Genomic DNA, 288,358 nt, shown 5'->3' on the forward strand with positions numbered 1-288,358 from the left:
GTACATTGAACACACAACTAGCAAAGTTTTTTCCACTCAGTTGAAGGGGAAAAGAATCTGGAGGTTCACTTATATGAGGATTTTCTGACAGGCATAACAAAGTACCAAAAACTAGATGACTTAAAACAGAAATTTATCATTTCCCAAATTTATCATTTCTGAAGACTAGAAATCTGAAATTAAGATGTCAGAAGAGTCATGCTGTCTCTGACCACTCCAGAAAAGAATCCTTCCTTGTTTCTTCTACCTTTGGTGTTTTTGGCAATCCTTGGCATTCCTTGACTTGTAGATGCATTACTACAGTTACATGGCTGTCTTCTCTGTATCTTCACATTGTCTATGTGTGTTTTCTTTGTATCCAAGTTTTCCCCTTTTATAAGGACAATTTATTGGACTAACTTCCACCATAAGGATCTCAGTTGAATTTACCTCTGTAATGACCCTATTTCCAAAGAAGGTCACATTCTGAGGTACTGGAAGTTACTTCAACATATTTGCCTGGGGCAGTGGAAAAGATACAATGTGACCGTTAACACAAGCCTAAGTATTGATGGGACAGTCTGGCTCAAGAAACTACATTCTTAACCATTGCAGTCTTTCTTTTCTTTCTTTCTCTATCTGTATCTATCTGTCTGCCTATCAATTATCTATCTATCCATCTATCTAATCTAATTATCTGTCTATCTAAGTAGCATTGACAAAACTTTAAAGAAAGACTCTGCTCACTTCAAGTCTGTAGTTTTAGGAGTCAAATATTACACTTACCATTTCTTCCATTTGTTCATTTTTGTATATCCATAACTGTCTCTTGCACTAGACTATAAGGTTCTTGCAGGCAAGGATTCTTCCTATTCATAATGGTTTCTCTGAGAGTGTATTGCATATAGTTAGTACTTAGTAAGCATTTGATAAAATTATTTCCCACAGTGACTAGAGATAAGAGTAGGACTCCTAGTTTCTCTTGAATACAAGTCATTTTCATAAGATGCAAGAATTTATGGAGGTTAAGTGATATTTTATGCTCATCTTTATTTTAGATGAGAGCAAAATGTGAAGTTTATAAAACTCTTTTATTTAACTTTGTTTGTATGAATTGTATGTTGAGTGGACATACAAGCAAAAAGCATTTTTATTAAGACAGTAGTCTGGTGTTTTGTTGCCCTGACAACTTTGCTGTGCCATTGTCTTTCTATCTTGACACCTGATAAATTAGTGATAAGAGTAGAGGTTTAGACTATTCTATTTTAGGACATCTGTGATTCACATCATGAATCACATTCTGGCATGTTCTAATGAGATATCAATAATGTTTTCACAGAGAGACCCTATAGTGTTTTATAAATGATAAGAGGTTAGTGTAAAGTACAGGAGATAAAGCACTAATCATATTTCTACCTGAAGGAATTTGTTCTTGCTTCTTTTTTTCTAAATCACACCTTGAACATGATAAATATGTGAAGATAGAAATAAATACAAATACCAGAGTTTATTGTCTGGCCTGGCCACCCCTTAAAAAAGGATATATTTATTTTCTATTGCAAAGTATGTGACTCCTGTCATTACTCTATCTCACATTAATTTATCTTTAAAACATATCTTCATTCAATCCTTTGTGAATCATAAAAATTTGTTAATATGTTTAGTGAAGAGAATTATTGATTTTATATTTCATATTAAATTACAGTTTCTCAGGCACTTACAAAGTGTCTTTATACAAGGCCAGTACTTACAAACATGAAGTCTTGTGTGATGAATGTATTTAGCTGAACTGAAGGCTTTGTAGAAGGTAAGACAGGAGATCAGGCTGGAAAATATGGTTAGTGTCATGCCATGCTCAAAAGTTTGGATTTTGTAAGCAGTAGGGAGCTATGAACTATTTTGAGCAAGGATGCTATGTGATGAGACTGTTGTTTAAGAAAACAGTAAGTTGATGCCAGTGAGAAAGATGTATTAGAATAAAGAGAAACAGGAAACTGGAAGTTCACCTCTACTCTAGTAATGGTTAATATATTCTGAGATTAGTTTCAGAAATCGTGTAATATGATCAGTATTCTCATGAAGATATATAGCAGTTGAAATTTTAGGATTTCAATTCAGGAGAGTAGACAATCTGGGGACATATTTGAGAGTCAGACACTTACATAGGTATCTACAAACTGGAGTTGAGATAGCCTGCTTGAGAGTACAGCCTGAGAATAACTTCAATTCTACTTAACACATGCAGAGAATCTACTTCATGCCAAGAATTATGCTAAACTCTGAACACAAAGATATCAAGTTCTTTGCCCATATGGACCTCATAGTACAGCAGTTGTTGAAAACTTGAAAATAATTGTAAAGACTTATCAATATCCTATATATTAAAATGATGATGAATCCTGGGAGATATTAATAGTTGTTTTGATGATCTGTTGTCAAATAAGTTTGGGAACCATCACCTATCAGTGTTACTACAGTATATCAATAAAGTTAAAAAAATAATAAACCACTTATGGACCTGTATACTCCAAAGTACACAGCTATATGGATATTTATTTTGTTTTTCTTTGGAATAATTATTTAATTGAAGAACAGTATGTTTTGATGAAATGAACAAGAAGCCTGCACTTTGAGACCAGGGTCACTTTTCATTCCTGTCAGTAATCTCTGTCTTTAGAAAAGTTCTCATTTCTGAGCCTTAATTTCCTTATCTAATTTTCCAGTGCCTCAATGATAGACTTTTTAGTTTTTAGAATAATATATGAAAAAGCATAGCATAACACATCAATACCATAACAAATCTATCTCAAACCCATATTCTATTTATAAGGCATTGTTTTGAATCCTGCTATCATAAATCCATGCCATCATAAATTTTTGCTATAATAATTATTAACCTGGTAATATACACAAACTGTATATAACAAAATGATTGTTTAAATTTTTCAGTAGGGTCAAAAAGTACTGTTGTTGTCCTCACTTCCTAGACACAGCTAGAACCCTGTTAAAAATTTAACAAAGAAAGCCCATCTTTAATTAGTGTAGCTATTTAGCATGTATAGATATGCATATATGGAAATTACATAATAAATTTAATTATTTAAAGCAGTTAAAATAAAAACAAGTTCATTAGATACAGAGAACAGATTGGTACTTGTCAGTGGCAGGAGTTGGGATGTTGGCAAAATGGGTGAAAGGGGTCAAAAGGCACAAACTTCAAGTTATAAAATAAATAAGTCATGGGGATGTATTGTACAGCATGGTGACTTTTGTTAATACTGTGTTGCATATTTGAAAATAGCTGAGAGAGTAGATCTTAAAAGTGCTCATCACAAGAAAAAGAGTTTTTGTAACTGCATGATGATTAATGTTAGACTTATTGTAGTGTTCATTTCACAATGTATACAAATACTGAATCATTATTTTGTACACCTGAAACTAATAAAATGTTATATGTCAGCTTTACCTCAATTAAAAAAATAAAGAAAAAAACAAAAAAAACCTTCCAATAAAGACATAAGTTAGTTGAGTTAAAGATGAGCAAATAAAATTTTATATAGTAATTAATTGCTGAAAGGATCAAAATAATTTAATGCTTTGAATAATCTGAATGAATCAGAAAACCTTCCTGGAAGATGGAAATTTTGAGTGTGGCATAAGACATAAATAAAAACATAAATAATAATGGTGGGTGTGATGAGGGTTGATAAGGAAAGCATCCTGGATGGGAATCGGTAAACTATGTTCAGGCAAGTAACAACAACAAAAAGGAACTTCAGGAGACACATGTCAGGATGGCAGAAGAGAAGGGAAGAGGGAATAAACAGGGGACAGACATTCAAATCAGAGCTCAGATATTTGCAGTTAAGCTTATAGTCTTAAACAGTGTTAATATAATAAAAGAAAGGTATTTGAGCTTCAATATCCATTCTACTGAACAGCGAGAAAAACAATTAGCAACAGTTACACAGGTTAGGACAGTGCCTCAATAATCCAGACATAACTTTGCTAAGGACTGGGAAGTGTGCATTGGATCTGGAAATGGAGAGATTGGTATAGATTTGAAAGAGCTGACAAGTAAAGAATTTGTCAGCTTTCACAATGGAGTGTGTGTGTGTGTGTGTGTGTGTGTGTGTGTGTGTGTGTGTGTGTGTAGGGAGAGGAAGAATAACATTAAACATTTTAGCTAGGATTAAAGGTGTTTCAGAAACACTAGAAAATTAAATTCAAAGCTATTAAAAATGAACCCTGAAAGTCTTAAGGTCAGTGTCCTTGAGATGGAGAAATCATCCATAACTACATTTGATCAACCCATCACACTATCAAGGATGTTTGAAAGTTTAGAACTTCTATTTTTCTGTTTTCATTTATATTCAATTTTGTCCATCTTTATTATACCAATCCAGCCTTGTGGTACTTAAATTCGCAAGTAGACCTTTAAAGTGAGAAAACATAGCATTTACCTGAAATTATTAGGGATTTATTCACATTAGTATGATGAAAAAAAAAGCTAATGTGATGTCAATGCCTATATCTTGTCATTAATCTGTGGCATTATTGAGTTGGTTAGTTTGTGTTCAGAGATTTCAAGGGACAAATTGATATCAGTGCCAAAGCCCTTCTTGAGAGAGTTTCGTGAGTTTTTAATATTCATAAGTTTCACAATCTTTTCAGTTTACTCTACCTATATAAGTAATCATAATCACTTCACTTGAACTATCTTATTTTAACTCTGTATAAAGAAAACAAAAACCAGAACAAGAGATTTATTATGCAGGGATTAGCATCTTAATACCTAAGTTACTTTTCACTTACCAGGTAATTTAGTACATTTCTCCAAAGGTGTTATACTCTGGCCAATAGAAAGCTTAAATATAGTGAAATTGCAACAGAATTTGTGAGTGCTAAAATTACAAACTTTCAACCAACACCTGCTAAATGTTTCAGTACTGAAAAGAGATTAGAATTAATTTGTATGAACAATTTGTTTCTGAGTGAAAAAAATAAATGTCTTCCAGAAAGAGGCTGCATACCTGCTTTCAGTTCAGATTTCTGGGTACAGATAGGGAAATGGAAGCTGAATAGAGACAGAAACATTGAGATTAGTTCCAGCTTCTTACCAAAAAGCTCAATGACCTTCAGCAAGTCAATTAATTTTCCTGAACCTCAATTTCTTCATCTATAAAATGAAAAAAATAAAACATCTCTGTATCCAGCTTACAACTTAGAGAATGAGAAATAAAAATGGAGGTAATTATTAAAAAGCAACAATTTTTTTGTCTCTGGGAATTATCCTAGGGGCACATAGCCAATGGAGAAATGTTCATTCAGAAAATTCCACTAAATCTCAGTAAGAACAATGAGAGTTTATAGTATTTCAATTATGATCCACTCTCTTACTATCCCTTCCCCTGGGTTACAAAAACTTTATTCTGGGGAGCTCTATTCTGGGCAGATATGACAATGAAGACAAGACTTCCTCTATCCTAGCTCCCATTCTGGGTTTATGGTTTTATGCTGGGAGGGCCAGGACACTGTTGTTTTCCATTTTCCTCAGATTCATGTTGCGAAAGTTATATTCCAGGCAAGAGGTACTAAGAGGCTAAGAGGTCTGGAGCTCTCTTCATACACCCAGCACTTGTAGGGCAGAAGTTTGACCCCAAGTGCTGCTGGCCCAATCCTGGGTCCCAGTGCCTCTAGCCCCAGCTCACTTGAGGAAGTGTCATGCTGGGAGGAGCAATCTCAGAAGGTTAGGCCATTGCCCCTTACCACCAGTGCCAGCTGTACTTGAGGGAACTACTTTATGTGGAACAGAGCTTGAAAAATTACATGCCTAAATTTGTTGTTAATAAGAATGTAGATCTTTGTTCTTTGCAAGGAACAACTAAAAGGACACTCATAGCTCTATGAAACAAGTAGGAACAAGCACAAATCAGAGCAATCAGAAGTTTAAAAGAGTGAATCAGGGAAAAGACAGACAAAAAAAGCCATTATGGGATCATAGTCAACTGTGGAGGTGGGGAAAGCTGTGTGCATACATTAGGCTGCACCCACTCAAGAACAATCACATCAAGACACATGCAGGTGTGATAATATTGCCCAAGCTGCATTTATACCAATTAACACAGGGCAGAAGCCTCATTGACACAAGGGAGTTTAATATAACCTCTAACCAAACACTGATGGAATAATTAGCTACTGTTACCCATGAGTGATTTCTAGAAAGTTAGGCTTAAAAATAAAACTGCCCTCATCCTTGGCCAACTGAAATGCCTGTGCATGCCTAAGCTATACACTTTCAGAGGCCATCAGGAAGTAAAATTCCAAGATACTAGTCAGTGTCTGGGGGGTAAAAAACAAACTTTCTGAATTATGGTAACTGCCTTTAACAGTAAAGTGTGAAAATCTAATTTCCTAAGGGGATTTAAGTTCACCTTTGACAAACAAATGGCTTATGCTGACTCAAAGGTAGCTAGATTAAAGATATAAATGAGAGAGAAAAAGTCTGGCTACGGACAGCACAGTTTGTACACTGCAGAGGAAATAGACATTTCAGAATTATCATCCAAGGCACTAACATAAACAAATGTCCAAACAAACAACATAAACAACAACCAATGGAGTAGGGTTGGTTGGGAATGAAGGATCAGTAACCAGAATTGCTACAGAATGCCATTTAAAAATGCTGGTTTTCATAAATAAAGAACTCTTACAACTCAACAAGAAAAAAATAAAATAACCCAATTAAAAAATAGACAAAGGACTTGAGTAGACATTTCACCAAAGAAAATATACAAACAGTTGAAAAGCATAAGAAAAGCTGCTCAACCTCACTAATCATCAGAGAAATGTAAGTCAAAAAAAAAAGATAAAGAAAAGAATAAATGCTGTTGATGATGTGGAGAAACTAGAATCCTTCTGGACTGTTGGTGTGGTTATATAATGGTGCAACTAGTATGGAAAACAGTATGGAGATTCCTCAAAACTTAAAAATGGAATAACCATATGATTCACCAATCTGGATATATATCCCCCCAAAATTGAAATCAGGATCTTGAAGAGTTTGCATACTCATGTTCATAGCTGTATTATTCACAATAACAAAGAGGTGAAAGTGACCCAAATGCCCATCAAGGTATGAATGGATAAACAAGATGTTATATATACTTATGTTGGAGTATTATTGGGTCTTAAATAGGAAGTAAATCTTGTTACATGCTACAACATGTGTGATCCTTGAGTATATTATTTAAGTGAAATAAGCCAATCAAAGAAAGACAAATGCTGTATGATTCCACTTACATGAGGTATCTCAAGTAGTCAAATTCATAGAAACAGAAAGTAAAAGGGAAATAACCTGGGCTGGCAGTAGGGGGAGAGGGGATAAGGTATTGCTGTTTAATGGATATAGAGTTTCAAATTAGTAAAATGAAGCAGTTCTGGAGATGTCTTTCACAACAATATGAATATACTTAACATCATTGAAATATACACTTAAAAATGGTTTGGATGGTACATTTAATACTATATGTTTTTACCACAATAAACAAAAACTATGATAAAAACAAAATAAAAGAAGTCCAGTTTTAGAGAGAAAATTACAAAACATGCAAAGAAACATGAAAGCGTGACACATTCACAGGAATAAAAATAGACACTAGAAACTACTTTGAAAGAATTCAGATGATTAATTTAGAATTGAAATAATTCAAACCAACTGGTGTAAATGTGTTCATAGAACTAAAAGAAACCATGCTTAAACAATTAAAGGAAGCTATTATAACAATATCTCATCAAATGGAGAATATCAATAAAGAGATAGAAATTACTAAAAAGAAATAAATGAAAATTTTGGAGTTGAAACACACAATAACTGAAACAAAAAATTAAGTAGAGATGAGTGATAGTAGATTTGAGTCATCATAAATAAGAATCATCAAATTTGAAGATAGGTCAATATAGATTATGTAATCTGAAAAACAGAGAATAAAGAAGACTTAAAGTTTCCAAGAAATGTGGTACACCAGTAGGCACACAAACATGTTCAATGAGAGTACCAAGAGGACAGAAGAAATAGAAAGAGACAGAAAAAATAAAAGAATAAAGAATGAAAACTTCTCAAACTTGATGAAAAACATTAATCTACACATCCAAGCCCCCAAAAACCTTCAGGGAGAATATGGGTAAAGAGATCCACTCTCAGATATATTATACTCAAACAGTTGAAAGCCAAAGATAAAGAGAAAATATTGAAAGAAGTCAGTTAAAAGGGCTCATCACATATAAGAAAATTCCAATATGATAAAGGGCTGACTTATCACCAGAACCAAAGGAGACCAAAAGGCAATATGATGACATATTCAAAATATCAAAAGAAAAAAGTCTTTCAAAAAAGAATGAGTTCATCAAGGTTGTAGAATATAAGGTCAATACACAAAAAATAAATTATTTATGTGATATTTTAGCAATGAATGAGCAAATAAAAAATGAAATGAAGAAAACAAACTCATTTACAATGACATCAAAAATAATTTAAAAGGATAGATATAGGACAGCTGGGAAGAAAAGATGGATGAGTAGGAAGGCAAGGTGGAAATCTCCTCTGACCTACACAACATGGAAGTAACTACAGAAAATACAACTAACCCTGGAAATGACCTGAAGACTGCAGAGCACAGCAACTGCACCTGTGAAAAAGAGAAAACCAATAGAGGAGGATAAAATGGCAGAGCCATGATCAATCAAGTCACAATCCCTTCCCCCATCCCAGCCCACAAGCAGGAGGGAGAGGGATAGAGCAGGGATGGGAAAAGTGCTCAGAAATCCTGCACACCTGGTCCTGGAAATCTGCTCTAGGAACATGAATCCACATTACATTGGGCTTTGGTGATTAATGGGGATGGACACCAGAGAAAGATAGAGCACTCTGGGAGGCTGAGACTCCTGATACTTGTGGAGGACAGGCACACTCCATCAATCTCACTGAAACCCAACACAGAGGTGGCAGTTTGAAACATTTATCAGCTGTGAGAAGTGTGCCAGAGGGGCAGGGATTGGAAGGAATTCTCTCCAGAGGAAGAAGGGTAGGTGGACAATTCTTTCACAGACCTCCCTTAGCCCAATTGGTTGGATGCTTACAGGAGCCAGATCAAAATATTCCATCTCCCTTGCTAGTGATTCAGCCCCATGGTGGTGCTTCCCTGTACACCCACCCTGCCCTGTCTGCTCATCCCAGCATCAGCAAGACTCTGCTAGCCTGGCAGGTGGAGGGAGGGCATGTTCTGACTTTCCTGGCCCCCTTTACCCAACTGGTTCAATGCTTGAAAGACTCAGCTCTAAACTCTCCAGCTGTCTCTGGCAGTTCATCTCTGCAGCAGCATTCACCTGCAAACCCACCCCACCCAGCCTATATGAACCAGCAGAGGATGCCATTGATGACTGATAGGCAGAGGACAGCCCCACCCACAGTGAATCACAGCAGAAGCACCTCATGTCACAAAAAAGGGCATGTAGAGTCAAGCTGTCAGCCTCTGTTGACAGACATCAGCCCCTGCCAGCAGACAGTCAGAAAGCCAGCCCTGCTCACAGCCCACCAATAGCAACTGAAGCTCTACCACAAAGGAGAACCAGGAATTGGTAAGCAAAAAGCCTTGAGCTTCTGGGGACCATAAGATGCCCACTTCATAAAGCCATTATTTTCTAGATCAGGAGGAATACCTGATTTATCTAATTCAAAGGAAGAAATGCAGAATCTCAAACAAAATGAGGAGGCAGAAGATATATTCCAAACAAAATAACAATGTAAAGCACCAGAAAGAAGCTAAAAGAAAGAGAGACTAATTAGCAATCTTCTTTATAAAGATTTGAAAGTAGCAGTCATAAAGATGCTCACTCATCTGGGGAAAAGAATTTATGCTCTCAGCTAGAACTTCAACAAAGAGAAAATATTTAAAAAGAACCACTAAGAGCTGAAGAATACAATGACTAAAATGAAAAATACAATGGAGGGAATGAGTAGTAAAATGCTGGAAGTAAAGGAAAGAATCAAAGTAGATGGAGATAGAGAACAGTAAAGTAACCAAACTGAGGGAGAGATAAAAAGTACATAATTTCTAAAAATGAAAGGAAGCTAAGAGATCTGTGTGACAACTCAAAAAATGACAATATTTGCATAACAGAGGTCCCAGGAGGGGAAGAGAGAGATAAAGTAGTAGAAAGTCTCCTCGAATAAATCATAGCTGAAAATTACCCAGTCTAAGGAAGGAAATAGACACCCAGGTCCTGGAAGCACAGAGAGCACCTAATAAAAGGAACCCTAGGGAGACAACACCAAAATACATGGTAATTAAAATAGCAAATATTAAAGATAAAGAGAGAATCTTAAAAGCAGCAAGAAAGAGTCAGAGAGTTACCTAGAAAGGAAATTCCATAAGGCTACCAGCAAATTTCTCAGCAGAAACTTTATAGACCAGAAGAGAATGGCATGAAATATTTAATGAATTAAAGGGGAAGAACCTACAACCAAGAATCCTCTGCCCAACAAGGCTTTCATTCAGAATTGAAGGAGAGATTTGAAGTTTACCAGATAATCAAAGGTTAAAATAATTCACCACTAGTGAATAGACCTTACAGGATATGTTAAAGGGACTTCTGTAGATCTAAGTGCTGTTAAGCCTAAGTGGTTTTCACAAGTGAAAATAAACCCACAGTAAAAGTAGTATACCAATTATGTACCAAGCAGTTATGAATTTAAAACAAAACAAAAGCAGTAAAACCAAATATATACAAAATCAGTCAAGGGATACACAAAAAAATGCAGATTATGATATCTAACATAAAGTGTAGAGGTGGAAGAAGAATAAAGAAGTAGTACTTTTGGATTGTGTTCATAGAGCAACCAGCAATATAGATGTATTAATATAGATGTATTTAGTCAGGAAACTATCTATGTACCTTATGGTAACCACAAGCCTAAAGCCTATAACAGATATGCAGAATATTAAGAAAATAAAATCCAAACATAACACTCATGAAAACCATCAAATAACAAGAGAAGAGTATAAGATAGGAAGGAAGGACCAGAAAGGAACTATAAAAACAACCAGAAAACAATACATGAAATGTCAATAAGAACATAACTATCAATAATTGTCTTGACTGTAAATGTATGAAATGTACCAATCCAAAGACATAGGGTGGTGGAATGGATAAAGAAACAAAACCCATCTATATTCTGCCTACAGAGAATCATAACAGACACAAAGACATACATAGATTGAAAGCTGAAGGGATGGAAAAAGATATTTCATGTAAGAGGAGTGGCACTTATATCAGGCAAAATAGATTTTAAAACAAAGAAAGTAACAAGAGACAAAGAAGAACATTACATAATGACAAAAGGATCAGTACAACAAGAGGATATAACAATCATAAATATCTATGTACCCAACTTAGGACCCTTATATATATATAAAACAAATGCTAACCTAAAGGGAGAAATAGACAGCAACACAACCATATTAAGGTATTTTAACAACCCACTTACATCAATAGGATTGATCATCCAGACTCCACCCAAAAGCAGCAAGAGACACATCTTTCTCAAGTGCACAGCGAGTGTTTCTTCAGAAAGGACCACTTATTAGGATACAAAAAGTGCCTCAAAAATTAAGAAAGTTTGGAATTGTATGAAGCATTTTTTCAGATCACAATGGTAAACTAGAAACCAACTAGATGAAGAAAAACAAAAAACCCACATATACATGAATGCTAAGCTACATGCTTCTAAAATAATAATCAATAGATCAAAGAACAAATCAAAGAGGAAGTCAAACAATACATGGAGAGAAATGAAAACAACCACTGAAAATATGTGGGATGCCAGTTCTAAGAAGAGAATACATAGCAATACAGGTCTACCTCAAGACACAAGAACAATCCCAAATAAGCAGACTAAACTCACAATTAAAGAAACTTGAAAAAGAAGAACAAACGAAACCCAAGTTACTGGAAAGAGGGACATCATAAGGATCAGAACAGAAGAAAAACAGAGAAAAATAAAACAATAGAAAAATATCATTGAAATCAAGAGCTGGTTCTTTGAGAAGACAAACAAACCCCCAGCCAGACTTATCAAGAAAAAAGACAGACACAAATAAACAAAATCAGAAATGAAAAAGGAGAATTTACAACTGACACCACAGAGATACAAAGAATTATTAGAGAATTTTATGAAAAAATTATTTTCCAATAAATTGGACAATCTAGAAGAAGTGGATAAATTATTAGAAATTTACAATCTTCCAGGACTAACCCAGGATGAAACACAAAATCTGAACAGACCAATTACCAGTAACAAAATTGAGTTGGTAATCAAAAATTCCAATCAACCAAACTCAGAACCAGATGATTTCACAGATTAATTCTACCAAACAATTAAAGATGACCTAATACCCATCCTTCTTGAAGTAGTCCAAAAAGTAGAAGATGGAATACTTCCAAACCCATTCTATGAGGCCATTACTCTAATACCAAAACCAAAGAGTCTACAAAAAAGAAAATTGCAGACTAATATCCCTGATGAACATGATACAAAAATCCTCAACAAAATATTAGCATACCAAATTCAAAAATACATCAAAAAGATCATCCATCACAACCAAGTGAGATTTATTCCAGGGATGCAAGGATGGTACAATATTCATAAATCAGTGTGATATACCACTTGAAAAAAAGTAAGGATAAAAACCGTATGATAACCTCAATAGATGCTGAAAAAGCATTCGACAAAAGAAGTACACAGCATGCCTCGAAGGGAGACAGGGAGGTCAAGGCAGAGTACAGAGCGTGAGCAGCAGGACCTGAGGCAAATGCTTTTATTAGGGTCTGTGGGAGGAGTGTTTCTGGGGTTCCTTGGCTAAGGCTAATTGGTCAATTCAAACAAAACAAGAGTGGAGGTTTCCTAGCTCCCAGGGGTCTTATCTAAGAGGTGTACAAGGGGAAGGAGCTGGGAAGCAAGAGAGACTGTTTATCATCAGGAGCCTTGGGGAAGTCACATTATGAACTATGTACACTTGTGACTTTGTGGACTGTTAACTAGGGCATGCAGTCCCCCAAAGGGTAGGTAACAGTTCAAGACTCCTGCAAGTCAGTCAATTACAAAAAATCCATTTTGTGTATTGACTCATAGCCCATGGCATTTTCTACAGGTTCAAAGTGGTAAAGGAGGATTCAATACACAAGGCACTATTTGAAATAGTCACAGAAAAGAAAGGAGATGCAGCAAGATCAGTGTCTACAGTGTGTGCTTATCTCCCATGACCAATAGATTCCTCCATATAGACAATTTAGGGTGATGGATGGAATGCAACCCTCTTAGGCTACAGGTGAAGGCTCTGTTTCCTTCCCTTCGGGGCCAGATATACTAATGGGACTTGACCAGATGCCATATGACATACACTTTTAAGCAATAAAAGGAAGTTCACATATCCAGAACAGGGGAAAGGTTTCTTCTAGTAAGTAAGGATAATCTGGGTCTAAACTGCAGCTGGCACCCAACTTCTGTACAGGGGAATGTTCCGGACTCAAGGCACAAACTGGGCAATCCCAAGAGAAGCAGCAATTTGTGCCATAGCTGCTTTCACAACATTAGGTCATATTTAGAATTGCCTTTCAATTAAAGAAGACAATTCATATTCACTATGCATCATGCAAGTTGTTTTTCAAGAAACAATTTTAACATCTCATTAGATTACAATTATAAGAATTTTCACAAATCAAGCCATCTCCTTTGTTTAATCAAATTTATGAAGATATAATTCACATACCATGCAATTCACTTGTAGTGTGTAACTTAACATTTTTAGTATGTTAACAGGACTATGCATAGATTCCCATAATCTAATTTTTGAACACTTTCATTGTCCGAAAAAGAATCATTGTGCCCATTAGTAGACACTTGTCATTACCCTTTACCACTAACTCCCATGCCCTGGTCAATAACTAATAGAATTTTTGCACTAACTTAATTTCCATCTTTATGGATATGCCTGCTCTGAATATTTCATATAGATGGAGCCATACAATATGTGGCGTTTTTTGACCGACTTCTTTCAGTTAGCATAGTGTGTTCAAGTTTCATCAATATTTTAACTTACATCAGTACTACATTCCTTTTTATGGCTAAATAATATTACATTTTATAGATATACCTTTTGTTTAACTGTTCATTAACTGATGAGCATTTGGGCTGCTTCCAATTTTTTGGCTATTAAAATGATGCTTCTAGGAACATCTGTGTACAAATTTTTTTTGTGAACATATTATCAATTCTTTCCATATATACCTAGAGTTGGAATTGCTCGGACATACCGATTGAGCAACTGCTAAGTGTTTTCCAAAGTGAATGCATGGTTTTACATTCCAGTCTATAATATATGAGAGTTCTAACCTTCTTGACAGACCTTCTATGTCTTTTGATTACTAGCCAACTTACTAGGTGTGAAGTAATATCTCATTGTGGTTTTTATTTGCCTTTCATTGATGGCTAATGATGTTGAGTATCTTTTTCTGTGTTAATTGGCCATTTGTCTATCTCCTTTGGAGAAATGTCTATTTAGATTCTTTGTCAATTTTTTAACTGGGTTATTTGTCTTTTTATTACTGAGTTGTGAGTTTTTCTATATATTCCAGATACATGTCCCTTATCAGATATATGATTAGAAATTTTTTTTCCATTCTCTGGGTTGTTTTTTCACTTTCCCACTGGTGTTCTTTGAAGCACAAAAGCTTCCATTTTGATAAAGTCCAATTTATCTGTTTTTTCTTTTGTTGCCTATGTTTTGGTGTCAATCCTTAAAAGGTTTTTTCCAACCAAAGGTAATAAATATTTATTCCAATATTTTCTTCTTAGAGTTTTATTGGTTTAGCTCTTACATTTGGGTCTATGGTATATTTTGAGTTATATTTTTAGTGTGTTTTAAGGAATGGATCTAAGTACATTCTTTTATATTCATACGGTTTTCCCAGCCCTGTTTGCTGAAATGACTCATCTTTTCCCATTGAATGGTCTTGGCATCTTTGTGAAAAATCAACTGACTATAAGTGTTATGGTTAATTTCTGGTCTCTCAATTCTATCCTATTGATCTATATGTCTGTCCTTATGTCAGTACCACAGTTTATTGATTATAGTAACTTTGTAGTAAGTTCTGGAATCCAGAAGTATGTGTCCTTTTCAAGATTGTTCATTCAATTCTGGGTCCCTTCAATGCTTATATGTCTATTAGGATTTACTTGTTATTTTCTGCAAAGAAGCCAGTTGTAATTTTGATGGGAATTACATTGAATTCGTGGTTGAATTTGGGGAGTGTTAATGTTAAATACTCTAATTCATGATGCAGAATTTCCATTTTTTTGTTCTTCATTAATTTCTTTCAACAATTTTGTGGTTTTCAGAGTATACATTTTATACTCATTTTGGTCAGTTTATTCCTAAGTATTTTATTATGTTTATTGCTACCATATGTAGTTGTTTCTTGATTTCATTTTTGAATTTTTCATTGCTTGTGTGCAGAAAAGTAATTGATTTTTATATATCAAATTTGTGTTGTGTAATTTTGCTGAATTAATTTAATCCCTCAAAAAATTTTCATTAATTTTGGATAATAATCAAAATTCATTATGATTTTTCTCCATACAGGGTCATGTCATCTGCAAATAGACATAGTTTTACCTTTTCTTTTCCAATTTGAATGTCTGTTTCATTTACTTACTGAATTGCTTTGGGTAGAATAGTCAAAATAATGTTGAATAAAATTGATAATAGCAAACATTTTGCTTTGTTTTTAATCAGGGAAAACAATTTCATCCTTCACCATTGAGTATGATGTTAGCTGTGGCTTTTCCATAGATGTTCTTTACCAAATTGAGACATTTTCATTCTATTCTTAGTTCTTGATGTTTTCTTTATAAAGTGTTGTATTTTGTCAAAAATTTTTGCATCTGTTGAAATGATCATATGGTTTTTGTCCTTCATACTCGTGCTAAAGTGTGTTACATAAATTGATTTGCAAACACTAAACTGAACTTGCATTCCTGGGATAAATCTCACTTGGTCATGGGGTATAATCCTTTTCATATATTATTGACTCATTGTGTTTGTATTCAGTTGAGGATTTTTGCATCTATGGTCATAGGGTATTAGGATGTAGTTTTCTTTTCTTGCAATATATTTTTCTTGTTTTGATATCAGAGTAATACTGGTCTTATAGAAAATTTCACACTTCCGTATTTGAGTTTATCAACAATTGATATTAATTCTTTAAATGTTTGGCAAAATTCACCTATGAAACCCTCTAGGCCTGGAATCTGTGTGAAATTTAATAATTCAATTTCTTCACTTGTCATAAGTTTATTTAGATTTCCAATTTCTCATTGAGTCAGTTTCAGTAGTTTGTGTTTTATTAGGAATTTGTCTATTCAATCTAAGTTGTCTAATCTATAGGTATGAAGTTTTTCTAGTGTTCTACCATAATACTTTTATGCCTTTAAAATGTGTAGAACAGTTCTCTCTTTGTTTCTTGGTTTTAGTAACTTGAATATTCTTTTTGTTTTTCTTGGTTAGACTGTTTTTATTATTTCCTTACTTCTGGTTGCTTTAACTTAATCTGCTCTTCTTTTTCACAGTCTTAAAGTGGAAAGGTTGGTAATTTACTTGAGATATTTCTTCTTCTTTAAATGCAAATGTTTGCAGATATAAATTTCTCTATGTATCATTTTTTAGCTCTATGTCAAAATTTTCATGTTGTGCTTTTCATTTCACTCATCTCAAAGTATTTTCTAATTTCCCTTGTGATTCTTTTGTCAAGTGATAATAGCATGTTTTTTAAATAATAGTTTTAAATTTCTGTAACAGAATCTCAACCAATAAATGACAATATTTTTTAATTCAAAATGTATATTCATTTCACGTTTCAATTTTTAAGCTTTTGATCTTTGGAAGTGCAAGGTCCATTTCATTTTACTACAAAATTCCATAAAAATACTTATTTTTTATATTACTCTAACACATTAAGAATACAAGCTCTTTTTAAATATATACAGTTCTATTGTTGGAGATTTTTCTTAGGTTGCTTGATAATTGTTAAATAAAATTTTTAAATAGTAATGTTATTTCATGGTTTAATAAAATCTTGTTAAATAATATATAATAAAAATAAATATTGTTAAATAGTATTTAAACATTAAATATTGTTGAATATTGTTAAATAATAATTAAATGCTATTAAATATTATAAAATATTTTGTTAAATATAGTTAAATAATGATAAAATGCTTGAGATAATCTAATCCATTCCACTATTTTTACCAATGAAACAATATAGTCTCAAATTAAATGGCTATTCCAAAGGTATTAACTGGTAATTAATGAAGCTTCACTAGAGCTAGAGCCCTTAACCTTCTAGGCCAAGGATCTTCTTCTTTAGCTCCATCTCCATTGTTTTAAATACAGCTTCCATTGAGATGTATTCCTTAATAAAAACATGATAAATGAACAACCTTCCTAGAGCCAAAGAAGAAACCCAAGAAAATCACCATTCTGCCCTTTGAGTTGTAACTGTGCTGATTTACATTTTTAAAATATATTAAATAATTTACATATTAATTTGATTTTCAAAATTTGAACTAGAGAAAGGACTTTTATTTCAAGAGCCAAATTATTATTTGGATATGTGTCAATTTTAATGTGAATTTATGTGAAATAACTAAACAAACATAAGTATTAGACTTGTTGCAAAAATACGATCACTTATAGATAACTTCAGAAGCCTTAATGTATATTAATCCACAAATTATTTAGCATGGCCTACATAAAACAGTTATGTCTTTATGTGAAACTAAAATGAGTCATTCAAAAATCTGTGATTTTGAACTTAGATTGTCTCTCTGTAATATGATTTCAGTTAAAAATAGTTATTGTAAAAATGCCACAAAACTGTGTTTATGGTTTCTGTGTGCATACACATGTGTCTGTGTTGAGGGACAGAGAGAGAGAAGAATAGATAAAGAGAAGAAATAATATCTAGATAATGAATTTTATAAAAGAAGTACTAATTTAAAAATATGCACACACAAAAAAATATACCATAGGTAGTGACACTATTTATCTCTAAATACTCAATTTCATATATTCACCAATTTTAAGGCTAGAAAAAATATTACATTTTAAGAATGTATTAGTTAATCAGATGATTAAAAGTATAGAGGAAAATTTCTCTGTGAGCTTTAGCAAGAACAAAGCACAATTTCATGAAACACTGTATTACCTCTATTGGGAATGATGCAAATTTTGTGGCTAGAGAAAAGATTATTATTGATTTATAGTGCATGTGAAAGAAATAGCTAATTCAATATGCATCCTCATTATGAATTCAAGATGTATTAATATTCTAATAAATTTTCATTATCCATATTTCTTGCATTAATGAAAGCACATATTTTCCTCCAAATTGTGAGTTGTGAACTTTAAAATTATATATATAAACAACTATAAAATATATATACTATATTCATATTTATTTATAAAAATATATATATTTGCAATCGTATATATAGACATACACACACACACATGTATGTATGTACTCAAAATAATACGGCCAATGTCAGCTGGCATTAAATCCTTCAAAACTTCAAAAATGTTAGGACAAATGTGTTTTTTGTTTTTTTTATTGTTTTTGCTTTTTCTTTACAAGCAATTTCAAATGCAGAAAAGCTGCAAGAATAAGAATATTACAGGAGAGGATTAAAGAAATTGGTAAATTATTTCTAGAACCCTCAACATCATTATTCTAATGATATAAGAATCTTTGCTGGTATCACAGTCCTTCTTTCAAGGGACACAATATATAGGTCATGAAAAGGTTAGCTAAGTAGACCTGTCATCTTAGAATTAGAATCTATTTTTTTCCTGAATCATTCTTTACTGTGATAGCAACCAAGTGATGATTTTTTTCTATTATCTCACATTTACATGTCAGCCCTAATTTATTTGTTTGTCTATTTATTACTGATATGGACTTGGAGATTTCTGTATTTTTTCCATCAGTTTATAAGTCATTACTATAGTTAATTATTTTTGGTATTAAAATGCTCACATTTGGTTAGTGAAAGACTCCTGAGGCTGGCTCCTCTATACTATACCATGCCCCAACCTAAAATGTTGTTCCAGGTTCATCTTCCCCAATCTAGGACACAGATATTTCCCCACGGAGCCCTTGTTTCTTTTTAAATGTCATTAGAAAGTAAGATCTAGGTGGTTATTGTGCCCAATTGCTATAGGGATGACTTTGCTTTAAGTATATGCACACATGTACATGTATACATACAAATTCATGTATATATATGTAGATAGATAGAATCATGATTTCATACTGGTACCTCCAGTTTCAGTCCATCCCACAGGATTCTTTCTTCTCTTGACACATTCCGTATTTGTAAGTTTCTTATTCCACAATGAGAACCCTGGTTCAGTCAGTCTGTCTTAACAACTTTCATTTATCATTTTTAAATTCTTGTATTGAGCTTCTCAAGACCACCTTCATGCTCAGTGATTTGCTAGATGGAATCACAGTACTCAGAAGCTGTTATACTCATGACTGCAATTTATGACAGCAAGAAGATACAGATTAAAATCTATAAGGAGAAACGGCACAAGTCCAGGAGAAACCAAGCACAAATTTCCCTTCCTAGTAATGTCACATGGGGACATGTTTAATTCTCCCAGAAGTGATATATGACAACACATGTACACTTTTGCCAATTAGGGAAGCTCACCCAAAGTCATGGTGTTCAGAATTTGTATTGGGACTCAGTCATGTAGGCATGCTATGTTCACATGACTGACCTCAACTATTCAGATTCTAGTTGTCCCCCTGCAGAGCAAAAACAGGCATGCACCTTAAATCACATTAACATAAATGATCTGGTTGAAGTAGTACTAAACACTTTTATTAGGCAGAGTATCTCAAGTGTCCAGAGTTTAGTTCTCAGGAGCCAGCTGAGGGGCAGTCCAGAAGACTGACTGTCCCTTCTTGGAACATGCAGGGTTTGAGTAACACAGGTCTACTTAGCTAACCTTTTCATGACCTATATATTGTGTCCCTTGAAAGAAGGACTGTGATACCAGCAAAGATTCTTATATCATTAGAATAATGATGTTGAGGGTTCTAGAAATAATTTACCAAAGTTCCATCTAGATGAATGATTTTGTGATTCCATTCATACAATTCTAAGTAGGACAGCTTCTGTCTCAATCAGTAAAAACATCATTCTTGCCAGCAAACTTTTAAATAGTAATATGCTTATTTTTTACATCTCAATACCATTTTAATACTTATGTTATATACTATAGTTTACATGTTGACTGTAGATATTTTGTAAAATGAAGAAACATAAAAATAAGAAAATTTGACTAATACCTCCACTATCCAGAGATGGCTGCCAGACAAAATTTTGTAATATATCCTTATTAATCTAGCTACCTATTTCTTCACTACTCCTTTGAGTACATTTAAGATGCTAAATTGTATACTAGCTGTATTTTTTATCCTTAAGAATTTTTCCATAGAAATATCTGCAAACTGTAGAAGAAAATTATGAAGTCCTTTATTAAACATTTATAGTGTATTTGTGAACCCACTCATAGAGAATTAATAACTTTCTTTTTGTATTGGTTTCATAGACAACCAGAATCATATTAATAAGGATCATCCATTAAAAAGGAAAGGTTACTCTCAATAAGCAATGAAATTGAAAACCATAAATTAAAGCTCATTCTCTGCTCATTATTACTAAATTACTTTTCTTGCTGGACACACATATATAACCTTTAGTGTTATTTATTACATGGTTTAATATAACAACTGATATTCAGAATACTTTTGGAATCTCCAAAGTCTCAGAAACTTGTCATTCAATCCGGCAGAAATACACTAAAAATATCTTCCAAAATGATCCTTGAATGAAGCTGCATTTATAGTCAATTCCAGGAACAGTCAATCTGAAATGGTCAGATTTCTGTCAATATCAAGGAATTAGTCAGGGTTCTCCAGATAAACAGAGCCAATAGAGACAGAGAGATTTGTTTTAAGGAATTGATTCTTGTGATTGTGGAGGCTGATCAAACCTAAAATCTACAGGGTAGTCAGGCAGGCTCCTAACTCAGGAAGAATTGAAGTTGCAGCTCAAGTCCAAAGGTAGTCTGCTAGTAGAATGTCCTCTGTATCTATCTGTGTCTTACTCTCCTTTTCTTATAAGGACACTAGGCAAATTGGATTAGAACCCACTCTAATGAATTCATTTTAACTTAATTACATTTAAATAATTCATTTCCAAATGTAGTCAAATTCTGCCATGTTGAGGTTTAGGACTGCAACAAATCAATTTGGAGGAGGACACTATGCAACCCGTAACAATCAACAACTACAAGGTAGATTTTTTAAGTGAAATATAGTGTATATATTTATTGTGTGTTATAGTTTCTATTATATCACAGAAAACTTCTGAAGAAAATTATCTCAAGAATTTTTCTTGAGATGATTCAGTGTACATTGAATTTAGTATTTCTCAAAATATTGGCATAGCTTTATTCCTAATTATGATTTTGGAAATATTTTTATTCAGCACACATTGCTTTCTACATAAATAATAACCAGCTCAAGTGTTCTCATTTTAATTTATGTAACAATTTCATAGAAAACATTAAAAAAATGCCTTTATGAAATGAAGTCCATGCATCTGGTGGCAATTCAGATCCAAGGCTACAGATATCTAGGGTAAATTTGTACAAACGCCAGTTAGTCATTGCTTAATTAGAGGTTAAAGAATATGAAGGGAAAGAATATATTACAATGTTATGACATACTGCTATTTTGAAAGAAAGCAGAAAAACTATGGCTTTTTTTATCTTGGCTAATTTTCAATACTATCAGTCCTTCAAAGCCTAATTCAAGAATTTTCCTCCGTCATGAAATATTTCCGAACATTTACATTCATCGCTTTTATTTTGAGGTCCTTTATACTTTTATGTTTTCTATTACAGTACTTTGCACAAGTTGATTCCTATGTAAAAGGAAGTAATTAGAGAGCAGGATTTTCATCTTCTACAACTATTTTATGCACCAAATGGCAAAAAGTAAATAATTAGTAATAAATTTTGGATCACTTTACAATGTAAAGATTAGTTTCCAGCTGTTTTAATGAACACAACATTACTGTATGCCTGCAAGTGAAAGTCTTAAAATGCAAGGCACTGGCCATAAATGTGGAGGTTGTTGGAACTGTGGAAGGTTACTGGGAAATTCAGAGAATGTCTTCTACCTGAAGAACATTCTACTGGCAAGGATTTTGTTGTTAATGCTGAACTAAGCTGTAGTGTAACCTGTCTCTGAAGGATCAGCAGGATACTATTTCCTCTTTCCTTTTATGTTGGTGTATTACCCCATGCCCCAAGCTCCTTCCAATTCTTCTCATCACAAAGGTTTGTAATTCATTATGAAAATAGTCACATACATTTTGTCATCTTTTTATCATCTAAGACAAATGAATTTTATTATGTATTCAAGGCTGAATTGATAGTCTTTGCCCATGTCTGCCTCCACCAGTCCCTCTATTTTCCTGTCATTTAGTTACTCTTTTACTTTCTTTTACATCTAATTTTTTTCAGAGATTAAGTATCCAGCTACATAATATTCACATGTAAGTGGATAGACAAAATACTTCTCTTGTCTTCTATGTTAGTTATTGGACTTTGAAAATTATATTTTATTGATCACATTCTATATCTCAAGTCATTTTACATATATTACTAAATTTAAGCTTGTTAACCCTTGAGGTAGATGCTAGATGTTCACTTTTACATCTTTATACATGGGGATACCAAAGTTTTGAAATGTGAAAAATTCACCAAACATGATAACCCAATAATAAAGATGGTGGCGTGAATAAAGCAGTGGAAATCTCCTCCCAAAACCACATATATTTTTGAAAATACAACAAAGACAACTCTTCCTAAAAGAGAGACCAGAAGACACAGGACAACAGCCAGACCACATCCACACCTGCAAGAAACCAGCACCTTGCAAAGGGGGTAAGATACAAGCCCCGGCCCGGTGGGACACAAGCACCCCACACCCCAGCTCTGGGCAGGAGGAGAGGAGTCAGAGGGGGAGGGAGAGGGAGCTCAGGACTGCTAAAAAGCCAGCCCTAGCCATCTGCATCTGAGTACAGACACAGTGCATGCATGGGGTGCTGGAAACTAGGGAAACAGGACAGTAAGACCTGTGAGCAGGTCCCTGCAGCCAGCGCACCAGGACAAAGAAAAGCAAGTGCTTTTTGGAAGTCTTATGGGACAGGGACCCCAAAACTGGATGGAAGCATCCTGAGACACTTAGTCCAGAAGCAGGGAATCTGGGGAACTCTGGGCACTCTAACCCAATGGGCAGCAGGGAGCATGGAGGACCCTCATGGAGATAAATAGTCTCCCGGCCATTCCCCCTCCAACACGGCTACACCATATCGGAGGAGCAGCCTGAGACAGGCCATACCCACAGCAACAGCGGAGATAAACTCCACAGCAGCCGAGCAAGAATTAGAAGCCCTTTCTGCATGCAGCTGCCCAGCACAAGCCACGAGAGGTCGCTGTTCTCCCAGGAGAGGAAGGCCACAAACCAACAAGAAGGGAAGTTCTTCCAGCCGTCACTCGTGCCAGCTCAGCAAACTATCTTTGTCACCATGAAAAGGCAAAATTACAAGCAAAGATAACAGAGACAACACCAGATAAGGAGACAGACCTAACCAGCCTTCCTGAAAAAGAATTCAAAATAAAAATCATAAACATGCTGACGGAGATGCAGAGAAATATACAAGAGCTAAGGGATTAAGTCTGGAGGGAGATTACAGAAATCTGGAGGGACATAACAGACACCAGGAAGAAGATTACAGAAGGGAAACAAACTCTGGAAGGATTTATAAGCAGAATGGATAAGATGCAAGAGGTGGTCATTGATGGAATAGAAACCAGAGAACAGGAACGTATAGAAGTTGACACAGAGAGAGATAAAAGGATCTCCAGGAATGAAACAATATTAAGAGAACTGTGTGACCAATTCAAAAGGAACAATATCTGTATTACAGGGGTACCAGAAGAAGAAGAAGAGAGAAAAAGGGATAGAAAGTGTCTTTGAAGAAATAATTGCTGAAAACTTCCCCAAACTGGGGGAGGAAATAATCGAACAGACCACGGAAATGCACAGAACTCCCAACAGAAAGGACCCAAGGAGGACAACACCAAGACACATAATAATTAAAATGACAAAGATCAAGGACAAGGAAAGAGTTTTAAAGGCAGCTAGAGAGGAAAAGGTCACCTATAAAAGAAAACCCATCAGGCTATCATCAAACTTCTCAACAGAAACCTTACAGGCCAGAAGAGAATGGCACGGTATATTTAATGCAATGAAACAGAAGGGCCTTGAACCAAGAATACTGTATCCAGCACGATTATCATTTAAATATGAAGGAGGGATTAAACATTTCCCAGACAAGCAAAAGTTGAGGGAATTTGCTTCCCACAAACAACCTCCACAGGGTATTTTAGAGAGACTGTTCCAGCCGGGAGCAATCCTAAGACTAAACAGATGTCACCAGAGGAAACAAAATCACAGCAAAGAAAGCAGACCAACCAAATACAAACTAAAGCCAAAAAATAAAATCAACTACCCACTAAAAGCAGTTAAAGGAAACATGAAAGAGCACAGAATAAAACAACCAACATATAAAGAATGGAGGAGGAGGAATAAGAAGTTAGAAAAGAAAAGAATCTCCAGACAGTGTATATAACAGCTCAATAAGCGAGGTAAGTTAGGTAGTAAGATACTAAAGAAGCTAACCTTGAACCTTTGGTAACCACGAATCTAAGCCTGCAATGGCAATAAGTACATATCTCTCAATAGTCACCCTAAATGTAAATGGACTGAATGCATCAATCAAAAGACACAGAGTAACAGGATGGATAAAAAAGCAAGACCCATCTATATGCTGCTTACAAGAAACTCACCTCAAACCCATAGACATGCACAGACTAAAAGTCAAGGGATGGAAAAACATATTTCAGGCAAACAACAGTGAGAAGAAAGCAAGGGTTGTAGTACTGGTACCAGACAAAATAGACTTCAAAACAAAGAAAGTAACAAGAGATAAAGAAAGACATTACATAATGATAAAGGGCTCAGTCCAACAAGAGGATATAACCATTCTAAATATATATGCACGCAACACAGGAGCACCACAATATGTGAAACAAATACTAACAGAACTAAAGGGGGAAATAGACTGCAATGCATTCATTTAAGGAGACTTCAACACGCTACTCACCCCAAAGGATAGATCCACTGGGCAGAAAATAAGTAAGGACATGGAGGCACTGAACAACACACTAGAACAGAATGACATAATAGACATCTATAGAACTCTACATCCAAAAGAAACAGGATACACATTTTTCTCAAGTGCACATGGAACATTCTCCAGAATAGACCACATACTAGCTCATAAAAAGAGCCTCAGTAAATTCCAAAATATTGAAATTCTACCAACCAACTTTTCAAACCACAAAGGTATAAAACTAGAAATAAATTCTACAAAGAAAACAAAAAGGCTCACAAACACATGGAGGCTTAACAACATGATCCTAAATAATCAATGGCTCAACAAACAAATTAAAATAGAGATAAAGGAATATATGGAAACAAATGACAACAACAACACAAAGCCCCAACTTCTGTGGGATACAGTGAAAGCAGTCTTAAGAGAAAAGTATATAGTGATCTAGGTACACTTAATGAAGGAAGAACAATCCCAAATGAATAGTCTAACATCACAATTATTGAAACTGGAAAAAGAAGAACAAATGAGACCTAAAGTCAGCAGGAGGGACATAATAAAGATCAGAGTAGAAATAAACAAAATTGAGAAGAATAAAACAATAGAAAAAAATCAATGAAATCAAGAGCTGGTTCTTTGAGAAAATAAACAAATAGATAAGCCTCTAGCCAAACTTATTAAGAGAAAAAGAAAATCAACACACATCAACAGAATCAGAAATGAGAATGGAAAAATCATGACAGACTTGACAGAAATACAAAGAATTATTAAACACTACTATGAAAACCTATATGCTAACAAGCTGGAAAACCTAGAAGAAATGGACAACTTCCTAGAAAAATACAATCTTCCAAAACTGACCAAGGAAGAAACACAAAAGTAAAACAAACCAACTATGAGCAAAGAAATTGAAATGGTAATCAAAAAACTACCCAAGAACAAAACCCCAGGACCAGACGGATTTACCTCGGAATTTTATCAGACATGCAGAGAAGACATAAAACCCATTCTCCGTAAAGTTTTCCAAAAAATAAAAGAGGAGACAATACTCCCAAACTCATTCTATGAAGCCAGCATTAGCCTAATACCAAAACCAGGCAAAGACTCCACCAAAAAAGAAAATTACAGACCAGTATCCCTGATGAATGTAGATGCAAAAATACTCAACAAAATATTAGCAAACCCAGTTCAAAAATACATCAAAAGGATCATACACCATGACCAAGTGTGATTCATGCCAGGGATGCAAGGATGGTACAACATTTGAAAATCCATCAACATCATCCACCACAAAAATAAAAAGACAAAACCACATGATCATCTCCATAGATGCTGAAAAAGCATTCGACAAAATTTAACATCCATTTATGATAAAAACTCTCAGCAAAATGGGTATACAGGGCAAGTACCTCAACATAATAAAGGCCATATATGATAAACCCGCAGCCAACATCATACTGAACAGCGAGAAGCTGAAAGCTTTTCCTCTGAGATTGGGAACAAGACAGGAATTCCCATACTCCCCACTGTTATTTAACATAGTACTGGAGGTCCTAGCTATGGCAATTAGACAAAACAAAGAAATACAAGGAATCCAGATTGGTAAAGAAGAAGTTAAACTGTCACTATTTGCAGATGACATGATATTGTACATAAAAAACCCTAAAGACTCCACTCCAAAACTACTAGAACTGATATCCGAATACAGCAAAGTTGCATGATACAAAATTAACACACAGAAATCTGTGGCTTTTATATACACTAACAATGAATCAATAGAAAGAGAAATCAGGAAAACAACTCCATTCACAATTGCATCAAAAAGAATAAAATACCTAGGAATAAACCTAACCAAGGAAGTGAAAGACCTATACCCTGGAAACTTCAAGACACTCTTAAGAGAAATTAAAGTGGACACTAACAAATGGAAACTCATCCCATGCTCTTGGGCAGGAAGAATTAATATGGTCAAAATGGCCACCCTGCCCAAAGCAATATACATATTTGAGGCAATCCCTATCAAATTAGCAGCAACATTCTTTAACGAACTGGAACAAATAGTTCAAAAATTCATATGGAAACACCAAAGACCTCGAATAGCCAAAGCAATCCTGAGAAAGAAGAATAAAGTGGAGGGAATCTCACTCCCCAACTTCAAGCTCTACTACAAAGCCATAGTAATCAAGACAATTTGGTACTGGCACAAGAACAGAGCCACAGACCAGTGGAACAGATTAGAGACTCCAGACATTAACCCAAACATATATGGTCAATTAATATTTGATAATATAGCCGTGGACATACAATGGGGAAATGACAGTCTCTTCAACAGATGGTGCTGGCAAAACTGGACAGCTACATGTAAGAGAATGAAACTGGATCACTGTCTAACCCCAACACAAAAGTAAATTCAAAATTGACCAAAGACCTGAATGTAAGTCATGAAACCATAAAACTCTTAGAAAAAAACATAGGCAAAAATCGCTTAGATATAAACATGAGTGACCTCTTCTTGAACTTATCTCCCCGGGCAAGGAAAACAAAAGCAAAAATGAACAAGTGGGACTATGTTATGCTGAAAAGCTTCTGTACAGCAAAAGACACCATCAATAGAACAAAAAGGTACCCTACAGTATGGGAGAATATATTTGTAAATGACAGATCCGATAAAGGCTTGACATCTAAAATGTATAAAGAGCTCATGAACCTCAGCAAACAAAAAATAAATAATCCAATTAAAAAATGGGCAGAGGAACTGAACAGACAGTTCTCCAGAAAAGAAACTCAGATGGCCAACAGACACATGAAAAGATGCTCCACATCACAAATCATCAGGGAAATGCAAATTAAAACCACAATGAGATATCACCTCACACTATTAAGGATGGCCAGCATGGAAAAGACTAAGAACAACAAATGCTGGAGAGGATGCAGAGAAAGAGGAACCCTCCTACACTGCTGGTGGAAATGTAACCTAGTTCAACCATTGTGGAAAGCAGTATGGATGTTCCTCAAAATGCTCAAAATAGACTTACCATTTGACCCAGGAATTCCACTCCTAGGAATTTACCCTAAGAATGCAGCACTTCAGTTTGAAAAAGACAGATGCACCCCTATGTTTATTGCAGCACTATTTACAATAGCCAAGAATTGGAAGCAACCTAAGTGTTCATCAGTAAATGAATGGAAAAGAAGATGTGGCACATATACAAAATGGAATATTATTCAGCCATAAGAAGAAAACAAATCCTACCATTTGCAACATCATGGATGGATCTAGAGGGCATTATGCTCAGTGAAATAAGCCAAGCAGAGAAAGAGAAATACCAAATGATTTCACTCATCTGTGGAGTATAAGAACAAAGGAAAAACTGAAGGAACAAAACAGCAGCAGAATCACAGAACCCAAGAATGGACTAACAGACACCAAAGGGAAAGGGACTTGGGAGGATGGGTGGGTAGTGAGGGATCCGGGGGGGAAGTAGAAAGGGGATATTATGATTAGCATGCATGACGTGGGGGGTTGGAGAAAGGGGCGGCTGTACAACACAGAGAATACAAGTAGTGATTCTATAACATTTTGCTGTGCTGATTGACAGTGACTCTAATGGGGTTTGTGGGGGGGACTTGGTATAGGGGAGAGCCTAGTAAATATAATATTCTTCATGTAATTGTAGATTAATGATAACAAAAAAAAGGAAAGAAAAGGGGGATTACTCCCTGATAGGATAAAACTAACTGTAAATCAACGATTAATGCATGATTTAAATATCCTTAATTTTGATCATTTAAAGGGTGTGAGATGATTAGCTATGAAAGTACATTTTTCTGATAATATTCTTTTCTCTTAAAAAAAAAAGCAGTTCCTGTGTGGTGATCTCCAATAAGTTCTTCACAATGATATAAAGGGCATATCAAAGTGTGAGCAAAGGGTTTGTTTGTGTTTATACAGGGGATGAAAGCCTAATTTGGCTACCCAGAAAATGAATTAAGATACGATATGAAGAAGAACTTCCAACATCAACATTCTCTGGAAGAGTCATTCCAGAAGATGAATATCAAAAAACTTCAACAAAGATCCTGGCGCTGTTGCAGTTGTAGCTGCATTCATCCCACCGGTTCCTGGACTTGCCATTGGAATGAGGAAGGAGATATCTAAGCTGGCCTGTGCATACAGTAAAACAACAAATTTGACTGGATCTATATTGTCGGAACTCAACCAAGAATTAGGAGAAGTGCAAGTTGCAGTGCTCCAAATTCATGCAACTATAGACTATCTACTGTTAAAAGAACATATGGGATGTGAACAGTTCCCAGGAATCTGTTGTTTTAGTTTGTCTGATTTTTCTCAAACTATTCAAATTCAGTTAGACAATATCCATCATATCATTGATAAGTTTTTACAAATGCCTAGGGTACCTAACTGGTTTTCTTGGTTACACTGGATATGGCTGGTAATTGTAGGTCTGCTTTTGTTATGTAGCTGTATTCCTATTATGTTAATGTGTGTGAGCAATTTAACTAGTAGTTTAAAACCTATACGTGCTTATGTTACTCTACAAGAAGATATGTCAAAGAAATAATCAATCTTCCCATGTTTTCTTCCGTCTACTACTTCTATAGCTTTTCTTCTTCCTTCCTAATTACAACCCTGTAGTAAAATTTGTGCCTCATCGAAAATTACCGAGTATCATAATTCTTCCAAGTGGTAAAGATACCTCAAGACAAATGTTGGGCATAGAAGCCACAGGGCATAAATCTGCATAGTAAAAAGCTAACCTTTTCAAACAATATTGCTTCTCTCTCACTTACCAACTTTACATTTCCCTGTATGGCCCTGGAAGATGGTAGCCAGAGACAGGTAAGATTCCTCAAGGGAGGAACAACCTAAGACAGCACAGTCACGGGGGGGGTCCATCAGGAGAGAAATTGGGGATCAACAGAGGGGAGGTTTAAACCTCACCTCCCCCTGTTTTGAAAGAAATCTTCTGCATCTGTGGATGTTTTGTTGCCCTTATCTAGCTTGGATTAATACTTAGTCTATAGGCACAGACCTGATCATCTACATTTGCCCTCTTACAGCACTAAATTATGTTTTCTACCTTTATCTTGCATCTACCTACCACTTCAGCATTTTATTAAAAAAATAATAATAATAAAATAAGGGAGAAATGTGGGATTCACATATAAATCAAGTATAAAAATCAAATGAATAATCATATCTGACTTGATTGTTTATAGTTCATGATGCGTGATCAAAACCGAAAGTTTCTGTGATATGACTGCCCTTGCACTGTTCACCATGTAAGAACTTATTCACTATGTAAGAACTTGTTCACCATGTAAGAACTTGTTTGTTATGCTACAGAAGATTAGAGACTGTTGAGAAATAGGCTTGGGGTTGATTAATGACTGTGCATTGAGTCCCCTATACAGAATTTTATTGTTCTTAACAACCATTCGATCAATAAATATGAGAGATGCCCTCTCAAAAAAAAATAAATAAAATAAACAAAAATAAAAGACATGTGCAGACAATCAAAAAAAAATTTACCAAACATTATCCATTTAGTTAGTGGCCAGCATTCTAATTAAGTCTCTGATTATAAAGCTCTCTTTTCAGTATACCATTTATTCTTCATCAGCATGGAAATGTGGGTATTGTTTGATCTCTATTCTCTAAGATAAGGGACAACTTTATGAGAAAGAATTGTTATTCTTATCTCTCAAATGAGGAAACTAAGGTTTGGAGCACTCTAAATATTTCTCAAGTTTGCATATCAGTACGTGGTTGAAGTGGAATTCCATTTGTTCAGGTCTACAAGTTAGATTAATGGTGTAAAAGAATTATTTTCACCCAAATCCCAAATAAATTTTTAAACTGCATAATCAACTTCATATTTTAAATAAACAAATAAATCCATTGCATCTGTAAATGAGTACCTATGAGATCATTATGGTTTCATTAAAAATTCTAAGATTCTGACCTTGTTACAAATAACATTTCTGATATCCCAGAAGAGAAATTTCTGAAGCAGAATCTGAACTGGAAAAAAAAACAAAAAATATCATTAATGAGGTGATTTGGAAATGATTTCCTTTAAATGATATTAACAATGTTTTGTCATTTGTGTATTTTCATAGTAATATCCTAAAAAATACACATCTCCTTTCTAAACTATATCTAGGGAAATCCTTCATTAGATAAAGTACAGAGGCTTCGTCTACCAGCTTCCATCCTCACCAGGGGTGTCCAACTAAAGAAACCCCATTAAAACTCACTCCCCAAAGAAAATCAGCAGAAAATTTATTTTACATCTAGCTCATAGTGACTGCATTGTATGGTGCTGAATGTTATGAAATATTAATGAAACTGAAGAACTTATGCTTGTCCCCTTTTATCTCCCAACTTTTTCTATCTAGGAAATTTCACAATCACTTTCCTAAATAATAACAATTACTCTAAGCATTTTTGTATGAATTCATAAAATGCACTTACATAGGTATTTTTGCATGGCTATCTTTTTTCTAACAAAGTATTTCCATACTCCAACAATGCATGCTTTTATATTTCTTCTCGTCATTCACACTTACCAGTGTTCATCCCTATCTTAAACATGGAGTAATCATGACAAATTATGTAAACATTTGGCCACAAAACTTAACCAAACTACTTAAAGAGAGATTTCACAGCTATTCAAATGTCCAGTCAGCTGTGAAATAAAACCTCATGTTGTCTCTTTATCCTTTGTACATCTATTCACTGACCTAAACTATCTTATTAATAGTGTAATGAGCCACAATGCTGATCTCCCTCAACACTAAGTGTCCTAGTAGATTTAAATGTTTAGGAAATAGAAATGTTTGGAAAATTATCTGTTTGGTCCGTGTCTATATTTCAGATAACAATGTGTTCAAGTAAGCAAATATAAAATTATAAAAATGTATCAATATAATTGTTCATTTTATCTTAATAGGAAAAGAGGTTTGCCCACATTTACACATCACCAAATATTACTAATGAAAATAAGATAAGATTCAAGATTCAATAATACCTCAATAAGCCAAAACAAAAGTAGCAGAGGGGAATGAGTATAAGAATTAACATCAGAGTGTGGCCTCAAGTATTGGTTTTCTGTTATTTGTTATAAAATCTTAGGGTAGATACTTCATCTCTACAAAATTTATTGCGTCATCAGTCAAAAGGGAAAAAAATACCTACCTTACAGAACTGTTTTGAGGAGTGGTAAGTTAGGCAAGCAAAATACCAGCTATACACTCGCAACCATTTATTAACTTATTTTTATATAACATTGTTATATAACTTATAACACCAACAAGATAACATTTAAAAAGTATAAATAGAAAACTATATTTATGCTAATAAAATCAATTCCATAAATAAAGAATGGACATTGTAAAGACTAGTAAAAGCTTGGACCCACTGAATAATCATTCATAATAGACAAGAACACGATTAGTCCTGTTGTTCAGGTCATAAAACCTAATGTAGTCCTTGAGCCTTCTCTTTCTCTTACACTCAGATATAATACCCTGGAAACCTCAGTTCTGCCTTCAAATATCCAGTCCTCACATCTTGCCACTTCTAACACTTTCACTGACATCTCTTTTTTGAACTATTGTGATAGCCTTCTAATTGGTCTCTATTTCTAGCCCTCTAGTCTTTTCCCAACATAGCAGCCAGAGTGATAATTTAAAAAATAGAAAACTCTATTCAAATTTCATTTTATCAACTTTTTCCAGATTGCTCTACATGGAAACAATTTACTTGTCAGTCTCACTCCCCTTAATCTTCATTTTAGTTTTCCAAAGCACAAAGCAAACCTAACATATACTAACTTATTGAACTTTTTGTGTACCTTACTAGAATGCAAGCTCTATGAGAACAAGAAGGTCGTCAGCTCTGTTCACTGCTATACCTCAGGGCCTAGAATAGTTCCTGGAACAAAATATGGTTTGTTGACTCCTTAACATTTTATTATGACAATTTTAAAACATACAGTAAACTTGAAAGAATTTAATAATTAGCATTCCATACCCAACATGTAGATTCTACAACTAATATTTTACTTTAAAACTTAATTTTGGTGGTCATTTTTTGTGGTCTAAATTACTCTTTCTTATACAGTGTAAATAGAAGGGAAGGTCTTATTATACTCTTTTTACAAATAAGGAAACTGAGGTTCAAATAGAGAAAGTAGCTTCTTGCTAACTCAGTATCATACAAAACTCTTTACTCTTTACATATACAGTGTGTTTCCTGACCCTGGCTGTACGTAGTAGCCACTCAGGACAATAAAAACATTCATGCCTGGATTCCACTATCAGAGATTTTGATGTAATTGGTCTGGGAGACCACCTGGGTGTCAGGAATTTTAAGCCTCCCTAGGTGATTCAATGTTTAGTCAAGGTTAAGAACCTTCATATATAATTTTTAGTGGTTACACAATGAATGCTGACTAAAACATTTTTTAATCAACAGCTTTATTGAGATATAAGTCCCATACCATACAAGTCACCCATTTTAAGTATACAACTCAGTCTTTTTAATATATCCACACAATTGTGTAAACAGAATCACAATTTTAGAACATTTTTATCAACCCAAAATGAAACCCCATACCATTTACAGTCACTCCTTGTTTTCATCTGTTCAGGCTATTATAACAAAATACCATATATTGGGTAGCTTATAAACAACAGAGATTTATTTCTCATGGCTCTGGAGGCTGCGGAGTCCAAAATCAGGATGCCAGCATAGTTGTATTCTGGTGAAGACCCTCTTCCTACTACTAGACTGCTGACTTCTTGCTGTGTCCTCACATAGTGGAAGGGGTGAGGGAGCTCTCACAGAACTCTTTTATAAGGGCAGTCTCATTTATGAGGGCTCTTCCTTCATGACCTAATCATCTCCCAAACTTTCCACCTCATAATACCATGAAATAGGGCATTAAAATTTCAAAACTGAATTCTGAGGGTACATGAACATTCAAACCACAGGACTCCTCATTTCCTCCAAAACTCCCCACCCCTGCCTCCTGGTAACTACTAGTCTGATTTCTGCCTTTATTTGTTTATCCTAGATATTTTATGTCAATGGAAACATATAATATGTGGCTTTTGTAACTAGCTGTTTCCATTTCTTACGTTTTTGAGGTTCATCCATGTTATAGCATACATCAATATCTTATTTCTTCTTATGGCTCAATAACATTCCATTGTATGGATATACCTTTTCCCACATTCTTTTTATTCATTCATTAGTTGATGGGCACTTAGGGTTCTTCCACTTTTTGGCTATTATGAATAATGCTGCTATGAACATTCATATACAAGTTTTCATGTAAATGTGTGTTTTTAATTCTCTTAATCATATACCTAGGAGTAGAATTATGTGTTATATAGTAATCTTTGAGTTTTGGGGGATCTCTCTTCTACAGCAGCTGCATGATTTTCCATTTCCACTAGCAGTATATAAGGGCTCTGATTTCTCCACACCAACACTTGTTACTATTTTTTTATTATAATCTTCCTGGTAGATGTGAAGTGGTATCTTAATAGTAGATATTTGATAAATATTTTTTAGATCAATGAATCAAGACAGGCTAGAAGTACTGGACTGGTTGACTTAAAGGATAATTTCACTTTTGGGTAAACATTAGAATAGGTACCTTTTGAGTTCCCAATATCTCTGGCTTCTCTGACTAATGTCATCTTCAATATTTTTTTCCCACTTTTCCCATATTTGAGTTCTAGCCAGGTAATTTCTGCCCACACAGTGCATACAAGTACTTACATGTATTCCTTTAGCTCTTACTCCTGTTACTTACAGAAATTTAAATCTCCTCAGATTCTTGTTTTAGTACCTCAGGTTATAACAAGGAACAAAGAAGATCAGTGTGTATATGTGGAGGGACATGATGGTCATACCTTTATTTGACCAAAATACAGTAGGATGTGGATGCCAAACTAGCTACTGCAATCCAAGCTCTAGTCATATAAGTACAGTGATCAAATATAAACAAAATGTTTCTCCGAAAAGGCCTTTATAAGGGATATCAAAGAATAAGGGTGCCCAGAATGCTTTCACACAGAACATGCTAATCAAAATTGATACTGAACTTTGAAAATAACTTTATCTCCCCATTAAATTAAGCATTGGAGGACTTGCTGATCTGATTAGACTCCAGTGCTTAATTGGACTGTAAGGTTTTACTGACATGGAAAAGAGGTAAATGCATTTTAGAAAAACATTTTAAAATAAAACTCCATTACTGAAAGTTTTCAAAGGAATTTTCAAATTGTTTATAATTTACATGCCCAGGTTTCCCAAGTGTTATTTACTCTAGTTCTCAGGAAGAAAAAATATATTGCTGGTATTGACATTTTATACAAATCAAGACCAGTAGGCTTTCTTATTTCTATCTAGGTGTTTTTGCAATAATACAAAGCAGCAAAAGATTCCTTCAATCTTAGTACAACCTTAAGGTTCAAATTAAGAAACATACCTTCACTTTAAAAACCTTATAATCTGACTAGGTCAGCAGATCACAAAATAACATTAAATAAAAAAACAAAAGTTAATGGAATGCAAACAGCATTAATTACAGTGAATTCATACACAGGTGGCTCTATTATATTATGGATCATCCATTTTTAATGCCATGTTTGCTATCCCTATTCACTACTATTACAATTAGTGTTCCTGTTATTACTAGCATTTACTGAGTACTTAAAACTTGCCAGGAACAGGGCTTAGAACTTTAGAAGTAATACTTCATTTAATTTTCATAATAATGTTATGAGGTAAGTATTTCGCCATTTAAAAGACATGTAGGCTGAGGCTTTGAGGGTTAAATGACTTGTCTTAAGACCTCCAAATTTGAAAGTCATAGAGCTAAGATTTGATCCAGCTGCTTTGACTCCAGAGCTTCTATATCTATCAGTCCCTTATGTTGCTTCCCAGAACAGTGGTTTCCTCTCTGATAAAGCTTGATTGTTATAAATATTAGGTCAAATAGTGTCAGAAAAGTTAATGTTCCCATCCCACAACTTGGCAAATCATAGTGTATTCAAAAACCAACTAGCAATTACTTCTGAGTTTCATACTGCTTTGGATTACTGGCATCCAGGCTACCCTTTGTTACAGTGAATAATTGTGTGTTAACTGCATTAGTACAGAGGAGTGTGCAGAAAAGGAACAGGACAAAAGTGGTGCATGTTGAAATTTGTATTTTGGGGATAATAGATAATCCTGTATGTCATCTGAGTATCCGAAAAGATCAACATTCTATGATGTGTTTTGGTTCCCTTTGCTGGCTTAAATATTATAATTTGTAGTCTATTCTTTGGTTTAGTAAAGTTGTTTTTTACCCTTCTTGCCACAGTATTTCACACACACACACCTACACACGACACACACACACACACTCCATCTACATATGTCTTATAATGGAAAAAAATCAAAATTCATATTTTCCATATTAGAATTGCAACTGGTGGAAAAGAAGAACATTTTTGCCATTTCATGTTGTTTTTTTAACTGCAATAGGTGCACAAATAGCCACACAATTCAGCAATTTTGAGACAAAGGAATGCCAGAATTTTCATGAATTCTTCCTAACTTTGTCTCTAAGCTTGGAAAGATCTTACTTACCACATATTTTGCATATACTAATTACTCATACATACAATCTGAAGCAAAAATTGGTTGCAAATTAATTTCTTCAACTCTTACAGATAGAAAAACATGTATCATATTTCACTTTTAATTAAATCTAGATAATGGGAAAATAAGGAATGTATGCATTTTAATTGAAAAAATCACCAGCCACAGAATACCAAAAAAGGAAAACAATTAGGGAAGCATTGAGATATAAATTATACAATTAAACTGAATTTGTTAAGTTACTGGTTTCAAATACTATGAAAGAATGAAAAATTAAAGCACAATACTCACGTGTATTCTTCAAGTGTAATTTTTGAAGTCTCTGAAAAGTGAATTCAGTAAAAAGGATAACATAAAATAATATAATGTGCACAATATAAAAGTTATATTTACTTAAAGTGTTAGCTACTATTTCTACATGTTCTCAGATTCCTTTATGATTTCTACTGACATCTTAAAATCATATTTCTTTATAGTAGCTTAAAATAATTAGCTCTAACACTATATTTAAATGGGTTTTGCACCAGAAACACAAATTGGCTATAAAATTATTCACAGTTAAATAAACACAAAACATTGTGGATATTATATGCTATCCTTATTGCAGCAGTTACAATAAATTTAGGTCAGCATAATAAACAACATTCTGTTTATAATTAACACACGTGGCTCACAGAATCCTTCAAATAGGAGAAAAAATACAATTAAATCCTTGAAGAATTTGTAGATGAGAAACTGGATGTAAATTCCAAAACATCTTTTATTTTCCCTTGATCTAATGCTATCCAAGGTTAAATGATCTGTTCAATTGTTATTTTGTTATTTTGTTTTACCTTGGTAAAACTCCAAAGCCCTATAGGGAAAATGGAAGTTCCATGGTCAAGATCCTCCTTGATCATAATCTTGCCCATTGTGTATGAGCAATGATGTAATACTTAGCCTACCATGCAGACACATGCTTGTATACCCATTGGCAACAAGCCATTACAGCTGGTGTTCATATAAAAAGAATTCCCCCAGTGCTAAGAGGAGAGCCTAGAGAAGAGAGCAAGAGAACAGAAGAGAGGAGAGCAAAGGCCAGGAGCGACAACAGAGCCTGAGTTAGAGGCTGAGTTGGTGGCAGAGACTGAGGGAAGTGATTCTAATACTCAACCTACTACAGTGTGAATAAAGCCCCTTTTTACACACAGTGTTTCATATGGTTATTCAATCTCACTGAATCCAGAGTGAACTTCCCTGGGGCTGAAACCCTCAGGCAAGACACTTTACCTTGAGCTCTGTAACATGGCATATCCAAGGAGATTTATGAGAATTAAAGCAAGCTTAAAATGCCTGCTTTCTTAGCAGTACTCTGTTTAGTCATAATTTGAGATCTGTAGCATGAGACAAACTAGATTGACCCATTAGTCCCATCTTAATCATGGCAGTGAGAACTTAAGTATACCCTTGGTGTATGCCTTTAGATTTATGACAAAAGTGATTTTCAGTGCTGTTGTTGAAACCAACAAAAATGCACTTTGAAGTAATAAAGTTGCAGATGTCAATTTAAAATGTCTTTACAGACTTCTACTTGTGATAAAGGCATGATGGTGATTGGGTAACTACATAGAAAAAAATGAAATTTGACCACTACGTCATGACATACATGATAGGTTATATATCTACATGTGAAAGACAGAGCAATACAATTTTTCAAGGATAATAAAGGAAATTATCTTCACAGTATTAAGGAAAATGAAGATTTCTTAAACAGGGCACAAGAAGCAATAAGCTCAAGGAAAATTATTCAAAAATTAAGCTAGTTAAAATTGAAGACATTACTACGACAAACCACAGAGTGGAAGAAATGATTACCAACACATATCTTTAGAATAGGACATGTGTTGAGTTTTTAGTATTTATTTTTATTAATTTTGTCCTTAATGCACAAACAAGGGGTTCTAATAAAGGATATGTATGCCTTTCCCTGCTTTCCCAAGTCCTTGTAATGAAAGTCAGAAAGAAAAACCTACCATACACATGACACTCCAGACACTGCATAGTTGAGAAGATGGAGAAAATGAATTTCCTCAGCTTATACAAAAGAGAAAGAGGCAGCTTCTTCTCTCTCCTCTCCTGAAAGAAGAGAGAGAAAAATGTTTCTTGGAGAGACTGAAAAGAAAAAATCCTGGGTTCTTACTCTTTCTGAAATGAAAATGAATTTTTTCCATTGTCAGATAAGTCTGCCTCCAGCTTTTAAGACCCAGACATGTTACCAACTTCCTACATTTCATTTCTGCCTTGAAATGTAAACACATATCTTGAGTTCAATAAATCTCTCTGGAGTTCTCTCACTTGTGTTTTTTCTACATCCCACAGCTTGTATCCATAACATATAAAATACTCTTACAATTCAATTAAGGAAGAAACAAGCCACCAAGTAGAAAAGTAGTCATGAAACCTGAGTAAGTATAACCTAAGATACAGTGGCAATTCCACATTTAGGTTTCTACCCTCAGAGAAATGTATGTTATGCACCAAGAGACAAGTGCCGGAATATTTATGCCTGCACTATTCTTAATAGTCTCAAACTAGAAACAATGCAAGGATCCATCAAAACCAGAATGGATAGAATAATCATGGTCTATGTACTAGAGCTACATATAATGAATAAATCTCACAAACAAGATTTTGAGGAAAAGAAGGCAGACATAAACTAGAATAGAACAATATTATTCCTTGTGTATAAAGATCCAAAAAAAGGGAAAGCTAAACCACAGTATTTAAGAAAGTGAAATTGAACTAAAAGGAAAACTAAGAGAGTGATAAAGTAAAAGTCAGTTTGTTAAATTAATATTTGTAGTGCAATTTGTTATAATATTGATGATACCTGAAAGCAGGCAAAATGGGCAATTAAATCAAACTTGAGAAGAGCAAGACATGTTAAGCTTTCCAGAAGAGGTGATACCTGACCTTTGTTTTGAGTGACAAATTAGAGTTACTTAGCTGAAGAGGATGAAGAAAAATATGAAGGAAATATTGTCTCCTTCTCACTGCCTCATTCTGTTATCTTTTTCCCTTTTCTGTGATTCAAAGAGTACCCCTCAGACCTTCCTCATAAAGATGACCCTATAATTTATGGTCTAAACAGGGACATTTTGGAGACTGAAAGGAAAAGGGTGCTGTTAATAATTACAAGGTAAAAGCAGGCATATGCTGTCTACGCTCGGCAAACTGTGAGTTATGATCACCCAACATATAGCAAAGGGTTGTGGCTTGGCTCATTGCCTCACACCTTCTCAGCTTCATGATCAGGGAGTAAAGATCTTCTCTTTCCCAGCCCTACTACAGATATCCTGTGAAAAGCACTCATTGTCTTAGCTCTGACCCTGTGATCAGGGGGAGTAGCTTACTGAGAATAACACTTCCCCTTGAAAATACATGATTTTGATGGGCAGGGCAGTAAGCAAGGCTGATTCCAAAAAACAAGGGAGGTACATTTTTAGATTAATGGTGGAGGGGTTCTAGACTTAAGAACTGAAGTAATACTCTAAAGTAGTAATTCAGATACTTAACCTGCAGATTTCTACACTTACACATGAATGCACCTCCCTCATTCTCTATATGCGATTTTAAGCAGGGACATTAGACTGTTGCCTAATATTCAGTTTAAAGACAACTACATGCCTTATATCTCTTTTGTATTTCACTAATAAGTCGTATCTCCTGTACCGTATTTTTAGATTTGGGATTTTGTGCACAAATACACTACATTAAACTTCATATTGTCAAAGTCATCCCATCATGCTAGCCTACTAAAATCTTGTTGATACCTAATTCCAATTTCCTACTAAGCAATTATAAAATTCTATCAGTTATGAATGAGATATTATATGTAAAAGTGCTTTAAAAACTGTAAAATGTTCTGCAATATAAGGTGAAATATCATCAATTTATTTTGAAATAAGGATTGGGTAGTGATTTTACTAGTGTTTTCAAAATATTGAGATATTTGGAAAAAGCATAAAAATATGAATTACATGGCTAAATTATAATTTTATATGGAGAATGTATTCTCATATTATGCAATTTTTTCACTTTATTTATCAATATTATACCTATCATGTTGGCCCAAGGTAATACCCCTCTTGGAATATTAGTTCAGCAAACTCTCTTGTTTGGGTTTATTTAAGTAAAACAATAAAAAGTCACCATGATGGGCATATTACTAGGAATTCATATTGTGCATGTAAAAGATTATTGCTGTACTCATGGTATAGATGTAGGGGATGGCCTTTGTCTTCCCCCATGTCTGAGCACAGAATAGGAAATCACCAGCTTGAGAACAATTGGTGCAGTCTTTGGAAGTTACCTGCCCACAGTAGCATATCTTGTCCTCAAAAACGGGCCAGAACGCCTCACGCTGAAAACAGGGAGACCTTGGGGACGTGTGAAAACACCGCCCCTGCTTACTGGGCAGATCCTAAGAAAATCAACAAGATGTTCTGGCCTGTCCCCCCTGAGAAGGGAAAGATGAGTATAGTACTTGGCTGGGGTCTGAGAAAGGCAGTATAAAAATAAAGGAGCTGTGCCACATCAGGGCTGCTGCAGCCATTGTCTGTCTGTCTTTGTTATCTGTCTGTTTTTTGTTCACTCTCATTTCACCCAAGTGAGCGGCGCGCAACAATAGATATATTTTAATGCCCACTCAACTAAAAATCCTTGTGATTCTGTGATGAAATCCTTAAGTGGTTTTAATTTGACACTTGTTAATGTAAACTTTTGGCTAAATAATTTGTTGGAAATATGTTGTCCTACATGGACTCAATGAATTAATAAGATCTCTTCCTCTTTTATCATTTTATGTCCATTTAAAAAATAAATATAGGTGATATTTAAGTTTATGGGTCCATAAGATTACAGCTTATATTATGTATATAACACTTCAATAAATCTGGTATATAAAATAGTTACAAAAAATGTTATAATTTGAGGCCACAACAGTCGTTGAACAAGTAGCTATTATTATCCCAAGTTTATTACATGTATTGACCTGATCTGAAATCTTCATCCATTTTTCTTTTAATAAGGCAGACCAGCAATGGTGGAAGAAAGTATTTTATTAAACTAATGTTGACTTTTACTTAAGACATGCCTGAAACTTGTTGTGCAATCAATTATTAATGTAAAATAAGCCTAAGAGCTTACTTACATTTGCTAAATAATGACTGTTCAGAAATCTAATTAAACTTTAAATATGGGCAGTTTATGTTGCTGATGTCTGTTTTCCTTTCAGGAATCTCTTTTCAGAACATTTCTTGAGAAATTGTTTTGACCTTGTACTTACAGATATAGGGTATTTCATCTATAGACTATGTTGAACTAGTGATTATTGAAGAATGAATTAAATTTATTATGGACTATGTGAAATACGAAATATACTCACCATTACTTCCTCATAAAAGCAAATATCTCAAATTGAACACTTTGAGTATAAGAACCATAAGCAAGTTAAAATAATAAGAATATCAGCAATATCCTAATGCCATGCAGTTTTCTCCACAGTATTTGTTTAAGTTAGCTATCAGCACTCAGCAACTGTAGTAGTAGTTGAAGCAATAATTTACAAGGACATAAAGCTTATATTTTTAGTGTGTAAAAAAATTAAAAGCCAACATTAGTGACAAAAAATATTAGTAGGAGAAAATGTGTAGAGTTACAGAAATTTGAATCTCTTTATGAGAATAAAGACAGACTATACGACTCTGGAAAAATTAGGCACGAACTTCAGCTGGAGCTTTGCAAGCTCTAAACTCACTTATGAGCAGATACCTTGTAAAGGAGCTCAATAATCATTTCTATTCTTTTTTTATTTTTTATTAAGGTATGATTGATATACACTCTTATAAAGGTTTCACATGAAAAAAACAATATGGTTACTACATTTACCCATATTATCAAGTCCCTACCCATACCCCAATGCAGTCACTGTCCATCAGTGCAGTAAGATGCCACAGATCCACCATGAGCCTTCTCTGTGCTACACTGTTTTCCCCATGATCCTCCACACCATGTGTACTAAACATAATACTCCTCAATCCTTTTCTTCCTCCCTCCCCACCTGCCCTCCAACACCCCTCCCCTTTGGTAACCACTAGTTCATTCTTGGAGTCTCTAAGTCTGCTGCCATTTTGTTCCTTCAATTTTGCTTCATTGTAATACTCCACAAATGAGGAAAATCCTTTGGCATTTGTCTTTCTCTGCCTGGTTTATTTCACTGAGCATAATGCCCTCCAGCTCCATCCATGTTGTTGCAAATGGTAGGATTTGTTTCTTTCTTAAGGCTGAATAGTATTCCATTGTGTATATGTACCACTTCTTCTTCACCCATTCATCTACTGATGGACACTTAAGTTGCTTCCATATCTTGGCTATTGTAAAAAGTGCTGTGATGAACATAGGGGTGCATATGTCTTTTTGAATCTGAGAAGTTGTATTCTTTGGGTAAATTCCAAGGAGTGGGATTCCCGGGTCAAACAGTATTTCTATTTTACGTTTTTTGAGGAACTTCCATATTACTTTCCACAATGGTTGAACTAGCTTACATTTCCACCAGCAGTGTAGGAGGGTTTCCCTTTCTCTGCATTTGTTGTTCTTAGTCTTTTCGATGCTGGCCATCCTTACTGGTGTGAGGTGATATCTAATTGTGGTTTTAATTTGCATTTCCCTGATGATTTGTGATGTGGACCATCTTTTCATGTATCTGCTGGCCATCTGAATTTCTACTTTGGAGAACTGTCTCTTCATATCTTCTGCCCATTTTTTAATCAGGTTATTTGCTTTTTGGGTGTTGAGGTGTGTAAGTTCTTTATATATTTTGGATGTTAGCCCCTTGTTGGACATGTCATTTTCAAATATATTCTCCCATACTGTAGGATGCCTTTTTGTTCTATTGGTGGTGTCCTTTGATGTACAGAAAGTTTTTAGTTTGATGTAGTCCCATGAGTTCATTTTTGCTTTTATTTCCCTTGCTCGAGGATATGTGTTCAGGAAGAAGTTGCTCATGCTTATATTCAGGAGATGTTTGCTTGTGTTGTCTTCCAAGAGTTTTATGGTTTCATGACTTACATTCAGGTCTTTGATCTATTTCGAGTTTACGTTTGTGTATGGGGTTAAACAATAATCCAGTTTCATTCTCTTGCATGTCGCTGTCCAGTTTTGCCAACATCAGCTGTTGAAGAGGCTGTCATTTCCCCATTGTATATCTATGGCTCCTTTATCATATATTAGTTGACCATATATGATTGGGTTTATATCTGGGCTCTCTAGTCTGCTCCATTGGTCTATGCATCTGTTCTTATGCCAGTAACATATTGTCTTGATTACAGTGGCTTTATAGTAGAACTTGAAGTTTGGGAGCATAAATTCCCCTGCTTTATTCTTCCTTCTCAAGATTGCTTTGGCTATTTGAGGTCTTTTGTGGTTCCATATGAATCTTATGACAATTTATTCTAGTTCGTTGAAGAATGCTGTTGGTATTTTGATAGAAAATGTGTTAAATCTATAGATTGCTTTAGGCAGGATGGCCATTTTGACAATACTAATTCTTCCTTTCTATGAGCACAGGATGTATTACCATTTATTGGTATCTTCTTATATTTCTCTCATGAGTGTCTTGTAGTTTTCAGAGTATAGGTCTTTCATTTCCTTGGTTAGGTTTATTCCTAGGTATTTTATTCTTTTTGATGCAATTGTGAATGGAATTATTTTCCTGATTTCTCTCTCTGCTAGTTCATTGTTAGTGTATAGGAATGCAACAGATTTCTGTGCATTAATTTTGTATCCTGCAGCTTTGCTGAATTCAGGTATTAGATAAAGCAATTTTGGAGGGATTCTTTAGGGTTCTTTATGTACAATAACATGTCATCTGCAAATAGGGACAGTTTGACTTTTTCCTTGACAATCTGGATGCCTTTTATTTCTTTGTGCTGATAGCTTTCTTTCTGTGTGTCTGATAGCTGTTGCTAGGACCTCCAGTACTATGTTGAATAGAAGTGGGGAAAGTGGGCATCCTTGTCTTGATCCTGATCTTAAAGGAAAAGCTTTCAGCTTCTCGCTGTTAAGTGTAATGTTGGCTGTGGATTTGTCATATATGGCTTTTATTATGTTGAGGTACTTGTCTTTTATACCCATTTTGATGAGAGTTTTTACCATGAATGGATGTTGAATTTTATCGAATGCTTTTTCAGCATCTGTGGAGGTGATCATGTGGTTTTTGTCCTTCTTTTTCTTGATGTGGTGGATGTTGTTGATGTATTTTCGAATGTTGTACCATCCTTGCATCCCTTGAATAAATCCTCCTTGATCACGATGGATAATCTTTTTGATATATTTTTGAATTCAGTTTGTCAATATTTTGTTGAGTATTTGTGCTTCTATGTTCATCAGGAATATTGGTGTGCAATTTTCTTTTTTTATGGTGTCTTTGCCTGGCTTTGGTATTAGAGTGATGCTGGCCTTATTGAATGAGTTTGGAAGTAGTCCTTCTTCTACTCTTCAGAAAACTTTAAGGAGGATATTTATTAGGTCTTCACTAAATGTTTGAAAAAATTCACCAGTGAAGCCATCTGGTGTAGGTAATTTGTTGTTAGGTAGTTTTGATTACCAGTTCAATTTTGTTGCTGGTAATTAGTCTGTTCAGATTTTCTGTTTCTTCCTTGGTCAGCCTAGGAAGGTTGTATTTCTCTAGAAAGTTGTCCAGTCCATTTCTTCTAGGTTATCCAGCTTATTAGGATATAGTTTTCATAGTATTCTCTAATAATTATTTGTTTTTCTGTGGTGTCCATAGTGATTTTTCCTTTCGCGTTTCTGATTCTATTTATGTGTGTAGATTCTCTTTTTTTCTTGATAAGTCTGGAAAAGGTTTTATCTATTTTGTTTATTTTCTTCAAGAACCATCTCTTGCTTTCATTGATTCTTTCTATTATTTTAATCTTCTCTATTTTATTTATTTCTGTTCTCATCTTATTATGTCCCTCCTTCTATTGACTTTGGGCCTCATTTATTCTTCTTTTTCTAGTATCAGTAATTGTGAGTTTAGACTACTTATATGGGATTGTTCTTCTTTCCTGAGGTAGGCCTATATTGCAATACACTTTCCCCTTAGCAAGGCCTTGGCTGCATCCCACAGATTTTGCAGTGTTGAATTATTGTTTTCATTTGTCTCCATATATTGCTTGATCTCTGTTTTTATTTGGTCATTGATCCATTAGTTATTTAGGAGCATGTTGAGAATCCTCCATGTGTTTGTGTGATTTTTCATTTTCTTTGCATAATTTAGTTCTAGTTTCATACCTTTGTGGTCTGAGAAACTGGTTGGTACAATTTCAATCTTTTTTAATTTACTGAGGCTCTTTTTGTGGCCTAGTATATTATCTATTCTTGAAAACGTTCCATGTGCACTTGAGAAGAATGTGTATTCTGCTGTTTCTAGGTGTAGAGTTCTGTAGAAATCTATTAGGTCCATCTGTTCTATTGTGTTGTTCAGTGCCTCTGTGTCCTTAATTATCTTCTGTCTGGTTTATTTGTCCTTCAGAGTGAGTGGAGTGTTGAAGTCTACTAGAATGAATGCATTGCATTCTGTTACCCCTTTTAACTCAGTTAGTATTTGTTTCACATATGTAGGTGCTCCTGTGTTGGGAGCATAGATATTTACAATGGTTATATCTTCTTGTTGGATTGACCCCTTTATAATTATGTAGTGTCCTTCTTTGCCTCTAGTGACTTTCTGTGTTTTGAAGTCTATTTTTTTTGAATCAAGTACTGCAAATCCTGCTTTTTTCCTCTCTTTTAGTTGCATGAAATATCTTTTTCCATCCCTTCACTTTTGGTCTATGTATGTCTTTGAGTTCAAAGTGAGTCTCTTATAGGCAGCATATAGATGAGTCTTGTTTTTTATCCATTCAGTGACTCTGTGTCTTTTGATTGGTGAATTCAGTCCATTTACATTTAGGTTGACAATCAATAAGTATATTCTTATGCCCATTGCATAAGAATTAGATTCATCGTTACCAGAGGTTCAAGGGTAAATTCCTTACTATCTAAGGGTCTAACTTATCTCACTTAATATGCTATTACAAACACCATCTAAAGGTTAATTTCTTTTTCTCCTCCTTTTTCATCATCTTCCATTCTTTATATATTAGGTATGATATTCTGTACTCTTTGTCTATCCCTTGATTGACTTTGGGGATACTTAATTTAATTTTGCATTTGCTTAGTTATCAGCTGTTCTACTTTCTTTACTGTGGTTTTATTTCCTCTGATGACAGCTATTAAACCTTAGGAACACTTCCATCTATAGCAGTCCCTCCAGAATACACTGTAGAGATGGCTTGTGGGAGGTAAATTCTGTCAGCTTTTGCTTATCTTGAAATTGTTTAATCCCTCCTTAAAATTTAAATGTTAATCTTGCTGGATAAAGTAATCTTGGTTCCAGACCCTTTTGCTTCATTGCATTAAATACATCATGCCACTTCCTCTGGCCTGTAAGGTTTCTGCTGAGAAGTCTGATGTTAGCCTGATGGGCTTTCCTTTGTATGTCATCTTATTTCTCTCTATGGCTGCTTTTTAATAGTCTGTCCTTATCCTTGATCTTTGCCATTTTAATTACTATATGTCTTGGTGTTGTCTTCTTTGGGTCCCTTGTTTTGGGAGAGCTGTGGCTCTCTATGGCCTGAGAGACTATCTCCTTTCCCAGATTGGGGAAGTTTTCAGCAATTACCTCCTCAAAGACACTTCTATCCCTTTCTCTCTTCTTCTTCTGGTACCCCTATAATGTGAATATTATTCTGTTTGGATTGGTCACACATTTCTCTCAATATTCTTTCCTTCTTAGAGATCATTTTTTCTCTCTGTGCCTCAGCTTCTTTGTATTCCTCTCTAATTTCTATTTCATTTATTGTCTCCTCCACTGTATCCAATCTGCTTTTAATGCCCTCCATTTTGCTCTTCAATGATTGGTCTCTGACCAGAATTCATTCCTGAGTTCTTGAATATCTTTCCATACCTCCATTAGCATGTTAATGATTTTTGTTTTGAACTCCATTTCAGGAAGAGTCATGAGGTCCATGTCATTTTTCTCAGGAGTTGTATTAATAATTTTACTCTGAACCAGTTTCCTTTGGCTTTTCAGAGTTTGTATATGGTGCCCTCTAGTGCCCAGAAGCTCTACTGTTTGGACCTGCTCAGTCCCTGAAGCAATGTCAGGGGTCACAGAATAGTGGTATTGGTTCCTCAGGGGAGGAAAGAGCTGTTTCCTGCTTCCTGGTTGCTATGCCTGTCTTCACTGCCTGAACCAGTGGGCCGAGCACACAGGTGTAAACCTCTATGCTTTGCATTTGTAGTTGCTGTAGGCAGATCTTCCCTCTGGCTGGCATAACTCCAGGGTAGGGTTTGCTGGTTTGCGAGCCAGGTGGAGCTGGCCGGGAGAAAGGCGCAGTAGGCTGCCTATCACAGAGGGGGTCCTTGGAGCTGTGTAGCCAGCCAGGGAGCTGGAGCACCTGGAAATCATGAAAGCTCCCAGCCTTCTGAGCAGAGTGCACCTGGAAAATTTTGCCTACCTGTCCTTTCTCCTGAGCAATAAGCTCTGTGCAATCCCTGTCTTTTAGCAGCCCTTTTGCTAACAGCTTCCTTGTTAGGAAGTCTCTCAGACTGCCCACCTTTCTATTGTCCCAGAGCAGCCAAATATGGATCCATGCTTTCCACAAGCGGCTGGAATCTCAGTCTCTCCAGGAATTCTGCCTGTCTTAGCTTTCAAATCCCCTAGTTATGAGAGTATCATGAAAGCACCTTAAAATGTAGGTTTGTGCTCCAGAGTTAGGTATTCAGCTGTCCCAGGCCTCCACTCCCTCCCCATTCCATTTCTCTTCCTCCAGCTGGTGAGCTGGGGTTGGGGAAGGGCTTGGGTCCCACCAGGACACAATTTTGGTACGTTACCCTGCTCCATGAAGTCTGTGCTTTTCTCCAGGTGTATGTAGTCTGGTGCAGTCCTCTTTCCTGTTGCTCTTTCAGGATCACTTGTATTAATTATATTTTCATATTATATGTGGTTTTAGGAGGAAGCCTCTGTCTCTCCTCTCATGATGCTATCATTAATCTCTTTTATACATCAATAATCATTTCTATTTAATTCCACATCGATTTACTGCCTGTCTAAGATGTGGCAGAGTGTAAAATATTCTGTGAGCCTGAAGAAAAGATTAGAAGCTGGTTCGCAAAGAGTTCTTAAATATTACGATTTCTATGTATTTGTAACTTTTTACACAAACACTGTTCTTAGAACTTCATATGTACTTTCTCATTTACCTCCCCAAAACTTAACAGACACTTACTGGTACTATCATTATTTTATAGCTGACAAAAATCAAGACACAGGGAGGCTAAGTAACTTGCCCAGGGTCACACAAGTGATAAGCAGTAGCACCAGAATTAAAACTCAGTGTCTAAGCAAAAATCTCAATCGCAATATAAGTTGGTCATGGGAATGGAAGTGCAACATGGAGAATATAGCCAATGGTTCTATAACATCTTCCTATGTTAATAGTAGCTGCTTTACTTGGGTTAAGGATTGAATAATAGGTGTAACTGCTGAACCACTGTGTTATATAATTGAAACCAATATAATATTGTATAACAATACTTTAAAAAAAAGAACCCTCAGTGTCTAAGTACAGAGCCTATACTCTTGAATGCTACTTTATATTGAAAGTTTGAACTACTAAATTTAAACTACCAGATTTTAACCAAGGTATCTTACAAATAAAACATCATGCTACTTTGCACTGGAATGTGTTTTACTCAGTGCAAAAACTCCTTTAGACTTTGAGATTTCATCATAGGCATAGTTAAATGTATATTAAGTGATGCCCAATATGCAAAAATTATCTATTAAATATCTAAACTAGGGAACTGTTATAAATTTTTCTTTATTAATTTGTAATTAAGAGATTTTTATTTTCCCTTTAGCCTTGTGTTTCAGTAAATATCCTTTTCTTTTTTGCTTTCACCTGTGTTGTCTTTGATGTATTTTCCATGCTCCCTCCATCCTGAAACCCTGATCAATGCTTCTTTTTTTGAAAAAAACAATAGATTCCACCTGCCTGAGCCAACAAGAAAGTGGTATGCACTTCTGCTGTGAAACAATGAGGAAGAGAAAGTGATTAACCTGAAAATCTTTTCCTTGTTCTATTCTCAGGTTCTCCTTAAGACCCTTGAGCAAATGGTCTAAAGAACAATAGAAAAAACTCTAGCAACTTTATTTTTAACTTAAGCATTATCTCCTCACCAAACACTCATTTATCCAGAATCCAAATAATTATAAATTTAAAGAAGAATTTTTCTGTATTCTATTTTTATAAACAATAAATGGTAAATAATTTAATATGAATAATTTAAAATTGTATATGACTCTACATTCAGTATCCTGAACAATGATTATTGAGTTTTTAAACTAATTTATGTATACTTACAACTAGTAGAAAGTGCCTTATAATAACAAAATATTCCTAATTGCTTCCTCATGTCCCCTGTATAATTACACTCATTCATTTCCTTTGTACATAAGCATACATTATATATGGATACATTGTGTGTGTGTGTGTATCTTTCTCTAATATTCTTTTTATTTTATAGAAATCAGTTAATGGCATATATTAATTTCCTTTTCTCTAAAGAACACGTTTTTTAACGTTTCTTGTAAGGCTGGTGTCTTCACTTTTATTGAAGGTTAATTTTATAGAATACAGAATTCTGGATTAGTGGGATTTCTTTTCCTCTCAACACATTAAATATTTTACTCCACTTTCTTCTTGTTTGCATGATTTCTGGGGAAAAGTTAGATGTAATTCTTAGTTCCTCTCGAGTTAAGGTTTCCATCAAAACTTTACTTATGAGTTCCCATAGTTAGAATATAATATGTCTAAGAGTAAGATTTGGGGCATTTATCCTTCCTGATGTTCTGAGCTTCCTAGATCTGTGGTTTGGTGTCTGATATTAATTTGGGGGAAATTCTCCATGTTTATGGTTCAAAAATATCTTCTGTCCCTTTCTCTTTTATCCTACTGATATTCTCACTACACATATGTTACACCTTTTATAGTTGTCCTACCATTCTTGGATAATCTGTTCCATATTTTTTTCTCTTTGTTTTTTAGTTTAAGAAGTTTCTATTTACACATTTTCAAGCCCAGATATTCTTTCCTCAGCCATGTCCATTCTGGTAATGTGTCCATCAAAGGCATTTTTCATTTCTGTTGCAGCGTTTTGGAACTAGCATTTCTTTCTAAGTCTTTCTTAACATTCCAATCTCTCTGCGTGTATTATGCATCTGTTCTTGCATGTTGTTCACTTTTTCCATGAGAAGCTTTTGCATATTAATCAGTTTTCTAAAATTTCCAACCTCCCTTCCATGTTTGTTTCTGGTACTGATGTTTGCTCTGTTTCCTCAAACTGTGCCTTTTGCCTTTTAGTATGCCTTATAACTTTTGTTGAAAGCCAGACATGGCTTTTTGGGTAAAAGGAACTCCAACAAATAGTCCTGTAGTGATGTGATGGTAAGGTATTGGGGGAGGGGAAGCATTCTGTAGCCTTACGATTAGCTCTCAGTCCTTTAGGGAGCTTATGTCCCTGGGCTGTGTACTTCACAAGAATCAGTATTTCCCCCTACAGTAGATTGAACAGGATATTGAAAAGGACTGAAATTGGATATTTCCCTTTCCCAAGTCACTTAGCTTTGATTAAATCCCAATAGGTTATGCTGTGGTAAAATCGTTTCTCTCGAGGTAAAGCCTTGTTAGAAGAACAGAGTGCTCTAGCATATTTCAAAATATTACTTCCCTATCTCCATGCCAGAAGCCCAACAAGATTTTTCTCTGATCTTTACTATGAGAACCTGATAGAGCTCCAAGATATAAAACTTTACAGAGGTCAAGGGTCTCCACTGGAGTTTTTGATTACCAGATTTGTCCATTTGCCTCCAGAAAGTCATCATTTTCAGTTCAGGCTTACCTCCCCTGGTACTGATTGTTACAGAAGTTTCTGATTGGGAGGGATTCTGCTTTTGGTAAATTGTGATTCCCTGTATTTGTCTATCTTTCCAATTTTGGGGGTGGTAGTTTGCCCTCTACCCTCAGGTCCTCTGGCACATCTAAGAAGAGTTGCTGATTTTTCAATTTGTGCAGATTTGTGCTTGTTGTTAAGATAGAATGGTAACTTCCAAGCTTCTTACATGCTGGACTGGAAACCGGAAGTCTCTTGAATTTCTAAAGTTTATATAAGGGAAAACTAAACTTTTTGGTAAAGCATATAACATTTGATACATAATAAATATTAAATGGAACAAATCTAAGCAACCTTCTTAAAAACACTTCTTAAATACATAAGAAGAGATTTTTCTCTTAATTATCACACTGACAGAAAGAACAGAATTTCATAAAGTATGCAGTTCTCCCTTGGCAGAATATATCAGTGATTTGAAGGACACATTTTAATTTGTTCTATGCAAAAAAGAAACCAAGTTAAACTTGTATCATTTTTTTATGATTTCTGAAACCAAGTATCAACTGAGATGGAAAAATCTATGCAAGTAGATTGTTCACATTCCATTTCACTGTGTAATCATGGTACAAATTATTGCTAATTTAATGATATTAGTATCAGAAAGAAATATTCAGAAAACTCAGAACTAAATACACAGTCAGCATTTTTAGGGTACTTTGTATTAAATTCTCTTATTGCTGACCTTTGGTGTGTACAGATTTTTTCTTACTCTAGTCTTATTTAATTACCAGCATATTTAACAATAATTTATATTACATAAACTGAAGAAGCAAATATACATTTGCTCCCCTAGGTCATTGTTTTCTAAATTTGTGCTTACACTTTTAAAGCAAAAGCAGAACAAATTTGAAACAGGAGCACAAGGAATGTGACAGTGATTTCAGTATTTTATATCTAGTCATGGAACAAAGTAGGATTGTAGCAGTTTGTGAAAATACCACAGACAACAAAAGCTAAGCTGCATAACTGCAGCCTCTTTGGGCAAGACAACTAATCTTTAAGACCAGAACAAGAAGGCAACCCAGGAGGTTATAGAGGGAATTGTAGGATGGCAGCTCCCCTTGTTCACATAGTCTTCGTCTCTGACACATTCTATACATGTTATAACCTTCCTAGTTGGAGTCAGGGCTATCGTTGTTGAAACAAATATGGCTTAGACACAAACTTAATGAAAAACATGTCTTAATACTATAATGTTGTGATTTAACAGTGTTTTTGTGAACTATTATACAGGTACAAAGCAAACATATCTTAAGGCAGTTACAAAATGGTTACTTCTCATGACCTTTTGCATAGTTTCTCTAAATTGGCTGTCTTCTTGTTCAAAATGAAATATCAGAGACTGTTCAAATTGAAAGGTTGTGTTAACTTTTTAGTTTCCAGTGTCTTTGTTTCTACAGAGAGGACTTTGAATTTATTGTTGTACTAGAATTTGCCACGCACACACACACACACACATACAATACAGACATTAGGTTTTAATGGATGGACACATCTTTCTTGCTTAACAGGGCAGGTACATATAAGTTGTGAAATCTGAATCTTTTCTTTAAAACAAGAATAATGAGCAAACAAAGCCTTCCATCCTTTATTAAAACTTTTACAAAGAATCCTTTTGTGATGGTATGTGATCTGCAAGGAGCAGGAAAAATGTAATGATTCTGTCAGGGACTGCAGTAAATAAATAGAAACCTGACTTTGCCATCAATTCCCTTTTTGACCTTGGATAGGCTTCTGATCACTTTTCCTTCTATTTCATATATTAACTTGAAATGAACTACTGACCCATTTCTGAACATTTTCATGAAGCTCATACTTAAAGGTGGGGCTAAATTTAAGTGTATTCAATATACGGTTATGATTATTGTATTATTTTATCATGCTTTTCCTTTTGCTTTACATTTGGAATTTTTTTCTGTGTGTATGCATGTGTTTTTAAACCACTAGCACTTTCAAAGTTCATTTGAAAATGTCTATATGTATTTTCTGTATATGTTTTGGTTTGGTTCATAGAATAAGTGTTCTACAAAAGTATCTTATCTCTTTAACAGGTATTCATTTAAGTGAAAACCACTGTAATTTGTTAGTCTCCTATGATAATTTAAAATGTTCCTCACATTCTGATATAAAGGTTGAAAGGGAATAATTTGCCTATATTTTCAGAGTTGAACATGCTGAGAGATAGAGAATAAGATGTCTAATAAGACATTCTTTCCACATACGACTTTTTAAGAATCATTTTTACGTTCAAATTTTTAACATAGTGCAAGGTAATAACTATGTTTAGAGCCATTGCTGCAGTTCAGATACTTTGACTTTAATCTCTGTCTTGCAGTTTGCAAAGACACTTTTTGATGACAGAGCCTGCTACTGGATCTATGAAAGAAGAAACTCCTTATTTAAAATCTACCATATCTCACATCAATGGTTCAAAGACTCCACATTTTAATGCAATATAGTCAGTGTCTCCCATAGAATGGAGTTTTTAAAGTTTTGCCTAAAGACTTTTTCTAATCTATTTCAGTGACTTGAAAAATATGTAAAATGGTTCCAAGAACAGAACCATTGATACAATTATCAATTTTTTCTCCAAATGCATTTTTCCAAACTCATCTCTAAATAATATATATGCTTCTAATTATAAAATTAATATATGCTTATTTTAGAAAATAAAAGTATGAAAAATAATCTAATGACAGAGATTGACATTTGTAATATTGAAATTGGCATATTTTTGCCATTATATTTCTATTCACATATGTTTGACATAAATGGAACCATATAGTTTTTTTATTTAAAACTTGCATAATGAGGAAGTTGTCTGGCTTTGTCCTTGGTTCTTGGGAGATAGCCTCTAAACCCTTGAAATTTTCCAAATGATAGGTATGTTTTTGTTATTCATTGTGGGCGCATCCAAACACACCTGAGTTTATGCTCATAAGATGACTTATGGTGGATCCATAGGTAGTTTATGTTAATGCAGTGATACAGAATGGGGGCTAGTCATGGAAGAGACCACTCATGTGATTAGCAAGTTGGGGCTTTAGACCATGTGATACCTGCCTGACCTCCAAAGAGGGCAATAGGGCTGAGATTAACTTCAAACAAGTGACCAGTAATTCTATCAATCATGCCTATATAATGAAACTCACCTCAAATATAGATAAGTTTCCTTGTTGCCAACATGGCAATATTCCAAGTTGTCATGCACTGATGTGCTAAAAAGGTGATGTGCCCTGACTCCATGGGGAGAGGATAATGGAGGCTTATTAATAATAGAGGACCCTCCCATACCTCATTCTATATGTCTCTTCTTTTCTCATTTCTGAATTGTTTCTTCCTGCTATAATAAGCTACTAACATATGTATAGCACTTTCCTCAGTTTTGCACATCATTCTAGTGAATTACTGAAGTTGAGGAGAAAAATCTTCCAACATGTAGCCAGCTGTTTGGAAGTACAGGTGGCCTGGGAGCCCTCAAATTTACAACTGATATCTGAAGTGAGTGAATGCTTGTTCAGAATTGTGCCTTTAACATGTGTCATTTGGCCCTACTCCAGGTAGTGGTCTGAAGTCACTGCAACATTTTATAATAATAATATAGTTAAATTTATTTGAAAATTTTAAATATAAATTTTCAGTAGTACAATGTACCATTATATATTTAAGCATTCTTTTAATCATTCTGTAGTAAGTATATAATTTTTGATTTCATATTTTTCTTTTTTATAAATCAGTACATATTCATTGATAAAAACCTAGAAAATATAAAAACCAAACATAAAAATGAAAATTAATTACTCTTATTCTTCCGATGTATGTTTTTTCAGGTTTTTATTTACAGAATGTGTTTTTGGTTTTGTAGTCTATTAACATACTTTTCAGAGACATTTGAGCATTATCAAACTTTTCAATAATGTAGATAAACTATGATACACATTCTTATAAATAAATCAATGTGCATACCTCTGATTACTTACTTTGTATAAAATCCTAAAAGCAGTTCTAGTGTTTAGTTTTAATTATTTCTAAAATCCAGAGGAGTAGAATACCAAAATATTTTCCAAAACACTTATGTGCCAACAATGCTTATTTCACTATATTCTCACAAGCATTAAATATTATTATTTAAAATATTATTATTTAAAAAATTATTATTTAAAAAATCTTACTAAAGCAAAAAATTTTTTGTAGTAAGCAGAAAATTACTACATTCTTTTAACTTGTATATATGCACATGTATATGTGTAGATATTATATATACATTTAATATTTTCAGAGTTCTATGTTGCAGCATTCCATTCTTTTTTATGGACAAATAATATTTCACTATATTGCTATACCATTTTTTTTGGATATTGTTTATTACCCTGAAGTGAAAATTCATGTACAAAATTTTTGGTGGACATCAATTTTAAATATTAAATATTCTTGGGTATATACTTAGAGTAGATGTGGAATGGCTGGGCCCTATGGCAAATCTATATTTAACATTTGAAAAACTATCAAAATATTTTTCAAAGTAGCTGCAACATTTTACCTTACCACAATCAATGGATGAGGGTTTCCTCTTCTTTACATCCTCACCAACACTTGTTATTATCTGTTTTGATTGTAGTCAATCTTGTGAATGTGAAGTGGTATTTCATATTTAATTTGTGTTGTATTTGCCAGATGACTAATAATGTTGAATATCTTTTCATGTACTTATTGGTTATTTTTATATCTTATTTTGGAGAAATGTCTATGTTTTTGCCTTGTTATAATTAGGTTATTCATCTTATTATTGAATTGTAACAGTTCTTCATAGAAACCAGATACAAATCTCTTATCAGACTTATGGTTTACAAACATTTTCTTCCATTCTCTGTGAAAGCATCTTCATTATCTGAGCTTTATATCTACTACTTAATGTTTAAAATGGCTATCAAAGAAAAGGTAAGCATCTTTACATAAATTAATTGGATCTTTACATAAATTAATGAAAGAGGACACCAATAAATGGAAAGATATCCTGTGTTCATGTATTGAAAGACAGTATTCCAAATTACCAAGTGGAAGTTAGGCTAATTTAGAGAGAACAGGATAAGACAACACACTCACCACTCACCTTTTGGTAGCTCCCTAATTGCACTACCTTTCATTACTGACAGAACTTGAAATTTGGGAAAAGTATCACCATTTCACAAAGTGAAATATGCTAATGTGCTGGTGTGTGAAGGATTAATTACTCAAGAGATTTCTTACTGGAAAAAACTTAAACTCCATGTTTATTACCTTAAACATAGCATTTAGTAATTTTCCTATGGCAGTCAACCCCAGGCAATTTCTCTGCCCACAGTCCAGCTACAGTGCTTTAAATCTATCATCCCACATCAAGAAAGCTATTGCCCATCATTTCAAAGAGCTGACAAGCTACAGGTTTTGAAATTAAGCAGGTTTCATTTGAGAAAAGACCTAAAATTTTGAGTAAGCATAAAATTCCAATCTGTAACACCCTTTTCATTCTTGGTGACCTTTTAACATGCCTTAACCTTAATGCTTTAAATGTTTATAAAACTGGGTGTGAATAAGATAAAACCCCTGAGAGAAATTTATATATGCTTAATATATAATGCTCTCTATATTAAATAATTCTGATTGTTAAATAACTACTTAGACATTTTATTTACATATATATACCAAATAATATATTTTATATTATATATAACTAACTGCAAACTAAATATAAAGGCAATTGTAATGTATATTTTTAGAATTTTTTATGATTCTTATAGATTCCTCTAGCAGATCTAACTTGAATAGAACCTAATCTGTATTTTTATAAAAATGATGTCAATGATGTGTCATCCAGGTCCAAATGATATGTATCAACAGTTAGAAAATTCAATATACTTTAAAATGTCACTTATAGATTGTGTCTAATATGCCCATACAACTTTTCACATCTGAATATTTAATTGCTAGAATAATTATGAAACTGTCTTAAATAAAACATGAAAATAAAGTGTATACTAACAAGAAAAGGATGTATGCTTTTTCCACTTTCATTTAACTGAGTACTGGAAGTCAGCCAGAGCAATTATGTAAGAAAAGGAAATAAAATTCATCCAAATTAGAAAGCAAGAGATAAAATTATCTGTTTGCTGACATGATCGTATAAGAAGAAACCCTTATTCTATGAAAAAAAAAAATTAGAACTAATAAAATTTAGCAAGGTTGCAAGGTAGAAAATCAATCCACAATATCAGCTGTTACTTAATACACTAACAGTGAAAAGAATATTAAGACAACTGCCTTTATAAAAGCATTAAAAAGAATGAACTACTTAAAAATAAACTTAATTAAGGAGGCAAAATACTTGCACACTCAAAATTAACATTGCTGAAATAAATTAAAAAAGGATACCAGTAGGAGGGGCAGAGCCAGGATGGTGGCGTGAGTAGAGCAGTGGAAATCTCCTCCCAAAAACACATAGAGCTATGAAAATATAACAAAGAAAACTCTTCCTAAAATAGAAACCAGAGGACACAGGACAACATCCAGACCACATCCACACCTGCAAGAACCCAGCGCCTTGTGAAGGGGGTAAGATACAAGCCCTGGCCCGGCGGGAACTGAGCGCCCCTCCCCCAGGCTCCCAGCGGGTGAAAGAAACTGGAGCGGTTTTTTTTTTTCTTTTTTGGACGGTGAGCGGGTGCCTGGGACCGGCGCCTGAAGACAAAGATTATCGCGCGTATTTCCCTACAGGACCAGTGGGCGGGTGCCTGAGACCAGCGCCTGAGGACGGAGGAAATCGTGTGTTTTTCCCCCTTTTTTTTCTCTTTTTGGTAAGTGCTTTTTGGAAGCCTTAAAGGGTCAGGGACCCCATTGCTAGGGAGGCAGGGCGGCGGGACCGGTGAGCGGGTGCCTGGGACCAGCGCCTGAGGACAAACATTAACGCGGGTTTTTCCGTACAGAACCGGTGGGCGGGTGCCTGAGACTGGCACCTGAGGACGGAGGAAATCGCGCATTTTTCACTTTTTTTTTCTCTTTTTGGCGAGTGCTTTTTGGAAGCCTTAAAGGGACAGGGACCCCTGTGCTAGGGAGGCAGAGCAGCAGGACCAGTGAGCAGGTGCCTGGGACTGATGCCTGAGGACAAAGAATATCCCATGTTTTTCCCTGTGGGACTGGAGGGCGGGTGCCTGAGACTGGCACCTGAGGAAGGAGGAAATCGCGCATTTTTCCCCTCTTTTTTTCTCTTTTTGGCGAGTGATGTTTGGAAGCATTAAAGGGACAGGGACCCTGGTGCTAGGGAGGCAGAGCAGCAGGACTGGTGAGCGGGTGCCTGGGACCTGCACCTTAGGAAAAAGAATATCACGCGTTTTTCCCTGCGGAACCGGTGGGCAGGTGCCTGAGACTGGCGCCTGAGGATGGAGGAAATCGCGCATTTTTCCCCTTTTTTTTCTCTTTTTGGTGAGTGCTTTTTGGAAACCTTAAAGGGACAGGGACCCCGGTGCTAGGGAGGGAGAACAGCAGGACCGGTGAGTGGGTGCCTGGGACCCGCGCCTGAAGACAAAGAATATGTCGCGTTTTTCCCTGTGGGACTGGTGGGCGGGTGCTTTTTGGAAGCCTTGAAGGGACAGGGACCCCGGTGCTAGGGAGGCAGGGCAGCAGGACCAGTGAGCGGGTGCCTGGGACGGGCGAATGAGGAAAAAAAAAAACCGCGTCCTTTTCTTTCTTTTTTTTTTTTCTGTTCCCTCTCTCATTGTTGCTGTTGTTGTTTTGGTTTGGAGAGTGCTTTTTGGAAGTCTTAAAGGGGCAGGACAGGACACTTAGACCAGAGGCAGGGAATCTGGGGATCTCTGGGCACACTAACCCCCTGGGCAACAGGGAGCACAGAGGCCCCTTACAGAGATAAATAGCCTCCTAGCCGCTCCCCCTCCAACGGGGCTCCACCACTTTGGAGGAGCAGCCCCAGCCAGGCCACGCCCACAGCAACAGCAGAGATAAACTCCATAGAAAACGGGCAGGTAGCAGAAGCCCTATCTGCGCACAGCTGACAAGCATAAGCCACTAGAGGTCGCATTTCTCCCAGGAGAGGAAGGCCACAAACCAACAAGAAGGGAAGCTTTTCCAGCGGTCACTCGTACCAGCTCTGCAAACTATCTCTATCACCATGATAAGGCAAAACTACAGGCACACAAAGATCACAGAGACAACACCTGAGAAAGAGACAGACCTAACCAGTCTTCCTGAAAAAGAATTCAAAATAAAAATCATGAACATGCTGACAGAGATGCAGAGAAAAATGCAAGAGCAGTGGTATGAAGTCCAGAGGGAGATCACAGATGTCAGGAAGGAGATCACAGAAGTGAAACAATCCCTGGAAGGATTTATAAGCAGAATGGATAAGATGCAAGAGGCCATTGAAGGAATAGAAGCGAGAGAACAGGAACATATAGAAGGTGACACAGAGAGAGATATAAGGATCTCCAGTAATGAAACAACACTAAGAGAACTATGTAACCAATCCAAAAGGAATAATATTCGTATTATAGGGGTACAAGAAGAAGAAGAAAGAGGAAAAGGGATGGAAAGTCTCCTTGAAGAAATAATTGCTGAAAACTTCCCAAAACTGGGGGAAGAAATAATCGAACAGACCATGGAATTACACAGAACCCCCAACAGAAGGGATCCAAGGAGGACCACACCAAGACACATAGTAATTAAAATGGCAAGGATCAAGGACAAGGAAAGGGTTTTAAAGGCAGCTAGAGAGAAAAAGGTCACCTATAAAGGAAAACCCATCAGGCTAACATCAGACTTCTAGACAGAAACCCTACAGGCCAGAAGAGAATGGCATGATATACTTAATGCAATTAAACAGAAGGGCCTTGAACCAAGGATACTGTATCCAGCACGACTATCATTTAAATATGATGGTGGGATTAAACAATTCCCAGACAAGCAAAAGCTGAGGGAAATTGCTTCCCAAAAACCTACAGGATATCCTACAGGGACTGCTCTAGATGGGAGCACTCCTAAAAAGAGCACAGAAAAAAACACACAACATATGAAGAATGGAGGAGGAGGAATAAGAAGGGAGAGAAGAAAAGAATCTCCAGACAGTGTATATAACAGCTCAATAAGTGAGCTAAGTTAGGCAGTAAGATAATAAAGAAGCTAACCTTGAACCTTTGGTAACCACGAATCTAAAGCCTGCAATGGCAGTGAGTACATATCTCTCAATAGTAACCCTAAATGTAAATGGACTTAATGCACCAATCAAAAGACACAGAGTAATGGAATGGATAAAAAAGCAAGACCCATCTATATGCTGCTTACAAGAAACTCACCTTAAATCCAAAGAAAAGCATAGACTAAAAGTCAAGGATGGAAAAACATATTTCAGGCAAACAACAGTGAGAAGAAAGCAGGGGTTGCAGTACTAATATCAGACAAAATAGACTTCAAAACAAAGAAAGTAACAAGAGATAAAGAAGGATACTACATAATGATAAAGGGCTCAGTCCAACAAGAGGATATAACCATTCTAAATATATATGCACCCAATACAGACGCACCAGCATATGTGAAGCAAATACTAACAGAACTAAAGAGGGAAATAGACTGCAATGCACTCACTTTCAGACTGCAATGCACACACCACTGACCCCAAAGGATAGATCCACTGGGCAGAAAATAAGTAAGGACACACAGGCACTGAACAACACCCTAGAACAGATGGACCTAATAGACATCTATAGAACTCTACATCCAAAAGCAACAGGATATACATTCTTCTCAAGTGCACATGGAACATTCTCCAGAATAGACCACATACTAGCTCACAAAAAGAGCCTCAGTAAATTCCAAAATATTGAAATTCTACCAACCAATTTTTCAGACCACAAAGGCAAAAAAGTAGAAATAAATTCTACAAAGAAAACAAAAAGTCTCACAAACACATGGAGGCTTAACAACATGCTACTAAATAATCAATGGATCAATGAAGAAATCAAAATAGAGATCAAGGAATATATAGAAACAAATGACAACAACAACAACACTAAGCACCAACTTCTGTGGGAAGCAGCGAAAGCAGTCTTAAGAGGAAAGTATATAGCAATCCAGGCACACTTGAAGAAGGAAGAACAATCCCAAATGAATAGTCTAACATCAAAATTATCGAAACTGGAAAAAGAACAAATGAGGCCTAAAGTCAGCAGAAGAAGGGACATAATAAAGATCAGAGAAGAAATAAACAAAATTGAGAAGAATAAAACAATAGAAAAAATCAATGAAACCAACAGTTGGTTCTTTGAGAAAATAAACAAAATAGATAAGCCTTTAGCCAAAATTATTAAGAGAAAAAGAGAATCAACACAAATCAACATAAACAGGAAATGAGAATGGAAAAATCATGACAGACTCAACAGAAATACAAAGAATTATTAAAGACTACTATGAAAACCTATATGCCAACAAGCTGGAAAACCTAGAAGAAATGGACAACTTCCTACAAAAATAAAACCTCCCAAGACAGACCAAGAAAGAAACACAAAAGTTAAACAAACCAATTACGAGCAAAGAAATTGAAATGGTAATCAAAAAACTACCCAAAAACAAAACCCCGGGGCTGGACGGATTAACCTCGGAATTTTATCAGACACACAGAGAAGACATAATACCCATTCTCCTTAAAGTGTTCCAAAAAATAGAAGAAGAGGGAATACTCCCCAACTCATTCTATGAAGCCAACATCACCCTAATACCAAAACCAGGCAAAGACCCCACCAAAAAAGAAAATTACAGACCAATATCCCTGATGAATGTAGATGCAAAAATACTCAATAAAGTATTAGCAAACAGAATTCAACAGTATATCAAAAGGATCATACACCATGACCAAGTGGGGTTCATCCCAGGGATGCAAGGATGGTACAACATTCGAAAATCCATCAACATCATCCACCACATCAACAAAAAGAAAGACAAAAACCACATGATCATCTCCATAGATGCTGAAAAAGCATTTGACAAAATTCAACATCCATTCATGATAAAAACTCTCAGCAAAATGGGAACAGAGGGCAAGTACCTCAACATAATAAAGGCCATATATGATAAACCCACAGTCAGCATTATACTGAACAGCGAGAAGCTGAAAACATTTCCTCTGAGATCGGGAACCAGACAGGGATGCCCACTCTCCCCACTGTTATTTAACATAGTACTGGAGGTCCTAGCCATGGCAATCAGACAAAACAAAGAAATACAAGGAATCCAGATTGTTAAAGAAGAAGTTAAACTGTCACTATTTGCAGATGATGTGATACTGTACAGAAAAAACCCTAAAGACTCCACTCCAAAACTACTAGAACTGATATCGGAATACAGCAAAGTTGCAGGATACAAAATTAACACACAGAAATCTGTAGCTTGCCTATACACTAACAATGAACCAATAGAAAGACAAATCAGGAAAACTATTCCATTCACAATTGCATCAAAATAATAAAATACCTAGGAATAAACCTAACCAAAGAAGTGAAAGACCTATACTCTGAAAACTTCAAGTCACTCTTAAGAGAAATTAAAGTGGACACTAAAAAATGGAAACTCATCCCATGCTCATGCCTACGAAGAGCTAATATTGTCAAAATGGCCATCTTGCCCAAAGCAATATCCACATTTGATGCAATCCCTATCAAATTACCAGCAACATTCTTCAATGAATTGGAACAAATAATTCAAAAATTCATATGGAAACACCAAAGACCCCGAATAGCCAAAGCAATCCTGAGAAAGAAGAATAAAGTAGGGGGGATCTCACTCCCCAACTTCAAGCTCTACTACAAAGCCATAGTAATCAAGACAATTTGGTACTGGCACAAGAACAGAGCCACAGACCAGTGGAGCAGATTAGAGACTCCAGACATTAACCCAAACATATATGGTCAATTAATATTTGATAAAGGAGCCATGGACATACAATGGCAAAATGACAGTCTCTTCAACAGATGGTGCTGGCAAAACTGGACAGCTACATGTGGGAGAATGAAACTGGACCATTGCCTAACCCCATATACAAAAGTAAACTCAAAATTGATCAAAGACCTGAATGTAAGTCATGAAACCATTAAATTCTTGGAAAAAAACATAGGCAAAAACCTCTTAGACATAAACATGAGTGACCTCTTCTTGAACATATCTCCCCGGGCAAGGAAAACAACAGCAAAAATGAGCAAGTGGGACTACATTAAGCTGAAAAACTTCTGTAAAGTGAAAGACAACATCAATAGAACAAAACGGAACCCTACAATATGGGAGAATATATTTGAAAATGACACATCCGATACAGGCTTGATGTCCAGAATATATAAAGAGCTCACATGTGTCAACAAACAAAAATCAAATAACCCAATTAAAAAATGGGCAGAGGAACTGAACAGACAGTTCTCTAAAAAAGAAATACAGATGGCCAAGAGACACATGAAAAGATGCTCCACATCGCTAATTATCAGAGAAATGCAAATTAAAACTACAATGAGGTATCACCTCACACCAGTAAGGATAGCTGCCATCCAAAAGACAAACAACAACAAATGTTGGCGAGGCTGTGGAGAAAGGGGAACCCTCCTACACTGCTGGTGGGAATGTAAATTAGTTCAACCATTGTGGAAAGCAGTATGGAGGTGCATCAAAATGCTCAAAACAGACCTACCATTTGACCCAGGAATTCCACTCCTAGGAATTTACCCTAAGAATGCAGCAATCAAGTTTGAGAAAGACAGATGCACCCCTATGTTTATCACAGCACTATTTACAACAGCCAAGAATTGGAAGCAACCTAAATGTCCATCGGTAGATGAATGGACAAAGAAGATGTGGTACATATACACAATGGAATACTTCTCAGCCATAAGAAGTGGAAAAATCCAACCGTTTGCAGCAACATGGATGGAGCTGGAGAGTATTATGCTCAGTGAAATAAGCCAAGTGGAGAAAGAGAAATACCAAATGATTTCATTCATCTGAGGAGTATAAGAACAAAGGAAAAACTGAAGGTACAAAACAGCAGTGGAATTACAGATCCCAAAAATTGACTAACAGGTACCAAAGGTAAAGGAGCTCAGAGGATGTATGGGCAGGGAAGGATAAGGGGGGGTAAGAAAAAGGGGAATATTAAGATTAGCATGCATTGGGGGGGAGGGAGAAAGGGGAGGGTGGGCTGCACAACACAGAGAGGACAAGTAGTGACTCTACAACATTTTGCTAAGCTGATGGACAGTAACCGTAATGTGGTTCTTAGGGGGGACCAGATATTGGGGAGAGCATAGTAAACATAGTACTCTTCATGTAAGTGTAGGTTAAAGATTAAAAAAAAAAGAAAGAAAGAAAGAAAGAAAAGGGGGATTACTCCTTGATAGGATAAAACTATTGGTAAATCAAAAATCAATGCATGCTTTAAATATCCTTAATGTTGATCACTTAAAGGGTGTCAGATGATCAGCTATGGAGGTACTCTTTTCTGATAATATTCCTTTCTCTTAATTAAAAAAAAAAAAAGCAGTTCCTGTGTGCTGACCTACAATGAGTTCTGCACAGTGGTATAGAGGGCATGTCAAAGTGTGGGCAAAAGGTCTGTTTGTTTCTATGCAGAAGATCAAGGCCTAGCTTGGCTACCCAGAAAATGAACTAAGATACGATATGAGGAGGAGCTTCCGGCATCAGCACTCTCTGGAGGACTCATGCCAGGGGATGATCATCAAAAAGCCTCCACAGGGATCTGGGCGATGCTGCAGTTGTGGCTGCGTCCACGCCACCGTTTCCTGGATTTGCCATTGGAATTAGGAGGGAGATGTCTAGGCTGGCATGTGCATACAGTGACACAATGAATTTGACCGGATCTGTACTGTTGGAACTTAACCAGGAGTTGGGAGGTGTGCAAGGTGTAGCACTCCAAAATCTTATGACTATAGACTATCTACGGTTAAAAGAACATATGGGATGTCAACAGTTCCCAGAAATGGGTTGCTTTAATTTGTCTGATTTTTCTCAGACTGTTCAAGTACAGTTGGACAATATCCATAATATCATAGACAAATTTTCACAAATGCCTAGGGTGCCTAAATGGTTTTCTTGGCTTCACTGGAGATGGATGGTAATTATAGATTTGCTTTGTTTATGTCACCGTATTCCTATTGTGTTAATATGTGTGTGTAAATTAGGGAGTAGTTTAAAACCTATGCATACTTAAGGTACTCTACAAGATGATATGTCAAAGAAATAATCAATCCTCCCATGTTTTCTTCCATATGCTACCTCTATAGCTTTTCTTCTTCCTTCCTAATTACAACCCTTAAATAGCATTCGTGCCTCATATCGAATTTACCGAGTATCATAATTCCTCCAGGTGCTAAAAATACCTCAAGTCAAGTGCTGGTCAGAGAAGCCATAGGGCATAAATCTGCAAACAAGTATAAAGCTAACCTTTTCAAACAATATGGCTTCTCTCTCACTTACCAACTTTACATTTCCCTGTATGGCCCCGGAATATGACTGGTTAGCCAGAGATGGGTAAGATTCCTCAAGGGAGGAACAACCTAAGACAGTCACAGTCACAGGGGGGCCATCAGGTAAGAAATTGGGGATCAACAGATGTGAGGCCCAGAACTTCATCCCCCCTGCTTTGAGAGAAATCTTCTGCATCCGTGGATGTTTTGCTACCCTTGTCTAACTTGGTTTAATACTTAGTCCATAGGCACACACCTGATCATCTACATTTGCCCTCTTAGAGCACTAAACTATGTTTTCTACCTTTATCTTGCATCTACCTACCACTTCAGCATTTTATTAAAAATAATAATAATAATAATAATAAAGGTAGAAATGTAGGATCCACATATAAATCAAGTATAAAAATCAAATGAATATTCATATTTGACCTGATTGTTTATAGTTCATAATGCGTGATCAAAACCGAAAGTTTCTGTGATGAATGCCCTTGTACTGTTCACCATGTAAGAACTTATTCACTATGTAAGAATTCTTTCACCATGTAAGAACTTCTTCGTTATGCTTCAGAAGATTGGACACTGACGAGAATTAGGCTTGAGATGGATTAATGATTGTACATTGAGCATTGAACCCCCTATACTGAATTTTATTGTTGTTAACAACCATTTGATCAATAAATATGAGAGATGCCCTCTCAAAATAAAAGGATACCAGTAAATGGAAAGACATTCTGTGTTCACAGATTGGAAGATAATATTGTTAAGGTGTCCATACATCCCAAAGCAATCTATAGACTCAATGCAATCCATATCAAAATCCTAAATTTTTTTGTAGAAATAGAAAAACAAATTGCAAAATTCATATGTAATTGCAACAGACAGCAAACTGAAGAAACCAATATCATAAGAAGAAAAACCGGAGTGCAGAGAAGATGGCGGCATGAGTAGAGCAGCAGAAATCTCCTCCCAAAACCACATTTATCTATGAAAATATAAGAAAGACAACTCTTCCTAGAATAGAGACAAGAGGACACAGGACAACATCCAGACCACATCCACACATGCAAGAACCCAGTGCCTCGTGAAGGGGGTAAGATACAAGCCCCGGCCCGGCAGGACACGAGCACCCCTCCCCCTGGCTCCCGGCGGGTGGAGAGGAGTCAGCAAGGAGGGCTAGGGAGCCCAGGACTGCTGAACACACAGCCCCAGGATTCCGGACTGGAGTGCAGAAACAGTGCATGCGCGGGGTCCTGAATACTAGGGAAACAGGGCGGCAGGACCGGTGAGCGGGTGCGTGAGGCTGATGCCAGAGAACAAAGAAACAGGAGTGGCTTTTTTTTTTTTTTTTTGGCGAGTGTTTCTTGGAAGCCTTAAAGGGACAGGGACCCCAATACAAGGGAAATAGGGCAGCCAGACCGGTGAGCAGGTGCCTGAGGACAAAGAAAATCGCACATTTTCCCTTTTTTAAAATTTTTATTCATTTATTTATTTTTTAGAATTATTTATTTAATTATTATTATTATTATTTTTCTTTCGCTGTTGCTGCTGCTTTGGTTTGCAGAGTGCTTTTTGGAAGTCTTAAAGGGGCAGGACAGGACACGTAGCCAGAGGCAGGGAATCTGGGGATCTCTGGGCACTCAAACCCCCTGGACAGCAGGGACCACAGAGGCCAATTACGAAGATAAATAGCCTCCCGGACACTCCCCCTCCAATGGGGCTCCAACATTTTGGAGGAGCAGCCCGAGCCAGGCCAGGCCCAGAGCAACAGCGGAGATAAACTCCATAGTAGCCGAGCAGGAAGTAGAAACCCTGTCTGTGCACAGCTGCCAAGCACAAGCCTCTAGAGGTCGCTATTCTCCCAGGAGAGGAAGGCCACAAACCAACAAGAAGGAAAGCTCTTCCAGCTGTCACTCATACCAGCTCTGCAAACTATCTCTATCACCATGAAAAGGCAAAACTACAGGCAGACAAAGATCACAGAGACAACACCTGAGAAAGAGACAGACCTAACCAGTCTTCCTGAAAAAGAATTCAAAATAAAAATCATGAACATGCTGATGGAGATGCAGAGAAAAATGCAAGAGCAATGGGATGAAGTCTGGAGGGACACCACAGATGTCAGGAAGGAGATCACAGAAGTGAAACAAACCCTGGAAGGATTTATAAGCAGAATGGATAAGATGCAAGAGGCAATTGAAGGAATAGAAACCAGAGAACAGAAACGTATAGAAGCTGACATAGAGAGAGATAAAAGGATCTCCAGGAACAAAACAATACTAAGAGAACTATGTGACAAATCCAAAAGGAATAATATCCATATTATAGGGGTACCAGAAGAAGAAGAGAGAGGAAAAGGGATAGAAAGTCTCTTTGAAGAGATAATTGCTGAAATCTTCCCCAAACTGGGGGAGGAAATAATCGAACAGACCACGAAAATACACAGAACCCCCAACAGAAAGGATCCAAGAACGACAACACCAAGACAAATAATTAAAATGGCAAGGGTCAAGGACAAGGAAAGAGTTTTAAAGGCAGCTAGAGAGGAAAAGGTCACCTATAAAGGAAAACCCATCAGGATAACATCAGACTTCTCAACAGAAACCCTACAGGCCAGAAGAGAATGGCATGATATATTTAATGCAATGAAACAGAAGGGCCTTGAACCAAGGATACTGTATCCAGCACGACTATCATTTAAATATGATGGCGGGATTAAACAATTCCCAGACAAGCAAAAGCTGAGGGAATCTGCTTCCCACAAACCACCTCTACAGGGCATCCTACAAGGACTGCTCTAGATGGGAGCACTCCTAAAAAGAGAACAGAACAAAACACACAACATATGAAGAATGGAGGAGGAGGAATAGGAAGGGAGAGAAGAAAAGAATCTCCAGACAGTGTATATAACAGCTCAATAAACAAGCTAAATTAGGGAGTAAGAAACTAAAGAAGCTAACCTTGAACCTTTGGTAACCACGAATCTAAAGCCAGCAATGGCAATAAGTACATATCTCTCGATAGTCACCCTAAATGTAAATGGACTTAATGCACTAATCAAAAGACACAGAGTATTAGAATGGATAAGAAAGCAAGACCCATCTATATGCTGCTTACAAGAAACTCACCTCAAACGCAAAGACATGCACAGACTAAAAGTCAAGGGACGGTAAAACATATTTCAGGCAAACAACAGTGAGAAGAAAGCAGGGGTTGCAGTACTAATATCAGACAAAATAGACTTCAGAACAAAGAAAGTAACAAGAGATAAAGAAGGACACAACATAATAATAAAGGGCTCAGTCAGACAAGAGGATATAACCAATATAAATATATATGCACCCAACACAGGAGCACCAGCACATGTGAAACAAATACTAACAGAACTAAAGAGAGAAATAGACTGCAATGCATTCATATTAGGAGACTTCAACACACCACTCACCCAAAAGGATAGCTAGATCCACCGGGCAGAAAATAAGTAAGGACACAGAGGCATTGAACAACACATTAGAATAGATTGACCTAATAGACATCTACAGAACTCTACATCCAAAAGCAACAGGATACACATTCTTCTCAAGTGCACATGGAACATTCTCCAGAATAGACCACATACTATGCCACAAAAAGAGCCTCAGTAAATTCAAAAAGATGGAAATCCTACCAACCAACTTTTCAGACCACAAAGGCATAAAACTAGTAATAAATAGTACAAAGAAAGCAAAAAGGCTCACAAACACACGGAGGCTTGACAACACGCTCCTAAATAATCAATGGATCAATGACCAAATCAAAATGGAGATCCAATAATATATGGAAACAAACGACAACAACAACACTAAGCCCCAACTACTGTGGGACACAGCAAAAGCAGTCTTAGGAGGAAAGTATATAGCAATCCAGGCACATTTAAAAAAGGAAGAATAATCCCAAATAAATGGTCTAACGTCACAATTATCGAAACTGGAAAAAGAAGAACAAATGAGGCCTAAGGTCAGCAGAAGGAGGGACATAATAAAGATCAGAGAAGAAATAAATAAAATTGAGAAGAATAAAACAATAGCAAAAATCAGTGAAACCAAGAGCTGGTTCTTTAGGAAAAAAACAAAATAGATAAGCCTCTAGCCAGACTTATTAAGAGAAAAAGAGAGTCAACACAAATCAACAGCATCAGAAATGAGAAAGGAAAAATCACGACATACTCCACAGAAATACAAAGAATTATTAGAGAGTACTATGAAAACCTATATGCTAACAAGCTGGGAAACCTAGGAGAAATGGACAACTTCCTAGAAAAATACAACCTTCCAAGACTGACCCAGAAAGAAACAGAAAATCGAAACAGACCAATTACCAGCAACGAAATTGAAGCGGTAATCAAAAAACTACCAAAGAACAAAACCTGAAAGCTTTTCCTCTGAGATGGGGAACCAGACAGGGATGCCCACTCTCCCCACTGTTATTTAACATACTACTGGAGGTCCTAGCCATGGCAATTAGACAAAACAAAGAAATACAAGGAATCCAGATTGGTAAAGAAGAAGATAAGCTGTCACTATTTGCAGATGACATGATACTGTACATAAAAAACCCTAAAGACTCCACCCCGAAACTACTAGAACTGATATCGGAATACAGCAAAGTTGCAGGATACAAAATCATCACACAGAAATATGTGGCTTTCCTATACACTAACAATGAGCCAACAGAAAGAGAAATCAAGGAAAACAACTCCATTCACAATTGCATCAAAAAAAATAAAATACCTAGGAATGAACCTAAGCAAAGTAGTGAAAGACTTGTACTCTGAAAATTACAAGTCACTCTTAAGAGAAATTAAAGGGGACACTAACAGATGGAAACTCATCCCATGCTCATGGCTAGGAAGAATTAATATCATCAAAATGGCCATCCTGACCAAAGCAATAAACAGATTTGATGCAATCCCTATGAAACTACCAGCAACATTCTTCAATGAACTGGAACAAATAATTCAAAAATTCATATGGAATCACCAAAGACCCCGAATAGCCAAAGTAATCCTGAGAAAGAAGAATAAAGTAGGGGGGATGTCACTCCCCAAGTTCAAGCTCTACTACAAAGCCATAGTAATCAAGACAATTTGGTACTGGCACAAGAACAAAGCCACAGACCAGTGGAACAGACTAGAGACTGCAGACATTAACGCAGACATATATGGTCAATTAATATTTGATAAAGGAGCCATGGACATACAATGGCAAAATGACAGTCTCTTCAACAGATGGTGTGGGCAAAACTGGACAGCTACATGTAGGAGAATGAAACTGGAACATTGCCTAACCCCATATACAAAAGTAAACTCAAAATGAATCAAAGACCTGAATGTAAGTCATGAAACCATTAAACTCTTGGAAAAAATCATAGGCAAAAACCTCTTAGACATAAACATGAGTGACCTCTTCTTGAACATGTCTCCCCGGGCAAGGAAAACAACAGCAAATATGAGCAAGTGGGGCTATATTAAGCTGTAAAGCTTCTGTACAGCAAAAGACACAATCAATAGAACAAAAAGGAACCCTACAGAATGGGAGAATATATTTGAAAATGACAGATCCGATAAAGGCTTAATGTCCAAAATATATAAAAAGTTTACATGCTTCAACAAACAAAAAACAAATAATCCAATTAAAAAATGGGCAGAGGAACTGAACAGACAGTTCTCCAAAAAGAGAAAATACAGATGGCCAACAGACAGATGAAAAAATGCTCCACATTGCTAATTATCAGAGAAATGCAAATTAAAACTACAATGAGGTATCACTTCACACCAGTAAGGATGGCTGCCATTCAATAGACAAACAACAACAAATGTTGGCGTCACTGTGGAGAAAGGGGAACCCTCCTACACTGCTGGTGGGAATGTAAATTAGTTCAACCATTGTGGAAAGCAGTATGGAGGTTCATCAAAATGCTCAAAACAGACCTACCATTTGACCCAGCAATTCCACTCCTAGGAATTTACCCTAAGAATGTAGCAATCAAGTTTGAGAAAGACACGTGCACCCCTATGTTTCTCGCTGCACTATTTACAATAGCCAAGAATTGGAAGCAACCTAAATGTCCATTGATAGATGAATGGATAAAGAAGATGTGGTACATATACACAATGGAATACTACTCAGCCATAAGTAGAGGGCAAATCCTACCATTTGCAGTAACATGGATGGAGCTGGAGGGTAATATGCTCAGCGAAATAAGCCAAGCGGAGAAAGAGAAATACCAAATGATTTCACTCATCTGTGGAGTATAAGAACAAAGGAAAAACTGAAGGAACAAAACAGCAGCAGAATCACAGATCTCAAGAATGGACTAACAGGTACCAAAGGGTAAGGGACTGGGGAGGATGGGTGGGTAAGGAAGGAGGGATAAGGGGGGGAAAGAAGAAGGGGAGTATTAATATTAGCATGCAGGGGGTGTGGGAGAAAGGGGAGGGCTGCACAACACAGAGAAGACAAGTAGTGACTCTACAACACTTTGCTATGCTGATGGACAGTGACTATAAAGGGGTTTATATGGGGGACCTGGTATAGGGGAGAGCCTAGTAAACATAATATTCATCATGTAAGTGTAGATTAATGATAACAGTGTGGTGACCTCCAATGAGTTCTACACAATGGTATAAAGGGCATATAAAAGTGTAGGCAAAGTGTTTGTTTGTGCTTATACAGAGGATCAAAGCCTAATTTGGCTACCCCGAAAATGAACTAAGATACGATATGAAAAAGAACTTCCAACATCAGCACTCTCTGGAAGACTCATGACAGAAGATGATCATCAAAAAACCCCAAAAAGATCCATGCACTGCTACAGGTGTAGATGCACTCATCCCACCGGTTCCTGGACTTGCCATGGGAATGAAGAAGGAGATGTCTAAGCTGGCCCGTGCATACAGCAAAACAACAAATTTGACTGGATATACACTGTTGGAACTCAACCAAGAATTAGGAGAAGTTCAAATTGTAGAGCTCCAAAATCTTACAACTACAGACTCTTTACTGTTAAAAGAACATATGGGATGTGAACAGTCCCCAGGAATGGGTTGTTTTAATTTGTCTGATTTCTCTCAGAGTGTTCAAGTTCAGTTGGACAATATCCACCATATCATAGATAAGTTTTCACAAATACCTAAGGTGCCTAAATGGTTTTCTTGGTTCCACTGGAGATGGCTGGTAATTACAGGTATGCTTTGGTTATGTAACTGTACTCCTATTATGTTAATGTGTGTGCACAATTTAATTAGTAGTTTAAAACCTATACATGCTGAAGTTACTCTATCAGAATATATGTCAAAGAAATAATCAATCTTGCCAGGTTTTCTTCTGCCTGCTACTTCTATAGCTTTTCTTCTTCCTTCCTAATTACAACCCTTAAATAGAATTCGTGCCACATATCGAATTTGCTGAGTATCATAATTCTTCCAAGTGGTAAAGACACCTCAAGACAAATGATGGACATAGAAACCACAGGGCATAAATATGCAAAGAAGTAAAAAGCTAACCTTTTCAAACAATAAGGCTTCTCTCTCACTTACCAACTTTACATTTCCCTGTATGACCCCGGAAGATGACTGGTTAGCCAGAGACGGGTAAGATTCCTCAAGGGAGGAACAACCTAAGACAGGCACAGTCGCAGGGGGGCCACCAGGTGAGGAATTGTGGATCAACAGAGGTGAGGCTTAGAACCTCCCCACCCCCATTCTGAGAGAAATATGCTGCATCTGCGGATGTTTTATTGCCCTTGTCTAGCTTGGATTAACACTTAGTCTACAGGCACACACCTGATCATCTACATTTGCTCTCTTACAACACTAAACTATGTTTTCTACCTTTATCTTGCATCTACCTACCACTTCAGCATTTTATTAAAAATAATAATAATTAAGAGAGAAATGTGGGATCCACATATAAATCAAGTATAAAAATCAAACGAATATTCATATTTGAACTGTTTATAGTTCATAATGCATGATCAAAACCAAAAGTTTCTGTGATGACTGCCCTTGTACTATTCACCATGTAACTTATTCACTATGTAAGAATTTGTTCTCCATGTAAGAACTTGTGCATTATGCTTTAGAAGATTGGAGACTGACGAAAATTAGTCTTGGGGTGGATTAATGATTATACATTGAGCATTGAGTCCCCTATACAGAATGTTATTGTTGTTAACAACCTTTTGATCAAAAAAAATAGGAGAGATACCCTCACAAAAAATAAATAAATAAATAAATAAATAAATAAAATAAAAAATAAAATAAATAAATAAATAAATAATATAAAGTACACACTTCCAATTGTAAAATAAGTAAGTATCCGGGATGTAATGTATAGCATAAGGAATATAGTCAAAATATTGTGACAACTTGGTATGGTGATAGCTGGTACCTAGAATTATCATGTATATAAATGTTCAATCACTGTGTTGTACACCTGAAACTAATGTAATACTGTATGTCAACTAACCTTCAATAAAAAATAATTATCTAAAAAAAAGAAAAAGAAGAAAAAACAATGGTCTCACATTTCCTGGTTTCAAAGCTTACTACAAACCTATAGTAATCACAACAATATGATATTGGCATGAAGACAGACAAATAAACCAATAGACTAGAATGGGGAGTCCAGAAATACACCCTCAGATTTATAGTCAAATGATTCTTGATATGGTGCCAAGGCAATTTAATGGGGAAAGACAGTGTTTTAAATGAATGATGTTGGGAAAACTGGATATCCACCTGGAAAAGAATGAAGCTGAACCCTTTCTTCCCTTACACCATATATAAAAATTAATTCAAATCAATCAACAATCTAAATGTAAGCACTGAAACTATGAAACTTTGAAAAGAAAACATTAGGGAAAAGTTTCCGGGCATTGGATTTGACAGTGATTTCATAAATATGACATCAAAAGTATAATTAAGAAAAAATACACTATATCAAAATTAAAAATACTTTAAATATGTAAGTAACTCCTACAACTCAAAGCCAAAAAAAACAAACAACCATACAAAAATGGACATAAGACTGGAATAGACATTTTCTAATGATATAGAAATGGTCAAAAGGCACACAAAATGATGCTCAACATCACTAATTATTATAGGAATGCAAATCAAAACCACAGTGAGATATCACTGTACACCCATCAGGATGACTAGTATCTAACACAAAGCAAAAGAATAATAATGTTGAGAATGTGGATAAAATGGAATGTCTGTGCCTAGCTAATGGGAATGTAAAATGTTACAGCCACTATGGAAAAGAATATGGAGGTTCCTTAAAAAATTAAATTACCATATGATCCAGTAATTCCACTTCTGGGTATATACCTAATATAATTGAAAGCAGAGACTTGAGCAGATATTTGTATGCCTGTGTTCATAGAAGTATTATTAACAATAGCCAAAATGTAGAAGCAACTTAAGTGTCATCTACTGACAGATGAATAGATAAACAAATGTGGTATGTATGTATAATGAAACATAACTCAGCCTTAAAAGAAAGAAAATTCTCACGTATTCTAGAACATGAATGAACCTTGAAGATACTACACTAACTGAAATAAGTCAGTCACAAAAGGCAAATATTATATGTTACTAGCTATATAAGGTACCTAGAATTGTCAAATTCCTAGAGACAGAAAATGGAATGGTTGTAGCCTGTAACTGAGGAAGAAGAGGAGTGAGGAATTATTATTTAATGAGATCAAGGTTTCAGCATTGGAAAATGAAAAAATTCTACTGATGATAGTGATGGTTGCATAACAAGGTGAATGTTCTTAATGCCAGTGAACTTACACTTAAAAATGGTTAAAATGGTAAATGTCATGTGTTTTACCACCATTTTAACAAAGTAATTGACAAATTAAATAAAAGTATATTGATTTAATGAAACTTTTCCATACACAACAATTAATCGGAGTCAATTTACAACTCACTAATAGTCTGGGTTCTCAGATAAATGTATTCATGCATTTAGACACTTGTAATAATGAAAAATTCCTTGTTTGCCAATATTTATTGAGGGCTTTTTAAACGATTACTGTTCTGGGTTGAACTGTGCTCCCTGTCCCAACAAATTCATATGTTGAAGCCCTAACACTCAGTACCTCAGAATGTGACTGTATTTGGAGACTGGGCCTTTAAAGAGGTGATCATGTTAAAATGATGCTGTTAAAGTACGACTAATCCAATCTGACTGGTGTCCTTATAAGAAGAAATTTGGACTCAACGAGAGACAGGAGAGCTGCATGCAGACATAAAAAAGACCATGTGAGGACACAGCAAGAAGGTGGCCATCTGTAAGCCAAGCAGAGACTATAGAAGAAATGAAACTTGCAGACATGTAGCCTCCAGAACAGTGAAAAATAAATTTGTCTTGTCTAAGCCACTCAGGCTGTCATAGTTTGTTAGGGCAGCCCTAGTAAACTAATAATAGTTCCAGAGCACAGAGGAAAATCAATTCTGACAAAGCATAGAACAATTTCAGTCACAAACACTGATGCAAAACCTTAAATAAAACATCAGCTAGGGTAGGTTTAGTCTTAGGTAAATATTTAACATATTTGCCATACTAATAAACAGTCAGTGGAATTAAAAACATAAAATAATTCAAATAAATGCCTAATGTTTGGCAAAAGTCAACATCACAATATAAGTTCTTGATTAATAAACTTCTTAGTAAAATACTAATAACTGGATATTTATTTTGGAGTTCTAGCTATAATTACAGATATCTAGATATACATATCTCAAAACAAAACCACATCATTTTATTTATTTGAAATATAATTGATATTTAACATTGTATAAATTTAAGGTATACAATGTGTTTATCTGATAGGTATACATATTGTGCTATGATGGACACTATAGCATCAGTTAGAACCTCTATAAGGTCACATAATTACCATTTATTTTCTGTGCTGGGAAAAATTAAGATTTGGTCTCAGTAATTTTGAAGATTATGATACAGTATTGTTGACCATAATCACTATTCTATGTATTAGATCTCCCAGACTTATGTGTCTATTAGTTCCCAGTTTTTACTGTTAAATAACATATCCCTAATTTTCCTACCCCCTAGTCTCCAGGAAGTAGAACCATATAGAGAGTAGAACCACATTCTACTCTGTTTCTATAACTTTATTCCTTTTTAGATTCCATATAGAAGTGATATCATACAATATTCATCTTTCTGTATGACTTAACCTAATTTAGCATAATGCCCTCAAGATCCATTGCATGTTGTTGCAAAAGTCAGAATTTCCTTCTTTCTCTTGGCTGAACAATATTCCATTGTATGTAATATACCATATATTCTTTATCCATTCAATAGACAGACACTTTGGTTGTTTCCGTATCTTGGCTACTGTGAATAATGTGACAATAAACATGGGAGTGCAGATATCTCTTCAAACTCCTGTTTCTGTTTCTTTTGGATATACCCAGAAATGGAATTGCTTCATCGTATGGTTGTACTATTTTTAATTTTCTGAGGAGCCTCCATACTGTTTTCTATTGGCTAAACTAATTTACATTCCTATCAACAGTGTACAAGACTTCCCTTGTCTGTACATCCTCACCAACACTTACATTTTGTCTTTTTGATGATAGCCATTCTAACAGCTTTGAGCTGATATCTCACTGTGGTTTTGATTTGCATTTCCTTGACAGAATCATTTTTATTAGCATAACTTTATTAAAATAAGTGAGGATGCATGTCACCGCTACTACCAGTATGCTCTTCTGAATTCCCTACACAATGCACTGAATAAATAAAAGAAATGAAGTATAAATATTTGTACCAACAAGAATAATATTCTATGTAGATTATGATTGCATTCTTAAAAATAATCTCTGCACGGTAATTAAAATCAATACTGGAATTCAGTAAAATAGCTGGTTACAAAATTCATATACAAAGCTCAATAGATTTTTAAATATTTAGAAGATCATCAATTAGAAAATATAATGGAAGAAAAGGTGTCATTTTCATGAACAACAGAAATGACATACTGAGAAACAAATTTAACAAATTGGGTGCATGACCTTTAAAACTCCTAACAGACTTAAGAGCTGAATTAATGCATAAATATTCTTTGCTTTTAGATAGAGATGGCCCAGTCATGTAACAATACCACTGTTCCCTGAATTAATGTCAAGATTTAATATTTAAATAAAAATAACAATATATTAGGGATTCTGACAAATTTATATTAATACATATCTAGACATTATCCATATGATATCTGGTAAAAGTAGAATAATTAGTCATAGTAATTCTTCTCCTAGATTTTAAATTGAACTGTAGTAATTGAAGAAGTTTGGTACTCTTCCTTGAATAGACTATTGGAAAGCACATACATTTCAGAAATTAACTAAAATATATATTGGACTTTAATATGAATGAGGTTCAATTGAACAAACTTTCGCATATAATTTCCAGATTATAAAATACTTTAAGGAAGGCCTAAGACTTCCAAAACTATAAAAATTTTCCTTCCATGTTTACATCTTTGTTCAATCTGCAGTTTATTTTAATATCAGAAGTGTCATGGGGACTTGAAAATATGGAGCCATTTAAATAGTACCAATGAGGTAACTTTTTATCTATCAAAGAAGTAATGATTGAAAAGTTTTATACTGTTCATTATTTAATAGAAAGTGGGAAGCTAATACTTTGATATTGTAGGTTGAAATGTAAATTGGTGATTTGGGGAGGGGTTGGGCAACTTGACAATATCCATCAGATTTTAAAAGTATTAATTGAAGTACTATTCCACATCTAGGAATTTATTTAATAGATATACTCAAATAAGTTCCCAGAGATCAATACATGTATTGTAGTATGTGTATATGTGTGTGTTTACATGAGTGTGTATACATGTGTATGGTTTGCATATTCATGAACAATTTATTGAAGAATACACACACACAAAATCTGTCAACAGTACCTTTTGTGGAGTAGAATTTATTGTAGTCAGGGATATAAGCTTTTTCACCTGATACATTTCTGTATTTTTGCATTTTTACCATTACCATGTACTTTTAGTGTAAGTTTTAGTTAAAAATAAGCAATTTATGTAAATACCAATATCATACAATTAAAACATTTTAATCAAGATATATTTTATTTATAATTTATTTTTCAATAATGCATGCAGAAATATCACAAATAGGATCACAGAATTTGTGTAAAAGCCACTTGCACTTGGAAAACTATCAATTTTAGTACTTTCTATTGTGTGAGTATTCCAAAATTCTCTTGAGCATAGCTCACATACACAAAGTGTAGGATAACCCTTTAATTTTAGGCATCTAGAAATGAAATACATGTTCTATGCTTCAACTCATGAATACTCAAGGCAAACGTGATGAACATAGGAAAATTACATATGATATGTGTATATATATATATGTATTCTAATATAATTTATGTGTATTTACCTATCTATATCTAATATATATATTTTTCACCACAGTTCTTTTAAACGTATTTTTTCCATCAGAACTCTTAAAGTACATCTGGCTTTTGCATTAGAGATAATACATTGTTTACTCAGCATGACTTGTGATATGATTTTTACATTGTATTATGAAAGTTCATATAGCATTGGTCTAACTGCAAACATAGCACACACAAGGTACATTATTTGACATATGAATTGACTGTTTCTTTAGTAAAGTGAATACAACCCATAGGTATTCACTTGTCATTTACCAAACTTCTCCAGTTTGAAAAATGCCCCTATTCAAACACTTCTATGGGGAGCTGTTGGGAATGTTACATGCTTCAGCAATTATAGTTCTTAAATTCAAGCAAAACAAATAACAAGCAAGCATGATTATATAAATACTGACCTTTCGTTTGCTTAGTGGTTTTAGAAGCTTTTAGTCTGTACCAAGAACCATTTTAGAAATAGGTTAAGTACTTTTAGGGAACAATAGTTCCTTTTCACATGAATTCCATGAATCTAAACACTTATTTAACAAAGTTTTCCATTTGAAAAGACCAAGGTCTCCAGTGCTTTTCAGAGTACTCTAACATATGCCGGTTATCACACATCAGATAGATAGATCAGAGTTGTCCTAAATATGTATCTTGTCAGAATAACATGCCATCACTAGTACTGAAGGTATTTTTAATGTGTTATTTAAATATTTTCCTAGCTATGTAACTCCCACTTGGAGGATGGGGAGTTAAATTCAAACTATGTCCTTATGGTATCTGCGTGGGGATTTTACAGCCAAATTTTGAATTGAGCTAATTTTTTAAATATATATGCTTCATAAAAAATTCCAAAAAAGAAATAAAAAACCGTTTACAAATCCACTAAAATATCAGCACACATTTTAAAAAGTGGTAGTGGTATCTGCAAAAGGAAGAGTAAAATGAAATGAAAGCAAATAGAAGTAATTTATGACACATAGGTATTATAAACTTGATTTTAGAAGTTTAAGAATCATATATATATATCTTATATATATATATCAAAATGAATCTGTATTATATAAATATTCTGTTTACCTTGATCCTCTGAAGTCAGAACCAACAATCTGATTCAGAACACAAATGAATCTTTCTGATGGGTAGATAGTTGCACAAAGTTGCAAATGGTACAACTGACAAATGGATTATAGAAGTCATATTTTATGAAATGAGAGCATGGAAAACCATTAATATTCACATATGCATTATAAAATAAGAACAAACAACTTTACCAAAATTCAGCAGCTTGTAGCAGTTATGAAATTAGTCATTTGGGTATTGGGGGAGGAGGAAAGGGTCAATGTTAACTTGCTTATGTGTATTCATTTTCAAACCAGTGACAGAGGAGATTCAAGAAAAGAGAAGTCATAAGATTGCTTACTGAAACAAAAATGCCCACGTTCCCCATTGAACTAAACATGACTCAGATTTTCATAATACTCAAATTGTTCAGAATTTAATCCAAAATGATTTGGGATGAGAAGAACCAGGGAAATCAAAACACGGATGGGAAAAGACAGTCAATAGGTGCTAAAGCCAAAATGACATATTGGAATTATCTGAGAAGCATCTTAAAGAACTTATTGTAAGACACACTAACATGTAAAGGTGAACACTCGTGAAACACAGAAAGATAAGAATCTCAGCAAAACTATAGAAGGCACAAAGAAATAACAAATGGACAATTTAGATACATTATCAAAATATTTGCTGGATTGCATAGCAGAAGGAAATGATAGAAAGGACAGTAAATTTAAAGAAATGTCAATATAAATTATCCAGTCTGAACAACAGAGAAAAATATACTGATAAAAAAATGAGTAAAGTCCCAGAACTCTGTGAGATAATAATAAAAGGTCTATCATCCATGTTATCACAGTTCCCCAGAAAAGAAGAGAAAGGATGCATGCACCACAAATACTTCAGTAAATAATGACTAAAAACTAACACAATTTGGCAAGATATATAAACCTGAAGATTCAAAACCTACAGATTTATCCCATTTGATGGAATAAACTCAGAAGAATCTCTCCCCAGAGATGGCAACCAAGCTGCTAACACCAAAGACATTCACCAAGATAGATTATATATGGCATTATGTAAAAAGATAACAAATTTAAAAGAATTAAAAATCGTACCGAGTATGGTGTCGAACCATGGTGAATTAGACTAGAAATTAGAACAATAACATGGAAATCTCCAAACACTTAGGAATTAATTAAATCAAAATAGTCTATGAGTCAGAGAAGTCTCAGAGATAGTAGAAAACATTCCTAATTAAATGGAAACGAAAATACATGTCATATTGAATGACACAGTGAAAACAGTACATAGAAGAATCTTACAGCAAGAAATTTTAATGTTAGAGAATAAAGGTCTCCAATGAATGCCACCTTAGGAAACCAGAATTAAAAAGAACAAAATAAATGCAATCTAAGCACAACAAAGGAAATCACAAATTTTAAGACCACAAAGCAATGTGTTGGGATAGAAATAAACAATGGAGAAACCCATATAAGCAGATACGTTTCTTTTAGAAGACTAGTAAATTGGTTAACCTTCTAATAAGACAAAAAAAGATAGAAGACACAAATTATCAATATCTTGAATGCAAGGATATCACTACAGACCCTGCAGACATTAAAAGCATAATAAATATACAGACAAATTTAAGTAACACTGAGTAATTCTAAATTTGGCAGTCTAACTGAAACTAAACTAATTCAAGACATTTCCTTGAAAAGTGCAGAATACCAAAGCCTAACCAAAATTAAATGGATAACCTTAATAGTCTTATAAATAAGAAATTAAACTTGTAGTTAAAAACCTTCCAAAAATGAAAACTCCAAGCCCAGAAAGAAATCATGTAACTGTATTAGCTGATGAATTTTGTTTTGACAAAATTCAACACTTATACATGACAAAAAGTCTCTGCAAATTGGAATTAGAAATGAACTCAGTGGGATAATGATCATACACAAGGAAACAAGTAATTCTATTAAAAGTGTGCAAAATGCTTGGACATTTCACCAATAAGGACATACAATGGCAAATAAGCAAAATAAAAAACCATTCAATACCACTATGTATTTGTTGGAATGGTTAAACACAATATATTGACAATAACAAGTGGAGATAATACATAGCAAATAGAGTCCACATAAATTGGTGGTGGAAATGTTTGATGATACAGCCATTCTTAAAAAAATTAGCAGTTTTTCATAAAGTTAAACATGTATTTGCTGTATGACCCATCAATTTCAATCCTAGGTATTTACCAAAGTAAATTGAAAAATTTTATTCACAAAAATATCTGTAAACAAGTGATGAGAGCAGCTAATTCATAATTAACAATAACTGAAAATAGCCCTAATTCTTTTCATTAGATAAATGGGTTAAAAAACTGGTACATCCATACAAAGATTTAATACTCAATAATAAAAATAGACAAATTATTGATACAAGCAAGAACTTGGATGAATCTCCAAGGAGTTATACTAAGTGGTAAAAGCTAATTGTAAATGGTTCTATTCTTTATGATTCCACTTTATCTGACAACAAGAATGACTATATACTTTACATGTCCCTGTGTGAAATGAAAATAAAGGCCCCTTTGTTCATAAAGTACTAAGAAATTCACAACAGTGGCAGCAGGACAAGAGTGGGAGTCTTCTAAGCACAAGACACTTTATGACTGCCCAGGTTGAATGCTCGTGACACTGGCCTCATATGATACTCTAAAAAGACAAAGCTAGAGTGATAGAGAACATATCATTAGTTGTTAGTAGTTAAGGGTGGGGGAGAGCATGACCACAAAGAGAAAGCGCACAGGAATTATTTTTTGGGGGGAGGGGTGATACAGCTGCCCAGTATTCTGATTGTGGTGATGGTTACATGAGTTTTTGCATGTTTTAAAGTTCATATAACTGTACAACAAAAAGGTCATTTTTTATATTTTAATTTTAAAAATATAGTAAAAAAAAGAGAAAACTAAAAAATGTGTCACAAACCTAAACCTAAAAACTAGATCTATTAAACTCCTAAAAGAAAATGTAAGAGGAGATCTTTGTGAACTTTGTGTGGGCTAGGTTACTTAGCATATAAAAAGTATTACCCATAAAAGTAATAATTAATAAGTTGGACTTCAAGATTAAACCTTATGGTCTTCAAAAGACATTGTTAAGAAAATGAAAATGCAAGCCAAACCTTGGAAAAAATATTCACAGATTGCTTACAACTCAAGTGTATTATTTACAGAATGTATAAAGAATTTTTATAATTTAGTGATAAAAACACCCCCAACAAAAACAGGACAAAAAGCTTGACCAAACATTTCACTGAAGAAACACTAATAGTCAATAAGTACAGGAAAATATGTCCAACATAATTAGCAGTGAAATGCAAATTCAAGCCAAGATATGCATTTTTACAACTACTGGAATGGCAATATATAAAAGACTGACAACAACAAATGTTGGGAATAATATGGAGCAAAGAAACTGTCACTCATAGTTGATGGTAAAATAAAATGGTGCAGCTGGTTTGGAAGACATTTTGGCAGTTATTTATGAAGTCAAATATACTTACGTATGACTCATGATTCCATTTCTAGGTGGTATCTGTCAAGAGAAACAAAAACATATGAAAATATAACGATTGGTATGTGTGAATAACTATAACAACCTTAGTCAAAGTAACCTCAAATTGGAAATAACACACACATCATCCATAACTGAATGGGTATATTGCAATTTGTTTATCACAAAATAAAAAGAATAAATATTTATTTATAACTTGGATGAATCTCACATGCTTAATGAAGCAAGTCTCAATAAAAGTAAATACAGTATGATTCCATTCAAATTATTTTACAGAGCTTACAAAACTAATCCAGAATAACAGTAATCATGCGGTTATCTGGATAAACATGTGGCGAACAAGTGACTGAAAAGGAGCAAGAGGAAACTTTCCGAGGTGATAGAGATGTTCCATGTTGTGATTCGGTTAGTAGATAAAGAAGTGTATACATTTATCAAAAATCAAACTGTTCAAAATACATGCTTTTTAATTGTATGTGGTAATTCAAAAATATGGATTAAAAATAGAAGGCAAAGTGAAGTATTTTCAGAAAAATTTCTACAAAAACTAAGAGACTGTATCTTCAGAACTTTAATCATAAAGGAATTTTTTCAAATGGAAGAAAACTGGTCACAGAAAAATAGTCATGAATTCAGAAACTGAAAGCACCAGTAAAGGTTAGTATCACTATAAATATAAAAGACTATTGACTGTCTAAAACATTAATACAAATGTCTTACTGAGTTTAAAATATATATCAAATTAAAACACATGGCAATAATTCCATAAATGCAGTAGGTGGTAAATGGTGCTGAGGCATTTTAAAGTCCTTGCATTGTCTGGGAAGTGGTAAAAATACTAACATGAACTAGGCCTAAATAGGCAAAAGCATATTTTAATTTTTAGGGTAATCACTACATTGAACAGTAGAAAAAATATGTATTTAAGGTACAGGGTGCTGTGGTACACTTCCCAGATTCCATTCCTTTAGGACCAAAACATTGATTTCCATGGTTGATGAGATTATTTTGTTGCTGAGTTTCAAGAATTATTCTCAGCTGATGGAGGCCACCTCATCTAAAACTGTATGTCCTTCCTTCAGGCAGCCTGTATCTAGGATTATAAAATGAGGGGATACATAGGCTAGAACACCTTGCCCCAACTTGCAACAAATCTGTGGGGCCAGTGAAGCCTCACAGCTCTCCTGTGAAATTGGCTCATCCCTTTTTGTCACTATTCAACTTCTTTCACTACTCTCTCCAGCTTCTTTTACTTTTCTCTACAGTTGTTGATCATGGGTGTCACATCCCAATATGCTGCCTGCATGCACAGCTTCTTTTCAGCATCTCTTTTATGATGAAACTAACCTATGAGTGCTGGTACCAGGAGTGGTGTGAGGAAGTAGATTGTAAAATGGATATTTGCAGTTGAATCACTCACTGGCCAGCCATCAACGAGAATCCCATACCTGGTACTATGTGAAACACAGCCCTAGAATGTGGTAATGGTGCAGTTGTTAAAACTTTCACTGGTATAAGAGAATGTGCTGGTGACTTGAGTGTACACAGGAGCTAGTAATCATAAGACTGATAGTATAGTATTGAATGGCTATTGCTGGGGCAATTGATGCATTGGAGAAAGATAATAAAAAGCTAACAGTGTTTAAGTTTAATTGTGAAAACCAGTGAACTGCCTTTGCTACATATGAGCCTCTAATCTCTTGCTGCCATTGGAAAGAAAAAAGTAAGGCTCACATCAAGAACTTATTTATAAGAATTAAAATCACAGAACCCCAGAGAGGTTAAATTCCTAGCCTCAGCAAATCTGATATTCCCAAATCAGAGACCTGATTGGGAAGGTTGGGACCCTGAAGCATTGGATGGGGACATCAGGACTAATGCACTAGAAAATCTTGAATCCCCAGATTTTGCTGAAATGTCTGGGCCTGAAGAAGTCACCCACTCTTCCCTATTAAGGGCTAGCCTTCTCTCCTTGCCTTAACATGATGCAGAGTCTTCTATCTTGCAAGACAACACATGAAGTCCATCAAAATCTAGCCCAGTATCTCCTTCTGGCTACCAGACAGATAATTAAGTCACAACAGAGCCCTTCTAGGGAACTTTTTGGTCAACTGAGAGAGGAAAGGAATTTCCTGGAATTATAGGATCTAGGAAACATATACAAGAACTGGAGGAGTATGTAGAAGAATACATGAGATTGCTTATTCAGGAGAGGTTTGTCATAATGAGCAGCAAGGCCAGAATGGCAACCAGAGGGTCCTGATCCTTAGAAAGAGAGATGAAGATGGTTAAGAGAATATGGTGTTGCCAATGGCAAAATGGATGGGAAGCCAACAAGGACTGCTCAATCTATACAAACAAAATAAATCAGGGATATGTGGTCAGGAGGCTAAAGAAGTGCTCCAAAGTCCAAATTCCTTGCGCAGTTTCTGAACTTGAGTCAGTATTTGGACTTATAACCCAATGACTAAATATGAGGCCAGGCCCCCAGGAGGATGAGCACAACATATTGGCAGGTGTTATAGGACAACAATTCCCCTAGTCCTTCTTCAAAGGAACCAAGGACCCAAACATTTCAAGAACTATTTGATTCAGGATTCAAAATGATATCCAAGCATCAAAAGCTCAATAAAAGTCCTGATGTTGCAGTTATAGTATATAGGAGCCAAAAAGTAAATGAAGTTCTGTCCCAGGTCAGACTTTCAGTAAGTCCACTGGGCCCACAGATCCACTCAGTGGTTATTTCTTTATTCCCCAAATATACAATTGGAAAGCTTATACGTGGTAACTGTCACATCTCTAACAACAGTTCTTAGTCAGCAACGTATGAACTATCAGAGGGTCTTGATCCTTAGATGAGGAAGATCAAGTAGAAATATCTGAAACATGCCCCCTCTACCTTCTGCAAACAAGAAAGTGAATCAAAAACAGTAGTGCATCATGGTGGAAATGATGGGGATTAGTGCCACCCTTAAGGAACTTAAAGCATGCAGGGTCTGTCGTCTTGGACCCTAAAACAACAGACATGTTTTAGAGAATGACACTAGAATACCACAAATTCAATCCATCAGTAGTCCCACTTCCAACTGCAGTACACGTGGAAACTTTAATAAAATAGATTAACATACTTTAGGTGCAAATGATATACCCATTGATCTGTAAAATATGTTTGTTTCCATTTTGTTCAGAAAGGTTAATCAGAAACTGTTTACATTCACCAGGAACAAAAAATAGTATTATGTATTTATGATATTGTTAACTCTCCCACTCTTCATCATAATATAGTTTGAAAAGATCTTGATATTCTGAATATTCTGCAGAACATCACACTGATCCACTACACCAATGATTATTTTTATAATCATTTTTATTGGAATATACTTTATATTCAGTATTTTATTGGTTTCAGATGAACAACTTGAGTCATCAGTTACGTACATTATTAAATGCTCACCATAAGTGTAATTACTATCTGTCACCAAAGATATTACAGTATTTTTAGTTATATTTCCTCTACTATAATTTCATCCCTGTGACTAAATTGTCTTATAATTTGAAGTTTGTACCTCTTTATCCCCTTCACCTATTTCACTCATACCTCCCCACTATGGTAACCAACCATCCAATTTTGTTTCTGAGTCTATTTCTGTTTTGTTTGTTCATTCATTTGTTTTGTTTTTCAGATTGCACATATAAGTGAATATCACATATGGTATTTATCTTTCTCTGACTTAATCCAAAATATATAAAGAACTCATAGAACAGAAGAGCAAAAATCCAGATAATCCAATTTAGAAATGGGCAGAGGACCTGAATAGACATTTTTCCAAAGAAGTCATAGAGATGGCCAACAAACACATGAAAAGGTGCTCAGCATCGCTAACCATCAGGGAAATGCAAATCAAAACCACAGTGAGATATCACATCACACAGTCAGAATGGTTACTATCCAAAACACAAGAAATAACAAGTGTTGGTAAGGATGTGGAGAAAAGGGTGCCAATGACTTATTAATTAGCCTGGGTGCATGAGAAAAAAACATGTTGGAAACCTCTATAAGACGTATCTACACAGGATTAGTAACTGCTGTGCCAAAACTAATTACAGCAAAAACAAAGGAAAAGTAAATAATACTGATCCTGTCTTTATTTAAAGATTTGATAATTTGCTCATCATGGAATTTTTGGATAATTTCATTTTTAAGTACATTGTACTAAAATGTTATTTATGTTGATGCCTGAGTTTTTCTTTTGGTGGCTCCTAAAATTTGTCCCTGTGATGAGTGTCTCACTTGCTTCACCCTAATTCCAATTCTGCAGACTCACTAAACTCATAAAGATTTTGAAGGCCCAGTAGCCCACAGCTACTTTTATCCAGAGAAAAGTTATTGTACTACTACGGGGAAGCACAACATATAGGAGACTTCAGTGGGAATGGGAGGCTACACATTCGTACATGGGAATACTGTTCCCTCCTCTATACCAGATGATATGAAAGACTGCTATTTTTCAGTGAGACCCAGAGCAAGAAAGGGCTCTGTAACATGTCTGGGCTACAATGCAAAGTACCCTGCTGCATGGGTCATCTGATACAGCAGACATTATTGTAGTGAAGATATCATTGGTAGGAAAAGACACCATGGAAAGTTGATGGAAACCCTAATAGGAAAATCACAACACAGACTCCAGAGTTCTAGAGAAAGAAAATGCTGTTTGTAATATATAATTAAGTGTCCTTGTAAAGTAGTTTCAGGCACACTACTGGGACCCAACAAGAGATCTAGCATTCGATAATGGGCATCAATTACCTAGAATAACATAAGTTATGTCCGACGCACAAAGGCAGGTCCAGTAGCAATCCATCATGATGGAAGTGGTACAGCAGGGATTGAGCCTTACCTGAATGAGGCGAGAAGCCATGTGTAAGCTTCCCAAGCACATATCCAAGATTCCTATGTCATCTACCACAGTTGCATGTATACCTCTATCTCCACAACTTTACTTTCTCCACTTAACTTTCTCCAAGTGTGACTTTGGTCTCAGCTATGTGTCCTGTTTTAGACAATGAGATGTTAACAGAGGTGCCTCAAGCAGAGACTTTAAATTTGTTTCTGCAGTTGGGCAGTTTCTCTTGCACTTATGGCACTGTTATGAAGAGAGTAAGTTGAGGCTAACTGGCTGCTCTCAAGAGGAGAGAAAGTAATATGCAAAGCAAAATGACCCAGTCACTATTGCCTAGACCAAATTCACCTCTGGGGACTTGTACAATTTTGATGAAAAGTAAATGCATGTTACCACATGTTACTGAGATTTTTCAGGTTGTTTTTCACACAACATTAGTATATAAAACAGTAATTATAACAGTAATATATAACACAATAATTGCCAGACAAAACTAAAAATTCAGAAACAAAAATATAACTCGATTAAATGTTTTCTTCAAAGAAAAGTTCACAGTATAAAAGGATGCGATTCTATCGACCAGGCAAATACTGACCAAAAATGAAATAAAATGGCATAGTTATATTAATATCCAGCAAAGTAGACTTAAGACAAGAAGTATTATTAGAGATGCAGTCATTTCATAATGATAAAAGACTCAGTTCAACAGGAATATATAAACCCTAAATTTGCATCTAATAACATAGCTTCAAAACATACACAACAAAATTGACAATACTAAAAAGAAAACTAGACGAATACCCAGTTAAAGTTGATTTTCATAAGATTCAGTAACTGAGAGAACAAGTACTCTAAAAAACATAGTAAAGATATGAGGTTTGAACAATTAGGTTTATAAAGCTGATCTCTCATGTATACAATATAACATCCACCAAATGGAGAATAGAGACTCAAGTGCACATAGAAACTTTACCAAAATCAACAATATTTGTCCACAAAGTAACCCTCAACAAATGTTAAAAGTGTTATAATCATGTAGAATATATTGTCTGACTGCACTAAAACTAAGCTGAAAATGAATAAGATGCTTTGAAAAATACAAATATTTAGAAATTAGTCAATACACTTTTCATAATTCAATGGTCAGAAAAGAAATCACAATGTAAATTAGAGATAGTTTGAAGCAAAAGATAATTAAATAAAACATTAAAATTTTCAGGATTTTAATATCTTTAAATGAAATTTTGGAAAGTAATATGGCAAGAGGTTTATGATATAAACATAGATCTCAACAAGATAAAATTATAACAAATTAAGCTGAAGAAAACCGTAAACAAAGAAATAATAAAGATAAGATCAAAGATCAATAAATACATTGCAATGTAACCATAGCAAAATCAATAAAAATTTTAAAACAGGATTTTTTTCCCTTTGGAAGAACTAACATTAAATAACTTTGAAAATAAGAGAGATGGTCCTAATTACCAATATCAGGACATCATTACAGATTAAACAGATAATGGAAGTTATTGTGAATCAACTTATACCAACATATTTAAAACTTTGGATTAAATGAACAAATTTCCATTAAAAGCGGCTTCTAAAAAATGACAGAAAACACAGAAGAATCTTAATTGCTCTCTGATTTTTAAGTAAATTGAATCTGTAAGTGAAAACCCGTCTTACAAAGAAACCTCCAGATCCAGATATCATGACCAGTGAACTCTTCCTAACATGTACATGTTAGGAAGAGTTCATATATATAATATATGTATTTATAATACATATATTATATATTATATTATATATATATTATATATATATATCAGTTTTTTACAATCTCTTCCACTAAATAATCAAAGAAATACTCAACGTCATCTGTTTGATGGAGCCAGCATAACTTTAGTACAAAACAAAAATAATAGAACATTATCATCATAAACATAGATGCAAAACTCGTAAAATACTACCAATTCAAATACTATAATATATAAAATCTGTAGAAAATACATCGTTTCATAGTTGGGTTTATTTCAGGAAGGCAGGGTTAGTTGAACATTTGAGTATCAATCAGGGCAACTCACCAAATTAACAAAGTACAGGAGAAGAAGCACATCATCGTGTCAACAGATGCAGGGGGAAAATTTTAATGAAATTCAATGACTCATTCATGTTAAAAGCTTTTAGGCAATCAAAAGCATCAACAAACACCTACAACAAATATGCTTAAAGGTAAAATAGTGAAAGCTTTCCAGATGAAATCAGGAATGCGACAAAGATACTAATATAATATCTATTCAATATTATACTGGCATTTCTTTCTACCTATTGCAAGAAGACAAGACATTAAATAAAAAGGTATGAAGCTTGGGAGAAATTAAATAAATGTCATCTTTCACAGATAATTTATACATGTACATAGGATGTCCAAAAAGGCCTATAAATGAACAAATAGAAATAATAAGTGAATTTAGTAAGGTCACAGGATACAAAGTCAATGCACAAAAATCAACTGTTTTACTCTATGCTAGTAATAAGCAATTAGAGAATGAAAATGCTAAAGAGACCTTAGCATAAAAAATTTCCCAAACACGTGAGGAAAAAAAATCTGACAATGTTACAGAAAAACTTGAAAAACCTGGACTGGATCGCTGATGGAAGAACCACACGGCACTCAAAGGTCTTGGAGTGTTGAGGTTTTAATCTTACACCAGCAGGCTCAAAGGGGAGTAACCTCCCAAGGTCTGAGCTCCGAACAAAGGTAAGGGGAGCAATATATATCTTTCTGCTTCCGTATCTACAACATTTCTACGTGCCCTGAAAATGAGCAAGAAAATGGGAGTACATTTAGGGAGTGAATTTAGGGAGTAAGTGCCTGGCAGAGTGAGGAGTGAAGGGGAGGGGGAAAAACAGGAATTTTTGCTGTCTTTGCTAACTAGAGAGAGAAGGGAGCAACCTGGACTAAATTACTGTCCTTGTAAATATTTCCCTATCACTCTCCCCTCTGATGCCCCTTTAAACACTTTGTTTTCAGGGGGCATCATCCTGATTTATGACAGACCAAAAGCCTTGCAGAGCCAGTATATGAGTGGTGGCTCAATTTGTAACAGTGTTTTCTGTAAATTTTCTAAGGGCATTTAGTATACAGGGGCCAATAGTGATGATGAGGAGGATGGAGATGAGGGGCCCAGCCAGTGGAAGTAACCAGGAGGGCCACTGGCTGAGTCCCCAGATCCCACCTGTCTCTAATTCCTTTCTCTATTCCTTTCTCTATTTATTTATTTATTTATTTATTTATTTATTTATTTATTTATTTATTTATTTATTTATTTATTCGTTCATTCATTTATCTATTTATCTATTTATTTATTTATTGTTTTATTTTGATATCATTAATGTACAATTAGTTGAATAATATTATGGTTACTAGACTCCCCCTATTATCAAGTCCCCACCACATACTCCATTACAGTCACTGTCCATCAGCATAGTAAGATGCTATAGAGTTATTACTTGTCTTCTCTGTGTATACTGCCTTTCCTGTGTCCCTCCCCCTGCTACATTATGTATGCTAATCATAATGCCCCATTTTCCCCCTTATCCTCTCTTCCCACCCAACCTCCCCAGTCCCTTTCCCTTTGGTAACTGTTAGTCCATTCTTGGGTTCTGTGATTCTGCTGCTGTTTTGTTCCTTCAGTTTTTTCTTTGTTCTTATACTCCACAGATGATTGAAATTATTTGGTACTTGTCTTTCTCCGCCTGGCTTATTTCACTGAGCATAATACCCTCTAGCTCCATCCATGTTGTTGCAAATGGTAGGATCTGTTTTCTTCTTATGGCTGAATAATATTCCATTGTGTGTATCTACCACATCTTCTTTGTTCATTCATGTACTGATGGACACTTGGGTTGCTTCCATTTCTTGGCTATTATAAATAGTGCTGCGATAAACATAGGGGTGCATATGTCTTTTTCAAACTGGGCTGCTGCATTTTTTTTGGGGTGTTAATCATGCTAAGGTATTTTTATTAGGAAATTTATTTCAGCATGATATATGGGAATTCACTTCATTCTTATTTCCAGATAATGTAACTTCTCCTCTATTGTTAGAGTTAAAAACAGTGAAGGAGTCACTTTTATGAGACAAGAGAGGATCTTAGAATTTTTTCTTCATAATTGATTAAGGCACCACCTGGAAACCTTATGGTGTTCTAGTGTTTTAAGTTCACTTTAATTATGGTGAATGAATTGTAGGTAAGTATAAATTACTTTCTTTTTTTTCAAGAACATTATGTTTACTAGACTCCCCCCTTCACCAAGTCCCCCCCCACAAACCCCATTACAGTCACTGTCCATCAGCACAGCAAGATGCCATAGAATCACCACTTGTCTTCTCTGTGTTGCACATCCCTCCCTATGCCCCCCCACCACATTATACTTGCTAATCGTAAGGCCCCCTTTCCTTTTCACCGCCCTTATCCCTCCCTTCCCACCCATCATCCCCAGTCCCTTTCTTTCCTTTGGTAACTGTTAGTCCATTATTGGGTTCTATGATTCTGCTGCTGTTTTGTTCCTTCAGTTTTTCTTTGTTCTTATCCTCCACATATGAGTGAAATCATTTGGTACTTGTCTTTCTCTACCTGCCTTATTTCACTGAGCATAATACCCTCTAGCTCCATCCATGTTGTTGCCAATGGTAAGATTTGTTTTCTTCTTATGGCTGAATAATATTCTATTGTGTATATGTACCACATCTTCTTTATCCATTCATCTACTGATGGACATTTAGGTTGCTTCCATTTCTTTGCTATTGTAAACAGTGCTGCAATAAACATAGGGGTGCATCTGTCTTTTTCAAACTGGGCTGCTGTGTTCTTAAGGTAAATTCCTAGGAGCTGAATCCCTAGGTCAAATGATATTTCTATTATGAGTTTTTTGAGAAATCTCCATACTGCTTTCCACAATGGTTGGACTAGTTTACATTCCCACCAGCAGTGTAGGAGGGTTTCCCTTTTTCCACATCCTTGCCAACATTTGCTGTTGTTTGTCTTTTGGATGTTGGCCTTCCTAACTGGTGTGAGGTGATATCTCATTGTGGTTTTAATTTGCATTTCTCTGATGATTAGAAATGTAGAGCTCCTTTCTCCTTTATAATATTCTTTCTTTCAGTTCTTTGATTTTTGTGGTTACTATTCCTGACTGGTTTACATAATAAAAGCACTCTTCCCCTGGGAATACACACGTTCTTCCCTTTTCAGCTATGAGCAAGTCAAGGGCTCATAAGTTTTGGAGCATGATTGCTGCAAGTGAATTTATCTGACCTTGCAGGGAAAGGAGGGAGTCTGCAACCTTTTCCATGTCCTCATTTAGTTCTTGAGAAAGTTTGTGATAAAAGTGGAGCAAAGAGCCTAAGCTAGTTGCCCTGGCTCCAATTCCTGCAAGTGTTTCTGCACTCAAAAAGACCATGCTTGGAGCTTCCAGCTTTTGTATTCTCATCAAGGGGCAAAGAACTTGTTCAACCTCCTTGTCAGACCAGACAGACATGTCGGGAGTTAGGAAGACTGGCATGCATAAACCTGTCCAGCTCATATGGAGGCATAGGAAGGTGGTACTTCCACAAAGGAGAAAAATTCCTGGGGTAGGGGTGGGGCACAAGAAGTTTTTAATTGATTGGTGGTGTAGTTTTTGGAACACAACTGGGTTGGGATGGAACCATAGCTAATGTAGCCTTTCTTTGAGTTGGTCAGGCACTTTATGTTGTCTGTGGTGGGTTGGAGCTCTATGTTGTAGGCTACCAGATCAATTAGTTTGGCTTGGTTCTGTGATATATTATTTTCAGTTGCCTGAGTGGAGCTCCAGTAATGGGGTAGTGGGGTTTCAATATAGGCCCGGCAGGTTAACGGCAAGTAAAGCCACCAGGGTTGTATCTGGCTGCTGATGTTTTGAATTAACTCGTAGGCTACTGTAATGACCTGGTTGACCTGGTGTGTGGGTGCTAGGGTCTGAGTTAGTTTTTGGAGTCCTTAAAGGTCAATATTGTGGTAAGCTGGCTCTTTAGTTAGTGCTTGAGCTTTTCATCTCTGTCCCTTTGTGCTTGATACTGAACTCCCACCCCATCAGACATTCCAATGTGGGTGAGGTAGGTCCAGCAGACAGTGGATCCCTTTTTTCCCCTAATTGCACAGTCTTAGTCCCATTTAGTTATTGTTCCAGTCCAGTACCTTTTCCCATCTTTAAGGCAAAGGGTGGCCTGATTCTTACCATAACATTTAGCAGGCATATAGGTATAGGCACTGAATCCAGTCCCCCATTTGTCTGACTTTATGCAACCACACCGAGTTTCCCTGGGAGTGAGGGGAAGGAAGGGAAGGGAAAGATGGTATAAAAATAACATCACAGAGTGGTAGTGGGGAGATGCCAGCTGAGGCTTGAGTATAGTTAGGAGAAACAGGTAAGCACAGCAAAACAACCTATGAGTACCTAATAGACAATAGAAAGGACAATTTTTTGAGGGATAGTCCAGTCTGCGGGGGCAACAGCAGAGAGTCCAATGCCTAGGATGAAATATGTCACTCTGGCGAGGGCCAGGATACATGGCATACAGGTGTTCATTAGAGAGTAATTGTTGTATACAGAGGCAAAGAGAATTCTGGAGGTCTGGCAGGGCCTTCCACTGATATGGTTCTTCATCAGGATTATGGGCCTTTTTTACTCTGGAATCATGGACACATGGAGGGATGCCTGCAACCTTGAGGGCAGTAGGAGTGGTTAGAACAACAATGTGGGGGCCAGTCCACTGAGGTTTGAGGGGGTCCCTTTTTTAATCTTTGACCCAGACTGAGCCTGGAAGGAATGTACTGGGGTCCCTAAAGAGATTGGGGCTCTTTCTATGGTATATTATTGCAGCTTATTTAGGGTGGCTCCCAAGGCTTGGAGCTGTTCTTTTGCTCCCTTATCTCCTATTTGGTGTAGGTTCCCCAGGCAGCTTCCTATACACAGGGGAGGGCATCCATACACTAATTCAAAAGGGGAAAAGCCTTGAGTCCCTAGTGTGTGGTGAGCATGCAGGAGAGCCAGGGGCAGTAAATCTGGTGACGGGAGGCCAGTTTCTTGGCCAAATTTAACTAGGTTCCTTTGAGGGTATGATTCATTCAGTATACTTTCCCTGAACTCTGTGACCTGAATGCAGTGTGAAGTTTTCAGGTAATACTGAGGGATTTAGTTAACATTTGCACTACATTGTCACTGTGGATTGTGGACAGTAGGCCAAACCGGTGCACAATTTCTCTCAGGAGGACTTTGGCTACCTCCTGGCTCTGTTCTATTCTGGTTCGGAAGGCTTCAACCCAGCCAGAGTATGTTCACACTATCACTAGGAGGTATCTGATTCCTCTGCTTGGCTAGACATCTGCAAAGTCTATCTCAAGGTCTTCAAAGAAGGCAACTCCTCCTCTTTGGACACTGGGTGGGGGTTGTGGTGCAGATCGAGCATTATTTCTGGCACAAGTTACACACTGCTCACTTACTGCTTGGCATAATGCTGGCAACTGGCTGGTGTAGTATTGCTTTTTGAAGAGGGCTTCCAATGCAGCTTTTCCTAGGAAGGTGAGCTGATGGTATTTGCTGACTAAATGCCTTCAGGTTGCAGTTGGGATAAAGATGTGCCTGTCAGGCAATATCCACCACCCTTTTTCAGTTAGGGTGGCTCTTTCAGCCATGGCCCAGTTCTTCTCCTTTTCAGTGCACTTAGGTGGAGGGGCCTTAACCGGAGTTGTTAGGGCCATAGTGAGGGAAAGAGCTCTACCTGCCTTCTTACTGGCTGTTGCTTTAGCTGCTTCATCTCCCAGCCTATTCCCTTGTGTCCCTTTTGGGGTCCCTTGCAATGTAGAATTGCTACTTCTTTTGGGAGCCAGACAGCCTTAGGGAGTTTTAATACTTCTTCCTTGTTTTTGATTGCTTTTCCTGCTGCTGTGAGGAGACCTCTTTCCTTGTACACTGCCCCATGCATGTGTACAGTGGCAAAGGCATATCGGGAGTCTGTGTAAATGTTGGCTCGCTTGCTCTTGCTGATGGTGAGGGCTTGAAATAAGGCATGCAGTTCAGCCCATTGTGCTGGCCAGCCAGCCAGCAGGGCTTTTGCTTCTAAGATCTCGGTGGCAGTAGTTACTGCATAACCTGCTCTCCAGATACCCTCTTGTAGGTAACTGCTGCCATCACTGAACAGTGTGAGTTCTAGATTTTGTATTGCAAGATCTCACAAATCCAGACAACTTGCATAGACTTCATCAGTTATTTCAGAGCAGTCATGATCTGGTTTCCCCTCTTCAATGGGGAGGAAAGTTTCTGGATTCGGTGTCCATACTGTTTCAGGAGTGACTTGTGGGTTTTCACAGAGAAACTCTTGATATTGTGCCAGCTGGAAGTTGGAGAGGAAGCAGTGTCACTGCATGTTCATGAGGGACACAACAGCATGGGAAACCTTGACATTTAGTTCTTGTCCCAGGGTAAGTTTATCTGCTTCCTTAATGAGTAGAACTGTGGCTGCCAGCGCCCTGAGGTAGGGTGGCCATCCTGCTGCAACTGGGTCCAGTGTCTTTGACAGGTATGTAACCAGCCCCTGCCAGGGTCCAACAGTCTGTGTGAGAACCCCAAGGGCCACCTTTTCCTTTTCATGTAAAAAGAGGTTGAAGGGCATTTCTATATCTGGCAGGCCTAGGGCTGGTGCCTGTCCTAAAGCGGCCTTTGTTTTCAGGAAGACGGCACTTGACTATTCTCTCCAGACAGAAAGCTCTTGGTTTGGTGCCCCAAGGAGGCTGTAGACGGGTCTTGCCATTGGTGAGAATCTGGGAATCCAGATTCTGCAGAACCCAGCAACACCCAGGAACTCTCGTATGCCTTTCTTTATCTGGGGCTGAGGTAAGGAGATAATGACCTTTTCTCTCTCTGGCCCTAGTGCCTTCTTCCCCTGGGTGAAGAGGAAGCCCAAGTACCAGAGTTGCTGCTGGCATATTTGTGCCTTTTACCATGAGGCTCAGTATCCTGTGTCTGACAGGAGTTTCAGGAGGGCCTTTGTGACTTTTGCACAATTTTTCTGGGTTTCACTGGCAAGGAGGAGGTAATCTAAATACTGGAGGAGGGTGCAGCGCATGGCTTCCCTTAGAAAGCTGGCAAGATCTGCAGCCAATGCCTCTCCAAAGAGAGTGGGTGAGTTCTTGAACCCTTGTGGAAGCCGCGTCCATGTTAACTGCATCTGCCTCCCCATATCCAGTTCAGTCCGTTCAAAGGCAAACAAGAGCTGGCTCTGGGGGCCAGCCAGAGGCAGAAAAAGTCATCTGTTAAGTCTAGGCAGATGAACCATTTGGCAGACCCTGGGATCTGGTGTACAGATTTAGGAGGGTGTACGGATTTAGGACCACAGGTTGTAAAGAGACAGTCAGTTGGTTAATGGCTCACAGGTCTTGAAAAGGCCAATACCCTCCTCCTGGCTTTTTGACTGGTAGAAGCAGGGTGTTCCAGCGCAGTTGACACTTGATTGAAATGCCTGCCTCTTTGAGTCTGATCAGATGTTCCTGGATGCCTGTTCTCACCTCTTGTTAGATGGGGTACTGCCACTGACTCTGTGGCTGGGCCCCCAGAGTTAATACTACAACAACAGAGGCTCGGTTATGAGAAAGTTGAGGTGGGTTGTCTTCAGCCCATACTGAGGAGAAGGCAGCTCTGAATTCAGGTGGGTTTCTTGAGAGAGTCTGGACACAGAATAGCCTCCACTCCTCTTCCATGGGTGTAGTTATTGCCAGTATGAAGGACCCTGATTTTTCTTGGTTTGGGTTTAGTTTGAGGCTGGTGTGTCCAGTTGGTTCAAAAGTTATATGGGCTCTGAGCTTTGAGAGTATATATCGGCTGAGGAGGGGAATGAGGCACTCAAGAAGGTAGAGAAACTCATGTCGGACCTTGAGGCCTCCAAGTTCACATTGGTGGGCTTGGCAAAAGTGTTGCTGGACTGCTTCTGTCCCAGTGGGTCCGAGAATAGTTGCAGTCTTTTTACTGAAAGGGGCTGCAGGGAGGGTGACCACAGAGTGTTCTTCCCCTGTGTCAACCATAGAAGTCATGTTTTGGCCCCCCACTTTCATTCTGAGCATGGGCTCATGGGGGCCAAGATGAGAGAGCCCAGTCCTTGTCAGTCTGAGTCTGCTCCTGCCAGGCCCATGAGCCTTTCCCTGAGGCTCCTCCTGGTAATGACTGGGCTTCTGGGCTTTGCCTCAGTTGGGGCATTCATTCTTCCAATGCCCCTTTCCTTTACAGTAAGCACACTGGTCCCTGGCTATGGGGGTCCTAGGCTTCCCCCATCTTGGCTGCCAGTTTTTCTCTGTCCTTTGGTCATCTCTTTCTTTTAGGGCAGCTGCCAGGAGGCTGGCCTTTCTCTTCATTCTTTTTTCAGCCTCCCTGTCATCTTGAACTTCCCTGTTCATGTATACTTTGTTGGCAATTTCAATCAGCTGAGTGATATTCATCCCAGTAAAGCCCTCGAGCTTTTGGAGCTTTCATCTGATGTCTGGGGTGGCCTGGGCCATGAATGAGGTGTTGACCATCTGTTGTCTCCCTGGTGACTCAGGGTCAAAAGGGGTGTAGATGCGATAAGGTTCAGACAGTCTTTCATAATAGTCCCCAGGAGACTCCTGATTATTGAGTGACTGAAGAAACTTTGGTCATGCTCATGGGCCTTTTGGACCTAGCTTTGATCCCCTGGAGGAGGGCATCTTGATATCAATGGGTCTGGTGCTGTCCCTCAGGGGTGGTGAAGTCCCATTCGGGGTGCTCCTCGGCGAGAGCAATTTCAGCCCATGCACCTCGATCAAGGACCCTGGCTGGTGCGTGCTTTTCCAGGTATTGGTGGGACCCTTTTATAATTTGCCTCCTCTCCTCCATGTTGAACAGGGTGCAGAGAAGTGTTGGCAGTCTTCCCAGGTTGGCCAATTGGTTGGGAAGAGGGATTCCATTAGTTCAACCAAGGCTTGTGGTTCTCCAAGTATGATGGGGTGTTTTGTTTCTAATTGAGGAGGTCAGTCTAATTGAGGAGGAGAAGGGTTAGTAGTAAAACATGGACCAGCCTGGCTGGGTGGTCGCATCCTCATCACGCCTCTCAGGCTCCCGTGTCTCTCGTACCAATATCTGAAATGTGCCTGCTCCTGGCCAAGGGTGCAGTCTGACTGCTGGTCCATGGGAGAGTGGGTCCACTGGTTCTGGAGGTGGTGGGGAGACTGATGGTAGTGGGATGACTGGGACCCTGAAACTGGGTGCTGACAGCCTTGGAGGAACATAAGGTGGGGGCAGTATTAGCTCTACCTTTGAGTCACCAGCAAGAATTTGCAGAGGCTCAGGCTTCTGCTCATTCTTTGTAGGCTTCTTTGTTGAGGCAACTGAGACCCTACCCTGTCCCTGCCTGTTGCGAGTGTATTGCACCCAAGGGGAAGGGTCTGGGCAACTCCTAACCAGGAGTCAATATATGGGAACTGGTCAGGGTGACCCAGATCTACAGTGATGGTCAGGCTCGGTGGACTGTTGGGACATGTAGGGTCCCTTCCTGAAGCCACCCTACACTGAAGGTGGGCCATTCAGATTCACATGGTGTTTTCAACCTGCCGGGAGTTAATTTTACTCTGTAGTCTTCTGAAAATCCCTTCCTGAAATTTTTGATCATAGTGTCAGGAACTGTGGGTTTTCTATTCCCTGACCCCATGATGTGCCCATGTAACGGTGCTGCAACAACAGATAAGGGAGGGGTGCCTCCTCTAGAGAGGAGACCAATCAGATGCCTGTCCATTCATTCTCCTCTCAGAGACTTTGATCAACCTTGACTTAGGTGCACCCGTATAAGTCCCAGGCCAGGTCAGCCGAAGCTGAGTCACCATTATGTCGTGGCAGCCAATCATGAATGTGGGGAAGGGCCCCCTCAGATTCCGTAGTGCAGGCTGTGTAATCAGATTCAGTGCAGACTGAATGGCTTCAGCCGCCCTGCACACTCACTCACACAGACCAGAGTTTAAACATTCCCTCCTGGGAATGTCTACCTGTGAAACTTCCACGAAGTCTCCAGGGGATGATCAGGCTCCCTTTCCACCCCAACTAGTGGGAACTGGCTGGTCCAGGGGCCCCAGGGCCTTACCGTAATCTGACCGAACCAGGTCCTCACCTGCCAAGATTGCCTGAGTCCAGTGGGAACAGCAGAGCAGGGCCGGCCAGGGACGACCAGGCGGGAGACTTGCTGAAAGATCAGGCAGTGCGTGCATTCTCCGTTGTGATCGCCCATTCCGTCACTGCCCCACCATTGCCCGAAACAGGTGGCAACAAAGGGCCAGCGCTGTTGGATTTCCCAGTTAGGGAACCAAATGTTATGGAAAAACCTGAAAAGCCTGTACTGGATTGCTGACAGAAGAACCAAGCGGCACTCAAAGGTCTTGGAGTGTTGGGGTTTTAATCCTACACCAGCAGGCTCAGAGGCGAGTAACCTCCCAAGGTCTGAGCCCTGACCAAAGGCAAGGGGAGCAATATATATCTTTCTCCTTCCATATCTGCAACATTTCTATGTGAACAGCAAACTAGCAAGCAAAGGGGAGTAAGTTTAGGGAGTGAGGTTAGGGAGTGAGTTTAGGGAGTGAGTGCCTGGCAGAGAAGGGAGTGAAGGGAAGGGGAAAAATGGGAATTTCTGCTGTCTTTGCTGCCTAGAGAAGAGAAGGGAACCACTTGAACTAAGTTGTTGTCCTTGTAAATATTTCCCTATCAACAACAATGGATCATACCTCTCTACAGAGAAAGCTATTTACAAACCTTGCTGTGGAGAGTTAACTACTAAGTAAATGGTTCATGGACTGGATAATTAAATATTACAAAGGTATCAATTCTTCCTAAATTGAGAAATATTTAATGCAATCTTAATTTTAAAAAAACAGCAGTTTTCATTTCTTTTGGAGAAAGTATCATTCTGATCCCAAAACTACATGGAAATGTAAAGACAGGAGAAGAAGAAGAAGAATCTTGAACAAGGAAAACCCATGTAGAAGGACTTAAGCTACCAGATTTTGAGTTATAAAAGTACACTAATTAGAGCACCATCCCAACATACATTTTATAAATAGTTATTTGGTTTTTTAATTTTAGCAAATGATAGATTATGTAAGTGATGATACGTTTATATGATGTAAAACTTTGCAGCCATTAAAACTTATGAACACTCATTTTATTCATGTTGATACTGAATTTATTAATGTCTATTTATTATATTGATATTACTAAGTTAAAAAAATGGTTTAGGAGATTCAACTTATTTAAAATAGTATGTACACATAATATATCAGGATGGATGTTATCAAATGTTAAGTAGTGATTATCTATGGATCATGTGATTTGAGAGGTGAGGTTCATTTTTCTATAAACTTTTTCTGATTTTATAATCATAAATAAGTATTCTTTTATGTTTGAATAAAATAGACACTAGAATGACTCAAAGGAATAGCAGCAGAAAAAGAAAATCTTTTCTACTTGACCCATTTGCTAAGGAAACAACCACTTGAGGCTTAATCTTGGAGCCAGAGCCAGCAACTTCTCCCAGGTACATATCTAAACATTTTCTTTCATGTCAAAAGTCACATTGCAAGAGTAGATGGAAATACTTACTAGCTAAAACATGGGCTTCACTAACATTTATTGGTAAGAGGGAGAATAAAAGATAGGAAGAGGATTTGGAAAAGAATGTATATTATGACTCAAAACCTTCCTATTCCACATTTCTGATTACTACACCCTTGCCCAACAAAGTAGAAAATTGGTAAGTGTGGTGAGTTTTTGTGATTAATTTTGGGTGAAACCCAAATTAACATTAGTTGAGATAAGCACCTAGATGTTCAAATGTTCAATTGAGAATAGTTTAAATCTCTCTCTGCCTCTGTTTCTCTCTCTGTCTGTGTCTCTTGTCTCTTTTTCATTCTCTCTTCTGAAATTTGGGTGAGACATTTTAGCGTGAAAGTCTTTCCAGAGAGATTGCTGTTAAGTTTTACATGTATGCCTGGAAAAATCTATACAAATTACTCATTTTCTTAGGATGTTTTATTGATCTCTGCTTTTCACCTAATGTGAGAAAAATTATATCCAAAGATAAACCATATGCAGAATATTTTCTCAAAATTTCTTTCATGAAAAGGAGAAGCATTGTAGAATTAAATGTTATTTTTTTCAGCTAGCTAGGGGGTATATGTGTAGAAACCACTTAAAATTATAATGTATTCAGTTTTATTCTTTATGTGTAGTTGATTTATTTCTGAATCTAAAATATCTTGAATCTTATAACTAATATTTTCATATCATAAAATGTATAACTTTTATTATCTTTATTATTTAACATGCATGAAGGAAATGAGACTGTAGCCTTGGTGTAAAATGTTTTAATTGTTTTAAATACAAAATACATGAGTTTTACAGTTTAAAGTTTAGTAAAAAAAACTATGTTGCAAGCAAATCTACAGTTTTAGAAAGAAAACCAATTTAAACCTCTTTTAATCTGAGTATTGAAGGCAATATTTAATCACATCTAGGATATCCCCTCTGAGAGAATGGCTAAATGTTTTTCTGTGATAATGGCTCAAAATACTGTAAGATTACAATATTGATTGAAAAGGTTCATTGTCATAAAGTTGTTTGTAGTAATTTTAGTTTCTAAACATGAATTTGACATAGATAAACTGTAAGCTTGTCTTGATTAAAACTTAGAAACAAGTTCTGAATGGCTGCCTGGACTCTGACAAGAAGCTTAGCTCTGTTTTGTTCAGATTCATTTTGTTTTGTTTTGTTTTTATATTCCACAAATAAGTGGTATCATATGGTATTTTCTTTTTCCTCCTGGCTTATTTCACTTAGCTTGATATCCTCTAGGTCCATCCATGTTGCCACATATGGCAGTATTTCTTTCTTTTATGGCTGAATAATATTCCATTGTGTATGTGTACCACTTCTTTATCCTTTCATCTATTTAGAGACACTATATTTGCTTTCATATCTTGGCTATTGCAAATAGTGCAGCAATAAACATAGGGGTGCATATGTCTTTGAATGAGAGATTTTGTTTTTGGGGGGTACATTCCTAGAAGTGGAGTTACTGGGTCTATGGAATTTCTATTTTTAGTTTTTTGAGGAACCTCCATACTGCTTTCTATGGTGGTGTATAGTTGAAATCAATATAATACTGCATATCAACTATACTTCATGACAAAAAATGATACAAAGGAAAAAAAAGAAAGAAACTGAGCTCTGTGCTTCCTCAGGTTCTATCTTCCACTCATTTCTGAAGAGTGAGTAACGTTGCTAAAACCTCTTAGGAACTCAAGAAAGAATAATAAATTGTTATTATTGTACTAAATTGTGACTATTGCAAAAATATAGAAAAAGTTTCAAATAACATTTATATCCTTGCATGAACCATATCATTTCATAATTTTTGCATAATAACTTGAAAGGAAAACTGATTTACAAACAAAAGAAAATAGCTCAAGAAAGAGAGAAAAAAAAATCCTATGTAAAGATTTCCCCAGGAGTCTGAAATTGAGTAAGTATTGAAACAGTATGTGTTTAAGTTCCCTCTTTTTGGTTAACAGAATTAGCTTAATCACCACCTAAACTCATCCCAGACATTCACACAAACATATCCCATTTCCTAGTTCCTTGCCAAACAAGAGAAATAACAATAACTATCAATACTTGAGACCAGATGTAACACATAAATGCAAACTTGAATGAAAAATTTCAAATGTCAATTTTCATTAATATTTGTTACCTTTCCAATAAAGGCAAATGTTTTAAAAACTTCAAAGTACCATGAAAACTTTTTATTGGGGCTATTACTATTTTCATTATACCAGGGGACATAAGAGTTTTCCTATTTTGGCCTTTGGGATAGGTGACTTTGACTTGTGGGGGAGGCCAGGACAAGTAACAAAATTAGGTAGTAGGCAATTTTCATCTTGAGTGTTGCCCATTTTCCCTCTCTACTCATCACTGGCCCCATCCACTATTTCCTCTCTTCAACTTATTTTCTCCCTCTCAAGTTCTTCAGCTCCTTACCTGCCCAGGATTCTGCTTTCACGACAAAAGAGGAATTCATTATCACTAAGAACTTGGTTTGAATATGTATAATGGGCTCTCCTTTCCTGTCGGGAAATGAACCTAAAGAAGAAATGGATAAAGTTGGAATTTCAGAAAATGTAGAACAGAGGAGACTCGGAAACTCCTGCAGGTTATACCGCATATGCAACTGCCTACTTGTGTTTAGCTCTAACTTCCTCTGGTTACAATGCAAGTCAGATGCCTTTCAGGCTCCTGTTGACAGGACAAGGGTAGCAGGGCCAGATGAATTGGAGAATGGTGTAAGAATCTCAACTACTGCTGCTTCAATTCTCAGAGGACAGGACAAAACAGTGAAGAAGCAGCTTGCAATAGCTTAGTCTCAATAGGCTCTGTCTCTGTCCCTGTATCTATTCTCTCTCTGATAACCAAGTCTTGTCACCTCACCCCTTATGACAGCCATGGACCCAGAACTATCCAGAGACTTTGCAGCTATAGGGTTCTTACACTGGTGCTAAAGACAGTGAGCTGAGAGATGGCTTTTTATTTTCTCCTGTAAAGAACAAGTTTGAAACATTTTCATGAAATATGTCTCCTTGTATGATGGACTTAGATGGTACAGTAAGACACTGCTGCCTGTGCTCATAAGCACTATCTCATTTCTTCTCCCAAATGCTCATTTTCTGTCATATCAATGTGTGGTTTTAATATTAGGGAGCATAAATGTGTTTTTTGTACCCTGGACTTATTTCTCTTTTTAGTATCTTTCCACTTCTTAGTATGGTACAGGCTAAGAAAACAGAGAAATCAAATACAAATTAACACAGTAAAATAGTGAAATTAGGTAGAAATTAGGTAGAAAAGCCACTTGTTGCCTCAACTTTTTTATATAAAATTGTCTATCATTTCTGAACTACAATTCAGCGTGTCTTCATACTATAACAAGGTCTACAACTGGCACAATTTTTATATTATACAAGAGTTAGTAGAGATTTGAAATTAGTGATATGACTTACAACAGCTACAACTCCAGTGGTATAGGTTAGTTTAAAGCAATACAGTTGTTTCTGTGGGTTCTCTCAGTGTTCTCACTGATTTAGTTCACAGTTATGAGCAAATTAGTTGATCTCTTTACTTCACCCTTCTAATCTGTCCAGTTACAAAAATTTTCTTTTCAGAGGGAGGCTGTAGACTGTCTACTGTCTATGTGAAGTGCCCATCATATCAAACTGCTAAGCTTACTGGGAAATCTGATATTTCATACAAGGCTCTATTACTATTTTCTCTTAATCAACTCAGTAGCGATTTGGAAGGGCATTTCAATTTTTCTTTTGTTGTTGAATTTTCCACAAACTGAGGTCTAATTATCTTTACAAGTGTTGGCTTGAAAAGCCCCTTCATCAAAGCATATGTTACAATTCCAAGAAAGAAAGGTGAATGATGCTGTGAAGAGGCAGCTAAACACTGTGCATTGGAGCCTCATAGTGAAACCCTTCCATACACAAACCACAAGTTTTCTTTTTGTCCTTCTTTAAAAGAGGGTTTTGGATTAAGATGGTGGTATGAGAGGTGAGACAGAGACATCCTCCTAAAACCACATATAATGTGAAAATATAATTAATACAACTAATCCTGAAAGAGCAACAGGAAAGAAGACTGCACCAGACTGCATACACCTGGAGAAAAGAGAAGACCTCACAGAACAGGGTAAAGTACCAAAGCTGTGACCCAGTGGGGCCCAAGCCCTTCCCCTACTCCAGCTCACCAGCAGGAGGAAGAGAAACAGAGCAGAGAGGGAGTGAAGGACTGGGACTGCTGAACACCTAGCCCTGGAGATCTGCTCAGAAGCATGAACCTACATTGCATGGTGCTCTGGTGGTTAGTGTGGTTGGAAAGCTAAGACAGGAGGAACACATGGAGAGATGGAGATTAAAGTTGCTTGTGGAAAACATGGATTCATATCCAGATGATCTGGGTGGGCAGTCTGAGAGACTTCCTAAAAGCGAGAGGGCTTCTAAAGGGGCAAGGATTGCACAGAGCTTACTGTTCAGGAGAAAGGACAGGTAGACAAAATTGTCTGGATGCCCTCTGCCCAGCAGGTTGGGAGCTTAAACAATCTTCAGGCACTCCATCCCCCTGGCTGCCTATGCACCTCCAAGGACCCCCTCCGTGATATGCAGCCTGCTCTGTCTTCCTCCCAGCAAGCCTGCAACTGGCTCACAAACCAGAAACCCCTTCCCTGTTGTCCAGCCAGTCAGAGGGAAACCCCGCCTATGGCAGCTACAAATACAAAGATAAAGGCTTACACCTGTGTGTTCGGCAAACTGGTTTTGGCAGTGGAGACAGGTATAGCAGCCAGGAAGCAGGAAACAGCTCTTTCCTCCCCCCAGGCACCAACACCACTCTCCTGCAACCCCTGACATTGCTCCAGGGGCTGACCAGCTCCAGAGAGTAGAGCCTTTGGGCACTAGATGGCACCACAGACAAATATGAAATGTCAAAGGAACCTGGTTCAAAGCAAAATTATGAATATACACATGAGAAAGATTTAAATGAAATTGAACTCATAAATCTTCCTGAAAGAGATTTCAAAATAAAATTCATTAATATCCTCATGGAAATACAAAAAAATATTCAAGAACTCAGGAATGAATTTAGGATGGAGATCCAATCATTGAAGAACACAATGGTGGGTATTAAAAGCAGATTATATATGGTGGAGGAGATGATAAATGAATAGAAATCAGGGAGGAGGAATACAAAGAAGCTGAGGCACAGAGAGAAAAAAGGATCTGTAAGAATGAAAGAATATTGAGATAACTGTGTGACCAATACAAATGAAACAATATTTGCATTATAGGGGTACCAGAAGAAGAAGAGAGAGAAAAAGAGGTAGAAAGTGTCTTTGAGGAAGTAATTGCTGGAAACTTCCCAAATGTGGGGAAGGAGAACATCTCTCAGGCCATGGAGGTGCAGAGATATTCCTAACACAAGGGGCCCAAGGAGGACAACACCAAGACATATAGTAATTAAAATGGCAAAGATCAAGGATAAGGACAGACTATTAAAAGCAGCCGGAGAGAGAAAAAAGATCACCTACAAAGGAAAGCCCATCAGGCTGTCATCAGACTTCTCAGCAGAAACTTTACAGGCCGGAAGGGAGTGTATGACATATTTAATGCAATGAAGCAGAAGGGCCTTGAACCAAGAATACTTTATGTGGCAATATTATCATTTAAATTTGAAGGACAGATCAAACAATTTCCTGATAAGCAAAAGCTGAGAGAATTTACCTCCTGCAAACCATCTCTACAGTGTATTTTGAAGGGACTGCTATACATGGAAGCATTCCTAAGGTTAAATAGCTGTCACCAGAGGTAATAAAAAGGGATAGGCAAAGAGGACAGAAAATGATACCTAATATATAAAGAGTGGGGGAAGAAGAAAAGGAGGGAAAAAAAACCTTTAGATTGTGTTTGTAATAGCATATTGAGTTAAGTTAGACCTTTAGATAGTAAGGAAGTTACTCTTGAACCTTGGTAACCATGAATCTAAAACCTGCAATGGCAATAAGTACATACCTATCGATAATCACCCTAAATGTAAATGGTCTGAATGTACAAATCAAAAGACATGGAATCACTGAGTGTATAAAAATACAAGACCCATCTATATTCTGCCTACAAGAGACTCACTTCAAACTCAAAGACATACACAGACTAAAAGTGAAGGGATGGAAAAAGATATTTCATGCAACTAATAGGGAGAAAAAACCAGGTGTTGCAGTACTTGTATTGGACAAAAAAGACTACAAAAAAGAAAGTCACAAGGGACAAAGAAGGAAATTACATAATGATAAAGGGGGTCAATCCACAATTGGTTGCTAAAAAACTAGTGTCTTCTAATGTTACCATGAGTAATGTTAACCAGGATTTTAAATTTCATCTATAAAATGGAATTTTAGATGCACCTGCCACTTTCCTGATTTAGAGATTATAAACTTCAATCTTCAAATGAAATATTTTACATATACTTTCTCTTCTTTGTTAAGCTCTATATATGAGAGTAATGAGGAGCTTTGTGTCTAAATAAATGTAATACTACTAACTTTCAAAAATAATACTGAATTTATTGTACATTATTAAGATTCTATTAATTTTAATCAAGCACTAAATTCAATATTAGATCACATTCTTGAAAATTACACAAAAATGATGTATTTTACTTTGTACCATGTACAAGAGTCTACATTTACATATGAAATCGATACATTATTTTTTATATATTGAATTGTACCAGAGGAGTATTAATGTTCATTCTAACAGGATTTCAAGTGCCACATGTTAATAAAATGACAGTTGAAGCATTAATTAATGCCACTTAATAAGAATCAGAATTCTTTACCTTAAGTAATATACTTCAATATTCAACTTTTTGCTTCCTTTTACAGCTGATTTAAAATTAGACTTTTCTGACTAAGCATTATACTAGCAAGAATAATTATTTGATTGCCTTATTCCATGCTTCAGAAATAATTAGGTTTACACATAAAATCAGCATTCATATAACTGAATATGCCATCATTTCCCAACAAATTAATGAAAGGGAGAGAGTTGAAAATGTGCCTTCATGACATACTTTGCTAGAAAATTTGCCTCACATCAAAAGTTGTAATGGTAGGGTGAACAAATTATGAATCAAAATTTCATAGTCCAAAATTATCAACATCTGACTAAAATATGATTAGGAAAGCTTATGATTAAACTGGAATTTTCTAAAAATCAGCTGTATAAATATATCTACCAGTAAAACACTTTTATTCAAAATTTTTGGTGAAAAAACAAAGATTATTACTTCATTTTTTCATATGAATAAAATAGTTGGTATATTTATTATACCTTAAAGCAGAGTTCATAAATCCAAATGTGTATGGAACTCAAATCAATGTATAAAAATAAATAAATAAATTAGTGAGTCAGGCCAGTGGGAAACAATGGGTAGTGGTAAAGTGTGAAAAATTCTAGTTGCAACACATGCTATCTTTGAGACCATATGTATATTACAAAATATTACTGAACCTCATATTTTTCAATTTGTTAAAGTATTGTTAATAATAACTACCTTCTTTAGCTACTGTGAAGGTTAAGATATACAATGTATTTAATGAGCCTAGCACCAATAAATGGCACACAGAAAGAACCTAATATATAGTGAGAACATAGGTCCTGGTTTTGCTGGCATGTCTCAGTTTTTTTAAAAGTGTTTGGGAGTTGAGTTATATTAATATAGCATATTATTATTACATTTTAATTCTAATACTGAAATACAAGGGGATATAGGATAGCTTTGAGCATTCTCAACTAATGCTACCAGGCATTCATATATCCAATTTTCTTCTATCTTCACATTCCCCAAGATTTAAGGATAATATTTACTCACTAATACAGTGTTTAAGTCTTTATAGCAGAATCCACAAAATATATGCTTACCCAAAATTTCCCTAATAGTGGCAAACATTGGAGATACTGCAGTTTTGGTTCCAGACCACCACAGTAAAGTGAATATCACAATAAAAGTGGTTCAAATGAGAGGATTAAAGATGGTGGCATGAGAGGTGAGACAGAGGCTTACTCCTAAAACCACATATAATATGAAAATATAATTAATGTGACTAATCCTGAAAGAGCAACAGGAAAGAGGGCTGCACCAAAATGCATACACCTGGAGAAAAGAATAAATTTCATGGAACAGAGTAACGTACCAAAGCCATGGCCTGGCAGGACCCAAGCCCTTCCCCCATGCCAGATCACTGGTGGGAGGAAGAGAAATGGAGTGGGGAGGGAGTGGAGGCCTGAGACTGCTGAATACCTAACTCAATATATCTGCTCTGGTAACACAAACCTACATTTCATGGTGCTTGCATGATGCTTTTGTGATTATGGGATTGGAAAGCTAAAACAGGCAGAATTCCTGGAGAGACTGAGATTCCAGCCACTTGTGGAAAGCAGGGATCCATATCCGGCTTCTCTGGGACAAGACCTTATACTTGTGTGCTTGGCCCACTGGTTCAAGCATTGGAGACAGGCATAGCAGCCAGGAAGCAGGAAACAGCTCTTTCTTCCCCCCACACACATATACCAATCCCTGTGAACCCCGACATTGTTCAGGGGCTGAGTAGCTCCAGAGAGCAGAGCTGCTGAACACTAGAGGGCTCCATACACAAATATAAAATGCCAAAGGAAACTGGTTCAGAGTAAAACCAATATAACCCCTGAGAAAGATGACATGGACATCCTGAAATGGAGTTCAAAATAAAAATCATTAACATGCTAACAGAGGTACTGAAAGATATTCAAGAACTCAGGAATGAATTGTGGTCAGAGATCCAATCTTTGAAGAGCACAATGGAGGGTATTAAAAGCATATTGGATATGGTGAAATGATAAATGAAATAGAAACTAGAGAAAAGAAAAACAAAGGAACAGAGGCACAGAGAGAAGAAAGGACCTCTAAGAATGAAAGAATATTGAGAGAATTGTGTGACCAATCAAATGGAAAAATATTCGCATTATAAGGGTAACAGAAGAAGAAGAGAGAGAGAAAGGGATAGAAAGGGTCTTTAAGGAGGTAATTGCTGAAAATTTCCCTAGTCTGTGGAAGGAGATAGTCTCTTAAGTCATGGAGGTGCACAGACATCCCAACACAATGGACCCAAGGAAGGCAAAACCAAGAAATACAGTAATAAAATGGCAAAGATAAAGGATAAGGACAGACTATTAAAAGCAGCCAGAGAGAGAAATAAGATCACACACAAAGGAAAACCCATCGGGCTAATATCCGACTTCTCAGCAGAAACTTTACAGGCCAGAAGGGAGTGGCATGATGTATTTAATTAAATGAAGCAAAAGGGCTTTGAACCAAGATTACTTTATCTGGCAAGATTATCATTTAAATTTGAAGGAGGGATTAAAAAATTTCCAGACAAGCAACACCACAGAGAATTCACCTCCCACAAGCAATCTCTACAGTGGGTTTTGGAGGGACTGCTTTAGATGGAAGGGTTCCTAAGGTATAATAGCTGTCACCACAGGAAATAAAACCACAGTAAAGAAAGTAGAACAGCTAATTACTAAGCAAATGCAAAATTAAATTAACTATCCCCCAAGTCAATCACAAAGAAACAGAATATGCTACCTAATATATAAAGAATGGAGGAGTAAGAAAAAGGAGGAGAAAAAGAAAACCTTTAGATTGTGTTTGTAACAGCATATTAAGTGAGTTAAGTTAGACTCTTAGATACTGACGAAGTTAACCTTGAACCTTTGGTAACCACAAATCTAAAGTCTGCAATGGCAATAAGTACATACCTATAAATAATCAGCCTAAATGTAAATGGTCTGAATGCACCAATCAAAAGACATACAGTCACTGAATGGATAAAATACAAGAACCATCTATATGCTGCCTACAAGAGACTCACTTTAAACCCAAAGACATACACAGAGCAAAAGTGAAGGAATGGAAAAAGATATTTCATGCAACTGATAGAGAAAAAAAAGCAGGAGTTGCAGTACTTATATCAGACAAAATAGACTTCAAAACAAACAAAAGTCACAAGAGACAAAGAAGGACATTGGATAATGAGAATAGGGTCAATACAACAAGAAGATATAACCATTATAAAAATCTATGCTCAAATCACAGGAGCACCTACATATATGAAAGAAATACTAACTGAAATAAAGGGGAAACAGGATGCAGTGCATTCATTCTAGGAGACTTCAGCACTCCATTCACTATGAAGGACAGATCAAACAGACAGAAAACAAGTAAGGACACAGAGGCACTGAAGAACACATTAGAACAGATGTGCCTAACAGACACCTACAGAACTCTTCACCCAAAAGCAGCAGAATTCACATTCTTCCCAAGTGCAGATGGAACATTTTCAAGAACAGATCATATACAAGGCCACAAAAAGAGCCTTAGTAAATTCAAAAAGATTGAAATTGTACCAACCAGTTTCTCAGACCACAAAGGTATGAAACTAGAAATAAATTACACAAAGAAAATGACAAATTCCACAAACACATAGAGGCATCACAGCATGCACCTAAATAACTAATGGATCAATGACAAAATAAAAACAGAGATCAAGCAATATATGGCAACAAATGGAAACAATAATTCAACACTGCAAAATCTGTGGGATGCAGCCAAGATCATGATAAGAGGAAATTGTATTGCAATACAGGCCTACCTCAGGAAAGAAGAACAATCCCATATAAGCAGTCTAAACTCACAATTACCGAAAATAGGAAAAGAAGAACAAATGAGGCCCAAAGTCAATAGAAGGAGGGATATAATAAGATTAGAACAGAAATAAATAAAATTCAAAAGAGTAAAACAATAGAAAGAATAAATGAAAGTAAAAGCTGTTTCTTCAAGAAAATAAACAAAATAGATAAACCCACAGCCAGACTTATCAATGAAAAAAGAGAATCTACACACATAAATAGAATCAGAAATGAGAAAAGAAAAATCACTATGGACACCACAGAAATACAAATAATTATTAGAGAATACTATGAAAAATTATATCCTAACAAAGTGGATAACCTGGAAATAATGGACAACTTTCTAGAAAAATACAACCTTCCTAGGCTGACCAAGGAAGAAACAGAAAATCTGAACAGACTAATTACCAGCAACAAAATTGAACTGGTAATCAAAAAACTACCTAAGAACAAAGTACCTGCACCAGATGGTTTCACTGCTGAATTTTATCAAACATTTAGTGAAGACCTAAAAACTATCCTCCTTAAAGTTTTTCAAAGAGTAGAAGAAGAGGGAACACTTCCAAACTCTTTCAATGAGGCCAGCATCACTCTAATATCAAAAGCAGGCAAAGACACCATAAAAAAAGAAAATTGCACACCAATATTCCTGATTAACATAGATGCACAAATACTCAACAAAATATTAGCAAACCGAATTCAAAAATACATCAAAAAGATCATTCACCATGATCAACTAAGATTTATTTCAGGGATGCAAGGATGGTACAACATTCGAAAATCCATTAACACCATCCACCACATCAACAAAAAGAAGGACAAAAACCACATGATCATCTCTATAGATGCTAAGAAAGCATTTGACAAAATTCAACATTCATTCCTGATAAAAACTCTCAACAAAATGGGTATACATGGCAAGTACCTCAACATAATAAAAGCCATATATGACAAACCCACAGCCAACATCATACATAACAGTGAGAAGCTGAAAGCTTTTCCTTTAAGATCAAGAACCAGACAAGGCTGCGTACTCTCCCCACTTTCATTCAACATAGTACTGGAGATTCTAACCACAGCAATTAGACAAAACAAAGAAATAAAATGCATTCAGATTGGCAAGGAAGAAGTTAACCTGTCCCTGATTGCAGTTGACATTATATTGTACATAAAAAAACCCTAAAGATTCCACTTCAAAACTATTAGGTTTAATATCTGAATTCAGCATAGTTGCAGGATACAAAATTAATACACAGAAATCTGTGGCATTCCTATACACTAACAATGAACTAGCAGAGAGAGAAATCAGGAAAACAATTCCATTCACTGTTGATTCAAAAAGAATAAAATACCTAGGAATAAACCTAACTAAGGAAGTTAAAGACCTATACCCTGAAAACTATAAGGCACTCTTAAGAGAAATTAAAGGAGACACCAATAAATGGAAAAACATCCCATGCTCATGGATAGGAAGAATTAAGATTGTCATAACAGCCATCCTGCCTAAAGGAATCTATAGATTCAATGCAATTCCTATCAAAATACCAACAGCATTATGCAATGAACTAGAGAAAATTATTCTAAAACTCATATGGAACCAGAAAAGACCTCGAATAGCCAAAGAAATACTGAGAAGGAAGAATATAGCTAGGGGTATTACTCTCCCCAACTTCGAGCTCTAATACAAAGCCACAGTAATCAAGACAATTTGGTACTGGCACAAGAACAGATGCATAGACCAATGGAGCAGACTAGAGAGCCCAGACATAAACCCAAGCATATATGGTCAATTAATATATGATAAAGGAACCATGGATATACAATGGGGAAAAGACAGCCTCTTCAACAGCTGGTGTTAGCAAAACAGGACAGCTACAGTCAAGAGAATGAAACTAGATTATTGTATAACCCCATACACAAAAGTAAACTAGAAATGGATTAAAGACTTGAATGTAAGTCATGAAACTGTAAAACTCTTAGAAGACAACATAGGCAAACATCTCCTGAATATAAGCATGAGCAACTTCTTCCTGAATGCTTCTCCTCGAGCAAGGGAAACAAAAGCAAAAATGAACTCATGGGACTACATCAAACTAAAAAGTTTCTGTAAAGGCAAAAGACACCATCATCAGAACAAAAAGGCATCCTACAGTATGGGAGGATATATTTGTAAATGACATGTCTGACAAGGGGTTAACATCCAAAATATATAAAGAACTCACATTCCTCAACACCCAAAAAGCAAATAAACTGATTAAAAAATGGGCAGAAGATATGAAGAGACAGTTCTCTAAAGAAGAAATTCAGATGGCTAACAGGCACATGAAAAGAAGCTCCACATCACTAATCATCAGTGAAATGCAAATTAAAACCACAGTGAGATATCACCTCACACCAGTAAGGATGGCCAGCATCACAAAGACTAAGAACAACAAATGCTGGTGAGGATGCAGAGAAAGGTGAACCATCCTACACTGGCAGTGGGAATGTAAATTTTTCAACCATTGTGGAAAGCAATATGGAAGTTCCTTAAAAAACTAAAAATAGAAGTACCATTTGATCCTGGAATCCCACTCCTTGGAATTTACCCAAAGAATACAACTTCTCAGACTCAAAAAGACATACGTACCCCAGTGTTTATTATAGCACTATTTACAATAGACAAGAAATGAAAGCAACTTAAATGTCCATCAGTAAATGAATGGATAAGGAAGAGGTGGTACATATACACAATGGAATACTATTCAGCCATAAAAAAGAAACAAATCCTACCATTTGCAACAACATGGATGGAGCTGGAGGATATTATGCTCAGTGAAATAAGCCAGGCAGAGAAAGACAAGTGCCAAACGATTTCCCTCATTTGTGGAGTATAACAATGAAGCAAAACTGACGGAACAAAACAGCAGCAGACTCAGAGCGTCCAAGAATGGACTAGTGGTTACCAAAGGGGAGGGGTGTGGGAGGGCAGGTGGGGAGGGAGGGAGAAGGGGATTGAGGGCATTATGTTTAGTACACATGGTGTGGGGTATCACGGGGAATACAGTGTAGCACAGAGAAAGCAAACAGTGAATCTGTGGCATCTTACTACACTGATGGACAGTGACAGCATTGGGGTATGGGTGGGGACTTGATAATATGGGTAAATGTAGTAACCACATTGCTTTTTCATGTGAAACCTTCACAAAAGTATATATCAATAATACCTTAATAAAACTTTATTTAAAAAGGCTTTCAAATTAATTTTTTTCCCAGTGCATATAAAACTATGTTTACACTATACTGCTGTCCATTGAGTGTGCAATAGCATTATGTCTCAAAAAATATACTTTCCTTAATTTAAAGCTACTTTATTGCTATCATCTGAGATTTCAGCAAGTGTGATATTTTTGATGGTTGAAGGCATGGACTTGATGTTGATCACTGCTGACTGATCAGGGGAGTGATTGCTGAAGAGTGGGTTGGCTGCGGTAATTTCTTAAAATAAGACAATGAAGTTTGCTGCATCAGTGGACTCCTTCTTTCACATGTGATTTCTTTATGAAACCTTCATAAGAGTGTATATCAATCACACCTTAAGAAAAATTGTTTTTAAAAAGTAAAGGAAATAGCATCGTTTCAGACACAAAATCATCTATTAATAAATGGTAGATGCTACTATTATATTTTCCCTTCCCTACTCCTTTCTGGTCCTTCATATGAATGAATATTTGTTGATTGCCTGCTCCATGCATGGTACTGTGTTTGGAGAAGCATGCAAAGATTTTCTACCTTCCATACCACACAGCTCATTACTTCTTAACTATCTTTTAAAAATGTTTAGTTTGGATCATACATCACCTATGTCATAAATGCAGGCTAGAAATCATCGCAGTGAAGTGAACTGAAAAAGAATGCATTTTTCATTTCCATTAGAATTCCAATCATTTGAAACGTAGAGGAAATTGTTTGGTAAGTAAGCCCATTGTTTGTAAGTACAATGTACCTTTACTTCCCCAAACTGTTGGTGAGCATTGCTTCTTGATCAAGAGTGCTTTTCACTGAAGCATAGAATCATCTTCCAGCTGATCTCAGAGCAAATCTTTAAACAGCACCTATCATTCCATGAATCTATTGTAGCATTTCATTATTAGAATTTTGGGGGAAATCTTTACAATGTGCTCTATTCTCTGAATTCCTGAAAAATTGTGGTTAATGAAAATATAGCTTTGAATGATTTTTCTATTAATTTTCAATGATGTGATGCTTTTGGAGATATTCAACTATAAAGAATTCTTTCTTAAATCCAGTAAAGTTCATTTATAAATTGCAAAGTCTCTTCAAAAAGAAGCATCAGTCTGCAATTTTTGTCCATAAGCATTTCCACAAACCCCTGAAAGATTGGTTAAACAATATTTACACAGCACTTATACAACCATTTAAAGCACACACACTTACAACAATCCAATATATGGTTATTGTGAATCATTACAGATGGTGTATATGGAAAATGTGTGTACATTTAGCAGGGACATCATGCCACTTGGCTTTGGTGCTATTAAAGTTCTATTTTATTAGAATGATGTTACCTTAGTGGATGATTTTCCATGGAATATATTATGCTGGAGCATTACAGACTCTGCAGTCTATTTAAACTGCCTATGGAATTGCTCCAGGTGTTCATCAGAATTTGCTTATTGGAAAAGTTCCAAAATATTCTTTATGAGCGGAAATGCTACATTTGCTTATTTGTGATCCTTTACACAAATCTACAAAGGATATCTACAGAGAGGATGTTAACACAGTTAACTTATTGAGGGGCAGATGTTTTTCTTCATTAACATTTAATTTAATGAGAAAGTTCTCCAAGATATTTTGAGTGTTATTACCCACCTACTTTTTCCTCAATGAGAGTTCTGTGATGAAATCAAATGTACATACATATTAGACACTGATGCTCATAATCCAGCTTTGAAGAAGCTGTAGCATTAGGGTTGCAGAATAATCTTTTTAGTTTAGGTTTTCTGTTATTTTGGGAGACAATTTCAGTCTTAAAACCTCCTAACCCAAAAAAAAAAAAATTAAGTGGAGAGGTAGGATTGTTTGAAGGATTGGTCTGGCAAAATGCTTGTAGTTATTTGCAACATGTAAGCACAAAATGTCTAATTAGTGAATTTAATAGCTATATATGAGAAAGCTAAATTGAAGCTCTGTATAGCTTCCACTTTTCTATCTCAAGAGTTTAACTTCTCTGATATGCCAGAAAAGCACTGAGAAGCAAGCTGATAAAAGTGTTTAGTCTCTTTTGTTATGATGCAGTATAGTTATTTCACTGCTCAACCATGATGTTTTCTTCTTTTTATAAACTTGCAAGTGAAATTATAAAACAAAAGAGAAAAATCACACACAGTCTCCCCTGGGGACCAAGAATGCTGTGGAAATGAAATGAAAAGTGGTTAAAACTCTAGGCATTTATAGAGAAGGCTGGTACTCCAGAGCAAGATGTGGCAAAGGCCAAGTCAAGGGCACTTTAGAAAGTAGGAAAGCTTTATAACAGTCAGGCTTTTGTAGGGAGCCTGTTAGTAGTGAGCTTTTAGTCTCCACTATTCGGATGTATGCATCTCCAGTGCAAATAATAAGTACCTAAACAGGGCAACACCTTTCCCTGCCAAGCAGTCCCTTTTGAAATTCACAGATGTGCAATTACTACAAAACAATATGGGATCTCATACCTGATAATTGACAAATGAATGAGTGAATAAATGTAACTAAGTAAACAAAACTGTATTCTAGGCATCTTAGTGCAATATTGAATGCATGGTTATTTCCTGTAATGTTGCATATTGTGCTTCTACACAACCAGTTTTCTGGATTTATCAAGAAACCTGAAGCATCTTCTATGTACCAAGGGATTAGACAGTGAAGATACAAAGACAATTAAGATACATTTTGTGCTCTTGGAGAACATATAATCTATGCAACTAAATGATATCAGACAAAAAGTGAAGACTTCTATACAAAAGTTTATCAAGCACTGAGAGCAGAGTATAGATTCATACTAATTGTGACAATAACGAAAAAGTTCATCAAAGACCTATCAGTTAAGTTGGATTTTTGGTAATGAGTAACATTTTAGAAAATGTAAATGATATTATTCTTGGCTGAGGTTCTTTTATTGAGGAAAGAGCAAAGGTACAAAAGTGTATGCATGCGATGTTCTAGGACAAATAATAGTGCAGCAGAGGAGTACTGGGTATTGAGTGGAGAAGTTAGTGCAAGAAGATGTCTGGAAAAGCATGTTGTGGGGGGCAGGTAGCATATCATATAATTCTTAAAATGCCACAGGAAAAAATTTTTTCTTCTGTGGTCAGTGAGGAAAAAAAAGAAGTGTTGAATGGGGTGCGGATATAAACACAGAGTTGTGTGCTGTAAAAGGATAATTTGAAGCCACGTGAAGGATATGTTGAAGTGGTAGGCACTAGACAGAAAGAGACCCATTTGGAAGGTATAGATGATGAAAGTTTGGACCAAGTCAGATTTGCAGTCTGTATTTCTTATCTCAAGGTGCCCTATCTACTACATTCAAAATACCAGTTTTAAGATCTGTTTACTTTCAGAAGAGTTACATTATCTAGATTTTGTCTCTGGAAATTTTCCAAGCATAGATCAAGACTTTTAATCAGATGGTTTAGTTAGGTCTCATTGGAATATAAATCCAAAATAAAATGCTCAGTGGATATTTATGTATAAACAAATATTTATGAATAGTATTTGATCCTAAGGTGTTTTCTATGGCAATCAATCAATCCGCAGTCCCATTTGAATTTTAAGTAGTTTACATAAACACTCAGAAAATGAAAGTCACCAGAGTGGTATCAGCTTTTTCCTGCTCTCTCAAAATCATGGCTTTTTTAGTTGAGAACCTCAGGACTGAAAGCCTGTGGTTCTGGTCTACTTCACCTACTAGCCCCAAAATACAGGTTTTCAAAAGAATATATACAGTTTTACAGTGAAAAAACATGACAGACAGTGCCTAAGTGATCAAATTTAACATCACCAATACTGAGATAAACTAATTTATGTGCCTCCTGATATGAACTGAACACAACTCATAATTTCTCTAGTATTTCTGTTAAAAATGCATGACCTGAATGTAATCATAAGAAAATTTCAAACAAATACATATGCAAAATATATACAATTAAGCAGCCTGTAATCTTCAAAAATATCAAGGTTATAACCTCCCTCCCACAGCCCTGCAAAAGATAAGACTGTGAAACTGTTCCAGATTAAAAGAGACTAAAAAGGCATTACAATTAAATTCAATGGATCTGATCCTACAATTTTTCTTTTGTTATAAAAGATATAATTAGGACAATAAGCAAAATTTCAAAAATGTTCTGATTATGACAATTACGCTGATATAAGACAATTCCCTGTCCCAAGAAATAAATGCTGACATATTTAGGGGTAAAAAAGTATTGTGGCTACAACTTATTTTCAAATGTTTCTTAACATAATATGTGGGTGTGTGAATGAAAAGAGAGTGATAAAGCAAATGTAGGAAAATATTTAAAATGAAGTACCACAGCCAAGGGTAAATCAGAACTTTTGCAACTTTGTAAATTGAAAATTACTTGAAAATAATAGTTATAAATAAAAACCTATTAAGGGACACAAAAGGTCCTCTTTGCAGTGGAAATACCAATCAAAGGATATTGTGCTTATAAACTTAAAAAGTGTTGCTGAAGTGGAATTAGCTAAAAACTGAAGCCTATCCTTTCTTCTACTAGATATCATAGATTTCAAAAAGGTTGCAAGCAAAAGAAAGAAAAGGAAACAGATTCAACCCTATGTAATTACTGCTGGTGTCTCTCTGGAAATAAAGTGGCTGTCCATGACAATTCAGAAGGTCATGGAAAAATATACAGGAAAAGGAAAACAAAAAATTGAAATTATTAAAGAGATTCCTGTACATTTTTATACCAGGAGAAAACTACAAAGACAAAGAAAGGACACCATTAAGCCATTTTTGCTTAACAGCTGAAAAAAAAAAGCTCAGACTTGTTGAAAAATAAAAGCTACAGCCGTTTATCCATTCATCCACTGATAGACACTTGGTTTGCTTCCACCTTTCGACTCCTGTAAATAAGGATGCTATGGACAAAATGTGGTACATACATCCAATATAAAATCATTCAGTTTTAAAAAGGAAGGCAATTCTGACACATGCTACAACAATGGATGAACCTGGGGGATGTGATGCTAAGTGAAATAAGCCACTCACAAAAAGATAAATACTGTATGATTCCACTTATGTGCAGTATGTACAGTAGTCAAAGTCATAGAGACAAAAAGTGGAATAGTGGTTTCTAGGTCTGGGGAAAGGGGAAATGGGGAGTTGTTTAAGGGATATAGAGCTTCTGTTTTATAAGATGAAAAAGTTCGGAAGATTGGGTACACAGCAATGTAACACTACTGAGCTGTACATTTAGAAATGGTTAAGATTATAAATTTTGTTATGTATATTTTACCAAAACTAAACAATTTTTCATAGATATAACCCACATAACCAAATCAAAAAAAGATAAAAAGATGCATAATATTAAGCCTGAATATTTCTCAGTGCTTTAATAAATTTTAAGTAAACATAAAAAAGAAAAATTAAAAATAAAAGCTGCTGTCTTGTTTACAAGCACAGCAGATCCTGAAAGAAGCTACTCCGTTATTCTCAGTATATGTCAGAAAGTCTTCCGACCTATAGGCTAGGATCTGATGTTGGTGACTTTAAAAGGACGTAGGACTGGCTCACGGAAGAGAATGTATGTATTTCCTGTAGGCTTTTATACAAAAGGTCAACATACCCAATCTTTTATAAGAGTCACCCACTGGCTACCCTCCAGCCTCAAATAAACAAGAAAGAGAATTATTTAAAAGCTGAATCATTACTTTATGAACAAGTTTCAATTCATACAGTCCTTTTATGTTACCATGCTTGTGTACTTTTAGGGCAGTTGCACTGAGCACAGTGTTCCCGCCTTTAAATAACATTAAATATCATGCATAGAGTGGGTAATGTTCAAAAGACTGGCCAGAGATGTTAGGACTCTGGAGGGAGGGACAGAACTTAACCATTTCTTGGCCATGATCTTTTTCACCTCTGCCATTCCTTTGAATATATAGTAATTCAAGCCCTGCTCTAAAAATGATGTTTTGAGAAGTATATTTTTTAAAAAAATTAAACCAAATCTTAAGAAAAGGAAAATCACTGCTTTAATTGATGAAGAACATAAAGATAAAATTATATCAGTAACTTAATACTAATGTATTAATTCATGTAATAATAGTAGTAGTAATGCAATTTCATTACATTAGTGGTAAATGAATCTGAAAAAATTTCACATTAATAGATTACAACATACATGATATATGTATTACTGTGTGTATGAGTACCTTTTCAGACATTTTCCTTCTTATATAATCCTAAACTGAATTTTATAAAAATAGACAGATGGAAAAACAAAATTCCATGCACATTCTAAGTATGTAGCTTTAACTCAAGACTTAGAGATTTCATGAACACAGCCTTTTTTGTTCTGGGGATTTATTTTGTCAAAATATGTTTGAATATGTCATCAAACAACCTGATAGTAATAAGATGTAAACAATAATACCATGGCCTGTGACCAAGAGCTGGGAAATTCTATTATAGATTAAATCATCATAACATCCTTTGAATTTAAAATTTTACATGTTATATTCTTTCAAAACATATTACTTCATCAAATAAATTACCATTTTACTGAAGATAATTATTAATGCGTATAGATTCTGGTAAATGGTGACCTGTCAATATTTCTATTGCTTCAAGATTATTACTATAGCAATACACATCAAAAGCTTATGATAAAGGCAAGTGAATTGACAGACTAAAATAATGTTTGTTGTTTAGTATTTGGTAGTAATCAATATCGACAACCTTTTTGTCAAAACTAGATTAGAAGTTGAAGAAAAATATAAGGTGTAATTTCTGTACAGACTTACAAAAATTGTCTAAAATAAAACTATCCATTGACTTGTTGTTTACCCTTATAATGTGGTTGGAATATGGGTATTTCTTAAGGGAATAAGATATCCTCTGGAACTCTGTTTGACTTTAGATTCCTGGTCCAAAATGCCTTGGGACAAAAGTCTACATCAAGATAACACAAGTTTCCAGTTTGTTCATTCAAATCCTAGTTTGATCTAGATTTCCCAGTATCACTAAAAGAAAGAGATGCATGAAGCAAATGCGTGGAGAGGCAAGAGTTTCAAAGAGAAAAACAAAATGTATTCTCTGGAATTCTTCTAAGCATAAATGTAGCTATATTTTATTTTATTGTGCTTCACTTATTGTGCTTTGAAGATAAGCATTTTTTACAAATTGAAGGTTTGTGGCAACCCTGTATGAAGCAAGTCTATCAGCACCATTTTTCAAACACTTGTTCATTTTGTGTTTCTATTCACATTTTAGTAATTCTCACAGTATTTCAAACTTTTTTATTAGTATTCTGTTTGTAATGGTGATGATTTGTGATCAGTGACCTTTGATGTTACCATTGTAATTGTTTTGGGGCACCACAAACCTCACCCACATAAGACAGCAGACTTGGTCCATAAATGTATATTCTGACTGCTCTACTTACTGGCCACTCCCCAATCTCTCTCCCTCTCCTTGGGCCTCCCTATTACCTGAGACACAACAATATTGAAACTAGGCCAGTTAATAGCCCTATGATGACCTCCAAGTCTTCAAGTAAAAGGAAGAGTCACGTCTGTCACTTTAAATCGCAAGCTAGACATAATTAAGCTTAGTAAGGAAGACATGTCAAAAAAACCAAGAACAGCTGAAAGCTAGGCCTCTTGCAACTAACAGCCAAGTTGTAAATGCAAAGGAAAAGTTCTTAAAGGAAATTAAAAGTATTACTCTAGTGAACACATGAATGATAACAAAGTGAAATAGCCTTAATTCCTGATATGCAGAAAGTTTCATTAGTTTAGATAGAAGATCAAATCAGCGACCACATTCCCTCAAGCCAAGCCTAATCCAGAGCAAGCTCCTAACTCCCTTTCATTACAAGAAGGCTGAGAGATGTGAGGAAGCTGCAGAAGAACAGTGGTTCATGAGGTCTAAGGAAAAAAGTCATCTCCATAACATCAAAGTGCAAAGTGAAGCAGCAAATGCTGCTGTAGAAGCTACGGCAAGTTCCAGAAGATTTACTACAAATAATTAATGAAGGTGGTGGCTACACTAAGAACAAATTTTCAGTATAGACAAAATTATTTTAAAGGAAAAAGAGGCCATCTAGGACTTTGATTGCTTAAGAGGAGAAGTCAATGTCTTGCTTTAAAGTTTTCAGGGACAGGTTGACTCTCTTCTGAGAGGCTAATGCAACTGGTGACTTTAAGTTAAAGCTAGTGCTCATTTACCATTCTGAAAATCTTAGACCCCTTAAGAATTATGCTAGATCTTCTCTTCTTTGCTCTTTAAGAAGAAGAACAAAACCTGGATGACAGTGTATTTGTTTGCAACATAGTTTACTGATTATTTTAAGTCCACTCTTAAGACCTACTGCTAAGAAAAAAGATTCCTTTTAAACTATTACCACTTATTGACAGTACCCCTGGTCACCCAAAACCTCTGCTGGAGATGGACAAAGAGATTAATATTGATTTCATGCCTGCTAACACAACATCCACTCAGCAGCTCATGGATCAAGGAATCATTTCAACTTTCATATCTTATTATTGAAGAAATACATTTCGTAAGGTTTTAACTACCATATATAGTGAATCTTCTGATGGGTCTGGGATGTCAGTTGAAAACCTGGAAAGGATTCAGCATTCTGGATGTCATAAAACTTGAAGAGATGAGGAGCTGCTTCTTATGGATGACAAGAAAGGGTTTTCTTGAGATGGAATCTAGTCATGGTAAAGATGCTGTGAAGATTGTTGAAATGACAACAAAGGATTTAGAATATTACATAAGTTTAATTGATAAAGCAGTGGTGGGGTTTGAAAGGACTGACTCCAATTTCAAAAGAAGTTCAACTTTGGATGATACGCTATCAACAGCATCACATGCTATAGAGAAATCACATGTGAAAGGAGTCCACTGATGCAGCAAACTTCATTGTCTTATTTTAAGAAATTACCGCAGCCAACCCACTCTTCAGCAATCACTCCCCTGATCAGTCAGCAGTGATCAACATCAAGTCCATGCCTTCAACCATCAAAAATATCACACTTGCTGAAATCTCAGATGATAGCAATAAAGTAGCTTTAAATTAAGGAAAGTATATTTTTTGAGACATAATGCTATTGCACACTCAATGGACAGCAGTATAGTGTAAACATAGTTTTATATGCACTGGGAAAAAAATTAATTTGAAAGCCTTTTTAAATAAAGTTTTATTAAGGTATTATTGATATATACTTTTGTGAAGGTTTCACATGAAAAAGCAATGTGGTTACTACATTTACCCATATTATCAAGTCCCCACCCATACCCCAATGCTGTCACTGTCCATCAGTGTAGTAAGATGCCACAGATTCACTGTTTGCTTTCTCTGTGCTACACTGTATTCCCCGTGATACCCCACACCATGTGTACTAAACATAATGCCCTCAATCCCCTTCTCCCTCCCTCCCCACCTGCCCTCCCACACCCCTCCCCTTTGGTAACCACTAGTCCATTCTTGGACGCTCTGAGTCTGCTGCTGTTTTGTTCCGTCAGTTTTGCTTCATTGTTATACTCCACAAATGAGGGAAATCATTTGGCACTTGTCTTTCTCTGCCTGGCTTATTTCACTGAGCATAATATCCTCCAGCTCCATCCATGTTGTTGCAAATGGTAGGATTTGTTTCTTTCTTATGGCTGAATAGTATTCCATTGTGTATATGTACCACCTCTTCCTTATCCATTCATTTACTGATGGACATTTAAGTTGCTTTCATTTCTTGTCTATTGTAAATAGTGCTATAATAAACACTGGGGTACGTATGTCTTTTTGAGTCTGAGAAGTTGTATTCTTTGGGTAAATTCCAAGGAGTGGGATTCCAGGATCAAATGGTACTTCTATTTTTAGTTTTTTAAGGAACTTCCATATTGCTTTCCACAATGGTTGAAAAATTTACATTCCCACTGCCAGTGTAGGATGGTTCACCTTTCTCTGCATCCTCACCAGCATTTGTTGTTCTTAGTCTTTGTGATGCTGGCCATCCTTACTGGTGTGAGGTGATATCTCACTGTGGTTTTAATTTGCATTTCACTGATGATTAGTGATGTGGAGCTTCTTTTCATGTGCCTGTTAGCCATCTGAATTTCTTCTTTAGAGAACTGTCTCTTCATATCTTCTGCCCATTTTTTAATCAGTTTATTTGCTTTTTGGGTGTTGAGGAATGTGAGTTCTTTATATATTTTGGATGTTAACCCCTTGTCAGACATGTCATTTACAAATATATCCTCCCATACTGTAGGATGCCTTTTTGTTCTGTTGATGGTGTTCTTTGCCACATAGAAACTTTTTAGTTTGATGTAGTCCCATGAGTTCATTTTTGCTTTTGTTTCCCTTGCTCGAGGAGAAGCGTTCAGGAAGAAGTTGCTCATGCTTATATTCAGGAGATTTTTGCCTAAGTTGTCTTCTAAGAGTTTTATGGTTTCACGACTTACAGTCAGGTCTTTAATCCATTTCGAGTTTACTTTTGTGTATAGGGTTAAAACCATAATCCAGCTTCATTCTCTTGCATGGAGATGTCCAGTTTTGCCAACACCAGCTGTTGAAGAGGCTGTCATTTCCACACTGTATATCCATGGCTCCTTTATCGTATATTTGACCATATATGGTTGGGTTTATATCAGGGCTCTCTAGTCTGTTCCCTTGGTTTATGGTTTTGTTCTTGTGCCAGTACCAAATTGTCTTGATTACTGTGGCTTTGTAGTAGAGCTTGAAGTTTGGGAGCATAATCCCCCCAGCTTTATTCTTCTCAGGATTTCTTTGGCTATTTGGGGTCTTTTGTGGGTCCATGTGAATTTTAGAATTATTTTCTCTACTTCATTGAAGAATGCTGCTGAAATTTTCATAGGAATTACATTGAATCTATAGATTGCTTTAGGCAGGATGGGCATTTTGTCAATATTAATTCTTCCTATCCATGAGCACCATAATCCTTTCCGTTTATTCATACCTTCTTTACTTTCTCTCATGAGTGTATTGAAGTTTTCATGATATAGGTCTTTCACTTCCTTTGATAGGTTTATTCCTAGGTGCTTTACTCTTTTTGATGTAATTGTGAATATAATTGTTTGCCTAATTACTCTTTCTGCTAGTTCATTGTTAGTATATAACAGTGCAACAAATTTCTGTGTATGAATTTTGTATACCTCAACTTTGCTGAATTCAGATATCAAATCTAGTGGTTTGGGAGGGGATTCTTTAGGACATTTTTATGTACAATATTATTTCACCTGTAAACAGGGACAGTTTAACTTCTTCCTTGCCAATCTGGATGCCTTCTATTTCTTTGTGTTGTCTGATTGCCATGGCTAGGACCTCCAGTACTATGTTGAATAGAAGTGTGGAGAGTGCACTTCCTTGTCTTGTTCCCAGTCTTACAGGAAAAGTTTTCTGCTTCTTGCTGTTAAGTATAATGTTGGCTGTGGGTTTGTCATATATGGCCTTTATTATGTCAAGGTACTTGCCCTCTATACCCATTTTGTTGAGAGTTTTTATCATGAGTAGATGTTGGATTTTGTCTAATGCTTTTTCAACTTTTATGTTGATGATCATGTGGTTTTTGTCCTTTTTTTTGTTGATGTGGTAGATGATGTAGATGGATTTTTGAATGTTGTACCATTTTTGCATCCCTGGAATAAATCCTAGTTGATCATGGTGGATGATCTTTTTGATGTATTTCCGAATTCAGTTTACTAATATTTTGTTGAGTATTTGTGCATCTATGTTCATCAGGGATATTGGTCTGTAGTTTTCTTTTTTTGTGGTGTCTTTGCCTGGTTTTGGTATTAGAGTGATGCTGGCTTTGTAAAATGAGTTTGGAAGTATTCCCTCTTCTTCTTCTCTTTGGAAAACTTTAAGGAGAATGAGTATTAGGTCTTCACTAAATGTTTGATAAAATTCAGCGGTGAGGCCATTTGGTCAAGGGGTTTTGTTCTTAGGTAGTTTTTTGATTACCAATTCAATTTCATTGCTAGTAATTGGCCTGTTCAGATTTTCTGTTTCTTTCCAGGTCAGCCTTCACAGGCTGTAATTTTCTAGAAAATTGTCCATTTATTCAGGTTTTCCAGTTTGTTGGCATATTATTTTTCATAGTATTCTCTCATAATTCTTTGTATTTCTGTGTTGTCCATGGTTATTTTTCCTTTCTCATTTCTGATTCTGTTTATGTGCATAGACTCTCTTTTTTTCTTGGTAAGTCTGGCTATGGGTTTATCTGTTTTGTTTATTTTCTCAAAGAACCAACTCTTGCTTTCATTGATTCTTTCTATTGTTTTATTCTTCTCAATTTCATTTATTTCCACTCTAATCTTTATTATGACCCTCCTTCTACTGACTTTGGTCCTCGTTTGTTCATCTTTTTCTAGTTTCATTAATTGTGAGTTTAGACTGTTCATATGGGTATGTTCTTCCTTCCTGAGGTAGGTCTGTATTGCAATATAATTTCCTCTTAGCCTTCACTGTGTCCCACTACTTTTGCAGTGTCATATTATTGTTGTCATTTGTCTCCATATATTGCTTGGTCTCTGTTTTTATTTGGTCATTGATCTATTGGTTATTTAGGAGCATGTTGTGAAGCCTCCATGTGTTTGTGGTATTTTTCATTTTCTTTGCATAATTTATTCCTAGTCTCATACCTTTGTGGTCTGAAAAACTGGTTGGTACAATTTCAGTCTTTTTTAATTTAACCGAGGCTCTTTTTATGGCCCAGTATATGATGTATTCTTGAAAATGTTCCATGTGCACTTGAGAAGAATGTGTATTCTGCTGCTTTTGAGTGTAGAGTTCTGTAGATGTCTGTTAGGTCCACCTGTTCTAATGTTTGGTTCAGTGTCTCTGTGTCCTTACTTATTTTCTGTTGGGCTGATCTGTCCTTCAGAGTGAGTGGAGTGTTGAAATCTCCTAGAATCAATGCATTGCATTCTATTTCCCATTTTAATTCTGTTAGTATTAGTTTCACATACGTAGGTGCTCATATGTTGGGTGCATAGATATTTATAATGGCTATATCTTCTTGTTGGATTAACATCTTAATCATTGCACAATGCACTTCATTGTATCTTGTGACTTTGTTTTGAAGTCTTTTTTGTCTGATACAAGTTCTGCAACTCGTGCTTTTTTAGCCCTATTACTTGCATGAAATATCTTTTTCCATCCCTTCACTTTTACTCTATATATGTCTTTGGGTTTGAAGTGAGTCTCTGGTAGGCAGTATATAGATGGGTCCTGTATTTTTATCCATTCTATCACTCTGTCTCTTCTGATTGGTACATTCAGACCATTTACATTTAGGGCGATTATCTATAGGTATGTACTTATTGCCATTGCAGCCTTTAGATTCATGGTTACCAAAGGTTCGAGGTTAACTTCCTTACTATCTAAGAATCTAACTTAACTCACTTAATATGCTATTACAAACACAATCTAAAGGTTCTTTTTTTCTCCTCCTTTTTCTTCCTCCTCCATTCTTTATATATTAGTTATCATATTCTTTACTCTTTGTCTATCCCTTGATTCACTTTGGGAATAGTTGGTTTAATTTTGCATTTACTTAGTTATTAACAGTTCTACTTTCTTCACTGTGGTTTTGTTACCTCTGGTAACAGCTATTAAACCTTAGGAACACTTCAATCTATAGAAATCCCTACAAAATGCACTTTACAGATGGTTCGTGGGAGGTAAATTCTCTCAACTTTCTCTTATCTGGAAATTGTTTAGTCCCTCCTTCAAATTTAAATGATAATCTTGCTGGATAAAGTATTATTGGTTCTGGGCCCCTCTGCTTCATTGCATTAAATACATCATGCCACTCTCTTCTGGCCTGTAAGGTTTCCACTCAGAGGTCTGATGACAGCTTTATGGGTTTTCCTTTGTATGTGACCTTATTTCTCTCTCTGGCTGCTTTTAATAGTCTGTCCTTATCCTTTATCTTTGCCATTTTAATTACTATACATCTTGGTGTTGTCTTCCTTAGGTCCATTGTGTTGGGAATATCTCTGCACCTCCATGGCCTGAGAGATGTTCTCCTTCCCCACATTTGGGAAGTTTTCAGCAATTACCTCCCCAAAGACACGTTCTATCCATTTTTCTCTCTCTTCTTCTTTTGCTGCTCCTATAATTCCAATATTGTTCAGTTTGAGTCGGTCACACAATTCTCTCAATATTCTTTCATTCTTTGAGATTATTTTTTCTCTCTGTGCCTCAGCTTCTTTTATTCCTCTTCTGAAATATCTAGTTCTTTTATCATCTCCTCTAACATATTTAATCTGCTTTTAATAACCTCCATTATGCTCTTCAACAATTGGATTTACAACCAGAATTCATTCCTCAGTTCCTGATTATTTTTCTGTCCCTCCATGAACATGTTAATGATTTTTGTTTTGAACTCCCTTTCAGGAAGATTCATGTGGTAGAGTTAATTTGAATCTTTCTCAGGTGTTATATTTATAATTTTACTTTGAACCAGGTTTCTTCAGCATTTCATGTTTATATTTGGCACCCTCTAGTTCCCAGAAGCTCTACTATCTGGACCTGCTCAGCCAGTGAAGCAATTTCAGGGATCACAGGGGAGCGGTATTGGTGCCTGGGGGGGGGGGGGAAGAGCTGTTTCCTGCTTCCTGCTTCCTGGCTCCTATGCCTGCCAGACCAGTAGGCTGAGCACACAGGTATAAGCCTCTATGCTTTGCATTTGTAGTTGCTGTAGATGGGGCTTCCCTCTGGCTGGCCTAATGCCAGGTTAGGTTTTGCCAGTTTGTGAGTTAGTTAGGGCTGGCTGGGAGGAAGGCACAGTAGGCTGCATTTCACAGAGGGGGTCCTTTGAGCTGTGTAGCCAGCCAAGGAGCTGGAGTGCCTGAAGGAGAAAGTTATGAACCTGCTGGGCAGAGTTCACCTGGACAATTTTGTCTACCTATCCTTTCTCCTGATCAGTAAGCTTAGTGCAATCCTTGCTCATTTAGCAGCCCTTTTGCTGCTAGGAAGTCTCTCAGACTGCTCACCTTTCTTTTGTCCCAGAGCACCCGGATATGGATCCTTGCTTTCCACAAGCAGCTAAAATCACAGTCTCTCCATGAATTCTGCCTGTCTTAGCTTTCCAACCCCCTAATCATGAGAGTACCATGAAAGCACCATGAAATGCAGGCTTGTGCTCTCACAGCAGATCTCCAGTGTTAGGTATTCAGCAATCCCAGGCCTCCACTCCCTCCCTGCTCCATTCCTCTTCCTCCCATAGGTGAGCTGGGGTGTGGGAATGGCTTGGGTCCTGCTGGGACACAGCTTTGGTACATTACCCTGTCCTGTGATGTCTGCTCTTTCCTCCAGATGTATTCAGTCTGGCACGGTCCTCTTTCCTGTTGCTCTTTCAGGATTAGTTTTATTAATTATATTTTCATCTTATATGCAGTTTTAGGAGGAAGCCTCTGTCTCACCTCTCATGCTGCTACATTTAATCCTGTATTTGCTTTACTTTTATTATTTTATGCATTGTTCACAACAATACCAAGAGGGAGGAAAAGGAAAGAATACAGGAATAGAGAATGAATCCTATTTGTTTATGAGATGAAATAATATTTCTATTAGCTAGAACCAAGTTACCAGCCTGCATCAGATATTAATTATATCAATGTGTACTGAAAGAATATTGAGAAGACAACCAAAATCAGAAGGCTGAGGGAAAGCAAACCAGTTTAGTGGACTGTTCTTTTCAAACAAGATGCACCTGCATGATCTTAAATATTCTTACAATTTTAGGTGTAGTTTACTAATGAGTTAATATTTGTTTATAGAAACACAATTTATAGTAATAACAATAAACTGAGAAGTACAGGATATAGTTATTCCATTCATTATTTCTTCAAATTCCATATTTTCAGAAGAAGCATTTACTGAGCATAATATATTCCATGGAAAATCATCCACTAAGGTAACATCATTCTAATAAAATAGAATTTTAATAGCATGAAAGCCAAGTGGCATGATGTCCCTGCTAAAGGTATACACATCTTCCATATACACATATCTGACTTATTCAAATAGAGTAAAATGAAAAATGGTGCCAATAGCATTTGCATATACAGAAGTTTGGGTAGTCTGTTTTAAAGTCTTTTGCAGTCAAGAGGGTACAGGCTGGTACAAATTAAAATACACTAATGTTGAGTTTCAGAGAATAGGCAGTGTTTTCTTTAGAGTATCAATGTTTTTCTTCTAAAAAAGAAAAGTTCAACAACCTCCTGGAGATTTGGCCATCATATGTCAATGCAAGGTCCACTTATTTAAATCAGTATTTACTGGACTAATATGTTTAAATCATCTTGTTAGGTCATTGGTATGCAACTGGAATATTAACCTTGACATTGGATGATTTGATTTAAACTTAGGTTGTGGTATATGCAAACAAATGTCTGTACTGATTTCAGTTTCTAACTCTTTTATTTATGAACATTTCCACTTATGTCTTTTAATTGATTTAACAGTTAATATAAATCTTTTATTTAATTTCATTTGTACGCTGGCTGTACAATGGCATTAGTAAATATCAGGTATCCAATTAAACTCCTGAGTCAGAAAAGTGGAAAATACACAGAGTTTCAATTTAGCTTCCCCATATATAACTACTAAACTCAGTAAGCAGGCATTTCTTCTTACATGTTGCAAATAAATACAAGCATTTTGTCACACCAATCCTTTAAAATCTTTAAACTTAATATTCATTTTGCATAAACATATTTGATAGAACACAACATAAGTTAATGTTTTTTCCTTCTAATGCACTTTTGGGGAGCCAAGAACCCATTTTTCACCATCATTTGAAAACTTAATGCTTGAAATAACTAAGTGGAAATTTGGAACCGACAAAATTTAAATAATCTTGAGATTGGTTAGTACAGCTATTTAGCAGAGAGAATAAAGAATACTGTCTTTTTCAAATGTAAGAGATCAGTAAACTTTCTCTTCCTACCCACAACTTACACAGACAATATAATATTTTGAAACATTTGACCCAAGAATTATCTGTCCACCCAAATGTATTCTATGTATAGAAAGTTGAAGATATTTATAAGGCCACATATAAACCTGACACGTTAGCAATTCATCAGAGGAATTCTGCTCAGTAAAATAAACAATATATATTTGACTCCAGAGGCCAGAATTCAATTGCTAGCTCATGTACATCATTAAAATGCACTCAGGACTTTTAATTTTATAAGATATGGGATTATTGAAAGTGTAATGGAGCTGTAGAACTAAAGAACTTGATGCTACATTCAAAATACATTTAAACTTCATATGTTCCAGAAGTTAGTAATAATTGAAAAGAGGAAACATTTGTATTTATTTTTATCCATCCCACATCTTTCCATCACAGATATGAAGCAGCTTATAATAAATGATATAAAGTAAAATAATGTATTTTGTGTTGATCTGTCAATTTCTGTATTTTAGCACCTTAAGAATTGTTTACTAATAAATATGACAGTTTTTTTAATCTTATTTTGTTCCATGTCATTTATAATCCTTTATAATGTACTTGCAAAATTTAGAGTATGTTGCAAAAGTGATTTGGTTTTTGCAATAAGTGATAAATTGAGTAACTGCTTCTTTAATTTAATGTTAATTTTCATTGTAATGTTTTCATACATGGGATTTGATTTCAGGTATTGGTGTTTCAATATTTCAGCATGAAGTTATGCAATTCATAGATCTGTCTGAAATCTTTTGCATAAGTTACAGAGCATGTTAAACTATCAAAATATGGCTGAGCCCTTTAGAAAATGACTCGTGTTATTGTTGCTCTCACCTATTACAATGCAAAGCTCATCAGCACAGGGGTTTGAAGTGTATGCTTACTGCTGGATTCCCAAGGCATAAAAGTGCCTAGTGAACAAGTGCTTCTAGCTCCTCAATCATTGCTATGTCATCAATAATACAGCAGCCAGGGTGAACAGCTTAAAGCATAGTTATATCATGTATCCAAAAAATTCTAACAGTGTCACAATTCACTCAGAGTAACGGCAAGCTTTTAAATTGGATAAGGCACTGCACAATTTGCTTTCCTCACCCATTACCTGCCCAATCTCAAGTTCTACTATTTTCCCTATTGCTCACTCTTCTCCAGCTATACAGACTTCCTGGATGACAATAAGTTCACTCCTTCCTCTCCGATGTTGCCCATGTTCCTACTTGTTCAGAATACTCTTCCCTCCGTTGCTACTTAACTTTCTTCCCTCATGTTAAGCATTTGCTCAAAAGTCCCTTTGTCACTAAGTGTTTTCCTCAGTGCCCTACCTAAAATGGCAGCACTCCATCATCCCCACTCCTTCACCTTCTACTGGAACTCTATATCCCCCTCCCCTGGTTTACTTTCACCATCATGATCTGATATACATTTTATTCACTTATTTATTAATTGTCTTTCTCTGCCGTTATAATGTAAACTCCATGAGGGCAAGGTATTTGTCTATTTTGTTCCCTGCTGTATATCCAGTATCTAGAACAGTGGATGCATATATCAGGCACTTAATGTAATATCTGTTGAATCAATAAATAAATGAAATATTTACACCTAAGTAGTTTTCTAAATTTTTATATCTTTCAGACTCATAATGACACTGATTTTTCAAGTATGGCATTTTGGTTTGGGAAAAGGTTTTGAAGTCATAGCTAGGTCAGTAAGAATTACAAATTCTTCCAATTAAAACTCCTACAATGAAGGGAAATTCACACAACCTATCAGCTCCTAGGCTTTCTCATTTATAAAGAATGGATAATAATAATAACTACCTCAAGGGTTGATATGAGATTTAAATGAAAGAAAGTGTGTGTGTGTGTGTGTGTGTGTGTGTGTGTGTGTAGAATGTTTGGCATTGTACTCAGTACCTATAATCAGTTCTTAATGAATATATTTATCATTATTATTTTTTAGTGCAAGTTTTCAGGTCTTTGCCCAGTCCTAATCTACCTCTTCTGTCATCTTTCTGTTTTATTCCTCATCCTCAGTCTATTTCTATGGAGTATCAAGACTGATGAATGGAAGGGAATGCTATCTCTCTGTAAACAATTGCTCACAGATCAAAACCTTTATTAACTTTTTTGTAGCTTTAATTATTTTTATTCCTATTTCCAGTTTCACTTATTTATATAATGCTGTAACTTAAAGAGGTAGTGTAGCTTTCCTCCAATGGGCAATCTACAATAAAGTGCCCACTGCAGCTATCTGGAAATGCTTTTTCTTTAGCTAGTCCATGACTTAATTCATGCTATTTTAATTAAAACAAAATAGAGAATTTCTATTAAATATAGGGAAAGGATTTTTACTACCAAGTTAGCAAAAATAAACAACTATGGGCATACCCATTTCAATACACATGCACACAGAGCAACAGTCAGGGGTATATATCACCCATAAATAAGATGTGCAGTTTATTGGGAAAACAATCCCTTTCTAAAATGAATATCATCTATTAAATTAAACCTAACTATAATTGTTGACTTTATTTTCTACATGCATCACATAAAAAGGTAGCATTTTTCTCACACAGTTTGAACTGGGCTCCTATAGAGATAATAGACAAATTAATACCATTTTTTTCTGAAAGGAATCGGCACCACAAAAACATCACCAATTTCAATGTTAGTTAAACATGGAGTTATTTTCCAATGTCTCAAATAATGAAGAGAAATTCTACTAAAGAAAACCAGCAAAGAAAAGGACTATATTTAGAAAAGCGATTTTTATGTTCACCCTGCTATAGCATAAAAGGAACAAAATATGTCTACTACTAACTAACACATATATTACATAATTTTCAAGAGCTTAGTCAATTTTGTAGTTGGTATACTTAGTAACATGACAATTTTAGACAGGTCCACATGAAAAATGCAAGACAGATTTTTGATCAGTTACCGTTTTTGTTAACAAAGCTAAAATTGATTTAACTTATGCTCCAGGAAAACAAAGAAATTTACACACAACTAAGTAAAATCTTGATCCAATAAAATAGTTTGTACTATCATTTATTATAAAAAAAGACATTATTTCAAAAAGGTACATGTGTCCATTTCACCTACGAAATTTTATCTGAATTTATCATCCTCAATTGGAAAAATTATTCAAAAAGGAGGTAATTCAAATCACATAAAATCATTTTAGTTACAATTAATACAATGAGTTATGACAAGCTAAGAATCAAATATCATGTGAAATTATATGGAATACAGTCATTCTAAAATTTATTCTGAAAGCCATTTCAAAAAAATGTGTTGTTTTCATTTAGATCAGATATACTCTTCAATATGATTTCAATACAAAACGAAAACCAAGTATGTGAAAGAGATAATTAACTCTAGAAGCAACTGGAATTATTTTGAATATGTGGACTTGAGGAATTGTGCTCTCTGAGAACTAATACTGCCTCTGAGTAATGAGCTGTAATATGAAAGAGTCCAGTTGTTTGTATACCATGCATTCCAATTATTTGACTTAAACTGTCAATGCAGCTCAGGTACACTCCAGTTTAAAAAACATTGCTTATGAACAGATTTGCAAAATGCTCACATGAGGAGCCCTCATTTACTTAAAAATTTCTTTATAGAATCCCTTGAAGTAGGAAGATAATTAGGTGCATTAAAAATGAGGTATGAGGAGCCAAGAAAACAGAGTGAGTAGGGCAGCGTAAATCTCCTCCTAAAACCATATATATTTTTTAAAATACAACAAATACAACTATTCCTAAAAGAGAGACCAGAGGATTCAGTACAACAGCCAGGCTACATCTACATCTATGAGAACTCAGCATCTCATGAAGGGGGTAAGATAGAAGCCTCTGCCTGGTGGGACCGGAGCACTCTCCTCACCCTAGCTCATCAGCGGGAGGGAGAGGAGTCAGAGAAGGGAGGGAGTGGAAGTGCAGGACTATTAAATAACCAACCCCAGTAATCCACACCAGGAGTTCAGACACACATTACGGTGTGCTGGATATTAGGGAAACGGAGAAGTAAAATCTGTGAGAGGTCCCCGCAGCCAGCTAAACTGGGACAAAAGAAAAGTGAGTGCTTTTTGAAAGTCCTAAAGGGACAGGGGCCTCACAGCTGGATGGAATCATCCCAGCACACTCTCCCCAGGAGGCTGGGAATCCTGATGAACTCCAGGTGCCCCAGCCCCCTGGGAGGCAATGCAGCTCTGAAGTCCCTCATGGCAATAAGCAGCTTTATATTCATTCCCCCTCCGGTGTGGCCCAGCCACAGAAGCCAAGCAGCCTGGGAGCAGTTGCACCCACAGCAGCTGCCCAGAGTCTCCTCCTGGTGCACAGACACCCATGCCAGACCTGGGGCCATGGCAAGTTTGCAGCTACCCAGCACAGACAGAGGAAGCCAGAGCAGGGCATTAATGGGCACTGTTCTTGCAGGAGAGAACACCCAGCATGCCTGCCTCTCCCTGAAGGTCTCTGGACTGCCCCAAGGGCTGCTCCCAGTGTATGGGGGAACTGGCACAGGCAGCAGAGAGGGGCAGGGTGACCAGCAAGCAGGAAGGGACTTTGTTCTCCCAGCTAACACATGTGCTACCTACCTACAACTACCTTTATTGACATGAAAAGGCAGAAGAATTTGTTCCAGTCCAGAATCACCCAGACAACCCCTGAGAGAGGAGGTCCTGGGGAGACAGATATAACCAATATTTCTGGAAAATAATTCAAAATAAAGGTCATAACCATGCTGATGAAGCTGCAGAGAAATATGCAAGAGCTAAAGGATCAAGTTAGGAGGTAGAATACAGAAGTAAAACAATCTCTGGAAGGACATAAGAGCAGACTGGATGAGGTGCAAGAGGCCTTTAATGGAATAGAAATCAGAGAAAAGGAATACAGAGAAGCTGAAGCAGAGAGAGATAAAAGGATCTCCAGGCATGAAATAATATTAAGAAAAGTGTGTGACCAATCCAAATGGAACAATATTCGCATTATAGGGGTACAAGTAGAAGAAGAGAGAGAAAAAAGGATAGAAAGTGTCTTTGAAGAAATAACTACTGAAAACTTCCCCAAACTGTGGGAGGAAATAGGCTCTCAGACCATGGAATCATACAGATCTCCCAACACAAGGGATCCAAGGAGGACAACACCAAGATTTATAATAATTAAAATGGCAAAGATCAGACAAGGACAGAGTATTACAGGCAAGCAGAGAGAGAAAAAAGGTCACCTACAAAGGAAAACCCATCAGGCTATATCATCAGACTTCTCAGCAGAAACCTTACAGGCCAGAAGAGAAAGGCATGATATATTTAATGCAATGAAACAGAAGGGCCTTGAACCAAGAATACTGTATCCAGCACGATTATCATTTAAATATGAAGGAGGGATTAAACAATTCCCAGACAAGCAAAAGTTGAGGGAATTTGCCTCCAACAAACCACCTCTACAGGATATTTTAAAGGGACTGCTCTAGATGGAAGCACTCCTAAGGCTAAATAGATGTCACCAGAGAAAATAAAATCACAGCAAAGAAAGCAGACCAACCAAATACTAACTGAAGGCAAAAAAATAAAATCAACAATTCACAAAAGCAGTCAAAGGAAACACAAAAGAGTACAGAATAAAACACCTAATATATAAAAAATGGAGGAGTAGGGTTCAGAAGGGAAAAAAATAAAGAACTATCAGACTGTTTATAATAGCATAATAAGCAAGTTAAGTTAGATGGTTAGATAGTGAAAAGCTACCCTTGAACTTTTGGTAACCATGAATCTAAAGCCTGCAATGGCAATAAGTACAAATCATTCAACAATCACCCTAAATGTGAATGGACTGGATGTACCAATCAAAAGATACAGAGTAACAGAACGGATAAAAAAGGAAGACCCATCTATATGCTGCTTACAAGAGACTCACCTCAAACCCAAAGATATACACAGACTAAAAATGAAGGGATGGAAAAGATATTTCATGCAAACAACAAGGAAAAAAAAACAGGTGCTGCAGTACTTGTATCAGACAAACTAGACTTCAAAACAAAGTAACAAGAAAGTAACAAGAGATAAAGAAGGACATTACATAATGACTAAGGGGTCAGTCCAACCAGAAGATATAATCATTATAAATATATATGCACCAAATACAGGAGCACCAACATATGTGAAATAAATAATAACAGAATTAAAGGAGGAAATGGAATGCAGTGCATTCAATCTAGGAGATTTCAACACACCACTCACTCCAAAGGACAGATCCACCAGACAGTAAATAAGTAAGGACACAGAGGCACTGAACAACACAATAGAACAGATGGACTTAACAGATATCTACAGAACTCTACACCAAAAGCAGCAGGATACACATTGTTCTCAGGTGCACATGGAACATTTTCCAGAATAGACAACATAGTAGGCCACAAAAAGAGCCTAGGTAAATTCAAAAAGATTGAAATTCCACCAACCAACTTCTCAGACCACAAAGGTATAACACTAGAAAAAAATTGTACAAAGAAAACAAAAAGGCTCACAAACACATGGAGGCTTAATGTATGCTGATAAATAATCAAAGGATCAATGACAAAATTAAAAAAGAGAACAAGCAACATATGGAGACAAATGACAACAACAGCACAAAGCCCCAACTTATGTGGGATGCAGTGAAGGCAGTTCTAATAGGAAAGTAAGTAGCAACCCAAGCCTCTTTAAAGGAGGAAGAACAATCCCAAATGAATAGTCCAAAGTCACAATTATTGAAATTGGGAAAAGAAGAACAAATGAGGCTCAAAGTCAGCAGAAGGAGGGACATAATAAAGATAAGAGAATAAATAAATAAAACTGAGAAGAATAAAATAGAAAAAAACAATCAAACCAAGAGCTGGTTCTTTGAGAAAATAAACAAAATATATAAACACCTAGCAAGACTTATTAAGAGAAAAAGAGGATCTACATACATAAACAGAATCAGAAATGAGAAAGGAAAAATCCCAATGGACTCCACAGAAAAAAAAAGAATTATTAGAGAATATTATGAAAACCAATATGCTAAGAAGCTGAAAAACCTAGAAGAAATAGACAACTTCCTAGAAAAACACAACCTTCCAAGACTAACCAAGGAAAAAACAGAAAATCCAAACAGATGAGTTACCAGCAACAAAATTGAATTGGTAATCAAAAAACTACCCAAGAACAAAACCCCCGGGCTAGACGGATTTACCGCTGAACTTTATCAGAGATATAGAGAAGACATAATTCTCATTCTTCTTAAAGTTTTCCAAAAAAATGGAAGAGGATGGAATACTTCCAGACTCATTCTATGAAGCCAGCATCACCCTAATACCAAAACCAGGCAAAGACGCCATAAAAAAAGAAAATTACAGACCAATATCCCCGATGAACATAGATGCAAAAATACTGAACAAAATATTAGCAAACCGAATTCAAAAATACATCAAGATGATCATATACCATGATAAAGTGGGATTCATCTCAGGGATGCAAGGATGGTACAACATTCGAAAATCCATCAACATCATCCACCACATGAACAAAAGGAATAACAAAACCACATGATCATCTCCATAGATGCTGAAAAAGCATTCTAGAAAATTCAACACCCTTTCATGGTAAAAACTCTCAACAAAATGAGTACGGAGGAATAATACCTCAAGATAATAAAGGCCATATATGACAAACCCACAGCCAACATCATACTTATCAGTAAGAAGCTGAAAGCTTTTTCTCTAAGATTGGGAACAAGACAGGGAAGCCTACTCTCCCCACTGTTATCAAGATAATACTGGAGGTCCTAGCCACGGCAATCAGACAAAACAAAGAAATACAAGGCATCCAGATTGGTAAAGAAGAAGTCAAACTGTCATTATTTGCAGAAGACATGATATTGTACATTAAAATCCTAAAGACTCCACTCCAAAACTACTAGAACAAATATCTGAATTCAGCAAAGTTGCAGGATACAAAATTAATAGACAGAAATCTCTGGCATTCTATACACTAATGATGAACTAGCAGAAAGAGAAATCAGAAATACTATTCCATTCACAACTACATCAAAAAGAATAAAATACCTAGGAATAAACCTAACCAATGAAGTAAAAGACCTATACCCTGAAAACTACAAGACACTCATAAGAGAAATTAAAGAGGACACTAACAAATGGAAACTCATTCCATGCTCTTGGCTAAGAAGAATTAATACAGTCAAAATTCCCATCCTGCCTAAAGCCATCTACAGATTCAATGCAATGCCTATCTAGTTCAATGAACTAGAACAAATAGTTTTAAAATTCATATGGAACAACAAAGGACCCCGAATAGCCAAAGCAATCCTGAGAAGGAAGAATAAATCAGGGAGGATCTCAGTTCCCAAGTTCAAGCTCTACTATAAAGCCATGATAATTAAGACAATTTTGTACTGGCACAAGGAGAAACCCACAGACCAGTGGAACAGAATAGAAAGTCCAGATATCAACCAAAACATATATGGTCAATTAATATATGATAAAGGAGCCATGGACATACAAAGGGGAAATGAAATCCTTCTCAACAGCTGGTGTTGGCAAAACTGGACAGCTACATGTAAGAGAATGAAACTGGATCATAGTCTAACCCCATACACAAGAGAAAATTTGAAATGGATCAAAGACCTAAATGTAAGTCATGAAACCACAAAACTCTTAGAAAAAAACATAGGCAAATATCTCTTGGACATAAACATGAGCAACTTCTTCATGAACCTATCTCTATGGGTAAGGAAAACAAAAGCAAAATTAACAAGTGGGACTATATCAAGTTGAAAAGGACACCACCTTTTCAGGTATACAGCAAAGGACACCACCAGTAGAACAAAAAGGCATCCTACAGTATAGGAGAATATAATCACAAACAACAGATCCGATAAAGTGTTGACATACAGAATATATATACCGCTCACCCACATCAACAAACAAGAAGCAAATAATCCAATTAAAAAATGGACACAGGATCTGAACAGACACTTCTCCAAAGAAGAAATACAGATGGCCAACAGACACATGAAAAGATGCTCCACATTGCTAGTCATCAGAGAAATGCAAATTAAAACCACAATGAGATATCACCTCACACCAGTAAGTATTGTCACCATCCAAAAGACAAACAACTATGTTGGCGAGGTTGTGGAGAAAGGGCAATAACCCTCCTGACCTGCTGGTTCAACCATTGTGGAAAGCAGTATGGAGGTTCCTCAAAAAATTACCATTTGACCCAGGAATTTCACTCCAGGAATTCACCCTAAGAATACAACAGCCCAGTTTGAAAAAGACAGATGCACCCCTATGTTTATTGCAGCACTATTTACAATAGCCAAGAAATGGAAGCAACCTAAGTGTCCATCAGTAGATGAATGGCTAAAGAAGATGTGGTACATATACACAATCGAATATTATTCAGCCATAACAAGAAAACAAATCCTACCATTTGCAACAACATGGATGGAGCTAGAGGGTATTATGCTCAGTGAAATAAGCCAGGTGGAGAAAGACAGGCACCAAATGATCTCACTCATATGTGGAATATAAGAACAAAAGAAAACTGAAGGAACAAAACAGCAGCAGAAGCACAGAACCCAAGAATGGACTAACAGTTACCAAAGAGAAAGGGACTGGGGAGGATGGGTGGGAAGGGATGAATCGTGGGGGGTGAGGAAAGGGGGCACCATTATTAGCATGTGTAATGTGTGTGGGGCACGGCAAGGGCTGTACAACACAGAGAAAACAAGTAGTGATTCTACAGCATCTTACTATGCTGATGGAAGTGACTGTAATGGGGTATGTGGAGGGGGGACTTTGTGTTGGAGGGAGTCTAGTAAACATAATGTTCCTCATGTAATTGTAGATTAATGATACCAAAATTTTTTAAAAATGTGGTATGATTAATGGAACACTCTCTTCAATATTTTAAGAACACTTCTTTTTGTGTACATTTTTAAGTTTTACTTGACATGGCTTTAAGACAATTCTGATTCTTTATACTGAAGGAGAACAAATCAGGTCAGAGCCATTCTCCTCTTTTGTTTCCTGACTTAATTCATCTTGCTTGTCCCCCAGAGTAGTATAAGAGTACATTCCACAAATAATTGATATGAATATGATGGTTGATACTGTCATCATTGGTTAACTCATCTGACTTTTTTATGTAGTATTTTTCTTAAAACTTTCTTAAGACAATATTTTGCAATTCCAATACCCTTTTATATTAATGGTAAAATACTCCCAGTCAATAGAGCAGGTCAATCTTGCCTGGTTCCGGTAGAGAAAAATATGCCCAATAGATTGGAATTTTGCTTTCAGTTATGAAAAGCTAAGACTCTAATGGAAAAACTGCTACCACTGCCTCTCAATAAAATAACTGTACACAACGCAAAAAGCAGCTACATAGTGAATAAAAGCAGAGTTTGCTACAAAGATCACATTCACTTAGAGGAGCTGAGATGGATAGCTATACAAGCAATTTCCTCTTTCTGTGGCTTTTACCCTGGGGCAAAGTGAAGTCCACTTGGCTTGGAATGGAGAACATGTGGATAATGTTGCAGTCTTTCTTGCTTGGGTAACGAGAAAATAAAATCTTGGAAGTAGTGAACACTCAAGAAAATGGGGAATTTTGAGTGGGTAAAAGCCAGAGAAGGGATTCCTGAGCCATCCACATGCATCTCTGTCTCCCATCTCAACAAAGCACGCCTAAAACAGATTCTAAACAATCCAGATGAAAACCAAAGACCTAAACATAGTTGGAGGTACTGCACAGATACAGAATTTGCAGTTCAAGCCCAGCCAAGAATTTCTTAAAACAAAAAAAGACTATACTCACTGGAGAAAAATAATAGATTCCAGAATCTCCACAATTCAACATAAATGGTGTCCAGAATATAATGCAAAATTATCCAACATGTGAAGAATAAAGGAACTGAACACATTCTGAGATAAAGACAAGAATTTTATCTTTCTGGTAGATTCAGTCTTTTATCAATATATAATCCCCCTCTTTGTCTATAACAGTTTTCTTTTCCATTCTTTTAAACTACCTATGTCATTGTATGTGAGTGCATTTCTTGTAAATGGTATTATGTTTAGATCAAGTTTGTATTCTTTAATCCATCTTGCCATTCTCTGTTTTACTATTGGAATATTTAGACCATATATATTGAAGGTAATTATTGATATTAGGGCTTAAGTCTAAATTTTATATTTCTTTCTGTTTGTTTCTTCTGGTTTTTTTTCCTGTCTTTGTTTCATGGCTTCCTATAGGCTGCTTCAATATATTTAGGTCTGTGTCCTGTTTAATTTGTACTGTTTTTTAGTTTATCACTTTGTATTTTCTTAGTGGTTGCTCTTTATATTTAATATGCAAATATAAATTATCACAGACTCCTGGCATTGACATGTTATCATTTCCAGTAAAGAGTATAAGTTTTATTTCCATTTAGATTCCTTTACTATGTCAAATTTTAAAATGTAATTTTCTTATGTATTTCCTCTACATACACTGGAACACCACTCTAGACACCATTATATTTACTTCAATCATCAAATGTGACAAGAAACTCAAGAGAAGTATTCTATTCACGAGAATGAAGTATTTATATGTACTCCTATTTTTACCAGTTTTGACATTCTTGCATTTTTGAATTCTCAAGCTTTCTTCCAATTCCTTTCTTTTTAAAGAACTTCTTTAGTCATTCTTTAAAGGGTGGAATGTCTTTATTGTCCCTTTTATTCCTTCAGGATATTTTGCCATACATAAAGTTTGAAGTGAACCGTCAATTTGAGTTGGTGTTCTTTTTAAAGTAACACCTAATTTCTGTTTTGTTTCAAGTTTTTTCCTCTGTTTTTTGTTTTCAGAAGACCAAATATGATTTTACTTGGTGTGAAATTCTTTGGTTTTATTATATTTGAATTTCACTCATCTTCTTGAGTTTGTAGGTGTACATTTTTTGCAAACTTAGAAAGTTTTCAGCCCTTATTTCTTCAAAGGCTCTTTCAGTCACAGTCCGTTTCTCCTCTTTTGGAATTCCAGTTGCACAAAAGTTGGATCTTTTGTTATTATCCCACAAGTCCCTGAAGTTCTATTTATTCTTTTTAAATCAGTCTTTCCCTCTCCTTGTTCAGATTGGATATATTCTATCGATCTCTCATCAGGTTTATTGATTCCATCCTCTGTCATGCCCACCCTATTATTAAGACCATTTGGCAAGTTTTATTTCAGTATTATACTTTTCAAATTCTCTAAATTTCATTTAGTTCTGTTTTCTAACTTATAAATCCTTGCTGAGATTTTCTAACTTTTCATTTGTTTCAAGAGAACTAAAAAATTCTTGTTACACTATTTTAAGATGGCTTTTTTATAATCCTTGTCACATAATTTCAATACATGATTCATCTTAGTATTGATTTATATCATGGACTCAATTATATCCCATATTCCAAATTCATATGTTGAAGTCTTACACCCTGGTAACTTAGAATGTGATGTATTTGGAGATAGGGTCTTTAGAGGGGTGATTATGTTAAAATTAGGCCATTAGAATGGTCATTAAGCCAATATTGGTGTCCGTATTGAAAGGAAAGGAGCGACACACTGCAGCAATTCACCAGAGAATTCCGCTTTATTAGGAAAAGGTGCTGGGTTATATAGGAAGGGGCATGAATTGATTGAGATGTCACTTCTACGGGGCTGTTTGCTGTTGGCTAGGTGCTGGGATTGGGAGGAGGGGCGAGAGGTGATTGGGCTTCAGGTGGCCCTGGTGGGAACCGAGGACCCTGAAGAGAAGCCGGAAGTTTGCCATCTTACTGGTGGGGGCCCTTCATTCCCCCCTTTCTCCTCTATGGGGTTGTGGACGTTGCTTTCTCTCTGGCTGCTTCTTGCTGAACAGGGGTGGAGAAGGGAGTGAGGGCTTGGGGATTGGGAGGAAAGGGTTGATAGGACTCCCCACAGTAAGGATGAGTAGATGTGGACTTATTCAGGTTTGGAAATCAATGAAGGTTCCCTGTAACTATAGGTCAAGGATCTGTTAATTCCAATGGTGCCAAGAGGATATGGGTGTCAGGAGCCAGGTGTCTGTGGCCATTGTTTCCAGGAACAGTTTCCAGTGGAGTGAGGGGTCCATCACAGCGTGTGGTGAGGAGGTCACGTGAGGGTGAGAGATCTTCTGTGGCCAGAAGCTGGTAGTTCCTGAGTAAAAGCTGGTTGAAAGCTTGTTTAGAGATTTTTCCAACTTGGGATTTGATGAACTTTATTATACAGGGTAAGAAGAGACAGGTGAGAAGAATGATTATTATGGGGCCTGCAATGGGCCAGAGCTAGGTGAGGAGGGGGTTTGTTAGTATTGAAGAGAATGGGTTGGAATTGGAAGCAGAGTGGAGACTGGAGGCAAGGTCAGTGAGTTTGGTGATGTCAGTTTCTACAATGCCAGATTCGTTGATGTAATAGCAGCACTCTTCCCGGAGGAAGACACAGGTGCCGCCCTTCCCAGCTGTAAGCAGATCTAGGGCCCGCCGGTTTTGAAGGGTGACCTTAGCTAGCGAAGTGACCTGTCTTTGGAGAGAGGCTAGGGAATCGGCAGTGGATGTCAGGGCTCCCTCAAGTTTGGCGTTGAGATCTCTAACTGCCCATAGAGAGTGACCCAAGGCTTCTCCCGAAAACCGTGCCCCAATGGCTGAGGTGATCCAAGAGGTACCGACCATGATGGGAAGGAAAGCAGCTCTTTTTGTGCATGAGGGCAAGGGAGGTTGGAGCTCAAGAAATTCTGCCATGCTGTAAAGTGTAAGCTGTGGGATTAGGGTGACTAGAATGCAGGGTGTATCGGAGTTGAGAGGCAGTGAGTTGAAAAGACTGCCATTACACCAAAAGAAGTGTCCCGGTTGTGTAAAAGTCTTAGAGCCGGAGGTAGGGGTGTAGATAGAGAGACAGTGAAGTGCGCTGGAAGGGGGTGGAATTGGGCCTACACAGTGGTGGATGATGAGATTATCTGCGTATTCTGGTTCCCATAGGGGTATGTCTGCCAGGGGGCAGAGGGGTTGTCTTTCTGCATGGAAGGAGTAGTTGGAAATATTAAGGGGCATGGCGGCCAGCAGTGGGCGCTGTAGTGATGCACACAAGAAACAATTGGCGGTGTTAAGGGTGTGGTTGAGAAAGATGGTGGTGTCTTGAATGAGCTGTAATGAAGAGTAAGAGAAATGGAAAGAGGGGCGGGGATAAGGAAATGAAGAGGCGCCGTCAAGAGTTTGGATAATGACTTTTTCGGAATGTCTGCTATCTGATGCAACTTGAGAGATCTGGGAATGAGAGGGAACATACTTTTGAGAGATATGAAGGGTACCGTGGGGGTTCGAGGGCCCTCCCGTAGTAAACTGAGGCTGTGACTCTGGCGGCCCATCGAGAGTCTCAGGGATCTGGGATTGATAAGGAGAATGAGCCGTTGGGATATTTCATGAAACGGTTGGAGGAGTAATACTGTGGGTACTGGAAGTTACCCATGTAGTGAATGGCGCAAGACCAGTAGGGACATCTGTAGGTATCTGGCTATCACCTGCAATAGGCTTGTTTTTGGTCATAGAGGAATCAGAGGTAGGGTGAATAAGGGTAGCTGCTAGTGAACACTTCGGTGGAGGGAGGAAAGTGGAGGTATAAAGGCTCAGAGCAGCTTTTCAGAGGGCAGTCTGGTGTGGCAATGAGGGCAGTAACTTTTGTTTGATGCTGTGTGTAAGTCTGTCTGACTTTGAATCGCCATACAAAGGAGGCTGGGGTGGTGGGGTAGACAATAGGAATGAGGAAAAAAAAGCGAGAGAGCGGTAAAGGAGGAAAAAGTCATGATTCGGGTATGGATGGCAAAGGGGGTGAACGGGATTTTGGAGGAAAGAGGACAGTAAGATCAGGAGTCTGGAGGGAGGGAGAGTCTGTAAACTTTTTTAGGTTAAGAGATCTTTTAGGTGATGTGGGGACAGAATGGTAAGGGGCGCCCTGAATGTCAGTTTATGAGCTTCTTTCTGCAAGAACTGTCTAGCGGCTAATGCTCGTAGGCAGGGGGCCCATCCCCGAACTGTGGGGTCTAATTGCTTGGAGAGATAAGCTACTGGGGCAAAGGATGGGCCATAATATTGGCTTAGGACTCTTAGAGCTTGACTGGACCTCTCATGAATGTATAATGAGAAGGGCTTCGACAAATCAGGGAGATGAAGAGCTGGGGCTTCTACAAGGGCTTGACGGAACTTATTGAAGGAGTGTCGGGGTGAGGAGGATAATGGTTCTTTAGGGGGGCCCTTGCTGAGGTCGTATAGGGGTCTTCCCAACAGGGAGAAGTTAGGGATCCAGGCTCTAAAATACCCAGCCAGGCCTAGAAAGGATAGGATTTCTGTCTTGGTTTTGGGAATGGGCAGGTCAGAGAGGAGCTATTTTCTGTCTAAGGTAATGGACTTTCTTTGTTGAGATAGAAGGAATCTGAGGTAAGTGACTGGAGGGGAAGAGATTTGAGCTTTGATGAGGGATACCCAGTAACCTCTGGAAGCTAGAAGGTTAAGTAGGAGGCAGTGTCAAGTTGAGACTGTTCGCACGAGGGACTGCAGAGTAGAAGGTCGTCCACATATTGTAATAAGGTGGACTCAGAGTGATCATGATGAAACTGTTTGAGGTCCTGAGCTAGGACCTATCTAAAAATATGGGGACTATCTCGGAAGCTTTGTGGCAAAACTGTCCAAGTGAGTTGTTCAGAATGTCTTGTGTATGGGTCTGTCTAGGTGAAGATGAAAAAATCTTGGGAGCAGGGGTCTAGAGGGATAGAAAAATGGGTCCTTGAGATCTAGGACTGAGAAGTGGGAGGCCAAGGCAGGGATCTGCGATAAAAGGCTGTATGGATTTGGAACTAAGGGATGGATAGGGACAACAGCTATGTTGATGAGGCGAAGGTCTTGGATGAGGCAGAAAGATCCGTTGGTTTTTTAACAGCTAATATGGGGGTATTAAACGGGGAGTGAGTGGGTCTGAGGTAATTTTTGTTTAAGAGATCTTGAATGATGGGTTGGAAGCCTATGAGGGCTGAAGTGGTTAGGGGTTATTGGGCCTGACAGATATACTGAGAGGGGTCACGTAATTTGATAGAGGCAGGGGGACATAGGGCCACGGAGGGGCTTGTAATGTCCCAAACTTTGGGATTTATAGGGTGTATGAGGGCAGAACCGGAGCTTTCATTGGGTAGAGGGGTATCGTCGGCTATGAGGGCCATCAGAAAGGGAGTACTGGGGGCTGTGAGAGTGGATATAGTTATGGAAACATGGAGGAGGGAAAGGATGTCTCGTCCTAGTAAAGGGATGGGACACTGGGGCATAACCAGGAAGGAGTGGGAGAAAGGTATGGGATTGTCTAGGATTGTGCATAAAAGGGGGGGGGGGTTAATGGGAAAATCTGTTTACCTCCTACCTCGACTATAGGAGTAATGGCTGGCGTGGTAGGGCCCCAGTATTCTCGCAAGACTGAGAAGGTGGCTCCTGTATCTAGGAGGAAGGAGATGGGGCGACTGTCTACTGTTAAAGTAACCCTGGGCTCCTGTTTGGTAATGGAAATGGTCAGGTGAGAAGCCACCGGGCCCCATCAATCTTCTTCTGCCAGCCCCACTATGGCGGGCTTAGGATGGGGGTTGTTCATCCAGCCTCCCTTTCGGGTGGTTGGGTAATCAGACTCCCAGTGGCCCTTTTTGTGGCATCTGGGGCATAGGGTGGTAGGAGATCTGGGGGAGGGGCACGCCCTTGACCAATGTTCCTCTTTTCTGCACTTGAAACAAGCTCCTGGGGGGGGCTTGTTTGTAGAAGGGCACCCAGGTTGTGGTTTTATCAGCTGGGCCAACATTTGGAAATTGGCCTGATCAGCCTTTTGTTTACGGCATTCTTTCTCCTCCTCCCAGTTATGGAAGACTTTAACGGCCACTGTTAGGATCTCAGTCTGTGGGGTAGCGGGGCCCTGTTCTAACTTTTTGAGTTTAGCTTTAATGTCAGAGTAGCTTTGAGCTAGGAAGTATGTCATAAGGACATGTCTTCCTTCAGGTGTTTCTGGGTCCAGGCTGGTATACTGTAATAGGGCTTGAGTGAGTCTGTCTAAGAACTCGGAGGGGGTTTTGTCTCTCTTTTGAATTATGTCTTGGAGCTTTTGAAAATTGACTACTTTACGAGCTGGCTTTTTCAGACCTGCTATTAAGCAGGAGGCAAAAATATCTCGAGAGCGGAGACCCATGGCGGTGTTATAATCTCAGTGTGGGTCTTGTTTGGGGACAGCAGTGGGGCCAGGGGGATAGGTGGGGTCAGTCCTGTGGGTTTCGGTAGCGTGCATTTGGGTGAAGTCCCAAACTCGTCTACGCTCTTCAGGTAGGAGAGTATTGGCCAGGAGCATGAAAATGTCATGATGTGTGAGGCTGTAAGACTGGAGGGTCTATTGAAACTCCCTGATGTATGTCATGGGATCAGTGGAAAAGGAACCTAGGCATTTCTCTAGTTGGGCTAAATTTCCTAAGGAGAAAGGGACGTGAACGCGCACGATGCCTTTGGATTCTGCTACCTCCCGGAGGGGGGCAATAATTTTGGGAGGCCCTCGGGACCAAGTCTGAGGGTGACTGAAGGGTTCTGGCTCAGTCTGTGGGGGAGTGACGCGGTCTAGCCATGCTTAGTCGAGCAGGTCCTGAAGTGCAGAAGGGGGGCAAAGAAAATAAAGAAAGATAGAATCAGACCCACGTGTCGCCAGCCAGCAGCCCAGCTGCTTCCCTCTGCCACTCTAGTTGGGCTTGAACTCATGACTATGAGGTTAAGAGTCCCATGCTCTACTAACTGAGCTACAGCAGGGCTCCAGTTAATTGCTTATGGAATGCATAAACAGAATGTTCTTTGTTCTCCATTCCTGCCACATTGGCAAGTGGAGGAAGGGCATAGCTAGAAGCAGGGGCAGTGTTTCTACATATCTTCAAGGTCTCTCCCTATTTTCAGAGTGAGGAGTCTTGGCTCATCTTTGAGGACAAGATATGTTTTTGTGGACAGATAACTTCTAAGGACTGCACCGGTTGTTCTCTAGCTTGTGCTTTCCCATGTTGCATTTACACATGGGGGAAGGTGCTTTCCCATTCTCCCTGCAAACATGTGAGAAGACAAAGCAGTCCCTAACAGGGGAGAAACAGGTGATGAGGGCAAAGATGGAGGAGGACCCCGGGACCTAGTTAAAGGGGGGCTGAAAGGCTCAGGCTTAATCTGTGGGGGATGAAGGCGGAGGAGGTGAGATGGGGGAGGAGATGGTGGGGGAGGAAGGGAGAAGGGTTGTTGTAGGAGAAGAAGGGGAAGGGAGTGAATGGGAGGCTTCTGCGGGGGCGGGGGCTTGCAGGCCAGGAGAACTTGGGGGGGGAGGGGGGAGGAGGAGGCGGAAAGCTTCTATATAGGGAATCTCCTTCCATTTTTTCAGGTGCTGGCAGTAGTTAAAAAGATCGTGAGTGATGTTAGGATCAAGAGTTCCCCCTGGGGGCCATTGGTTGTTATCGTCTAGGGGGTATGTCAGCCAATCTTGGGAGCAATATTTACAGAGAAGTTTTGGTTTTATATCAGGCGTCAGGGAGAGGGTAGCCAGATGCTTAAGCAGGCATTCAAGAGGTGAACTTTCAGGGAGGGATGAGGAGGCTCCCATGGCTAAAGGACAGAGAAGGAGACAAACAGGGGAAGACGAAACGGATATCCTCGGACTGGAAGCAGACCACAAGGATACAAAGGGCATCCCCGATGATCCTTGGTGGTCTGCGGAAACTCATATACGAGTCGGAATTTCTTAGGAAGTGTGGGTCGTCACCCAGACTTCCCTAAGAAGGCAGTTTGCCGGAGTCACGAGATACCTAGTGCTAGGAATTTTTGGCAGACAGAACAGATTTCGGTGGACGGAACAGAAGGAGGAGGGGAGGAAAAGGGAGTGTTCTCATCCGCAAAGGAGTCACCTTGTTTATGGCTGTTGGAGGGGCGGCCTGAGGGCCTGCCGCAGCCGTGAAAGCCTGAGGCGGGGATTTATGGCTATTGGAGGAGGGGCCTGCGGGTCCACCGCAGCAGTGAAGGCCTGCGGCAGGGAGAGTTCCCTCCTCATCCCCAAGCATCAGGGCCTTGCCGGACGATCACAGTCAATGGCACTGTGATAGCTCGGGGAAGAGTGGCCCACTCCGGGGGGAAAACTTACCTAAAGGCCAGAGAGGAGTGGTGAGTGTGATGAGCCAGCGCCAGAAAAAGTGGATGAGGGCAAGCTGCTGCTGGTGTCGGGGGGAAGATGGGGCCCAGTTGGGGTGTCCCGTCTCTCGGGTTTCGGCACCAATGAAAGGAAAGGAGTGACACACAGCAGCAATTCACCGGAGAATTCCGCTTTATTAGGGAAAGGTGCTGGGTTATATAGGAAGGGGCATGAATTGATTGAGGTGTCACTTCTACAGGGCTGGTGGCTGTTGCCTAGGTGCTGGGATTGGGAGAGGGGGGAGAGGTGATTGGGCTTCAGGTGGTGCTGGTGGAAACCGAGGACCCCGAAGAGAAGCCGGAAGTTTGCCATCTTACTGGTGGTGGCCCTTCACGTATAAAAGAGGAAATTTTAACACAAAAAGAGTCAATCAGGGATGCACTCACTTAGAAAAAGGACCATGTGAGAACACAGTAAGAAGACAGCCAGCTGTAAGCTAAAGACAGAGGCCTCAGAATAAATCAAACTTGTTTACAAGTTAATCATGGATTCTAACCTCCAGAAATGTGAGAAATTAATTTTTGTTGTTTAAGCTGCATACTCTCTAGTACTTCGTTATGGCAGCTCTAGCAAACTATAGTTTCTGTTCCCTGCTGTTTCTTATTTAAGTTGTGATTTTCTTTTTTTTTTTTTTGACATGATGAGTGCTTTTAATTGTATCTTGGACATTTTGGATATTTTATGATATTTTATATCTTATTTAATCCTTCTTTTTAAGAAGTAGTTCCTCTTTTGGGGTGTATAGCACTGCCTCATTGCAGATCAGTATGTGGAAATTCAGCTCCCTGCGTGGCCCTGGTGACATCTTAGTGAAAGTGGAGCACTAACTTGGCAGTATATCATCGCCTCCAAATAGGGTCAGTTCTCTACTGGGCCCTGCTGACACCAAGGGTAGTGGAAGTGAGACAGGGACCATGGATGTAGTCAGAGTAGGGTGAGGGCCTCCGGAGTGGGCAGGGCAGGATATTTGCAGTCAGAGCAATGTAACTACATGCAAGGAAACCCCTCCTGCCAAAACTCTATGTTTAACATTGAGCTCTAGAATCATTCTTAAGTGAAATCAGTTAATATTCCCCAGATAAAGAAGAGTAGCACACGTTTTATTATGCTAAACATTTGTAACCATGTGGAAGTTTCACTTTAGCATACCAAAAGGCCCAGGCCTATGTGCTTTCTTTCCTCCTTAGGATCTGATGAGGTGATTCTGCAAACTGAGTAACTTACTTAGCATGCAGACCCAGCTGTAGACAGCATGGTTAAAGGCAGGAAGAATTCCATGTTGAAAATAAGATTGCATTTTAACACCCAGGAAGTTCAAGAGGCAAGATTCTTTAGCAAGTAGACAATACCTCGGCCCACCTTGGGACCTAAGCAAGCAGCCTTTTGATATGCTCCCGGACCCAGGTACTGGTGTCCCAGAGAGAAATCAAGGCAGGAAATTTCTTACAGTTAAGTTAATTTTTAATATTCAGGGACCACTTAACAAGTCTCCACCCCTAAGTTTTTTCATGTTCTCGAAAAATCCTCAACTGCCTATAAAACCCCCTAGACAACGCACCACTACAGACTCTCTTGTCCCCTCCTAGTGTGAGCCGGGAGCTCTGTCCTTTCACTTTATCTCCAAATAAAAGCCTGTACCTTGCTCTCCTACCTTAAGTGTTTGTGAAGCTCATTCTTCGGCTCTGCAAACAAGAACCCTGGCATCAGAAGGAGAGGACTGACTCACACTGTTTTCTTGCTTCAAGGTAGGGGCAGAAGCTCAGAGTCCTCACTGACATCATGGGGGTTGGAGAAGTGGTACACCATCTATCCCAGTTTTCTACCACATACTCCACCTCACTGATGGCCATGTGGGAGCAGAGGCTAAGATTCTTGCTAGACACAGCTGAAATCAGGGATGACAGAAAAGTAGAATGTTGACTACTCCTTACTTGTACTACCCTCATCAGTCTTGTTCCACTCCTTGTGGAAGGAGGCTCAGCAACCTGTTAACAGAAAGGATTTTAAAACAATTTAATTATCTCAATGAAGTGTAAAAATCATGTTTTCAATACATGAAAACCTCAAAGATGGAAAGTTTCAACAAAGAAATACAAATAATCAAAAAACAGATAAAGATTCGAGAACTCAAAGTACAATTTCTGAAATCGAATAAAAAGTTACTGATAAACTTAGTCCAAAATGGGCATGATACGTGCAACAGTAAATTAGATTGAAGATAAAGCTATAGAGATAATCTAAGTTGAAAAACAAAGAGAAATAAGATTATGAAACAAATGCTCAGAGAAATTTTAGATGACATCAAATGGCCAAATATATGTGAAATTGGAATATCAAAATAAGGAGAGGAGAGAGAATGAGGCAAAAAAAAAGTATTTGAAACAAATAAAGGCTCAATATTTTCTAAATTTGATGAAAGACAAAAATTTTCAGATGCAAGATATTCCGAACACCAATGAAATTTTCATAAAGAAGTCCATGAATTGTGATATTGTAGTCAAACTATTGAAAGTGAAAGAAGAAGAGAAGATCTTGAAAGTAGAAAGACTAAAACATACTAATACTGGGAAGCAAACATGATACAATAAAGGACTGACTTGTTATCAGAAACCACGGAGCTAAGAAAAGAGCAGAACACAATCTTTAAAGTAGAAGAAAGTAAACAGCTGTCAACCTAGAACCCTCTATGCAACAAAACATTATTCATGAATAAAAGTAAAATAAAAACATTTCCAAATAAATTAAAACTAAGGGAATTCATCTTCTAACATGTAGTAGAAGAAATTCTACAGGCAGTTCTTTAGGCTAAAAGGAAAAGATAATAGGCAGAAACTCAAATCCTTAGAAAATAATAAAGTGAATTAAAAGAGTAAACATGTAGGCAAATACTAAAGACAATTGTTTTTGTCTTTATCCTCTTTTTTTGAAAATCATATAGCTACTTAAAATTAATAATTTAGCACTGTGCTATGTGGACTTAAAACACATAGATGCCTTGCAAATGGCAACTATAACATTAAGGATAGAGTGGGAGATATGGGAGTATAAGGCTACAAGATTTCAGTATTTTTTATTCCAAAAATATTCAAATGATCCAAAAGTTAGGGTAGTATTAAGAGAGGAATAAAGAACAAAGGAAACAGGTAGGAAACAAGTAAAACAGGAGACCCACATATAACCATATCAGTAATTACATAAAATGTTTATGGTATAAACATAATTAAATAGCAGAAATTGTCAAAATGAATAAAAGGTAAGACTCAACTAAATGCTGTCTAAAAGATGCATTTTAAATATGAAGACATATCCATTAAAACTAAATGGATGAAAAATGATTCACCATGTATAGAATATAATAGCTGAAGTAGTTATATTAATATCAGATAAAATAGATTTCAAATAAATACCTACCATTAGGGTCAACTCAACAGGGAATCATACAATCATAAATGTGTATGTTGTCAAAAGACAGCTTCAAAATATAAGAAGCAAAAATTTGCAAAATTAAGGGAAGAAATATAACTCAAAAATAAAGGTTGGAGAATTTAAGATCCTCTCAAAGCCATTGATGGAAAAACTAGACAAAAAACAATCAGCAAAGACATATGAATTAAAATAACACTATTAAGCCCTTTGACTAAATTGGTATTCATTGAACACACCACCCAGAAATGCAAAATACACATTATTTCCAAGTGCATTTGGAAGATTGACTACACTCTGGATCATAAAAAAAGTTCACTAATTCAAGAATACTGAAATCAGACAAAATATGTTTCCTTACCACAGTGTCATTCCGTTAAAAATAAATAAATGTAGCCAAGAAAATCTCCCAAATTTGAAAATAAATAACTTATTTCTGAATAAGTATTTCATTAAAGTAGAAGTTACAAGAAAATAAAACTATATTGACTGAATGATAATGAAAGTATTATATATTAAAATTGGTTTAATATAGCTAGAGTATTTAGAGACAAATTTATACCTTCTAATACCTGTATTAGTATTAGTTACAAAATAAGGTTCTTAACATATGACATGGCTTTTTTTTAACAAACTGGATAGAAGAATAAATTAAACCTAAATCAAACACAAGAAAGGAAATATTAAAGAGAAGAAAGCAGTTTAATTGAAAAGAGAGAAAATAAAACCAGAAACTGATTCTTTGAAAAAAAAATCAGTAAAAGCAATGAAACCTCTTCCCATTATCCTCAAGGAAAACAGAAAACCCAATTGGCTAACGTAAATAATTAAAGATGGGATATCAGTACAGACCTTTTGGACATTAAAAAGAAAAGGAATTATTATGAACAAGTTTATGCAAATTTGACAACCTAAATGACATGGGAAAACTCATAAGGACAAAAATTACCAAAACTTTCTCAGCTTGTAAGCCTTATATCAAATAAAACCCAATTATTAATTTTAACTGTTTCCAATAAGAAAATTCCAGGTCCTGGTGACTTCACTGGTGAATTTTACCACATATTTAAGAAAAGCATAATACTCATCTCAGACAAGCTCTTTCAGCAAATAGAGAAGCATGGAATGCTTCCCAACTCATGTTATGAGGCGAGCATTACTCAAAACTAGTTGAAGACACTGCAAGAAAATTGTAGACCAACATCCCTCAAGAATATGAAAAAAATCATTTAAATAATGTCAAATCAAATAAAAGAATATTTCTAAATGACTTTACATCATCACTTTATGGGATTAATGTTGAGAATGTGAGGCTGATTTCTCATCCAAAAATTGATCAATGTGATGCGTAGTGTTAATACAATTAAGGACAAAAACCATATGATCATTTCAAAAGATACCCTAAAGGTATCTGACAAAATTCGTCCCATTCCATGATTTAAAAAAGAAAATATATCTCAACCAACTAGGAGCAACAGGGAGCTTCCTCATATTGATGAAGAATTTCTCTTAGAGGTTACAAGCAATATCATACGCAATAGCAAAAGGTTAAATTGATCTGTAGAGACATTTTAATAGCAATCAAAACCCTAATGGGCTTTTTCAAATAAATTGACAAGCTGATTTTAAAATTTATGTGGTAAGGTAAATGGCCTACAATAGCTTACTCCCTAAAATTCATGTAATTGTATGCTTAAAATGCATGAATTTTATTGTATATAAATAATACCTCAATTAAGCTGTTAAAAATTGATGAAATTACACTATCTGGCTTCTGGTTTAAAGACTTACTATAAAGCAACATGAGTCAAGAGAGTATGAAATTTAATGACATAAGAATGAACATAAATCAAGGGAAGAGAATAGAGTCCACAAATGGACTCATATTTATATATTCAATTGATTTTCAACAAAGGTTATTCAATAGAGGCAAGATAGTCTTTTCAAGAAATATTGCCAGAATAACAGTATATCTATATGAAAAAAACCTCTGTTCTTATTTCACACCATATAAAAATTAATTCAAAATTAATCAAATGCCTAAGCATAACACCTAAAATAATTAAACTTCTAAAAGAAAATAAACAAAGAAAAAATCCTTGTGACAGTGACAGGTGGAATAATGTTCCTCAAAGACTGTTACATCCTAATTCCTAACCTGAGAATATGCTAGTTTACATTAGGTACTTTATAGATGTGATTAAGGTTAAGAATTTAGAGGTAGGGAGATTATCCTGGATTATCCAAGTGAACCCAGCCTAATAAATGAGTCCTTAAAAACAGACTTTGCTCACTGAGATCAAAGTCTTAGGGAGATGTGACTGTGGAAGAATGTTTAGAGATGTTACACTGCTACATTTGGAGATGGAGAAAGAAGGCCATGGGCAAAGGACTATGGGTGGCCTCTAGAAGCAGGAAAAATCAAGGAAACAGATTTCCCCTTAGAATCTCCAGAAAGAAGCTCATCTGGGTCAACACATCTTTTTTAACTCGGTGAAATTATATATCAGAGCTCTGACATATAGATCTGTAAGATTATATTTGTTCTGTTTTAAACTCCCATGGACATGGTACTCTCTTATGGCATGAATAGAAAATTAATACAGTGACATTAGGGTAAACAAGGATTCCTTAAAGTGGATTTCAAAAGCACAAATTATGAAATAATTCAGTTGATAAATGTGCATCATTTAGATTAAAACTTTCATTTTTTGAATGTCAAGTAAACAAAAAGTTAAGCCACAGACTGGGAGAAACATATGACAAAGTGCTTATATCTAGAATGTATGAAGAAAACATATGTCAATAAGAAAAGGGGAAACAATCCAATACACAATAGGCAAAACATTTTAATGGACTCTTGAAAAACAAGATAGATAAATAGCTAAATAAGCAAATGAAAAGATAACTCTTTAGAAATGGAAATTAAAACCATAATATTAATACTAACTTACTAGAATGAGAAAAACTGGAAGTAACCAAGGCAAAATGTGGTATATCCATGCCACATACTACTATACAGAAAATATCAGAATATATAAATATGTAACAACATGGATGACTCTCAAAAAGATCATGCTAAAGAAAAGAATTTAAATACCAACAACAAAATAAAGGGCAGCATGATTCCATTAACAAGAAATTCTAGAAAAGAGGAAACTGTTATGATAGGAAGCAGACCAGTGGTTGCTTAGAGGAAGGAATAAGGGGGCATGATTGAATGCCAAGGGGCAAGAGCAAACTTGTCAAGGTGAAGAAAGGTTTTATATCTTAATTATGGTGGAGGTTACATGACTGTATAAAATTATAAAATTTCATCAATGAGTTCACTTAATACTGGCCAATTTTATAATATGTAATAGAGATGTTTTTTTCTTTTCTAATGCTTCATCCAGTAGCCCACACTTCCTCTCATGTAAAGCAACATGTTTTGAAGTATTATTCCTTCATGAAATGTTCTTTGCAGTATTTCTGTAAAGAACTGTTAATGAATATCAACCCACACAGTAATATCAATTCCCACACAGCCAGCTAGAGTTCTTTTGTAATCTAAAATTGTCATAATTAATTTGGACTTCAAATTAACTACATTAATGTGACAACACATCTGCCTTAGCACTAAGAGAAAAATATCTTCAGGAGTTTTCTTTCCTATGGATTCAGTATAAAACAGAGTATATATAGTATTAATAAATTAATAATTTACTAATGGCTGCTTTCTAAAAGCAGAAATTCTTAAAAATATTAGCAACATAGAAAATGTCTGAAAAAGATCACAATGTAAAATACATTTTATAAAAAATATATTTTATAATTTTCATCTGGTTCAAAATGATCTCCAATCCAATTTTTTCCCCACTTTCTGTTCGGGCTCAGAATGATGAGGCTTTTTGTAAAGAAATTCTGACAATTTAAAAGGAATAAAGGGATTTGTTTAAGATGTAAATCCAACTGTTAAGAGAGATGGGTCCTTGGTCTCATTGCAAGAAGTAATTCAATAATGGACACAGAAAAGCTGTGGAGCATTAAGAGTTTATTTAGAGAAATAGAGTTTAGGGAGAGTATGTGGCCCAGAGTTAGGGCACTGGCAGACCCAGAGGGTTCGCACTGAAGGAACAATAGGGAGCCCTTTTTATAGGAAGGGAGATGAAAACTAAGTGGGGTTAAGTTTCAAAGGGAAGAGGTTGAGTTTTCCTGGAATTCAGGCTTGCTCCACCCTCACATCAGATGGGAAAGTTTTTGACTACATTTGGTTCTCCTGGAATTGTCTTGGCAAGGGATGGTGTGATCTTTACTATGTTAATGATGGAGGGGCATGAATTTTACCACATTAATGAGTTTATAATGCATTTGGAGGTGAAGTCAGGGTCAACTTCTCTTCTACATTGGAACCAGCCAGTATTGGCTGGTGTATTATCTATACCCTCACTCTGCATCCCATGGGAACAGCTTGTACAGAATGTGTAGAATGTAAGCAAGCATCCAAGTAAATTCTCCCTCTCTCTCCTTGCTTATGTCTAGCTATCTACCTACTCTAACACAAGGCCAAAGAAAATGGGAGGAGAAATCACAAAAGCAACATTTTATACAAAAACAGAACAATGCACTAAATTAGTGTCTGTTTTAACATAGCAAGAAAGCTAAATCCTAAATTGGCAGAAGGAAAAGCCAGGAAACAACTAAATTTTCATTTGTAAATACCAAAAAAGCTCAAGAATTGGTGTTACTTGGTACTTTCAGGACTGGGGGAAGTTCAGTGTGAAAAAAGAAGGATGAATCAGAAGATCACTTGGTCTCCCAAAAGGATAAAACAGAATTTCTGAGCTGGGGGACACAATACAGAATAAAAGATAGAAGTTTCATGTGAAAACAACAGGGCTCCATGAAAATTTACGTATTAAATTGTATGTTCATCAGCTTTCTTCCCCCATTCCATTCCTAGAAACTTGGCATTCAGAAATAGATCATCCTGGTAGAATTTGGGGTTAGTCTTCTCTGATAAAACTGATTACTCCAAGAGAAAATACTTAAATGAATTGATATTATGGCCTTCTCAAGGAAACAGCTAAGGCAGATGTGAAAACTAAAGTGTACAAACCTCACTCATGTGCACAGAACTTCCACATAGACTTTTAGTGCCCCACTTTTACAAGGAAGGAAGGAAGCCATATATCACCAGATATTTGGGAAACTATTCAACATAAAAGACAGAAGCCAAAACAGAACAGTAGTATTTAGGAGACAAAGAATAAGAAAAGAAAAAAATTTAAAACCAAAAATAATATTCTCAAAGTGGTAAAAATATGCTATTTTTATTAAACAAAAATATAGTACCACAACAATAATATTCAGAGAAGTGCATATTACTCTTGGTAATTAAAAATGTGATAGCAGAGAGGTAAAACTCATTAGAAGGTTTGAAAGATATAAATAATGTTATTTTCCAGGAAGTAGAAGAGAAAGACAGTGAGATAAAAATAGATAGTAGGTACAAGATAATAAAGTTATAGAAAAATTCAGAAACTACAACATACAAATTTGAAGTTACAGAGTGTAAACCGAAAAATGTATGAGTACCAGTCAAAGGAAACTTTAAGAAAATGTCGCAGAGCTGAGATTCATATGGCTTGCATATTGGCAGAGACCATCAAATGCCCAGAAGTGATAAAAATCAATCTATATCAAGGTTTATCATCATAAAACTTCAGAATACTGGATAAAAATAAATTATCTCCAAACTTCTAAAAAAGTGGAAAACAGGAATGGTTTTAAGCAAAGATCAAGTAGAATGGCCCTGGACTTTTTCAACAAAGACGTGGATGCTCTAAGTTAAACAATGATTTCAATTGTGAGTGAACATGATTTCCTACTTAGGAATATATGCCCAAAGAGTTTATTACTCAAATGTGAAAGAAGAATTGAAACATTTTTACGTTTAAAAAGGCATTTCTCATAGAACCTTTCTCAAAAAAAGTCCTGGAGGGTATGCTCCATCTAAACAGGAGTAAAGACCCAGGAAAAGGAGGACATGGGGATAAAAGGAGGAACAGAGCATCCAACAAATCAGAGGAGCAAAATAATCTCTCCAAGAGCAATTCCAAGATGACAGCCAACTAGGAAGCATAGAGAGCAAACAGTCAATACTGTAATAGGTCATAAGGCTCTAGGAAGTGTCTCTTCAAGGTGATGAAATTGATGTCACAATGTATTTAAAGTGGAGTTTACACTTGGAGGGAATTTAGAGTTGAATTAATGAAGTATATAGAAAACAAACCAATGAGGAGAAAAACCAAGACTATTCTTCGTTTTAGGATGAACAAAATAATGTACAACAGAGAAAAAGTAATAATAATGATAAAGTCTTCGATTCATTCTTTTACACAGTTAAAATAATGTAAACACTGAGTACTATTTTAATTAGAATTACAATGTAACTTGGGAAAATAAGAGAGATGGTGTACGTGTGTGTGTGTGCATGTGTGTGTGTGTGTGTGTGTGTGCTCGCGTGTGTGTTTAATGGGGTGGGAAAAGTATAAAAGAGAGCTGAATTTAAAGTCAGTGTACAATTCCTAAAGTTTGTAAATCAACAAGTAGCAAAGTAACAATAGAGATATCTTAGAAATATGAAACTAAACCAAATCAGTGAGCTAAAGATTTTAGAAATAGATATCTCTGGAGAATAAGAAATGGGAATGGAGCAGGATACTGCTGGGTTTTTTTTAAATTACAATTCTTGTAGACTTTAAATTTGTGCATGTGTGACTGCAATAAACATTTGTTCCTTTATGTTCTTTTAGCACACGTGTTTGGTATTCAGCCTACTTTCACACTTGTTAATGTATTACTTCACTCTTACCTCAAGACGTTGCTTGCATTTATACCCACCCTGTCTTTAAATAATCAACTCCCTGAGAATAAGGCTCTACCTCATTTCCTATTTTATGTACTAGTCCTGTGATGGGCTCAAAATCATTATTTATTTCTGAAAATGCATTACGGAAATTTAGTAATTTCACCTTTAAAGCTGATGTTAGAGTACAAGCAAATCTTCTCACAACATGGGTAACATCCAGTATTCATTCAATAATATGTCTTGATTATTATCTATATGTTCAACACTGTGCCAAATGCCAAAAATACACACACACAAAAAAATTGACATTCAATCCAGCTCTTCAGTCCACTTCCCACAAAAATAGGAGTCTCAAGTAGAGGATAGATGTAGGGTTAGTAGTTGAGGATACAATAAAAAACAGCTAAACATGGTCAACAGCTAACATTCTAGTATGCCATCAGATAAGTAAATATAAAATTACTGTTTGATGTGCTAATAAGAAGAGATGCACAGAACTGTGTGACACAAGAGGCAAAAGATGTAGATCCTGTCCCATATGATCATGATCAAATTATTAATTTCCTTAAGCCTAATTCCACATCTCTTTATTATTTCACCTTATTTTGTACCACACTCTTACTCTCTCCAGTTTAGTCACAGTAGCCTTTATCCACACTCTCCCAAGGGCCCACTGCATTGTTTCCTTCTTCATGGAATGCTTTTCCAGCATTATTCACCTACGTATTCTCCAGTTATCCTTTAGATATCAGTTTAAGCATTACTTCCTCAGATATTTCTTCCTGACCTTCTCAAATCATATCACCCAATTGCGAACCTTGTACTTCTCAGAAACTTTAGTCACAGCTGTACTTTTGGATGTGTGTATGTATGTGACTAAAGTTTATTTCCCCACATTATATAGTAAACTCCTCCAGAAGAAAAGGTATTTTGCTCATCACCACTTGGAATAAAGTAGGTATTCAACATATAACAGTTGAAGAAATTGAATAAGCCCTATTTAAAGAAATGAAGCAAGCACTTTGAGAAACCAAAAAAAAATTACAGTAAGACATTACTATAAATAATTGAGGTTCATAGGATTCAGCAAGTCATCAAACAGCAGGAACTGATCAAGTTATGGAGTTATCCCAGGAAAAATTGAAGACAATTCATGAAAGGTTAGATACTTCTTGATCTGGAGATAAGTTCGTCCTCTAATGGGTAGGTTTTTCTAGGGTTTTGAGACATAGAGGACATCAATGCTAGCATTGGGTTGCAAATTATCACAGAATGTGGCTCTGAACAGATCTGTTAACAGGAACATCATCTTTGGTGAGTATTAATCTCTAACCAGGTTCAGAAGTTCTTGCTTTTAGACTGGGAACGTACACCCTAGTATCTTACTCTTTCCAGACTTCTCTAAAACTCCATCACTATAGAGATTTTCTTAAACAGTTGAAATAATTTTTAGGATATAAGTGTTGAGCTAGAGAAATTGTCAATTAATGCCTTCTTTTGATTACTGGGAGGTATATTAACAATCTATTCAAGGAGCTACAATTTCAAATGACTGGGACATTTGCTACAATTGCAGGAGAGACCAAATGGGCAGGGATGGACAGGGAAATTTTCATGGAAGATGAAAAGTAGAAAAGAGATGAGAGGGTATTCTGAGAAAGGAATAGTATAAAGAAAGGCCTAATCCTATTTACAACTGATGTTATTCATAGTTTAAATAATAAGGTTAGTTTTTGTATGTTTATTCTTTTCATATTTCTGGTTCTAGTTACTCAAAAAGAAAGTAGGGAAATAATTAGATTTCTTCTACAACAAAGGAGCATTCTTTAATGCTAAATACCCAAGCTTGATAGCTAACTAGCATGATAGACCTAGGCTCAGAAATAAGAAATAAATGTATACTTGTCATTAACAAAACATCAAAAAGTGGTACATAAAAAAATCTTCTCAAAAAGATACATGTCTTTTTGTCAATGTCTGAGAACCAAGAGTGTCTGTTGTAGTTGTTACCATAGAATTTACTATGTCTTTTTAACCATGTTAATTCATTCATATCATACAATCTAAGAACTATGTTCCTTCTCATACCCTCCTTTTTATATGGAAAATATTGATTTCACTCTAACCTAAATATTTATAATTCTGTTTTTCTGTTGGAGTATCTCTACTCCTATTTTACTCTTATTTACTTCTATCATACAATTAACAGAGTACCCCATTTATATCTCCAATGAATTTTTAGACTAATACATTATTTTTATATAATGATTGAACTTCATATGGCACACAAATAAATGTTAATAAAATGGAATTATACTTCAAGAAATTGAATGTATTAACAATATCAAATCAAGTATTTTGTTAAAATGTAAGATGTTGATCCAATTATAAAGCTCTAGCTCTCATTTTCCTCTTAATCTAAATAGCTGAACACAAGTTTATCTAAGTATTATCTAACTAAGCCTCAAAAGATGTTTATATTTGCTCTTTATAAAATTAAAATTACTAAATATTTCTCAGTATTATAAAGAACAATATTACCTTGATTTTCTCAAAAATTGTCGACTTAAAGTTAGTTCTAATTTTTTCCCATATGCACCTGAGATACTTTTGAGGTTCTTACTGTTGCTTTGTATATAAAGAAGATTTTATGATGGATTACTGAAGTTTCTACAGAATTTTGTTGGTGACATCATTACTAGGGCTTCTGAAACGGCTTTTTAAGGGTAAGAGACCTGAGAATTTTGTGTGGAAATACAGATTTTAAAAGCCAGCATTATTTATTTTATGCTTCCTAAATTAAAAAATGAGCCCATTTGCCTGTACGTTCACAGAGCACCTACTATTTGCCAAGCATAGACGTGGTCAGGGCCATGGTTTGGGGAATGACCCAGTACTTATACGGTCTTCCCTGAACGTCATAAGCACTTGCAATGGTGCATTGGTACCATGCATACATGTTTTATTTTGAATGCTTGGCAACACCTTAACGTACTTAGCTTTAGCAGTTTCACTTCTGACTCATATTCACCTGATTTTATTATGAAAATAAATGTTTCAAATATGGTAATGATATCTGTCAAGATAGGCACTTAGACAGTTTGTCCAGGACTGTCTCAATTTTAGCATTTACTGTACCATATGCTGGGACAGCTCTCCTAGAATGATCGTTCATCCTGTCCTGTCTACACACACCACCCAAGATTAAAAGCATTTGATAGGATATCAGGGTATGTGTGCCATCAAATAAAACTGCAACCACCGTTTCTAGTAACAAAATACTTGGAGGATGATTAAAGAGCCCAAATTAATAACAACATAGCAACCTGGTATTATTTCTCCAAAACTTACAAAAAGCGATGGAACTTTACTATGCAGTCAACTTTTAAATCTTTGATTATGATAGAAATGGGAGTCATCAAAAGGCCAATATGATATTGCACAGTTTAAAAGTACTGGCAGATTAGTTTGTTAATGAAAACAAAAAGGTAAAAGGAGCAAAATGGCTTGCAACTATGTTGCTCATTAATGAATCAACACTCTTAGCTTTATAATGTTTTGATCTGTGTTGTTACACATGAGAGTAATTATCTCACCATTGTTGCTCATTCAATTATCCACCTGCCCTTTTTATCGATAGCAAAAATCCTGTTCCATGTATTTTTCCACACAAATAAGGGATTACATGTCATACAATCAAACCAATGAAAAAAGAGGGAAATAATAATCAACTCACAAGGGCTTATTTTATTATGCGTTGGTTTTCAAAACATGGTGCATGAAGAAGAAAAACAAATTTTCCTTATATACTATTTCATTTCAGAGGAATAAGAGGCAAAAAATATTTAACTTTTAAAAAAAGTAATGTCAAAATGCATTTTATCTCCCGTTCTTTCTTTCTGTAGCATACTTGAGAGTTTCTTTTCCAGTGGATTTTCTTGGGAAATTTTTGCAAGCATCTCATACAGTCTGGACAACTTGCATCATTTTCTTTATCTCCGTGTCTACAGATTCTTGTAAACATTTCTACTTCATCTTCTCATCTTCCCTTGCTTAAAAATTTCCTCTGTAACAACTGTCTTTTGAAATTATCCTGTAATTTGGGGCATTTTAATAAAGGGCATTAAGGGCATTTTAAAAAATTGTCCTTAATTAAATTTTGTCAAATATTAAAAATAATTTATTTTATGTGCTTTGGAAAATCAGTATTTATGGCAATAATGGAAACTAATCATTTAACTTTCCTCTTGAGAAGTTTAAAACTAAGTGAATTCACTGCCAAACTAGAAAAAAGCTGAGCAACAATTAACGAAAGAACTGTAGCATTATTTACTAATCCTCTTCTGGTGAAAATATAATTTTTTATTCAATTTATGACAAATTTTAAAAAGTGAATTTTACAATATAGGAAATCATAAATTGCTACAAAACTGTAGGAACTGATACAATGTTTTCTGAACTAATGCTATTGTTCATCCATATATAACACTATATTTTGTAGTTATTAATATATACATAACATAATCATAATATGTTAATATAATGTGTAATTAGAGTACAGTTATGTTATGAGATGAAAATGGCATTTTTAGATCACAAAACCTTTAATCTATGCTCTTTTTAATCTTGAATAATAATTTACTATGTGTTAACTTCCTAAAATACTGGAAAATAAAAAAAAGATTGCCTTCAGTTTTTAAAATATATTTTGTATGACTTGGTAAGTTCTGTGTTCTGTCAATAACATCATGGCCCCAACCTACATAACCATCATGAGAAGTGGAAAGGTCCATAAACTACCAGTATTATCAAACAAATAACTACCAGGAGTTTTACCTACATGCAGAGTTAAGACTCTAAAAAGAGGAGAATGAAACTGACAGTTTTCAGCTATTAATATACAATAATTATGAATTTCAGTGGTTGTCAACATTGACATTCTTTCTCAAAACTAAGGGAACTGTTTCAGAAACCTTAGCTCATTTTGCATTCAGCTGCCAATTTTCATCTTATCTAAGCAGAAAATAATTTTCAAAATAATCATATGGAAAATAACATTGCTTTAATATATGAAAACCATATAAAGAATGAACAGCCAATGAACAGGAAATGTGAGACAACAGTACGAGAAGAGAGATATCAGCATGGGAGTTTGAAAAACAACAAATTAAATTGTCACTTGACTTCCTACTGTATTCTCCCTCACTCACTCAACCTTCCTCAGAACTGTGTATGTCTATGGGAACCAAAGTAAATCACAGGGTGGTTGTTATTCTGCTCTGAGCACAGTTATCACATGGTTTATAAAGCACTTTTATATGTTATTATCCCATGCTATCCTCACAACATTCCTTTAAGGCATAAATTTTTTTATTGTTGTGTATTTTTGCAAAATTGCATGCTATATTATTGCATATTATTATTCTAAATTTACTAAAGAGGAAGCTGAGGTTGACAATTCCAAATTCAATGTGGCTTTCAACATAAAATGAGTAATTGTTATTTCATACTAGAAATGTTCAATAAGTTTATTTGAGAGGTTAAAGTGATAGAAACATCAATATGTACAGCAATAATTTCTGTTAAAAGAATACAATAATAGCAGAAGAAAATGAATCTGCATAACTAATATTTATTTTGGTATTTCAAATTGGTGATCTCTTTTAAGTTGATTGGCTTGAAATACCATCAGTATGTTGACCCCTCACAAATTTGTGTATCTTGCCTGGACCTCACCCATAAGATCAATACTCATATTCAAATGACCTGCACGTCTCCACTTGGACACTTAAGAGTGATCTCAAACTAAATGATCAAAAACAATCAACTGACTCCCTTCTCTTCCCCCAAATCTTTGCTTCTCCTGCTTTATTCCCTATAACCAGTGTGTCCATACAATCCATCATTCAAACCTGGGTACTTTCAAGAGTGAAAGGGGAAGGCTAATAACAACTGTGGGCCACTAGGTGTAAACCAAAGTTGTCCTAGGCAACCCCCGAAGTATGGTCACTCTACTTATCTCAATAAATAGCAACTGCTTCCATCTATTTCCAAAGCCTAAAACCTTGGAATCATTTTTGAGAACTTTTAATCTCACATTCCATATTGAATTTGTCAGCAAATGCTGTCAGTTCCATTTCAGAATTAGACTATTGCTCATTACCTCCAGAGCTACCCATGCTGTTCCATATTTATTTATCTAGATTATTGGAATAGCCTTCTAAATGAACTCCTTGCCTCAACTCTTGCCCTCTAATGTCTATTCTTAAAAAACATCTGACACAGCCCTTCTAGAACATAAATCATATCATGTCACTCAAAAAAAATTTGATGGTACCCCATTATATCCAGAATATAAGCAGGGTTCATAAAATAAGCAAGATCCTACATTAGCAGCTCCTCTCCCAAACCACTGTCTCTTTGACTTTGATTGCTGCAACTCTCCTTCAGCCATTCTGCCAACTTGCTGTTCTTTGAACATTCTAGGTATAGTCCTTCTCAGGTCCCCTGCACTATTTCCTCTAGAATTTTCATTCCCCAGATATTCATATGGCTTAGCTCATCACCTCACTCATATTGCATTCCAAAGAGACTTTCTAAGTGTTCCTGGACCTCTCTGTTTAAAATTGTACTCATGACCATTAAGCATACCTACATGTTTTACTCACTCATTTGTATATTGTCTTCCATCAGCTACTACAATGGTAACTCCATGAAGGTGTGAATTTTTGTCTGTTTTCCTTCTCTACTACCAGGATCTAGAACAGTGCCTGCAGTTACAAAATAACTAATTTTTTAAGGAATGATTTAATGAAAAAAATGAACATCTGAGAATTAGATACAGATAATATCTGCATCAACAACTAGGTATGGATGAAAGATTACAGATATGAAGTTGAATTTTAATATGATTTTATTTAATTTTAGTAAGCAATGTTCCATATAGAAAGTGCCGAGAGTCTGTACTGTGACCATTTTACTCTCTGGCCTAGTAAAATGGAGATTTGCCAATTTTCAGTAATAAAAGCATTCATACAGCTTTAAACTCAGTCTTGCAACTTGAGCACGTTCTGCTAGGTAAATGATATAAAATGCCAATACATATATAATTACTATCTCTATCTCTCTTGTCATTTACCTCTATTTAGAAAAAAACATATAATATGTGTACGTGGCCTTTTTTCAGCAACCATTTGTTCTGAGATGATAAATCAAGAAACTCACTAACTACTGCAACATTATAATTAATTGAATTTTAGTAAGAGTTAAGGTACAAATATAGTATTACTTTAGTAAGTAATTTCTAGCAATTTCATAACAAATGCATATATTTTAGTGTCTTCCAAATTTAGTTTGACATATAAAACTGTTGTATTACACTAAACAAAATTTCTCAGATAATTTTTAAGTAGGACAACAAATTTCTTCTTACAGTCTTTCCATAAGAATTAAAAAATGGGCATTAAAGAAGGATATTCATTGTAAAGAATATAAAACAATATGCTAATATTGTAATGCTTGCCACTTAAGTGAAATATACTTTTGATTTCTTAAAATGTTAATATACCCAATAGAATTTTCACCTCAGAAGGTATAAAAGTAAATAATGAATCAAAAAAGCATTACAGCAGTCTTGCTCTAGGGGATTAGAAAAATAGGCCCAAAACCAGTGTTTCTACTGATAGGTGAAAAATATGATTTGTATTTTTAAGAGAAAATAATGGCATCATATTTTTAAAATTGTATTTGAAGTAAAATTCACCCATGAATGTTGTAATGACAATGATATTAAGAATCACTTTATTAATGAACCAAGAAAAAAATACAACAAATTCACTATTCCTAATGTTAACATGCTATAAAATAGCATCAAGTAATGAAAAACAAAATTGGGGAAAGAAGATAAAAGCAGTATTACATTCCTTATTGTTTTCCCCAAATATTACATACATATAAAGAACTTTAATATTAAAGTGAAACCCTTATAACATATGTTGCTTTTAAGAAAAGTTAATATTTTACCCACTTTGTGTTTGATAAAATCTTAATAAATGTGGAATATTCATCGATTTCCTAAGAAGGAATCAGGGGTTCAAGCTCAAAACAAAGAGGTTATTCTTGGAGAGAAAGATCACGCAATTCATTTAGTTTCTATTGCCAAAGAATTTCAGGAACTCATTTGTCTGGGCAGAGTATCATCTCTTCAGGATTGGCTTAGGTGTGGTCTAAATGTGCAGTTCAGCTGACCTCTGAAGGTCAGTTTCAGATTTATGAGCTTGTGAAATTCCTTAAAGCCATTTCTTTTCCAGGCTAACATACATTGATTCCATTTTCCTTGACGGAGATGAAAAAAGCCTTTGTTCATGCTCGAAGGAAAGCAGATCACTGAATACTGTTTTGTCCCGTGAAGTTGAACAATTCAGGACTCTTTTGATTAATGCAGAAGTGCTAAGAGCAGTCCTCCCCAACGTGTTACTACGATATTCAAACCATGCCACATGCTGCTGAAAGGTTCTTGTCTAAATGCCATAAGATGGGTTGAAACATGTTCACCCCAGGCAATTCTTTCTGCAACAATTAGGGCCTACTGTGATTCCAAAAAATACAGCTTTGCTTCTTTCTCCCACTGAATTGCATGGGTCCAAAGGGTAGGCTTCTATAATTTTAGCTTGTGGGGATAGATTTGTTTTCCTTTGCAAATATTTGGGGAGTGAGAGCTATGTCTCAAGTGAATACATATCTACCCTAATCACAAAGTAACATCAGATTCTAAGTTTTTGGCCTCTGAACTGTTGCCATTATTGCAACTTGCTCTTAAAAATTCCTGATAGACTGAGATGAAAACACCCTGACATTCTCCTTGATAAAGATACCAACTGAGGCTTTCTTATACAGTCTGCTCACTTATTTCAGGAAGAGTGGTGTGAAATTTCGTTTCAAAAATATTCACATATGTTACTGGCAAACAGCACTCTTCCATCTCTACAGCATAGATTTAATTTTATGGAAACAAATAACATTACCAATAAACTACAACAATTAAGCAGTTATGTAATTTCTGTGAAATAGCCCAAAATTCTCATTGCTTAATTTAAAAAAATACTACATTAAAAATGTATGACAAATTATTTCAAAATAATGATATTATTCCAAGAATCCCAGCAATGTGCCTAAAGCATGGTTTTAATATGTATTTTCTTGACTTAAGAAATGTCATTATAGCATAAATAAATGGGTATATTTATAGTTAGTGGTTTTAATTATATATACACTTAGAACTAGGAATCATATATATTTAAAAGTAGTGGGACAAAAATACCTTAAAAAGTTGGTTCAATGTTATTAAAGCTTCATATTTTTTATAATTTTGTCTCATTCCACATGATTTATTTTCAAATATTTGACTCAAATAGGCAAGACTATACCTGAGTTTGCTCCCATCTATGTGCAGCCTACAATAGCTCTTCTTGGGTTTTCATTTTTCCCAAAATCTTCAGCACTTTGATGTCTGTTTTTTAATATATATGTGTTTTTTTGTGTGTGGTAAGAAAACATAACACTAAATTTTTCATCTTAACCATTTTTAAGAGTACAGCTCAGTAGTGTTAAATATATTCACATTGTTGTGTAGTCAGCAAAATAAGTCAAAATGTTCTCATGGCTACAGCTTCTCCTAGGCATAAAATTACACCAGCACTTCACACAGGAGCAGATATAACCTCACTGCCCAGGCCTCACTCCCAACAGACCATTTTCTTTCTAAGGGTATAATGTCCCTCTTGCTTATTTAGCTTGGTAGTAGTCTATTTCATCCATCTATTCTGTTTTGCAGCATATTTGAGAAGCAGTTAGAGGTTACCAGAAATACTGCCACTCCTTTTGCTTCATCTACTTAATTTTTTGTTTAATCATGCTTTAATTTTTTTGTTCTTAATTGAAATGTTCTGATATATGTTGGTATCTCCCCTTTAATACCCTTTTATTGTCCTTTCTACACACTAATCTGTACAATAAACCATTTTCCAAACCTTTATACTTTTAATTTTGACACTTTCCCATTCTGCTGATTAAACCACAAATGAGAGCTAGTGCATCCATCCTGATCCTTCTTGCTTTTGTGCTTCCCTTACTCTCCTTACCTTGAAGTCTTAAGACAAATTAAAAATAGATAAAAATTGACTTTATTGTCCCTTTATATCCATTCCAGTAAAAAATGAAAGCAATCAATCAGAAAACTATGTTCTATCATAGGCATTCTTAGCTTAATAATGGAAGAACAGTGACTCAAGTCAATTTCTAGGCAGAATGACTCTAACATAACTACTCAAAATGGCAGACATCACAGAATTCCAGATGTAAGATAAGAGCCTTGTATGAATCCAGACACTCAGTTTTGGTCATCTATATCTAGCTAGCTCAGGCACAGGCAGAAAGTTAAGACAACTTGCACCAGTTGTTGACTGCAACTTCTGCTGTGCCCTTCATTATTAAGTAGCCATGTTCTAGCTGCATGGATTATACAAAACCATGTCCATCCTCACTAAGTAAGCAACACTGATCCCCATTGAAAAGATTTAGTTTAAAAGTTTGTACACTGTTATTTCAACTGCTTTATCATGTGAATAGCATAATAAACAAATCACTCGTTGGGGTATTTTTGATTCATGAGTGGGGTTAATTTCAATCTCCCCAAATCATTAACTATATCTAAGAAAAGAAATGATGAATTTAGAATCAATTTAAGGATCTTCAAGATTTATAAAATGATTACTATAACAGATGCTGGCAGGGGGAAACAAAGTGTAATAAAGGGACCCTCATCTAAAGAACACATAATTATTTCAAATAATATATATGCTAGAAGGCAGTATTTTATTCAGTGCTAGGATGTGAGGTATATAATAGAAGTACTAGAGAAATTAGGAAACCCAGAGAATCACAAAGACACTGCAGAGAAGTTGGAATTTGGGCTTCACTGGGCAAAGAAGGGGAAATGGATTCTGAAAAGAAATTGAGCTTTGCGGTTGATAATAATTATACTTTGACTTGCGTAAAGGGTTTTCACTGGCGATAGAGGATGGGTAGGTTGGTGTATCTAGGGCCTTTTGAATACAAACTAGACTAAGGAATATGATTTTAAGGTAATAAGCAATAAAGCAAGTGAGTTCAAAATAACAGCGAAGATGGTGCAATAGCATCATGAAAGGGACATTTTTTTAACTCAGAGAAACACAAGAATACTTAATAAAAATGTTGTACTCCTCCAGCTAAGCTAGCTCATAAATATTTAAATTTTTCTTCTGTTCTGATCAATGCCCTTGTTCTTCCTGGATGGTTTTTAAATGGTATAAAGTAAGAAGTAATGTTTCTCACTGGGAAAGAGTGTCCATCTATACTAAGTGACAGAATATTCTTCTCTAGGTCACTGTAAAAGGAGCCCAAATGTCAAGGACTGTGTTCCTTAAAACTTCCAAAGTTACTAAAGTAATTTACATGAAGTCCCACTCTTCATAAAACAATTCTAGATGTCAAAATAATGTCTATTTGAAGGAATTTTCTAATTTGCTAAACCCATTTGCTTGCTTTAGGTTTCAAAGAGACTTGTGGTTAAAAACTGGCATTTAGCATCAAACCATCTGTGACCTATGTTCCCATCCAAACAGAGTGTTATAGCATGTCATTTCTGCTGGTTTCTATGCTTGTCTGTGTCACCTGGAAAACTTTCTAGATTCAAGATCTGTGACACCAATTATTTTGGATTATTTAAAGCTCCACCTGGTATCTACAATCTCGCATCTTTGTCCAGGTTATTTTAGCCTATGTCTCTTTCTTGTACTTAAGAAATTAAATTATAATAAAGAGTGATTATGGCACCTGCCTTTCACCTCCTTGCATATTCTGTATAAGAACAGATATCATAGCAAAACTGAGGGTTTACAGCTCTTCTGAAGAATGGGTATTTGTATGTTGGAAAGATGGCTACAGAAATGAACATACAATAAAATCTCAGCTGACAATTACTTTCTCTCTAGAATTTCTGCCTTCCACGTATAACACTTAAAAATAAAACATGGTGATTACTAACTGCATAGGCAAGTCTATTATACAGGCCTCTCAAGTATTTTTCAAAAAGCCCAAATAGCTATTATTAAAACAGTCCTCTCTCCATCCACACACATAGACACAGACATGGGTGTGATTATGCACTTATGTCGCCTTTTAGAAATCTACTTGGTACCCTATAGCTATGTATTAAGTTGTCATAGGGACTTCATTTTGCTGACTTATAATAGGCATTTTCCATCCAGTGTTCTCTTTCTTGGAAAATTTACTATTAGGCCAACTTAGATATAAAGTAAAATTTAATTGGCTCAATTCCTAATTTTAATGTTGTTATAACAAAAATTCTATCAGCTGATCTAGACCATTCTGTCAGTGAAGTATCATTGTCTTTTTTAAAAAAGAAGGATAAAATATGGAAAGAAAATGTCCTTGAAGACTGATCCATTTAAGTTGAAATTGATTTAAATTTCTTAAATATTCAGCCACTATGTAATTTACTTAAGACATTACAGACATAATATTTTTTTCTCAGGGCACATGATGTGAGAAATAGAGTGTGGAAAGATGAAAAAAAGGGCTTTGTTAAAACTTTACTTATAACTATAGACAAATTTTATGGCATTGATCACCTGGCCACAAATTGTTTTTTTCACTTCACACATTATATATTTGGATCTTCTAATCAGTTACTTTTCCTTACTTTTGTATAAACATCTTATGCATTAGCATTTTCTCACTATGGAACTCTGATATTATCTTGTAATACATGATAAGCAAACATCTACTTAGTTTATCTTTAATTGTGGAGAGTGTGGTAGACTACTGAAAAAAAAAGTGAAAATGTAAATGTTTTCCAACTATCAAATGAGTCGTCTAAGCGAGACTTTCTCCATTTTTCTCCTAGGTTTTATAAGCTTTGGTATAGAGAAGAAGTAAGCCAATTTAAAAATAATGCAGAACGTAATATGCAATGTGGCAAGAATGCCTTTTTAACTCCCTCCCACCTCCTGTGTCTTTCCAGTTATCTTCACAGGTTAACTGTATCTGACCCTTGTAACATTGAAAAAGCACTCCCTAACTAAAGATATCTGCTCCAATGGCCCTGAGTTTTCACACATTACTCACACTTCTTATCTAAAACATAAGAGGCTCAGGTTAGGAAGCCACTGTTATTTGTCATACCAACTAGCCAATCACCTCCCATAGGATTCTAAGAAAAGGGAGAACATGAAAGACAGGGATAAGGGAGTGGGCATGGAGATGGCTTAAGAAGAAGGGCTGTGGTAAGTAACAGAGAGATAGGGAGGTGAAGACCAAAGAATGGAAAATTAGAGGAGAAAAAGAGAGGGGGATAAAGGAATAAAAGAATATTACCCTATTTCACAATTTTGCGTAGGAATGACCCCTGTTTTCAGCACATATCCTCAAACCCATATTAATTTTCACTATTTACATTTCTCAAAATTCCTGTGTTCAACTAGGAGAAGTTTAATCTAAATCATATTTGATTATCAAGTCATGAGCTTATTTATTTGACAGAGGTTGCTAACGTCAGAAAAAGAACTAAATTCAGGTAATTGTGTTTGCCCTCCACAGTGTTCTAAAAAATCTCTAGAATTTGCAAATCTTACACGGTGCATGTCAAGTTCCTCACCACTCTAATGTTTTATAACCTGCCAGGTTTACTTATTTACCTGTTTCAAGCCTGAAAGCATTTGTCTTTCTTACTATGATTTATCGCTTCTGACTTGTGTTATTGCTCCAGCCCCAAAACGTGATAATTTGGAACATAGAAAGGTATTAAATCTCTTCTCTGTGAGTATGCTTTCTTCAAAGAACGTCCTCCCCTGTCAAGGACTCTTGGAACCCTGAAGTCCTGTGGAGCACAATCAGAAAACATGCTTAGATATCTTTTGCAGTTGGCTCTCTGGTATCTTCATCGACCTAATTTGCACCCACTAATTAGGCATCTAGAAACATCCAACACCCCAAATTGCTAATGGGAAATGCTGTTTTGAGGGTATCAGAGAACACGAAGCAGTGTCTCAGTATGACAAACTTATGACTAATTCTGAATGCCTCAGTGTTAGATGACCTCCTCAGTAATTTTTGATTACTACCCAGAAATCCATTATACATATGGCTTTGGGAATGATAAATTATTCTAACAATTTAAAATAACATATGCTCTGTGTTGTTTCTTTAATTTATGGTGAATCAATATTATTTTTCATGTAAAAATAGAGTGTTCCTTTCAGAATCTATGGTTTAAATATTTTATGAACATAAACTTTTATAAATAGTAAAATAACAATAATTAAATTTGCTAGTAATAATAGCCTATTAGTATTATTAATAATAACAATAAAAGATGATAGTATCTACAGTGGTGACTGTAGCAGAACACAGAATAAGCTACTGGCCATTACTGCCTAAGTGAGAGCTACTATTTTAGATTTGTACATATTCAAACCTTTGCTCTCTCTGGTCTGGTTGGTGGTCCTGTACCCCTGTATTAGCATTTCCTCAAATACCATATAGGTATGGAATTGTTTAAAAATGGCATGTCAGGTTGTTTCAGAATTAATAGTTCCCAAGTTGTGCTCTGTGGAATATTAGTTTCATTTGGATCCATTAACTAGAAATAGATGTTACAGCAAATGCTTGGATCCATGGTCCAAGAAAATAAATGGTAATATTCTGTAACCTTGAGAAATCCTTCCACAAATTGCATATTTTTATTAGCATGATTTATTAGACTAAACCATTAATTTTCAATAATCTATTAATAAGGACATTGCTTTGGAAAATATATTAATCAATGGCACTCTTCTACATAAACATAAGACATTTGTGCTTTGAATCATGTAATTGTCAAAACTGGAAAGGAGTCTTAGAATCTACAGGCAACCTCATTTTATTGTGCTTCACAAATATTGCATTTTTTGCAAAGTGAAGATTTGTGGCAGCCATGCATCAAGCAAGTCTGTTTTCCAACAGCATTTGCTAACTTTGTGTTTTCTGTCACATCTTGGTAATTCTTGCAATATTCCATACTTCTTCATTATTATTATATGTATTATGATGATTAATGATTATGACTTTCTGAAAGCTCAGATGATGGTTAGCAGTTTTTAGCAATAAAGTATTTTTTAATTAAGGTATGTACTTTTTAGACATAATGCTGTTGCACACTTATTAGACTACAGTATAGGATAAACATAATTTTTATATGCACTAGAAATCAAAAAGTTTATTTGACTCTCTCTGTTGTAATATTTATTTATTGTGGTGGTCTGGAACTGAATCTGTAATATCTCTGTATTTAGAGACTTGTCTGTATTTAGCACAGGTCCTCCATTTTACAAGGAAGGAAACTGATGGCCAAAGCAAATACTTCATTCATTATTTAGATTGCTTAACATTTAGGGCAGACACTGTGCTTAGCACTGTGCATTATGTCAAATGACCCTTATAAGAATCCCATGCAGTAGATAATATTATTGTTGTTATTTTTGTTATTACTATACCCATTTTGTAAAAGAGAAAACCTAGGCATAGAGGTTGTGTTGTTTGTACAAAGCTACAAAGCTATTAGGTAACAAAGCCAAGTTTTAAACCAAGACTGTCTATCTTCAGCACATACATTCTTTCTTTTAACAGATTTAATGAGGCATAATTCACATACCATACATTTCACCAATTTAAAGCACACAATTCAATGATTTTTAGCATATTCACCATGTGATCCAATACCACTATCAAATTTAAAATATTTCAAATTTCAATAATATATATTATTCTTTGTATATTATAATGTTTAACATCTTTAAAAAACTTTTCTGGCTGGAAAGGGATAATTCCTCCTTGGGCTAGCAAATTCTTATAGACTGCTAAGGGCCCAGACCTCAGTTGTGAACATGCTTTTGATATACAGACCAACCAATTCAGGGTCATACCTCCACTAGCGGCCTTTGCATCCTGGGAGACAATATTCCTCTGCTTTAAGTATCCCAAGGCCAGGTACCAGGCAACTAGCCCAAAGTCCACAGAAATTATTCATACTAGCCAATCATAACCTTTCACTCCATCCAGCCTTGACTTTCTGGAAAACTCCAATAAAATCTCTGACTTAAATCTTCCCCTCACTCCTACCTTCTGCCTCCTGACCAGCCTGGTATTTTTCCCATGTGGCCTGCCTAGTGTGCCATACCTCCTGTCTCCAGAATTGATGAGTATAGTATAGTATGCCCTGTTTTTCCTTGAACCTCCCTCTGCCCCCCAACACCCTCCATGCTCCCCCCATCTCTTTGTTATATGGTGGTGGATTGTGGAATTCTGCAGTTCTTATCTTCTGGAAATAATTCATTTAAGGGACCCAGTAGAGAGCTAAAGCTGCAGGAGGGTTTTATTTAGCCTACCTTAATGCTGGGAGTAGTGTTCTGAGTCAGAGAATCAAATATGTTACAGGTTCACTGTTCTCCTTGGATCTTGTCCCTTCTGAAACAAAGAATTGAAAGGCAGAGAAACAATAGGGAAGCAGAGTGAAAGTTTTATTTGAATACACTCCAAGGGAAGAATGGACAGAGCCAAGGTAGACAAAGGTGTGGGCCATTTATGGGAGGGTCTATTTATCAGGTCCTAGCCAGAAGGCACCTCTTTGATTGATGGGGCGAGGTCATTTGATTGACAGTCCTAGTTATACACCCATTCCTCTTGGTGCACATGTCCTTTCCCAAAATGCACACATAAAAACCCAGGGGGTGAGATGGGTAGAGAGTAAAACTGCAATTTTATTTTAATTAGATTATGATGTGGTGTGGTTTGGGCAGGTCTTAGTTTTGTTCAATTGCTCCTGCATTGAGATGTGGTTGGGACTGGTTTGGTCTGGTGCCAACAGGCAAGGAAGTTATCTCCCTGCAAAGCTTTTGTTGTCTTCAAGTGGGATCCCCTAACTAGAAAGTTTTTTCCATGAACCTTATCTTCCCTTTTCCCAACTGCTCATGTTTATCTTTCTACCTAACATCTTCTTGTGGCTACATCTGACTATCTCATAAAAAATAAATACAAAACTCCCCCAAATGCCTTCACCCCACTGCCAGCCCCAGACAACTAGGAATCTACCTCATTTCCCTAAATATTTGCCTATTCTAGATATTTCATGCAAATGGAGTTAGTGGTCCTTTATGACTGGCTTCTTTCACTTTGCCCTGATTTCAAGGTTCATTCATATTGTAGCATATATTCGTTTTCCATTAGTTTTTATTGTCAAATAATATTCCATTATATATATATTACATTCTATTTATCAGTTGATGAACATTTTAATTGTTTCCATTTTTTGGCTACTATGAATATTTGCCAAGAACATTTATGTGGACATATGTTTTAAGTTTTCTAGGAGTGGAATTGCTGGATTGGTCACATGGTAATTTTGTTTAACAATTAAAAAACTGCCAGACTGTTTACCAAAGCAGCAGTACTATTTTACATTCCCACCAGTGGTGTATGAGCAATATGATTTCTCCATCATCACCAGCACTTCTTATATTACTTATTCATTCTAGCCATCATGGTGTATATGAAGTAGTATATCATTTTTTATTTGACTTTAATTTCCCTGATGGCTAATGATGTTGAGAATCTTTTCATGTAATTATTGGCCATTTACCTATCTCCTTTGCAGAAAAGTCTATTCAAGTCCTTTTTCATTTTTTTAATTGGGTTGTCCTGTTGTTAAGCTCTGAAAGTCCTTTATAAATTCTACATACAACTCTTTATCAGAACTTTCCTCCCATTCTCTGGGTTATCTTTTTACTTTCTTGATGGTGACCTCTGAAGCACAATTTTAAAACATGTATATGAAATAAAATTCATCCATTTTTTCTTTTATAGTTTGTGTTTTTGGTCTCATACTTGAGAAATAGTTTCATAATCCAAATGGAGGAAGATTTATACCAATGTTTTCTTCTAAGAGTTTTATAGTTTTCACCCTTACATTTATGTCTTTGTATCCATTTTGAGATAATTGTCTATGGTGTGAAGTAGGGGTCTAACTTCCTCTTTTGCATGTATATGTACAGTGGTCTCAGAATCATTTCTTTTTTTTTTCCAGATTTTGGATAATTCTTTTTTTTATTTTTATTTTTATTTTGGTATCATTAATCTACAATTACATGAAGGACATCATGTTTACTGGGCTCCCTCCTTCACCAAGTCACCCCCACATCCCCATTCACAGTCACTGTCCATCAACATAGTAAGATGCTGTAAAATCACTATTATCGGGAGATGGAGCCAAGATGGTGGCGTAAGGAGGACAGTGGGAATCTCCTCCCAAAAACATACTTATTTTTGAAAATACAACAAATACAACTAATCCAAAAAGAGAGACGAGAAGACACAGGACAACAGCCAGACTACATCTACACATGAGAAAGCCCAGAGCCTGGTGAAAGGGGTAAGATACAAGCCCCGGCCTGATGGGACCAGAGCGCCCCTAACCCCAGCTCCTGGTGGGAGGAGAGGAATCGGAGCGGGGAGGGAGAGGGAGCCCAGGACTGATAAAAACCCAGCCCTAGCCATCTGCATCAGAGCGAAGACAGAGTGAATGCGTGGAAGGCTGGACACTAGGGAAACAGGGCAGCAAGACCTCCGATTGGGTCCCGAAGCTGATGCCCCTGTGACAAAGAAAAGCGAGTGCTTTTTGAAAGCCTTAAATGGACAGGAACGCAACAGCTGGATGGAAACAACACAGCTCACAGTCCAGAAGCTGGAAATTCCAGGGAAACCCAGGCACACTAACCCCTGGGCAAGAGCTCTGAGACCCTTCACAGAGGTAAGCAGCCAAACAGCCCCCTGTCCATTAACCCTCCAGGGCCCTGCCAAAGCAGAGAAGCAGACTGAGGCTGGCCACGCCCTCAGCAAGGGAGCATCCTCCATACCGGCCGGGCAAGACACAAAGACCCAGTCTACACGCAATTGCCCAACAGAAGCCACCAAGGGTTGCAGTTGTCCCAGTAAAGAAAGGCCAATAGCAAGAGGAAAGTTTGGCCCTCCCAGCTGACAGTCAATAGCACCTATCAACATGAAAAGGCAAAAAAATTTGATCCAGACGAGACTAACCCAGACAGCCTCGGCATCTGCTATATCTTCCCCTGAGAAGGAACCTGGGGAGATAGATTTAGCCTATATTCCTGAAAAAGAATTCAAAACAAAAGTCATAACCATGCTCATGGACTTGCAGAGAAATATGCAAGAACTAAGGAAGGAGAATACAGAAATAAAACAAGCTCTGGAAGGATGTCAAAACAGAATGGATGAGATGCAAGAGACCATTAATGGACTAGAAAACAGAGAACAGGAACACAGAGAAGCTGATGCAGAGAGACATAAAAGGACCTCCAGGAATGAAAGAATGCTAAGAGAGATGAGTGACCAATCGAACGGGAACAATATTCGCATTGTAGGGGCACCAGAAGAAGAAGAGAGAGAAAAAGGGATAGAAAGTGTCTTTGAAGAAATAATTGCTGAAAACTTCCCCAAACTAGGGGAGGAAATGGCCTCTAAGACCACAGAGGTACACAGAACTCCCATGACAAGGGATCCAAGGAGGGCAACACCAAGACAAGGACAAAGTATTAAAGGTAGCCAGAGAGAAAAAAAAGGTCACCTACAAAGGAAAACCCATCAGGCTATCATCAGACTTCTCAACAGAAACCCTACAGGCCAGAAGAGAATGGCATGATATACTTAATGCAATGAAACAGAAGGGCCTCAAACCAAGACTACTGTATGCAGTGCGATTATCATTTAAAAATGAAGGAGGGATTAAACAATTCCCAGACAAGCAAAAGTTGAGGGAAAATGCTTCCCACAAACCACCTCTACAGGGCATCTTACAGGGAATGCTCTAGATGGGAGCACTCTTAAAAAGAACAAAACACCCAACATATGAAGAAGGGAGGAGGAGGAATAAGAAGGGAGAGAAATAAAGAATCATCAGACTGTGTTTACAATAGCTCAATAAGCGAGTTAAGTTAGACAGTAAGATAGTAAAGAAGCTAACATTGAACCTTCGGTAACCACAAACTTAAAGCCTTCAATGGTAATAAGTACATACCTTTCAATAATCACCCTAAATGTAAATGGACTGAATGCACCAATCAAAAGACACAGAGTAATAGAATGGATAAAAAAACAAGATCCATCCATATGCTGCTTATAAGAGACTCACTTCAAACCCAAAGACATGCACAGACTTAAAGTCAAGGGATGGAAAAAGATATTTCATGCAAACAACAGAGAGAAAAAAGCAGTGGTTGCAATACTAGTATCAGACAAAACAGACGTCAAATTAAAGAAAGTAAAAAAAGATAAATAAGGACATTACATAATGATAAAGGGCTCAGTCCAACAAGAGGATATAACCATTATAAATATATATGCACCCAATACAGGAGCACCAACATATCTGAAACAGATACTAACAGAACTAAAGGAGGAAATAAAATGCAATGCATTCATTCTAGGAGACTTCAACACACCACTCACTCCAAAGGACATATCCAACAAACAGAAAATAAGTAAGGACACAGAAGCACTGAACAACACACTACAACAGATGGACCTAATAGACATCTACAGAACTCTACATCCAAAAGCAACAGGATACACATTCTTCTCAAGTGCACGTGGAACATTCTCCAGAATAGACTACATACTAGGCCACAAAAAAGAGCCTCAGTAAATTCCAAAAGGTTGAAATCCTACCAACCAACTTTTCAGACCACAAAGGCATAAAACTGGAAATAAAGTGTACAAAGAAAATGAAAAGGCTCACAAACACATGGAGGCTTAACAACACGCTCCTAAATAATCAATGGATCAATGACCAAATCAAAATGGAGATCCAGCAATATAGGGAAACAAACGACATCAACAACACTAAGCCCCAACTACTGTGGGACACAGCAAAAGCAGTCTTAAGAGGAAAGTATATAGCAATCCAGGCACATTTAAAAAAGGAAGAACAATCCCAAATGAATGGTCTAATGTCACAATTATTGAAATTGGAAAAAGAAGAACAAATGAGGCCGAAGGTCAGCAAAAGGAGGGACATAATAAAGATCAGAGAAGAAATAAATAAAATTGAGAAGAATAAAACAATAGCAAAAATCAGTGAAACCAAGAGCTGGTTCTTCAAGAAAATAAATAAAAAAGATAAGCCACTAGCCAGACTTATTAAGAGGAAAAGAGAGTCAACACACATCAACAGAATCAGAAACGAGAAAGGAAAAATCATGACGGACCCCACAGAAATACAAAGAATCATTAGAGAGTACTATAAAAACCTATATGCTAACAAGCTGGGAAACCTAGGAGAAATGGACAACTTCCTAGAAAAATACAACCTTCCAAGACTGACTCAGAAAGAAACAGAAAATCTAAACAGACCAATTACCAGCAACGAAATTGAAGCAGTAATCAAAAAACTACCAAAGAACAAAATTCCCAGGCCAGATGGATTTACCTCAGAATTTTATCAGACATACATGGAAGACTTAATACCCATTCTCCTTAAAGTTTTCCAAAAAATAGAAGAGGAGGGGATACTCCCAAACTCACTCTATGAAGCCAACATCACTCTAATACCAAAACCAGGCAAAGTCCCTACCAAAAAAGAAAACTACAGACCACTATCCCTGATGAACGTAGATGCAAAAATACTCAACAAAATATTAGCAAACTGAATTGAAAAATACATCAAAAGGATCGTACACCATGACCAAGTGGGATGCGGTACAATATTCGAAAATCCATCAACATCATCCACAACATCAACGAAAGGAAAGACAAAAACCACACGATCATCTCCATAATGCTAAAAAAGCATTCAATAAAATTCAACATCCATTCATGATAAAAACTCTCAACAAAATGGGTATAGAGGGCAAGTACATCAACATAATAAAGGCCATATATGATAAACCCACAGCCAACATCATACTGAACAGCGAGAAACTGAAAGCTTTTCCTCTGTGATCAGGAACAAGACAGGGATGCCCACTCTCCCCACTGTTATTTAACATAGTACTGGAGGTTCTAGCCATGGCAATTACACAAAACAAAGAAATACAAGGAATCCAGATTGGTAAAGAAGAGGTCAAACTGTCACTATTTGCAGATGACATGATATTGTACATAAAAAGCCCTAAAGACTCTACCCCGAAACTACTAGAGCTAATATCGGAATTCAGCAAAGTTGGAGGATACAAAATTAACACACAGAAATGTGTGGCTTTCCTATACACTAACAATAAACTAATAGAAAGAGAAATCAGGAATACAATTACATTCACAATAGCATCAAAAACAATAAAATACCTAGGAATAAACCAAACCAAGGAAGTCAAAGACGTATACCCTGTAAAGTATAAGACACTCTTAAGAGAAATTAAGGAGGTCACTAACAAATGGAAACTCTTCCCATGCTCCTTGCTGGGAAGAATTAATATCGTCAAAATGGCCATCTTGCCCAAAGCAATATCCACATTTGATGCAATCCCTATCAAATTACCAGCAACATTCTTCAATGAACTGGAACAAATATTTCAAAAATTCATATGGAAACACCTAAGACCCCGAATAGCTAAAGCAATCCTGAGAAGGAAGAATAAAGTGTGGGGGATCTCACTCCCTAAATTCAAGCTCTACTACAAAGCCACAGTAATCAAGACAATTTGGTACTGGCACAAGAACAGAGCCACAGACCAAAGGAACGGAATAGAGACTCTAAATATTAACCCAAACATATATGGTCAACTAATATTCGATAAAGGGGCTATGTACATACAATGGGTAAATGACAGTCTCTTCAACAGATGGTGCTGGCATAACTGGACAGCTACATGTAAGAGAATGAACTGGATCACTGTCTAACCCCATATACAAAAGTAAATTCGAAATGGACCAAAGACCTGAATGGAAGTCATGAAACCATAAAACTCTTAGAAAAAAACATAGGCAAAAATCTCTTAGACATAAACATGAGTGACCTCTTCTTGAACATATCTCCCCAGGCAAGGGAAACAAATGCAAAAATGAACAAATGGGACTATATTAAGCTGAAAAGCTTCTGTACAGCAAAGGACACCATCAATAGAAGAAAAAGGTATCCTACAGTATGGGAGAATATGTTCGTAAATGACAGATCCAATAAAGGGTTGACATCCAAAATATATAAAGAGCTCACACATGTCAACAAACAAAAAGCAAATAATCCAATTAAAGAATGGGCAGAGTAGCTAAATAGACAGTTCTCTAAAGAAGAAATTCAGATGGCCAACAGCCACATGAAAAGATGCTCCACATTGCTTGTCATCAGAGAAATGCAAATTAAAACCAGAATGTGATATCACCTTACACCAGTAAGGATGGCTACCATCCAAAAGACAAACAACAACAAATGTTGGCAAGGTTGTGGAGAAAGGGGACCCTCCTACACTGCTGGTGGGAATGTAAATTAGTTCAACCATTGTGGAAAGCAGTATGGGGGTTCCTCAGAATGCTCAAAATAGAAATACCATTTGACCCACGATTTCCACTTCTAGGAATTTACCCCAAGAATGCAGCACTCCAGTTTGAAAAAGACAGATGCACCCCTATGTTTATCGCTGCACTATTTACAATAGCCAAAATATGGAAGCAACCTAAATGTCCATCAGTAGATGAATGGATAAAGAAGATGTGGTACATATACACAATGGAACATTACTCAGCCATGAGAAGAAGGCTGGGTGTTTAGAAGTCCTGGGCTCCCTCTCCCTCCCGCCGGGAGCTGGGGGGAGGCATGCTCGGGTCCCACCAGGTGGGGCTTGTATCTTACCCCTTTCACCAGGCGCTGGGCTCTCGCACATGTGGATGTAGTCTGGCTGCTTTCCTGTGTCTTCTGGTCTCTCTTTTAGGATTAGTTGTATTTGTTGTATTTTCAAAAATATATATGTTTTGGGGGGAGATTCTCACTGTCATACTCACGCCGCCATTTGGCCCCGCCTCTCAGGATTTAAATACGAATGTTTGCTTTCTAGCTCTTTTAAAGATTTTCCGTAGCTAATTTTACTGCCTCTGAGAGAAAAACTAATGCTCTAACTTCATTAGAATTATTTTAGCTTAATACTGACTCTGCCTCTTAATGTTTGATCTTAATTTGCTAAATCAATTGATTAAGCTTAAAGGAGATTTAATTTAAAAAGAAGAGAACAAAACTAGATAGTACTGGTGAAGAGTGGCTGACTTACTGGTCCAGCATATTTAAACATATAAACTCATACACTTAAGCTTGAATATTGGCCAAATGAAATTTTATGAAATCTAGGAAATAATAGCCACTAACTCTAAGTATATTGTACTTAGTAAATGTAGTCTTTAGATCAATGGTACCCTTGTCTCCAATAAATGGGTCTGACTGTTTAAATATTGGCTCATAAGCTATAATATATCATGGGTCACTAGATCATGAAACTAATTTCTTCAATAAAGACTTTTCAAAGTAGATTTAACTAATTTCCCACAAGGTTTAATATCTAGAATGATTTTAAAAATCCTTAAATGTACATGCTATTATTCAAATGAGAAGCTTTAAGTACTTTTTAGGCATCCTTTAATTTACTTACACAATTTCCCAGGGAAAAATGTGATCTGTGCTGAACTGGAGGTGGTGAGACTCTAACATTTACTGCTTCTCCCTCTGTTCCGTTATATCTAGCCTATTAGAGAAAATGGTCATATGAAATTGGGGCACTAAATTTTCTTCATTAATTAATTTATATTTGCATTCTACAATTTGTCTTGATTCAAAATGTCTATAAGAAAAGTGTGATTTGTATTGTGGTAGATAGCAAAAGGAATTAGACACAAATCAGAATATTTTTAAATGCTACAGAATATTCTAATACAAAATTCAGTGGTGAGCTCAAAAGTAGAGAAACAGCAAGGTATAACAGAAAACTTAGGTTTAAACCTGGACTTGCCATCACTTCTCCGGTCATCAGTTTTAAATTATGTAAAAGAGGCACAACAAAGTCTCCCTAAATGATTTGTGTAAACAGAGAAGGGGCCTAATATATGCACATGAATCTGAGGGAGAAATCACATACAGCCTTTAGAAAATGATCAGTATTTAGACAAATATCATAAACGGATAGGTAAGATTTTTATTAGGAGGAATGAGAGAATATCATTCTAGGTTTAAAAAAGAGTATGGAGGGACTGAGGATGGCATTGTGAGTAGAGCAGTGGAAATCTCCTCCCAAAGCCACATATATCTATGAAAATATAACAAAGACAACTCTTCCTAAAATAGAGACCAGAGGACACGGGACAACATCCAGACCACATCCACACCTGCGAGAACCCAGTGCCTCGAAAAGGCAGTAAGATACAAGCCCCAGCACGGCAGGCACGAGCACCCCTCCCCCCAGCTCCCAGCGGCAGGACCGGTGAGTGGGTGCCTGAGGCCAGCACCGGAGAACAAAGACATGGGAGCGGTTATTTTTTCTCTCTCTCTTTTTTTGGTGAGTGCTTTTTGGAAGCCTTAAAGGGACAGGGACCCCAATCCTAGGGAAACAGGGCAGCAAGACCAGTGAGCAGGTGCCTGAGACCAGAGCCTGAGGACAAAGAAAATCGCGTGCTTTTCCCTTTTTTAAAAAATTATTTATTTATTTATTTATTTATTTATTTATTTATTTTTATTTATTTATTTAAAAAAAATTTTTTTTTCTTCTCTTTCGTTGTTGCTGTTGTTTTGGTTTGGAGAGTGCTTTTTAGAAGTCTTAAAGGGGCAGGAAAGAACACTTAGACCACAGGCAGGGAATCTGGGGATCTCTGGGCACTCTAACCCCCTGGGCAACAGGGAGCACAGAGGCCCCTTATGGAGATAAATAGCCTCCCGACCGCTCCCCCTCCAACGGGGCTCCACCATTTTGGAGGAGCAGCCCCAGCCAGGAGGGCCCACACCAACAGAGGAGATAAACTCCATAGCAAACGGGCAGGTAGCAGAAGACCTGTCTGCACACAGTTGCCAAGCATAAGCCACTAGAGGTCGCTATTCTCACAGGAGGGGAAGGCCATAAACCAACAAGAAGGAAAACACTTCCACCTGTCACTCATACCAGCTCTGCAAACTATCTCTATCACCATGAAAAGGCAAAACTACAAGCAGACAAAGATCACAGAGACAACACCTGAGAAGGAGATAGACCTAACCAGTCTTCTTGAAAAAGATTTCAAAATAAATATCATGAATGTGCTGACAGAGATGAAGAGAAAAATGCAAGAGCAATGGGATAAAGTCCGGAGGGAGATCACAGATGTCAGGAAGGAGATCACGAAAGTGAAAAAAACCCTGGAAGGATTTATAAGGAGAATGGATAAGATGCAAGAGGCCATTGAAGGAATAGAAACCAGAGAACAGGAACGTATAGAAGCTGACATAGAGAGAGATAAAAGGATCTCCAAGAATGAAACAACACTAAGAGAATGATGTGACCAATCCAAAAGGAATAATATTCATATTATAGGGGTACCAGAAGAAGAAGAAAGAGGAAAAGGGATAGAAAGTCTCTTTGAAGAAATAATTGCTGAAAACTTCCCCAAACTGGGGGAGGAAATAATCGAACAGACCACGGAAATACACAGAAGCACCAACAGAAAGGATACAAGGAGGACAACACCAAGACACATAATAATTAAAATGGCAAGGATCAAGGACAAGGAAAGAGGTTTAAAGGAAGCTAGAGAGAAAAAGGTCACCTATAAAGGAAAACCCATCAGGCTAACATCAGACTTCTCAACAGAAACCCTACAGGCCAGAAGAGAATGGCATGATATATTTAATGCAATGAAACAGAAGGGCCTTGAACCAAGGATACTGTATCCAGCACGAATATCATTTAAATATGATGACAGGATTAAACAATTCCCAGACAAGAAAAAGGGGAGGGAATTTGCTTCCCACAAACCACCTCTACAGGGTATCTTACAGGGACTGCTCTAGATGGGAGCACGCCGAAAAAAGCACGGAACAAAACACAGAACATATGAAGAATGGAGTAGGAGGAATAAGAAGGGAGAGAAGAAAAGAATCTCCAGACAGTGTATATAACAGCTCAATAAGCGAGGTAAGTTAGGCAGTAAGATACTAAAGAAGCCAACTTTGAACCTTTCGTAACCACGAATCTAAAGCCTGCAATGGCAATAAGTACATATCTCTCAATAGTCACCCTAAATGTAAATGGACTTAATGCACCAATAAAAAGACACAGAGTAATAGAATGGATAAAAAACAAGACCCATCTATATGCTGCTTACAAGAAACTCAACTCAAACCCAAAGATAAGCATAGACTAAAAGTCAAGGGATGGAGAAACATCTTTCAGGCAAACAACAGTGAGAACAAAACAGGGGTTGCAGTACTAATATCAGACAAAATAGACTTCAAAACAAAGAAAGCAACAAGAGATAAAGAAGGACACTACATAATGATAAAGGGCTCAGTTCAACAAGAGGATATAACCATTCTAAATATATATGCACCCAACACAGGAGCACCAGCATTTGTGAAACAATTACTAACAGAACTAAAGAGGGAAATAGACTGCAATGCATTCATTTTAGGAGAGTTCAACACACCACTCACCCCAAAGGGTAGATCCACCAGGCAGAAAATAAGTAAGGACACACAGGCACTGAACAACACACTAGAACAGATGGACCTAATAGACATCTATAGAACTCTACATCCAAAAGCAACAGGAAACACATTCTTCTCAAGTGCACATGGAACATTCTCCAGAATAGATCAAATACAAACTCAAAAAAAAAACCTCCATAAATTCCAAAATATTGACATTCTACCAACCAACTTTTCAGACCACAAACGTATAAAAGTATAAATAAATTCTACAAAGAAAACAAAAAGGCTCACAAACACATGGAAGCTTAACAACATGCTTCTAAATAATCAATGGATCAAAGAACAAATCAAAATAGAGATCAAGGAATATATAGAAACAAATGACAACAACAACACTAAGCCCCAAGTTCTGTGGGACTCAGCGAATGCAGTCTTAAGAGGAAAGTATATAGCAATCCAGGCACACTTGAAGAAGGAAGAACAATCCCAAATGAATAGTCTAACAACACAATTATCAAAACTGGAAAAAGAAGAACAAATGAGGCCTAAAGTCAGCAGAAGGAGGGACATAATAAAGATCAGAGAAGAAATAAACAAAATTGAGAAGAATAAAACAATAGCAAAAATCAACGAAACCAAGAGCTGGTTCTTTGAGAAAATAAACAAAATAGATAAGCCTCTAGCCAAAATTATTAAGGGAAAAAGAGAATCAACACAAATCAACATAATCAGAAATGAGAATGGAAAAATCACGACAGACTCCACAGAAATACAAAGAATTATTAAAGACTACTATGAAAACCTATATGCCAACAAGCTGGAAAACCTAGAAGAAATGGACAACTTCCTAGAAAAATACAACCTCCCAAGATTGACCAAGGAAGAAACACAAAAGTTAAACCAACAAATTGCGAGCAAAGTAATTGGAACGGTAATCAAAAAACTATCGAAGAACAAAACCCCGGGGCTGGATGGATTTACCTCGGAATTTTATCAGACACACAGAGAAGACATAATACCCATTCTCCTTAAAGTGTTCCAAAAAATAGAAGAGGAGGGAATACTCCCAAACTCATTATATGAAGCCAACATCACCCTAATACCAAAACCAGGCAAAGACTGCACCAAAAATGAAAATTACAGACCAATATCCCTGATGAATGTAGGTGCAAAAATGCTCAATAAAGTATTAGCAAACAGAATTCAACAGTATATCAAAAGGATCATACACCATGACCAAGTGGGATTGATCCCAGGGATGCAAGGATGGTACAACATTCAAAAATCCATCAACATCATCCACCACATCAACATAAAGAAAGACAAAAACCACATGATGATCTCCATAGATGCTGAAAAAGAATTTAACAAAATTCAACATCAATTTATGATAAAAACTCTCAGCAAAATGGGAATAGAGGGCAAGTACCTCAACATAATAAAGGCCATATATGATAAACCCACAGCCAGCATTATACTGACCAGCGAGAAGCTGAAAACATATCCTCTGAGATCGGGAACCAGACATGGATGCCCACTCTCCCCACTGTTATTTAACATAGTATTGGAGGTCCTAGCCATGGCAATCAGACAAAACAAAGAAATACAAGGAATCCAGATTGGTAAAGAAGAAGTTAAACTGTCACTATTTGCAGATGATATGATACTGTACATAAAAAACCCTAAACAGTCCACTCTAAAACTACTAGAACTGATATCAGAATACAGAAAAGTTGCAGGATACAAAATTAACACACAGAAATCTGTAGCTTGCCTATACACTAACAATGAACCAATAGAAAGAGAAATCAGGAAAACAATTCCATTCACAATTGCATCAAAAAGAATAAAATACCTAGGAATAAACCTAACCAAAGAAGTGAAAGACTTATACTCTGAAAACTACAAGTCACTCTTAAGAGAAATTAAAGGGGAGACTAACAAATGGAAACTCATCCCATGCTCATGGCTAGGAAGAATTAATATCGTCAAAATGGCCATCCTACCCAAAGCAATATCCACATTTGATGCAATCCCTATCAAATTACCAGCAACATTCTTCAATGAATTGGAACAAATAATTCAAAAATTCATATGGAAACACCAAAGACCCCGAATAGCCAAAGCAATCCTGAGAAAGAAGAATAAAGTAGGGGGGATCTCACTCCCCAACTTCAAGCTCTACTACAAAGCCATAGTAATCAAGACAATTTGGTACTGGCACAAGAACAGAGCCCCAGACCAGAGGAACAGATTAGAGCCTCCAGACATTAACCCAAGCATATATGGTCAATTAATATTTGATAAAGGAGCCATGGACATACAATGGCAAAATGACAGTCTCTTCAACAGATGGTGCTGGCAAAACTGGACAGCTACATGTAGGAGAATGAAACTGGACCATTGCCTAACCCCATATACAAAAGTAAACTCAAAATTGATCAAAGACCTGAATGTAAGTCATGAAACCATTAAATTCTTGGAAAAAAACAGGCAAAAACCTCTTAGACATAAACATGAGTGACCTCTTCTTGAACATATCTCCCCGGGCAAGGAAAACAACAGCAAAAATGAGCAAGTGGGACTACATTAAGCTGAAAAACTTCTGTAAAGTGAAAGACACCATCAATAGAACAAAATGGAACCCTACAATATGGGAGAATATATTTGAAAATGACACATCCTATAAAGGCTTGATGTCCAGAATATATAAAGAGCTCACATGTGTCAACAAACAAAAATCAAATAACCCAATTAAAAAATGGGCAGAGGAACTGAACAGACAGTTCTCTAAAAAAGAAATACAGATGGCCAACAGACACATGAAAAGATGCTCCACATCGCTAATTATCAGAGAAATGCAAATTGAAACTACAATGAGGTATCACCTCACACCAGTAAGGATAGCTGCCATCCAAAAGACAAACAACAACAAATGTTGGTGAAGCTGTGGAGAAAGGGGAACCCTCCTACACTGCTGGTGGGAATGTAAATTAGTTCAACCATTGTGGAAAGAAGTATGGAGGTTCATCAAAATGCTCAAAACAGACCTACCATTTGACCCAGGAATTCCACTCCTAGGAATTTACCCTAAGAATGCAGCAATCAAGTTTGAGAAAGACAGATGCACCCCTATGTTTATCACAGCACTATTTACAATAGCCAAGAATTGGAAGCAACCTAAATGTCCATCGGTAGATGAATGGATAAAGAAGATGTGGTACATATACACAATGGAATACTACTCAGCCATAAGAAGTGGAAAAATCCAACCATTTGCAGCAACATGGATGGAGCTGGAGAGTATTATGCTCAGTGAAATAAGCCAAGCAGAGAAAGAGAAATACCAAATGATTTCACTCATCTGAGGAGTAGAGGAACAAAGGAAAAAGTGAAGGAACAAAACAGCAGCCAAATTACAGAACCCAAAAATGGACTAACAGGTACCAAAGGGAAAGGAACTGGGGAGGATGGGTGGGCAGGAATGGATGGGGGGGGAGAAGAAGGGGGATACTAAGATTAGCATGCATGGGGGGGAGGGAACAAGGGGAGGGTGGGCTGCACAACACAGAGAGGACAAGTAGTGACTCTACAACTTTTTGCTAAGCTGATGGACAGTAACCGTAATGTGGTTGTTAGGGGGGACCTGATATAAGGGAGAGCATAGTAAACATAGTACTCTTCATGTAAGTGTAGATTAAAAATTAAAAAAAAAAAAGAAAGAAAGAAAGAAAAGGGGGATTACTCCTTGACAGGATAAAACTATTGGTAAATCAAAGATCAATGCATGCTTTAAATATCCTTAATATTGATCACTTAAAGGGTGTCAGATGATCAGCTATGGAGGTACTCTTTTCTGATAATATTCCTTTCTCTTAATTAAAAAAAAAAAAAGCAGTTACTGTGTGCTGACCTCCAATGAGTTCTGCACAGTGGTATAGAGGGCATGTCAAAGTGTGGGCAAAGGGTCTGTTTGTTTCTATGCAGAAGATCAAGGCCTAGCTTGGATACCCAGAAAATGAACTAAGATACAATATGAGGAGGAGCTTCTGGCATCAGCACTCTCTGGAGGACTTGTGCCGGGGTATGATCATCAAAATGCCTCCACAGGGATCCGGACGATGCTGCGGTTGTGGCTGCATCCACCCCACCGTTTCCTGGACTGGCCATTGGAATGAGGAGGGAGATGTCTAGGCTGGCATGTGCATACAGTGAGACAACGAATTTGACCGGATCTGTACTGTTGGAACTCAACCAGGAGTTGGGAGGGGTGCAAGTTGTAGCACTCCAAAATCTCATGACTATAGATTATCTATGGTTAAAAGAACATATGGGATGTGAACAGATCCCAGAAATGGGCTGCTTTAATTTGTCTGACGGTTCAAGTACAGTTGGACAATATCCATCATATCATAGACAAATTTTCACAAATGCCTAGGGTGCCTAAATGGTTTTCTTGGCTTCATTGGAGATGGATGGTAATTATAGATTTGCTTTGTTTATGTCACCGTATTCCTATTATGTTAATATGTGTGTGCAAATTAGTTAGTAGTTTAAAACGTAGACATACTTAAGGTACTGTACAAGAAGATATGTCAAAGAAATAATCAATCCTCCCATGTTTCTTTCATGTGCTACATCTATAGCTTTTCTTCTTCCTTCCTAATTACAACCCTTAAAAAGAATTCGTGCCTCATATCAAATTTACCAAGTATCATAATTCCTCCAGGTGGTAAAGATACCTCGAGACAAGTGCTGGGCATAGAAGCCACAGGGCATAAATCTGCAAAGAAGTAAAAAGCTAACCTTTGCAAACAATATTGCTTCTCTCTCACTTACCAACTTTACATTTCCCTGTATGGCCCCGGAAGATGACTGGTTAGCCAGAGACGGGTAAGATTCCTCAAGGGAGGAACAACCTAAGACAGGCACAGTCGCAGGGGGGCCATCAGGTGAGAATTTGGGGATCAACCGAGGTGAGGCTCAGAACCTCACCCTCCCTGCTTTGAGAGAAATCTTCTGCATCCGTGGATGGTTTATTGCCCTTGTCTAGCCTGGATTAATACTTAGTCCATAGGCACACACCTGATCATCTGATCATCTACATTTGCCCTCTTACAGCACTAAACTATGTTTTCTACCTTTATCTTGCATCTACCTACCACTTCAGCATTTTATTAAAAATAAAAATAATTATAATAATAGGAGAAATGTGGGATCAACATATAAATCAAGTACAAAAATCAAACGAATATTCATATTTGACCTGATTGTTTATAGGTCATAATGCGTGATCAAAACCGAAAGTTTCTGTGATGAATGCCCTTGTACTGTTCACCATGTAATTTATTCACTATGTAAGAATTCGTTCACCATGTAAGAACTTGTTCGTTATGCTTCAGAAGATTGGAGACTGACGAGGATTAGGCTTGAGATGGATTAATGATTGTACATTGAGTCCTCTATACAGAATTTTATTGTTGTTAACAACCATTTGATCAATAAATATGAGAGATGCCCTCTAAAAATAAAAAATAAAATAAAAATTAAAAAATTAAAAATTAAAGTAATAATAATAATAATAATAATAATAATAATAATAATAATAAGGGAGAAATGTGGGATTCACATATAAATCAAGTATAAAAATCAAACGAATATTCATATTTGACCTGATTGTCTGTAGTTCATAATGCGTGATCAAATCCGAAAGTTTCTGTGATGACTGCCCTTGTACTGTTCACCATGTAAGAACTTATTCACTATGTAAGAATTTGTTCACCATGTAGGAACTTGTTTGTTATGTTTGAGAAGATTTGAGACTGTTGAGAATTAGGTTTGGAGTGGATTAATGATTGTGCATTGAGTCCCCTATACATAATTTTATTGTTGTTAACAACCATTTGATCAATAAATATGAGAGATGCCCTCTCAAAAAAAAAAAAAAAAAAGAATAAAATACCTAGGAATAAACCTAACCAAAGAAGTGAAAGACTTATACTCTGAAAACTACATGTCACTCTTAAGAGAAATTAAAGGGGAGACTAACAAATGGAAACTCATCCCATGCTCATGGCTAGGAAGAATTAATATCGTCAAAATGGCCATCCTGCCCAAGGCAATATCCACATTTGATGCAATCCCTATCAAATTACCAGCAACATTCTTCAATGAATTGGAACAAATAATTCAAAAATTCATATGGAAACACCAAAGACCCCGAATAGCCAAAGCAATCCTGAGAAAGAAGAATAAAGTAGGGGGGATCTCACTCCCCAACTTCAAGCTCTACTACAAAGCCATAGTAATCAAGACAATTTGGTACTGGCACAAGAGCAGAGCCACAGACCAGTGGAACAGATTAGAGACTCCAGAAAATAACCCGAACATATATGGTCAATTAATATTTGATAAAGGAGCCATGGACATACAATGGCAAAATGACAGTCTCTTCAACAGATGGTGCTGGCAAAACTGGACAGCTACATGTAGGAGAATGAAACTGGACCATTGTCTAACCCCATGTACAAAGGTAAACTCAAAATGGATCAAAGACCTGAATGTAAGTCATGAAACCATTAAACTCTTGGAAAAAAACATAGGCAAAAACCTCTTAGACATAAACATGAGTGACCTCTTCTTGAACATATCTCCCCGGGCAAGGGAAACAACAGCAAAAATGAGCAAGTGGGACTACATTAAGCTGAAAAGCTTCTGTGAAGGGAAAGACACCATCAATAGAACAAAAAGGAACCCTACAGTATGGGAGAATATATTTGAAAATGACACATCCGATAAAGGCTTGACGTCCAGAATATATAAAGAGCTCACATGCCTCAACAAACAAAAAACAAATAACTCAATTAAAAAATGGGCAGAGGAAATGAACAGACAGTTCTCTAAAAAAGAAATACAGATGACCAAGATACACATGAAAAGATGCTCCACATCGCTAATTATCAGAGAAATGCAAATTGAAACTACAATGAGGTATCACCTCACACCAGTAAGGATGGCTGCCATCCAAAAGACAAACAACAAATGTTGGCGAGGCTGTGGAGAAAGGGGAACCCTCCTACACTGCTGGTGGGAATGTAAATTAGTTCAACCATTGTGGAAAGCAGTATGGAGGTTCATCAAAATGTTCAAAACAGACCTACCATTTGACCCAGGAATTCCACTCCTAGGAATTTACCCTAAGAACACAGCAATAAAGTTCCAGAAAGACAGATGCACCCCTATGTTTATTGCAGCACTATTTACAATAGCCAAGAATTGGAAGCAAACCTATATGTCCATCAGTAGATGAATGGATAAAGAAGATGAGGTACATATACACAATGGAATACTACTCAGCCGTAAGAAGAGGGAAAATCCTACCAATTGCAGCAACATGGATGGAGCTGGAGAGTATTATGCTAAGTGAAATAAGCCAAGCGGAGAATGAGAAATACCAAATGATTTCACTCATCTGAGGAGTATGAGAACAAAGGAAAAACTGAAGGAACAAAACAGTAGCGGAATAACAGAACCCCAAAATGGACTAACAGGTACCAAAGGGAAAGGAACTGGGGAGGATGGGTGGGCAGAGAGGGATAAGAGGGGGGAAGAAGAAGGGGGGTATTAAAATTAGCATGCATAGGGGGTAGGGAGAAAGGGGAGGGAGGGCTGTACAACACAGAGAGGACAAGTAGTGTTTCTACATTATGCTATGCTGATGGACAGTAACCGTAATATGGTTTTTAGGGGGGACTTGATATAGGGGAGAGCATAGTAAACATAGTATTCTTCATGTAAGTGTAGATTAAAGATTAAAAAAAAAAAAGAAAGAAAGAAAGAAAGAAAGAAAGAAAGAAAGAAAGAAAGAAAGAAAGAAAGAAAGAAAGAAAGAAAGAAAGAAAGAAAGAAAGAAAGAAAGAAAAGGGGGATTACTCCTTGATAGGATAAAACTATTGGTAAATCAAAGATTAATGCATGCTTTAAATATCCTTAATGTTGATCACTTAGAGGGTGTCAGATGGTCAGCCATGGAGGTACTCTTTTCTGATAATATTCCTTTCTCTTAATAAAAATAAATATAAAAAAATAAAGAAAATAAAAAATAAAAGCAGTCCCTGTGTGCTGACCTCCTATGAGTTCTACACAGTGGTATAGAGGGCATGTCAAAGTGTGGGCAAATGGTCTGTTTGTTTTTATGCAGAAGATCAAAGCCTAGCTTGTCTGCCCAGAAAATGAACTAAGATATGATGTGAGGAGGAGTTTCCGGCATCAATACTCTCTGGAGGACTCGTGCCGTGGGATGATCATCAAAAAGCCTCCACAGGGATCCGGGCGATGCTGCGGTTGTGGCTGCGTCCACCCCACCGTTTCCTGGACTTGCCATTGGAATGAGGAGGGAGATGTCTAGGCTGGCATGTGCATACAGTGAGACAACGAATTTGACTGGATATGTACTGTTGGAACTCAATCAGGAGTTGGGATGGGTGCAAGGTGTAGCTCTCCAAAATCTTACGACTATCGACTATCTACGGGTAAAAGAACATATGGGATGTGAACACATCCCAGAAATGGGTTGCTTTAATTTGTCTGATTTGTCTCAGACTGTTCAAGTACAGTTGGGCAATATCCATCATATCATAGACAAATTTTAACAAATGCCTTGGGTGCCTAACTGGTTTTCTTGGCTCCACTGGCGATGGCTGGTAATTATAGATTTACTTTGTTTATGTCACCGTATTCCTATTATGTTAATAAGTGTGCACAAGTTAGTTAGTAGTTTAAAACCTATACATGCTTAAAGTACTCTACAAGAAGATATGTCAAAGAAATAATCAATCCTCCCATGTTTTCTTCCATATGCTAGCTCTATAACTTTTCTTCTTCCTTCCTAATTACAAACCCTTATATAGAACTCATGCCTCATATCGAATTTACTGAGTATCATAATTCCTCCAAGTGATAAAGATACCTCGAAACATGTGCTGGACATAGAAGCCACAGGGCATAAATCTGCAAAGAAGTAAAAAGCTAACCTTTTCAAACAATATGGCTTCTCTCTCACTTATCAACTTTACATTTCCCTGTATGGCCCCGGAAGATGACTGGTTAGCCAGAGACGGGTAAGATTCCTCAAGGGAGGAACAACCTAAGACAGGCACAGTCGCAGGGGTGCCATCAGGTGAGAAAATGGGGATCAATATAGGTGAGGCTTAGAACCTCGCCCCCCACCCCCGTTCTGAGAGAAATCTTCTGCATACGTGGATGTTTTATTGCCCTTGTGTAGCTTGGATTAACACATAGTCTACAGGCACACACATGATCATATACAATTGCTCTCTTACAACACTAAACTGCTTTCTACCTTTATCTTGCATCTACCTACCACTTCAGCATTTTATTAAAAATTAAAATAATAATAATAATAAAGGGAGCAATGTGAGATCCTCATATAAATCAAGTATAAAAATCAAACGGATATTCATATTTGACCTGATTGTTTATAGTTCATAATGCGTGATCAAAACCGAAAGTTTCTGTGAGGAATGCCCTTGTACTGTTCACCATGTAAGAACTTATTCACTATGTAAGAATTCGTTCACCATGTAAGAACTTGTTCGTTATGCTTCAGAAGATTGGAGACTGACGAGATTTAGGCTTGAGATGGATTAATGACTGTGCATTGAGCATTGACCCCCCTATACAGAATTTTATTTTTGTTAACAACATTTGATCAATAAATATGAGAGATGACCTCTCAAAAAAAAATGAGTATGAAGAATGGTGTAAAAGTATAAAAACACTGAGTCTTTTTAGGATTTTTTATTTTGCTTGAACAGAGGCTATGAGTAAGAAACTAGGGGAAATAAATTTGATAATTAGATTAAGGTTACATCATGGAGTTTGGACAGTCTCTATTAGTTCGATAGATACTGAATATTTGTGAGCATGGAAGAATAATAATGAGAGCTAGATTGGTAGGGAAAAGTTGAACAATGTATTACTGATTATCAGGCTAATATAATACTTCAAGTACAAAAGATTAAGGACCTTAAACAGAAAGCTGGAAATGTGAGAAAAAGAGTTATCCAAACTACAGATAACGATTGTATACACATGTCAAAATTCATCAAGCTATACCTTAATATTTATGCATTTTATTGTATGTACTTCAATATAAAAAAATAAAAATAAACTGAAGATAATGATCACCGAGTCATCTTAACACAGATTCAAGAAATACTCCTTATCATGGAAAAAGCAGAATACAGCTTAACCCTGCCTATTTCACTAAGCATCTCTCCTGCCCCTCCACTGTCCCTCTTTAGGCTTCAGTAACATTGAGCTCTCTCCAGCAGTTTAAATATTCTGTACTTATCCACATGGTCTACTCACTGTGAAATACTTTTCATCCCCTTATGCTTTATCCAACTGAAAATTGTTATTCATTCTTCAAACTTCAGTTCAGGCATCAGATCCTCTGAGAAATTTTCCCTACATTGAGTTCATTCTTCCTCTTTGTTACTTCTTACCCTTCTGTATCAATTTTTAACACTTATGATATTGCCCTCTTTGTACTTTTTATTTCTTTTTTCTACAGTGATTACTATGGCAGCTGTCACATAATAGGGTCTCAATAATATTTGCTGAAGTCATAGGACTATATATGAATAATTTAGTTATTACTATAAATATTGATAATTGTTAGTATATTAATAATAAGTTATCATGTAGTATATTTCAACACACTTTTCAGCACTTTACATATATTAATTCATATCATCTTAAGTTTTAACAACTCTTTTAATTAGTAATAAGTATCTCTATTTAACAGCAGGTAAAACTCAGGCAGAAAGATTAAGTAACTAGATCAGTGTTTCATGGATAGAAAACAATGGAGGCCAAGAATTCAAATGTAAGCATTCTGGATACAAAGCCTCTTCAGCTAGCCACTATAAAATACTATCATAGTTAACCACTATAAAATGAAACTGTAAAACATAAAGCATATAGAGAAGAGAAATTGGTCAAAGTAAAGCCTTAGATAATAACTATAGCTGGAAGACAGAAGAACTAGGCATCAAAGGAGAAGTAATCTGTGACATGGAGGAAAACCAGCCTAGTGTAGTGCTGTGGAACCAAAGGAAATATTTCTAAAAGAATTAGTTCCTGGAAGATATTAACAGTGCCAGAAAAATAGTTGTTAACTGATAAAGCAGGTCCTGAAGGAAGTGAAAAGGAAGAGGAACCAGTGCGCAGCTTTTTAAAAGTAGAAGGACAATCATTCCTCAGAGATAGGGAACAAAAAGGAATACACTGGGGGAAAACACACAGAAATGTTGTAACAGAGGAATGTCAAGGGGAGTCCATACAGAGATTTTGATTGTCGCAGAAAAATTGTAGGAAAGATCATCTTTTAAAAATGATGGACACCAGTCAGACTGGAGATTTTTAAAAAGTAGAAAAGACTTGGGAAAATCTGTGTAGGAAATAAAACACAAAAGGCATAAAGCTGGTGATATACCAGAAGAATAATTTTTAAAATGATTTAACATCTTTATGGAACAGTGGTGCCAAATAATACAGAAGTCTAAGTTGTAGCTGTACAATAGCTGAGGTGAATGATAAGAGTACTTGGAACTAAGGATAAAAAAGAAATAGTTGATAAAAATAGTGTAAGAATGATGATCATGACATATAGCCTCCAAGCATAATGGCATGGGAAGAGGTACAAGGAAGAACATGGAAAGTGTTCTGAAGTCATTAAAAAGAATGGAAGAATACAGAGCAAATTGTTGAGTTATGGTAGCAAAACCAAAATGAGATGACATAAGCGCATTTTATAGGCTCTGGAATACTTGGGCTCTGGGTATGATATGTATAAGTTGAGCCTGAAATGCCTTGTCATTCCAGAAAGCATAGAATTTACCAAAAGCTACTAGAGTGTTATCAAAAGAGAAAGCAACAGCCTGACACAGCTCCCACTGGGCAAAGATGGGAAGCTCATGTAAGCATCAATTAAAGTAATAACTACATGGAATTTAAGTACATCAAATATTAACAAGTTCATAACAATATTTTTAAACTAAACAAAATCCTCATTGATCACCTACCTGTGGAGGATGTTAAGGACCACTTCATTATTTTGAAATACTGGATACTGATCAATAAATAAAGACAAGAAATAAAAAATTTATTCTGCCTTTTCTATATACCCTATATTATCTCAGTATCATCAAATACTAGTTCTGAATAAGTTTGTGTACATATCATGCCACTATAATGTAGTCTTGCCCCTCCTCTGAAAGAAAAACAAAAAAGCTATATATCTACATATGATATGTGTGTATATATGTGTGTATATTTATATATGCATAACTCCTAAAGCTAATGTACTAAATTACAGGAAATAGAGTATAATGAGAAACATGTAAGACAATATTACAGGGAAGCTAAATCCAAATATTGGAAAAGCTAATAGCAAAAACAACTGGGTTACTTCAGGAAAACAATAAAGAGAAAAAGAGAGATGGAGTGAAGGAGGGAGCAAGAAAGAAATATAGAAAGAGAATCTAAATATTTTTAGAAACACATATCACCAATCAAAATGGGATGACCTTATTTGGATACAAACTGAAAAAAACCTTTAAAATATTTTAATGTAATGAGATAAGTAAGAACACTGAATTATGTTAATATTTAGAAGTTATTGTTAATGTTTCAGGTATGATAATAGGATATTTTAGAAATTTTTTAAAGAATCCTTTTATTTCAGAGATCTGTATCAAAATAATTACAGATGGAATGATGTGGTGTCTTGGATACACTTCAAAATCATCTGGCAAAGAGCAGGGGATTTTTGTTAAATTTAAATGCCTCACCTGAAGTCACACATCTAGTGTGAATCTAAGAATTTAATCAAGGGAGTCAAAGAATAAGTAGACCTCCGTATAGTCCCACGTTTGGGCTATGGGGGCAGGAAAGTGGCCTGCTTCTATTATCAGAGTTTAACTAGACTAATACAACTGAATATTTGAATAAGGTTATCATGTCAAACTAGCATTCAGGTTAAAAACTGAAAGGGCATTCTAGCAACAGAGAGGAATCAAGTGATACAGACTCCCAAAAACAAAGTATATGTTTGGTAAATATGCTAGATACATCTTTCCTTTTCCAAAAATGAGTAAACATTGTGTCAAAGAACAATGTGGAGTTCATAAAAAGATACTGTCAGATTAAGAAAAGAAGCATGTCCACAAAAAAGAAAATAAGAACTATGAAATTTATTTAAAACTATAAAAATTATGTGCAAAAGAAAATGTGAGACTACATGTTCTGTTTTCCATAAAATAAATGAAATTATGTATACTGTGAACAACGTGACAAATGGGAAGGATAAGGAAATTTAAAATGCAAAGCAAGACTGTGTAGAAACTAAAACTTGTAGCAAAATGAAAATTCACAACAAAATAGTTGAAGTTAAGAATCAGCACTGCAGAAAATCAAAGTGATGAATATGACACTTGTGCAAACTGCAGATAGTTTCTCAGAATGCTGAGGAAAAAAATAATGAAAATTATTAGACAAAATATGACAAAAAGCACAGTTCCAGTTGGTAGCTAATTAGTGTCCCTAAGGGAAATAAGCCAAAACAAATATAGCAGAAGCACTAAGTGAATATAATGTATTAAATTTTTCTAACAATTATAAACTTGATATGTCAAACTGACAAAAATATAGCCAATAAGATGATTATCTTCAGAAATTTGAACATAAAAAGTATTCAGCATAAAGTAGGGAAAACTGGCTGAGATACTATAAAGGTATCATATGAATTTATAATCAAAATAATAACTACAGTTTTAAAAAGCCTGCTAAAATGTCAGTTATAAATTATAATGATAACCAATATAGATGGATGTGATTCAATTCTTTACAGTTGTTGGATACTAATGTTGTAAGGCGACTTGTATGTAAAATGAGACAACCGTTTGTTTCGTCCCTCATATAGGTCTTCAAAATAGTCATTAATTGTTATTCTATTAATCAATAGAACTCTACACATACACATCGATACCTAAGGTTTTTAGATGACATATACAGTTTGATCAGAATGTTGCTTTTGGGCAAATAAAATTTATTGGGTTTTGAATAACAAAGGAATAATGCTTAATGAAGGGTTTTTAAAAGAGATCCTTCCTGGAAATAATAACCAAGTTTCCATGAGTCTTTCTCTCTTTCATGTTAGACTGCTCTACCAAAAATATTTTTTCATTTTTGTCTGAGATAAACTTCTAATGTGTTTGTATAAACTCAGAGTCTATTCAACTAGTGTGTTTCTTTCCTTTCCCAGATTATATAGAGAGTTTTGTTTACTTCTCCTGGCAATTAGTTTTGACATCACTTTCTATTTTTTATTTAGTTTTTGTGTTTTCATTTTGAGCAGTTACATAAATTGGGCAGCATTTGTGCCATAATACATAGACCACAATTTATACCACTAAGAACAGCAGCATTTTCATGTAAGTGCTTATGCCTTAGTTTTAAAATATATTTACCAGAAACTTTCATAATTAAACTTTCAAAAATGTTAAAGTTTGATTTTGCAGCACTTTCCCTTATTTGTGCATATGCTAAAGTTACTTTTTAATTTTAGCGATGAAACCACCTAGATTGTGGTGATGATTATCTATTAATTCCTGATATTTTCTTTGATTTATAATGACAACAATTTCTCTTCAAAAACCAAGTTTAATAATTTTTAGAAGTATATATTGAGCAGTATGGGGTACACGCAAAGTCTTAGGTTTGTGGTTCATATTAATATGTAGTAAACACACTCTACTTTATCTTTCCTAAAGATGAGATTGTAACTAAAAACTGTGGATGTAATTCTGAAAGCAACTATCAGAAGTCTCTAAAAAATAGATAAGAGAGCAGGCAGACATGAAGAGAAGTGAAATTTTGCATGACCGTATGGGGGTATTACCTGTGTTTTCTTTGTTTTGCTATATGTTTTGTTTCATTTGTGCTTGCCTCTCATATCTCCAAGCTTATTCTACCATAACTCCTTTTAAAATCAAATACAAAGTGGAGGGCAGAGATGAAAAATTCCCTGAGCAGATAAAACTATTTAAGCCACATTGAATGAAAACTAGTTTAGCTCATTCTGTAAAACAAAAGAAACTGAACCTGGGCTGCTTTGTGTAAATAAACACCTCTGAAAATCTTAAACTAAAGCTGTTCACCAAAACTGGCTTAAGGGAACCACTTTTAACCAATCCACTATCCCACTAGAAAAAACTCTACTACTTATAACCAACCATTGCAATGAATAAACTCACTCTGCATTTTCACTATGTAAGCTGTCTTACAGGAATATACCTCTGAGCTTCATTCTCCTGTTTGACTACCCCTAGTTTATAAACTATTTTATGTGCAAAATAAACTCACTAAATACTATTTTATTGAACTGCCAGTTTAAATTTTGTTATTTCTGGATTTTTGGCATTCCCAAAATAGTAAAATGACTGCCCAGAAAAGGCACCAGCAAAATCCCCCTATCTTTAGTTAGAAGTCTAGGAAATGTGGCCCTTTGTAAGGAAAATAGAAGTTCCATTGCCAGGAGCCTCATCTGATCCTAATCAGCCACTGAGCTCATGCAATGATGCAATACTTGGTTTATGGTGTATGCACATGCTTGCACACATGATGGCAATAAACCATTATTGCCTGTATTGCTATATGAAGAGCTCTTCACAGTCTGTGCTTGGCACAGAGAGCCTAGAGTGGAGGCAGAGATCCTGGAGCAGAGGCAGAGATGCCAGAGGTAGAAGTGATTTTAGTACTCAACCTGCCACTGCAAGAATAAAGCTTGGTATAAGATTTCATTCCGTTGTCATTTTTTGGTCTCACTGAATTCAGAGTGAACTTTCCTGGAGCTGGAAACCCCCTTTAGCCCAGAGCTACACCCTTGTAAGAGCAGTTGTTTGTTTTGCTTTTTTAAAATTCTCCAGACCTACCTGAGATGATCCCCAGTAATAAAGCTGCAATGGGGTAGCAGTAGGAATGGAAGCACTAGAGATTCCATTTCTTGCTGTTTTTGTCATAGATGGACATTTGTCAAACCTAAAAACTTACAATTATAAAATGTTAATGAAATAAATTAAAGAATACCTAAATAAATAGACATACCATATTCATGGATAGAAATACTCAGTAAAGTTAAGGTATAAATTCTTCCCTAATTCATCTATAGATTTAATAAAATTTCAGTTAAAATTCAATCAGTTTTGATAGACATAGGCAGCTGACTCTAAAATTTACATGGAAAACAAAGGAACTAAAATAGAATTGGACACAGAAATAAATCAGGAAAAGAAGTAAAAAGTTGGAAGATCCTTAGTACCTGATTTAAGACATGCTATAAAGCTATAGTAATCAAGGTAGTGTCGTTTGGCCATAAGATAGAAAGACAAATCAATGGGACAAAAAAGAGAGCCAACACATAGATCCCACAAATATGGTCAATTGAGTTTGAGAAAAGGTGCAAAGACAGTTCAATGAAACAAGAGCATTCTTTTTAAAAAATGATTCTGAAACAATTGGACATCTATATATATAAAAATGTATGTATACACATACCTCATACTTCATACAAAATTATATAAAATACATTGCAGACTTAAGTGAAAACATAAAACTTTTAAAGTCATAGCGGGAAACAGAAAAAATCTTCCTGATCTTCAGTTAGGCAAATAGTTCTTAGGTATTAACACTAGGAAAAACAGTCTATCATAGGAAAAATTGATAATTGGGATCTCAGCAAAATGTATAACTTTTGCTCTACAAAAGATGGTATTAAGTGAATGAAAAAACAAACCACATAAAGAGGGAAAGCATTTGCAAATACCATAGCTTTCAAAGAACTTGTGTCCAGAATACTTCTAAAGCTCTCAAAATTCAACAATAAGAAAACAAACAACCAATTAAAATATGGGCAATATATCTGAGTACTTAACCAAAAATATATACAGATGATAAGTAAACATATGAAAAATGCTCAGTGATGTGTCATGAGAGAATTACAAATTAAAAACATAATTATATCACTGTACACCTATCAGAATAGCTAAAATTAAAACAAAAAACAAAAATATCTATCAAGGGGGCAGAGCCAATATGGCAGCGTGAGCAGATCAGTGGAAATCTCCTCCCAAAAACACATAGAGCTATGAAAATATAACAAAGAAAAATCTTCCTAAAATAGAGACCACAGGACACAGGACAACATCCAGACCACATCCACACCTGCAAGAACGCAGCGCCTTGCGAAGGGGGTAATATACAAGCCCCGGCCCGGCAGGACCCGAGTGCCCCTCCCCCCGGCACCCGGTGGGTGGAAAGAAACCAGAGCGGTTTTTTTTTTTTTTTTTTGGTGAGTGCTTTTTGGAAGCCTTAAAGGGACAGAGACCCCATTGCTAGGGAGGCAGGGTGGCGGGACCGGTGAGCGGGTGCCTGGGACTGGCACTTGAGGATGGAGGAAATTGCGCATTTTTCCCCGTTTTTTTTCTCTTTTTGGCAAGTGCTTTTTGGAAGCCTTAAAGGGACAGGGACCCTGGTGCTAGGGAGGCAGGGCAGTCGGACTGGTGAGAGGGTGCCTGGGACTGGCGCCTGAGGACAAAGAATATCCCGCGTTTTTCCCTGCGGGACCAGTGGGCGGGTGCCTGAGACCGGCACCTGAGGACGGTGGAAATCGCGTGTTTTTCCCCTTTTTTTCCCTCTTTTTGGTGAGTGCTTTTTGGAAGCCTTAAAGGGACAGGGACCCCGGTGCTAGGGAGGCAGGGCGGCGGGACTGGTGAGCGGGTGCCTGGAACCGGCGCCTGACGACAAAGAATATCGCGCGTTTTTCCCTGCAGGACCAGTGGGTGGGTGCTTTTTGGAAGCCTTGAAGGGACAGGGACCCTGGTGCTAGGGAGGCAGGGCAACAGGACCAGTGAGCGGGTGCCTGGGACCAGCGCCTGAGGACAAAAAAAAAAATCAAGTGTTTTTTACTTTTTTTTTTCTGTTCCCTCTCTAATTGTTGCTGTTGTTGTTTTGGTTTGGAGAGTGCTTTTTGGAAGTCTTAAAGGGGCAGGACATGTCACTTAGACCAGAGGCAGGGAATCTGGGGATCTCTGGGCACTCTAATCCCCTGGGCGGCAGGGAGCACAGAGGCCCCTTACGGAGATAAATAACCTCCCAGCCGCTCCCCCTCCAACGGGACTCCACCATTTTGGAGGAGCAGCCCCAGACAGGCCACGCCCACAGCAACAGTGGAGATAAACCCCATAGCAACCAGGCAGGAAGCAGAAGCCCTGTCTGCACACAGCTGCCCAGCACACCCCACTACAGGTCGCTATTCTCCCAAGTGAGGAAGGCCACAAACCAACAAGAAGGGATGATCTTCCAGCGGTCACTTGTACCAGCTCTGCACACTATCTATATCACCATGATAAGACAAAACTACAGGCAGACAAAGATCACAGAGACAACACCTGAGAAAGAGACAGACCTAATCAGTCCTCCTGAAAAAGAATTCAAAATAAAAATCATGAACATGCTGACAGAGATGCAGAGAAAAATGCAAGAGCAGTGGGATGAAGTCTGGAGGGAGATCACAGATGTCAGGAAGGAGATCACAGAAGTGAAACAATCCCTGGAAGGATTTATAAGCAGAATGGATAAGATGCAAGAGGCCATTAAAGGAATAGAAACCAGAGAACAGGAACGTATAGAAGCTGACATAGAGAGAGATTAAAGGATCTCCAGGAATGAAACAACACTAAGAGAACTATGTGACCAAACCAAAAGGAATAATATTCGTATTATAGGGATACCAGAAGAAGAAGAAAGAGGAAAAGGTATAGAAAGTCTCTTTGAAGAAATAATTGCTGAAAACTTCCCCAAACTGGGGGAGGAAATAATAGAACAGACCATGGAATTACACAGAACACCCAACAGAAAGGATCCAAGGAGGACAACACCAAGACACATAGTAATTATAATGGCAAGGATCAAGGACAAGGAAAGAGTTTTAAAGGCAGCTAGAGAGAAGAAGGTCACCTATAAAGGAAAACCCATCAGGCTAACATCACACTTCTCGACAGAAACCCTACAGGCCAGAAGAGAATGGCATGATATACTTAATGCAATGAAACAGAAGGGCCTTGAACCAAGGATACTGTATCCAGCACGACTATCATTTAAATATGATTGCGGGATTAAACAATTCCCAGACAAGCAAAAGTTGAGGGAATTTGCTTCCAACAACCCACCTCTACAGGGCATCCTACAGGGACAGCTATAAATGGGAGCACCCCTAAAAAGATCACAGAACAAAACACACAACATATGAAGAATGGAGGAGGAGGAATAAGAAGGGAGAGAAGAAAAGAATCTCCAGACAGTGTATATAACAGCTCAATAAGCGAGCTAAGTTAGGCAGTAAGATACTAAAGAAGCTAACCTTGAACCTTTGGTAACCAAGAATCTGAAGCCTGCAATGGCAATAAGTACATATCTCTCAATAGTCACCCTAAATGTAAATGGACTTAATGAACCAATCAAAAGACACAGAGTAATAGAATGGATATAAAAGCAAGACACATCTATATGCTGCTTACAAGAAACTCACGTTAAACCCAAAGATAAGCATAGACTAAAAGTCAAGGGATGGAAAAACATATTTCAGGCAAACAACAGTGAGAAGAAAGCAGTGGTTGCAGTACTAATATCAGACAAAATAGACTTCAAAACAAAGAAAGTAACAAGAGATAAAGAAGGACACTACATAATGATAAAGGGCTCAGTCCAACAAGAGGATATAACCATTCTAAATATACATGCACCCAATACAGGAGCACCAGCATATGTGAAGCAAATACTAACAGAACTAAAGAGGGAAATAGACTGCAATGCATTCATTTTAGGAGACTTCAACACACCACTCACCCCGAAGGATAGATCCACCGGGCAGAAAATAAGTAAGGACACAGAGGCACTGAACAACACCCTAGAACAGATGGACCTAATAGACATCTATAGAACTCTACATCCAAAATCAACAGGATATACATTCTTCTCAAGTGCACATGGAACATTCTCCAGAATAGACCACATACTAGCTCACAAAAAGAGCCTCAGTAAACTCTAAAATATTGAAATTCTACCAACCAATTTTTCAGACCACAAAGGTATAAAAGTAGAAATAAATTCTACAAAGAAAACAAAAAGGCTCACAAACACATGGAGGCTTAACAACATGCTACTAAATAATCAATGGATCAATGAACAAATCAAAATAGAGATCAAGGAATATATAGAAACAAATGAAAACAACAACACTAAGCCCCAACTTCTGTGGGATGCAGCGAAAGCAGTCTTAAGAGGAAAGTATATAGCAATCCAGGCACACTTGAAGAAGGAAGAACAATCCCAAATGAATAGTCTAACATCACAATTATGAAAACTGGAAAAAAGAGGAACAAATGAGGCCTAAAGTCAGCAGAAGGAGGGACATAATAAAGATCAGAGAAGAAATAAAAAAAATTGAGAAGAATAAAACAATAGCAAAAATCAATGAAACCAAGAGCTGGTTCTTAGAGAAAATAAACAAAATAGATAAGCCTCTAGCCAAAATTATTAAGAGAAAAAGAGAATCAACACAAATCAACATAATCAGAAATGAGAATGGAAAAATCACGACAGACTCCTCAGAAATACAAAGAATTATTAAAGACTACTATGAAAACCTATATGCCAACAAGCTGGAAAACCTAGAAGAAATGGACAACTTCCTACAAATATACAACCTCCCAAGACTGACCAAGGAAGAAACACAAAAGTTAAACAAACAAATTACGAGCAAAGAAATTGAAACGGTAATCAAAAAACTACCCAAGAACAAAACCCCGGGGCCAGACGGATTTACCTCGGAATTTTATCAGACCACAGAGAAGACATAACACCCATTCTCCTTAAAGTGTTCCAAAAAATAGAAGAGGAGGGAACACTCCCAAACTCATTCTATGAAGCCAACATCACCCTAATACCAAAACCAGGCAAAGACCCCACCAAAAAAGAAAATTACAGACCAATATCCCTGATGAATGTAGATGCAAAAATACTCAATAAAATATTAGCAAACAGAATTCAACAGTATATCAAAAGGATCATACACCATGACCAAATGGGATTCATCCCAGGGATGCAAGGATGGTACAACATTCAAAAATCCATCAACATCATCCACCACATCAACAAAAAGAAAGACAAAAATGACATGATCATCTCCATAGATGTTGAAAAAGCATTTGACAAAATTCAACATACATTCATGATAAAAACTCTGAGCAAAATGGGAATAGAGGGGAAGTACCTCAACATAATAAAGGCCATATATGATAAACCCACAGCCAGCATTATACTGAACAGCGAGAAGCTGAAAGCATTTCCTCTGAGATCGGGAACCAGACAGGGATGCCCACTCTCCCCACTGTTATTTAACATAGTACTGGAGGTCCTAGCCACGGCAATCAGACCAAACAAAGAAATACAAGGAATCCAGATTGGTAAAGAAGAAGTTAAACTGTCACTATTTGCAGATGATATGATACTCTACATAAAAAACCCTAAAGACTCCACCCCAAAACTACTAGAACTGATATCGGAATACACCAAAGTTGCAGGATACAAAATTAACACACAGAAATCTGTAGCTTTCCTATACGCTAACAATGAATCAATAGAAAGAGAAATCAGGAAAACAATTCCATTCACAATTGCATCAAAAAGAATAAAATACCTAGGAATAAACCTAACCAAAGAAGTGAAAGACTTATACTCTGAAAACTACAAGTCACTCTTAAGAGAAATTAAAGGGGACACAAATAAATGGAAACCCATCCCATGCTCATGGCTAGGAAGAATTAATATCGTCAAAATGGCCATCCTGCCCAAAGCAATATCCACATTTGATGCAATCCCTATCAAATTACCAGCAACATTCTTCAATGAATTGGAACAAATAATTCAAAAATTCATATGGAAACACCAAAGACCCCGAATAGCCAAAGCAATCCTGAAAAAGAAGAATAAAGTAGGGGGGATCTCACTCCCCAACTTCAAGCTCTACTACAAAGCCATAGTAATCAAGACAATTTGGTACTGGCACAAGAACAGAGCCACAGACCAGTGGAACAGATTAGAGACTCCAGAAAATAACCTGAACATATATGGTCAATTAATATTTGATAAAGGAGCCATGGACATACAATGGCAAAATGACAGTCTCTTCAACAGATGGTGCTGGCAAAACTGGACAGCTACATGTAGGAGAATGAAACTGGACCATTGTCTAACCCCATGTACAAAGGTAAACTCAAAATGGATCAAAGACCTAAATGTAAGTCATGAAACCATTAAACTCTTGGAAAAAAACATAGGCAAAAACCTCTTAGACATAAACATGAGTGACCTCTTCTTGAACATATCTCCCCGGGCAAGGAAAACAACAGCAAGAATGAGCAAGTGGGACTACATTAAGCTGAAAAGCTTCTGTGAAGGGAAAGACACCATCAATAGAACAAAAAGGAACCCTACAGTATGGGAGAATATATTTGAAAATGACACATCCGATAAAGGCTTGATGTCCAGAATATATAAAGAGCTCACACACCTCAACAAACAAAAAGCAAATAACTCAATTAAAAAATGGGCAGAGGAAATGAACAGACAGTTCTCTAAAAAAGAAATACAGATGGCCAAGAGACACATGAAAAGATGCTCCACATCGCTAATTACCAGAGAAATGCAAATTAAAAGTACAATGAGGTATCACCTCACACCAGTAAGGATAGCTGCCATCCAAAAGACAAACAACAAATGTTGGCGAGGCTGTGGAGAAAGGGGAACCCTCCTACACTGCTGGTGGGAATGTAAATTAGTTCAACCATTGTGGAAAGCAGTACGGAGGTTCATCAAAATGCTCAAAACAGACCTACCATTTGACCCAGGAATTCCACTCCTAGGAATTTACCCTAAGAACGCAGCAATCAAGTTTGAGAAAGACAGATGCACCCCTATGTTTATCACAGCACTATTTACAATAGCCAAGAATTGGAAGCAACCTAAATGTCCATCGGTAGATGAATGGATAAAGAAAATGTGGTACATATACACAATGGAATACTACTCAGACATAAGAAGTGGAAAAATCCAACCATTTGCAGCAACATGGATGTAGCTGGAGAGTATTATGCTAAGTGAAATAAGCCAAGTGGAGAAAGAGAAATACCAAATCATTTCACTCATCTGAGGAGTATAGGAACAAAGGAAAAACTGAAGGAACAAAACAGCAGCGGAATTACACAACCCAAAAATGGACTAACAGGTACCAAAGGGAAAGGAACTGGGGAGGATGGGTGGGCAGGGAGGGATAAGGGGGGGAGAAGAAGAAGGGGCGTATTAAGATTAGCATGCATGGGGGGAGGGAGAAAGGGGAGGGTGGGCTGCACAACACAGAGAGGACAAGTAGTGACTGTACAACATTTTGCTAAGCTGATGGACAGTAATCGTAATGTGGTTGTTAGGGGGGACCTGATATAGGGGAGAGCATAGTAAACATAGTATTCTTCATGTAGGTATAGATTAAAAATTTAAAGAAAAAGAAAAAAGAAAGAAAGAAAGAAAGAAAAAGGGGATAACTCCTTGATAGGATAAAACTTTTGGTAAATCAAAGATCAACGCATGCTTTAAATATCCTTAATGTTGATCACTTAAAGGATGTCAGATGATCAGCTATGGAGGTACTCTTTTCTGATAATATTCCTTTCTCTTAATAAAAAAAAAAAAAAGCAGTTACTGTGTGCTGACCTCCAATGAGATCTGCACAGTGGTATAGAGGGCATGTCAAACTGTGGGCAAAGGGTCTGTTTGTTTCTATGCAGAAGATCAAGGCCTAGCTTTGATACCCAGAAAATGAACTAAGATACGATATGAGGAGGAGCTTCCGGCATCAGCACTCTCTGGAGGACTTGTGCAGGGGAATGATCATCAAAAAGCCTCCACAGGGATCCGGACGATGCTACGGTTGTGGCTGCATCCAGCCCACCGTCTCTTGAACTTGCCATAGGAATGAGGAGGGAGATGTCTAGGCTGGCATGGGCATTCAGTGAGACAATGAATTTGACCGGATCTGTACTGTTGGAACTCAACCAGGAGTTGGGAGGGGTGCAAGTTGTAGCACTCCAAAATCTCATGACTATAGACTATCTACGGTTAAAAGAACATATGGGATGCGAACAGATCCCAGAAATGGGCTGCTTTAATTTGTCTGATTTCTCTCAGACTGTTCAAGTACAGTTGGACAATATCCATCATATCATAGACAAATTTTCACAAATGCCTAGGGTGCCTAAATGGTTTTCTTGGCTTCACTGGAGATGGATGGTAATTATAGATTTGCTTTGTTTATGTCACCGTATTCCTATTATGTTAATATGTGTGTGCAAATTAGTTAGTAGTTTAAAACTTATACATACTTAAGGTACTCTACAATAAGATATGTCAAAGAAATAGTCAATCCTCCCATGTTTCCTTCCATATGCTACATCTGTAGCTTTTCTTCTTTCTTCCTAATTACAACCCTTAAATAGAATTCGTGCCTCATATCGAATTTACCAAGTATCATAATTCCTCCAGGTGGTAAAGATACCTCGAGACAAGTGCTGGGCATAGAAGCCACAGGGCATAAATCTGCAAAGAAGTAAAAAGCTAACCTTTTCAAACAATATGGCTTCTCTCTCACTTACCAACTTTACATTTCCCTGTATGGCCCCGGAAGATGACTGGTTAGCCAGAGACGGGTAAGATTCCTCAAGGGAGGAACAACCTAAGACAGGCACAGTCGCAGGGGGGCCATCAGGTGAGAATTTGGGGATCAGCAGAGGTGAGGCTCAGAACCTCACCTCCCCTGCTTTGAGAGAAATCTTCTGCATCCATGGATGTTTTGCTGCCCTTGTCTAGCCTGGATTAATACTTAGTCCATAGGCACACACCTGATCATCTGATCATCTACATTTGCCCTCTTAAAGCACTAAACTATGTTTTCTACCTTTATCTTGCATCTACCTACCACTTCAGCATTTTATTAAACATAAAAATAATAATAATAGTAGAGGGAGAAATGTGGGATCAACATATAAATCAAGTACAAAAATCAAACGAATATTCATATTTGACCTGATTGTTTATAGGTCATAATGCGTGATCAAAACCGAAAGTTTCTGTGATGAATGCCCTTGTACTGTTCACCATGTAAGAATTTATTCACTATGTAAGAATTCGTTCACCATGTAAGAACTTGTTCGTTATGCTTCAGAAGATTGGAGACTGACGAGAATTAGACTTGAGATGGATTAATGATTGTACATTGAGCATTGACCCCCCTATACTGAGTTTTATTGTTGTTAACAACGATTTGATCAATAAATATGAGAGATGCCCTCTCAAAAAAAATAAAAAATAAAAAATAAAAAATAATAAAAAATAAAAAATAAAAAGCTTACCTTTTCAAACAATATGGCTTCTCTCTCACTTACCAACTTTACATTTCCCTGTATGGCCAGGGAAGTTGACTGGTTAGCCAGAGACGGTTAAGATTCCTCAAGGGAGGAACAACCTAAGACAGGCACAGTCGCAGGGGGGCCATCAGGTGAGAAATTGGGGATCAACAGAGGTGACGCTCAGAACCTCATCCCCCCTGCTTTGAGAGAAAACTTCTGCATCCGTGGATGGTTTATTGCCCTTGTCTAGCTTGGATTAACACATAGTCTACAGGCACACACCTGATCTTCTACAATTGCTCTCCTACAACACTAAACTATGTTTTCTACCTTTATCTTGCATCTACCTACCACTTCAGCATTTTATTAAAAATAAAAATAATAATAATAACAAAGGGAGAAATGTGGGATCAACATCATATTATACTTGATTTATACAATCATATAAATCAAGTATAAAAATCAAATGAATATTCATATTTGACCTGATTGTTTATAGTTCATAATGCCTGATCAAAACCGAAAGTTTCTGTGATTAATGCCCTTGCACTGTTCACCATGTAAGAATTTATTCACTATGTAAGAATTCGTTCACCATGTAAGAACTTGTTCGTTATGCTTCAGAAGATTGGAGACTGACGAGAGTTAGGCTTGAGATGGATTAATGATTGTACATTGAGCATTGACCCCCCTATACTGAATCTTATTGTTGTTAACAACCATTTGATCAATAAATATGAGAGATGCCCTCTCAAAAAAAAATATCTATCAATAACAAGTGCTCATAAAGAAGCAAAGCAATTAGACCTCATATCTTGTAGATCAGAATGCAAAATGGCTCGGCTGCTCTGATAAACAGTTTGGAAATTTCTTATCTATTTAAATTTATACTTATTATATGAGTAAGAAGTCCTGCTGCTAGATATCCTACCCTAGAAAGATGAAAACTTTTGTCCATATAAATGCTCAAACATGAATGTGTATAACAGCATTATTCATAATTGCCCCCAAATTGGAAGCAACTTTAATGCCATATACACTAATGTGTATACTGCTTTTAGTCCTAACTACCAATAATTTAAAACAACCAAGACATTCTTTAACAGTTGAATTCATGGCATATCCATGCAATGAAGTACTATTCAGCAATAAAAAGAAGAAATTATTAATGTATTCAATGACATGGAGGAATTGTGTATCACAATAAATGGAAGAGCCAATCTCAAAATGTTACATATTATAAGTTTCCATTTCTATAATGTTCTGGGAAAAATAAACATATAAGGATGGACAACAGAGTTGAGGTTGTCAAATGTTAGAATTAGGGGATGGATTTGGTTACAGAGGCACACAGCATGATCAGATGTTTTTATGGTGAATGGAATTTTTCTGTATCATTTCTGTCATTTGTGATTACACAGAAGTATGCATGTGTTAATACATAGTACTTTACACCAAAATCATACACTTTTTAACAATTTCTAACTGTAAATTTTTACTTTTAAATACTTTAAAAATGTTTAAGTGCCCTCTCTATATATTGTACTGGAACCTATTATTATTGGCTGTCTAAGAAATTTGGACAAAATGTTCAACCATAAACAGATAAAACTCTTGGGCACAATATAAAAACTGCCTCTTAAAACATTGGGGTATTTCACTAACAAGGCAGTGAAAAATTACAGTGCCAATATCAGGAAGAAGAATAAAACCAGAATACTGAAATAAGTCCTTGAAGCCTGTTCTTCCTAATACTAGCTGCTTATTCTTAAGAGGCTGTTAAGCTGAAAAGCTGACCAGCACATGTAAAAGCTTCATACTGATTTGGACTGGTACCCTGACAAGTTAAATTGTATGAGAAGAGCAGTCTGTAAATTCATTAGAGTTATATGTGACTTACACTCATCTGTGAAACATTTTCATCCCTAAAAGTGTATTAGAATTATCCTGGCTTACTAGTGCTCCTAGCCTCTTGCAATCAGTTGTAATCATACAAAAGAGAAGACAACACGACCAAAGTGGAAGTGAAATAATTAATAGAAATTGTCTCACAGGAAATCTACATAACGAAGTTCTCAGATGGACTTAAAATGATTATGCTCAATATGCATAAAGAAATTAAAAACAAATATAAAATTTTGGTAAAGAACTGGAAATTATTAGAATTATTAAAATGGAAATTTTAGAACTCTGAATAATTTTGAAAAACAAAATAAAAAGCTCAGTGTATTTGTTTTAAGAGCAAATAAGGCTGAAATAGAATAGCTGCCAGCTTAAAATCTAAACCTATATAATATATATTCTAAGGATATCCCTCAATAATAAAGTAATAAACTGTCAATCAAAACCTGATGGTATTCTCCATCCACAGATCTGAATAACAGGATATAATAAAAGATGTTCATGTTCATCCGGTAAAAGAAACAATATCCCTGATTAATGCTCATATATGCAATGGGAATAACTGGAGACAAAAAAGGGGATGAATGGGAAAATCTAAAATCAGCTGCATAAAACACCCATAATCATATATGGAGTTTAAAATTTACATTTAGTTAAAAATTTTATAATGTCACATGTAGCAGAAAAAGAGTAAATGGAGAAGAGTTCCAAGTCTCCATTGTTCTGAATGAGAATAACATGACAATTAACATTAAACTTTAATAAGTTTTCATGTTAACTTTTCTAGGGAAAACATTAAAATGGTGGGGAAAACTGACTAATTCCCAAAGTTATAGAGCAGCAGTGGGATAATAATAACAGAAATGACAAAAAATCAATTCAAAAAGCAAGAATGACTGGAGATGACTAGTAATTATACATCTGCATTGGTTATGTAACTGTATTCCTATTATGTTAATGTGTGTGTGCAATTTAATTAGTAGTTTAAAACCTATACATACTTAAGGTACTCTAAAAGAAGATATGTCAAAGAAATAATCAATCCTCCCATGTTTTCTTCCATCTGCTACCTCTATAGCTTTTCTTCTTCCTTCCTAATTACAACCCTTAAATAGAATTCGTGCCTCACACCGAATTTACCGAGTATCATAATTCCTCCAAGTGGTAAAGATACCTCAAGACCAATGCTGGACATAGAAGCCACAGGGCATAAATCTGCAAAGAAGTAAAAAGCTAACCTTTTCAAACAATATGGCTTCTCTCTCACTTACCAACTTTACATTTCCCTGTATGGCCCCGGAAGATGACTGATTAGCCAGAGATGGGTAAGATTCCTCAAGGGAGGAACAACCTAAGACAGGCACAGTCACAGGGGGGCCATCAGGTGAGAAATTGGGGACCAACAGTGGCGAGGCTTAGAACCTCACCCCCCCTGTTTTGAGAGAAATCTTCTGCATCCGTGGATGTTTTAATGCCCCTGTCTAGCTTGAATTAACACATAGTCTACAGGCACACACCTGATCATCTACATTTGCTCTCTTACAACACTAAACTATGTTTTCTACCTTTATCTTGCATCCACCTACCACTTCAGCATTTTATTAAAAATAAAAAAAATAATAATAATAAAGGGAGAAATGTGGGATCCACATATAAATCAAGTATAAAAATCAAACAAATATTCATATTTGACCTGATTGTTTATAGTTCATAATGCGTGATCAAAACCGAAAGTTTCTGTGATGAATGCCCTTGTACTGTTCACCATGTAAGAATTTATTCACTATGTAAGAATTCGTTCACCATGTAAGAACCTGTTCGTTATGCTTCAGAAGATTGGAGAGTGACGAGAATTAGGCTTGGGGTGGATTAATGATTCTGCATTGAGCATTGACCCCCCTGTACAGAATTTTTTTTTTTTTTTACTTTAAACTCTTTTATTTATTTTTTTTTGAGAGGGCATCTCTCATATTTATAGATCAAATGGTTGTGAACAACAATAAAATTCAGTATAGGGGGGTCAATGCTCAATGTACAATCATTAATCCATCTCAAGCCTAATTCTCATCAGTCTTCAATCTTCTGAAGCATAACGAACAAGTTCTTACATGGTGAACGAATTCTTACATAGTGAATAAATTCTTACATGGTGAACAGTACAAGGGCATTCATCACAGAAACTTTCGGTTTTGATCACGCATTATGACCTATAAACAATCAGGTCAAATATGAATATTCGTTTGATTTTTGTACTTGATTTATATGTTGATCCCACATTTCTCCCTCTACTATTATTATTATTTTTATTTTTAATAAAATGCTGAAGTGGTAGGTAGATGCAAGATAAAGGTAGAAAACATAGTTTAGTGCTGTAAGAGGGCAAATGTAGATGATCAGATGATCAGGTGTGTGCCTATGGACTAAGTATTAAACCAGGCTAGACAAGGGCAGCAAAACATCCACGGATGCAGAAGATTTCTCTCAAAGCAGGGGGGGTGAGGTTCTGAGCCTCTCCTCTGTTGATCCCCAAATTCTCACCTGATGGCCCCCCTGTGACTATGCCTGTCTTAGGTTGTTCCTCCCTTGAGGAATCTTACCCGTCTCTGGCTAACCAGTCATCTTCCGGGGCCATACAGGGAAATGTAAAGTTGGTAAGTGAGAGAGAAGCCATATTGTTTGAAAAGGTTAGCTTTTTACTTCTTTGCAGATTTATGCCCTGTGGCTTCTATGCCCAGCACTTGTCTCGAGGTATCTTTACCACCTGGAGAAATTATGATACTTGGTAAATTCGATATGAGGCACGAATTCTATTTAAGGGTTGTAATTAGGAAGGAAGAAGAAAAGCTATAGATGTAGCATATGGAAGGAAACATGAGAGGATTGATTATTTCTTTGACATATCTTCTTGTAGAGTACCTTAAGTATGTATAGGTTTTAAACTACTAACTAATTTGCACACACATATTAACATAATAGGAATATGGTGACATAAACAAAGCAAATCTATAATTACTATCCATCTCCAGTGAAGCCATGAAAACCATTTAGGCACCCTAGGCATTTGTGAAAATTTATCTATGATATGATGGATATTGTCCAACTGTACTTGAACAATCAGACAAATTAAAGCAGGCCATTTCTGGGATCTGTTCACATCCCATATGTTCTTTTAACCGTAGATAGTCTATAGTCATGAGATTTTGGAGTGCTACAACTTGCACCCCTCCCAACTCCTGGTTGAGTTCCAACAGTACAGATCCGGTCAAATTCGTTGTCTCACTGTATGCACATGCCAGCCTAGACATCTCCCTCCTCATTCCTATGGCAAGTTCAAGAGACGGTGGGCTGGATGCAGCCACAACCGTAGCATCGTCCGGATCCCTGTGGAGGCTTTTTGATGATCATCCCCCGGCGCAAGTCCTCCAGAGAGTGCTGATGCCGGAAGCTCCTCCTCATATCATATCTTAGTTCATTTTCTGGGTATCCAAGCCAGGCCTTGATCTTCTGCATAGAAACAAACGGACCCGTTGCCCACACTTTGACATGCCCTCTATACTGTGCAGAACTCATTGGAGTTCAGCACACAGTAACTGCTGTTAGTCCATTTTTGGCCCTATACAGAATTTTATTGTTGCTAACAACCATTTGATCAATAAATATGAGAGATGCCCTCTCAAAAAAAAAAAAAGAACAATAAAGCTTTGAGAAGACAAAAAAAAAGCAAGAATGAGAAACAAATCCACATAGGTCATGCAGGGCAATTTGAAAGCAAAGAGTAAGATGGTATTTTAGAATTACTATGTCAACAATTGTATTAAAAGTAAACGGAATAGAAGGACAAATATTATCAGACTAGATTTGAAAATAGAATCTCACTTTGTTCAAAAGAGAAGCATTTAAAATACAGAAAGGTGAAAGAAAGAGATTGGTAAAATACATACAATACAAGCACTAAAAAACAATGCTGCCCTGACTATTGTAATACCAGTCAAAGTAGGGTTTACAGTCAGAAGCATTGCTAGGGATAGAGCGATATTTTATAATGACAAAAGAGTCAATCTATCAGGAAAATACTTCTAAATGTGTATAAACTAATTACACAATCGTTAAATTTAAAAAGCAAAACAATTTACAGAACAAAAGGAGAAATAGACAAACCCATAATTACAATGGAATGGCTTAACATTCCAGTCATAGCAAATAAAACTACACCAAAACAAAATTAAGGATGCAATTGATGAGTAATATTAATTTTTTAAATCTTTTATCAAACTGACAGAGTATACTGCAAGAAAAACCTGCAGAATATGTGTGTATGTATATATATATTTCCAATCATACATACATTTACAATCGATCATATGTTGTGATATTAGGCATATAACACCATGTTAAAAAAAGATTGTAATCATAGAGAATATGGTCTTTGATCACAGTCGAATTAAACTAGAAATCAACATTAAAATGATAATGAAAACATTCCCCATGATTTCATGTTATAAAGATACTTTCTAAATAACCCATTGGTCAAAGAAATCATAGCAGAAATTTAAAAATATTATAAACTGAATTTTACTGAAAACAGAAATAGAAATTTTTAAAAAGGAATATTCTCCAACTAGTTTTAGAAGATCAGCATGTCCTTTTGACCAAGGCATAACAAAGCCATTATAATAAAGTTATTATAGACAAAACTCCTTCATGAACATAAATGAAAAAAGTTCTAACAAATTATTTGCTATATGGATCCATCAATATAGACAAAATCAATACTATGTCATTACCCATTAATCATATCTAATGCATGACCAATCTAATATTTAAAATGAAATGTGACACATCATTTAAAACCTAACAGAATATCAAGTGGTCATCTTAATACATGCAAAAAATACTTGATAAAATTCAACATTTCATAGAAAAATGTTTAGTGAACTAAGAATAGAAAGGAACTTTGTTAATATGATAAATGGTATGTACAAAAATTTTACAGGAAACGCCATGCAAAATGTTAATATATTGAAAGTTCCCTTTGAGATTGAACAAGAAAAGTATGTTTGCTCTCAGTCCTTCACGTTAACATTGTACTAGAGATCCTAGTTGGTGCAATAAAACTAAACAAAGAAGTGAAAGTTGGGAACATATATATGGAATCAAGAAAACCCCCAATGTTCAACACTATGTCATGCTTGAGAATGGAAGAAAAAAAAGAATCTATAAATTATGAAAATTATTAAGTGAGTTTACCAAAGTTGCAGAATATAGCACCAAAATAAAAAAATTTTCTATATATCAGGAACAAACAAAAAATTTATGAAGGGTACAACTTATAGAGTCAGAAACCACAAAATACTCAATGGTATAACACTTCCATATTGAAGTGTAAAAGTGCTTCTACATTGAAAACTATAAACAATTTGTGAAAGGAATTTGAGCACATAATGAAAGTATGCACCATGTTCATGAATTGTAAACAGAGTATTAAGAATGCCAATTATTTGCAATTGATCTATAAATTCCTTGTAATCTCAGTTAAAACCCAAACATATATTTCCTGGAAATTAACAAGCCAATTCTTAAATTCATATTGAAACCTAAAGGGCCAGGGATAGTCAATTTTTAAGAACTAAGCTGGAGAAATTACCCACAGATATGACGATTTATTATAGAGCTACAGAAATTAAGTATATCAGTAGAGCCCTGTATTAATCTTCTAGGGCTGCCATAACAAAATGCCACAAATTGGGTGGCTTAAACAACAGAAATTTATTTCTCACAGTTCTAGAAGCTAGAAGTTCAAGATATGGTGTTGGCAGAAGGTTTGGTTTCTCCTGAGACCTTTCTTTCTTATTGCAAATGTCTGCCTTCTCACTGTGTCCTTGACATGGCCTTTTACTCTGTGCATGAGCACTCTTGGTGTCTTTGCTTCATCTTATAAAGACAGCTTATGCCATCCCAAACATTTACCTTCAGGTCAATGGGTGAATAAACTGTAATATATGCATAAAAAGAGAATACTACTCAGTGCTAAGAACAAATTAAACTACTGGTACTTACAAGACCAAGAATGCATATTACAGCTCTATGATGACAGAAACAAGTCAGACTTGTTTGTGTGAGTAGTGAGTAGTGAGTAGTGAATGATTCCACGTATATTGATTTCAGAAACAGATGTAAGTACTCTTTGTTGAAAGCAATCAAAATAGTGGCTGCTTCTGGGAAGGGTAACTTTATTTAAATAGGGCAAAGGGCACATCCTTGTATCTTGAGTATTATAAACCCTTTATTGCAATGATACATAGTTTCATTTGGCATTTGAATTTGTCAAGATTTAATTATCTGCTCACTTCAAATCTATACATTTTGTTGTATGAAAATTATACCTCAATAAAATACTACCAGAAAAAATGATTTGAACAATCTACTGGTAATACCCTGGATATATAATATAGATATCACTTTCATATACAATATAACAATAATAATGATAACTTTAATTTCTTAATGTATTTATTAATTACCAGTATCAAATATTCTTCCAAGCATTTTATCTGTATAAATTATTTTTATGCTCATGTTAGACCTATGAGAAAAATACTATTATTACTCCTGTTGTACACACATATTAGTAAACTAAGATACAAGTTAAAGTAACCTGTTAGGTTTACAAAACAAGTGAGTGAAAGAACCGACATACAAATCCAGGCAGATTGGCTCCAAGTTCCTAATGATTATCTTACGTTCCATATATATGCAAATTTAAAGCTTCCAATTTGCATAATTATATTCATAAAACAAGCATATTATTAGTGTTAGTGTTTCAAAATATTAACTTTTCCATTTTTCTATAGCTATTTTAATAATATAATAATAACATGGCATCAATGTATGAAAGACCCAATCTACCACCATTTGGAGATGCATTCATACCATTTTCTTTAAACAGAATAATTGCTTTTTTAACATTTTAATAAAGTCCAATTTACTGAAGACAGATGCAAAGAAATACCCCCATGCATTAAGGTATTCATGTATGAAAGTTCATGTGTCAAACAATCTATAAATCTCCAAATGAAGGCATAAATAGCTCCAGTGATCATTGTATGAATTACTTACGCTTATATCAATAAAAAATGCGAATCAATACTATGAATTATAAATCAACGTGTTTCTTGTTTTTTTTTAAATTTGGCATGATATTGAAAACACAATTAGACATCAATTATGTTCAGTTTAAGTATTGTCCTTAGCTCTATTACTTCCTCTGACTTTTGAATAAGATTTTCCAGTGTTAATTATGCTTCCTAGATATCAAGATATCAGCAAATACCATTCAAATTAAGAAGTTTATCGGTTGCATGCATGTATCTATTTACAGATATTTTCATTTTGTGAAAGTCACATTTGTTCCATTTATACCTATAGGTGATTTAGAAATTTTAAAAAAGAAAATAACTCATATTTTTGTTATCTTCATAAAAACATTGCTATTATACTGAAGGATTCACTTTCTGTATCAAATTCTTAAATGACCATAACTTTCTTTTTGACTAACTAGCAATGACTACAGCTTTTCAAATATTCTTCACTTTTTTATTGAGGTGTAATTAATATACAATCTTATATTAGTTTCAAGTATACAACACAGTGGTTCAACAGTTACCCACATTATTAAATCCTCACCCCAACAAGTACAGATTACTATGTGTCAATATAGAAAGATGTTGCAGAATCATTGGCCGTATTCTCCATGAAGTACTACCATTCCCATGACCAACTTATATTATGATTGAGGATTTTTGTGCCCCTTTATCCTCCTCACCACCCAGCCAAACCCCTCCCCCATTGTAACCACCAGTCCCTTCTCAGTCTATGAGTCTACTGCTATTTTGTTCATTTTGTTTTCATTTTTGATTCCACAAGTACATGAAATAATATGGTATTTGTCTTTCTATGTCTCGCTTATTTTACTTAACCTAATACCCTTTAGGTCTATCCATTTTGTTGCAAATGGCAGGATTTCCTTCTTTTTTATGGCTGAATACCTTCTTTATCCATTCATTTGTTGATGCACACTTTGGTTGCTCCCATATCTTGGCTATTGTAAATAGTGAAGCAATAAGCATATGGGTACATGTATCTATTTGAATCAAGGATTAAACTCCTATAAATGGAATTACTGTGTCATATGGTATTTATATTTGTAGTTCTATGAAGAATCTCCACATTGCTTTCCACAGTGGCTGCACCAGTTTACATTCCCCCCAACAGTGTAGGATGGGTTCTTTTTCTCCACATCCTCACTAATATTTGTTATTTCTTATCTTTTGGATAGTGACCATTCTAACTGGTGTGATGCGGTATCCCATCGCAGATTTGATTTGCATTTCCCTGATGCCTAGTGATGTGGAACATCTTTTCATGTGCCTGTTGGCCATATGTATGTCTTAGGAAAAATATCTGTTCAGGTCCTCTACCCATTTTTAACCAGGTTATTTGTTTTTTGGTGTTGAGTCATATGAATTCATTATATATTTTGGATGTTAACCCCATATAAGATGAATCATTAATGAATATGTTTTCCCATACTGTAGGTTGCTTTTTGTACTGTTGATGGTGTCCTTTGCTATATAGATTTTAGTTTGATGTAGTCCCACTTGTTCATTTTTTATTTTGTTTTCCTTGCCCAAGGAGATGTGTCCAGATAAAAATTGCGCATTCTTATGGTTAAGAGATGTTGCCTATGTTTTCTTCTAAGAGTTTTATGCTTTCATGTCTTACATTAGATCTTGAATCATTTTTGAGTTTACTTTTATGTATGGAGTTTAGAGAGTAATCCAGTTTCATTCTCTGGCATATAGCTGCTCAGTTTTCCTAGCACCATTTATTGAAGAGACTGTCTTTCCGCATTGTATATTCATGGCTCCTTTGTCATATATTAATTGACCATATATGTCTGAGTTTGTATCTGGGCTCCGTATTTGGTTCCATTGATCCATGGGTCTGTGCTTGTGCTAGTACCAAACTGTTTTGATTACTGTAGCTTTGTATTATATCTTGACGTCAAGGAGAATAGTACCTTCAACTTTGTTCTTTGTCAGGATGGGTTTTGCTCTTTGGGTTCTTTTGTGCTTTCATATGAATTTTAGGAGTATTTGCTCTAGTTCATTGAAAAATGCTATTGTTATTTTGATAGGAATTGTACTGAATCTGTAAATTGCTTTGAACAGGCTATTTGGACAGTATTAATTCTTCCTATCCATGAGTATGGGATAGATTTCCATTTATTTGTGTCTTCTTTAATTTCTCTCATGAGTATCTTATAGTTATCAGAGTTTAGGTCTTCCACCTCCTTGTGTAGGTTTATTCCTAGGTACTTTATTCTTGATACAATTGTAAATGGAACTTTTTTCATGATTTTTCTTTTTGCTAGTTTATTGTTAGTATATAAGAATGCAACATATTTCTGTATATTAATTTTGTATCCTGCAACTCTGTTAAATTCAGTTATTAGTTCCAATAGATTTTTGGTGGTGTCCTTAGAGTTTTCTATATATAGTCTCATGTCATCTGCGAATAGTGAGTTTTACTTCTTCCTTGCTAATTTGATGACTTACTTCTTTATCTTGTCTGATTGCCATAGCTAGGACTTCTAGTACTATGATGAATAAAAGTGGTGAGAGTGAACATCCTTATATTATTCCTGATGGTAGAGGAAAGGCTTTCAGCTTTTACTGTTGTGTTTGATGTTGGTTGTGTGTTTGTTGTATATGGACTTCATTATGCTGAGGTACATTCCCTCTATGCTCATTTTATTGAGATTTTTTCATGAATGGATGTTGAATTTCATCAAATACTTTGTCAAGATCTGTTGAGATGTTCATATGTTTTCTATCTTTCTTTTGTTAATGCGGTATATAACAATGTTTTATGAACATTGTACCATCCTTGCATCCCTGATATAAATCCCACTGGTCATGATGGATGATCCTTTTAATGTACTTTTGAATTCAGTTTGCAAATATTTCATTGAGGATTTTTGTACCTATGTTAATCTGGGATATTTTTCTATAATTTTTTTTTTTTTGCAGTGTCTTTGTCTGGTTTTGGTATTAGAGTGATGTGGCCCTTATAGAATAAGTTTGGAAGCATTTCTTCCTCTCTACTTTTTGGAATATTTCAAGGAGGATGGGTACTGTATCTTCTTTAAATGTTTGGTAGAGTTCAGTATGAAGTCATCTGGTCTTTGATTTTTGTTTGTTGGGTATTTTTGAATTACCAGTTCAATTTCATTACTGGTAATTGGTTTGTTGAGATTTTCCTCTTCTTCCTGGGTCAGTCTTGGAATGTTGTACTTTTCAAGGAATTTGTCCATTTCCTCTAAGTTGTCCAATTTTTGGCATGTAATTTTTCATAACATTCTTAAATAATTATTTGTATTTCTGTGGTTTCTCTTCTGACTATTCCTTTTTGTTTCTGATTTTGTTTACTTGTGTCCTTTCTCTTTTTTCCTTGATAAGTCTGGCTAGGGGTTTGTCTATTTTATTTTCTCAAAGAACAAGCTCTTAGTTTCAGTGAGTTTTTAAAACTACTGTTTTATTCCTATTTTGTTAATTTCTGCTCTGATCTTTATTATGTCCCTCCTTCTACTAACTTTGGGTTTCATTTGTTCTTTTTGTAGTTTCTTTAACTGTGAGTTTAGACTGTTTATTTGGGATTGTTCTTGCTTCTTGAGGCAGACCTGTCTTGCTATGTACTTCCCTCTTAGAACCTCTTTTGTGGCATCCCACAAAAAAAAAACTGCTGTATTTTTGTTTTCATTTGTCTCCATCTATTGCTTGATTTCTGCTTTGTTTTTTGATTCATGCATTGATTATTTTGAATCATGTTAATTACCTTCATATGTTTGTGTGGGTTTTTCTTTGTTTCCTTCATGTAAATTATTTCTCACTTCATATCATTGTGATCTGAAAAGAGTCTTGATATAATTTCAGTATTTCTGAATTTGTTGGGGCTCTTTTTGTGTCCTAACATCTGATCTATTTTAGAGAACAGTCCATGTGTACTTGAGAAAAAAATGTGTATCTTGCTGCTTTTGGGTGGAATGTTCTCTAAATATCTGTTAAGTACATCTACTCCAATGTGTTGTTCAGTGACTCTGTTTCCTTATTTATTTTTTGTCTGGTTGAACCACTGATGTAAGTGAAGTGTTAAAGTCTTCTAATATGATTCTGTTGTAGTCTATTTCTCCCATTAGTGCTGTTAGTTTTACATATTTTGGTGCTTCTATGTTGCATTCATAGATATTTATAATATCCTCACATTGGGCTGACTCCTTTATCATTATGTAATGTCCTTCTTAGTCTCTTGTTAATTTCTTTGTTTTGAAATCTATGCTGTTTGATACAAATACTGCTAATCCTGCTTTTCTCCCTATTATTTGATGTAATATCTTTTCCCGTTCCTTCACTTTTAGTCTGTGTATGTCTTTGGGTCTGAAATTAGTTTCTTTTAGGCAGCATATAGATGGGTCTTGTTTCTTTATTCTTTCTGCCACCCTGTGTCTTTATTGTTTCATTCAGTCCATTTACATGTAAGATAATTATTGATAGGCATGTACTTACTGGCATTTTATTAATTGTTTTCTGGTTATTTTTGTAGTTCCTCTCTGTTCTTTTCTTCCTCTTACACTTTTCTACTGTTATTTGATGGTTTATTTAGTGTTTGATTAGATTTCTTTGTTTTTAATGTTTTAAGTATCTATTATAGGCTGCATGCTTGTGGTTATCATGAGGTTTATGAATAGTTTCCTAAGTACATATCAATCTACATTAAGTTGTTGGTTGCTCTATTTCAAACACAGTCTAAAAGTACTTCTTTTATTCTTCTTCCTCCTCTGCACTTCATGTGTTAGACGTCATAATATGCATTTTTTGTGTATACCTTGACTGATTTTGTGTGGAGTTGATTTTACTGCTTTTTTTCTCTTTTCTTTTTAATTTCATATTTCCTTAGTTAGTAACTGTTTTACTACCTTTACTTTGAGTTCTTAACTGATGAAATATTTTTAAGACCAAGAACAATTCTGTTTACAGAAGTCTCTTTAACATATCCTGTAAGGCCATTTTAATGGTGGTGAATTCTTTTAACTTTGATATATCTGGGGAACTTTTAATCTCTCCTTCAATTCTAAATGATAACCTTGCTAGGTAGAAGATTCTTGGTTGAATTTTCTTCTCTTTCAGTACCTTAAATATTTCATGCCTCTCCCTTCTGGCCTGTAAATTTTCTGCTGAGCAATCTGTTGACAGCCTTATGGGGTTGCCCTAATAAGTAATTTTTTGCCTCTCTCTAGCTGCTTTCAATCCCTTCTCTTTTTCCCTTATCTTTGTCATTTTAATTATTATATGTCTTGGTGTTGTCTTTCTGGGGTTCCTTCTGTTAGAGACTCTGTGTTTCCAGCACCTGGATGTCTATTTCCTTCCCCAGATTGAGTAGTTTTCAGCAATTTTTTCTTTAAAGAGACTTTCTACTCCTTTGTCTCTCTCTTCTTCCTCTGGTACCCCTAATATGCAAATATTGTTTCATTTGGAGTTGTTACACAGCGCTCAGCAGCCTCTCATTTCTTAATATTCCTTTTTCTTTCTGTTTATCAGCTTTGTGGTTTTCTTGTTCTCTATTTTCCATCTGATTAATTGTCTCCTCTACTTGTAGTAACCTATTATTCATTCCCTCCATTATATTTTTCATTTTAGTTACTATATTTTTCAGCTCTCAGTGGATCTTTTTTAGATCTTTATCACTTTGTTGAATTCCTCTCTGAGATCATCAATACTTTTCCAAAGATCAGTGAATGTATTTATGACTGTTATTTTGAAATCTTTATCAAGAAGATTGGTGATCTCTATTTCATTTAGTCCTCTTTCTACTGTCCTATCCTGTTCTTTCATCTGGAACATATTCCTCTGCTTCCTCATTTTGTCTGGGTTTCTATGTTTTTTCCTTTGTATTGGATAGATCAGTTATTCCTCCTGGTCTGGAGAGTAATGGCTTTATGAAGTGGGAGTCCTGTGGTGCCCAGAAGCTCAAGACTCTTTCCTTACCTGTGCCTGGTTCTCCTTTAAGGTAGAGCAGCAGCTGGTGGTTGCGGCCTGTGGGCAGGGCCACCGTTCTGAGTGTCTGCTGGTAATGGCTGATCTCTGCCAGCAGAGGCCCTTTGTGAGCAGAGCAACGTAGCTTCTGCTCAGATAGTTGAGGGTGGGGTCACTCTCTGCCTATCTGACAGTGATAGCAAATCTGCTGGACTGGTGGAGTGGGCAGGACAGGTGCTCTGGGGAGCATGGTGTTGGGCTGGGCCATAAACTAGGAGGAAGGTGTGTTTGGAGCTAGGTCCTACAGCTGCCTCCCCTGTTGGGCTGAGAGTGAGCCAGGCAATCTGGGAAAGTTTCCTGCTGCCTGTCAGGAAGCAAAGTCTTACACTGCTGGGTCAAATAGGCTTGGCAGGCAGGTTCACAGTGATGTGCCTCTTGGCTGATCCACCAGAGAAGGGGATGGAGCATTTGGTTCTGGCTCCTGTGAGTGCCTAACAAGCTGTGCTGAGGAAGGCCTGGGGAAGTAACACCTACCTGCCCTTTCTCTTCCAGAGGGAGTTCTTTCCATCCCACACCCCTCTGGCACCCTTCCTGCTGCTGGTAAATCTTTCAAACTGCTCCCTCTGTGTTGGGTTTCAGCAGCACTGATTGAGCATGCCTGTCCTCCACAAGTAGCAGAAGTCTTGGTCTCCCTGAGAGCTCCAACTCTTCCTGTGTGTCCAGACCCATTAACCACTAAAGCCCAGGGCAATGTGAACTCATGTTTCCAGAGCAGATCTCCAAATCCACGTATGTGGAGTTCCTGAGGACTTAAACCTCTCTGCTCCATTCCTCTCCCTGTTGCTTATGTATTGGGATGGAGGGAAGGGCTTGGGTCCTGCTTGATCACAGTTCTGCCACTTTACTTTTCTCTGTGTGGTCTTGTCTTCTTCACCAGGTGTAGATGGCAAGTTCTGCAGTCTTCAGGTAATTTTCAGAGTTAGTTTTATCTGCTGTAGTTACTTCCTTGATGTGAATGTCGGAGAAGGTTTCCACCTTGCCTTCCCACTCTACCATCTTTTTTGCAATCTCTCTTAATCAATCTTCTTTTTATTTAGTCAATCAAGTTCAATAAATGTGTTGGCATATAAAAACTAGACCAAATATTTGTACCTGCATTGTCATCTATTCTATATAAATATTCAGTTATTTTTTTCTCAGAAAACTTTATATAATCATGTGTAAATTTTTATAATAGTTTCTTGTTTTTTCTAATCTTGTGATATATCTTTTTTCAATTATTAGAAAGCAGTAATATGATTAAATGATAAACATGGGTACTATTCATACTACATATTAGGTAAGAGAGAAATGTATTACAAAGAAAGGATTAAGGCTATACCTACACAGTTCAGATCAATTAGCCTTTTCCAATTTTGGTTGGTTCTGTAAACATGTTAGGATACTCACTGAGCAAAATGCCATAGCAAAGACAGAATATTTGTTAGTTGAGAGAAATCTTTAGTTTTTAATTGTTTTGGAAATTCAAACTTGGACAAAATTTTTGAGAACATATGCACAATAAATATTTCTTTATATTTGAATTCATTCACCCATTCCATAACTATTTATCGATCATCTGTTAGCTTCAAGATGGTATCAAGTGATACTGCTTATTTTATAGATTAAAAATATTCAAATACCATCCATCTTTTATGTTTCAACTTAATACATAGTAATGAGGTAGGGGATAGTATGATTAAGAATGTGGAATATAGTGTATTCTCTTTGGCCAAGTCAGGAGGTCCAAGACATTATCACTGAATAAGATAACAAGACACAGTAATATGTGTTTAAGAGCTAAAACATGATGAAATTTTTAAGAAAGGGGAAACTAATATGGTCTGGAAGGTATTATAAGCAGGTGGAATTGAGCATTCCAAAACACTGATATTGATGAATTTAAATAATCTTTAATAGATGTTGTTTAAAGGTATAAACTTCCAAGGAATAGTGAATAATTCCTAGAGATCTAATACATCCTATAGAGAATTTAGGCAGCAATACTGTATTATAACCATAACACTTGCTAAGAGACTACAACTTCATTATTCCAACCACAAAAAATGATGATAATTATGTAATGTAGAGTTGTTAATTATCACTCCAATTGCTATGATATTACAATGTAAAGTTATACAATGTTATGTGTGAAATATATTGTAATAAAAAATAGTCTTTTAAAAATAAGTATCTGTGATATAATTAGATACTATTGTATAATTTTAATCTTCTCTAACTTTGGAAATATCTGGAGATTTCATTTCCTTTTTTTTTCCATTGGTCATATGGCTGTTTGATACTATAATCAAAAAGAATATTTGGTTTACACTTTCTTATTTTTTTCTACTGAGTTCAAAACACGTTGTCTAACAATATCACACGAGTAAGTCTACCCTCTCTATGAAAAGAAATTATTTTGTGTCAAAAAACCTATCAAAGTTTTGGTTACTCAGTAATATTTACTAAACTGAAACAAAATATGATGACCACTTGATTATATAAAAATTCCTTCCAGGCTTCAGTGGTAATATCTAATTTTTCAAATGAAAGGATATACACCATATAGGCAAACCAAGGAAATGTACATTTTCTTTATCATGGAATGCATTTTGATATTTAGAGAGGACTCCTAAAGCTATCATCTAAGTCATAACTAAGAGGTACTATACTACAAAACTACTAAGAAACAAGTTCAGGTAAGAAATAAGATTCTTATTTCATGAGAAAAATAATTTGAAGCACATTTTAAAAATTTCCTTTTCCATTAATGATCATTAAAAAGTGGAATATTTCTGAAGAATTGGAAATCTTTAAGGTAAAGCTGTTCTTATCTTGAAAGACAAAAATGATATTATCATATTAGTGATCCTAACTTGAAAGGAAGCAACCAGCAGCAACAGCCATGAGATCACTGGAAGTCAGACTCTTAGGGCTTAAGATATATTATTATTATTATTATTATTATTATTATTATTATTATTATTATTACTGTTTTCATACCTGTATATTCCTTGAAATACATTTTTAAGAGGTTCTGAAAATAATTTTCTCCATAGCTAGCCAAAAGACACCTAATCAGCATTCTCATTCAAATTTGGCAATGGTTAGAAAATCAATTTCAACTGTGAATTGTATATAGAAAAGCATGCCTTAAATAATATTTCACTGGAGCTCAAGGAATAGTTCTACAAATGTTAGAGGTAAATATTTCTCAACAGATTAAAAGAGTTTTTTTTCCTATTAAATGCCAGGAGCTGCTCATAGATATTATGTTCTACTTGTTATTGTTTTTATTTTTAGTTTTCTGCAATTGTCCTGAGACCATAACCTTACCCAAAAGTTCAAATTAAGACTATTTATATAGTTCTTCCTATAAGCCAACTAAATAGAAACTTGTTAAAAAACATTTTTAAAGGCATAAAAAATTCTATAGTTACCCTGGGAAACTCATTCCATTCTTTAATCACCATCTACAGGCCTGTTTTTTTGTTACTTCCTATACCAAAAGTCAAAATAAAGCTTTACTATATTTTAACTACCTATACTATAAAATGAGTCCTATACCCAGTTTCCCACCAAAGATTTCTGTCATTAAGTCCTCAATGTACCTGGTGTTTTCTAATTTTCTTACAGATTAATTTCAAGGATTGTATAAAAAAAGCAACATATAAATTATATTAGGTATAAAGCCATATTAATGAAGTCAATAACGTTTGAGCTTTCAAGATTTTTCTTTAGAACTGTAAACAAAAACATTCTGGCAACTACGGAGATGATGAAACACTTTGGTCTACTCTATAACTGATGTACACTTAAATAGATTCCCCCTACCACCACACAACACTCAAGTCAGTTCTCATACTATCTATCTGGAAATAGTACCTGATTCCACAGGCTAAGGGCTCAGTCTTACAAGATTGCCCTCCACACACAATGCTTCAGGTGCCAGTCACAAATCCCAGGCTGTTGCCTGCGCTTCTGAACAATTGGCTACCATTTGGAGGTTACAATGACCTCCTCCTTTGATTCAACTACTTTGCTAGACTGACTCACAAAACTCAGGTAAACACTTACTTACATTTTATTTTAAAAGATATGATAAAGTATACAAATCAATAGCCAGATGAAGACATATATTGGGTGAAGTCCCAAACAAAACAGCTTCCTTCCTCTTGGAGCCAGGGACCAGGCTTAGTGCAATGTGGGAGAATTTTGGTTCCCCAGTTGTGGAACTGCTCCAAAAAGTGGAAAAAGCAAAAAGGGTCCAAAATCTCTCCTCAGGTTTTTATTAAGGCTTCATTACACAGTCATGATTGAGTAAGTCATTGACCATTGGCAACTGATTCAACCTCGAGCTGCTCTCCCCCACCCCAGAGGTCAGAGGTGGAACTGAAAGTTCCAGTCCTTTAATTACATGGTTGGGCAGGGGTCCAAAAGTCACCTTCATTAATAACAAGATACCCATTTCACCTTTATGCCTCTAAAGCTTTTTCAGGAACTGTGGGTGAAGGCCAAATATCTCTGAGAAATGTATTTTTGGTCATCCCATCATCACAGCATTTGAAAATGTTTCTCAGGGTGAGGCCACTCAGGTTTGCAGACTTCCACTCTATTTTTTCAGGGTCTAAAAGTAGGAATGGTCTCAGGAATATATGGCTTCACCCTTTCAGGCATCTGGTCTAATTGAGCTGAAATAGTATTATTCCTTCTCTCTGAGCATCTCTTGAGGTATTAATAAAATATTGACTTTCCCTTGTTGTGTAACCCACTTATTCATTCTTTTCTCCTCAGTAATTTTTTCACCTTCTCTCCAATTGTCACTTATCCTAACCCAGACTTTTCCATCCCTGGGAGGGACATTGGGTTTGTCACCATTCTGATCTGGATTGCTGATGTTAAAAAGAAAGACACAGGCCCAACATAGGGTCAGGTCAGTTCTACTAGACCAAGTCACCAAAGTGAGGCTTAATGCCCCACCTAATTGCAGTTTCAGCTCCTCAGCCCAAATAATCCTTTTTTTCTGCTCATGACTTCCATGGCCTGCATTTAAAACACTTTCTTTCTGTTGCCCTTGGGAGTATCTCTCTACTTGCTTGGAGGGATGCTACCCAATTCATGAATTGCTGAATAAAACCAATTAGATCTTTAAATTTACTTGGATGAACTTTGTTTTTTAACACCGGCAACAATACTAGTATAGCAAGTGCTTCCCCCTCAGTCCACTCCCACTCACATAGGGTAGGGTTACACAGGTACAGAACTAGTGGGCTGTTCTGACCACCAGGCAACACAGTAGCTCTCACTTGAAAGCCCCAACATTGCCAGATGGGGTGAAGGCACAGTCCACCCCATCAGGCCTTAGAAATTCTCACATAAAAATTTAAGGGTAAGGTTACAGTTTCTTGCTTAGTAATATTCTCTGTTTCTGGCTCCTGCAGTTGCAGCCCTGGTCCTGGGACCATTGTATCAGATGCAGAAAAAAAAGTTGTGTTGATGTGGGAAAAAACTACATAGTCACACCAGCATTTCCCCACCTTCTCTTCCCTAGATCCCCCAGAAAAGTAGAGGAATTTATCCAGTGGGCACCCTTCCCTTACCCCCTCATGTTGAGTGTAAGCACACACCCTTGAGGGCATGTAAACCAGCCACTCATGCCTTTATCTACCCCCGCCATTTTAGACAGCAAATGTTTAAACTGCCCATTCCAGTTTCACATTAACCCATTACTCCGAGGGTGATACACAACATAGTATGTACATGTGATGTGTTATTGCCCAATTCTTCCATCACTGCTAGGAAAACAGCATGCAGTTCAGACCACAGAGCTGATTTGTTTTTACCTTCCTCAGTCAGTCTTGCCATCTGCTGGTGTTAAGGCCACAGCTTTCCAAATAGGATATTGTCCATTCCTTGGAATGGCCATCTGCAAACCAAATGTCTCTTTGTTCCGTTGAAAGCTGTCTATAAGGCACTGTCCATGTGCAATCAGTTCTGGCAGCTCCTCAGGTGGCTCCAACATTGGCCCTAGGAGAAAAGAGGCTACCTGCTCATGGATATAGTGGGTGCCTCCTTGCATTTCCCCAGCAGCATTCTCCCATATGAACTGTTTTCATTCTATTATGGTAATTTTCTAGGCACTGCCTTCCTTACTAGAGTTTCTCTGACATCAGGCAATACATTATGGGTATCTCAATTTCATGATTATTTTATGTCCTTAGGTCATTTAGACTGTCTCAATTAATGCCCAATAGCAGGCTAATAATGGTCTCTCATGTGGTGTGAACCAGGCAGCAGCATCTGGGAATTTTCTTGTCCAAAATCCCAATGGTCACTGCTGGGAGGCTCTCATGGGCTTTTCAGTCTTCATGAGTACAGGTGTCAGACACTTCCAAAATCATATCTGAGTGGGGGTCATAAGAGTCCAAAGATGTTGAGAGAGCTACAGCCTTTTATAATTCAGGCACGGCCTGCTGTTGTTCAGGTCCCCACTCAAATATAGATTTCTTTTGGGTTGTCTTATAGATGGGAGCTAGCAATATTGCTAGAGGCAGAATATGTATTTTCCCAAGTCCAAATAAACCAACCAAATGCTGAGCTTCTTGTTTGGTCCTAGGGGAGGGTAGTGACAAGAGTTTCATTTTAGTCATTTGTGGACTATCCTTATGGCTCCTGCCTAGGTAATTCCTAAGAATTGCCCTGTGTGGGCAGGCCCATGGACCTTTGCTGGATTTATGAAGAAACTGTGGTTGGTCATGTGCATCAGCATTGTATTCAAATCAGTCCTAGCTTACTCTCTAGTTTCTGACATTTGCATAATGTCATCAATATAGTGTATTATTACACTTGAGACCTGCATCAAATCCAAATCCCTCCTGACCAGATATGACAATAAGTCTGTGAGTTCAGATAACAGAAGTCAAACTGTGTCTCTCTTTTTTTGAGATGTGGAAGAAGGAAACATTTACAAGGTTGATCACTGAGTATCATCCTCCTTTAGCCTGCTGTATTTTCTGTATGTTTGAGACCTTGTTTGGAACTGCTGGGGCTGTAGTCAGTATAACTTTATTTAAGCCTTGGTAGTCTATTGTTAGTCTCCATGAGCCATCCACTTTTTTCATAGGCCACACAGGGCAATGGTACGAAGAATGTGTTGGCAATGGCACTCCAGCTTCTAGCATGTCATTAGTTAAAGTGCTGATCTCTTTTTGTTCACCAGGTATTCTATACTGCTATAAGTTAACCACCTGTGTGGGCTCGGGCAGTAATAGCAGTTTCTGTTTAGTATGTCCAATTAAAACAGGCCTGAAGGCAAGCTTACATGCCCTCTGTTTTGTAACATTAGGTAGAGGTAGCAATCCCTGACCATACATAATATCCATCCCAATAATTACTTCAGGTAAATGATATTCAACCACCTCACAAGAAATTCAAACACCCCTATTTTCATCCAAACTTTCACCTTAATCTTATCACTGTTAATAATTTTATATTCATATCCTTGCAATCTAACTTTAGCCCCTGTTAAGACTTCACCAAAAGATTTTGGAATCACAGTGCCCTGGACTCCTGTATCAAAGAGTCCCAAAAATGTTTCTTCTATCCCAGGCCATTTTACCTATGCAGGATCATTGGTCCCTGGGTCCCTGGCTGGGAGTGGAGCCAAAAAACCCTGTTCTTTTGGTCAGTTTTTTTTCAACTTGATTAACCTGCCAAGCCATCATCCCAGGGGATTCCTGGTCTTAGTAATCTTTGTCTTCATTCCTTCAAACTGGGGTAAATAGAGCCTTCTGGATTTTTGAATTCTTCTAAACTGGGATAAATAGAGCAAACTTGTCTGGAGCACTTTAATGTTGGGGCACTAACAGAGGAGGCAATTGGCTTACCTGATCCCTAGAAGCGCTGCATCAATACTTTTGTTTTGACTCCATCAATGTCTCATTTACTAAACCCATTTTTCAATAACCATATGAAGACTTCCACTATGCTGATTGAATCCCTTGACTCTCCGTTTTGTCCACCCCATTTTCTCCATTTCTTTAACACTCTTGATATCAGCAAGACCCACGGAGGGAAGATGAGATAACAAATCTGATAAGGCTTCACAAACTGTTGTTTGATTTTGTAATAGTAAAGTTACATGGGGTACCCATAAACAGGGCCCCCCATAATCACAGCACTTACCATAACCTGAGTAACAGGCATATTCATCAGATGAACATGCTGGTTATCACAAAGCAAATTTTACATTGATTGCACACAAAGCATATCAACTGCTGCATCTGGGGTCATCCACTTGGCATTTATACAGGCAATTGGACAGTCACCCTTCTCAAGATAAATACACTCATAGTGGCTTTCATCCAGTCCATCAGGCTGGGTGTTTCTTTGGAAATAACCTCCTGGGTGGCTGGATCATATATATAGCCATCTGCAATTGTTCAATAGCAAGCTGTAGGTCCTGTGTGCAGTACCCTAGACAAGCTCGACCGTGCCGCAGCATTCAAGACCAAAGACACAGCTTGAAAACTGGTTACTCTCACAATCCATTTTAATAAAGGTTCTTCAGGAAACCGATAATACCGATCACAAGATGGGCCAGTTCCTTCGCACTATATCCCATGGTTTCAGTCATTTGTTGGTTTTGCTCTCTCCCTACATTAACTAACTTCTTGGTGACCAGAAGTCTTAAAGGTACTTCCCATTGCCCCTCCATAATTTTTTCCTTTCTAGGTGGTTTTGAGGCTAAATGGAAGAAGCTCAGTTTGACCCAAATCTAAGCATGGTTCAACAATAAGACCCAGCCCAGCATTTTCTTTTATTTTCATTTTGGCTATTACAGGTAATAATAACTGGGGAATATTATATTTAGCCTGCTTCTTATTACTTTTCGTTTCCTTATATAACCAAAGAGCTAACTCCACAGGAGTCATGTCTACTACCATTTTTAAACTCTAATGGTACCTTTGACCTTTAGCAACTGAACAAAACACAGTTGCTGTTTCACACCATAGGTGACTAGTAGCTATCCAGGGATCAAATGTTCTTCATCCTTCCCTTTCATCTTTTCTTCAAAAACCACATTCCATGAGCCAAGGCCATTCTAGCAAATTCCACTGCACTGATGCCAACTTAATAGGTTCTGAGACCAATTCCAATGTGTATGTTTGCAGGGAGGTTCTCCCTTGCACAACACCAAGCAATTCTCAGAACAAGTAGGGTGCCTGAGAATATAACTTAATGCTTCTGATGAACTGGTTATAAACTGAAAGTTCCAACAACCTCTTCTTCAGATTCAATTGCTTTGCTAGAGCAGCTCACAGGACCCAGGGAAACACTTATATTTACCAATTTATTAAAGGATATGATAAAGGATACAAATCAACGGCCGGATGAATAAATTGGTCCCAAATAAAAAAAACTTCTGTCCTCATGGAGCCTGGAACCAGGCTCAGTGGCATATGGAAGCATTCTGGTTCCCCAAGCATGAAAGCTCTCCAAAAGGGGGAAAGGAATAACAGAGACCAAAAGCCCTCCTCTTGGGTTTTTATGGAGGCTTCATTACATAGTCATGATGATTAAGTCACTGGCCATCAGCAATTGATTCAACCTACAGTTCCTCTCCTCTCCCCAGAGGTCAGGAGTGGGACTGAAAGTTTCAGTCATCTAATCACATGGCTGATCCTCCTGGCAACCATTTTGGACCCTTTGGTGGGGTCCAAAAGTCACCTTCATTAATAACAAGACACCCATTTCACCTTTACAGTTCAAAACTATGTTCAGAACTGTGGATAAAGATCATATATCTAAAAAGCATGTTTTCATCATCTGAAGGACTAAACATATCTCTCTTATTAATTATTATAATGAAATACTATTGAATGTTTTAGTCATTTCCTAATTGATGTAAATCACTGAACTTTTAGCCAAAGACCACAATAAATCTGAAGGCATGAGCCATTTAAAACAGGTTAGGGCTTTCTAATCATTCTACGGACAAACTATTGGAGCCTTTACCAGTTAATGGGAAATGCAAAGTTGCAGGTAGATCTAATGGTGAGGAAAATATGGAACTCTGTTCTGGCTTGTGGCCACTCTGGAAGAACTCATTTCAGGATTTGTGTCATTGACAAGTAAATCTGAACAGTCGAAGAAGACTTGAGAACTAACCCAGCCAGCTGAAATACCTTTGTCTATAATAATGAACAGACATCTAGAAGAGCTTTGGGCCTAACCAATTGCTTGAAGTCCAGTTCATCTCTTGACCTACAGCCTCCATGGATTATATTCTACTTTTTCTTGCATTAGTGAAACCTCAGCATAAAAACTTGTAAGGAGCATAAAATTTATCTTAATATTTCAATTAGAAATATCTATTTAATTTCCTCAACAACCCAGAGATCTGGAAAAGAACCAGAATTATCATGGGACAGTAAATGTCATAAGAAGAGTGTTATGAAGTATCTCTTCTGTTCCATCCATTATTCAATTAAAAAATATATAAAATATCTTAACCTGTTTTAAATTTTTATGGCCATATTAAGGAACTGAAATACTTTTGCTAATGTGTTCCTTCCTGTTAACAATTCATCCAGTATTCAACTTTAATAAAAATGAATTATTTTTTTAAATTTTAGGTTAAATTAATACATATCTGACAGTAGTTATGAATCTAGAAATACAAGCCAAGTACCAGAATGTTTTTCCCCAGTATTTAGTTGCATAAACTCTTTGGTGAATCAAACTTTTCCTTTCCTCAGCCTAACCAAATAGATATTTTTTATCTCTGAATTAAACTAAACGCATAACAGGTTTCTACTGAAACCTAATTCTGAATAAAAGACACCAAATTTGGTGTCTTCTATATCTAATAAAATCTACATCTGAATAGTCATAAACTTCCCTTATGTACAATTTTGTTACTGGGCTAATCAACTATAAAAGGATAATTCTGAAAAGTTACTAGATAAAAATGTTGAGTTCCTTTGTTTAAGTTAAGCATTATGTAAGTCATGAGCATTCTTCTCAGACAAAAAGAAATTCCTTCAATATCAAGACATTCTGAAGAGACTAAACTCCAGCAGCTACATCCTTATGCAGGCAAGAAGTGCACCAGCCAAAAAAGCACCCCCACAAATGTTTTTTGATGGCAGATAGCTTCTCATGAGGAGGAGGAGAAAGAAAAAGGCAGTTGGTACTAGCTGCAGGTGGCTGCTGATTGGGAGGTGTCATTTGGGAAGCACAGTAGGTAACCTTGACTCCTAAGAAGGAGGTGACCGTTGGAGACAGCAGCTGGTGTTTGCTATGAGAGGAAAAGGACCTTTCACCAGAGTTGTCAATGATTGTTTTTGTGCATTTTCACTGCAAAAAATCTGGTATTTGGCATTTGAAATGACAATACCAGATATGCCTAAAAATAATAATGAAGCCTAACTTTGCACAGGCTAAAAAAATTACAAAGGCATTATTTCTGCTAATGATTGAGTCTGAATTTCAACAATTGGCATCATGTTGCAGATCGCTTTATGTTATATACTTTCAATGAAAAATTTTCTAAGAAACCAAGTTCCTGAATATTATAAGTAGAAAAAAATTTAGAACATGGAAGATATAATCACAAATGTAATCAACAAATAACAGTATAACAAAATCTGTTAATTAAACTGTCTCTTAAATAAATTCCAAGCCGTCATGATCATTTCCTTTATTTTGATATCATTAATCTACAACTACCTGAGGAACATTATGTTTACTAGACTCCCCCCATCACCAGGACCCCCCACAAACCTCATTACAGTCACTGTTCATCAGCATAGTAAGATGATGCAGAATCACTACTTGTCTTCTCTGTGTTGTACAGCCCTACCTGTGCCCCCCACCACACTATACATGCTAATCACAATGTCCCCTTTCTTTCCCCCTACCTTATCCCTCCCTTCCACCCATCTTCCCCAGTCCCTTTCCCTTTGGTAACTGTTAGTCCATTCTTGGGTTCTATGAGTCTGCTGCTGTTTTGTTCCTTCAGTTTTTTCTTTGTTCCTATACTCCACAGATGAGTGAAATCATTTGGTATTTGTGATTTTAATTTGCATTTCTCTGATAACTAGTGATGTGGAGCATCGTTTCATGTGTCTGCTGGCCATCTGAATTTCTTCTTTGGAGAACTGTCTATTCAGCTCTCTGACCATTCTTTAATTGGATTATTTGCTTTTCGTTTGTTGAGGTGCATGAACTCTTTATATATTTTGGATGTCAACCCTTTATCGGATCTGTCATTTATGAAAATGTTCTCCAATACTATAGGATGCCTTTTTGTTCTATTGGTGGTATCCTTTGCTGTACAGAAGCTTTTCAGCTTGATATAGTCCCACTTGTTCAATTTTGCTTTTGTTTCCCTTGCCCAGGGAGATATGTTCATGAAGAGGTCGCTCATGTTTATGTCCAAGAGATTTTTGCCTATGTTTTTTTCTAAGAGTTTTATAGTTTCATGACTTACATTCAGATCTTTGATCCATTTTGAATTTACTTTTGTGTTAGACAATGATCCAGTTTTACTCTCTTACATGTAGCTATTCAGTTTTGCCAACACCAGCTGTTGAAGAGGCTGTCATTTCCCCATTGTATATTCATGGCTCCTTTATCATATATTAATTGACTATGCATGTTTGGCTTAATATCTGGACTCTCTATTCTGTTCCACTGGTCTGCGGGTCTGTTCTTGTGTCAGTACCAAATTGTCTTAATTACTTTGACTTTATAGTAGAACTTGAAGTTGGGAAGCGATATACCCCCTGCTTTATTCTTCCTTCTCAGGATTGCTTTGGCTATTCAGGGGTCTTTAGTGGTTGAATATGAATTTTAGAATGACTCGTTCCAGTTCATTGAAGAATGCTGCTGGTATTTTGATAAGGATTGCATTGAATTTGTAGATAGCTTTAGGCAGGATGGCAATTTTAGCAATATTAATTTTTCCTAGCCCAGAGCATGGGTTTAGTTTCCATTTGGTAGTGTACTATTTAATTTCTCTTAAGAGTGTCTTGTAGTTTTCAGTGCATAGGTCTTTCACTTCCTTGGTTAGGTTTATTCCTAGGTATTTTATTCTATTTGATGCAATTGTGAATGGAATTGTTTTTCTGATTTCTCTTTCTATTAGTCCATTGTTAGTGTATAGAAAAACCACAGATTTCTGTGTGTTAATTTTGTATCCTGCCACTTTGCTGAATTCTGATATTAGTTCTAGTAGTTTTGGAGTAGAGTCTTTAGAGTTTTTATGTACAATATCATGTCATCTGCAAATAGTGACACTTTAACTTCTTCTTTACCAATCTGGATTCCTTGTATTTCTTTCTTTTGTCTAATTGCCATGTCTAGGACCTCCAGTAATTTGTTGAATAACAGTGGGGAGAGTGGGCATCCCTGTCATGTACCGGATCTCAGAGGAAAAGCTTTCAGCCTCTCGCACTTCAGTATGTTGTTGGCTGTGGGTTTATAATATAGGGCCTTTACTATGTTGAGGTACTTGGCCTCTATGCCTATTTTGTTGAAAGATTTTATCATGAATGGATGTTGAATTTTGTGAAATGCTTTTTCAGCATCTATGCAGATCATCATGTGGTGGTTTTGTCCTTATTTTTATTTATGTGGTGGATGATGCTGATGGATTTCCGAATGTTATACTATCCTTGCATCCCTGGAATAAATCCCACTTGGTCATGGTGTATGATACTTTTGATGTATTTTTGAATTCGGTTTGCTAATATTTTGTTGGGTATTTTTCGTCTATGTTCATCGGTATATTGTTCTATAATTTTCTTTTTTGGTGGGGTCTTTGCCTGGTTTTGGTATTAGGGTGATGCTGGCTTTATAGAATGATTTTGGACATGTTCTCTCCTCTTTTATTTTTTGGAAAACTTTATGGAGAATGGTTACTATGTCTTCTCTGTATGTGTGATAAAATTCCACGGTAAATCCATCTGGCCTGGGGGTTTTGTTCTTGGGTAGTATTTTTTTTTGTTGTTGCTGTTATCATTAATCTACAATTACATGAAGAACTTTATGTTTACTGGGCTCAGCCCTTCCCCAAGTCCCCCCGAAAAAACCACATTACAGTCACTGTCCATCAGCATACTAAGATGCAGTAGAATCACTACTTGTCTTCTCTGTGTTTTACAGCCCTCCCCAAGCCTCGCCCCACATTGTACATGCTAATCGTAATGCCCCCTTTATTTTTCCCCACCCTTGTCTGTCCCTTTCCACCCATCTTCCTCAGTCCCTTTCCCTTTGGTAAGTGTTGGTCCATTCTTGGGTTCTGTGAGTCTGCTGATGTTTTGTTCCTTCAGTTTTTCTTTGTTCTCATACTCCACATATGAGTGAAATCATTTGGTACCTGTCTTTCACTGCCTGGCTTATTTCACTGAGCATAATACCCTCTAGCTCTATCCATGTTGTTGCAAATGGTAGGATTTGTTTTCTTCTTACAGCTGAATAATATTCCATTGTGTATATGTACCACATCTTCCTTATCCATTCATCTACTGATGGACTCTTAGGTAGCTTCCATTTCTTGGCTATTGTAAATAGTGCTGCGATAAACATATGGGTGCATTTGTCTTCTACAAACTGAGCTGCTAAATTCTTAGGGTAAATTCTTAGAGGTGGAATTCCTGAGTCAAATAGTATGTCTATTTTGAGCTTTTTGAAGTACCTCCATACTGCTTTCCACAATGGTTGAACTAATTTACATTCCCACCAGCAGTGTAAGAGGGTTCCACTTTCTTCACAACCTCACAAACATTTGTTGTTGTTTGTCTTTTGGATGGTATCAGTCTTGACTGGTGTGAGGTGATATCTCATTGTGGTTTTAATTTGCATTTCTCTGATGACTAGCAATGTGGAGCATCTTTTCATGTGTCTGTTGGCCATCTGAATTTCTTCTTTGGAGAACTGTCTGTTCAGCTCCTCTGCCCATTTTTTAATTGGATTATTTGCTTTTTGTTTGTTGAGGTGTGTGAGCTCTTTGTATATTTTGGATGTCAACCCTTTATCGGATCTGTCATTTATGAATATATTCTCCCAATCTCTAGGGAGATTTTTTTTTCTGTTGATGGTGTCCTTTGCTGTACCAAAGTTTTTCAGCTTGATATAGTCTCACATATTCATTTTTGCTTTTGTTTCCCTTGTCCGGGGAGATATGCTCATGAAAAAGTCACTCATGTTTATGTCCAAGAGATTTTGCCTATGATTTTTTCTAAGAGTTTATGGTTTCATGACTTACATTCAGGTCTTTGATCCATTTCGAATTTACTTTTGTGTATGGGATTAGACAGTGATCCAGTTTCATTCTCCTACATGTAGCTGTCCAGTTTTGCCAGTACCATCTGTGGAAGAGATTGTCATTTCCACATTGTATGTCCATGGCTCCTTTATCATATATTAATTGACCATATATGTTTGGGTTAATGTTTGGAGTCTCTCTTCTGTTCTACTCATCTTTGGGTCTGTTCTTGTGCCAGTACCAAATTGTACTGATTACTGTGGATTTGTAGTAGAGCTTGAAGTTGGGGAGTGAAATCTCCCCCACTTTATGCTTCCTTCTCAGGATTGCTTTGGCTATTTGAGGTCTTTGGTGTTTCCATATGAATTTTTGAATTATTTCTTCCAGTTCATTGAAGAATGCTGTTGATAATTTGATAAGGATTGCATCAAATCTGTATATTGTTTTGGGCAGGATGGCCACTTAGAGAATATTAATTCTTCGTAGCCAGGAGCATGGGATTAGTTTCCATTTGTTAGTGTCCTCTTTAGTTTCTCTTAAGAGTGTCTTGTAGTTTTCAGGGTATAGTTCTTTCACTTCCTTGGTTAGGTTTATTCCTAGTATTTTATTCTTTTTGATGCTATTGTGAATGGAATTGTCTTCCTGATTCCTCTTTCTATTGGTTCATTGTTAGTGTATAGGAAAGCCACAGAGTTCTGTGTGTTAATTTTGTATCCTGCAACTTTGCTGAATTCCGATATTAGTTCTAGTAGTTTTGGGGTGGAGTCTTTAGGGTTTTTATCTACAATATCATGTCATCTGCAAATAGTGACAGTTTAACTTCTTATTTACCAATCTGGGTTCCTTGTATTTCTGTGTTTTGTCTAATTGCCATTGTTAGGACCTCCAGTACTATTTTGAATAGCAGTGGGGACAGTGGGCATCCCTTTGTTGTATCCAATTTCAGAGGAAAAGCTTTCAGCTTCTCACTGTTCAGTATGATGTTGGCTGTGGGTTTATCATATATGGCCTTTATTATGTTGAGGTACTTGCCCTCTATACCCATTTTGCTGAGAGTTTTTATCATGAATGGATGTTGAATTTTGTCGAATGCTTTTTCAGCATCTATGGAGATGATCATGTGGTTTTTGTCCTTCTTTTTGTTTATGTGGTGTATGATGTTGATGGATTTTCAAATGTTGTACCATCCTTGCATCCCTGGGATGAATCCCACTTGGTTATGGTGTATGATCCTTTTGATGTATTTTTGAATTTGGTTTGCTAATATTTTGTTGAATATTTTTGCATCTATGTTCAACAGGGATATTGGTCTGTAATTTTCTTTTTTGGTGGGGTCTTTGCCTGATTTTGGTTTTGGGGCGATACTGGCTTCATAGAATGAGTTTGGCAATATTTCCTCCTCTTCTATTTTTTGGAAAACATTAAGGAAAATAGGTGTTATATCTTCTCTGTATGTCTGGTAAAATTCCGTGGTAAATCCATTTGGCCCAGGGGTTTTGTTCTTGGGTAGTTTTTTGATTACCACTTCACTTACTTCACTGATAATTGATTTGTTTAGATTTTCTGTTTCTTTCTTGGTCAGTCTTGGAAGGTTGTAGTTTTCTAGGAAGTTGTCCATTTCTTCTAGGTTTTCCAGCCTGTTAGCATATTGGTTTACATAGTATTCTCTAATAACTCTTTGTCTTTCTGTAGGGTCTGTCATGATTTTTCCTTTCTCTTTTCTGATTCTGTTGATGTGTGTTGAGTCTCTTTTTCTCTTAATAAGTCTTGCTAGAGGCTTATCTATTCTGTTTATTTTCTCAAAGAGCCAGCTCTTGGTTTCATTGATTTTTCTATTGTTTTATTCTTCTCAATTTTATTTAGTTCTTCTCTGATCTTTATTATGCCCATCCTTCTGCTGACTTTAGGCCTTATTCTTCTTTTTCCATTTTTAATAATTGTAATGTTAGACTATTCAGTTGGGATTGTTCTTCCTTCTTTAATTATGCCTGGATTGCTATATATTTTCCTCTTAGAACTGCTTTTGCTGCGTCCCACAGAAGTTGGGGGTAATCAAATGTTGTTGTCATTTGTTTCCATATATTATTTGATCTCTATTTTAATTTGGTCTTTGATCCATTGATTATTTAAGAGCATGTTGTTAAGCCTCCATGTGTTTGTGAGCATTTTTACTTTCTTTGTACAATTTATTTTTAGTTTTATACCTTTGTGGTCTGAAAAGTTGGTTGTTAGAATTTCAATCTTTTTGAATTTACAGAGGCTCTTTTTGTGGCCTAGTGTGTGGCCTATCCTGGAGAATGTTCCATGTGCACTTGAGAACAATGTGTATCCTGTTGCTTTTGGATGTAGAGTTCTATAGATGTCTATTTGGTCCATCTATTCTAGTGTGCTGTTCGGTGCTTCTGTGTCCTTACTTATTTTCTGACTGGTGAATCTATCTTTTGGAGTGAGTGGTGTGTTGAAGTCTCCTAAAATGAGTGCATTGCATTCCATTTCCTCCTTTACTTCTGTTAGTATTTGTTTCACATATGCTGTTTCTCCTCTGTTAGGTGCATATATATTTATAATGGTTATATACTCTTGTTGGACTGAGCCCTTTATCATTATGTAATGCCCTTCTTTATGTCTTGTTACTTTCTTTGTTTTGAAGTCTATTTTGTCTGATACAGTATGGCAACACCTGTTTATTTCTCCTTGTTGCTTGCATGAAATGTCTTTTCCCATCCCTAGACTTTTAGTCTGTGCATGTCTTTGGGTTTGAGGTGAGTCCCTTGTAAACAGCATATATATGGGTCTTGCTTTTTTACCCATTCTATTACTCTGTCTTTTGATTGGTGCATTTAGTCCATTCACATTTAGGGTGATTATTGAAAGATATGTACTTATTGCCATTGCAGGCTTTAGATTCATGGTTCCCAAAGGTTAAGGGGTAGCCTCTTTACTATCTCACCATCTAAGTTAACTCACTTATTAAGCTATTATAAACAGGGTCTGATGATTCTTTATTTTTCTCCCTTCTTATTCCTCCTCCTCCATTCTTTATATGTTAGTTTTTTTATGCTGTACTCTTTTGTGTTTCCTTTGACTGCTTTCATGAATAGCTGAATTTATTTTTTTGCCTTTAGTTAGTATTTGGTTGGTCTGCTTTCTTTGCTGTGATTTTATTTTCTCTTTTATTTCTCTATTTAGTCTCAGGAGTGCTTCCTTCTAGGGCAGTTCTTTAAAATATCCTGTAGAGGTAATTTGTGGGTGGCAAATTCCCTCAACTTTTGCTTGTTTGGGAATTGTTTAATCCCTCCTTCATATTTAAATGATAATTGTGCTGGATACAGTATTCTTGGTTCAAGTCCCTTCTGTTTCATTGCAGTAAATATATCATGCCATTCTCTTCTAGCCTGTAGGGTTTCTGCTGCAAAGTCTGATGATAGCCTGATGGGTTTTCCTTTGTAGGTGACCTTTTTTCTCTCTCTGGCTGCCTTTAATACTCTGTCCTTGTCACTCGATTGTTCTTTGCCATTTTATTATGTGTCTTGGTTTTGTCCTCCTTGGATCCCTTGTGTTGGGAGATCTGTAGGCTTCCATAGTCTGAGAGACTATTTCCTCCCCCAGTTTGAGGAAGTCTTCAGCAATTATTTCTTCCAAGACACTTTCTATCCCTTTTTCTCTCTCTTCTTCTTCTGGTACCCCTGTAATGCTTATATTGTTCCTTTTGGATTGGTCACATAGTTCTCTTAATATTGTTTCATTCCTGGAGATTCTTTTATCCCTCTCTGCATCAGCTTCTATGTGTTTCTGTTCTCTGGTTTCTATTCCATCAATGGCCTCTTGCATCTCATCCATTCTTCTTTTAAATCCTTCCAGAGATTGTTTTATTTTTGTAGTCTCCCTCCCAACTTTGTGTGTTAGCTCTTGCATTTTTCTCTGCAGCTCCATCAGCATGGTTATGACCTTTATTTTGAATTCTTTTTCAGGGAGATTGTTTAGGTCTATCTCTCCAAGATCCTTCTCAGGGGTTGTCTCTGTTATTTTGGTCTGGATCAAATTCTTCCACCTTTTAATGGCTATAGAGGTAGTTGTGGGGAGCTGGCACGTGTTTCTGCTGGGAGAACGTCCCTTCTTAATAGTTTGTGGCCTTCCTCTCCTTGGAGAATGGTGACCCCTAGCGGCTTGTGCTGGGCAGCTGTGTTCCTGTTCTCTGATTTCTATTCCATTAACGGCCTCTTGCACCTCATCCAGTCTGCTCTTAAGTCCTTCCAGAGATTGTTTTATTTCTGTATTATACCTCCTAACTTGGTCCTTTAGCTCTTGCATATTTCTCTGCAGGTCCATCAGAATGGTTATGACCTTTATTTTGAATTCTTTTTCAGAAAGATTGGTTGTATCTATCTCACATGGCTCCCTCTAGGGGTTTATCAGGGTAATTCTGGACTGGTTCAATTTCTTCTGCCTTTTCATGGTGATGGAAGTAGTCGTAGGCAGTTGGCGCAAGTGTCAGCTTGGAGAACAACGTCCCTTCCTGCGCCTTGCCTTTCTCCACTGCCTGTGCCATTTACCCATACACGGGGAGCAGCTTCCAGTTTTATTTCCTGAGCCACCATGTGCAGGGCAGCCATCAGGGCAGCCCAGAGTCCCACACGGAGTGGCAGGTGCACTGAGTGTGCTCTGCTGCAAGTAGTGTGACCTTTTGTACCCTATCCCAGGTTCCTCTGTCTGTGCTGGTCTGCCACGTGCCAGCAGGGCCTCTGATTCTGGCCTAGGTGGCTGCAGAGGAGGCTCTGGGCAGCCACTGGGGACATGGCCACTCTCAGGCTGCTCCTCTGCTGTAGCAGGGTCATGAGGGAAGGGGAATGGATGGGAGGCTGTTTATTTCTGTGAGGGGCTTCAGAGCTGCACTGCCACCCAGGGGGTTAGGGTGCCTGGAGTTCCCTGGGATTCCAAGCTGCTGGACTGTGTGTCCTGGGACTGTTCTGTACAGCTGTGAAGTCCCTGTCCTTTTAAGACTTTCAAAAGCACTTGCTTTTCTTTTGTCCCAGGGGCACTGGCTGAGGGGACCTGCTTACCGATTTTACTCTTCTGTTTCCCTAATATATAGCACACCATGCACTGTGTGTCTATGCTCCCGGTGCAGATGACTAGGCTGGATATTTATCAGTCCTGGGTTCCCACTCCCTCCCTGCTCTGACTCCTTTCCTCCCCCTGGGGAACTGGTGTGTGGGGTGCGCTCAGGTCCCGCCGGGCCGTGGCTTGTTTCTTACCCCCTTTATGAGGTGCTGAGTTCTCACAGATGTAGATGTAGCCTGACTATGGTACTGTATCTTCTGGTCTCTATTTTAGGAATAGTTGTATTTGTTGTATTTTCAAACATATATATGGTTTTGGGAGGAGATTTCCACTGCCCTACTCATGCCACCATCTTGGCTCCTCCTCTCATGGTCATTTTTATAGAGCCTAAATTACCTATTTCAAATCTTATGTAGATATTATGTAAAAGTAGAATTTATAAAGAGTGGCCTGATGATAGTTAACTTACAAGAGACTGAATTATGGTTAAATTTTTATTTGAGAATCATTAGGACCATTGAGGTAACTTCCATGAGCAATGCTGCGAGGTCTTGGGGACCTGAATTTGAAAGGTAACAAGCATAAAATTGACATGAGCAATATTCTGTCTTCAAGTTCTAGTGATTCTTCATAGACTGTATAGAATTTGTAGAATGGTCATGGAACACTGAGAAGTAAATAAAATACTGGGGTTATGCTCCATAAATATGGCCACTGATTTCTGGACAATTATTTATTCTATCATGACCATATTCCTTCCGCAGTTATGGTCTGCATGTGCAACTGGCAAATAACAATGGAAACAAGCAAGTACAATAACCAGCGAAAGAAGCCCTGTCAATTTTCCACTTTGCTATGCTCAATAAGCAGACACTTCATTCAGAAATTCCAGCATGTACAGGCAAAGTCGAGCTATGATGTGTTCATTTATTTTATAATCACAAAATACTAAGGAGCTGTGTTTTGAAATATTTGCCTGAGGATCCAATAGCATTTCTAGGTAACCACTGGCAACACAGTGTATAACTATTCATCAGTTGATATAAAACAAAAACAGAGATTGGAAGAAATGGGAATGTGATAAAAGGAAAGGAAGGACAAACAAGGAACATGATGATAAAATAAGTACTTGTTGATGTTTTTGTTATTCTGTCCAAACAAATTGATTTTAAAGAGATGCATTAATTAAGAGAGGTGGATTTAAAGAGTCAGGGCATCAAACAGAATTAAGTAAAACATGAATAACACTTGTTTATAACTGTGATGTGGATGTAAATGCTGTGTGTGTTGTGTTTATGGTTACAACAGGAAAAGAGAAAAACATCATGTGTGACTTATAAGTCCTACTTTTTCTAAAAGCTCTTAGGATGTTACTTTTTTTTCCAAGAAGGCAAACACAATGAAAAATGTAGACATTTCAGTAGTCTGTCTTGGAAAATTAAAGGTGACCTGAGAAGAAATGAAATATATTTTCATGCATTCCATCTACTGGGAGATTGCTTAAAGCAACTGAAAGAAAATTGTTCCTGAGGTTCTGCTCTTAGAAGATGAAGAGCTTCAAGTGAACTTTTCATTTGGTTGACTCTAAGAGCTTCTCCTCCTCAGTGTGATTAATTGAGTAGAAATTCTTGGAATAAGCCTTTGATAACTAAGGTTTGTAAACTTGTCATGCACAAAATGGAATATGTGTTATCTAACTTAAATTGAGGACACTTGTTAGCATACCAATTGCTTCCTTTTCATGAGGACAAAATGATATCCTCACCAGCATAGAAAAGTATATTTCAAAGAGACTAGTAGCACTATAGAAAGCACTAAAAACATGACATGCAAATAACTAACTGATGGTTCCAAATACAGACACAACTCTTACCAATGGATAAGTGCAAAGCATTTATTATTAAAACCAAATAAGTGAGTCAGGTGAAATCAAATTATCTCAGGCATGTTATACTTTACAAAGAGATTAACATTTACAAATAGGAGAAACAGGTGTGTGGGCAGCTCCTTAGAGACATTAGTGATGGAAAGGGGTCTGTAGAAAAAGAAATGTTTAGTCTATAAAAACAGAACAAAAAAACCAAGTTTAAATAGAATTATTTTGGCAGCACTATTAAATGAAATTGATTTTTAATGATTAAGTTCAATTTATAAAGTATATAAATTAAAAAATGAGATGAGCCCCTGAAAAAGTCATTTCACTTGCACCGAAAGACATGGCCTAATTTAAATATGTATTTTAACTTTTCAAAAACTTGCTTACATATGAATTCTTTATAGTTCATCTGTGTAATCTTAGTTCAATTACATAATCTCTTTGTACTTCAGTTTATGTACATGTGAAATGAGGATAATATTAGTGTCAAATCATAAAGTTACTGTGAGGGTTAAATAAGGTTCATACCTTTAAAAATATTAGTGCCTGTAAAAAGGTTAGTACTTGATCCTTATTAAATGTTATTTTGTACAATATGAGGTTATTATTAAAGAGTTTAGGTGCAAATAAAATAGCATGCTTCAAAGGAAGATCATATTAACTTATACAAAATTTCATTTTATGTATGATGAGTTGACATGTTAGGGTATAAAAATAACAGTTTGATTTCTATATAAACTCAAACTTGTTCTAAAACTTCATAATCTTTATTTTTAGCTATGTAATCCTTTAATGAATAATTTAAAGGAAAAACTTTGCTTTTCCTTAGATGATATAAAGATGAAATTTAATTCAAGTTAGACTTTCAGCTAAGATAACTTTAAATATATAGTCAACTAATTTATGTTCATATATTTTTACCCTGGCTTTATTTCTCATTTGTCAGTTCAAGTATTTTTTTATCATGCATAAAAGTATGTCGTCTTTGTAGCTTGTAAATTAGAGAAGAATGCCACAGATAATTAAGACCAAATTCTGGAGTTATTTTCCCATTTCATGCAATTTAATTGGAAAACTCATTAAGATTTCTTTTGAGCTATTCATTTGGGAAATTGAGAGACTGAAGGAAACCCCCATTAATCAGAGATATAAGTAGTTCATGTCTTGAAGCAAATATGTAAAGAAATCAAAACCCTGATTATTCAAAATATACACTATCCAAAAATGTGTGTCTTTGTGTGAATGAGAAATGTTTCAGTAAGTTCAAGGCTGAGAATAAGAGTGCACATGGTGTGTGTGGGGTCATGGTCAGCCAATGGTAGCACCACTTATCTCATTTAACCAAATGAGAAAGCAAATTAAAGGTTGTGTTATACTTTCAGCCCTGTTAAAATAATTTCTAAGAACTTGACAAGATTAAAAATATACAATTATGAATCAACTGATTTTTTTCTTCTAATAATTGTGCTCACATTTGACTAGACCTATGGAACAGAGATACTTTGATATTAAAATCAGAATTAGGAAGTGAGGCTGTCAGGTCAACTGTTACTCTAAGCCATATTTGATGTCTACAAGTTAAGTGGTAGATAAAACAGCAGCCTTGGTAATATCCAAATGCCTGGAAGGTGTGGGATAATGGGAGTAGCCAAGACTGAGAAAGAGTCAGCCTCTCCTTCTCAGCCTTGAACTTACTGAAACATTTCTCATTCACCCATAAACACACAATTTTGGATAGTGTATATTTTGAATAATCAGGGTTTTGATTTCTTTACATATTTGCTTCAAGACATGAACTACTTATATCTCTGATTAATGGGGATTTCCTTCAGTCTCTCAATTTCCCAAATGAAAAGCTCAAAATAAATTTTAATCCTCTTTTTGTTTTTATTGTGTTTTGTTTGTTTTTATTAAGGTATGATTGATATACACTGTTATGAAGGATTCACATGAAAAAACAATGTGATTACTACATTTACCCGTTTTATCTAGTCCCCACCCATACCCCCAATGCAGTCACTATCCATCAGTGTAATAAGATGCCACAGATTCACTATTTGCCTTCTCTGCACTACACTGTTTTCCCTGTGACCCCACACACACCATGTGTACTAATCATAATATCACTCAATCCCTTTCTCCCTCCCTCCCCTCCCACCCTCTCCCACCCCTCCCCTGTGGTCTGCTAGTCCCTTCTTGGAGTCTGTGAGTCTGCTTCTGTTTTGTTCCTTCAGTTTTGCTTCGTTGTTATACTCCACAAATGAGGGAAATCATTTGGAACTTGTCTTCCTCCACCTGGCTTATTTCACTGAGCATAATACCCTCTAGCTCCATCCATGTTGTTGCAAATGACAGGATTTGTTTTCTTCTTATCGCTGAATAATATTCCATTGTGTATATGTACCACATGTTCTTTATCCATTCATCTGCTGATGGACACTTAGGTTGCTTCCATTTCTTGGCTATTGTAAATGCTGTTGTAAAAAGCATAGGGGTGCATATTTCTTTTTGAATCTGAGACCTTGTTTCCTTTTGTTACATTCCTAGGAGTGGAATTCCTGGGTGAAATGGTATTTCTATTTTGAGATTTTTGAGGAACCTCCATACTGCTTTCCACAATGGTTGAATTAATTTACACTCCCACCAGTAGTGTAGTAGGGTTCTCCTTTCTCCAGATCCTCACCAACATTTGTTGTTGTTTGTCATTTGGACGGCAGCCATCCTAACTAGTGTGAGGTGATATCTCATTGTGGGTTTAATTTGCATTTATCTGATAATTAGCAATGAGGAGCATCTTTTCATGTGCCTGTTGGCCATCTGAATTTCTTCTTTGGAGAAGTGTCTGTTCTTATCCTCCACCCATTTTTTAATTGGGTTATCTGCTTTTTGGTTGTTGAGGCATGTATATTCTTTATATATTTTGTATGTTAATCTCTTGTTGGATATGTCATTTATGAATATATTCTCCCATACTGTAGAATGTCTTTTTGTTCTACTGTCTTCTTTTTGATTCAGAATTTACTTGATACTGAAGAAAACACATAGATGAATAATGTATGATTCATGAGGTAAAATATCTATGTCTCTTCATTTATCATGTATTTATCAAGTATTTATACAAACAAACAAAAAATAGATAATAGGAAAATCTGATATCTTTGTAGGCTACCCTGGCATTCTTCTCCCACTATCTACTATTTCATTTGGGTAATTAGAGAGAGCAGGGGGTTATTTAGGATGGTTGTCAAGAAAGATGATATTTATACAATGTAGTTTCAATGTTTAATGTATTTGATATCCTTGAAATAATTTAGAAAATTGGCAATTTACTGTAATTGATAAGTCATATGCAGTAGACAGAGAGATAGTCTAAGTATATTAAGCCTTAACTATGCAGAATAACAAGTTTGGCAATTTAAATATCTGACATATATCAGATATTCTTTCTGGTCATTTCATCAAAGCAGAGGTATCTATGCATAAGTAGAATAAGCATCGCCATTCATTTTAACTTGATGGATTCCAAGTTCATTTAACCAATTGTATCCCTCATGCTAGTCAGTTTGCAATAATGTCTGAAATTCCCTTAAAATCACATTACAATGGTACAGAACATTATGCCCAGAATGTACTGTACTGTTAAAAATCTAGATCTTAACCAAGGAACAATATCACATCATGTATTGTTAAATGATAAGCTGGCATTTAGCATGAAATTCAGTACTAAGTTCCTAAAACATTGGTTCTATGCATTTATTTGAGGTGGGGCATGAACAAAATCAAATATTCAGATCCTGGATCTGCCAAAGTGGGGAGAAAGACCTAGATAGACAGGAATAATGGAAGACATAAGACAAAATAGTAAATTCATTTCAGGAATTTCTCCAGATATATTTTAGTTCTCATATGCTTATGTATTTGTAGACAGCAAAGTATGTATTTGACAGTTACTTCACTGCTACAACCATTGTATCGATCTGGATGACTTGAACGTATTAGTCATATTTTACTTCACTTCAATTTGCATAAAACTTCCTCAAATATTCATGTAACAAAGTTCATTATCCTTACATTGTTTAAAAAAATTATCATATCTTAATCCCTTATTTTTGTCAAAACCACCCCAAAATTGATCTCAGTCAAAACCTTAGAATTATACTTTACTATTTTTTCTCTTTTATTCCCTATATCCAATACATTAAAAAGTAGTGCTAATTCATCTTTTGTATGTCTCTTGAATCTGACACTTTATTGTCATTTCATTTATATTCTGTTTAATGTTATTATCAAGGCTTATATTCCCTATTCCTAAAAAATTGTTTATAGCCTTTTTGCACTTATCTATGATGAAGCCACTTCCATCATCATCTTCCTAATATTATACTGCTGAAGTCTAACTTATGTTAGGCACTTGTTGTATATTGGGCACTATGCTAAAGGATTTACAGATATTAGGACATTTAATTTTCATAGGAGTCCTATGAGGTAAGAACTATTACTATCCCAATTTTATTGATAAAAGTTGAACCTTAGAAAGGTGGAGTCACATATTTGATACAGCTAAGATTTAATTGTAGGATATTTTATTCCAGAATGATGTTGTTATGAATTATGTTACACTACTTCACCAAATAATACAGTCAACATGTTAACACATGCTCTGGAAAAGCAGTATTTGACATTCTCTTACACACAGCTAATAAAGAGTTAACATTCATTGAGTACCAGCCCTAGTTTTAAGCAATTTACACGGATTATCTTATTTAAACTTTACAATTGGGGAGGCAGTTCAAGATGGTGGTACAGGAAGACCCTGAACTCACTTCCTCCCAGAGACACACCAAATAAATCTACAACCACATAAGGAAACCCAGAAAAGTTTCCTGTGAAAAAGAACTGAAAAATAGCTGAATAACGTCTACACAAAGGAGAAAATGACCAAAATGAGACTGGTAGGAGAGGCAGAGATGTGTCTCACCAAAAAACCCACCCTGGTCTCGTGACCCATAATCACAATTGATCTCACAAATATTGTGTGTCTCCCTGAGGGGCAAGGGGATTTTGCCCCACATCAGGCACCCTGAAACTGTAGGGACCTGCAACAGAAGGACAAGCCCCTAAAATATCTGGCTTTGAAAACCAATGAGGCTTACACCCAGAAAACCAATAGGGCTGTAAGAGTCCACTCTTAAAGGATTCATGCATTGATTCAGTCTCACCAGGACCCAGCACAAAAACAGCAGTTTGAGAAGCATCTAGACAATATGTGGAGGAGATTCCTTTGCTAATCTTAAAGCAGGTACTGGAGGAACAGAAGTATGTTGGGACTCTCCACAGGAAAGGATGGGCTAGTGGGCACTATTTTTGCATTCTCCTTCTACCTTGTTAGTTGATGGCATGCCCAACCCCCAGAGGCTCGTACAAAGCAGGTAGGTGAGCCCACCAAAGTCAAGAAGCAAGAGCCCTGCAATATTCTCAAAGCCTCACTAAAGCCAGGGGCATGCACAGCACACACAGGGATGTCCCTTGTGCAAATTACAATGAGATACACTTTACACCTCAGAATGGCTATTATTAAAAAGAGAAGAAATAACAAGTGTTGGCAGTGATGTGGAGAAAAGGGAAACTGCCTACACTGTTGGTGGGAATGTAAGTTGTGCAGACACTACGGGAAAAAAATTAAAAATACAAATACCGTATGATCCACAGTCCCACTTCTGAACTGGGTATCTATCTGAGGAAATGGAAACATTAACTTGAAAAGATATAAGCACTCCTATGTTCATTGCTGCATTATTCATAGTAGTCAAAATACAGAAACAACCCAAGTGTCCTTTGATGGATGAATGGACAAAGAAGATGTGGTTTATATGCATACCACATCTGTGTGGACACAATGGAATACCTTTCAGTCAAAGAAAGAATGAAATCTTGCCATTTGCAACAACAGTGTTGGATCTTGACATATTATGCTAAATAAAATAGTTCAGACAGAGAAAAACAAATACTGTGTGATTTCATTTATATTGGAATCCAAAAAATAAAACAAATAAAAAAATAGATCAAAAAAGAACCAACATGTAGAAACAAAGAAAGATTGGTGGTTGCCATTAGGGGGGAAGGCGTGAAATGGGTGAAAGGGATCAAAAGGTACAAACTTCTCATTATAAAATAAGCATCACAGGGTTGCCATGTACAGCATGGAGACTATAGTCAATAATACAGTATTGTGCATTTGAAAGTAAGAGAGTAGATCTTGAAAGTTCTCATCATAAGAAAAAAGTTGTGACTGTATGGTAAGGGATGGTAACTAGACTTACTGGGGTGATCATTTAGAAATATATAGAAATATCAAATCATTATGTTGTATACCTGAAACTAGTAAAATGTTATATGTCTATTATATTTCAATTAAAGAAAATTGAAGGAGAAATTAAGACACTACTAGATAATCATTACTAATAAACCTGTTTATAAGAAATACTAAATAGTTTTTCAGGCTAAAATTATAGGACACTAAAGAATGACTTGAATCCACACAAAGAAATACGAAAGGCAAATAGATATGTAAATATAAATGACTGTATAAATATATTTTTATTTATGACACTTTCTTCTATCTGATTTAAAAGACAACTTTGTCAGCAATATTTATAATGTTAATGGGCTAAGAATATATAAGATGTACTTTGTGTGACAGTAAGAGTAGAAAAGAGATGGGATGGAACTGAGATATATTGGAGTAAAATTCTTCTGTACCGTTGAAATTATGTTATATTAATCAGAGTATCATTGTTTTAAGGTAAGATGCCAATTATAGAAGTGACATCACCATAATGGTGGACTAGGAAGTCCCAAGCACTTCAACCCCACAAAAACATTAAAAAAACAGCCAAAAACCAGATAAAATAACTTTATGGGAGCTCTGAAAAATAGCTAAAGTTCTACTGCAAAAAAGTGAACACCCAGTCAAAAGAAAGCCACATTAAAAAATCTTAGACAATTTCATGGCATTTTTACTCACACTTGCCTCACCCTTTCACTACACTGGTGCAGTCTGGTGTGGAGGAGACAATAACCCAGATCATAATTCCTTCCCTAAAATAAGAGGTAACAGAGTGGACATTATTTGTAACATTTTAACCTTTTGGGGGCTGCCAGAAGAACTACTCTGTTTTGCCTAACTCAGATTTTAGGTGGAAAGAAGTGGCAGGCACTTTTCCTGAAAGCAAAGGAGCGCTAGACACCCAGAGGCCTGGGTAAAGAGATTATATGTAGAAATATACAACAGAAAGTCTAAGGATCTAAGAAGTTGGAGTGACACTCCTTGGGAAATTAGGACATTTAAAAGGAATCATGTATGGGGGAAGTAGAAGAAGTGTAACATGAGCCCACTCAAAAAACATGCTCAGAAAATACCTGAATAAATCTTCAGCTTTCACCCTGGGTTGATCATTAGGCTGAGAGCAAGTCTAGCTAACTACTGAAGGACTTCCCAAGCATAGCCAATCTGCATAAGCTGGAAGACATGGAATTTTTTTAATGCCCACTATTCAACAAAAAGTGAAGAAGCATAAAAACAAAGAGGAGAGCATATCTCATTCAAAGGTAGAAAATAAATGGGCAGAAAATTTGATGCTTCCAGTGATGCCAATAAGAAAGGAAAACACAAACAAGGTAATTAGAGAAAATATTTATAAATCATGCATTTGATAAAGAAATTGTACACAAGACATATAAAGAACTCTTACATCTAAACAGTAAAATGACAGCTCACTTATTTTTTTAGATAAGTATTTTTTATTGAAGGGTAGTTGACACACAGTACTACATTACTTTCAGGTGTACAACACAGTGATTTAACATTTATATACATGATAATTCTAGGTACCAGCTATCACTATACCAAGTTGTTACAATATTTTGACTATATTCCTTATGCTATACATTACATCCAGGTTACTTACTTATTTTACAATTGGAAGTGTGTACTTTTTTTTTTTGTGAGGACATCTCTCATATTTATTTATCAAATGGTTGTTAACCACAGTAAAATTCTGTATAGGGGGGTCAACGCTCAATGCACAATCATTAATCCACCCCAAGCCTAATTTTCGTCAGTCTCCAATCTTCTGAAGCATAACGAACAAGTTCCTACATGGAGAACAAATTCTTACATAGTGAATAAGTTACATGGTGAACATTACAAAGGCAGTCATCACAGAGGCTTTTGGTTTTGATCATGCATTATGAACTATAAACAATCAGTTCAAATATGAATATTCACTTGATTTTTATACTTGATTTATATGTGGATACCACATTTCTCTCTTTATTATTATTATTTTTAATAAAATGCTGAAGTGGTAGGTAGATACAAGATAAAGGTAGAAAAACATAGTTTAGTGTTGTAAGAGAGCAAATGTAGATGATCAGGTGTGTGCCTGTAGACTATGTGTTAATCCAAGCTAGACAAGGGCAATAAAACATCCACGTATGCAGAAGATTTCTCTCAGAACGGAGGGTGGGGGGGAGGTTCTAAGCCTCACCTCTGTTGATCCCCATTTTCTCATCTGATGAACCCCCTGCGACTGTGCCTGTCTTAGGTTGTTCCTCCCTTGAGGAATCTTACCCGTCTCTGGCTAACCAGTCATTTTCTGGGGCCATACAGGGAAATGTTAAGTTGGTAAGTGAGAGAGAAGCCTTATTGTTTGAAAAGGTTAGCTTTTTACTTCTTTGCATATTTTATGCCCTGTGGCTTCTATGCCCAGCCTTTGTCTTGAGGTGTCTTTACCACTTGGAAGAATTATGATACTCAGCAAATTCGATATGAGGCACGAATTCTACTTAAGGGTTATAATTAGGAAGGAAGAAGAAAAGCTATAGAAGTAGCAGGTGAAAGAAAACTGGGAAGATTATTTCTTTGACATACCTTCTTGTAGAGTAACTTCAGCATGTATAGGTTATAACTACTAATTATATTGGACACACACATTAACATAATAGGAGTACTGTTACATAACCAAAGCATACCTGTAATTACCAGCCATCTCCAGTGAAACCAAGAAAACCAGTTAGGCACCTTAGGCATTTGTGAAAACTTATCTATAATATGGTGAATATTGTCCAACTGAACTTGAACACTCTGAGAGAAATCAGACAAATTAAAACAACCCATTCCTGGGGACTGTTCACATCCCATATGTTCTTTTAACAGTAAATAGTCTGTAGTTGTAAGATTTTGGAGCGCTACAATTTGCACTTCTCCTAATTCTTGGTTGAGTTCCAACAGTTTAGATCCAGTCAAATTTGTTGTTTTGCTGTATGCACAGGCCAGCTTAGATATCTCCTTCTTCATTCCCATGGCAAGTCCAGGAACTGGTGTGATGAGTGCATCTACACCTGTAGCACTGCATGGATCTTTGTTGGGGTTTTTGGTTGGTCATCTTCTGGCATGAGTCTTCCTGAGGGTGCTGATGTTGGAAGTTCTTTTTCATATCGTATCATAGTTCATTTTCGGGGTAGCCAAATTAGGCTTTGATCCTCTGCATAAATACAAACAGACCCTTTGCCTACACTTTTATATGCCCTTTTTATCATTGTGTAGAACTCATTGGAGGTCACCACACAGGAACTGCATTTTTTTAATCACTAATCTACACTTACATGATGAATATTTTGTTTACTAGGCTCTCCCCTATACCAGGTCCCCCCTATATACCCCTTTACAGTCACTGTCCATCAGCGTAGCAAAATGTTGTAGAATAACTACTTGTCTTCTCTGTGTTGTACAGCCCTCCCCTTTCTCCCACCCCCCATGCATGCTTATCTTAATACCCCCTTTTTCTCCCCCTCCCTTAACCCTCCCTACCCATCCATCCTCCCCAGTCCCGTTCCCTTTGGTACCTGTTAGTCCATTCTTGAGTTCTGTGATTCTGCTGCTATTTTGTTCCTTCAGTTTTTCCTTTGTTCTTATACTCCACAGATGAGTGAAATCATTTGGTATTTCTCTTTCTCTGCTTGGCTTGTTTGAATGAGCATAATATCCTCCAGCTCCATCCATGTTGCTGCAAATGGTAGGATTTGCCCTTTTCTTATGGCTGAGTAGTATTCTATTGTGTATATATACCACATCTTCTTTATCCATTCATCTATCGATGGACATTTAGGTTGCTTCCACTTCTTGGCTATTATAAATAGTGCTGCGATAAACATAGGGGTGCATTGGTCTTTCTCATACTTGATTGCTGCATTCTTAGGGTAAATTCCTAGGAGTGCAATTCCTGGGTCAAATGGTAAGTCTATTTTGAGCATTTTGGTGTACCTCCATTCTGCTTTCCGCAATGGTTGAACTAATTTACATTCCCACCAGCAGTGTAGGAGGGTTCCCCTTTCTCCACAGCCTCTCCAACATTTGTTGTTGTTTGTCTTTTGGATGGCAGCCATCCTTACTGGTGTGAGGTGATACCTCATTGTAGTTTTAATTTGCATTTCTCTGATAATTAGCGATGTGGAGCATCTTTTCATGTGTCTGTTGGCCATCTGTATTTCTTTTTTGGAGAACCGTCTCTTCAGTTCCTCTGCCCATTTTTTAAATTGGGTTATTTGTTTTTTGTTTGTTGAGGCATGTGAGCTCTTTATATATTCTCGACGTCAAGCCTTTATCGGATGTGTCATTTTCAAATATATTCTTCCATACTGTAGGGTTCCTTTTTGTTCTATTGATGGTATCTTTTGCTGTAGAGAAGCTTTTCAGCTTAATATAGTCACACCTGTTCATTTTTGCTGTTGTTTTCCTTGCCTGGGGAGATATGTTCAAGAAGATGTCACTCATGTTTATGTCTAAGAGGTTTTACCTATGTTTTTTTCCAAGAGTTTAATGGTTTCATGACTTACATTCAGGTCTTTGATCCATTTTGAGTTTACCTTTTTATATGGGGTTAGACAATGGTCCAGTTTCATTCTCCTACATGTAGCTGTCCAGTTTTGCCAGCACCATCTGTTGAAGAGACTGTCATTTTGCCATTGTATGTCCATGGCTCCTTTATCAAATATTAATTGACCATATATGTCTGGGTTAATGTCTGGATTCTCTAGTTTGTCCCATTGGTCTGTGGCTCTGTTTTTGTGCCAGTACCAAATTGTCCTAATTACTATGGCTTTATAATAGAGCTTGAAGTTGGGGAATGAGATCCCCCCTACTTTATTCTTCTTTCTCAGGACTGCTTTGACTATTCGGGGTCTTTGGTGGTTCCATATGAATTTTTGAATTATTTGTTCCAATTCATTGAAGAATGTTGCTGGTAGTTTCATAGGGATTACATCAAATCTGTATATTGCTTTGGGCAGGATGGCCATTTTGACGATATTAATTGTTCCTAGCCACGAGCATGGGATACGTTTCCATCTGTTAGTGTCCCCTTTAATTTCTCTTAAGAGTGACTTGTAGTTTTCAGAGTATAAGTCTTTCACTTCTTTGGTTAGGTTTATTTCTAGGTATTTTTTTTTTTATACAATTGTGAATGGAGTTGTTTTCCTGATTTCTCTTTCTGTTGGTTCATTGTTGGTGTATAGGAAAGCCACAGATTTCTGTGTGTTGATTTTGTATCCTGCAACTTTGCTGTATTCCAATATCAGTTCTAGTAGTTTTGGGGTGGAGTCTTTAGGGATTTTTATGTACAGTATCATGTCATCTGCAAATAGTGACAGTTTAACTTCTTCTTTACCAATCTGGATTCCTTGTATTTTTTTGTTTTGTCTGATTGCCGTGGCTAGGACCTCCAGTACTATGTTAAATAACAGTGGGGAGAGTGGGCATCCCTGTCTAGTTCCCGATCTCAGAGGAAAAGTTTTCAGCTTCTCACTGTTCAGTATAATGCTGGCTGTGGGTTTATGATATATGGCCTTTATTATGTTGAGGTGCTTGCCCTCTATTCCCATTTTGCTGAGAGTTTTTATCATGAATGTATGTTGAACTTTGTCAAATGCTTTTTCAGCATCTATGGAGATGATCATGTGGTTTTTGTCTTTCTTTATGTTGATGTGGTGGATGATGTTGATGGATTTTTGAATGTTGTACCATCTTTGCATCCCTGGGATGAATCCCACTTGGTCATGGTGTATGACCCTTTGATGTATTTTTGAATTCGGTTTGCTAATATTTTGTTGAGCATTTTTGCATCTACGTTCATCAGGGATATTGGTCTGTAGTTTTCTTTTTTGGTGGGGTCTTTGCCTAGTTTTGGTAATAGGGTGATGTTAGCTTCATAGAATGAGTTTGGGAGTATCCCCTCCTCTTTTATTTTTTGCAAAACTTTTAGGAGAATGTGTATTATGTCTTCCCTATATGTCTGATAAAATTTTGAGGTAAATCCATCTGGCCTGGGGGTTTTGTTCTTTGGTAGTTTTTTGATTACCGCTTCAATTTCGTTTCTGGTAATTGGTCTGTTTAGATTTTCTGTTTCTTTCTGGGTCAGTCTTGGAAGATTGTATTTTTCTAGGAAGTTGTCCATTTCTTCTAGGTTTCCCAGCTTGTTAGCATATAGGTTTTCATAGCATTCTCTAATAATTCTTTGCATTTCTGTGGGGTCCGTCGTGATTTTTCCTTTCTCGTTTCTGATTCTGTTGATGTGTGTTGACTCTCTTTTCCTCTTAATCAATCTGGCTAGAGGCTTATCTATTTTGTTTATTATCTTGAAGAACCAGCCCTTGGTTTCATTGATTTTTTTCTATTGTTTTATTCTTCTCAATTTTATTTATTTCCTCTCTGATCTTTATTATGTCCCTCTGTCTGCTGACCTTAGGCCTCATTTGTTCTTCTTTTTCCAATTCCGATAGTTGTGACATTAGAGCATTCATTTGGGATTGTTCTTCCTTTTTTAAATGTGCCTGGATTGCTATATACTTTCCTCTTAAGACTGCTTTTGCTGTGTCCCACAGAATTTGGGGCTTAGTGTTGTTGTTGTCATTTGTTTCCATATATTGCTGGATCTCCATTTTGATTTGGTCATTGATCCAGTGATTATTTAGGAGCATGTTGTTAAGCCTCCATGTGTTTGTGAGCCTTTTTGCTTTCTTTGTACAGTTTATTTGTAGTTTTATGCCTTTGTGGTCTGAAAAGTTGGTTGGTAGGATTTCAGTCTTTTGGAATTTACTGAGGCTCTTTTTGTGGCATAGTATGTGGTCTATTCTGGAGAATGTTCCACGTGCACTTGAGAAGAATGTGTATCCTGTTGCTTTTGGGTGTAGAGTTCTGTAGATGTCTATTAGGTCCATCTGTTCTAGTGTGTTGTTCAGTGCCTCTGTGTCCTTACTTATTTTCTGTCTGGTGGATCTGTCTTTTGGAGTGAGTGGTGTGTTGAAGTCTCCCAGAATGAATGCATTGCATTCTATTTCCTCCTTTAGTTCTGTTAGTATTTGTTTCCGGTATGTTGGTGCTCCTGTATTGGGTGCATATATATTTATAATGGTTATATCCTCTTGTTGGACTGAGCCCTTTATCATTATGTAATGTCCTTCTTTGTCTTTTGATACTTTCTTTATTTTGAAGTCTCTTTTGTCTGATACTAGAATTGCAACACCTGCTTTTTTCTCTCTGTTGTTTGCATGAAATATCTTTTTCCATCCCTTGACTTTAAGTCTGTGCATGACTTTGGGTTTGAGGTGAGTCTCTTGTAAGCAGCATATGGATGGATCTTGCTTTTTTATCCATTCTATTACTCTGTGTCTTTTGATTGGTGCATTCAGTCCATTTACATTTAGGGTGATTATTGAAAGGTACGGACCTATTGCCATTGCAGGCTTTAAGTTTGTGGTTACCAAAGGCTCAGGGTTAACTTCTTTACTATCTTGCTGTCTAACTTAACTCACTTGTTGAGCTATTATAAACATGGTCTGATGATTCTTTTTTTCTCTCCCTTCTCATTCCTTCTCCTCCATTCTTCATATGGTGGGTGTTTTGTTCTGTGCTCTTTTTAGGAGTGCTCCCATCTAGAGCAGTCCCTGTAAGATGCCCTGAAGAGGTGGTTTGTGGGAGGCAAATTCCCTCAAATTTTGCTTGTCTGGGTATTGTTTAATCCCTACTTCATATTTAAATGATGATTGTGCTGGATACAGTAGTCTTGGTTCGAGGCCCTTCTGTTTCATTGCATTAAGTATATCATGCCATTCTCTTCTGGCCTGTAGGGTTTCTGTTGAGAAGTCTGATGATAGCCTTATGGGTTCTCTTTGTAGGTAACCATTTTTTTCTCTCTGGCTGCCTTTAATACTTTGTCCTTGTCTTTTATATTTGCCATTTTAATTATTAGGTGTCTTGGTGTTGCCCTCCTTGTGTCGCTTATCATGGGAGTTCTGTGTACCTCTGTGGTCTGTGAGGCCATTTCTTCCCCTAGTTTGGGGAAGTTTTCGGCAATTATTTCTTCAAAGACGCTTTCTATCCCTTTATCTCTCTTCTTCTTCTGGTATTCCTATAATGCGTATATTGTTCCTTTTTGATTGGTCACTCAGCTATCTTAGAATTCTTTCATTTCTGGAGATCCTTTTATCTCTCTCTGCATCAGCTTCTCTGCGTTCCTGTTCTCTGTTTTCTAGACCATTAATGGTCTCTTGCATTTTGTCCATTCTATTTTGAAGTCCTTCCAGAGCTTGTTTTATTTCTGTGTTCTCCTTCCTTAGTTCTTGCATATTTCTCTGCAATTCCATTAGCATGGTTATGACTTTTGAAATCTTTTTCAGGAAAACTGGCTAAATCTATCTCCCCAGGTTCCTTCTCAGGGGAAGATGTAGCAGATGCCAAAGCTGTCTGGGTTAGTCTTGTCTTGATCATATTTTTTTGCCTTTTCATGTTGATAGGTGTAATTGACTATCAGCTGAGAGGGCCAAACTTTTCACTTGCTACTGGCCTTTCTTTACTGGGACAACTGCGACCCCTAGTGGCTTGTGTTGGGTAATTGCGTGTAGGCTGTGTCTTTGTGTCTTGCCTGGCTGAAGTGTAGGAATTTTCCTTTCTGCCTTTCTGTGGGCGTGTTTTGCCTTAGGCTGTTTCTCTGCTTTCGCAGCACCAGGAGGGGTAATGGACTGGGGGGGGGGGGCTGTTTGGCTGTTTACCTCCATGAGGGGTCTCAGTGTTGTTGCCCATGGGGTTAGTGCACCCAGTTTTCCCTGTAATTTCCTGCCACTGGGCTGTGACCTGTGTCGTTTCCATCTAGCTGTTAAATCCCTGTCCCTTTAAGTCTTTCAAAGAGCACTGGCTTTTCTTTGTCACAGGGGCATCAGCTTCGGCACCCACTCAGAGGTCTTGCTGCACTATTTCCCTAGTTTCCAGCCCTCCACGCATGCACTGTGTCTGCGCTCTGGTGCGGGTGGCTGGGGCTGGGTGGTTAGCAGTTCTGGGCTCCCTCTCCCTCCCTCCGGGAGCTGGGGGGAGGTGTGCTGGGGTCTTGCCAGCCGGGCCTTGTATCTTACCCCTTTCACCAGGCGCTGGGCTCTCGCACATGTCAATGTAGTCAGGCTGTTGTCCTGTGTCTTCTGGTCTCTCTTTTAGGATTAGATGTATTTGTTGTATTTTCAAAAATATATATGTTTTTGGGAGGAGATTCCCACTGTCCTACTCACGCCGCCATGTTGGCTCTGCCCCGACTGCTCATTTTAAAGATATAAATAGATATATCTCCAAAGAATGACCAATTAACTGACGAAAAGTTACCCAATACAGTTAGTATTAGGAAAGTGCAAATCCAAATTATCCTGAGATGTCATGTCACACACACTGGACTAACTGTAAGACAGAAAATAATAAATGCTAGAGAGATTGGAGATAAATTTGAACACTCGTAAACTGCTGGTGGGAATAAAATAGTGCACTTTGGAAAACTGGTCAACAAAATATGCAATAGAGAGTTACCATATGACCCAGTGATTTTATGTACATATATTCAAAGGAAATGAAAACAAATTGTGGTAACACCAAACTTATTCATGAATATCCATCCGGTAGTATTCATAATAGCCAAAGATGGGAACAATCCAATGTGCATTAACTGAGGACCATGGAAATAAATGTGGTATATCCATACAATGGAATATTATTAGGCCATGTAAAGAAATGAAGTACTGATAAATGCTGCAACCTGGATGAACCTTAAATGTACATTAAACTAATCACAGAGAAGCTAACCAGAAATATAATACAATTCCATTTATATAAAATGTCCAGAGCATGCAAATCTATGGAGATAGAGAACAGATTAGTTATTGCCTAGGGCTGAGGCTGATGTGGGGATTGGAATGGGGTTCCATTCTACTTTGAGGTTGCATTCTACTTTGAAGGATATCTAAAATTTTCCAAAATTGATCATTGGTGAGAGATGTAAAACTCTAAATATACTAAAATCATTTGAATTGTACAATTTAATGGATGAGTTTTGTGATATGCCAATTATGCCTCAATAAAAGTGTCAAAAAAAGAGAAACTAACCAAAATAACATAACACCTATGAAATTAGTAACCCAGATTATTACTGAGCTCAGATATAGTAAAACTGAATGTCATTTTTAAAATCTTGGTAGTTTTTTTCACCAATTTTTATGATATATCTGCAATATTATGCATATGCTAATCTACTATTTTTATATATTGATATAAAATATAAATAAAAATCAAAGTAAAATGCTTGTTTTAAGCAAGTGAAATACTTTAGTGAGTCAGCTAGATTGAAGTGTTATCTTTTTATAGAGCATGCAATCACTTTACATGTCTGTTGAATAGTTATATAGTTAAATATTTCTTTAAAGAAGAGTCTGCATCTCTTAATCAAATATGCCACCATATTTCTGCATGTCATATATGTTTAGGCCAATATTTATGAATGAATATTTGTGAATGAATACATCACACAAACACACTTAACTTTCTCTTCCAGCATGATACCCAGTATAGACTCAACAAAGGAAAATAAAACAACTGTCTACATAAAGTTTTATAACATTTGTTTGTCAAGAGGTATAAAAAATGAAAAGATAAATAGAAAGTGTAAAATGCATTAAAATGTATAGCAGTATTAAATAGTTAGTGACATTAATAAATGAAGAATTCCTACAAATAAATAAAAAGACCCATTTGATAGAAAAATGAGAATGACTATAATTAGATGTTCAGTGTTTGGCACATAAAAGATTTTCAATGAATAAATGAATTAGCCATGAAATTTATGATAGAAATATTAAAATGATTAATGAACAAATGAGAAGATGCTAAACAACTACACTCATTGAGAACCATATACAAGTGAATAAATCTAATAAAATATGTACAGGGTTTGCATGCTTATAATTACAAAATACTGATAAAAGAAATAAAAGACCTAAATAAATGGAGAGACACACCATGGTCATTAATTGGAAAACTCAACATAGTGAAGATGTTAATTGTCCCCAGACAATTTATCAATAGGTTTAACACAGTTCCTATTGAAATCCCCACAAACATATTGGTGGACTTAAATAAGCATATGCTAAAGTATATGTTATGTTCATAGCATGAGGTGTACCCTCATAAACTTTTTCAAAATAGCTAAAACAATCTTGATAAGAACCATAAAATGGGAATTGGAAGAATCACTCTACTTAATATTAAAGCATACAATACAGCTACAGTAATCAACAGAGTGTGGTATGGAAGAGGTATAGATACCTGGGTCAATAGAATAGAATAGTGAACTCATAAATGGGTCCACACAATTATGCCCAGCTTATTTTGATGAAGGTACAAAGCAATCAATGTGAGATAAATTGCTTTTTCAACAAATGCTACTGGAGCAATTAGATACATGAAGCAAAAAATGAACCTGGACCTAAATTTAACACCTTATAAAAAAATTAATTTGTTAACTATGTTCTTAAATGTAAAGCATAAACTATAACAGCTTTAGAACACTTTTAGAAAACACAGGTGAAAAAATTTTTGGCCAAGAGCTTACTAAACAGTCCTTAGACTTGTCACCAAAAGTATGAACAATAAAAAATTGATACACTTGTCCTGCAAAAGACAAAGAGGATAACTGCCCAAAGCAATACATAGATTTGATGCGGTCCCTATCAAATTACCAACAGCATTCTTCAATGAACTGGAACAAATAGTTCAAAAATTCATATGTAAACACCAAAGACCTCAAATAGCCAAAGCAATCATGAGAAGGAAGAATAAAGTTGGGGGTATCTCACTTCCCAACTTCAAGGTCTACCACAAAGCCATAGTAATCAAGACAATTTGGTACTGGCACAAAAACAGAGCCACAGACCAGTGGAACGGAATAGAAACTCCAGACATTAACCCAAACATATATGGTCAATTAATATACAATAAAGGAGCCATAGACATACAATGGGGAAATGACAGTCTCTTCAACAGATGGTGCTGGCAAAACTGGACAGCTACATGTAGGAGAATGAAACTGGATCACTGTCTAACCCCATGCACAAAAGTAAATTCGAAATGGATCAAAGACCTGAATGTAAGTCATAAACCATAAAACTCTTGGAAAAAAACATAAGCAAAAACTCTTGGACATAAACATGAGCAACTTCTTCATGAACATATCTCCCTGGGCAAGGAAAACAAAAGCAAAAATGAACAAGTGGGACTACATCAAGCTGAGAAGCTTCTGTACAGCAAAGGACACCATTAATAGAACAAAAAGGTACCCTACAGTATGGAAGAATATATTCATAAACGACAGATCTGATAAAGGCTTGACATCCAAAATGTATAAAGAGCTCACACACCTCAACAAACAAAAAGCAAATAATCCAATTAAAAAATGGGCAGAGAAACTGAACAGACAGTTCTCCAAAGAAGAAATTCAGATGGCCAACAGACACATGAAAAGATGCTCCACATTGCTAGTCGTCAGAGAAATGCAAATTAAAATCACAATGAGATATCACCTAACACCAGTCAGGACTGACACCATCCAAAAGACAAACAACAACAAATGTTGGCGAGGTTGTGGAGAAAGGGGAACCCTCCTAAACTGCTGGTGGGAATGTAAATTAGTTCAACCATTGTGTAAAGCAGTATGGAGGTTCCTCAAAATGCTCAAAATAGACATACTATTTGACCCAGGAATTACACCTCTAGGAATTTACCCTAAGAATGCAGCAGGCCAGTTTGAAAAAGACAGATGCACCCCTATGTTTATCACAGCACTATTTACAATAGCCAAGAAATGGAAGCAACCTGAGTGTCCACCAGTAGATGAATGGATAAAGAAGATGTGGTACATATACACAATGGAATATTACTCAGCCATAAGACGAAAACAAATCCTACCATTTGCAACAACATGGATGGAGCTAGAGGGTACTTTGCTCAGTGAAATAAGCCAGGGGGAGAAAGACAAGTACCAAATGATTTCACTCATCTGGGGAGTATAAGAACAAAGAAAAACTGAAGGAGCAAAACAGCAGCAGAATCACAGATCCCAAGAATGGACTAACAGTTACCAAAGGGAAATGGACTGGGGACAATGGGAGGGTAGGGAGGGATAAGGGCGGGGAAAAAGAAAGGGAATATTATGATAAGCATTTATAATGTGGCGGGGATGGGGAGGGCTGTGTAACACAGAGAAGACAAGTAGTGATTCTACAATATCTTACTACGCTAATGGACAGTGACTGTAATGGGGTTTGTGGGGGGGACTTGGTGAAGGAGGGACCCTAGTAAACATAATGTTCGTCATGTAATTGTAGATTAATGATAACAAAAAAATTTAAAAAAGACAAATAGGATGAAAAAATAAGCTACAGAGCGAAAGAAATTATCTGCAAGCTATGTATCTGACAAAGAAGTTTAATCAATAATACATTCTATAAGCCCTCAAAAGCAACAGTTAAAAAAAGGAAACAGTCTGAATAGAAATGGCAAAAGGCATAGAAGGCCATTTTGAAGATTATATACAGATAGCAAATAAGCATATGAAAAGATGTTTGACATCAATAACAAGGAAATGCAAAAAAAGAGTACAATGAGACATTACTATACAATTATTGTAACAGCTAAAATGAAATATTGTGACAATATTAAGGGCTAGTGAAGATTCAATTATTCCCTCTATCATATATCGCTGGTAGGAATGTCAATAGCACAGTTTTAATAGTTTAGCAAACCCCTTAAAAACTGAATACACACTTAAGATGTGACCCAGAAATCACTTTCCTGTGCATTTATCCCAGAGAAATGAACTTATATCCACACAAAAGTCTATACAAAAATGTGCATTGAAGCTTTATTATTAGTAGCCAAAACTGGAAAAAATAGAAGTGCCAAACAATAGATGAATGGTACGTTTAAGCCACATAATACTACATAGCAATAAAAGGGAAAAAACTATTGATACATGCAACAACTTTGCTGAATCAAAAGCATTATTATGTAGAGCCAAACAAATCTAGAAAGGTGGTTCCATTATATAAAATTCTCACAATGACAGAATTATGGAGATTGAGAATAGATTAGTGGTTGTAAAATGTAGAGTTTGAGAAAGGAGAGTGAGTGACTAAAAAGTCACAGATGGAAGGAGTTATTTGTGGTGATAGAATAGTTGGGTGTCTTGATTTTGGTGATGGCTACATGAACCTATACATATAACAAGATGGACAACAACTATACATGCACTTTGTACTGATGTCAAATTCCTGGTTTTGATATTGTACAATTATAACATGAAACATACCCACTGCAGAAACTGGATTAATGGTTTCTTTTCTTTTTGCCATCTTCTGTGATTCTACAATTATTTCAAAAATGAAGGTAATACAACACAGCCAAGTAGGATGTATTCCAGATATTTAAAGGTAGTTGAAAACTGAAAACTGCACTGATGTAATTCATGCTACTAACAGAAAAATAGAGGAAAAGATATGATCATCTCTTGGTGTGAAATAATATTTAATAAAATTCAACAATAACTTTGGATAAATCAAAAATCTTAGCAAAATTGCATCATACAAGAAGTACCTTAATTTCATAAAAACATTTACACAGAGCCTATATCTAATATCATATTTAATTTCCCCACCTGAGATATAGAATGGGAAATACAATGTTGTACTGTAAGTTATACAGAAAACAATGCAATAAGTGTTGCAAGGAAGAAAGAAAATCTTCATATTTGTAAATTCATGGAGAGTCTGAATATTAGAATTGATTAAATAATATATTGCATTTTTTATATAAAGCAAGTAGAAAAAAAATTTTTGTTTCTACAAAGCAAAAAATAAAAAATGAAGATTAAAAATTTATAGTAATTATATCATCAAAAATATAAAATATGCCCAGAAGTAAATCTAATGATTTATAGAATCTCCAGAATTAAAAAGAAAAAAAAATTTTAAAATACTTCTTTGTATGTGAATTATAGTATCTCAATAAAGCTGTTAAAAATAAAAACAGTGCAACCAAGATTATGGACAGTTTTATGCCTTAGTATACACACATAATTACACACACACATACAAGCATCACTTAGTGAAGTTTAGAAGGGAATTCCTCTTCTTTACAATTCATCTACCTGAGAAGAGGTTTTCACCACATATATCTACAAGTTCTCTCAGTTCATTTCTTACTCCACTATCAGAAAGGTATAGTGACTCTTTCACTAGTAAATTTGAGAATAATTGAGCATTTTAGCTTCAGTCTCCCTTAAGAGTGAGCCTGCTTATGGACTGCACTTGCTCTTCTCTGGTACTCCATGCCATCATCCATGAAAACAACTGAGTTGGTAAATCTTTTAATACAGAGTTCAGTATCAGTAGCCTCACTTCCCGAAAATTAGATTGCCAACGTAGTCTCTATCAGTAGTAAAAGTAAAATTTTGCCCCAGACTGCTAATTCTTTTTTAATTAGCCTTTTTTTTTTTCAGATTTGAGCAGGGAATGGAGTTATTACTAATTGGGTTTTCAGAGAATTCAATGTGTACAGACATAAATGTAATAGAACCCTAACAAATTATTTGTATTATAAAGAATCAGTAGTTTTATTATTATTTTCCACTCTTGTGATGAATGCACCAAAAAAAGATGCTTAATATTTGATGACCTTGATGAAATAGTTAAAGCAAAATTAACCACTTATTTATATATAAAACTTTGGGAAATATTTCACCTTCTATCAAATCCTGTGACTCCAAACTTGCTATTTACACCAGCATTACAACTTTCAACTGACTTGCATTTTAAACACTGTTCTCTAATATTTTATGGAAACTAGTAACTTAAAAATGATCAAGTGGATCTGGGCAGAAGGAAAGAAAGTTAGCACAAAAGTGAGGAAGAGATTCAAACTGCTAAACATACAAAAACAACAAAACTCTGATAGGGAGAGTGTTTCTTAAAGCACAGAGTTAAACAAAACTGAAAATTCGTAAATGTATGATATCAAGGAATATATTACTAATGCTTTCCTTACTTTAGACATTTTAGTGATGATCTTTGTTATGCACCTATTCTTGTGACACATATTCAAATATTGTCATTATATAGTTGGTGTTGTGATGGACTTATTCAAACTGAGTTAACTACATCTTTACAATAAGACCCCTAATTGATGAAAAAAATAGTAATAAAGATAATTTATTATCTCACCAATAAGTTAGTTCATTTCACATGTACTACACATCTACCATGTCCCTGGACTTTAGAAATACAAAGATTAAAAAGATACCCTTATCCTTAAGGGAGTAACAGCCACCAATATGAGAAGAAGTCAAGTAAGGCAAAATATTCAAGTATCCTCAGTGAAGGACATGAGAAAGGATCAACAGGATAGAGAAAGAGAAATGAGATAACTCTAGATACTTTTCTAAGGAGGAGCACGAGGATAAAGCACGTGAGTAAATCAATGAGCAACCAATATACAGCATGTAGGCACTGGATTCTGCAGAGGAAGGGAATGTGCCAGATAGGATATCAGCAAGTGGGAAAAAGGTACTTAAAGGAAGCTATGAGGGAACACAGAAGAAAATTCATTGACTTTTTAATTTTGCTTATATACTTTAGCTCACATTCCCCAAGAAAGAAACCCTAGGACAAGGTTTCGTAATTGTGTATATATTGCTATCCCTAGTCATGAGAACACCAAGAGATTTTCCAATGAATCCACCACTTCCATTATATAGCAGCAATCCTAAATCCTTATGATAACCAAAGTGTTTTATCTCTGATTGAGTGAGAACTTATTTCTTTATCTGCTTGTCCACTGAATGAGAACAACGGGGCAAGGGACAATCACAACTTCAAGCTCAGTGAAACCGTTACTGGGTTCCCTGTAGGGATCAATCATTGCCACCCTTGAAGTCAAGACCTTCAAATTAATAAATCTGCAGAGTTGCAGGAACTGGAAACATATTCTGGAATTGAGTGACCAGGTTTGATGGTTATAAGGGACAATCATTCATCTCCCTTTTGGTTCCAAGACCAGTGTTTTTTTTTTACTTAACCAAAGAATCATATATCAGTCATTGGTTCAATGCACACACTGCCTTCTGTAAGATAGCACGTGGGCTCTTAACAGGATGTCTTCTACAAGCTCTTTCTTTAGTTGAACCTTTAATAAATCATTCAAAAGGTCTTTCTGGCCAACTGACTTCACATGATATAGCAAATATTTTGACTGGTAAATTGTCCTTCAAATTGATCACGTAGTCTGAAGCATTTATGTGGGATCCTATGTAGATACATTAGACAGCTGTACATGAATGGATAGTAGATCTCCGAAGCCACTGTTGGCAAGGAAGCCAAATGCAATTCAGAGAGATGTTAATTTTTGTAAGAATGAATTGCTGTTCCCTTCAGAGTGGAAGGATACTGATATAATTGCCTTGAAACCAAGTGGCTGACTAGTCCCCTTGATGAACAGTATCATATCAAGTGTTTATCATTGGCTTCTACTATTGAAAAGCCAGCCATTCATCAGTAGAATTAGTTACATGAGCTTTGCAGAGAAGTGTCTCAGGCTATTACAACCATTAATAGTCTTTATTCCTACCACCATGATTACTCCTTAGCAGACCCATTGTGCAAGCACATGTGTAGCTGAGAATGGAAGTTGGTTGACATCCACTGGAAGCATTTATCTGGATGTTGAGTATGTCTTATTGGTGGATAGTATCTGGTGGGCATTGTAAGACACAAAAGTATGCTGTCTATCCACTGTCTAGGTACATCTACATGCCTTTCCCAGTCTGCATTGTTTACAAAATACTCCAGTACTAGTTCCTTACAAGGCCTTACCAATGGCAACTATTAGCCATGCATATTCTTACATTAGGTCACTTCTTCCTGAATAATAACCAGGCATATTGCACACAATTCCACATACCAGGAGGATGTCCCATCACCAGGTACAATATACATCTTTTAAAAACTAGTTTGCTGCCGGACTCCTGTCAAGACTGTATGCCTGTCCATAGAGGTCTTGTGATCCTCTCGCCTGGTATTTCCTTTTGTGGTGGACCAACTCAAATTCAATAACTATCAATATGAGAAAAACTCAACAAGTCTCACTTTTCATCGTAGTTTTTTAAGGAAATAAGTTAGCCCAGGCACAATGTCATTTCAGTTTTTCTTGAAAAATGGTTGCTGTCCTTTGAAAGGAGATTTTATCTACCATTCCACCACTTGAATTAAAGCACTGGCTGAATATGGCTTCTGATTCACAGAAGTTTCCTAAATGTAGTTAACTGACGGTAAGGTTAAGCTGAAACTCAGTTGTATCCAATTGAATCACTTCAGCCTCAGCACCAGCTTTACAGACCCAAAGGCAGATATAATCTCTTAGCTCAGTGGTCAAAAGTCCAGGATAGTCTATTCTCTCAGCTCTAAGTAATATTCTCCTTTGAAAACCCTGTAATATTTTATATCTCCCTTGCCTCTCACCTGTCAGGTTGTTGCCAATTGCCTAGTTGTTTAATGTCACTTGGAAAACTAAAAATTGGCACATGATCACTCCTAACCCTTTTGAATCCATAAACTGTGGGTATATCACAACTACTAATAAAAAAGTGTAGGTCTGTCATGTAAAAGCCCACAGAAAGACTCAGTTCTCTATTGATACTGAACAAAATCAAGATGCTTACTGAACCTACACCAACTAGATTGTCACCATTGCTGCTTGGACCCATCACTGTATTGTACCTTCCAACATAGCCACCATCACGGAAAAAGGACAATGTAAAGCATGTTTTATTTGTGATGTAGATGCTACCATTTTATGTCACACTTATGACTCCTGCCAAAAGATGATATTGCTTTCTCATAGTGGGGAGGCCATAATGCATGGGGTATTGCCTCTATCTAGTCTGACATATTGATTACCTCAGACCTTAGATTCCCTCTTGGAGTTACTGGAGACAGGGGTGGTGAGTCTCACAGTTTGGACACTTTTGAAAGATTATGACATTACGGTTTCAATCTTATCAGCCAAATCCAGCCATGCCATTATGACTCTTGAAATTTATCTGTATAAGGTGTTTTGCTTTTCAGAACATTTTCAGTCTAACAATGGCACACCTTTAATCACAAAAAACAATCAATAATGGACTGATTGTCAAGGTATTCAATGAAACTTGCATGTCCCCTACTATTCCACAGGCCTGTGGGTTTGATGAACATTGGAACAACCTCCTCAAAAGTCAACTCAAAAAGATTTCTGATTTTACATATCTCTCCAACTGCACTGTATGCTTATATGTGTGCATATAAACCTATTTTGAATTATTCCTTGGTACAGTACTTCTCTCTTCCCTATACCAACAATCCCATGCTGGCCTAGTTGGTATCCCCTCCATGTGTCAACATGGCCAAAAGGAGGCCCAGCCGACAAACTTAATTCTTGTTCAACCACTTATATTTTCTTGCTAGAATGATATGATTCTAGAACATAATGATAAAGACTACTTACTGAGTACACTACTGAGTTTCCTACAGTGGCCTATGTGAACTAGATAAGGGAACGTAAGGGTCTCTGTAATTTTAATAAAACTTCAAAAGAGTTTTGTCCCTATCACACCTAATGTTTTCAATTGAAAGGTCTAGGTGTGAATAGAAGATGATTGGAAAGACAGTGTGGTTACAGCTCCTAGCATGAGGCACACTAGTTTCATGTTGGTTAAAAAACAGCACTACTTCCATACCTGGAGAAGGAATCATTGATACCCCTGGAATGATGGAAGACTGAGGCATATTAATGATCTTTCAGAACTACCATGGGACAAAGAAAAATACCTGGTAATGGTCCTTCCAAACTTTTGCAAGCACCATATACTTGAATGCTATGAATCCCAGACACACTTTGGGACAATATTTCCCTTAATCTGACCATGAAATCTATTGGAAACAGGAGAGGATGGTTCTAGCATCTGCAGTTCCCAAGTAAGATATCTTTCAACACCTCCAGACATATTTCCTACCCTTATTTCCTAGCCGCCACTCACTCATTGCCTGAGGTAAGGGAATGCCAACATCATACTTAACAGCGAGAAGTTGAAAGCTTTTCCTCTAAGATCAGGAACAAGAGAGGTATGCCCATTCTCCCCACTGTTATTCAACATAGTACTGGAGGTCCTAGCCACAGTAAACAGACAAAACAAGGAAATACAAGGCATCCAGATTGGTAAAGAAAAAGTTGAACTGTCATTATTTGGAGATGACATGATATTGTAGATAAAAACCCTGAAGACTCCACTCCAAAACTACTAGAACTAATATCTGAATTTAGCAAAGTTGCAGGATACAAAATTAACACACAGAAATCTGTGGCTTTCCTATACACTAATGATGAACTAGCAGAAAGAGAAATCAGGAAAACAGTTCCATTCACAGTTGCATCAAAAAGAATAAAATACCTAGGAATAAACCTAACCAATGAAGTGAAAGACCTATACCTTGAAAACTACAAGACACTCTTATGAGAAATTTGAGGACACTAACAAATGGAAACTCTTCCCATTGTCTTGGCTAGGAAGAATTAATATTGTCAAAATGGCCATCCTTCCTAAAGCAATCTACAGATTCAATGCAATCCTTATCAAAATACCAACAGCATTCTTCAATGAACTGGAACAAATAGTTTTAAAATTCATATGGAACTATAAAAGACCCCAAATAGGAAGAATAAAGTGGGGAGGATCTTGCTTCCCAACTTCAACCTTTACTATGAAGCCACAGTAATCGAGACAATTTGGTACTGGAACAAGAACAGACTCACAGACCAGTGGAATATGACAGAGATTCCAGACATTAACCAAAACATATATGGTCAATTAATATATGTAAAGGACCCATGGACATGCAATGGGGAAATGATAGTCTCTTCAACAGCTGGTGCTGGCAAAACTGGACAGCTACATGTAAGAGAATGAAACTGGATCATTGTCTATCCCCATACACAAAAGTAAATTCGAAATGGATTAAAGACCTGAATGTAAGTCATGAAACCATAAAACTCTTAGAAAAAAAAACAGGCAAAAATATGTTGGACATAAACATGAGCAACTTCTTCATGAACATATCTCCCGGACAAGGGAAACAAAATAAAAAATGAACAAGTGGGACTATATCAAGCTGAAGAGCTTCTCTACAGCAAAGGATGCCACCAATAGAACAAAAAGGCATCCTACATTATAGGAGAATATATTCATAAACAACAGATACGATAAAGGGCTGACATCCAAATTATATAAAGAGCTCACCCACCTCAACAAACAAAAAGCAAATAATCCAATCAAAAAATGGGCAAAAGAGCTGAACAGAGTTCTCCAAAGAAGAAATTCAGATGGCCAACAGCCACAAGAAAAGATGCTCCACATCGCTAGTTATCAGAGAAATGCAAATTAAAACCACAATGAGAGAGGGAGCCAAGATGGCGGCGTGAGTAGAGCAGTGGAAATCTCCTCCCAAAAACACATAGAGCTATGAAAATATAACAAAGAAAAATCTTCCTAAAATAGAGACCACAGGACACGGGACAACATCCAGACCACATCCACACCTGCAAGAACCCAGTGCCTTGTGAAGGGGGTAAGATACAAGCCCCAGCCCGGCGGGACCCGAGCGCCCCTCCCCCCGGCTCCCGGCGGGTGGAGAGAAACTGGAGCAGTTTTTTTTTTTTTGGAGAGCGCTTTTTGGAAGCCTTAGAGGGACGGGCCCCCGTTGCTGGGGAGGCAGGGTGGCGGGACCGGTGAGGAGGTGCCTGGGAACGGCGCCGGAGGACAAAGAATATCCCGCGTTTCTCCCTGCGAGACCTGGGGGCGGGTGCCTGAGACCAGTGCCTGAGGACGGAGGAGGTCGCGCGTTTTTCCCCTTTTTTTTTTTTTCTCTTTTTGGCAAGCGCTTTTTGGAAGCCTTGAAGGGACGGGGACCCCAGTGCTAGGGAGGCACGGTGGCGGGACTGGTGATCGGGTGGCTGGGACCGGCGCCTGAGGACAAAGAATATCCCCCGTTTTTCCCTGCGGGACCGGTGGGCGGGTGCCTGAGACCGGCACTTGAGGACAGAGGAAATCGCGCGTTTTTCCCCTTTTTTTTTTCTCTTTTCTGCGAGTGCTTTTTGGAAGCCTAAAAGGGACAGGGACCCCGGTGCTAGGGAGGCAGGGCGGCGGGACTGGTGAGCGGGTGCCTGGGACCGGCACCTGAGGACAAAGAATATCCCGCATTTTTCCCTGTGGGACCGGTGGGTGGGTGCCTGAGACCAGCACCTGAGGACGGAAGAAATCGCGCGTTTTTCCCCTTTTTTTTTCTCTCTTTTTGCCAAGTGCTTTTTGGAAGCCTTGAAGGGACAGGGACCCCGGTGCTAGGGAGGCAGGGCGGCAGGACTGGTGAGCGGGTGCGTGGGACCAGTGCCTGAGGACCAAGAATATTGAGCGTTCCTTCCCTGCGGGACCGGTGGGTGGGTGCTTTTTGGAAGCCTTGAAAGGACAGGGACCCTGGTGCTAGGGAGACAGGGCAGCAGGACCAGTGCGCGGGTGCCTGGGACCGGCACCTGAGGAAAAAAAAAAAAAAAAATCGCGTGTTTTTTCTTTTTTTTTTCCTTTCTGTTCCCTCTCTCATTGTTGCTGTTGTTGTTTTGGTTTGGAGAGTGCTTTTTGGAAATCTTAAAGGGGCAGGACAGGTCACTTAGACCAGAAGCAGGGAATCTGGGGATCTCTGGGCACTCTAACCCCCTGGGCAGCAGGGAGCACAGAGGCCCCTTACGGAGATAAATAGTCTCCTGGCTGCTCCCCCTCTAACGGGGCTCCACCATTTTGGAGGAACAGCCCCAGCCAGGCCAAGCCCACAGCAACAGTGGAGATAAACCCCAAAGCAACTGGGCAGGAAGCAGAAGCCCTGTCTGCGCACAGCTGCCCAGCACAAGCCACTAGAGGTCGCTATTCTCCCAGGAAAAGGCTACAAACCAACAAGAAGGGAAGCTCTTCCAGCGGTCACTTGTACCAGCTCTGCAGACTATCTCTATCAACATGAAAAGGCAAAACTACAGGCAGACAAAGATCACAGAGACAACACCTGAGAAGGAGACAGACCTAACTAGTCCTCCTGAAAAAGAATTCAAAATAAAAATCATGAACATGCTGACAGAGATGCAGAAAAAAATGCAAGAGCAATGGGATGAGATGCAGAGAAAAATGCAAGAGCAGTGGGATGAGATGCAGAGAAAAATGCAAGAGCAGTGGGATGAAGTCCGGAAGGAGATCACAGATGTCAGGAAAGAGATCACAGAAGTGAAACAATCCCTGGAAGGATTTATAAGCAGAATGGATAAGATGCAAGAGGCCATTGAAGGAATAGAAGCCAGAGAACAGGAACGTATAGAAGCTGACATAGAGAGAGATAAAAGGATCTCCAGGAATGAAACAACACTAAGAGAAATATGTGACCAATACAAAAGGAAAAACATTCGTATTATAGGGATACCAGAAGAGGAAGAAAGAGGAAAAGGGATAGAAAGTGTCTTTGAAGAAATAATTGCTGAAAACTTCCCCAAACTGGGGGAGGAAATAATCGAACAGACCATGGAATTATACAGAACCCCCAACAGAAAGGATCCAAGGAGGACAACACCAAGACACATAATAATTAAAATGGCAAGGATCAAGGACAAGGAAAGAGTTTTAAAGGCAGCTAGAGAGAAAAAGGTCACCTATAAAGGAAAACCAATCAGGCTAACATCAGACTTCTCAACAGAAACCCTACAGGCCAGAAGAGAATGGCATGATATACTTAATGCAATGAAACAGAAGGGCCTTGAACCAAGGATACTGTATCCAGCACGACTATCATTTAAATATGATGGTGGGATCAAACAATTCCCAGATAAGCAAAAGCTGAGGGAATTTGCTTCCCACAAACCACCTCTACAGGGCATCCTACAGGGACTGCTCTAGATGGGAGCACCCCTAAAAAGAGCACAGAACAAAACACACAACATATGAAGAAGGGAGGAGGAGGAATAAGAAGGGAGAGAAGAAAAGACTCTCCAGACAGTGTATACAACAGCTCAATAAGCGAGCTAAGTTAGGCAGTAAGATACTAAAGAAGCTAACCTTGAACCTTTGGTAACCACGAATCTAAAGCCTGCAATGGCAATAAGTACATATCTTTCAATAGTCACCCTAAATGTAAATGGACTTAATGCACCAATCAAAAGACATAGAGTAATAGAATGGATAAAAAAGCAAGACCCATCTATATGCTGCTTACAAGAAACTCACCTTAAACCCAAAGATAAGCATAGACTAAAAGTCAAGGGATGGAAAAACATATTTCAGGCAAACAACAGTGAGAAGAAAGCAGGGGTTGCAGTACTAATATCAGACAAAATAGACTTCAAAACAAAGAAAGTAACAAGAGATAAAGAAGGCCACTACATAATGATAAAGGGCTTAGTCCAACAAGAGGATATAACCATTCTAAATATATATGCACCCAATACAGGAGCACCAGCATATGTGAAGCAAATACTAACAGAACTAAAGAGGGAAATAGACTGCAATGCATTCATTGTAGGAGACTTCAACACACCACTCACCCCAAAGGATAGATCCACCGGGCAGAAAATAAGTAAAGACACACAGGCACTGAACAACACACTAGAACAGATGGACCTAATAGACATCTATAGAACTTTACATCCAAAAGCAACAGGATATACATTCTTCTCAAGTGCACATGGAACATTCTCCAGAATAGACCACATACTAGCTCACAAAAAGAGCCTCAGTAAATTCCACAATATTGAAATTCTACCAACCAATTTTTCAGACCACAAAGGTATGAAAGTAGAAATAAATTCTACAAAGAAAACAAAAAGGCTCACAAACACATGGAGGCTTAACAACATGCTACTAAATAATCAATGGATCAATGAACAAATCAAAATAGAGATCAAGGAATATATAGAAACAAATGACAACAACAACACTAAGCCCCAACTTCTGTGGGATGCAGCGAAAGCAGTCTTAAGAGGAAAGTATATAGCAATCCAGGCACACTTGAAGAAGGAAGAACAATCCCAAATGAATAGTCTAACATCACAATTATTAAAACTGGAAAAAGAAGAACAAATGAGGCCTAAAGTCAGCAGAAGGAGGGACATAATAAAGATCAGAGAAGAAATAAACAAAATTGAGAAGAATAAAACAATAGCAAAAATCAACGAAACCAAGAGCTGGTTCTTTGAGAAAATAAACAAAATAGATAAGCCTCTAGCCCAACTTATTAAGAGAAAAAGAGAGTCAACACAAATCAACATAATCAGAAATGAGAATGGAAAAATCACGACAGACTCCACAGAAATACAAAGAATTATTAAAGACTACTATGAAAACCTATATGCCAACAAGCTGGAAAACCTAGAAGAAATGGACAACTTCCTAGAAAAATACAACCTCCCAAGACTGACCAAGGAAGAAACACAAAAGTTAAACAAACCAATTACAAGCAAAGAAATTGAAACAGTAATCAAAAAACTACCCAAGAACAAAACCCCGGGGCCGGACGGATTTACCTCGGAATTTTATCAGACACACAGAGAAGACATAATACCCATTCTCCTTAAAGTGTTCCACAAAATAGAAGAAGAGGGAATACTCCCAAACTCATTCTATGAAGCCAACATCACCCTAATACCAAAACCAGGCAAAGACCCCACCAAAAAAGAAAATTACAGACCAATATCCCTGATGAACGTAGATGCAAAAATACTCAATAAAATATTAGCAAACAGAATTCAACAGTATATCAAAAGGATCATACACCATGACCAAGTGGGGTTCATCCCAGGGATGCAAGGATGGTACAACATTCGAAAATCCATCAACATCATCCACCACATCAACAAAAAGAAAGACAAAAACCACATGATCATCTCCATAGATGCTGAAAAAGCATTTGACAAAATTCAACATCCATTCATGATAAAAACTCTCAGCAAAATGGGAATAGAGGGCAAGTACCTCAACATAATAAAGGCCATATATGATAAACCCACAGCCAGCATTATACTGAACAGCGAGAAGCTGAAAGCATTTCCACTGAGATCGGGAACCAGACAGGGATGCCCACTCTCCCCACTGTTATTTAACATAGTACTGGAGGTCCTAGCCACGGCAATCAGACAAAACAAAGAAATACAAGGAATCCAGATTGGTAAAGAAGAAGTTAAACTGTCACTATTTGCAGATGATATGATACTGTACATAAAAAACCCTAAAGACTCCACTCCAAAACTACTAGAACTGATATCGGAATACAGCAAAGTTGCAGGATACAAAATCAACACACAGAAATCTGTAGCTTTCCTATACACTAACAACGAATCAATAGAAAGAGAAATCAGGAAAACAATTCCATTCACCATTGCATCAAAAAGAATAAAATACCTAGGAATAAACCTAACCAAGGAAGTGAAAGACTTATACTCTGAAAACTACAAGTCACTCTTAAGAGAAATTAAAGGGGACACTAACAGATGGAAACGCATCCCATGCTCATGGCTAGGAAGAATTAATATCGTCAAAATGGCCATCCTGCCGAAAGCAATATACAAATTTGATGCAATCCCTCTCAAATTACCAGCAACATTCTTCAATGAATTGGAACAAATAATTCAAAAATTCATATGGAAACACCAAAGACCCCGAATAGCCAAAGCAATCCTGAAAAAGAAGAATAAAGTAGGGGGGATCTCACTCCCCAACTTCAAGCTCTACTACAAAGCCATAGTAATCAAGACAATTTGGTACTGGCACAAGAACAGAGCCACAGACCAGTGGAACAGATTAGAGACCCCAGAAATTAACCCAAACATATATGGTCAATTAATATTTGATAAAGGAGCCATGGACATACAATGGCAAAATGACAGTCTCTTCAACAGATGGTGCTGGCAAAACTGGACAGCTACATGTAGGAGAATGAAACTGGACCATTGTCTAACCCCATATACAAAGGTAAACTCAAAATGGATCAAAGACCTGAATGTAAGTCACGAAACCATTAAACTCTTGGAAAAAAACATAGGCAAAAACCTCTTAGACATAAACATGAGTGATCTCTTCTTGAACATATCTCCCCGGGCAAGGAAAACAACAGCAAAAATGAGCAAGTGGGACTACATTAAGCTGAAAAGCTTCTGTACAGCGAAAGACACCATCAATAGAACAAAAAGGAACCCTACAGTATGGGAGAATATATTTGAAAATGACAGATCTGATAAAGGCTTGACGTCCAGAATATATAAAGAGCTCACACGCCTCAACAAACAAAAAACAAATAACCCAATTAAAAAATGGGCAGAG

The sequence above is a fragment of the Manis javanica genome, chromosome X (assembly GCF_040802235.1).
Source record: "Manis javanica isolate MJ-LG chromosome X, MJ_LKY, whole genome shotgun sequence".
Lineage (NCBI taxonomy): Eukaryota > Metazoa > Chordata > Mammalia > Pholidota > Manidae > Manis > Manis javanica.